Source organism: Ochotona princeps, chromosome 2 (assembly GCF_030435755.1).
Source record: "Ochotona princeps isolate mOchPri1 chromosome 2, mOchPri1.hap1, whole genome shotgun sequence".
NCBI lineage: Eukaryota > Metazoa > Chordata > Mammalia > Lagomorpha > Ochotonidae > Ochotona > Ochotona princeps.
In genome coordinates, this window is record NC_080833.1 from 15,953,743 (window position 1) to 16,240,906 (window position 287,164).

The 287,164-nt window shown below is 47.7% G+C and overlaps 4 protein-coding genes across 6 annotated transcripts; 1 reads left to right on the forward strand and 3 right to left on the reverse strand.

Annotated features, from left to right (window-relative positions):
• Positions 1-15,387: 15,387 nt before the first annotated feature.
• Positions 15,388-19,382, reverse strand: TEX46 (testis expressed 46). The gene is made up of 2 exons (XM_012929030.2): positions 19,138-19,382; positions 15,388-15,719 (listed from the first exon to the last, which is right to left on the reverse strand). Exons 1-2 carry the CDS (start codon positions 19,327-19,329, stop codon positions 15,426-15,428), a joined length of 486 nt encoding a protein of 161 aa, XP_012784484.2. The 5' UTR covers positions 19,330-19,382; the 3' UTR covers positions 15,388-15,425.
• A 1,918-nt stretch (positions 19,383-21,300) lies between these two features.
• Positions 21,301-95,085, forward strand: KDM1A (lysine demethylase 1A). 2 transcript variants are annotated; one of them, XM_058676695.1, is made up of 20 exons: positions 21,301-21,791; positions 36,676-36,841; positions 48,396-48,455; positions 57,273-57,406; positions 60,432-60,510; positions 61,147-61,239; positions 62,824-62,930; positions 65,616-65,697; positions 68,329-68,423; positions 77,590-77,732; positions 78,389-78,479; positions 82,314-82,448; positions 86,269-86,342; positions 87,456-87,567; positions 90,017-90,149; positions 91,926-92,113; positions 92,505-92,619; positions 93,070-93,197; positions 93,660-93,806; positions 94,478-95,085. In XM_058676695.1, exons 1-20 carry the CDS (start codon positions 21,438-21,440, stop codon positions 94,661-94,663), a joined length of 2,622 nt encoding a protein of 873 aa, XP_058532678.1. In that variant the 5' UTR covers positions 21,301-21,437; the 3' UTR covers positions 94,664-95,085. The 2 variants fall into 2 exon arrangements, with proteins under 2 accessions (XP_058532678.1, XP_058532684.1); XM_058676701.1 differs by lacking the exon at positions 48,396-48,455 and having other exon boundaries at positions 21,302-21,791; positions 94,478-95,084.
• Positions 95,086-98,916: 3,831 nt separating this feature from the next.
• On the reverse strand, positions 98,917-196,729 carry LUZP1 (leucine zipper protein 1). Its single transcript, XM_004592381.3, has 4 exons — positions 196,464-196,729; positions 125,501-125,597; positions 102,620-105,717; positions 98,917-99,051 (listed from the first exon to the last, which is right to left on the reverse strand). The coding sequence occupies exons 3-4, from the start codon at positions 105,596-105,598 to the stop codon at positions 98,917-98,919; spliced, it is 3,114 nt and encodes a 1,037-aa protein (XP_004592438.3). The 5' UTR covers positions 105,599-105,717; positions 125,501-125,597; positions 196,464-196,729.
• A 14,640-nt stretch (positions 196,730-211,369) lies between these two features.
• Positions 211,370-231,466, reverse strand: HTR1D (5-hydroxytryptamine receptor 1D). 2 transcript variants are annotated; one of them, XM_058660794.1, is made up of 3 exons: positions 231,270-231,466; positions 225,892-225,954; positions 211,370-213,824 (listed from the first exon to the last, which is right to left on the reverse strand). In XM_058660794.1, the coding sequence occupies exon 3, from the start codon at positions 213,163-213,165 to the stop codon at positions 212,032-212,034; it is 1,134 nt and encodes a 377-aa protein (XP_058516777.1). In that variant the 5' UTR covers positions 213,166-213,824; positions 225,892-225,954; positions 231,270-231,466; the 3' UTR covers positions 211,370-212,031. The 2 variants fall into 2 exon arrangements, with proteins under 2 accessions (XP_058516777.1, XP_004592333.2); XM_004592276.2 differs by lacking the exon at positions 225,892-225,954.
• Positions 231,467-287,164: the final 55,698 nt, after the last annotated feature.

Below are 287,164 nucleotides of genomic sequence, written 5' to 3' on the forward strand. Positions count from 1 at the left end.
TTGGTGCTTCTAATTGATCGAGGTGACGCTCTGCTGGCTCTGCCTACAAACCTGAGAGGGCCTCCCTAAGAGGCGGTTGAACTTGAACTGGACAAGTGGGATGCTGGACTCTGTATGGTGTAAACTTTTAATTAGGGAATCTCAACGGAACTTGAGCTGTGGTTATGCATCAAGGTGAAGGAATTCATGATGGGGGAAGGGTTTGGGGTGAAGGGGGGGGAATCCCAGTACCTATGAAATTGTGTCATGTAATGCAATGTAATTAATGAATAAATGAATATTTTAAAAAAATTAATTAATTAATCATTGGAGAGGCAGATCCACAGAGAGAAGGAAAGACGGAGGAAAAGAGTCTGCACCCACTGCTCCACTCCCCCCATGGCTGCAGCGGCCGGAGCTGAGTCAATTTGAAGCCGGGAGCGTCTCCCACGGGTTGAGGGTCCCAAGACCCTCAGCCATCCTCCACTTCCCTCCCAAGCCACAAGCAGGCAGCTGGATGGGAAGTTAGAGCAGCCAGGACACAAACTGGCGACCATATGAGAGCCCAGCGGATCTCATTTCAGGAGTTAATCATTACACTACCATGCCAGGCCCTGTTAGGACTTTTGTTTGTTTGTTTTAAGATTTTGTTCGTTTTTTTCTCTTGGCTTTAGCACGGTCTTCATGGATACCCCTGCACCATGAGACCCAAGTGGAGAGAGAAGCAGATGCGCAGTCTGAAGCACAAGCGAAGGAAGATGTGACAGAGGTCCAAGTAGATGCTTGGGGCAGGAGGGAGCTGGGACCACACCGCTCCACACTGCTGCCTATTCGCCCCGGAGGGTCTGCTCCGTCACTGCCAGCCAAGGCGCCAGGAGACCACCTCGCCGGCCCCAGAACCACCCCACTGCCCCTACCCCAGGGCTTAACATGCGGACTGGTCCCTGCCATGACCCAGCGTAGCGCAGGTACAATAAAGGTTCTTTCTTGCTGCTATCTCAGCCAGAGAATCAAACTGCAAAATAAATAAATAAATAAATAACATTATTTATTTTTATTGGAAAGAGAGATTTATAGAGAGAAGGAGAGACAAAGATCTTCCACATGCTGATTCACTCCCCAAGTAGCTGTAACAGCTGGAGCTGAGGCAGATAATCTAAAGCCAGGAACCAGGAGCTTCGTCTGGGTCTCCCATGTGGATGCAGGGTCCCAAGGCCTTGGGCCGTCCCAGACTGCTTTCCCAGGCCACAGGGAGCTGGATGGGAAGTGAAGCAACTGGGGCATGAACCAGTGTCCATATGGGATCCTGGTGCTTGGAGGAGGAGGAGGACTAGCCAAATGAGCCAATGCACCAAACCCTAACCTGTCACTTTGGACACCGGCATTCCATTTCAGAGTGCCATTGCTGCTCCTGGCTGTTCTGCCTCCGATCTAGTTCTCTGCTCACGAACCTGGGAAGGCAGCGGAAGACGGCCGGACGACCTGTGTCCCAAGTCCCCATGTGGGAGACCCGGTTGGAGTCTCAGGCTCCTGGCTTCAGCCTGACTAAGTTGTAGCTGTTGCTAGCATTTGGGGAGTGACTCAGCAAATGGCAGATATTCTCTCTCTCTCTCATGTTCTGCTTGCTGCTCTGTCTTTCAGATAAATAAATCTTCCATAAATAGAGGGAGACACTGAGCATTTCCCCCAGCCAGGCTTTGATTCCCTGATGTGTCCACTTGCTTGCTTAGCCATTGAGCCGTTGGACACTGCAACTATCACTCGTCGGGTCTTACACTCGGGGCTGGGGGAGAACACAAGACGCTCCTCATCAACACCTGGAGTTGCAGTGTGTACCTCATCCGTGTTAGGGGTTATTCTAGAAGCTTCCAGGGTAACAGTGAGCAAAGAACACAGATCGTGACCCCCAACCTCAGAGGCGGCATGATATACGTGTTAAATGGCGTGTCAGGAAGTAGAGCAGGTGTTGGGCCTGCTCTGCAAGATGCCCATTAACACGCCTGTGTCCTATAGCATGCTGCTTGGGTTCCAGCCCCACCTCCCCCTCCTGACTCAGCTTCCTGCCAGACCCAATCCTGGGAGGCAGCCGGTTCAGGTAGGCATTGGTGAGAGCGGAGCTGAGTTCCCGCCTTCCAGCTTCGGCCTCAGGCACAGGCAGCTGGGGCATTTGGGAGTGAGTCCACAGATGGGACTTTTCTCTATGTCTTTCTCTGTCTTTGTCTCTCCGCCTCGGGAATAAATGAATAAACAGGTAAGAGGGGTGGATGGCAGTACTATACTGGGTGAAGTGTTTGACGAAGGAAGAGTGTTTCGCTCAGGTGGGGACAGCTGACGGCCAGGCCTGCTGGTGGGTGTGTCTGGTGTTCCAACAGGAGGAGCAAGAAGACCAGGGCCTGAACTCCTGAAGTGAGAAGCACATTAGTGAGCAAAATTGGGAAGTAACATGCTGGGAAGTTCATCAGGAACATCCACATGAAGGACTTGGTTTCCCCCCCAAGGGAGATGGGGGCCTTCTCCAAGTATGACACAGAGATCTGTGTGATCTGATTCATACGTTTCCAGAAACTTTCCTGGCTTCTGGGCCAAGAACTATGAGGGGGCACAGGTGGGGCAAGCAGGTCAGCCAGCAGACTCCTCCCATCGGAGGAGGGGCTTGGGCCAGGTGCACAGGAGTCATATTTCTGGGGACAGTACTTTGAAGGTGCAGCCAGCAGGATTTGCTGATGACTTGGGACTGGATATATGAGAGAGAGATTGTTTGGGAATGGCTCCAACACTCTGCACATGAGCTACAGGAACGGCTCTTGATGTCTCCCGGTGGTTAAAAGACCGTGATTGAGGAAGGAAGGGGTGGGGAAGGCCAAGAGCTCAGGATTGCAAGTGTTGATTCTGAGATATCTGCATGAAGCCGAGGAAGTGGGCAGGTGCCTTTCAGAGGTTGGAGCTGGGAGCTCTCTACAAAGATGGAACTTAGGAAAGCAAAAGCAGGTAGAAGGAGAGGCTATTTAAGGTCATCTTTGAGATGGGAATAAGGTAGCAAAAAAAAAAAAAAAAAAAGGGGGGGGGAGAGTTGAAATCTGAGGACTGAGACTGAGGTCCAGCAGATGGGGTTCCTGGGTGAAGGCAGATATTGCAAAGTCACACAGTGTGGGGGGACACATGGGTCTTCCCTAGGGTGAGTCCCAGGAGAGGGGCCAAGCCGTGGGAAGCTTAGAGTTGTCCAAACTGGCATCACCACATGGTGACAGGTAGCAGGAACCAGAGGGAAATGTCGTAGGGCATGCCCCAGAGTAGGAACCCAACCCTCACTGTCCTCTGTCTCCATAGACAAGTGCAAGGTCAGCCCTGAGAGCCTGGCTAAGGCACCCGGGACACAGCTCACAGTGCTCACCCAGAGCCCCTTGTGGGGAGCACAGCCAGGGGAATACCTCATTTCTGTCTTAAAGGCTGAGGACCTCTGCAGCCCTTGCACCCTCTCCCACCTCCGGCTGCTACTTCAGGTTCTCCCAACATCACGCATGTCACTTTTCCAAGGTCTATCGTTTTCTTCCAAGAGACTCATCATACACAAGCCCACGCAGCAGAAGTAGAAGTCAACTGGGATTTAAGTGGGATTTCCAGTGGTCACTGGCAAAGCTGTTATTGAAGTATAAGGGATCTGTCTGCTTGGAATGTCCCCCAATAATCAGATTCGAGTGGGAGCTGTTTGGATGACATCTTTGTCTCTTTGTGACAAACAAAGGACACAGCAGGAAGGAAGAGTTCCCTACAGAGAAGCAGTCTGCCATGGACATATTGTTTTGTAAGATTTATGGGACCAGTGCCATAGCTCAACAGGCTAATCGTCCACCTGCAGGTACTGACATCCCATGTGTGGGGGCAATTCACGTCCTGGCTGCTCCACTTCTGATCCAGCTCTCTGCGTGTGGCCTGGGAAAGCATCAGAGGACAACCCAGATCCTTGGTTCCCTGAACTCAAACAGGAGATGCAGAAGAAGCTTTTGGCTCCTAGCTCCAGATCGGCTCAGCTCCAGCCATTGAGCCATTTGGGGAGTCAACCAGTGGATGGAAGATCTCTCTCCCTCTTTCTCCTTCTCTCTGTAAATCTTTCCAGTAAAAATAAAGGACTTTTTTTTAAAGATATACTCATTTATTTGGAGAGCAGAATGACACAGAGAGAGAGAATTAGAGAGAGTTCTCCCATATGCTGGCTCACTCTTCAAATGCCCACAACAGCAAGGGCTGGGCCAAGCCGAAGCCAGTAGTCAGGTATTCCATCCAGGGCTCTCACAGGTGTCAGAGGCCCAGATACCTGGGCCATCCTTGGCTACTTTCCCAGGCACTTTGGCAGGGAACTGGATCAGAGAAGCATGACAACTGAGACTGGTGCTCTGAATTGGGATGCTGGCATCACAGGCAATAACTTAACTTGCTCTGCCACAATGCAGCCCCTTCCAGGGATTTTGGAGCAAGAATTAAGGGAGGGCCCAGCGTGATGGCTCAGTGGCTAAATCCTTGCCTTGTACACACCAGGATCCCATATGGACACCAGTTCCTGTCCCGGCTGCTCTGCTTCCCATCCAGCTTCTTGCTTGTAGCCTGGGAAAGCAGTAAAGGACAGTTCAAAGCTTTGGGTTCCTTCACACATGTGGGATACTCCGGGCTGCTGGCTTCAGATTGGTTCAGCTCTGGCATTGTGGCTACTTGGGGAGTGAACCAGCAGAAGGAAGATATTTGTCTCTCCTCTCTGTACATCTGCCTTTCCAATAAAAATAAATAAATCTTTTTACAAAAGTTAGAGGAATGTCCCAGATGTATGAAACAGAAATGGGAGAGGCCTTCCTGCTGGAATAGTCATCTTTACATACTGCATGTTCAAAAACTTGACTCAACTTTAGCTCTTCTTTATGTGGGTCTAGCTCCCTCTGAGTACAATTTTGCAAGAAAAGGCTTCCTTGAACATCCTCTTAAAAAAAAAAAAAAAAACCTTGGGCCCGGCGGCATGGCCTAACAACTAAAGTCCTCGCCTTGAACGCCCCGGGATCCCATATGGGCGCCGGTTCTAATCCCGGCAGCTCCACTTCCCATCCAGCTCCCTGCCTGTGGCCTGGGAAGGCAGTCCAGGACGGCCCAATGCATTGGGACACTGCACCCATGTGGGAGACCTGGAGGCGGTTCCTGGTTCCCGGCATCGGATCGGCGCGCAACCGGCCGTTGCGGCTCACTTGGGGAGTGAAACATCGGATGGAAGATTTTCCTCTCTGTCTCTCCTCCTCTCTGTATATCTGACTTTGTAATAAAATAAATAAATCTTTAAAAAAAAAAACCTTGAGAATTTACAACTATTGAGATTCTCTTCCTGAACTCTAGAGTCCACTACTTTGACCTTAATCTAAACAATTTTGGCCACAGTGGGGACAGCCATTGCAGGTGGCAAGTGGTCTCCAAACAGAGGACAAAGCACCAAGTAGAGGCCTGAGACTTCTGTCTGCAGAGACCAGCCCACGTCTGGAAAAGAGCCACAGAAACTTTGACTTGACCACAACCATCCATCCAGAAACAACCGGGCACTCTGGCCAATGTGACTCCTCTCCTAGCTGTGTGGCTGTCCAGCAAAGCCTGAGATGAGGATTTGTGAGGTCCACGGCTGTCCCCGAGGTGCTGCCCTCCAGGACAGCTGAGTGGCGATATGCTGTGAATTTTACCTATCAGGGCGAAAGCTGCATCGAATAATGAAATCTGTACTGCACACTAAGGAATGGCTGGCCAGTGGCAACAGAGGCTGGGACTGGGAATACTGGTTGTGCCCACAGGTCAGGGGTTATCACGAAAACTCACACGCAGGTGGCATTCTTTCCAAGCATGAAAGGGCTTCCACTCAGGCTGTGAAACAAACCCTGTGGTTACAAAAGGCACCGCTCAATTTCTTCCAGTTGGTGTACTCAATAGTGTAATGAGCTCAAGACAATGGACCTTGGCCAAGGCAGTTGCAGTCACCACCTGTCTGGAAGAAGGGGAGGGATGTTACCTCTTCTTCCACCCTTACCTATGATGCTTATGGCTGCTCTTGCTTGATGAGTTTGTCATGCCCCAGAGAACTGCTGGGTGATGGCCACTCTTCTGTAGGAACTGACCTCCAAATAAGCCCAGGAATCACCAGTGTGCTCATGGAGGCAGTCTCTAGAGACTGTGAAAAGAACTGGCGGCCACGGACCTTTCGGGTGGGGGGAGTGACCACAGCGACATCTGAATTCTGCAGAATAGCAAACGACGGGGACCGTGGGCCCTCAGGGTAAAGGCAGAGTCACAGCAGCCCATTCAGAGTGCATGTCCATCAGGTTGCCCTCCAAAAGAAGCCAACAGGACCTAAAGTCATGGGCACTTAGGTTTCCTTTTCTGCGGGCACTGTGAACTTACTAGCCAATGGTCAGAGTCAATGTGGGCTCAGAAAAGCAGAGGAGGGATTGTGTCCAGAGCCCCTGGGGTCCTGATACATCAGATGGTCTCTTCTGCCTCTTAACGCCCAGGGAGAACCATGAGGGAGTGGTTGACAGTCGTTCCTTGGGGCAGCCATCCTGAGGCTTGATGGTCACTGCCACCTGTACACCTGCTAACAACTGTGGAGGAATCAGCAATTGACAAGGGCTGCAGTGACAAGCAGAGCCCCATTGTCAGATGTCATTTTGGGACATGCTAGCTTGTGACAAAGATGATCATCAGATTGAAAACTTGGGTGCCATCTGCCAGATGGACAGCCAGCCAGATGCCAAAGTCATGTTCATGGTGGTCAGAACTCTCAGTCACCAACTGCTAGCCATGAACCAGTCAGAGCCACAGGCTAATAGGCCTATGCTACCTTGAGCCACAGGTCAATGCTGTTAGCAAGCAGTGCACACTCCATCAGCATGTCTCCTTCAAAGGCCAGGTAAAGCCTCCACGGGTTCTGGAAGCCTCAGGGAGGTTTTGCTGTTGGGATACATCTAGGTATGGATCTAGTGCACCAAAAGAATGTGATGTCCGCGTCATCTTGATGACCTAAGTCCCAGAGGCTCTCAGTAGATGCTCCTCCCTGTTCAAGGTCGTTGTTTGGGTAGTTCTGTTTCTGTGGTTCTCCTAATGGTTCAGTTCTGGGTTGTTTTCCTGGCCCAGCCACACAGCAAGACCATTAGCGCCTCCCCATGAAACTGAGTAAAAGGGGCTATTTACATAGGGAGCCCACAGAACTGGGTGTTAACTGCCTGGCTGATAAATGTAGGGATGATCACGGCACAAGCCTACCTGTGACCCAGCCCACTCACCCACAGCGCTGAGTCAGCCCACAGGAGGGTTCTGGGACCTGACTACTCCATCTTCCACTTTCTGATCCATCCTCTTCCAGAGATCAGCCAAGCCCAGCTAGAAGCAGAAGACAAGAGAACCTGCTGGTGGGCTTTTGGTTTCAAACAGGAAGGCCAAGGGACCTGTCACTCAGGAGTCAGTTGAGTCAATATCTCAGGGGGTACAGTGGTTCAAATTTGTGTCCCCCAAATTCCTGTGTTGGAAACGTAGCTTCCAATGAAACAGTTTTGGAGAGTTTGTGCCCTTTTGGGAGGTGTTTGGGTCAGCAGAGTTCTGCCCTTATGAATGAATTATGCTGTTATAGGGGCCGGCACTATGGCATAGTAGGCTAGTCCTCTACCTGCAGTGCCAGCATCCTATATGGGTGCTCGTTCATGTCCTGGCTGTTTCACTTCTGATCCAGTTCCCTGCTTATGCCCTGGGAAAGCAGGGAAGGATGGCTTAATTCCTTGGGTTCCTGCATCCACATAGAAGATCAGGAGGAAGCTCCTGGCTCCTGACTGAATCAGCCCTGCTCTGGCTGTTGTGGCCATTTGGGGAGCAAATCAGCAGATGGAAGACCTTTCTCTCTGTTTCCCCTTTCTATAATTCCACATTTCAAATTAAAAAACTAAATCTTTTTTTGTAGTTGTGCTGTTATAAAAAGGGAAAACAGAGGAAGTTTGTTGAGATCATTCTCGAGCCTAAAATTGTGTTGTCATTTACTCTCTTGGGTTTGAGATGTACTTGGGTCTGTTACTACCTTGTCCCCCTTTCTGTTTTACCGAATGCGAGTTTTGTCCTTCACTGGTCCCGTCTCTGTAGTTTGGAAGCCCAGAACTCATTTGATTTCTTTTTTTCATTGCTATTATTTTGCTTTAGTTTTGTTTCATTTGATTTCACAAGTTTACAGCTAGAGGGGAATCTGATTTAGGATGGAGCAGGTTTATTTGCCTAAGGGCAAAAGACTAAGAAGTGACTCCTGAGATTCTGGGGTGTAGACTCTGGGCTGATGTTGGAATGAGTCAAGAGTTTGGGAACCATTGGGATGGAATGAGTATATTTTGTACGTGAGAGGGACAGCAGATTTGGGGGCCCAGTATGGACTTATGAGATCTGAAAGTTCATGTGTTGGAATTCACTTTGGGACATGCTGTTCCTGACCTCCAGAGGATCCAGGGTTCAAGGCTCTGCCGTCTTTTTGGTGTATCCCTGGAGTTCAATCTCCAAGCCCCGTGTTAGAGGTATTTGGAGGTGAAGAGCTTGGAAACCCATTAGAATTAGATGTAGTCGTGGGGTTTGGAGCAATGATGGCATGAGTGACTTTAAGGGAGACCCAAGCTGGCAAGCTTGTTGTGCACAGCCTTGGAAACTATGGGGTCCCTACCTGAAGGAAGGCCTGTACCAGATGTAACCTGACCATGAACATGAGCTGAGTAACTTTCATTCTGTATCAGTGAGCTAATGTATAGTAGTTGAGCAAAAGTGGCCAAGACAGATACCACCTTGGAAGCAGACAACAGCCAGACGTCAACACTTTGACCTTGAATTGGCAGGCACTGTTTTTTATAAGGGATGGAATAATTCCCAAATTGCCAAGTCTCAGGAGGTATTTTGTGATTGTGGCACAACAGACCAAGCTAATCTTCACAAGAGGAAACTGAGACATATCAAGGATAAACTCAGATTGTCTACATAGATTTGGGATTGAAACCCAGGCACTTTTCACTCCAAACAACATAGGATACGAGAAAGAAAGCAAAATGTAAGAGGGCTGGGACGGGCCTTGGAACCAGTAGTTAAGCCACTGGTTAGCGTGCTGGTTAGCATGCCTGCATCCTGTATTGTAGCACCAGGTTTGGTGCTCAACTCTGGCTCCCAACTCCTGACTTCCAGCTAGTGCAGACCCTGGGAGCCAGCAGTAATGATTCAAATGAGGAGGTTCCTGCCACCCACATGGGAAACCTGCAGTTCTAAGCTCTTGGATACAGCCCCCCAGGATGTGCCGGTATTTGAGAAGGAAACCAGTTAATCGAACCTGTCTCTTCATGCATGTGTGCCTCTCTCTGTGTATCATTGTCTGTCTCAAATGAACACAAATAAATAAGAGGGGGCCCAGCTCAGTGGCCTAGTGGCTAAAGTCCTCACCTTGAATGTGCCGGGATCCCATATGGCCGCTGGTTCTAATCCTGGTGGCCCTGCTTCCCATCCAGCTCCCTGCTTGTGGCCTGGGAAAGCAGTCGAGGACAGCCCAAAGCTTTGGGACCCTTCACCCGCGTGAGAGACCTGGAGGAAGTTCCTGGCTCTTGGCTTCAGATCGGCGCAGCACCGGCCATTGTGGTCACTTGGAGAGTGACTCATTGGACGGAAGATCTTCCTCTCTGTCTCTCCTCCTCCCTGTATATCTGACTTTGCAATAAAAATGAATGAATCTTTAAAAATAAATAAAGAAAGAAGAGGGCAGAGAAAATGCCAGGACACACAAAACCATGATCAACAATCACAGATGTTATTTACTGACTAGTGTGTGAACTGCAACGGGAAAATACAGATGAACAGATGTTGGGCTTTTGCCTCCAAGTATGTAGTCTCACTGCAGGCTCAGGAGGAACTGTATCAATGAACATGGATCAGACACCAGCAGGGTGTGAAATACCTGTGGAGGAGAGCACTGTGCAAAGAGACTTGTTACTGCAGAGAAAGGGGGAGCTCTCTGAGGTGACAGTAGCTGAGGCGGAAACATGGGATTCCCAGGGGAGAGAGGATGTGAGTAAAGGTGTGAATGCATCCAGGGATGCCCAGTCACGTGCTGTGAGAATGTGCTGAGATGATTGTAAGTGGGAAAGCCACAGAGCTCCAGTTGCACCGTGTCACATGTCAGGCGAGGTGTGCCCATTCCGGTGCTCCTTCGGGAGAAAAATCTCGGCTTGGTGACAGGCTCTCCTTTGTTTTCTCCTGTTTGATAATCTCACTGTTTGAAAAAATGGATGACCCAGCATTGCAGCACAGTCACCTGTGACACTGGATCCCATTCAGAGAGCCTATTCCAGCCTCAGCTGCTCCGCTTCCAATTCAGCTCCTTACTTATATGTCTGGTGAGGCAATGGAAGTTGGCCCAAGTGCTTGGACCCCTGACCCATGTGGGAGCCCCACAACAAGTTCCTTGCTCCTGGCTTCTTCAGCCCGACCCAATCCCAACCATTGCAACCATTAGGGGCAGTGAGACAACAGATAGCAAATCCTTATCTCTCTAACTCCATCTTTCAAATAAATACACAAATCCCTTTTTAAAAGTTTTTTGTTTGAAAGGCAAACACACGCACTCCCCAAAATATTTGCAACAGCTAGGGCAGGCTGAAGCCAGAAGCCAGAAACTCCCAGGGTGCACATTAGCAAAAGGCTAGATCAGAACTGAATTGGAGGGCCCAGTGCAATGGCTCAATAGCTAAATCCTTGCCTTGCAAGCACCAGGATCCCACATGGGTGCTAGTTTGGGTCCCAGCTGCTGTTTCCCGTCTAACTCCCTGCTTGTGGCCTGGGAAAGCAGTGCAAGATGGCACAAAGCCTTGGGACCCTGCACTACCATGAGAGACTTGGGGAACTCCTGGATCCTGGCTTTGGGTCAGCTCAGCCCCGTCATTTTGGCCATTTGGGAAGTAAAGAAGCAGGTGGAGGATCTTTCGTTTATTTTATTTATTTATGTTTTTATCATTGGGATAGAGGATTTTTCTGTCTCTCCTCTCTATATCTGATCTGCCTTTCCAATAAATATACGTCAATCTAAAAAAAGAGAGAGAGAATAATAAGAAGAATGGGTTGGGGCCAACATGGTGGCTTACAGGCTAATCCTCTGCCTGCAGTGCCAGCACCCCATATGGATGCTGGTTTATGTTTTGGTTGCTCTATGCTGACCTAGCATGCTTATGGCCTGGAAGGCAGAGAGGATGTCTCAAGTCTTTGAGATCTTATACCTGTGTGCACCTTTCTCTGTATCTCTCCTTCTCTACCTTTATTTGAAATCTACCTTTCAAGTAAAATATATATATATATATGAAAATGTATAAATGAAAAAATACATAAATAAATCTACCTTTCAAATTATATATATATATATAAATAAATAAAGTGGGAATTGGAACCAGCACTGTGGCATAGTAGGATACACCACCATCGGTAGTGCTGTTGTTGTGCCGGATTTTGAAATCCCCAGAAAATCATCAAGTGTGAAGTCGGTGCTAAGGCATAAAGGTAGTTTATTCAGGTTAGCCTAGGTCTCCCAGCCACCTCCCCCAGCCCAGCCTGGCTGGGGCTGGGGGAGGGGCAGCCGCAGCCAGGCTGCAGCAGAATCAGCAGGGAGGACAAAAAAGAAAGGGAGAGAGCCAGAGCCACCCCCTCCACTGGGTTGAACAGCCCAGCGGTTCTTATACATTTCAGGCTATTAATTATACAGTCATGGTTTAGCAGGCTTCTATTGGTGGGTTTGAAGCAAGCAACTTTCAAAAAGTACAAATTGATGAGCTATAGGGCAGTGGGTCTTATCAAACACCAGGGACCTCCTTCCTGAGGAGTGGTCTGCCTACATGACCTTCCAGGTGTCCTGCCGGGTGTCACGTAGACTATCAGGCCTGGAGTTCACACAGCCCCCAGCCAAGCCATTAAGGCAGAATCACAAAGGGCAGAAAACACTTAGGTTCTTCACTGTTATCCTACATGGGTGGCAGTTCCTGTCCCAATCCGATCCAACTGACTCCTGGGAAAGCAGAGGAGGATGACACAAGTCCTTAGGCCCCTACACCAATGTGGGAAACCCAGAAGAAGCTCCAGGTTCCTGGCTTCGGATCGGCACAGTCCTGGCCATTGCGGCCATTTGGGGGAGTTAATCAGCAGATGGAAGATCTCTCTCTGTCTCTCCTTCTCCCTCTGTAACTGTGTTTTAAATACTTTTTTTTTTAAGAGGTTAGAGACAGGTGCATGGCATAGCAGTTAAGTCACCACTTGGGGCTCCCACATCCCATATCTGTACTTGAACCTGGGTTTGAGTCCCAGTTCCACTTCCACTTCATATATATATATTTTTATGTTGATGATCTTTACATAGTTGATTAGGGCGCAAAGGATCAAGGGCTACAGGAAAGTGGATAATACCATTGTTTCTACATTCTGTTTTTTCCTTCCTGTAACTGGGGGAGGAGGATGATAAAGGGAGAACCCCACCCAGCCTCCCACCCATCCCAGGGTCCCCGATGTGAGGCATGCTCTGAGAACAATGCTCAAGTGGTTTTGATAGTTCAACAGTCATGAATTGCTGCCAATCTCGCCAATTTCAACTCATGCTGGTGGGGGCTATAGCCCAGCCCAACCCAGCTGGCACACAATCCCAGTCCTCACGTGCACTGGTAAGTGTTGCAGCTGAACCTGGCCTGAGATACACTCTATTCTGGTGCTTGGACTCACCAGTGGGTGATGTGAACTGGCCCAGCCACGTCCGCCCCTGACCTGCACCAAATGTATGCCAGTGAGTACCATTCCCTGGCCTGGTCTGGGTTGCTCCCTATTGTGGTTCTTACGCTTCTCTGCTGGGAACTCCTCCATCAGAACCTCTCCCAATGCCAGATCTTGCACACACTGGTGGGTCTGTGGGCTAGCCCTACTCAGTTTACCTCCTGTTCTAGCAGGAACAGTGGCCTTTCATGACCAGCCTTCAACCCATTCCAGTTTTAATTATTGGGTGTTACAGCCCAGCCAAGTCTGGTCCACACGCAGACACAGCTCACACCTGGCTTGAACTAGGCTTCACACCAACATCGGTTGCTGCTGGAGTCTAGCCCAGTTTGGTACACCCAGCCCCAGTTCACACTTGTGCCGAGGGACACTGCAGCCGTATTCATACCAGAAAGCAGCTCCCACTTCAGCCCCCACACTCACCAGTGGGAACCACAACCCAGCCATGGCTTCCCCTTAGCTCCTTAGCCAGGCTATCTTTCCAGCCATAGTTCTTGCTCATGCTAGTGGTTGCTCTGACTCAGCTTGGCATAGTCCCTCACCTGTCATGACCTCTGACCTTTGGATGCTGTAGCCTGGCCTGATCTGGCCTGCACTCAGTCTTGACTCTCACTGGCAGGTGCTAGAACCTGGCCCTGCTCAGTCTGCTCCCATCCCTGGCTCATGCAAACCAGTAGGTGTAACAGCCTAACCCAGCGTGACCTGTGATCCAGCCTGGTTTCTGCTCTTGTTGGTGAGCTAAGGTTTGCTCGGCCCTGCCAGGTCTGCCCCCTTCCAAAACAAACCCACAAATTACTCCACAGTTGGAGCTACTTTGCCCAGCTTGTCTGACCCCCAGGTCTGGACCATGCAATCACCAGCAGGAGTTATGACCCACTTGGGGAGTTTCCTGCATTTCCCACTTGACTCACTCTATGACCCAGATCTCATATGTGCCAGTGGGTGTTAAGCCCTTGCCTGGCATAGCCTGTCCCTCCAACTTAGCCTTGTATGAGCTGGTCAACGTTGCAGCCTGGCATGCCCCACATCCTGTTTTAGAATGCACATGTGGGTGCTGCAGCCTGGATCTGCCCAGACTGTTCTTGGTTCCTGTACCCGAGAGTGATAGCAGGTTCCATGGTCACGCCTAGCTCAGCCCATCCCCCCTCAACTCTTGAGCTAACCAGCAGGACTTGTATTTCCACAAGGTTTGGCCCACACATCCTCCATGGAATCTACCCCCAGACCTGGTTCTTTCACATGCTGGTTAGTGCCATGGCCCTGCCTAATGTGATCCGTCTCCTGTTACGACATTCAGTCGGGTACTAGGATCTACCCCTGCTAGACAGGTCCTCAATCCTAGCTTTCACATGGATTGGTGTGTAGTGGTCAGCTATATTCATGATAAGAAGCCCTACTCAGGACTCACACGTAGGCTGGTGTATCAGTCTGACTCATATAGGTCGTCAGGTCACTCCCCACCAAACCACCAGGTCTCAGTCCCTTCACTTACCTGCAAGTACAGTGACCCTGTTGTTGGGAGTCCCTCAGGATTTATTCCTTATCTACCTTATTCTTGGTTGTCCCTAGGCAGCAATTCCACACCCGACAGACCCTAGAGCTTGCTACTGGGAGGCCAGTAGGTGAAACCGGTGCCACTTGGTGCACTGGCCACCCAAAAGTGCAGGACACACTCACCATGTGGCAGTGGCGGCTGTGGCTAGGGCCCCAGGCATTGAGTCCGACCTGGCTCAGACACCTCCAGCAACCTGTGATGGCTGCTACCCTGTTACACTGCTGTGTACAGATGATCACTCCAGAGACTTGTCAGCCTCTGATTCTCCTAGCTCCTGAATGCTCTGCACAAGGACAACTTAGTAAATAGCCTCCAGCTGTGTTTCACTGAGTTTGCTTAAGACTTGTCTCTCAAGAGTTCAGCATTACGGTACTGGAGAGTGGTGAAACCATTGAAGGCAGAGCCTTGGGACCCAGTACAGCGGCTCAGTGGCTAAATCCTCACTGTGTATTCCTATCTCCCAGCAAGTTCCTGGCTCCTGGTTTTGGATCTGCTCAGCTCCACTTGGATCACTTGGGGAGTGAGCCAGCAAATGGAACATCTTTCCGTCTCTCCTCACAGTAAATCTGCCTTTCCAATAAAAGTAAATAAAGCTTTAATAAAAAAGAGGCCGGGCCTCATGGGAGGTGATTGGGCCATTATGGGCTATACCCTTGCAAGAGACTAACGTGTATTTTTGGGGGACTGGATCTAGGGATTATGGCTTATTGGGCTGGGATGGTGACTGGGAGCGATCGGGTACAGGACCAGATTGGTTGGCACACACTGAGCCAAATTCCTCAGCCCATTCTCCCTTCCTGGCTCTCCAGGTGACTTCAGTCTCATGTTCACCCCAACCCACAGCTCTCTGCCATGAGGCAGTCTCATGTTCACCCCAACCCACAGCTGTCTGCCTTGAGGCCCCGAGCAGAGGCCGATAGCAGCATCATGTTCTCGGACCTCCAGATGACCAGCTAAATACACCTTTTCTCTTTATAAAGCACCCAGCCCCTTGTGTTTTGTTCTAGTAACACAAAACAGACCCGTAGGCAGAGTCAAGGTCCTGGTGGCAGAGGATGGCCCACCAATCTCATTAGGCGAGAGAAATGGAGGTACAATCAGAGATAGTGGAAAGAGTCGAGCCGTGCCTCCTCCTGCGTCGGCTGGAGAACTGCCGGTGCCTGCTCGATCCTCTGCAGGGGTTCATTTTATTCCATATGATGAACATCTGGTTTTCTAAAACCTTCAACTTCATCTCGCTGAAGAGAAGCCGTTCAAGGAGCTTGTCCTGGAGGGCAAAGCAGGCCTGCATTCTCTCAAGTTCTTTGGGGTTTATGGTGGTGTTGGTGCAGTTGGCTTCTGCAGTATTTGTTTTCTCTGCCTCCTCCTAAACTCCCCAACCCCAGAAAAAGGGAAGCATTAGTTAAAACCGGCAATCCAGGTCCTCACTAAACTTCTACTTCATGCCAGGTGGTTTGTAAATGTTATTAGTGTTTACAACACAGCCTTTAATTGCTTATTCGATAGGCTGGCATTGTGCTGTGGCTGGTGAAGCCACTGTCTGCAATGGTGGCATCCCATATGGGCACTAGTCTGTGTCCAACTCCATTTCTGATCCAACTCCCTGATAATAGTCTGAGAAAAACCACAAAAGATGGCCCAAGGGTTAGGGTCCCTGCACTCACATGGGAGATGTGGATGAAGCTCTTGGGTCCTGGCTTTGACCTTGCCCACAGCTGGCTGTTGGCAATTAACTAGGGAGTGAACCAGCAGATGGAAGCTCTCTCTCACCCGTGTGTAACTCTGTCTTGCATAATCAATGAATAATTTTAAAAGTTTTACATCTGCTGGTTCACTCCCCAAATGCTGCAAAGGCCAGAGCTGTACCAGTCTGAAGCCAGGATCATAGAACTTCTGGGTCACCCACATGGGCACAGGGACCTCGGGACTTGAACCGTCTTCTGCTGCCTTCCCAGGCACATCAGCAGGGAATTGAATTAGAAACAGAGTAGCTGGGTCCAGCACAGTGGCCTAGTGGCTAAAGTCCTCACCTTGCATGTGCCAGGATGCCATATGAGTGCACTGCTTCATATCCTGGCTATTCCACTTCCCATCCAGCTCCCTGCTTGTGGCCTGGGAAAGCAAGGGAGGATGCCCAAGGCTTTGGGACCCTGCACCCATGTGGGAGACCTGGAAGAAGCCTCTGGCTCCTGGCTTTGGACAGGCTCAGTTCCAGCCATTGGGGCCATTTGGGGAATTAACCAGCAGATGGAAGAGCTTTTTCTCTGTCTTTCCTTCTCTTTCTCTGTAAAATCTGCCTTTCCAATAATAAGAAATAAATCTAAGAGAGAGAGAGAGAGAGAGAGAGAGAGAGAGAGAGAGAGAGGCCAGAACTCAAACTAGGACCTACATGGGATGCCTGCACCACAGGTAGAGGCCTTACTCACTATGTTTAGCACCAGCCCTATAGATCTTTTTTTAAATTTTTATTTGAAGAGCAGAGAGTTTGAAACAGTCAGGGAGAAAGAGAGAGAGAGAGAGGAGAGAGACAGAGAACCCATTTGCTGGTTCACTCTCCAAATTCCTGCAAAAGTGAGGGGCACTCAGAGGTGGCAGAAATCCAATTGCTTCCCTTAGGGTCTGCATTAGCAGGAAGCTGGAGTCAGGGGTTGGAGCTGGGAACCAAGCTCAGGTATCCCAGTATGGGGTATGGGTGTCTTATCCATTAGCTAAACACTCATCGCCTTAAAACATTTCAGAGATGTGTTTATCAAACAAATTAAATTTTGTCTTAACCTATTCTCACTCTGGCCTGGAAATAGAGCATCTTTATCACATTTTGAGGGTAAGGGACTTGGGGTTTAGCAGAGGGTTATCAGTCCTTTTACTCTTAAAGATTTGATTGTTTGAAAGACAAGAGTTACAGAGAGCGCGAGGAAGAGAGAGAGAGAATCTTTTTCTTCTTCTTCTTCTTTTTTTTTTTTTTTTTTTTTTTGGAAAGGCAGATATACAAAGAGGAGGAGAGACAGAGAGGAAGATATTCTGTCCGATGATTCACTCCCCCAGTGACTGCAACGGCCGGTGCTGCACCGATCCAAAGCCAGGAGCTAGGAACCTCCTCCAGGTCTCTCACGCGGGTGCAGGGTCCCAAGGCTTTGGGCCGTCCTGGACTGCTTTCCCAGGCCACAGGCAGGGAGCTGGATGGGAAGTGGAGCTGCCAGGATTAGAACCGGCGCCCATATGGGATCCCCGTGTATTCAAGGCAAGGACTTTAGCTGCTAGGCCATGCCGCCGGGCCCGAGAGAGATTCTTCTATCTGCTGGCCACTCCCCAAATGACTGCAAGGACTAGGCTGGTCCAAAGCCAGTAGGCAGGAGCTTCTTCTGGGTCTCCCACGTAAGAGTAGGAGCCCAATCACTTGGGCCATCCTCCATCATTTTTTCAGGCCCATTGGAGGAGAGCTGGAATGAAAGTAGAGCAGCTGGGACTTAACCAGAGCCCATACAGGATGCTGGCATTGCAGGCAGTAGCTTTACTCTCTGTGTGCCACAGTGCCAGCCCCTAGCGCACATCCGTTTCTCAGTATCATGCAGCTCCTCTCCCCACCCCCTCTATCACTTTGCCTTTGATCATAGGAATAGCTCAAGTGGCCAGTCACCTGCAAGCCACAGCTGACACAAAGCCTCTTGGTTGATGGTGTGCGAGCTCTTCCCTCCGGCAAGGCCTCGGTTAGGTCAGCTGTACAGCAAACCCCTCTCCAGGCTCTCCTTCACTGTGGCTGTCACCCACATATTTCTGTGTCCTGAGTCTTTGTCTTTCTCCCACGGCTCTCTGAGCATTTTTGTTAAGCTCAGTAAAACCTCACACTGTCAAATACTGCTGGTTCTGACACGCTTCTCTCGGTGTAACCTCGCCTGCCTCCCACTCCAGTTATAATGAACACTTTAGTTCTTTTTTTTTTGTTTTTTTTTGTTTTTTTTTTTTTTGGATTAAGCTATAAACTATTGGTTCTTGAAACATTTAAAATCTAGACATTTCAGACATAAACATAAACACATACATATTACAACAAATGTTTATAAAGGTCATGAATACGAGAGAAGTGCTCCTTCCTCCCAATCTCATCTTTGCAGTGATAATCCTGCACTTGGTATTTATTTTTCCTGTGTATTTCCTTTGCCACTAGTTCTCAATGGGAGGACATTTGGCAAGTTCCGCAGATGCTTGGCAGTCACAGATGGGGCAGAGGGGGTGGCGCTAGCATCCTGTGGGCAAAGGCCAGAGATGCTGCCCGCCCCTGCAGCCAAGGATTATGCCGGCTGGATGGCCAAGAGCACAGAGGTGGAGGCCCAGAATCCTAAGCTACTTTTACTACACATGCGCATCTGTGTGCACTGCAAGGCATTGTTTTGCATTTTTTGAACAAGCGCTAAAAGTTGTTACAAGTACATCTCTGCTGTCTTCATTAGGACATTTCAGAGGCATATCAATGAGCAGGCATCTCTACTTCATTCTTTTTTACTTTTTGCAGTTGAGTCATTACTGCCACCCAGGCAGAGTGACAGCCACGATGAAGGAGGAAAGCCTGGAGAGGGGTTTGCTGTACAGCTCATCTAACTGAGGCCTTGAGGAGGGAAGAGATCGCACACCATCAACCAAGAGGAAGCTGCAAGGCAGGGATGGAGACCCAAGATTTGGATTTCTTATTCTTTCCCTGTTACTCCAGCACCATCCTTGTCTCCCGTTTCTGATTTAGTAGTAAATATCCCCATTTCCCAGCTGAAGCCAAGCCCCTTCTTGCTCACCTTCTGGGGCCCTGAGGGTGTGGACCTGGGTTCATACTTGAGAAGCCAGTTGCTTAGTAACAGCAGCAGGAATAGGAACCCAAACAAGATTGGCTTATAGTTCATGAGCCAAACCACCAGAGCTCCCAGGATGCCGGAGGAGGCCAGGACCCCACGGAGACTCCTAAAGAGAAAGAGCAGCTCCCCCAGCATTATGGCAGGGAGGCCCCTGGGCCCTGGGGCCCTGCCTCTGTGTGCTGCATGGCAGCAAAAAGGCCACCCTCCCCTCTGCGTCATAAGTAGCTCCCTCCCCCACCCAGCTGCCGTGTAACAGTGGGGCTACTTCTTCCCACACGGAGGACAAACATCATGTGCATTACCCTGCAGCACCTTACAACCACGGGTGATGGAGGCCATGGCAACACTTCGTGGCTTCAACAGTACCTCTGGGCCAGGCCCCTGGGAATCAAATGACTGCAGAGAAAAATGACTCAAAATCTGGAAATGCCTCTGTGCCTGTTCAAGTTCATGAATGCCTTCTGATGGAGCCACCTGTCGTCACCCACCATGTTAGGAGAAGGTAACTCGACTGGCAAAATGTTGACTTGGGTCCTTGCTGTAAAGTTGTTACCTTTCAATTTTAATGTCTAAGAGCCAGGGGCCTCTTCTGGCAGCTGAAGGGTCCCAAGGTTTTGGGCCACCCTCCGTTGCTTTCCCAGGCCATAAGCAGGGCGCTAGATGAGAAGTGGTGCAGCCGGGACATGAACTGGCACCCTTATATGATATCCTGGCACTTACAAGGGGGAGGATTAGCCAACTGAGCCATCGCTCTGGGCCCAGCACTGTAGCCTAGTGGCTAAAGTTCTCACCTTGCATGCCCGGGATCCCATATAGGTGCCAGTTCTAATGCTGGCATTCCGCTTCCCTTCCAGCTCCCTGCTTGTGGTTTGGGAAGGCAGTAGAGGACAGCCCAGGGCCTTAGGACCCTGCACCCATGTGGGAGACCTGGAAGAGCTCCTGGCTCCTGATTTCAGCTTGGCTTAGCACCAAACCTTGCCGGTACTTGGGGAGTGAGCCAGAGGATGGAATATGTTTCTCTCTGTCTCTCCTTCACTCTGTAAATCTGACTTTCCAATTTAAAAAATATATACATATAAAAAATAAAGGGGAGCATTGGTCATAGGAACATGGTCATGGGTATTCCAACCCCCATGTTTGTTTGTTTTTTTCGTGTTTAGAATGCTTGTTCATGTATTTTTACTAATTTGATTTTTTATTATGTTTTTGACAATCTTTACCCAACCCCCATGTTAATCGATAGGCAAACACTTGCCCTCCCAAACTTCATTGAAATAGTTTACACAAATTACATGTATTTTATAATGACATCTCTGTAATTACCTCACTGGACATAGAAAACATGTCCGTCACTACCAGGAAGTTTCCTTGCTCTGGCAGCCGGCCCCACCCTCCCTCCAGGAAGCTGGTGCTCAGCACAGACTCGTTTTACCAGTTTTAAAACTTTGTCAACGAGCTAGAAAACAAAAAAAACAAAACCCTATGTTTCGAAGAAACAAAAGGCAACTCTAGGTAAGTGTCATAAATGGAGATAAGATAGAAGAACACAAGATCTGTTACAGTGTTGGGTCCTCACAGGTTTTCTAGAGGGTTTAAAGGAACAAATCACCAGCCCCCATGGCTAGGAAGAATGAACTCGGAGTAGGAAAGGTGTTTTGTGCACAGGGATCAGGGATGTGTGAGTTGGGGGACCTGCGGTGGGGAGGCAGCCCAGACCCAGGCTGAGTGCCTTGGGGCTAGGGCAGTTCCCCTGGGGCACGTCGTTCCATTTCCACAGAAGCGCTCGAGCGCCTCACGGTTTCCCCAGTCCAATCCAACTGCAGAGATAAAAAATGACCTATCGGTTATATTTCTGCCCCTCCCCCTCAGACTGTAAGTTCTTTGAAAGCAAAAGCTTCACTATTACACCCTTGTTACGTAACGGGCAGCCGAACGAATGAACAAACGCACGCGGCCGCCTCGGAGGCGCAGGCTGGCCCAGAATCCTTTCAGGGCCGTTGGTGGACCCCAAAGGCCGAGGAGGCGCTCTAGGATGCCGCCGTGCCGCTCTAGGCCCGAGGACGCTGCTCTATGGCAACGGGGGCGGGGCGGGGCCTTTTTGTCCCGACGCGGCGGGAGCGCGCTGGTGCGCGTGCGTCAGCGGCCGCTGTCTGCGTCGAGCGACCGAGTCGAAGCGAAGCTCCGGACCCACGGATCGACTGACCGAGCGGCCCCTGCGGCCGTCGGCGGCCAGGCGGCCCGAGATGTTGTCGGGGAAGAAGGCGGCAGCCGCAGCGGCAGCCGCGGCCGCGGCGGCAGCAGCCGGCACGGAGGCGGGCCCCGGAGCTGCGGGCGGCGCCGAGAACGGCTCCGAGGTGGCCGCGCCGCCCGCGGGCCTGGCGGGCCCCACCGAAGTCGGGCCGGGGGCGGCCGGGGAGCGCACGCCCCGCAAGAAGGAACCTCCTCGGGCTTCACCCCCCGGCGGCTTGGCCGAGCCGCCGGGCTCCGCCGGTCCTCAGGCCGGGCCTACCGTCGTGCCTGGGTCGGCCACCCCCATGGAAACGGGAATAGCAGAGACTCCGGAGGGACGACGAACCAGCCGGCGCAAGCGGGCGAAGGTGAGACCCGAACCCTTGTCTCCAGCCGTACTTCGGGGTTGGGGTGTGGTGGGCGTTGAGGGGGACTGCCCCAGGGCGTCCCGCTTCCTCTGTCCCCATCTGGGACCTGGAGCCCCGCGACCACCGACCTGAGTTCCACTTGGCTTCTAGAAGGGCGAGAAGGGAAGGTGCTAGTCGGTGCGGAACCGGGCCTTTTGTGCCGGGAGCCGGCCGACCTGAGTGAGGGGCGGGGAGATACTTTACTCGTTGCATCCTGTGCGCCTCCTTTTTTTTCTTTTTTCTTTTTTTTTAATTCTAAGTAGCTGGGGGAAAAAAAATGGCTCCCTGCGGTGGAGCTGTGGCTGGCGTGTCCGTCGGGAGCTGTAGGGCTGCGGGGCCGGGGATGCTTAGGGGAGCGCCTCTCCCTGTGGGCGGAAAGAAAGGAACTGGGGAGGCGGGGGTGGTTTTGGTTTGGTTTGAGTCTAAAGAGTGTTTTGGTCTTTTCTGTTAAAGGCTCGACACTTTTTTTTTTTTTTTGCAAATGAGTTTGGTGGAAAAGTGTAAATGGGGTGCTGATTGTCCATTGGGGTGCAGAATCTATGGGAAAAGGAAGCCCGGCCACAGAACCGGAGCGTGCAGACAATAGGAGCCTCGCCTCTTGGGGTGCAGCTCACACCAGCACTTGATTGTGGCTGAACACCTTGGCACAGGGAGTAGTGCCAGCCCCGTTTTAGGATTGAGTAAACAATGGGAGTGACTTGTCTGAAAGTCACAGAGCCCCGGTGGAGCCGGGCCGTTAGCCCCAGACGGGTCCTGGCAAGGTGCCCTCGGCGGCTCAAACAAAGGAGCACATGGGACCCGAATTGTGCAGGGCTCCGGGGGCTCTGCCCTCGTGGGGTTTTTTTTGTTTTTTGTTTTTTTTTCCTGGAGAGTCCACGGTGTAGTTGAATAGAGTAAAGCTAATAAGCAAGTAGAGCGATGTATATAATGCTTGGGAAAATTGCCAGTTTAGAGTTTCTCGGGGCAGATGCCGAGGGGGCTGTGTGAGGAACCCCCCAGGTGAGTGCTGGCCAGGACGAGAGCCCTCAGACCCAAGTGCCCACTGAGACTCCAGGCTTCTCGTAGGTGTGCCCAGTGCTGCTGAAACGGCTGTTGGGGGTACAAACTTTTGGAGGCTTATACCAAGTTGTAAAAAAGGCTCAGAGTTTGGCAACCCCAGACCACAGAGACTCTGAGGGTTTTATTTGAATTTTTAAAAAATTTTATTGTTTAAGTAGAAAACACGGCTTGAAACCCTGTGACCTTTTTTCTGTAAGTTTTTTTTTTTTTTTTTTAATTGGAAAGGCAGATATACAGAGAGAAGGAGTTGTAGAGAGAAAGATCTTCTGTGCGCTGGCTCAGTCCCCAAGTGGCCGCGATGGTCAGAGCTTTGATACTTGATGGCTGCTACTGGATAAAGCTGTTTGTTTATCCTTTCATTATTTCATGGGCTTGTGGGTTGTTTCCACTTTTTGCTAAGAATATAAACACAAATTCTGTGTTGACATGTTGTCTGTTTTCTTGGTTTTATATAAAACCTGGAAGTGACATTGCCAGTCAAGGGCATTCAGTGTAGCTTTTGGAGAAACTGCCAGTTTTCTGTAGCAGCTGCATTGCCAGCAGTGCCAGTTGTAACTGCTCCCTACCCTGGTCCGCACTGGACACTGCTCACCCTGACAGAGTGTGTCTAGGGGGTGTCTGATGACGAGCTTCTAGCTCTGTGATCCTTTTGGGGGTGGTTTTTGTGTGTGATAGGAGGTAGAGATTCCCCTTAACCCTTTTGCACGTGGATATCCAATTGCCCCAGTGTAGTTTGTTGAATGATTGGCACCCTTGATTGATCATGAAAGGGCTTATTTCTGGGCTCTCAATTTTGTCTCATTGACCTATATTGCCATTCTTAGGCCAGCACCACACTGCTTTTGTTACTCCTTGTTGGCTTCAGAATAGTTTGAAATCAGGTGGTGGGATTTCTTCAGCTTGGCTCTTCTCTTTATTCTTTTCGTTTCTGTGTGAATTTGTGCAGAAAGGATGCTGGGGTTTGTTTGGGGGTTGTATTGGCATAATGTTTTTGTTCTTGTAATTCTGCTGTGCTTTCTTTTTTATCCTGCTAAACTCTTAAACTTTCAGAAGAAAATGTGTGTGTGTATTTATTTGGGGAGAAAACGAAACAAGGAACTGGAGAAACCTGCCTATTTGTTCCCAGTCTTAGGAGCCAGAGTAAACAGACCCCAGGATGTAATACATAAGCTAGGGATGGGGAACCTTCTGTCTGACAAGAGCCGTGTGGACGCTCGTAACAGCATTTGTGTGCTGTACTAAATTACGACCCTAAAAATTAGCCTGTTATATAGAGTTATTGAATTTTGAGTCCTGGCCAAAGTTGCCTTGTCCAGGTCAGACCAGTGGCCAAACCAGGTAATTCCATAGGCTTTACGCAGCCTGTGGGCTGGATGTTGCCAATCCCTAACTTAAGGAGTGTGAAAGAAGCTGAGACCAATGTATGTAGACCTTGCTTCAAGAATTCTGAGGAGTACACAGGAGTTACAGCTGTATTTTATGGCCTAAAAACATGTCAAGACAAAGGGATCCCCTCTCCTCTCTTAAAAAAATCACACAGTTGGGGCTGGCGCAGTAACCTAGTAGCCAAAGTCCTCACCTTGAACGCACCGGGATCCCATGTGTATACCGGTTTGTATCCCAGAGACCCCGCTTCCCATCCAGCTCCCTGCTTATAGGCTAGGAAAGCAGTCAAGAACGGCTCAAAGCCTTTGGACCTTGCACCTGCATGGGAGACCTGGAAGAGGCTCTGGGCTCCTGGCTTCAGATCAGTTCAGCTCTGGCAGTTGTGGCCTCTTGGGAAGTGAATCAGCAGACAGAATATCTTCCTCTCTGTCTCTCCTGTCTTTATATCTGGCTTTGCAGTAAAAATAAATCTTAAAAAAAAAAATAAAGAAAATCACACAGTTAAAATTGTTAGGATGTTGGAAGTGATTCAGAAAATTGATGGTCCCTGGAGCTTAACTTTGACTAGTTTTAGAATGTAAGGCTGGAAATTGGTAAATTTGTAGTTCAGGAACCCTGTGTAGTTTCATGAATGGTGAGCTGAAAAAAGACAGAATTTAGAAAAGTATTCAAGAGGTACCTGTGCCTTAGCCTGACAAGTTAAGCCTCCTGGCCTGCCATACGGATGGCTGTTTGAGTAGCAGCTACTCCACCTCCCACCCAGCTCGCTGCCTACAACCTGGCTAAACAGCCGAGGATGGCTACAAAGCTTGGGCTCCTGTGCCCATGTGGGAGACCTGGAAAAAACCACTGGCTTCTGTCCCAGCTCTGGCCTTTCTGGCCATGAGGGAGTGAACAAGCAGATGGAAGAACTCTGGATCTTTCTTCTCTGTGTTGTAACTCTGCCTTTCAAATAAAAATAATTCTTAAAAGAAAACAAGAAGTGTTGAAGGCAGGTTAACTTTTTGGAGTTGATTCATCTTCCTCTGATTCTTTTTCCTCATGTAAAATAAGTCTGCCATGTAAATTTATTATGTTTAGATGTAAATAAAACACTTATTGCTATTTTTGGTGTGTGTATATATATATATAAATATATATTGGCATATAAAAAATATATATTACCAGTAATTAATGCCATTGGAGAAAATAATCGAAACATGCTTGGAATATGGTACAAAGTGGTTTGAGAAGAGGCAAGGAGTCCAGGGACCGCAAGTGAAGGCTGGAAATAATGGGCAAGTGAATTTAATTGGAGACGGAAATTAATAGGAGCAAGGTAGATAGGCTGAATCAGTAGTGTTTTTGGTGTAGTTACAGCCAAGTACACAGTGCATGAAGTTTGTGCTGGTCCATGTGATAGTCTTTACAACATGTGGTTAAGTTGAAGTTAACATTTGTTTCCTCAGTTGATCGTGTCCAGTAGCTACAATTTGCCGGTGTTGAATGTACAGATAGAAAACATTTTTGTTCTCTGAGAAAGTCCTATCAGCACTGAACTACATGAAGTGCAGACCCAAAATGTTAGGAGAATTCAGAGAAGATTCTTTAAAAAGATTTATTTAGGCCCAGTGCAGTAGCCTAGCAGCTAAAGTCCTTGCCTTGCATGCACCGGGATCCCATATGGGTGCCGGTTCTAATCCCTACCACCCCGCTTTCCATCCAGCTCCCTGCTTGTCAACTGGGAAAGCAGTCAAGGACGGCCCAAAGCCTTGGGACCCTCTATTATCTATCCTCTTCTCTGTATATCCTACTTTCCAGTAAAAAAAAAAAAAAATTTTACAAAAAATTTATTCATTTTGGGCCCGGCGGCGTGGCCTAGCGGCTTAAGTCCTCGTCTTGAAAGCCCCGGGATCCCATATGGGCGCCGGTTCTAATCTCGGCAGCCCTGCTTCCCATCCAGCTCCCTGCCTGTGGCCTGGGAAAGCAGTTGAGGACGGTCCAAAGCTTTGGGACCCTGCATCCGCGTGGGAGACCCGGAAGAGGTTCCTGGTTCCCGGCCTCGGATCGGCGCGCACCGGCCCGTTGCGGCTCACTTGGGGAGTGAAACATCAGACGGAAGATCTTCCTCTCTGTCTCTCCTCCTCTCTGTATATCCGGCTTTCCAATAATAATAAAATCTTAAAAAAAAAATTTATTTATTTTTAATCAGAAAGGCAAATTTACAAAAAGAAGGAGAGACAGAGAAAGATCATCCATCCACTGGGTCATTCCTAAAATGGCAGTAACCGCTGGAGTTGAGCTGATCCTAAGCCAGGAGCCAGGAGCTGCTTCCAGTCTCCCATGTAGGTGCAGCAGGATCCCAAGGCTGCTTTCTAAGGCCACAAGCAGGGAGCTTAATGGGAAGTGGCACAGCTGGCACAGGAATCAGCCTCTGTATGGGATCCCAGCACTTGAAGGTGGAGGATTAGCCAATTGAGCCATTGCACTGAGCCCATGAAAGTTATTTGTAAGTTTAGAATAATCACAAAATAATTTGCAGAGTTAGTGGGCGATGAATTAAGAAAAAGGCAGGAGTAGTTTCTAGGGAGTCGAACAACACTATGGAGTTTCTGACTAGTATATATATATTTTTAAGATTTATTTATTTTATTACAAAGTCTGATATACAGAGAGGAGGAGAGACAGAGAGGAAGATCTTCCGTTTGATGATTCACTCCCCAAGTGAGCCGCAACGGGCTGATGCGTGCCAATCCGATGCCGGGAACCAGGAACCTCTTCCGGGTCTCCCACGTGGGTGCAGGGTCCCAAAGCTTTGGGCCATCCTCGACTGCCTTCCCTGGCCACAAGCAGGGAGCTGGATGGGAAGTGGAGCAGCCGGGATTAGAACCGGCGCCCATATGGGATCCCGGGGCTTTCTTTTGTTTTTTTTTTTTAAAGATTTATTTTATTTTTATTACAAAGTCAGATATACTGAGAGGAGGAGAGAGAGAGAGGAAGTGGAACCGCCGGGATTAGAACCAGCGGCTATATGGGATCAAGGCGAGGACTTTAGCTGCTAGGCCACGCCGCCAGGCCCAACAGACCAGTATTTATTGAGAAGTAGAGCAAAATATTTTCTAATTTTTTCCTTTTTTTTAAAAGATTTGTTTATTTTCATTACAAGGTCAGATATACAGAGAGGAGGAGAGACAGAGAGGAAGACCTTCCGTCCAATGATTCACTCCCCAAGTGACTGCAACGGCCGATGCTGTGCCGATCCGAAGCTGGGAACCAGGAACCTCTTCCAGGTCTCCTACACGGGTGCAGGGTCCCAAGGTATTGGGCCTTCCTGGACTGCTTTCCCAGGCCACAAGCAGGGAGCTGGATGGGAAGTGGAGCTGCCGGGATTAGAACCGGCGCCCATATGGGATCCTGGGGCGTTCAAGGCAAGGACTTTAGCTGCTAGGCCACACCGCTGGGCCCTAAAATATTTTCTATTTTGCCTTTTTTTTTTTTTTCTTTTTTTGGAGTTTGCCTTCCCATCCCAAAACACTTTTAAACAGAGATGGTCAAGGAAACTTTATTCAGTTTCATTCAAAATGTGTCACTCTGTTTGTGCCAGTTAATGTACTGATTGTCTTTAAAGTGTTAGGACTTGTTTAACACATGAGTTCAGATTCGTTTAATATATTCAAAAATTATTAATTCCCAAAGAACTCTATGGTTTTACGTAATAGTTCCTTTTCTCCTTTTTAAAAATTTTCTTATTTGATGTTAATTACAGGGGTGATCAGGGTGGGAAGGATCAAGGATCAAGGATCAGGGAAAAGTGGATGAAATCATTGCCTCCTTTTGTCTCTGAGGCAAGGGGGGAGACAAAGGGAGAAGCCACACCCAACTTTCCAAAAATCCTAGTACCTAGGGATGGGGAACCACCACCCGATACCAACCCAGAATCCTGCTATAGTCCATGTTCCGAGGGTTCTGATCAAGTGGTTTGGATAGTTCTGAAATGCTGTCGATTTCGCCGATCCAAGGGGGAGGCAGTCCTCCCAGTGCCCACCGGTTGTCATAGTCAACATCAAGTCTCCATTCACCCAGATTTTCGCTGTCATCATTTGCTGGGGTAGTCTTCTCGTTTGCTCTGTTCTCCTTCCTCTGCAATGGTGCCAAACGGGCTGCCATATTCTCCATGTGCGTTACGGTCTGTGTCCACTACTACGCCTTTTTTACTTGCAGGCAGGACCAAGGACCAGGGCCAGGCTACCCGAGCCCTGCCAGCCCCCCCACTCCTGGGACTCATGAACCTGGCACCCACTTTGCAGGTGGGCCCTGGTACCCAGCCCAGGTGACCTGAGCCCCGCTGGATTCCCAACCGCTGGTGCTCACAAACCCTGAGGCATCATCTTGCCCCAGGCTGGCATGGCTTGCCTCACCTGAGTAACCACTGTCACATTGCCCTGTTGTAAACTGGCTGGTGTTGGGGCCCTGACTCGGCACCTCCGCTCCCCCTGCACCCTGTACTGGTTCTTGGATCTGCCAGTGGATTTTTTGAATTAGCCCATCCAGGTCTGTCTCCAGACCTGACCCACATGTATGCTGGTGGGCACTGTAACCTGGCATGGTCAGGGCTGCTCCTTGACTTGGTTCTTGTGCTCACCTGCATGGGCTGCATCCCTACAAAGAATTTTCCCAAGCTCCCAGTGGCAGATCTTTTGCACACCAGTGGGTCCTTGGCCCAGGTTGGCTTTAGCCACCTCTTGTCCTGGCAGGGGCAGTGATGTTGCTCGACCAGTGCATACCCATTCTGGTTCTTACGTTGGGTATTGCAGTCCAGTCACACCTAGTCCGTGCCCGGACTTAGCTTTCTCGTGCTTCAGCAGGAATCAAGACCCTAGTCCAGCCCATTCTATGCCCACACTGGTGCTCATGAGTACCAGTGGGTGCTAGAGTGTAGCTGAGTCTGTCGCTGCCCTGTCGCAGTAGACACCCGTGCTGAGAGAGAGACTATAGCCATGTCCAACCCAGCCTAATACCCTCAGTCTGGCTCTTGTGCTCACTGTTGGGAAACCCAGCCCAGCAGTGGCTTTCCCTTAGCTCCCCAGCCAGGCCGGTTCCCATCAAAAGTTTTTTGGTGTGCCAGCAGAGATTGCACTTTCACAGGACCCCACCCCATTCTTAACCTAACCAGCGGGATTTGCTTCTATAGGTTTGGGCCCACAAGTCCCACATGGAATATAGCCCTGGATCTAGTTCTCTTGCATGATGGTTAATGTCATGTACCTGCCTAAAGTGACCTGTCCGCTGTTCCTACATTCAGTCAGATTCTGGGATTAACCCTGCCTCACAGGCCTCCTGTGCCGTTTCACGTGGACCAGTGTGTTGTGGTCAGCAATGTTCCATGCTAGCAAGCCCAACGCAGGACTTCAGTGTGGGCTGGTGGCTCTGTCTGACCCTTACAGGTCTTCAGGTCTCTCCCCTCCACACCACTGGGTCTCAATCGCCTCGCTTACCCGAAAGTACAGTGACCCTGTCGTTCTGAGTCCTTCAGGAATCATTTCTCAGCTACACGTATGGTTGTCTCGTCCTTGGATGTCTCTAGTTAGTGATTCATCACTTCCAAGTCCCCAGAGTGCATTGCCAGGAGGCCAGTGCACTGGCCACCCGGGCCAAGATGGCGCCAGTCACGTGGCCTTAGCTTGTGCTTTAAATTCCTGACTCAGGAGCTAGGCTCTGCCTTTCTTACCTGGTGGGTGTCTGGATCGATTGGGTGCCCAGCCCAGGCCGAGATGGGAACCCCTTTTATTTTTTTAAAGAGTAATCTTTTTCAAAGATTGCTTTATTTTTTTGAAAGGCAGAGTGACAGAGGGGAAGAGAGTTTTCATTTGCCAGTTGACTTCCCAAATGGTTGCAATGGCTGAGGCTGGGTCAGGCCAAAGGCAAGAGGCCAGAACTCCATCCACATCTCCACGTGGGTGTCAGGGGTACAAATAGTTGGACCATCTTCTGCTGCCTACCTAGGCACATTAGCAGGGAGCTAGATTCCCGTGCAGCAGCCTGGACATGAATCAATATTCTGACGTGGATGCTGGCCTTGAAGTCAGCAGCTTAGCCCACTGTGCAACATGGTGGCCCCATGTCTTTTTCATTCTACATTCATAGCAGGTAGTGGCCCAAGTAGTTGGGTGTGTAAAACCCACCGTGGGGATCTGGATTGAGTATCCTGATTCTCAGCTTTGATCTGGCCCAGCCCTGATGGTTGTGGTCATTTGGGGAACAAAACAGCAGATAGAAGTGTGTTCTCTCTGCCTCAGATAAACAGTAAAAAATCTTTGAGGCATTTAGAAGTAGGTAAATTCTTTCTCTAGATGTTCTTTATATATATATATATATATAGTGAAGTCAGATATACAGAGAGGAATAGAGACAGAGGAACACTTTCCATCCGTTGGTTCACTTCCCAAGCAGCCGCAACAGCCAGAGCTAAGCTGATCCAAAGCCAGGGTCCAGGATCTTCTTTGATGTCTCCCACACAGGTGCAGGGTCCCAAGACTTTGGACCGTCCTCGACTGCTTTCCCAGTCCACAAACGGAGCAGGATGGGAAGCGGAGCAGCCAGGACTAGAACTGGCACCCATATGGAATCCTGGTGCGAGGACTTTAGTCACTAGGCTACCTTGCTGGGCCCTCTAGATGTTTTTGATTCTAAGTCTCAATTCTAAGAACTTAATTCTAAGTTCTTAATTCTCTTAAGTCCCATTTCCTACAGTCTTTCCAGGTGGGTTCTTACTGATAATTACTTTTGTCAAAAAACAGGGGTTAAGTAGTGTTAAAGAGATTGTTTATGCTGTAGAGCTTCTCTTTCCTTTTTTTTTTTTTAAAGATTCATTTATTTTCGGTGGGTCTCAGGACGGGGCCTCTCATGCCACCACATGCACGTGGTGAGCTGTCCCTAGGCAGCCAGTGTGCCTTTTGGCGCCAGGCGCCTCCTCCTGGCTGCCCGGCCTGGACCTCTGGGGTTTTGGTTATTTGAATCGCTGCTTAGGTAGCTCCAGGTTGAACCCACAGTGCTTCTAGGACGTGAATCAATGCTAAAGATTCCCAATGACAGTAGCTCTTCCTTTGAAGAACTTGTAATCACTTAACAATGTTGACCACCAAATACCAGTCCATGCAAAAGCTATGGCTCTGGCCTTGTGCAGCACAATCATATCCTGTTACCTGACATGATGATGGATCAGCAGAGGGGTCACATTAAGCAGGGCCATGACATTAACTAGCATTTGAGAACCATATCCGCAGGTAGATTCTGTGGGGGATGTGTGAGCCAAACCCTGTGGAAATTCTAGCCCCACTGGTTAGCTCAGAAGTTGGGGTGGTGATAGACTAAGCTAGATGTGACCAAGGAGCCTGCCATCAATCACAGCTAAAGGAACCCACAATAGTCTGGACTGGTCAAGGCAGCAGCACCCGAAAGTGCATCCTGAATAGGGTGTGGGGTGGGTCGGGCTGCAACGTTCACCAGCTCATACAAGGCCAAATGGAAGGCCAGACTTCGCCGGACACTGGCCTAAAACCCAATGGCATGTATGAGAACTGGGTCTGAGAGTGGATCAAGTGGAGGAACTTGGGAAACTCCCTTGGCAAGTCCTAGCTCCCACTGGTGAACATGTGCTCCAGACCTGGGGGTCGGACAAGCTGGGCAAAGTAGCTCCAACAGCTCTCTAATGTGTCAGTTGGTTATGGAACAGGGTGGACCGGGCAGGACTGAGCAAACCTTAGCCCACAAGTGAAACTAGAGACCAGGATGGAGCACAGGTCATGCCAAGCTAGGCTCTTGAACCTACTGGTCTGCGGGAGCCAGGAACGCTAAACCACAGTGTCTTAAGGCAGAGGTCAGGACAGGTGAGGGGCTGAGCCAAGCTGAGTCAGAGCAACCACTGGTATGTGCGTGATCTATGGCTGGGAACAGACCCGGTTGGGGAGCTAAGGGGACACCCTAACTGGGTTGAGGTTCCCACCAAGGGGCGCATGGGCTGGAATGGGGGCTGCATTCTGATCAGGAAACGGTTGTAGTCTCCCTTGGCACAAGTGTGGACTGGGATTGGATGCACCAGGACGGGCCAGACTCCAACACCGTCTGGTGTTCTGGAGGACCAGGGTAGATGTGGGACGGACTCGGCAAGGTCTCAACCCCTACTGTGCCATGTGTGAGCCATATGTGGGTATGACGAGCCATGGCTGGGCTGAAACATCCAACAGTAAGAACCAGATTGGGTTGAAGGCCAGTCAGGAAAAGTTACTGTTCCTGCTAGGACAGGAGGTGAACTGAGTAGGGCTGGCTCATGGACCCCTTGGTATGCGCAAAATCTGGCATTGGGAGAGGTTCTGATAGAGTAGCGTGGGCAACTCCTTTGGCAGGACACAGACCCTGCAGGTAAGCGCAGGAAACATGATAGGAAACAGCCCAGAACAGGCCATGGAAAGTTTACCCACAGGCATACATTTGGCATGGGTCGGGGGCAGACCAAGCTGATTCAGTTCACGTCATCCACTGGCAAATCCAAGCACCAAAACTGTGGGTCGGGTCGGGTTCGGCCGCAACAAAAACTAGTGCACAATACGGAATGCCAAGGTGAGGTTGCCTGTACCAGATGTGACCACAGCGCCCAACCAGCATGCGTGAGAACCAGGAAGGAAGGGGGCAGAGCCGGCAGGGGGAGTAAGGGATGGTTCCCTTGCCGGACAGCTACTCCCACTCTAGCGTGTGGGCTGGGATGGGGGCAGACCAGACCAGGCAGGGCTACAACACCTGTGTGCCTCATGTGGATTAGATCAGGCAAAAGCCAGGCTGGGCTGATTGTTCCTACTGGTGCAAACAAAATTAGAGTGGGTGAGGGTTGTTTGGGCTTAGCCACAGCATCAGCTGGCAGAAGCTGGCACTGGGGGCTAATTCTGTCAAGTCAAACCACAGAACTACCTGGAGAGTGCATAATCCAGGAGTGGGAGAGGCCTAGGAGGGAAACAGTGGGCTCTTCCCTCTTGGGTTACCACTTCCACGGGAGGGCACAAAAACTAGGACAGGGGCTGGGGTGGCTAGACAGACACCAAACAGCATCTGTGTGGGCTGCATAGTGGAGCTGGTTAAAGGGAATAAAGCTTTAATACCCATTGACATGTACGAGAGCCGAATGGGATGTGGGACAGAGTGGACTACTGCTACACATACTGGCAAACCAGGGTAGGGGGCGGGCCTGGTGGGGGTTATTGTGGGTTGCTCCAACTAGGCTGCAGCTCCCACTGGTTGATGTAAGGGCCAAGTATGTGCTGGGTAGAACCAGGCTGGACTGTAACACCCATTGGTTCCAGTGGAAGTCGGGGCTGAAAACAGAACCAACGCAGCAATTGCAACCACCAGCTGATGGGGCGATGTGCCGGGCCCTGTGTTTATTTGCTAGTACTTACAAGAATCTCGTCTAAGAACGCCTCAGACAAAGTTTCTTTGGAGATCTCCCCAATCGAACTGCCGGACTCAGAACCCTAACCATGAAAAGACAGAGGACAGAACAGGTCAACCAACCACCTCAGCTGTATGTTGGCAGCAAAATACGGGGCAAACGGAGACTCTATGATGGACTATGTCAATCAGTGGATTCTTCAAAGACCTCATAGTGCTTGGAGTGGCAAGATTGGCAGTAATTCATAACTGGTGAACTATCAAAACCACTTGAGCAAGTATCTCGGAGCATGCCCTGTATCTGGGACCTGGGGAGGGTGAGAAATTGGGTGGGCCTTCTCCCTTAATACCCCCCTTTAAACATGAAGGAAACAATATGGGAATAATAGTGTTACCCACTTTCCTATAGCCCTTGAACCTTTTTCCCGTAATTAACTATGTAAAGATTGTCAAAAATATAATAGAAATAAAAAAATAAAGATGTATTTATTTTCATTGGAGAGACAGATTTACAGAGGGAAGGAGAGACAGAGAAAGATCTTCCATCTGTTGGTTCACTCCCCAAGTGGCTGCAACAGCGGGAGCTAAGGCAGTCCGGAGCCAGGAGCTTCTTCTTGGTCTCCCGTGGGTGCACGTTCCCAATGCTTTGGGCCATCCTCTACTGCTTTTCCAGGCCACAGGCAAGGAGCTGGATGGGAAGTGGAGCTACTGGGCTAAGAATCATCGCCATATGGGATCCTGGTGCTTGCAGCTGGAGGATTAGTCAGTTGTGACATCACACTGCCCTGCTTATTGTTAATGGACCTTGTGGCTCTTTTGTAGGGGGCTGATAACGAATGAAGTTTCTCAGACTTGACTGAATCTCTTTTTTCAAAGGACATAGAATCTATCCAATGGGAATATCCTGTGGGACAACTGAAACTACTCCAGGAGGCTGGGTTGTGTCAGTCTTTATGTCTGTCTCAGAACTGGCACATTGGTCAGTGATTATTGAAAGACTAGGGACAGGGCTTTGAGCAGGAAAGGGGTCGAGCGCTGTTGAAGGGTAAGGGAAGAAAACTGCGTACTAGAAACATTCACTGCATCTGGTCCCTCTTCTTCCTTTGGAACTTTTTCTTCTTGATTTTTTTTTTATCTGTTTTCCTGAAATCTATTCCTAAAGTTTGTCCCTATTATAACAAGCTAGGTTTTATCTGCATTTCTGGAGATTTTCTTGTAAAAATCCCTTTATCTGATGGTCACCTAAAACAGGGTCATTTATTTGTAGCTATAATATTAGCATCTTCAGGGTACTGACAAGTCATTCAGAGTTCTTTATTATGTTTATTATGCCATGTCTTCAGTGTTTAGTATTTGAGCAAATCATCACTGTACAATTTTTTCATGTTAGTAATACTTGGTGTGAATCAGAATCCGTAAATTAACCTTTATTTTTCCATTCTCTAATCCAATCCCTACTTTCAGCAAAACCCTTCTGCCACCCAACTCCCAAAACCTGTAGTCCTTTCGTTTAAAATAAAAAGAGGAAAAGACACTATAAAAGCATCTTGCCATCTAGAGCTATTTAAGATGTTTAGAATATTTTTTTTTAAAGATTTATTCATTTTATTACAGCCAGATATACACAGAGGAGGAGAGACAGAGAGGAAGATCTTCTGTCCGATGATTCACTCCCCATGTGAGCCGCAACGGGCTGATGCGTGCCAATCCGATGCCGGGAACCAGGAACCTCTTCCAGGTCTCCCACGTGGGTGCAGTGTCCCAATGCATAGGGCCGTCCTCAACTGCTTTCCCAGGCCACAAGCAGGGAGCTGGATGGGAAGTGGAGCTGCCGGGATTAGAACCGGCGCCCACATGGGATCCTGGGGCGTTCAAGGCGAGGACTTTAGCCACTAGGCCACGCCGCCGGGCCCAGATGTTTAGAATATTACAATGGATTATATTCACTGTAATCTGCAGGTCTGTTCAGTTTGAAAATCTAATATGTTAAGTTTATGTAGAAACCATATTTTTGCTTTTATCTTTAGATTTGATGCATTTTTTTTTTTTTACTGAATCCGTAGGAATTAGAGAGCTATATTCCTGGAATGCCTTCTTAAGATGAAAATCTCAGCTTCACAGTGTCCAGTCATAGTGCTGTGGCCTGTTAGGTGGCACTGCTACCTGCCATGCTGGGGTCCCTTATGGGCACTGTTTCTTGTCCTCACTGCTGCTTTTTCCATCCAGCTCCCTGCTAATGACCTGGGGAAATGCATTGAAATACGCCTAACTACTTGGGCCCCTTGTGCCCACATTGGAGATCTGAAAGAAGCTTTTGGCTCCTGGCTTTGGCCTGGCCTGGCCTAACCATTGCAGCCATCTAGTGAGTGAACCAGTGGATGGAAGATCTTTGCGTCTCCTCCTGGCTGTAAAATCTGCCTTTCCAGTAAAGATAACTGAAGTCTTTTTTTTTTTTTAAGTCCCACTGCTGTGGTAACTATTTGTAATACTGTGTTACACATTCTGGTCAGTAGGCCCATAATGTGGTCTTTGCTGTTGTATTTCTTTATCTTCACTAGGAATGTATCCTCTTTCTCTTGGTGACCTGGTTCCTTTGAGCAGAGCTGAAGTAGTATTAAGACCTTGTATCTTCATTTCCACATTACTTTTCAGTTTGTTGTGTTGAGGATTCATGTCTCATTAAACTCTTTGGTGCATTTTTTTTTAAACAAATGCATCTTTTCATACTTTCAGTTGCACTGTTACTTTCCTCCTGCCTCCCTGTAGTTTTGCGGGAGTTGTAGGGAACACTATAGTCAGTGTCAGTGCTATGAGGAAAAAGTTAGTGGGCAGGCGGCACAAGACTGTTTTGTTTCTAACGTTTGCCTGTTGTAAGTGGCTTGTTCCTTGTGACAGTTCGAAGTTAGAAAGCAGTTTGCGTTGACTGCTGGTTCCTGTTTCAGATATTCACTGTATTTAGTTTTCCCTGATAATCTCCATATAGGTAGAGTACAGAGAGATGGATGAAAGCTTGGCCAACCTCTCAGAAGATGAGTATTACTCAGAAGAAGAGAGAAATGCTAAGGCCGAGAAGGAAAAGAAGCTTCCCCCACCACCGCCACAAGCCCCACCTGAGGAAGAAAACGAGAGTGAACCTGAAGAACCCTCTGGTGAGTTACAGGCAACAACCGCAGTTTTGTTTAATCTCAGGAATACAAATAAGTGGGTTTATTGCTCTTCTACAGTTATCTGTCTTCATATTTGGTTTATATTGTGATAGGCTGTTACTGTAAGTGTACATATATGTTTATCTATAGAAATATATGTACTTACAGAGGTACTGATACTCTTGGAATATATGTCCATGTGTAGGAAGATCATTGGAGGAAATGCTTGTTGAACACTCTAGAGGATTACTCAGTGAGATCCACATGGGGGCTTTTTTGTATTAATGACTTGCTATCAATGAGCTTTCTTATTTTCTATACAAAAACATACTTTGATGGGTTTGCCCCAACCCCATTGCCTTCCAGCAGTTGAAATTTACCAGAACAGTCTTACCTACATTTGCTGGGTTTAAACTGTGTGTTTAGCTAACTGTTTTTCACTAGGGAATGTGGGGGAAGAAGTGTTGTATTTCGATTTTGGGACAGCTGTGTTGTGCATTGCCTCAGGCTTTTATTGGAACTTGCTCTAAAATAAGAGGAAATTAAATGGGGTGTTAGGGTGCTCTTCTTCAGACTTCTCTTGTCAGTGGGCTTCTCAGCAGAGACTTGAGGAGTGTGTGTGTTCATACTGTTTTCCTAGGATCATCAGTGTGCTGATACTTCCAATGAAGCTCAGAGGCTTCCATAAGTCGTTGGTTAGCTCTTCAGATTTATCCTGTTAGATTGGCTTAGCTGAATCTGTTAACTTGAATGATGGTCAGATCATTTTATTTCATTGTTTTTACCAAGGAGATTTTTCTGTTATCAAATTACGTGATCATTTTGTGTGTGTGTGTGTGTGTGTTTAGAAGAGACATGTAACAGTATTGATGTGAGAGACCTGTTTTGGTGAGAATTAGCTCGGAAGTGGGGAGCTGGGCCTCAGCCAGCATTCCAGTGTGGGCTGTTGGTGCCACCCACTCCCCTACAATGTCTGCTCCTATTTTTTGTTCTTAATTGATAAAATTACATATTGTGTTCAGCATGATATTTTGAGATATATATATATATAGTGGAATGACTGAATCCAACAAGTTAACATTGCCTCATTTATTTTTGTGGTGAGAAAACTTGCTCTTTTTGCCACATTTGTCAGTAATATAAACTAGAGTCATCTTGTTATGCAGGGTATCTTTCAAAAATATTTTATTTCATATAAAAGCTTTTTTTTTTTAAGTTGCTTATTTGCCTGCTTGTGAGCAAGAAAGAAAAAAGAGTTCATATCCCTTGAATCCTTCCCCAAGTGTCAACAGCCCCAAGGCTGGGTCAGGGCAAAATCCAGAGCTGGGAACCCAGCACAGGTCTCCTCTGTGGTGGCAGAAGTCCAGCTCCTGGAGTCCTGGCCACTACCCTCCAGGCTGCTCGCTAGCAGGAAGTTGGAATCTAGTCGGTGCTGGGTATCCAACCCCAGATCTCAGTGTGGGATGCAGGCTCTGTAATGAGTGTTGCAACCAGCCAGACACCTTCCCAGAAGTTGTTTTTAAATAATCTCTTTCACCACAATTGGATTTTGGAAATGTTACATTAAATATGAGCGTATGATTTTTTTTTGTTTGTTTCCTGAAGCAGTTTCAGATTCTTCTGTTTACCATTTTTGACCCATTCAGTCAGATATTTGGTCTTTTGAGAGGATTAACTACACAGTGTAGGATTTCATTTCATTGATTCTTGTGTTTTGCCTTTTATTAAGACAAAATAGTAATCTATTTAGCTGAGCAGCTTTATAGTTCCCGTGCATCCTTTGTGCTGGCATCATTGATTTGATCTAACCTGTCATGAGGTGCTGTATCACAGGATACTTGGTGTTGTTTGTCATTTGCAGAGTGACACTTTGGTATGAGGATCAAATGAAAAAGTGGGAAGTCCGTCTTTGTGTAAAGGTCTTGTATTAAACACAGCTGAATTGGGAATTGTGTGAAATGTTTTATTCAGAAACAAGTTAGTTCAGTTTATGGTTTAGGTATATATGAAATACTACTTTCAGACCAACTGCTTATGTATAGTAGCCCATTTATAATAGTGTATTATGAATTAGGTAATTCTTTAAGGATCTGGAACTAATGAAGAGGCATGTCTTTGTAAAACTTTAAATTAAACTGTATTTAATGTTTTATGATAGATCATGAGAAAAATGGTACTTAGACATTCTCTTTTCCTCTAGTGAATAGTAGAACTGAAATGCATGCATCAACCTGATTCGTGCATCAGCTGAGCTATAGCCAGTAAGAACTTTTTTTGCTGTATTAGCCGGTCACAGAGGTGTAAAACATTTGAAGATAGGTTACTTTTTTGCTTGTGTTGGTATTTTTGCATTTTAAGTGAAGAAAGAACACCACCTCTGGCTGATAAATCACAGGATGTTGTATTTTCCCCATAGAAGCATGGGACTAAGCTATCTTGGCAGTGGAGCTAACCTGTTTTGATAAACTTTCAGAAAAAAGGGAATTTGGAAACTCATTCATCTCAATATTGTCAGATCTGAAATATTGTATTTTTTTTAATAAAGGAGTGCCAGAATAAAATTTAATGTTTAAAAAACAGGTACTAATTTAGAATAAAGTGTTTGTTATTAGCCACCCATTTGTGTTGATAGCTGGGGCAAGAAAACATAGCATCTGACACGGAAGCTTGTTGGGGAACGTCTTAACAAATGAACTATATTCCAAGACTTAGCAAGGATCAGGAAGATTCCCATATGGAAGGTAGAAGGAAATGGCATGTTTGAAAAAGTACATTCTTGGGTCCGGCGGCGTGGCCTAGCGGCTAAAGTCCTCGCCTTGAACGCCCCGGGATCCCATATGGGCGCCGGTTCTAATCCCGGCTGCTCCACTTCCCATCCAGCTCCCTGCTTGTGGCCTGGGAAAGCAGTCGAGGATGGCCCAAAGCTTTGGGACCCTGCACCCGTGTGGGAGACCTGGAGGCGGTTCCTGGTTCCCGGCATTGGATTGGCGCGCACCGGCCCGTTGCGGCTCACTTGGGGAGTGAATCATCGGAAGGAAGATCTTCCTCTCTGTCTCTCCTCCTCTCTGTATATCTGACTTTGTAATAAAAATAAATCTTTATTAAAAAAAAAAAAAGAAAAGGTACATTCTTTCCATTGGCTTCTGAAACCTTTGCTTTCCTGCCTAGCTTAGAGTTTTTAATTCTCTTGAAAGGAATCATGTTACTAAGCTTCTCACTTTTTCCTAGTGATGCTATTAAAGGTCCAGGTTGGTACATTCTTCAAGCATAACAGATTTTCTCCCTTCTAGACCTTAAAAGGGTATTTAAGTTTAGCGTTTTGGTGTTTTTTTCAAAAAGGTTTGTTTGTTTGAAAGGCAGAGTGACCAAGGGAAAGAGAAAGACAAGAGACAAAGATTTTCATGTGCTGGTTCACTCCCCAAATGGGCATAATGGCCAGCACTGGGCCAGGTAGAGGTTGGGTCCTGGAACTTCATCTGGGTCTCTCACGTTGGGTGCAGAGGCCCAAGCACTTGGGCCATTTTCAGCTGTTCTCCCAGGCACATTGGCAGGGAGCTAAATTGAAAGTGAAAGCTCTGGGACTTGAATCAGTGCCCATTTGGGATGCTGGTATCACAGTGGGCTGTACTCTCTATACCACAAACCTCATGCTGACCCCTATAATTATGTATTTTAAATATCAATGTAAGCTTGCTATTGCTGTTCCAATTGAAATACTTACATTTTATTTTAGATAATTTCATGGTGTGTACTGAATAGTTTAGTGGTGTTACATTTCTTCTGCTCTGCTTTGAAGGAGGCAGGCTAGTTTAGCTTGTCTCTAGAAGTTCAGTTTACTTTACTTTGAATTTCTTCTAACTGCTATAGTTTATTCTTTTGCCAAGAATTTTAATCAAAGAGTTAGCAGGCAAGCGAGGCATTAAGAATAGCAACCGTAGGGTATTTTTAAAGTCATCTCTCACTACAGAAATGAAGTTATAAGGTGGTGATAGTTACTAATAACCTGTTGCCTTACTCAGGATTTTTTTTTAAAGAATATTTTATTGGAAAGTCAGATTTACAGAAAAAAGGCGAGAGAGAGAGAAAGGGAAAAGATCTTCCATCCGCTGGTTTCCTCCCCAGGCTACCTCAATGATTGAGCTGAGCCAGTCCGGACCCAGGAGTGTCTTCCGGGTCTCCCATGTGGGTGCAGGGTCCCAAGGCTTTGGGTCGTCCTCCACTGCCTTCACAGGCCACAGGCAGGGAGCTGGATGGGAAGCAGAGCACCTGGGACATGAACCGGTGCCCACATGGGGTCCTGGTGCATGCAAGGCGAGGAGGACTTTAGCCACTAGTCTACCACACTGGGCCAGTTTTTTTTTTAAAACTTAAGAAAGGTTAATTTTTTTATTTTGAAAGTCAAAATGAGGGGGAAAAGATGGGGGAAAGAATCTTCTGTCTACTTACTCACACTCCATTGCAGTGGCCAGTGCTGGGCCAGGCTGAAGGTAGAAGCTTCATGTGGATCTCTTGTGGAGGAGGAGGAGGAGGTGGAGGTAGGGATCCTAATTCCCGGGCCATCTTTTGCTTCTTTCTCCAGGCTGCTAGTAGGGAACTGGATTGGGAATAGAGCAGCTGGGGCACAAACCGGCGCCCGTGTGAAGTGCTGGCTGGGGTTGCATGCCGCAGTTTTATGTGTTCCTACAAACATCTGCCCCTCAACTCTTTGGTCATTTGTCCTGTTGACCACTAATTTTTTGAAACCCTGACTACCTCATGGCCATGAGACTAGATATTTGCAACTCTTTTAAATCTCTTATTACTACCAGGCTAGTTTAAAGTCTTTTAACTTAACCTCAGTCTCAGAATTTCTGAGTTTTATTCTGTACTTTCTATCTTTAGAATATTTCTATTTAGCTTTAATATTCTATATTCTCAGATTTCCCATTTTCTTTGTGTTAAGTCTCATTTTGAAGTTCTTTTCTTTCATCAGGTTTGATGTAGAGCTGTACGTCTTCCTTTGCACAGCCTTTTCATGTTTTGCACTTTGTTCATTTCACCTTGTGATTTGTGACCAGCCTTTTTTTTTTAATCTATTTAGATTTCATATCCAGTATTTCAGTAGCCTTTCTCTCTTCCTGTTATTTGATACCAGTGTCCAGATCAGTTGAACTAAAATAGTACCCATTTTTACCTTTTTTCTACAGATCACACAGGCTTTTATCTCCCTGCCCACTTTACTATTAATTTTAAATTTAGAATGGCCAGGGCGGGTGTTTAGTGCAGTGAGACCCTCGTTAGGATGCCCATGTTCTGTGCTGAGTGCCCGGTTCCAGTCCTGGCTCCTCTGCTTCTGATCCAGTTCCTGCTGCAGCAAGCCTGGAGGCGGGAGGTAGTGACTTGGGTGCTGGACCCCTGCATTCTGCCAGCCTCAGCTGGCTCCACCCAAGCTGCTGCAGACACTGGGCTGTGAATCAGTGGACAGAAGAGCTTTCTCAGTTCCCAAGTCTCTGCATCTAAAATAAAAGGAAAATAAATAAATGCAAAATTTAAAAAAGAATTCAGGATGGCTGTTTTTTTCCTGTTGCCTGCTTTCCCACTCTTCTTTCAGACCGTCTCTATTAAATCGGTGCTTAATGTTCTGGACCATAGTGGTGGTTTCACTGGCTCCGAATTTCTTTGGATTTATTAAAATATTCCCTGCTTCTCAAAATCTGTGTTACTTTCTTTGCAATTTTTAAAAATCTTTTTCCCCATTGGATTAGCATTTTGAAAGCAGACTCACCAGCCCCCTGCTGATGTGCTGTCTGCCCATGGGAGACCCCGAGGAGCTCATGGCTCCTGGCATTGGGCTGGCTCAGCTCTGGCCGTTGTGGCCAGGTGGAAAGTGACTTAGTGGATGAAAGATAGCTGTCTCTCCAACTGTCTCTAAACCTGCCTTTCAATAAAGATGAATAAATCTTAAAAAAAAAAAAAAAGAGCATCTACTTCACTACATTTTGTTTTTTATTAGGCGTTGAGTAAACATCAAATTAGTGATACTATTAAATAAACTCAACTAGTCCATGAATACAGTGGATGCTTGTATTTTCAAATATGGTTTTAACTTTTGGAATGTTTTTCCCCTCCTTATTTATCAGGTTACATTGAAATCAGTAGTTTGACAGTCATGTTTATTTGGTAAATTTGGTCATTTTGATAAGTTAGTATTCTCTTTAAAAATTGTTCCTTCCTAGGAGAGTCAAGTTTCTTGGAATATTTATATAAGTTACCAATGTGAATATGATTCCAAGAAAGTAGTCAAAATGAGAATCTATATTCCTGGACACAGTGAAAGAATGGTATTTTCACCTCTGTGTTTGCCAGATAAACGTGTTTGAAAGTCAACATACTTTTGGTGTGTGTGTGAGAAGAAGTTTCTTGCTTATTTGAGCATGAGGGGACACCCAGTCATGTGACTATAACTGAACTACCTCATTGGGACAAGATTTAGAGGACAACTGAAAGACAGTTATGACAGATTAAGTAAAAAATAACTTGTAACTTGGAGAAAATTGTGCAAATAACTGTTTACAGTGTCTACTAAGGGCTTGAGGATTTTTAGCTTTTATTATTTGAAATGACAGCAAAAATTAGTCTGTGGTACCAAAGCCAAGGTGATGTTAAAAAGTTGCTCTTGAATATTTTCATTTTCTGTCTTGAATGTGTGCTGATGACAGGTAGGTGGGTCACCTACTTTTCTTTGTGCCTCTGTCAGAGGCAGGGTCCCAGGCCTGGAAGACCCCAAAAGCAGATGAAGTGGCACTTGATCCATATTCGGATCAGAGACAGTAAGTAGATGGGCAGAAGTTAGTTTCCATGTTTGTGAAGAGTTGTGGAGACGTGTAGGCACTTTTCAGTATTCAAATGTACTAGGGTTAGAGAGAAAATAGTAATTTTATTCCATTTCCCCCCAAACAAGCTAAACCTTCATCAAGCCACAAGATAAATCTTGTTCCCTAACTTAATTTTAAGCATTTTTTAAAAGATTTATTTATTTTTATTACAAAGTCAGATATACAGAGAGGAGGAGAGACAGAGAGGAAGATCTTCCATCCGATGATTCACTCCCCAAGTGAGCCACAACAGGCCGGTGTGTGCCGATCCGATGCCGGGAACCAGGAACCTCTTCCAGGTCTCCCACGCGGGTGCAGGGTCCCAATGCATTGGGCCGTCCTCGACTGCTTTCCCAGGCCACAAGCAGAGAGCTGGATGGGAAGTGGAGCAGCCGGGATTAGAACCGGCGCCCATATGGGATCCCGGGGCGTTCAAAGTGAGGACTTTAGCCGCTAGGCCACGCCGCCGGGCCAATTTTAAGCATTTTGAAGTTTTGTTTTCCACCATATCTTATGTTGCATGTTTATATTATCTTCTGCTTGAGTTCTTACGAGGCTTCAATAATATTTGAAGTTTTCATTTCCTTTTTGATTTATTGCTGTTATAAGGGATTCCTTGTAAAATTGTCATGGTGTTATTGAATATTTTCCATAGATTTGATTGTTGATAGATAACATCTTTGTAGGAGTTTTTGTAATGCCTTTTTTCAAAAGCAGAAGAGAAAGACTCCTTTGCTTTGCTCTGCTTTCTATGCAGGTTAACGTTTTGAGACTGAGTCAGGAGTAAGAATATACATTTCTGTTAGGTACCATTGACTCAGAAAAAACATTCAAAAACTACCTGTGCGTTAAATAAAACAGCTTATTATATGACTTGGATTTGGAGAGGGAAGAAACAGATATAAATAGGCAATTTAATTAATTCAGACTTAATGACTAACTTTATTTTTTTGTGATATCTTATTCAGTTTTTTTTTAAATATATTTTATTGTATTGTTGTTGACAATCTTTACATAATGACTAACTTTAAAGTACCTTCTGGCTGACATTATCCCATTTTTAGTAGTGTTATGGTGCCTTCATGACAAGGTTTGTTACCTAATTTTTGCCAAATCAGGAACATAATTAAAATTGCTATTATTGTTCTGAAATGTTACTATTGAAAATTATATTTGTTTAAGTTGATCTGAGCCCTCCTCTTCTTACCAAATATAATTCAGTTTTCTGGTCTAGCTTGGCTCAATTTATGTATTTATTAAAGATTTATTTATTTATTTTGGAAAGGTAGATTTACAGAGAGAAGGAGAGACAGAGATCTTGCAGTTGCTAGTTCACCCCTCAAGTGGATACAGTGGCCATTGCTGAGCCAATCCAAAGCCAGGAGCATCTTCTGGGTCTCCCACGTGGGTGCAGGGTCTCAAGGCCTTTTGCCGCCCTTGACTGCTTTCCCAGGCCACCAGCAGGGAGCTGGATGGGAAGTGGAGCAGCCGGGATTAGAACCAGCACCCATACGGGATCCCAACATGTGCAAGGCAAGCATTTAGCCACTGAGCCATAACGCCAGGCCTTTAAGTCAGATTTTAAATTGTAGCCTGCCTTTTCAGGATGTTTGCAGATTGGATTTGGTGATTTGAATACATCTTTTCATGATTAATATATTCTTTTTTAAGGTCTATAAGCAACAAATCATATACCTTGTGCTTCTCTGAGAAAGCTGAGCTCTAGAACCTACAGGATTCTTTAAGAAAAGTGCATAATGAAGTAATTGTAGTGTAAGATTCAAGGCCTGACTCGATAGCCTAGTGGCTAAATCCTTGGCTTGCATCTGCCAGGAACCCATATGGGTTCCAGTTCGTATCTGGGCTGCTCCAGTTCCCTACCAGCTCCCTGCTTGTGGCCTAGGAAAGTAGAGGATGACCCAAAGCCTTGGGACCCTGCACCTGCATGGGAGACCTGGAAGAAGCGCCTGGCTCCTGGCTTTGCATCATCTGCTAAGTACCAGCCTTTGCAGCCTCCTCTGGAATGAACAAGCAGATGGAAGATTTTTCTCTCTGTATCTCTTCTCTCTGTATATCTGCCTTTCCAATAAAAATGTTTTTTAAAAAATCAATCCTACATTTAAAAAAAGCCATATACTTTTTTAAGATTTATTTATTTTTATTGGAAGCTCCGATATACAAAGGAGAGGAGAGAGAGAGAGGAAGATCTTCTGTCTGTTAATTTACTCCCTAAGTAGCTGCAGCAGCCGGAGCCGAGCCAGTCTGAAGCCAGGAGCCTGGAGCTTCTTATGGGTCTCCCACATGGGTGCAGGGTCCCAAGTCTTTGGGCCGTCTTCCACTGCCTTTCCAGGCCACCAGCAGGGAGCTGGATGGGAAGTTCAGATGGGACATGAACTGGCACTCGTATGGGATCCTGGTGCATGAAAAGTGAGGACTTTAGACACTAGGCTACCATGCCAGGCCCACTATATACCTTTTAGCAACACATTTTAATGTCATTTTCCATATTTTTTGTATCTAATTATTGTCATATACTTGAGGATGTCATTTTAAATTTCATAGATTTTGGGGCCTGGCGTGATAGCATAGTGGTTAAAGTCCTCACCTTGCATGAGCTGGGATCCCATATGGTTGCCAGTTCTAATCCCAGTGGCCCTGCTTCCCATCCAGCACCCTGCTTGTGACCTGGGACAGCAGTAGAGGTCAGCCCAAAGCCTTGGGACTCAGCACCTGCGTGGGAGACCTGGAAAGAGCTCCTGGCTTTGGATTGGCTCCACTCCAGCCGTTGCGCTCACGTGGGGAGTCAACCATCGGACGGAAGATCTTCCTCCCTGTCTCTCCTCCTCTTTTTATATCTGACTTTGTAATAAAAAATAAATGAATCTTATTTAAAAAGAACTTTAAAAAATAGATTTCATAGATCTTTAGAACTGGACGTTGAGATTTTGAACCATCATCTAGTTCATTCACCAAATGCCTGCAATGGCTGCAGCTGCAATAGGCCAGAACCGAGAGCCAGTAAGTCTGTGTCTCCCATGTTAGTGGCAGAACCAATCGCCTGAGGTGTCTCACTGCTGCCACCTAGTTGTGAATCAGCAAGAAGCGGAAAGGCATATTGATGGAGCGTGTGGGTGTTTCAAGCTTATCTTAACCACTAGACCAAGCATTGCCCTGGGGTGTTCTTACAGTAAGGAGTCCTGTTCCAGCTTGACCTTATTGCTGCCTTTTTTTTTTTTTTAGGGTAAAAAGTTACAAGGACTGAAGGGAATATTGAGGAGAAGCCCCACCCAGTCTCCCACCTACCCCAGGTCCCGGATGTAGGGCACGCTCTGGGAACCTTGCTCAAATGGTCCCGGTAGTCCACCAGTTATGCATTGCTATTGCTGCCTTTTAATTTGAAAGGTAGAATAACAATTTGATTTTTACTTGGGATGTATATTTAAGGAATCCTGTCTAGGTTTGGTTCGTTGAGAGGTGCTGGTTTAGTAGCTTGCAAAAATTGCCCCGTAGTTTCCCCATAGTGTGTTCGTGGCTGGACTCAGCATCGTTGTAGCATCTATCTTGAAAATAGCTTGGATATGTCTATCCTGGTTTTTCAGATTGAATTTTTTAAATTCAAGGTATATTTCTATGTATTAATCAATAAGAGACATTTCTCAGCAAGACTAAGTGTGTAGCTTGACAAAGTAAGCTCCCCCAGGATCTTCCCTGTCTTCCCGCATTCCCTGACAAGTATGTGCCTTTTTATTTTTATTTTTTTGAAAGAATTATATATATCTATATATGTATATATATAGATATATAGATATATATATATAGAGAGAGAGAGACAGACACAGATCTTCTATCTGCTGCTTTGTTCTCCAGATTCCTGCAGTAGCCAGGGCTGAGTCAGTCTGAAGCCAGGAACCAGGAACCTCTGGGTTCTCTGTGTGGGTGTAGGGACACAAATTGGGTAGTCCTCTGGTGCCCTTGTGGGATGCTCATGTTGCAGGTGGTGGCTTTACCCTCTAGGCCATGGTGCCAGCCCTTAAGTGTGTGGTGTGTCTGCAGTACTTGAGACATGACTATAGATCATCTTAGAGTGTGTTTAGTATTGGTTTATTCAGCCCTGGCGGTGTCTGCTATGTAGAGGAATGCAGCCTCTTTTAAAGATGAATCTTTTTGTTATACGTTCTGCCTTGAAAAGAAGGGGAGAGATTTTTTTTTTAATTATCTTTTACTATCTTGCACACAGGAAAATATGACTTATGAAAAAACTTGCACGGGCCTCCAGATTTTTCTGTACCAAAATAAACTTAATTTTCATGAACTTTTTTGAAATACTACTATATATTTTTAGATGGAAGGTTGAGGTAGAAGGCTACTGAGTTGATACTGAACTGTTGTAAGTGTAGGTTCTAGAACCTGATTCTGATTTCCCCCTTTTAAGACTCCAGTCAAGGGTTTAGTGATTAGAGATACTGTGTACTTGTTTCACTACCTTTGAACAAGAATCAGTATGTACAGTTGAAATTTCCTGACCATAGTTTGGAAAATTATGATGTAATTTTTTAGCCTTGAATCCAGAAAAAGGACCACTCTGAATATGGGTTTATTAGTTGGTGGTGAATTCTTGAGTCGCCAACTATGAGGCCTTTATGTCCATATATTATCTTACTTTATGGAGTAAGGTCCCTGAGTTCTCCTCTTTCCTTCCACAGGGCAAGCAGGAGGACTTCAAGACGACAGTTCTGGAGGGTATGGAGACGGCCAAGCATCAGGTGAGGGTGGCGTTAGATGCTTGCCACTTTGCAGCAAGAGCCGCCAAATCAGGGATTGATGCTTGCAAGTTTTTTTTTTTTGGCTGTGGTATCCACATTTTAGCCAGAAGTGCAGGGGAATTTGAACCCTCAGGACAGAGTAGTGTAATAGGAGAGAGTGTAGCCAGAACAGAGGCAAGCAAACCTTTTGAAAGTCTTCAGGCCGATCTCAGCCCTCCAATCTTTCATGTTTTTGAGGAGGCGGCGGGTATAGCAATCATGATATAAAAAACGCTTAGGAATCTTGGGACCTTTACAAAGAAATAGAAGAGTGTAACTGCAGAAGCCGTGAGCTGGAGAAGCTGGAGTCAGAGGAATTATGCAGGCAAGTGACATCTTTGTAGCCATGGTTGTTACAGGGTGTTTGGTACGTTTTTTTAGTTAACATTATGCAGTTAAAGTTTTTGAAATTCAAACATTTTGTTTCTTGTGAAAGTTATTTTAAAAATTACTTGAAATTCTTTCCAGACCAAACAATCTGAGTTTTTTTGCTTCTAGGAAAAGATAAAAATTGTGTAGGGGCCAGCAGGTTGGGATAGTTGGTTATTCCAGGAATCCATAGTAATAGGATGTATTTTGTCTTTTGCCTCTTGAAGTATATTTTTGTGTGTTCAGTGCTCAAAGATAGTTTAATCTGAGTAGGTATATTACTTCACTTTTGCAGATTGTTACTTTTAAACTGTTAAGTCCACTTTTGACTGTTGTAGTTTCATACTGAAGATCCAAGAAGTATATGTGTTTTACTCTTGAATAAAAATTCAGTGCGAATACAGCGGTTCCAGGAGAATGCAGATTCTTAGAAGTTGTTTAAATGCTGTGCCTAGGCTCTGAGGTGGATGATCAGTGCATGCTTGGAAGAGATGAGAATGTCCACTCCAGTCTGTTGGTATGGCAGATACATTTTCAAGAACGCTTTTTATCAAAGAATACACAGATCTTACATAGAACTGTTGAAGATGAGGGGAGACCTATGGAACTTTAATCGTGAAAATACTCTGTTTCCTTGTGGCTTCTTGTGTTTTTAAAATATTTGCTCTTTTGCTTAAGTAAACAACGTGGAATATTGCTGAATGAAATGGACTTTGATGTAGAAATGTGGTACTGAGTTGGTGTTTGCGGGAGGGTGGTGGCTATTCTGAAGTCTTCAAGATCTCTGTTCAGGTTTGTCATATTCAGCAGTGTGTGTTTGGGGAATGGTCCGCCAGGAACCTGCCCTGCAGTGTGACCTGTTTCTTCCCCTCTGAAGCCAGATGACCCTCATGTATATCTTGGGCTGAGGATCATATCTTGACTTACTATCAACTGCCAGATGATAAGTGCATGCGAAATCTTAGGAGGGAACTTGACATCATCTTGTCCAGGTTCCTGCCATCAAACACATGGATATTGAGTCTTCCCTGTTTTATGGGTTAGGACCTGGAAACTAAAGAAATTGACCTTACTTAAATAGCTATTTATCATGAATTGTGGAGGTGTGAGAACCTTGCAATCTTACTTTTTAATGCATGGACTATTCCTTATATTCTTGGAATCAGATTTAAATAGGCATTTACCCTAAAAATAAGAAACCTGGAGTTTGATTCTTTTTTTAAAATTTTTCTCCTTGCTGTTCTAAATTCTGTTTTTGAACTGTTATAGGACTTGTTGTGATACTTCTCTACTTCACTGATTTTAAGTTTTTTTAACTGTAGATAGCAACAGGCTTTTGTTTTCACTTTCCAACTAGAAATCTAGTTACAGTACCTTTCTATTTTTAGAAGTTAAAGGCAACAGTCATGGGGCCTTCTTTTCCTGTTAATATCTCTGTCACTCTAATCTGTAGATATTACCCATATCTTTTAAGACTTGGGGAAGTGATAGCGGGGAACAGAGAGGCTGCAATGTCATGTTTTCCTCTTTATTCTTCTCTTAGTTTGCCTTTCCTAGAAGGACTAAATCATTCCCTTGTATCTGCTTTGAGTGTTTTAACCAAGCTTGGGCCAGTGAGACACCATTGGAAAGGGCAGTTTAGCTTTGGCATCACTACATTCTGAGAAGTGATACTGGGGTTTGCTGTGAGAAGTGGCGAATAGGAAGGAATTGAACAGAAGGCAAGATTGACATATAGACAGCTTTGGAGCTTTTTACAGTTTAAGGTAAAATCTTTGAACCATTCTGTTTGTGCACACAAAAATGTTGAAAGTGCAGAACTTCAGAATTAGAAGTACTGTTAACTTTTTAAAAATAAGGTTATTGGTAAAGCCTACTGTATTCTAAGAGGCTTTTCCTCTAAAGGAGATACTTAGATTACTCAGAGTGGCCTGTTAGTCCATTTTGGAAATATCCTATAGGAATGTTTTGATTCACGTTAAGTTCCAGTTTGTTTCTTTTTATTTTGCAGGCTTTTCACTCTGATTTTGATAATGGTCTTTGTTCCTTGAAATGGCCTATTCCCCAAATGGCAGGAAATGATTATGGACTTTTTAGATGTTGCTTTTTTCTTTAAATATTGATATCGTATCAGAGTTCAGAGTACCTACTTTTTAGATACCACTTTGGAGTGAATTTTTAGCCTAACAAGTAAGACTCCTACGTTGCAGTGCCAGGGTCCTATTCCCAGCTCCGGCTTCTGCTTCCGGCTTCCTGCTGATGGAGCTCCTGATTGCAGCTGTGATGACCGAAGTAGTTGGGTCTCTGCCTACTATGTGACACATGGATTAAGTTCCTGGCTCTTGCTCCTGGCTTCTGCCTGACCCAAGCCATTGCTGGCATTTGCAGAGTGGATAACAGATGGAAGTGTCCTTTCTTGTTCTTCAAACATAAACTTAAACAGCAAAAACCCAGAGACAAAAAAATTCATAACTACTAAAAGAGGTGTGGAGAAGACGGAGATAGAGAATAATATTATTCCAGGCATACATTAATGTCACAACTTTTAGGTTCCTTAACTTTATTTGTTTTGAACTTTAAAAAGGAAAAAAAACCCACCCAAAATAGCAATAATTACAGTTACTTATTTGAGAAGAAGGGCTCCCATCCATTGGTTCAGTCTCCAGGTGCCTGCAGCAGCTGTGGTCAGGCTAGGAACTCAATCCCAGTCAGCCCTGTGGGTAACAGGGACCCAAGTACATGAGCCCACTACTTGCTGGGTGCACATTAGTAGGAACTGGGAACTGAGAGCAGAGCCAGGACTGGGGTCTCGAGACTCCAGCCAGGGTCTGAGGGTCCCAACTCACATCTTCGGTGCTAGGCCAAATACATGTGTAAAACCTGGGGTGCTGACGTGGATAGACTATGAAACTGTAATATACATTACATAAACATTCCTAATTGTTACAGTCTGAAATTTTCTTTTCTTTTTCTTAAAGATTTTATTTATTTTCATTGGAAAGTTAGATACACAGAGAGGAAGAGCCTCTGTCCGCTGATTCACTCCCCAAGTGGCTACAATGGCCGGAGCTGAGCTGATCCAGAGCCAGGAAGCCCCTGCCTCCTTCAGGTCTCCCGCGCAAGTGCAGGGTCAAAAGGATTTGGACCAGGCCACAAGCAGGGAGCTAGATGGGAAGTGGGGCCTCCAGGATTAGAACTGGTGCCCATATATGGGATCCTGGTGTATGCAAGGCAAGGACTGTAGCCGCTAGGCCACCTCACCAGGCCCTGAAAATTTCTAAATACTGGAGTTATAAAATTTATTTTATTATTAAAGATTTATTATTTTTATTGGAAATGATTAATTTACAGAGAGAAGGAGATACAGAAAGATCTTCTGTCTACTGGTTCACTCCACAAGTGGTTGCAATGGCCAGAGGTGATCCGAAGCCAAGAGCTTCTTCTGGCTCTCCCGTGTGGATGCAGGGTGCCAAGGCTTTGGGCAGTCCTCTACTGCTTTCCCAGGCTATAGGCAGGGAGCTGGAAGGGAAGTGGAGTAGCCAGGATACGAATGGGCGCCCGTATAGGATCCTGGCAGAATTAACCACTTAATCTCTTTATCTAGGTTGCAGGAAACCCAGTTCTGTCCCTGCCAGCTCCTGAGATCTCACTTGGCAGGAAGCTAGAATTGGCCACAGCTGGCAGCTGCAACAGGCTTCCTTAGAACCTTCCCTGTGAAGCCAAACATCAGCTCCAGTCAGTGTGTTTTGACAAGAACACTTGCAGTGAGAATCCAAATGTAACAATTTTTTTTCCCTACACAGTTTTTTTCTTTATTTATTTATTTATTATTTTTAAGTCATTAATTACATTGTGTTATGTGACACAGTTTCATAGGTACTTGGATTCTCCCCAAACCTTCCCACCATGGTGGATTCCTCCACCTTGTTGCATAACCACATTTCAAGTTCAGTTGAGATTCCCCCATTGCAAGCATATACCAAACATAGAGTCCAGCATCTTATTGTCCAGTCAAGTTCACAGTTTTTATAGCCTGTAGTTGAAAATGGTTTTTGGGTCTGGTGCGATAGCCCAGTGGCTATATCCTCACCTTGCTAGCATCGGGATCCCATATGGGCAGCAGTGTCCCGGCTGGTCCACTTCCCATCCAGCTCCCTGCTTACAGCCTGGGAAAGCAGTTGAGGATGGCCCAAAGTCTTAGGACCCTGCCACATGCATGGGAGACCTGGAAGAAGCCCCTGCCTCCTGACTTTGGGTCAGTTCAGCAGTGGGGCATTGTGTCCACTGGGGAGTGAACGAGCGGATGAAGATCTTTCTCTGTTTCTCCTCTGTTTACATCTGCCTTTCCAATAAAAATAAAATTTTTTAAAGTTTCTTGTAGCATAGTTAATTCTTAGTGACTGCTTATCATAAACATAGAAGATAGCTTAGTTCAGAAGGAAACCTTTTTGATAAGACATGGAGTTGGAGTTGATTTCTTGTTAATAGTATTATACACTCAGGACACACAGTAAAAAGCAACCTGTTAGGAGATTCATTTTAAATATTCAGAATTAATGTGTAGGTAATGTTCTTGATTTGTGAAATAAGCTTGGTTTCAGTTTTTATTTTTTTGTTTTATTTAATTTGCTTTGAGAGTAGGTAACTGGAGGCAGCATAGATACTTAGTTTTGGAGCATTTTGTGCTGTGGTTCCGCTGAACTCCTGATTGCAACGTTTCTTTTCTCCCCTTAATTTCATGCTCCATTTGCAAAAACATGGTTTTTAGAAATAATGTTTTCCCTAAGAAATAAGGTTGGGATTAGTTAATATAAAGATTTTTCATTTTGTTTGGGGATGTGGAACACAGTATTTATGCCATTATAAATTTACAGTGAAGGGATCATTATTTACAGTGAAGGGATAACCTTTTCAGTTTGTGAGAACAATGTTTCTTAGTTGAGCAATGAAAGAATTTTGCATTTTTGCTTGATCTTTTGTGATTGATTTCCCCCCCCGGGTAGTGTTTGCCATTTAAGTGTCTGTGAAAACAGATTGGGCTAGAACTCAGATAGCATTTTCCAGGTTAAATGTTAGCCTGCTCTGTTCTCATTCTCCTCTTCTTACTAATGACTTCTTGTTAACTTTTACTTCCACATTCAGTGTTTCTAATTCTTGTTTTGTGTGCTTTAAAATGACTAAGTAAATGGGTGTCTGGTACTTTTTAGGAACATGTAATTACTGAATTTTGCAATTTTTAAAATTGTGCCTTCTTGATATTTTTACAAAGTGGTAGTTAAGTAACTCTTTATACAGTGATCTTAGAAATACAAGCACAATATGTACAAATGTATTTCCTTTTCAAATTTTTGTTTATATTTACTTGAAAGGCAGAGAAAGACATCTTTTAATTTCAGCTACTGGAATCCTGGAACAGCTGGGACAGGACCAAGCCAAACTTGGAAGCTCAAAATTCAGACTGGGTCACCAGAGTGGGTTTTAGGGACCCAACCATCAGAGCCATCATGTGCTGTCTTCCAAGAGGTGCATTTAGCAGGAATCTAAAGTCAAGAGGGAGTCTGGCGCCATCACATAGCATGTCAAGTCTCTGCCTGTGGCGCCAACATTACATAGGGGCACACCTGTTTAAGTCCCAGCTGCTCCACTTCTGAGATGGCTCCCTGTTAATGGACTGGGAAAGGCCTATGTTCCTGGGCCTTATACCTACATGAGAGACTCAGAAGAAGGTCCTAGGTTTGGACTGGCCTAACTCTAGCTTTTGCAGCTGTTTGGGAATGGAACCAGTGGATGGCAGCTCGCTCTCTCTCCCTTCTCTCTCTGCCTTTCCAGTAAAAATAAATGTTAAAAAAATAGTTGAGCTGGGGCCTGGCGGTGTGGCCTAATGGCTAAAGTCCTCGCCTTGAATGTGCCGGGATCCCATATGGGCTCCAGTTCTAATCCCAGCAGTTCCACTTCCCATCCAGCTCCCTGCTTGTGGCCTGGGAAAGCAGTCGAGGACGGCCCAGAGCATTGGGACACTGCACCCGCGTGGGAGACCCAGAAGAGGTTCCTGGTTTCTGGCTTCAGATCGGCACAACACTCATTGGCCGTTGCGCTCACTTGGGGAGTGAAACATCAGACGGAAGATCTTCCTCTCTGTCTCTCCTCCTCTCTGTATATCTGACTTTGTAATAAAAAAAGTAAATACATCTTTAAAAAAAAAATAGTTGAGCTGGAACTCAATCCTAGATACTTCACTGTGGGTTATGGTTGTGTCAAGGTGGTGTCTTAACAGCTAGCAAAAACCTGCCCTTGGAAGTGTGTCCTAGAACATCATCTTTAGCTGCCGCTTACCACTTTTATACAAAGAATTTCAGAATAGTATAATTCACTTATGCTGTGTGTATACATATACACTTGTATGTGTTATGCAGTAGGTGTAGTAGCATTTTGCTTGTATTCTGTAAAACTATAAAGCAATTCTGTGTATGTTGGAAAAGACAAATTCCTTGCATTGCTCTGTCTTAGCATTGGTGTCTGCTCATTCCTCTTGCTGCGCACCAGCACCGGTTAGAACTGTTAGCTGCAGTCCTGTTCACAGGGTCACAGACCTCCACTGTTGATTAACTTTAGAGTCATTGTTCTGTTCCTTCTTCTAATCCCAAAGAAGGAGTGGAATTGAGTTTTTCACTCTGGCTGCTTTTGCTGTTTAGTGTTTATCTCTAGTTTCATGTAAGCATACTTTTTTGGTTCTTTAGTTTGATTATTTCTATCTACTGTCATTAATGGTAGTTTTTACTTAAAGAATAACTGGTGAGAAAAACAGCGTGACAAAGAGACAGGCAAGGATGGATCTTCTAGCCATTGGTTCGCTTTTCAAGTGGCCACAGTGGTTGAGTGGGTGACAGGAGTCCCAATCCTTGGTCATATTCTCCTACTTTATCAGGTGCATTGGTGGGAGGCTGGGTCAGAAATGGAACAGCTGGATTTGAACATGTGCTCTGACAAGGGGTGCTCATGTTGCAGGTGGAGGCTTAACTTGCTTTTCTACATCATCAGCTCCAATGATGCTGATTTTAGTTGGAGTGTTAACCACCATTATAAAGTCATTCTATAAGTTAAAATATTCTAAATGCCATGTTACATTTTGTACGAAGCATTATGTTAATATACTGTAACCTTTACAATGTTAAGCTCAAAAGAATAACTGGTTTCTAAGGAATGTTCCCAGGCTAGAACCTTGCACTTCTAATTTCAGGTCCTGGGACAGCTTGCTCCAGAGCCTCTCGCTTTGGTTTTTAGTTTGTTACTTCAAATCAATAATCTACCAGTGGGACCAGCACCATGGCATGTTAAAACTAAATGCTGCCTGCAGTGGCGGCATCCTATTGTGACACTGGCTTGAGTCCCGGCCACTCCACCTCTGATCCAGCTGTCTGCCTATAGTTTGAGAAAGCAGTGGAGGATGGCTCAAGTCCAAGTCCTTGGGCCCCTGTGCCCATGTGGGAGACCTGGAAGTACCTTCTGGCTCTTAGCTTTGGACCAACTCAGCTCTAGCCATTGTGGATGTGTGTGTGTGTGTGTGTGTGTGTGTGTGTGTGTGTGTGTGTGTAAGAGAGAGAGAGAGAGAGAGATTTATTTGAAAAGCAGAGCTACACACACACACACACACACACACACACACACACAGATCTTCGATCCACTGGCTTGCTCCCCAAATGGCCTTATCAGCTGGGGCTGGGCCAGGCTGGAGCCAGGAGCCAGGAGCTTTGTCTGAATGTCCCATATGGAGCCCACACACTTGGGTCATCGTTCATTGCTTTCCCAGGCACGTTAACAGGGAGCTGTTTTGGACGCTGGGCAGTGGGGACTTAAACCAACATGGGTGTTCAATGTTGCAGTCAGTGCTTTAACCCACTATACCACAGCACTGACCCCAGGAATATTTGGCTTTTGAGGCAGATTAAGTTTTGGTTTTTTTGTTTTGTTTTGTTTTTAATAAGATATGAGATAGGGGTTGACAGCATGGCATGGTAGGGTAAGCTTCCACCTTTGGTGCTGGAATCCTATATGGGCACAGTTTGAGTCTTGCTGCTCCATTTCTGATCCAGTTCCCTGCTTATGGTGTGGGAAAGCAGCTGGAGGATGGCTGAAGTCCTCGGGCCCATAGAAGACTTGGAGGTTGCTCTGGCTCCTGGCTCCTGGCTTTGAGTTGACTCAGCTGGAGCTATTGGTGGTTTAGAAGTAGAAGGTCTCTGTCTGTCCTTCTCTCTGTTAACTCTGCCTTTCAAATAAAAACAAAAACAGTGAGATCGATCAGTCTGACCATGGCAAGCTTTTTAAGCAGAAATGGAGTTTGAGGCATCACACTAATCCCTAGCTTTGGGTTCACTTGCTCTTTTCCTAGAAGTCCTTTGTTCTCTTTGCCAGGTGTGGAGGGGGCCGCCTTCCAGAGCAGACTCCCGCATGACCGCATGACTTCTCAAGAAGCAGCCTGCTTCCCAGATGTCATCAGTGGACCACAGCAGACCCAGAAGGTCTTCCTGTTCATCAGAAACCGCACAGTGAGTTTCCAAGTCAGCCTTTACACATTGGAAATTGGACAAAATGTTTTGGAAGGAAAGAATCTTACATTATTTGTACTATAATATTTTTATCAGGGGATAACATTGCTGAAAATCAGTTGTTTTTCCTTCAGGTGTTAAAAAAAAAACTTATGTGTTTGTTTTTACAAAATTGAAAGCTTGCTTTATTCGTTTGGATTCTTTTCATACTTGATAACTTCTTAAGTACACACTAGGAATATTATAAATGTTTACTTTTGACATCATTTTGTCTTTCCCTCCTGATGTCTTACTGTTTTCTTCACTTGGTTCTGCCTCTTTCCCAGGCTGAATGGTAGTTTGAAAGTGTGTGTGTATTGTTTTTTCTCATAGTTGTGTCTTAATAATTTAACTATTGGACATTTAAGTGTCCGTTTCTACCTTACCATAATTAAACTAAACAGCCTGATGCATCCTTGACTGCATTTCTGTTGTCTATTTTCTGTTTATTATTGTTATTGATGATTTGTTTGTTTATTGGAAGGACAGAGTTAGAGAGACACAGAAAGATCTGTTCTTTGGTTCACACCCTAACAACTACACAAACCAGGTCTGGGCCAGCCGGATCAGGACCAGGGTCTGAATCCTCATCTCCAGTGTGAGTGGCAGGGACCCAATCCCCTAGGCCATCTCCTGCTGCTTTCCTGGTACCATAAGTAGAAAAGCTGGTTGAAGCAACCAGGACACACGGATGCTTATATGGGATACTGGCATCGTAGGTGGCAGCTTAACATGCTGCACCACAATCACTTGTTGATTATTGTCTTAGATGGAGTTTATTTTTATTTATTTATTTATTTTTTAAGATTTATTCATTTTATTACAGCCAGATATACAGAGGAGGAGAGACAGAGAGGAAGATCCTCCATCCAATGATTCACTCCCCAAGTGAGCCGCAACGGCCAGTGCGCGCCAATCCGATGCCGGGAACCAGGAACCTCCCCCAGGTCTCCCACGCGGGTGCAGGGTCCCAAAGCATTGGGCCGTCCTCAACTGCCCTCCCAGGCCACAAGCAGGGAGCTGGATGGGAAGTGGAGCTGCCGGGATCAGAACCAGCGCCCATATGGGATCCTGGGGCGTTCAAGGCGAGGACTTTAGCTGCTAGGCCACGCTGCCGGGCCCTTAGATGGAGTTTAAAAAGGACTGGTGTGATAGCATGGTGGCTCTGATGGGGGGCAGAGGTGACCTGACAGGTGAGCTGACACTGGTCTGGTAGAGGATGTTTCTACTCATCCAGATCCCAGTGGGATTTTCTTTTCTTGTTAAGTGAAAAAGTTGGTTTTGTTTTTTGTTTTGCACGAATAGGCAAATTGAGAGATTTTCTAACTGCTGAATTAACTCTCCAAATGCCAGAGATAGGAGCTAGAATTGAAATCCAGGTCCCTCAAGTGGATGAGTTAATTGGGGTGACCCCTTACTTGAGTCATCCTGGCTGCCTCCTAGGAGCTGCTTTGGTTGGAAGGCAGAGTCAGGAGCTGCCGTTGGAAATGCAAGGCTTTGATGTGGGTTGCTGGCATCTTAAATATTGAGTTAAGAAATCCGTTCTGTAAAAAGTAAATGGAAAAATCTAAGTATTTCTGAGACTGAGCTGTCTTATAATTAGCTTTTTCTCCTTGTGGCAGGTTGGTTTATTTGGGTGGGTTGTTTTTTTTTTTTTTTAAGACAAAAATCCCACTTGGAGAGTGAATCAGCAGACAAAATATCTTTTCTGTCTCTTTGTAAAACTCTGCCTTTCTAATACAAATAAATGTTTTGGTTTTACCTGAAGTCAGTTTTCACTTTTTTACTTAGATTTGGATGATGGATTTACAGTAATTGCTGTTTTTTCTTACTTGTCTAACCAGAAGTGTGGATTTGTCGAATTGGTGACCAAGATTAAACTTGCAGTCTTTGGCTGTTAAACACAATAAAAGTCATTTTCTTCTGCAGAACTGTTCTAATTCTCTAATCTTAAACTATATTTTTCTTTTCTGTAGATTTTAAAACTATTACTGAGTTTGTGACTTCATATGATAAAAGGAATAAGAGGACTATGGAAGGTTGAGCAGTTTGGGCCTAGGTGTACATGAGAAATTACATTTTTCCCTTCACAGTGGCCACAGAGAAACATGGGGAATCCCTATGGATCAGATCATTTCGTTGTAGCGGTTTGACAGGTTTACATGCAGCCACGTTAACTCTTGATGAGAAGTTTTTCATGGAATGAACAGGCTTTATTCACTTGTAGCTAAGAACTACATATGGGTGGCATTTAGTTTATTTTGTATTTTGTAAATATATTTTCACTTTGAAGAGAATTCATGCTAGAACCATTGATTGCACCATAGTTGTTTTTTTTTTCCCCTTATTTTATTATTGGAAATAATTGACAACTTCAGCAGCCTGGTGTTCTGATTTTTCTCCTGTCTTCTGTTATCTTCTGATTGCTTTGTAGGTTTATTAACTCCTGGCCGTTGTATAAACTGTTGGGACCACCTTCAGTCTTCCGCTCTGTTGCATGTCCCCTCAGGGACTTTCTTATCGCTTCAAAGCAGAAGACTTTAGCCCTTACCTCTCCTTTGCATTTCAGAACATCTGTCTAGCTGCCTGTTAGATCTCCTTTTGTTGTCTGGGTTCTACCTGCATTATTTAATTTCTTCATTCAGTGAGTGGCACATCAGTTCGTTTACTTGTACAAGACAAAACCTGAGAAATTGTCCTTAAAATCTTTGACATATACCTCTGCTTATCTAATTGATCATTATTAGATTTTGTGGATTTCGCCACATGTAATCCAGCTTTAAATTCTAGCTCTTTCGTGGGAGATGTGCGATGTTGGAAAGTTAGTAGATTTTTAAAAACTATATACATGAGATTGTCAGCAATGTCTTCATTGTTTCAGTGAAAGAAAAGCCAATATTAGAGATCTTTAAGTTATAACAAATTTAAAGATAGTCAAATGACATATCTATTTGTATGTAATGCAATTTATGTCATTTAAATATAGCTGCAGTTATGGTTGGATAATCCAAAGATCCAGCTGACATTTGAGGCTACTCTCCAGCAGTTGGAAGCGCCTTATAACAGTAAGTAGTGTGCTCATGAGGACTGATTTTGTCTGGGCTGTGAAAATTGATGTTTTCTTCCAAGATCCTAATGGTTTTTTAGTAGTTAAATTTTTAAAATTTAGTTTTCCCTTTTATTTTGTTTTGCTGTGCAAAAAGGAGCCTTGCAAAAAATCTGTGTGTGTGTGTGTGTGTAGTTTAGTTTCGTTTCTCTGGTCTTTCTAAGTTGTGTTGACAAATGAGTTTAAGAGAGCACTCAGTTTTTCTAGTACAGTTGTCTGACTTTGATCCATGGCACTTTGTTGGCATTTGATTGACACTTGATTGGCTGGTTGTCTGGCTTTTTCTGATTTACTACTTGCCACTTAGAAAGCTTTTGAAAGTTTTGCCAAACTGAATGTGCATTATCTTTATACAGATTTGATTTTGCCCTCCATTTATCCTTAGTGAATGTCATTCTTAAAATTCTAAATTATCTCTGATGTGAATTTTTGGACTCCTTTCCAGTTCTGGAAGTCACTGTTCTAAAGGAATTATGAAACCTGAAGCTAACTTCTGGGGAAAATGTGTAGAAGAAATGTGATGAAGAAATAGAAAGAATTTGCTCTGTAAATTGCTGAGAATATAAATATATTTTCAAATTCACTTATTTCATAGGCGATACTGTGCTTGTCCATCGAGTTCACAGTTACTTAGAGCGTCATGGCCTTATCAACTTTGGCATCTATAAGAGGATAAAACCCTTACCAAGTAAGTACCTTTGTCAGTGCATTCCATGGTTTTAGGTTAAGATTCTAGTACTGTATTTAATTTCATTTTTATTTTTAAACTTGTAGTTATTGAAAATATATTCAGGTTTTTTTCTGTTAAAGTCAGATGGGAATGACTGGCCTGAGTTCAAGTCCTTTGGTCTGAATCTGAAAGGCAGCTGCAGACGGGACTTGTGATTCAGTAATTGTGTACAGGCTAATTAAAAGATTAATGTGTTTATTGGAAAAAGTTACAAAGAGGTAAAACAAAAATCTTCCATTTGCTGGTTCACTGTCTAGAAGATCTTGGTGTCAGAGCTAGCCAGGTGGAAGCCAGGAGCTTCTTCCAAGTGGACAGCAAGAGGCCGCTGGATGAAAAGTGAGGCTGCCGGGACATGAACTGGCACCCATATGGGATCCCAGCTTGTGCAAGGCGAGGACTTTAGCTGCTAGGCTACCACACCAGGCCCAGAAAGACAGATTTTTACAGAGAGACAAAGATATTTTGTCTGCTGGCTCACTCTCCCAGTGGCTGCAACGGCCAGGTCAAGTTAATCAGGAGCCAGGACTTCTTTAGAGCCTCTCATGCGGGTGCAGGGTCTCAAGGCATCCTCTACTGCTTTCCCAGGCCACAAGCAGGGGGCTGGATGGGAAGTGGAGCAGCTGGGACACAAAACAATGCCCTTATAGGATCCTGGCAGATGCAAGGCAAGGATTTAGCACTAGGCTGTTGTGCTCCGTTAATTTTTGATTTGATAGATCGTTAATGTGATACTAGACTTTCAGTTTTTTAAGAGCAGAATTTAAAAGCATAAATTTGTTAAAAAAAAAAAATCTGTTACATAAGCAGGAGGTTTGAGGTTTTCTCCCATTCAGCGGTTCCTTATGCTGCTAATGGTTCAATAAAGGAATCCAGGAGATGGGGATATTTTGGAAGTTAATATATTTGTTTTTAATACTTTAATACGTTTTGTTTTTTTTGTTTGTTTTTAATACTTTTTCAAAAAAAGGGAAACTTACTTAAGACTATAGAAATAAAGTTTAAAGGAAATAATAGTTTTCACGCAGGAGGTGTCGTAGAGCCATTGTAAGGTAAATGAAGCAAGTCCTTCGTAACAGATTAACTGGATCACAGATCCTGACACACAAGGCTGAATTAACAAAATACTAAATGGTCAGATAATGGGTTTTAATGAAGTATTTATTGCATTAAAGTGTGTAAGTTTCACATATTTTTCCATTTGTTTTCACACAGTTTCATGTTTTGAAAATAACTGTTAATTATTGGCTTCATAACACACCATGGCTTATTAAGAACATGTAGATTTTATTCTGCCTTTGTCTCCCTCCTTTCCCAGATACAGGAAGAAACAAAAGAGAATGTGGAGATAGCGGTCGCACCCCATTCCTGTAACCCGTGACCCCTTATCATCCTAATCAACCTTGTTAAAATCACCAAAAATAGAAATGATTATCGGGAAAAAGGATCTAGAGATTTTCCTAAAGGGAATCATGAAAAATATATAAGCACTTAAAATCCTCAGTACAAAAGAAGTTATGGTTTTTGTTTGTTTTTTGCTTTTAGCTAAAAAGACAGGAAAGGTCATTATTATAGGCTCTGGAGTCTCCGGCTTGGCAGCAGCTCGACAATTGCAAAGTTTTGGAATGGATGTTACGCTTCTGGAAGCCAGGGTAAGAATTGTATGTTGAGTTTACTAAGATTGCTCCAATTAGAAACATGGTAAGGGAATTATGTGTTTCCAGTTGAGGGACTGTTCACCTTGAGTTTAGCCAAGTTTGTTGATGTTTTGACAGTTTTGTAAAGGATTTAGTGGTTAGAGTCCATAACTAATCCATATAGTCTTTGAAAAATCCTGCATTCCTTTGACAGGCACAGTGACAGAATGGGAAGTTGGGAGGGGAGAGAGAATAAATTCTCAGGCATTAATGACTTTCCTGGTGGCCACAGCTATTGGGGCTGGGCCAGGTTAAGACCCAGAGCCAGAATCTCAACTCAGGTCTCCAAGTGTGAGAAAAAAGAAAACGACATTATTGGTGCTGCTATTAAAATTACCTCATGTGTAATTTTTGAAACTTAATGATCATCTAATGGCTTAAAGGCTTCTTTATACACCCACCATTTCAAAACAACAAAGTATTTCACAAGTAACCTGAACATCTAGTTTTACAAGCTTTTTCTTTTTCTTCTTTTCTTTTTGAAAGATTAATTTTATTTTTATTTGAAAGGCAGAGATAGGGAGAGAGGAATCTTCCATCCTCTGGTTCGCTCCACAGGTGGCTCCAGTAGCTGGAGTTGAGCTCATCTGAAGCCAGGAGCCAGGAGCTTCCTCCAGGTCTTCCACATGGTTGCCAGGGGTCCATGGACTTGGGCCTTCCGCTGCTGCTTTCTTAGTCCATAAGCTTGGAGCTGGTTTGGAAGTGAAGCAACTGGGACAAAAACCAGTGTTAATATGGGATGCTGATGCCATAGGCAGGAGTCAGCTTAGTATGCCATGGCACCGGCTCGAACAAATGTTTTTAAAATGCAGTATGCAGTACAATCCAAATTACTTTCAGTAAAAGTTTAAAATATATTATTGGTGTATAATCTTAGTAAAGAAATATTGCAGGGGTTAAGCTAGTAGCTGGGGTCCCCGCATCCTGTATCCTGGCTCTGATTCAGGCCCACCTACTTTCTTTTTATCCTGCCGATGTCCCTGGGAGGCAGCAGGTGATGGCTGAAGTGCTTTGGCTGCTGTCTGTCACAGACCCAGCTCGAGACCCTAGCTGTCGGCTTCAGCCTCGCCCGCCCTGCGGTTGGCGGCATTTGGAGATTGGCCTGTCTCCGCCCGTCCCTTTTGCTGTGCTTTTCAAGTAGATGAAAATAAACTTTTTTTTAAGATGGAAGTAACATTTTTTCATTAATTTAGAAAATGTTTGTGTGTTCTCTGTGTACTGAGAATAACAGTAAGGAATAATGGGATTGTTGTGATTCCTACACAGAATCAGTAAATTTGTGTAGGGATACTTGTTTTGCTTTTTTTGTTGCTTGTTTAGAATTTTCAGAGTATTCTCCTTTTTTACTGTAATTATTAAATTATCACTATAGTGTGGTAATATTTCCCCATACTTAAATATTTAGTCAGTACAGGTGACCTGGGCTGCTTTACGCATGAAGGACTTATAGAAGTAGATGCCACTGGCTGCACTGGAGAACCGTGTTTCTGTGGGAATGGGGTTAAGAGCTAGAACATGGTTACAGAAAAGTGATTTTTTTTTTTAAAGATTTATTTATTTTATTATAAAGTCAGATATACAGAGAGGAGGAGAGACAGAGAGGAAGATCTTCCGTCCGATGATTCACTCCCCAAGTGAGCCGCAACGGCCGGTGCGCGCCGATCCGAAGCTGGTTACCAGGAGCCTCTTCCGGGTCTCCCACGCGGGTGCAGGTCCTGATGCATTGGGCCGTCCTTGACTGGTTTCTCAGGCCACAAGGAGAGAGCTGGATGGGAAGTGGAGCTGCCGGGATTAGAACCAGCGCCCATATGGGATCCCGGGGGGCGTTCAAGGCGAGGACTTTCGCCAATGGCCACACTGCCAGGCCCGAAAATTGATATTTTTATATTGGAATTTATGAACAGATTTTCTATGTGGGTGACACATAGCTCATCATAGACAATAAGAGATACTACAGCTAGGTGGAGAGGTAATGTCTGTGCCTGCGAAGCCTTCTGGTTGTCTGTTTGGTTCCTGTCCCATCACTTCATTGTGTACCTCTTGTGGTTGCTCCGTAACTGTCTCTCCCTCATGGTCTTCAAGTTATGCTTCATGTGTTCTTTGGGTTGATTATACTCCATGTGAACTCCAAACAAAACCCGTATCTTAATATATTTTTTCATTTATATTTCCTTCTGCCTTCCCTGCCCTGTGCTCCCCTGCTTTCATTCTGTCTCTTCTCCTTCCCTCCCTCTGTTTCTTTGTCATTGTTATGGAGAGAAGGAGAGACACAGTTAGATATTCTGGCTACTCTTTTCACTTCCCTAGATGGCCCAACAGCCAGGGATGGACCAGGCCAAAGGCAGGAGCCTGGAGTCACTTCCAGGGTTCCCACGTGGGTAGCAAGAGTCTGCACATATGAGCCATCCTCTGGTGCTTTCCCAGGCCGTTAGCAGGTAGCTGGATCAGAAGTAGAGCAAGTGGGACTGAAGTGATACCCATATGGGATGCCGGCATCACGATGACGTCTTCACTAGCTATGCCACAGTGCTGGCTCCCAAATTAAAATAGAAGAGCCCTAGTATGGTACTATGCTAGGATATTGAGATTAAGATAGTCTTGATTGAAATGATTTTGGCCATTTTTTTTCTGAGAAAACAGGATCGTGTGGGCGGCCGAGTTGCTACTTTTCGCAAAGGAAACTATGTAGCTGACCTAGGAGCCATGGTAGTGACAGGTCTTGGTAAGTAGTTGTTAATTATATGCTCATACATGGTCTGAGACTCCGAAAATTATTTAACTTACATGCTTTTTTTTTTTATAAAGATTTATTTTTATTACAAAGTCAGATATACAGAGAGGAGAAGAGACAGAGAGGAAGATCTTCCTTCCGATGATTCACTCCCCAAGTGAGCCGCAACAGGTCGGTGCGCGCTGATCTGAAGCCGGGAACCAGGAACCTCTTCCAGGTCTCCCACGCGGGTGCAGGGTCCCAAAGCTTTTGGGCTGTCCTGGACTGCTTTCCCAGGCCACAAGCAGGGAGCTGGATGGGACGTGGAGCTGCCGGGATTAGAACCGGCGCCCATATGGGATCCCGGGGCGTTCAAGGCAAGGACTTTAGCCGCTAGGCCACGCCGCTGGGCCCAACTTACATGCTTTTTAAAGATTTTTTTTTTATTTGAAAGGCAGAATATACAGAGAAAGGGGGACATCTTCCGTTTGTTGGTTTGCTCTCCAATGGCCACAACAACCAGGGCTGGGCTAGACGAAAGCCAGGGACCAAAAACTCCTTCTGGGTCTGTCCGTGAGTGTTAGGGCCCGGAGTATTCGGACTGTTTCCCGGGTGCATTAGTAAGGAGCTGGATCACAGTATAACGGTTGGGACACAAAGTAGCACTGATGTGGGATGCAGATGTCATGGTGGAGAAATAACCCACTGCACTACAATGTTGTTCCCTGAATTTATACTTTAAAGCCAAAAATACTTTTTTTTTTAGTTTTATCTTATTTTATTATTAGAAAATCAGATATACAGAGAGAAGGAGAGACAGAGAGATCTTCCGTCCAATGATTCACTCCCCAAGTGAGCGCAGTGGCTGGTGCTGTGCCAGTCTGAAGCCAGGAGTCAGGAACTCCCTCCAGGTCTCCCACGCGGGTGCAGGGTTCCAATGCTTTGGGCCGTCCTCGACTGCTTTCCCAGGCCACAAGCAGGGAGCTGGATGGGAAGCAGGGCCACCAGGATTAGAAACAGCACCCATATGGGAACCTGGTGCTTGGAAGGCAAGGACTTTAGCTGCTAGGCTACCACACCGGGCCCTGTTAGTGTATTTTCTATAGCTAGTAACACAAAATCACAGGTTGGTTAATTTACAAAGAAAAAAGGTTAGTATTTTGCTCACAGTTGAGATCCAAGGTTGAAGGCCTACATCTGGTAGCCTTCCTGTCTGTGCTTATGAAGCAGTGCAGGCCATTCTTTGGCAAGAGGTAAGGAGTTGCATCGCCCCTGCTAGAGCCATGCTGATTTAATCACAGCCAGCTCCTGCCTGGTAGCCTGCCAGCCTCAAAGGCCCTACCTGTAACACCACAATGGGGTTAAGTCTCCACCCTTTGAATACCTCACATGGGGCTGCGTTAAGAGGACAAACTCTACTCAAACCATAGCAAGTGCTGCTGTTAGTGAGAAAGTGCCCAATAGTCTTCCCAAAGATTGGATAGCAGCATGAGCAAAATTTAACTGGTACACATCTTTTACTTAGCTTTTTCTAGTACTAGGGAAATTATTCTTACAAGACAAATAAGTGTAAATGTAAGCGAGGTCTTTTTTTTTTTTTTTTTAAGATTTAAGAGTTACGCAGAAGGAGAGAGTCAGAGAGATCTTCCATCCACTAGTTCACCCCCAGATGGCTGCAATGGCTGCTTGTTTGGGTTAATCTGAGGCTGGGGCCAGGAGCTTCTTCTGGGTCTTCCATATGGGTACAGGGACCCCAAGGCCTTGGGTCATCTTCCACTGGTTTCCCAGGCCATTAATAGAGAGCTGGATTGGAACCCGAGTGATTGGAACTCAAATCAATGCCCATTGGCTTGCTGCCCCACTCTGGCCACGGAGGTTTTTAGTGTGGCATTATTTATAATAGGATGTTAGAAACAGCATATCAAAAGATTAAATTACGCAATGAGAAGCATACATCCATAAAAACTATGCTGTTCCTTGTTAATATAAAGTGATGCCTATGATATATCACTAAGTTTGAAAATGACAGTGCTATATGTACTATAATCCTTTGGTGTATGTATATCTGATACGATATATCTAAAGTTTAGGAAGAACTATAATGAAATGTTAATGCATAGGACAAGCTCTTTTTGTTTATCTGTTTAGTGTTTTTTAAGCTCTTTTTGGGGAGGGTTATTTTTTGAGGCATGATTCACATCCTTTAAATTTTGATTCTTTTATTTTTCCAATTAAAAATTTTCAAAGTATTTTTTTAATTTGGTTGAAAGAAACAATGGGACAGAGATCTTTCCCCTACTGGGTCACTACTGAAATATCTGTAAAATCCAAGACTAGGCAAGGCCAAAGTTAGAATCCAAAACTCCAAGCAAGTCTGTTGTATGGGTGGCAGGGACCCAAATCTTTGAACCATCATTTGCTGGCTCCCAGGATGCACACAGGCAGGAACTGATTCAAAAGTGTGGGATAACCAGAACTGGAACCCTGCACTTCAGTACAGGATGTGGGCATCCAGGGCAGTGGGCTTACCTTGCAACCTCAACATGCACCCTTCGTATTTTTTTATTTTGAGTACAACAGTCTTTGAGGTTTTCATACTCTATTTGTATATACATTGAATTTAATTGTCTGGGTTTTTTCCAGGTGGGAATCCCATGGCTGTGGTCAGCAAACAAGTAAACATGGAATTGGCCAAGATCAAGCAGAAATGCCCACTGTATGAAGCTAACGGACAGGCTGTAAGTGGAGGACAGATACAACTTCTCCAGATTTCTGTGGTTTAGTTGAAAAAAAAAAAAAAAGAATTCAGATGTCAAGGGATGTGTGTATAGATATACACTTGTAAATGCAGACAGAAATGATGTGACGTGATGCTGATTGTTTCTTCATTCTGAGCCGATCCAGAAGGGATTATTGTTATTTATACGTATAATTGTGTGTGTGTGTGTGTGTGTGTGTGTGTGTGTGTGTGTGCATGCACGCCTGTGCTTTTTATTTGGCTGTGGCCACCTACTCCAAGAAACTTGGAATTGAAGCTTGAGTCTTCATTTCTTTGTATTATGCCTCCCATCATGTGTTCTTTACAGCTTTGGTTTTGTGTTTATAGACTCAAGCTTTTCATGGGCTAGCAGCCAAATGTGGTAGGACTTACCCACATGTATAAGTAGGCTCAAGTATTTGCAACTGAACAAAAAGCATAGGATCCAGAGTAGTTTACTATAAAACAGAAGCTACACAAGTCTCCCCCCACCCTTTTTTTTTCCTTGCAGGGGTTGGGGAGTTACTCTCAAATTCACTCCCTAAGTGCCTATAGTGGGCTAAGCTGGGCAGGAGCCAGGAACCAGTCCTCGTCTGTTATCTAGCTACTAGAGCCACTGTATGCTGTCTGTCAGGAAGTACATTAGTGGGAAATGAATTGGTCATGGCGCCAGCGCTGGAATCCAGTTACTCCTGTAAATGATGTGGGTCCTAAATGGCATCTTCACTTCCACATCAAGTACCTGACAGCTGCCACACCCAACACCCTACCTCCTATGCTGTTGTTTTCATAGGTGAACAGGATTCAGAAGTTTGTATTATACCAGCTATTCTTTCATGATGAGAGTCTACACCTTTCAGAATATGCTGTTACTCATATTTTGAGGGAAAGGAAATATGGCATAATATCACTGCTAAAAGAGTTAAGATCCCAGTTTTTTGGGTTTATGCGAGGGTCTCCAGGGACCTCCTCATTTAGTTCTATCTGCCCTTAGGCTTTATGGGCATCTTGAGAGAGAAAAAGCACTGGGTTCCCATCCCTGCCGTCCTAGCCCAGGTTTCCTGCTAGGGCTTCAAGGCTGCTCACAGAATAAAGAGTACAGTGAGAGAAAGGATGGAATTTGGATTAATTCTATTCAACTATTTCAGTTATTCTTAAAAGATCTATAAAGGATGTAGAGATGAATAAAATAGGCCCTGCAACAGTCTAGAGTACTACTAATACACAAATATTTTTTCCTAGCTCTTTATTATGTAAACTTAAAATGTATGCAGAAGTAGGAAGAATCTGTGCTGAACTCCCATGTTCCCAAACCTGTTATATTTATCCCATTCCCTTTGTTATAAATGCAGGATACTTTAAAGCAAATCACAAATACATTATGCATAGATTGGCCAGCAGCACATGTAGATTTGCTGATAGTTTGATTTAGGTACTGCTGGGAGGGGAACCAGTGGACAGGAGAATGTGTGGAGGTGAGGGACCAGGGGCAGGAGTGATGGTGAAGGGCAGTAGCTGTGTGAGGGCTGGGCCTGCTGGCAGAGAATGCGTCATTCTGAGCTGAAAGCTTGCTAAAGGAGGCTGGACTGCTACCAGGAAGGGCAGGAGAAATGAAGGCTGAAGTTTAGGATAAACAGAGCTGTGCTAGGGAGATGTTGCAGTGCCATGATTAGATTGGTTTTTGGGGTAGATAGGCAGCAAAGGGCTGAGCTGTGGAGAAAGTGGAGTAGCAGTAATCCACACTGAAGAATTTTCTGGTCATGGAGGCATCATCTTTTCTCTCTAGGCTTTGCTGTTCATGCTTTTTTATTAGCCTTTTTTGTTGTTTGTTTCAATTAGTATGCCAGTATTACATGCAGCATTTTAATCTGTTAGAACACAACAGATAGCTGATTGTATGTGCGCATGTTTATGTAAGATTTATTTACTATCAAAAATTTAGAGTTAGGGAGAGGCATGTATGTTCCTCTCTGCTGGTTCACTCCCTAGATAGCTGTGACAGCCAGTAATGTCCCAGGCCACGGCCGGGAGCCAGGAGGTTTACCCAGGTCTCCCATGTGAGGGCCAGGGTCCACACGCTTGGGTCATCTTCTATTGCTTTTCCTAGGCCATTAGCAGGGAGCTGGATTGCAAGTGAAGCATACCAGGACCCTAAGTGGTACCCATATATTGGTATGTCAGGCAGTAGCCATATCCACTGGCCACACTTCCAACTCCCTATTTAGTCTAACAGTGAAGAGAAACTTTGTAGTAGAAATATACAGAGAAATGGGTTGCTTTCCTTGGATTAGACTATTTTAAAGCATTTGTTGCTGAATAGTATGCCAGCACTGCTGAAAGTGTGGCCTGCTGCTGCTATCCTAGTTAACTGTTGGCTGATGATGCAGAAAGAGAGAAAACAGCTTTTGGCAGAATGTAAATAACTACACTGTGAGCTCAGGTGATGACCTTTGGGAGGAGGACTTCGTCAGTGATTTCTGTTCTGGTTTATAAATCCACACATCTCCCCAGGACTGACCCTTTTGAGTAACATTAGGCAGCAAGTGTTAACCTGGTGATATGATTTTCAGCATTGTGTAATCAGTAATACTTTTCCAGGTGAAATGGATAGTTGTCATTCAACTTTGATTTGTATAGCATTTTTCTACATTCTACTTGCATTTTGTACAGTTGCCAAATGGTGAGGAAGATTCTTGAAGCATTTCATATTTGGAAGGGAATTCTTTGAAGCTGAGAATTCCTCCTACCTGCAGTTAATCAGTCACGAGGCACCTGAATGTTTTTGTGTTTTTCTTCCTTGGCAGCTTAGCAGTGTAGCTCAGTGTAAGAATGGGTAACTGTTGACTAGCAGATTCTCTGTAGTACAAGTACTACAAAGATTCTTCTTTGTACAAGTACAAAGAGTACCATTGTTAATGCTTTTATAACTACAAATGTGTCTCCTAGCTTTAGGTCAGTCAGTAATTTTACTTCTCTGCTTTGCAGAAAGCTCACACAAGTGTTAACCTAAGGTCATTGCAGTCAGTAAGTTGGAAAGCAAAACCCAGTGCCTGGTATTCTGGCTCAGATTCCCATATTTGGTCTGCTGCTTATGGCTGGAAGCTCAGGGAATTGGCATGAGTGAGCATGTGCAAGTCTTAAGACCCTGTGTGTTTCCTTCAACTGGGTCTTCCTCTTTGAGAACTTCTGCCGGTAGGAAATAGGGTTCACATAGAGTAGAAATTCACTTAGCCATTGACTTCTTTGGATAAAGTAGGCCATGCTTCTGTTTTGTTTTTGTGGCTAGCTTCAGTTGAAGAGAGAATAATTTTAGTGTGTAGCAGTGAACTCATTCTGTACAAGGCCAGTAGTTAGAACAGTTGTGGAAATAACTTGTCATGGGGTCTACCTGGCCATTTTGCTACCATAAGAAAAAAAATCACATAGCAGGTGGTTTTTGATGTTTTTATATTGTTTTGGTTACAATTGCATGGGTCCCTAAAATATATGTATATGTATTTTTTTAAGATTTACTTATCTTTTTTTTTTTTTAAAGATTTATTTATTTTATTACAAAGTCAGATACACAGAGAGGAGGAGAGACAGAGAGGAAGACCCTCCGCCCGACGATCCACTCCCCAAGTGAGCCGCAACGGGCCGGCGCTGCGCCGATCTGAAGCTGGGAACCTGGAGCCTCCCACAGTTCTCCCACGCGGGTGCAGTGTCCCAATGCATTGGGCCATCCCTGACCGCTTTCCCAGGCCACAAGCAGAGAGCTGGATGGGAAGTGGAGCTGCCGGGATTAGAACCAGCTCCCACATGGGATCCCGGGGCCCTCAAGGCAAGGACTTTAGCCGCCAGGCCACGCCGCCGGGCCCAAGATTTACTTATCTTTATTGGAAAGCTGGATATACAGAGAGGAGGAGAGACAGAAAGATCTTCTGTCTGATGTTTCACTCCCCAAGTGACTGTAATGGCCAGAGCTGCGCCAATCTGAAGCCAGGAGCCTTTTACGGCTCTCCCACATGGGTGCAGGGTCCCAAGACTTTGGGCTGTCCTTGCCTGCTGTCCCAGGCCATAAGCAGGGAGCTGGATGGGAAATGGGGCCTCCAGAATACAAACTGGCATCCATATAGGATCCCAGCTTGTGCAAGGCAGGGACTTCAGCTGCTAGGCTACTGTACCAGGCCCTGCTCTACCCTTTTTATTTGTTTGTTTGAAGGAGCTACAGAGTGCTCTTCCGTCTTGTTCACGCCCCAGATGCTACAACAGCCAGAGTTGGGCCAGGCTGAAGCCAGAAACTTCATCCATGTCTCTGGCATGGGTGGCAGGAGTTCTAACACTTGGACCATTTGCTGCTTTTCCCAGGATATTAGAGGTGGATCGCAAGTGGAACAGCCAGAACTCAAATTGTCATCCCCGATAGGGATAGCTGGTGTTGTGGAACAGGTGGCTTTATCCTCTGTGCTACAATGCCAGCCCAAACTCTGCCTTACAAGAAGTTAAAAGATGAAGTAAAATATAATTCCTTCCTTTATGCTCTTGAAGTTCCCAAATAGTTTTTCCCTTTGTAATAATACTTTTTAGGGCCATTGTGATATGGTGGGTTAACGTACAAGTGCTGATGCTGTCCCCGCTGCTCTGCTGCTCATCCAGCCTCCTGCAGATGCAGGCGAGGAAGCAGTGCACGATGGCCCAAATGCTGAGGCTCCCGTTAGCCCCTGGGCATCAGATGAGAGCTAGGCTCCTGGCTTTGGCCTGTCCTGGTCCCTGCCCTTGCAGCCCTTTGGGGAATGAATCAGCTGATAGAAGATTGCTTTCTGCCTCTCTAACTCTGCCTTTCCAAGAAATAAATCTTATAAAATAAAAATCGTTTTAATAGTGATTTGCTTTGATGGGTTGCATTACTGAATAGCTCTACTGTGTGCTGGAGACTACTTAGGCACGTTGTGTGTGGGTGCGTATGCTCTCTCCACTCATTCCTTCATTGCTTTTAGAAACTGAACAGTCCCTTACAATTTAGAGGAGGAAACAACAGTTGCCACATATAAAAGCACACTGAGTTCAGTTTGTGGTTAAGGATATACCTGGTGTCCTGGTATAATGGCTTTGTCTCCTCTGCCTTGGTTGGGAGAATCTAGATTAGAAACTTCTCAGTTGTAAATTTCTTCCAGATTTACCAGAGAAGCTTACCTTAGTCTTCTGTCTTTATTCTAAAAATGCTTAATGTGTGAGCACTGGAGAGGTAGAAGTTGACTGTGGCCTTGTTGGCCTGGTTTGATCATTAGAGTTTTCTTTCAAAGTTATCAGGCTGAATCTCAGAGTTTTGTGTGCCTGGAACATTGCTGCACTTACATATTCCGCTGTGCTGCTGGAGAACTTAAGACTGGAAGTGCAGTAGATGTCCCTTTTTGAAGACCTAAATGTTAGATTGCATCCAGCGTGGAACCAAGGAGAGCTGTCATTTCCTTTGGGACTGTTTCTTGTAGGGACCAGGACCTGTCCAGAAAATTGTTTGTCGCTCCTAGATTTGTTTCTATACAGCTGTACCCTTTTCCATGCTCAGGAATGCTTCATGTGAGTATCAGGGACGCTGTAGGGCCAGAACAGTGAGAATGGAATCCACGGGAAGCAGTGAGACTCGGCCACTGTTTAGTATTGAGGGAATTGTTAACCTGAGATTTTCATAGGGAAGAAAATGGCTTTGAAAAGACATAATCAAAATCTGCTTAAGATAGTAGCGTTTTGTTTGCTTCCTTCTGAGTTACTCTTACCAGTTCTTACCTGCCTCCCATTGTGCTGCCGCATCCTTTGTAATCATTTGTTGAGCTCCTTTTTCAAGATGTGATACGAGGGTATTTCAGAAGTGTGTAGAAAATGAAATGAAATGATGGGCTGTTTTGACAGTTTTTAAAATCCATACATACAAGGAGTTTTCAAAAAGTTCTTTTCTGAAAAAATTATTTTTGAATTTTAAAAACTTGCCTTTTGATTTTATTTTTCCACACACTTATTGAAGTGTACCTTCTGTGGGCATGCAGTGGAATAGACACATAAAATTACAGTTACTGTTGTATTTAGAGATAACAAATATTTCAGTTTCTTACTTGTGAAATTATTAGCATCTGAGGGAAAGAAATAGTGTTGAAGGCAGTCACTTGCTAGAGTTCTTTTCACCAGTTGGCTGTGTTAACATGTTTTATTTTTGGAGGTGGATTCAAGATGTAAATATATTAAAAACACAGTTTGGTTTTTCTCCCAATCAGTATTGATTTTTCTGATGGGTAAATGTTTTATTTACTGAATGTGCCTTTAATTTCAAAGTAATAATTTTAAGGTTAACAGAAGCATTATTAGGTTTCAGGGTGATCCCTCATGCACTTGGAACATTCCTGCAATTGCTTCATGGGGCAGAAAGCGGAGAGGGCCTCAGGTGCTGAGTCTGGTGCCTAAGTTCCTAAAACTGAGCCTCCAGTTAGAGCTGTGTATCACACCAGCGGTTCTGCCCTCTGGTGGCAGCTTGGTGGTAAACTTTTAGTTTTTTGATTTTGTTACTGTTCTGTGTTTTCTTTTTTTCCTTTTCTATTGAGTTTTTGCTTTATTTCTCATTGCTTTTGGCCACCTTTCCCTCCCTGCCTTTTTATGGTTGCTTTTCTTTTGGTCATTTCTCTGCTTTAGCCTTTCCCATTTTGGTCTCTATACAGTCTGTTCCTTGTTTATATTCGAATGGTTGCAGCTTCTTGCAAAACAGAATGCTTCTGTCATGCTATGTTTAAAGCCTGATTTTACTGCTGTCATTCAAAACTAAAGGACGTGGCTGTGGGCTGTTATTTACAGTTTATTTCTCTCTCTGCTGCACTGGTTAAAAGGACACTGTCAAGGTATTTTTTCACAATTTTTCCAATCATTTTCCTCACTGTTTACAATATCCCATTAAAAGCTTGACACTGAAATCCTTTCCTTTCAAGGTCCTCTCCATCCTGCATCACACTGGTCTGTTGGTGTAGTCACGCCTGTGTGTTGGGCTGGTGCCATCGAGTTTTTGTCATTGAAAACGCATGTAAAAACAGTTTTTTTTTAGGGGAGGGAGTGTATGGGTGGACTAAAGGAGGAAGTGTAAGAACCAAGTGGGCTGCTGAGCAGAGGGAAGAAACAAAAGGTCAAATTTGGTCCCTCTAACCTTGACAGTGTCCCTTTAAATATCCTTCCACCACACACCCTGGACCCCAGTTCCTGAGCCTGTCACCCGACCTGCAGAGATTAAAGCTTGTCTGAGCAAGCATCCAGTTGAACTGGAAGAGCTTTAATCGGCCCCATTTGCACACTCCTAGCCAGCCTTCTCCAGGTGGGTGCCTGGGGTCTGGGCCCTCCTGCTGTGCCGTCCTCTTGCCAGGAGTGTTAGAAGCCACCCGTTGGAATATCCCTTTTTTGTTTTCCAGGACATGCAGTTGAGTGCATTGCATCTGTGATTAATTACGATTTCATAACTACAGCTGTCTTTTTAATATCTTTTGAAAAGAGAACCAGATTCATACGTCAAGAACTGTTTTGTAGTATCGAAGGGGTCAAATTAGATATAGCCAGTTTATGAGCAAAATCGCATTGTTTTGAGTTGCTCTGTAGAGATACCCTTTCTCATACCAGGATGAAAAGTAACTGGTCAGAAAGTAAATGAAATTCTTGAGAAGAGAATCTCTTTATCAACTTCTAAAACTGTGCATTCCAAATCAATAGGACTTGTCACTAAGAGCTGGTTTTCCAGCTGTTTTCTGGAGTTGAAGGGATATTTTTGATTCACCACATGAGATACCTCCCTGGTACGTCCTCACCATCCAAAGGCCGATGCTGACCCCGTTTCTCAGCATGAAGCCGAAGCTTTAGGAGGTGTGGGTGAGCGTCTGATGCGTAAGGCTCCTGAGCTGTCTCCCACATGTGGTGGTTATTAGAGCAGTTCTGTCTGTCACATTTACAGTTTCCAAGAAGAATCGCAGTCCTCTTTCCTTTTGTAGCTAAGGTTGCACTTCTTGTCGGCTGCTTTTTGCCCCGTGCTGGCTCTTCTGTGGAGTTGGTTGTGTGATCAATGCGGGACTGAGACCAAGGCTCAACACTGTGTAGTTGAGATGAATGGAAACACAGTGTTTTGAGAGGTAGAATCTCACTGTGTTGGTCTTGTCAGCAGTTATCTGTGATTATTTAAAAAAAAAACAAAAGCCAAAAAACAAACCTTCCCCCAGTCTCGAGTTAACTAGCACGCACTTTAGTGTTTTGTTTCTTGTTACTGATTTTGAGTTGACTGTAAAACTGGATTCCACAAGGTCGGAATCCCATTCCCTATTTAATGCACGACCTCTGCCAAGGATGCTCTCCTTGGACCTTCTGGGACCTCTCCAGCTGCCTTCACTTCAGCAGTGGAATTGCACATGCAGTTTGCTTGGTTTCCATCACTCAGTAGCAGAGGGATGTGTGTCAGCTGGCTGATGGGTCAGTGGCAGGTGCCCAGTGTCACCTCAAGGCATGAACTGTGATCTCTTCACTTCACCTGCAGCACTGAGTAGCCCAAGCATCTGGTACTTCAGTTACTCACAGTTTCTCTAAGAGCCTGGGACAATCAGCTGTGAACTCCCCAGTGCCATTGAACGTCTTCACTCTGCAGAGGAGTAAGGGTGCTAGTGCATTGTTTAGTAGCCATGCATTTCACTTCTTACCTGAAATTCTGTCATCTCTGAGGGGAAGCAGATGCTTTGAGCTTCTTAATTTTCCCATTCTACACTTACCCTGGAACATCCTCAGATATGATGGCATGGTGTTGGTTCCCTGGGCCTTTACCAGTGTGTTGTCTGCATGTCAGTGCAGCTCAGTGCCGTGCATGTCAGCTCAGTGCACCTGTGCTCCATGTGATTGCAGTTAGAGCAGTGTGACCTTGTGGCAGAGACCCAGCTGTCGGGGCAGAAGTGGGAGGAGAGGGCAGGAACCAGGCTCAAAACATCTCATATCTCATTTAAGTAGAATTGATCACTTCATAGAAAAGAAAATTCAAAATCACTTTCCTCAAAGGTTTCACCTTTGAGATACATATTTTGACATTTTTGAACTGTAGGATATTTGTGTTTTTACTAATGATTATTTAATCTTGTAAGGACCAACTCTGCTATACTTCGAATTTTTAGGTTCCAAAAGAGAAAGATGAAATGGTAGAACAAGAGTTCAACCGGCTTCTAGAAGCAACGTCTTACCTTAGTCATCAGCTAGACTTCAATGTCCTCAATAATAAGCCTGTGTCCCTGGGTCAGGCGTTGGAAGTTGTCATTCAGTAAGTACTTCAATACTGGAACTCCATTAGTGATTTGCCACTTATGTTTTAAGCTTTTATAAAATCTTATTTAAGTGAGCTAAGGTGTTAAATCCCAAAGTAAAATTATTAAAAAAAAAAGAAGAAGAAGAAATGATTGTAACCCTTAAGACTCCGTCAGTTATAAAAGTCACTTTTTGGCTACAGTACCATGTCAACTTATCTATTTTTAGATTTATTTTTATTTGAAAGGCAGAGTTAGAAACCAGGAGCTTCTTCCGGTTCCCCCACATGGGTGCAGGGGCCCCAAGACTTGGGCCTTCTGCTGCTGCTTTCACAAACCGTAACAGGGAGCTGGATCCGAAGTGGAGCAGCTGCAGCACAGTCAGGCGCACTCAGGGACGCCCCCGCCACAGGCAGAGGCCTGACTTACTGTGTCACAATGCTGACTGCTTTTGTGTGAACAGAGAGGGAACTAGACCATGTGCACAGCTGTGCCATCTTGCAGCTCGGTCTCCACGGCCAGGACCAGAACCAAGAGCCAGCTGTGCAATCCAGGGCCCTCCTGCAGGTGGCAGGACATCAGTTAGTTACCCCTGGGGACAGTACAAAGGCCAGCTCCTGGATGTTGTAGTGGACACCTGCCTGTACTACAAAGGCTCTGTGTTGTCTTTCAGGTTGCAAGAGAAGCATGTCAAAGACGAGCAGATTGAACACTGGAAGAAGATAGTGAAGACCCAGGAAGAACTGAAAGAACTTCTCAATAAGGTAAAACTGCTCAATAGCTGAAGAAGTGTCAATAAGGGGGAAGCCTTTAATTAAGACATTTTAAAAGGCATTCTGGTTTTTGCTTTTTTTTTTTTTAATTTATTTATTATTATTTTTTCAAGATTTATTTTTGTTACAAAGATATACAGAGAGGAAGAGAGAGGAAGATCTTCCATCTGATGATTCACTCCCCAAGTGAGCACAACGGCCAGTGCTGCGCCAATCTGAAGCCAGGAGCCAGGAACTTCTCTCTGGGTCTCCCATGTGGGTGCAGGGTCCCAAGGCTTTGGGCCGTCCTCGACTGCTTTCCCAGGCCACAAGGAGGGAATAGGATGGGAAGTGGAGCTGCCGGGATTAGAACCGGCGCCCATATGGGATCCCGGGGCGTTCAAAGCAAGGACTTTAGGCGCTAGGCCATGGCGCTGGGCTCTTTTTACTTATTTTAAAAGATTTATTTATTTTGGGCCGGGCACCATGGCCTAGCAGCTAAAGTGAGATACACAGCTAAAAGTGAGATACACAGAGGAAGAGACGAGAGGAAGATCTTCTGTCTACTGAATTACTCCCTAAGTGACAGCAACAGCCAGTATTGAGCCAATCTGAAGCCAGGAGCTTCCTCTGGGTTTCCCACATGGTTGCAGGGTCCCAAGGTTTCAAACCATCCTCTGCTGCTTTCACAGGCCACAGACATGGAGCTGGATGCCGTGGGGACGTGGACCAGGGGGGCTTCTGGTCTTTGTGTGTATTTTGTTTTGTTTAAAATTTGCTTTTACTTGAGAATTCAGATTTTGAGACAATCCCAGGCTGGGAGCCAGGAGCTTCCTCTGCTGCTTTCCCAGGACATTTGTAGGGAGCTGTATTGGAAGTGGAGCAAACAGGACTTCAGTCAGCACCCATATGGAGTGCTGGTGCCGCAGGTCAAGGGTTAGCATGCTAAGCCACCATGCCATCACCCCAACCCTGTGTTTTTTTTTCCCCCCCTTCGTGGGAGAAAACTCTGCCTAACTGGGACTCCATTCTTCGTGACAAATTGTTGATAGAGAAATAGGTTTTCCTTCTACACTGTCTGGCTCTCTGTGACTTTTCCAAGCTGGCTCAGCTAAATTCTAGGACTGGAGACTCATCAGCTCTGCCAGGACCTGTCACTGATGAGGCTCACAGAGCAGCAGCCAGTTGCTTGCCACGATTCCTGCTCTTGAGGCATCACCACCCCCACTTCATTCTCCAGCTGAGGGCTCTTCGCGGCGGGCGCCCTGCACGCTGGGACCAAATGGCTGAAGGCCAGCGCTTGGTTTCTCCTCATCTTGCCAGCTGCTGGCACCACGTTGCTCAGAGAGAGGGAGCCCGTTGTGCTGGAGACGGGGTTTCTGGAGCACACTGTGGTGCACCTTGCAGCTGGACTCTGATTTCATCTTTGCCGTGTTTCCGTGTTCTGCCAAATGAAGAGCTTGCCTTCGTAGCCACGGCAAGGGTAAAAAGCAGCAAGAAGGGCTTCAAAGCTGCTGAGCAGCAGCATGTCTGTGGGCCCCAGGCTCAGAGTGTTATGTTTTGGTTTTGTTTTAAAGGCATATTTACGAAGAAGAGAGAGGGAGAGAAAGTCTTTTATCTGCTGGTACAGTCCCCAGCTGGCTGCAGTGGTCAAAGCTGAGCTAATCTGAAGCCAAGAAGCCAGGAACCCCTTCCATGTCTCCCGCATGGGTGCAGGATCCCAAGAACTTGGATCATCCTCTGCTCCTTTCCCAGGCCATAAACAGATAGCTGGATCAGAAGTGAAGGATCTGGGACATTGAACTGGCATCCACATGCGATGCCAGTGCCTCAGGGTGGAGGACTAGCCTGTTTAGCTACAGCACCAGCCCTCGAAGGTGTTTTTTAAAGAGTTGTTATTTGAAAGGCAGAGTGATGTTGCAGGTGGGGGGTGGGAGAAACAGATCTAGCTGCTACTTCACCTCCCAAGAACCAGTAACAGCTGGAACTTGGTCAGGTCAATGCAGGAGCTTGGAAATCCACCTGGGTCTCTCACACGGATGACAGGGGCCCAGAAACTTGGGCAATCTTCTGCTCTCCCAAGCAAATTAATAAGGGACTGGATGGAAAACAAAAGCCAGGACTTGAAGTGGTGCTATGATACGGAATCAGTGTTGCAGGTAGAGGTTTAATGTGCTGTGACACAAAGCTGGCTTTTTGCCTCAGGCATTAACTACCACCCACCCAGTTGCTATGAAGTTCTGTCAGAAATCTGAAAACATTGGTATTAAAAATGGTTCCTTGGGATCAGTGTTATAGCATAGCACACTAATCCTTTACCTGTAGGCCTGGCATTCCATGTGGGTGTCAGTTTGAGTCCCAGCTGCTCCACTTCTGATCCAACTCCCTGCTCATGGCCTGGGAAAACAGCAGGAAAATGGCCCAAAGCCTTGGGCCCCTGCACCTATGTAGGACATCTGGAAGAAACTTCTGGCTCCCAGCTTTGGACTGACTCATTTCTGGTCATTGTGCCGTTTGGGGAGTGGACCCAATTGAATGGAAGTTCTCTCGTGTCTCTAACTCTGACTTTCAAGCAAAAATCAATTAACTTTTTTTTTTTAAAAGATTTATTTATTTTATTACAAAGCCAGATATACAGAGAGGAGGAGAGACAGAGAGGAAGATCTTCCGTCCGATGATTCACTCCCCAAGTGAGCCGCAACGGGCCGGTTTGCGCCAATTTGAAGCTGGGAACCTGGAACCTGGAACCTCTAGGCCACGCTGCCGGGCCCAATCAATTAACTTTTTTTTTTTTTTTTTTAAAGATTTATTCATTTTATTACAAAGTCAGATATACAGAGAGGAAGATCTTCCGTCCGATGATTCACTCCCCAAGTGAGCCGCAACGGGCCGGTGCACGCCAATCCGATGCCGGGAACCTGGAACCTCCTCCGGGTCTCTCATGCGGGTGCAGTGTCCCAAGGCATTGGGCTGTCCTGGACTGCTTTCCCAGGCCACAAGCAGGGAGCTGGATGGGAAGTGGAGCTGCTGGGATTAGAACCAGCGCCCATATGGGATCCCGGTGCTTTCAAGGCAAGGACTTTAGCCACTAGGCCACGCCGCCGGGCCCATAATCAATTAACCTTTTTTTTTTTTAAAGATTTTATTATTATTGGAAAGCGGGATATACAGAGAGGAGGAGAGACAGAGAGGAAGATCTTCCATCCAATGATTCACTCCCCAAGTGACCGCAACAGGCCAGTATGCGCCGATCCGATGCCGGGACCAGGAACCTCTTCCGGGTCTCCCACGCAGGTGCAGTGTCCCAAAGCTTTGGGCCGTCCTGGACTGCTTTCCCAGGCCACAAGCAGGGAGCTGGATGGGAAGTGGAGCTGCCGGGATTAGAACCGGCGCCCATATGGGATCCCGGGGCGTTCAAGGCGAGGACTTTAGCCGCTAGGCCACGCCGCCGGGCCCAATCAATTAACTTTTAAACAAACAGATTATGACAGCTTATTTCCCAAAGTAATTTTAAGTTAATTTGGTGGAATTTTTTTTTCCAAGAAATTATATTTATTTCAGTCTGTTTTAGATTAATGAAACTATGTGCTTTCATTTGCTTTGGAAGGCCAAAGTGGTCCTGTTTATGTGATGGCGTTTTATACTTCGTGGGCACTCCCTGTCGGGTGTTTCCCGATTCCTGCCTGGCTTGCAATAGGGCAAGTACTGAAGGCCTCCACCCGAGGACTGCACCGTCGCCTCTTTCGGTGTGCAGGCCGTTTAGAAAGGAGGAGCCAGCATCAAGGGGACATTTGGTGATTAATTACTTAGGTATCCAGAATGGTGAATTTTACTTCTCTGTTTCAGATGGTAAATTTGAAAGAGAAGATTAAGGAACTCCATCAGCAGTACAAAGAAGCAGCTGAAGTGAAGCCTCCGAGGGACATCACTGCGGAGTTCTTGGTGAAAAGCAAGCACAGGGACCTGACTGCACTTTGCAAGGTGAGGCGATACATGTGCACCGTGAGTCCTGAGCAGCAGACCAGCCCCGGAGGCCGGGGGGCAGAACCAACCCTGGCCCGTCCCCACACCTGGAACCTGAGGAAGATGGGTTATCGCCCAAGCAGCCCAGGGACTCGGGGTGGCTTCGGTTTGAAACCTGCTTTCCTGTAGAACTCTTACCTTTCCTAACAACCTCCATCATTTTGGATGATTTAATCTCAGTTTGGCTTGTGATTTTTTGTTGTTGTTGTTGTTGGAAATGTCTCTCTCCGGCCTCTCTCGAGGCCTGCTTTTATTGCCTCCACTCTTTTTTTATATACATTTTATTATTATTGTTATTATTTTATAATAGTTTCATATTCACTTATCCCCTACCCAGTTCCCTCCTCCCCCCAGTTCCTCTATATCATTACTAACATATAGTTCTTCATACTCAGTCACATGTCCATCATTGCGGGCCTAAACAATGGCAGAGAGTCCAGAATCCTATTGTCAAGATATAGTAAACAGTTTCATTGTAAGTCCATCTTTGTCTGAAAGCAGAAATGCATACAACACTACATCCTCACATCTGATTGTTAGTCTCTATTTCACAGCTACTGTATGTACATCTCCTTAAATGAAAAGTCATGATTCAAAATCAACAATAGAAAAGTAGAAGTTTACAATGCCATGAAGTTAAATGACATGTTACTAGATGTGACAGTCTCCATTACACAACTACTGTACATCCCCTTAAATGAAAAGTCGTAATACAAAATCAACAATGAAAAGAAAAATAGGAATTTACAATGCCTGAAGTTAAATGACATGTTACTAGATATGACAGTCTCCATTACACAGCTACTATACATCCCCTTAAATGAAAAGCCACAAAACATAATCAACATCCGGGAGCAAAAAGAAATTAACAACACCAAGAAGTTAAATAACACGCTATTAAATGACTAATGTGTAGCTGAAGAAATGAAAATCAAGAACCTTCTTGAAGAAAATGATGCCACTGCATGATCTATGAGTCATTGAATGATTTAATCAGAAGGAAGTGTTTTGAAGAGATGAAACCAACAGAAAACAACAAAACCCAGATGATATAGTTTCTGCTGATCTTTGTTGAAGTGTGTCTCCTCCAGACAATAAACAGATGGGTTTTGTTTTTTAAACCAGTCTACTAATCTATGACATTTGATTGAGCTTAAGCCATTTATATTCAGAGTCTAATATACATGGGTGTTACTTTGGTCCTGTCATTTTAGAAATGGGTTGTTCATTGGTTTAGTCTTCTGTTGTCATTTTACTGGGATGTTCTTCCTGTTTGCCTTTGTTTTTGGTAGGTGCTATTCCTCTTTTCTGTCAAGAGAACATCTTGAAGTATCATTTGTAGGGCAGGTTTGGAAGAGGCAAATTCCTTTAGCTTTTCTTTACTGTGGAAGAATTTTATTTCATTTTCAAAGACGAAAGAAAGCTTTGCTGGATATGTTATCCTGGGCCGACAATTTTTTTCTTTTAGAATCTGGAATATATCACTCCATTCTCTTCTGGCCTGTAGAGTTTCCTGTGAGAGATCTCCTGTGAGCTTAATTGGCTTTCCTTTATATGTCAATTGATTTTTTTCACGTGCACATTTAAGGATCTTTTCCTTATGTTCGATTGAAGAGAGCTTGATGATCATATGTCGTGGTGAAGATCGCTTTTGGTCAAGCCTATTGGGAGTTCTGTGCCCGTACTGGAACTTGTTTCCCAATTCTTCCTCTAGATTAGGGAAATTTTCCTTTATTATTTCATTAAATACATTTGCAAACTCAGCTTCTCTTTCTGCACCTTCTGGGGCTCCCATAACTCTTATATTTGGCCTCTTTATAGTGTCTTTCAATTCTTGAATACTTTTTTTGGCCTGATCCAGCTCTGCTTCCAGCTTTTTGTTTGCTTCCCCCTGATGACAGGAAATACCTTCCAATTCTGAGATTGTTTCTTCTGCTTGTTTCATTCTATTTTGGAGACTCTCCACTGTACTCTTAATTTGCTCCACTGTGTTCTTGATTTCTGATATACCAGCCTTGATTTGCTTTATTGCTTCCTTAAATTCTTTGAACTCTTGCATGAGCGTCTCATTGTTGATCAGAATCTTTAAAATGAGTCTTATGGATTCTGTGTGCCCCATTTTCTCGATGTCTTCCTCAGTTAACTCTGAGGTTGGCAATGGGTTTTGCTCCCTTGCAGGGGAGTTTTCGGCAATATTCATTGTGCCTTTGTCTCTTCTTTTGTTCTTGATCATTGTATTTCTGGTTAGTAGAGTCTTCTCCTTCGCTCAGGTTTCTAAGCTTTGTCACCCACAGGTCTACAATGCGATTTTACTTATTGCGGTTGGTACACACCTTTTTCCTTGCAGCCACTTGTGCCACAACCTCCAGCAAGTTCCAGGTCTGGGTTCTTATGTCAGGTTTCCACCGTGGTCTCCACCGCCCCAGCTCTTGTCTCACCACTCTCCTCCTCCTGTGATACCGTGCTGAGGCTGCACCGTTGTCTCTGCAACCTTTCTCCCACTTCCTGTTGGAGCAGGTCCCAGGATTAGAGAGACGCCAGGTGTCCTATATAATTAGGTTGTTGGTGGTGCTGATCTTTTTGGAACCTGTTGGATGTTAGGTCTTTGTGCCACACGGACCTATTTTGGCTGGTACGATGCTACAGTCGGTATAATTTTCCTGCGGGACCAGTGCAATCATGGACCTCAGCAAGTTATCGCGAGATCAGCACTTGCGCAGTTCACTATTGTCCCCTGCATTCCCAAAGCTTTTGCCACAGTGCCCAAAATGGCGCCTGATGTACAACCACTAAGGTTCTTGATTTGCTGGCTGTCAAATCCGAGGGCTATCCCAGATCTGCCCCGGGTGGAACCCGTAGAATGCCACGTCCTTGCGGTTTACTGGGACAGAAATGAGCTCCCAGCTCAGCGCATGCTCAGTCCCTTCCCTTGACCTTTTCTCTTTATGCAAAATGGCGCCCAGTTCAGCTCTAGGGGGCTGACTGGGCTGTGAAATCCACTCCATTCTCGTACTGCCCGTCTGAGATCTGCTGATCTGTCTCTGCTCCTGGTCAAATCAAACGGTCCAGCAGAACGGACAGTTCTTTGTCTGGGTTCACCACCCAATCTCCCAGTGAAAGTCCCTTCCCACCTGGTTGCTGGTGGAGTTCAGATCACCGTGCTGGAGTATCAGTCACTGCAACACCACATCATTGTTGTGTCCGCTGCTTTCCTGTGCCTGTCAGTCTCCAGGTACCCCTCTGCTGTTGTTCTGTCCTTTCCTACAACCTGAAATAAGTCCTCTCTGCTTCATTTTTCTGTCTGTATAAACGTGTTCTTACCCTATTCCGCCATCTTGATTTCTCTTGGCTTGTGATTTGAATCCTTGTCCTGCTGTCACTTGGCCACGCGATTCACCATCTTGTTGGCTGTGGAGCAGCAATAAGAGCATCACCTTGGGAGTCCCCGGGGAGCTTGAGGTGCTCAGGCTACTGCTGGGCACATGTCATCACGGAGGAGGCAGGAGCTGCTGGGAGTTTTCTTCCTTCCTTTGTAGCATGTTAGTATCCATCTTCTTGATGTTTCCATATTTTCCCTCTCCTCCAATCTTATCTCAGGCTCACAGTGGTAACTTGTTTCTAAAAACAAAATCCTGTGTCCTGACCCCATCTTTAAATTGAGTCATACTTGCTGTACGTTGGCTGAACTATAAGGAAATATGGTCCAGATCTAGATTGGTATAGTAGCCATAATGGACATCTGACCACCACGACAACCTGATTTACTTAATTTTGTCAGGAATATGACGAATTAGCTGAAACTCAAGGAAAGCTAGAAGAGAAGCTTCAAGAATTAGAAGCCAATCCTCCAAGGTAAGGAAAACCTGGGAACATTCAGAGGGGCCGTGTTCGCTGTCGTTGCTGTGTTGGGTTTAGAATGAGAATGATGGAGCACAGTGAAGTTTTATATTCAGTGATTGAATTTAAATTGTTTAGTAAATGAAAAATATGTCACTACCTGCCAGGTTCCTAAATCCCCTGGCCTGTTCCCGTGGGTGTGAGAACGTTGGGGTCTGTGTGCAGATGTCTGCAAGGGATCGCCCTTGTTGCTAAGGTCCCTGTCGGGGTGCTGATGCACTGGATGAAGATGTGTTCAGGAGGAGGTGCTGTGGTTGGACACATCCGTGCTTCTGGGGCCGAGGAGGCCTCGTGCTTTGTTTCCGGTGGAGTTTGAAAATGACGGCGTGCATGCCCTGCGGCCTCGCAGACAGCAGCTGTTCTGTGTTGTCACAGGCATTAAGTCCTTGCTTGGTCTTAGTGAAAACAGAAGACCACAGATTGTATTATAAGCTTTTGTAATGCCAGGGAACTTTACATGAAGATGAGGGTTTTTTTTTTCCCCAGACTGATGTGGTCCCATTGTAATTTGATTTTCACAGTGAGTTTGACATTATTCTAGGCACCAAAATGAAGCACTTAATGAGAGAATAAGTTCCTACTTATTATGTTTTGTTTTTCAATTTATCAAATTATTTGTGGGTCAGAATTAGAGATGGAGAAGGGACGAGAAAAAAAGAATGGAGAGATCTTCCATCTTCTGGTTGCCTCTCCAGGTGGCTGCAGTGGCGGGGCTTTGTCCAGGAGCCAGAAGCTTTTTCTGGGTCTCCCGTGTGGGTGGCAGGGGCCCAATACTTAGGCTGGCCTCTACTGCTTTTCCCAGGCCTATCAGGAGGGAACAGAATCAAAACGGGGGTAGTTTCGACACAAACCTGTGACCATACTGGATGCTGGCATCGCAGGCAGTAGGTTTATCCATGATGTCACAGTGCCTGTGCCAGGCCCTACTTTTTGACTTAGAGTTTCTGCCCGCAAGGTGCCATCCCTGCTAGATGACAGCACAGGCAGCTGGCATCACCCATGCCCGTTCCTTGGAAAGAGTAGGAATGTCTTCTAACGACCCTGTGCTTCTCTGTCCTTGTTTTGCAGTGACGTGTATCTTTCATCAAGAGACAGACAGATACTTGATTGGCATTTTGCAAACCTTGAATTTGCTAATGCCACACCCCTGTCTACCCTTTCCCTCAAACACTGGGATCAGGTAAGTTCCCGCGTCCCTCTCTCGGGACGTGTGTCTGTAAGAAGGCTGTGAAGAGCAGCTTGGATTTGTGAGTTTGTGTTTTCAAGCAGCTTTTAGAGGAGATACTTCATCATGATCCACCAGCGCAATGAAGGCAAACATTCGTCAGCAGCTTCATGGGAAGTGTGTGTTATGAAAAACTGCTTGAATTTGCAAGACTGTTTTTGTGCCAAAATGAACTTTTAATCTTGTTTTTCCACAAACTTTCTGAAGCACCTTCTTAGAACATTTCCATCGCCCTAGAATTTCTCTGCTGTCTCCTGGGAGACTGGCATCTGCTCTGGTCTGACAGCTCTGATTGGCTTGCTCTCATTAGCATTTTAGCATTTTTCTTAGTGCACCACTTCTTCTGGACTGAGTCAGAGTACAGCTCTTTATGTATTATTATGTATTTATTTTAAGATTTTATTTATTTATTTATTTGAAGGCAGAGTGACAGAATCTTTCCATCCACTGGGTACATAAGCAGGGACAAGAGTAAGTGGGTGCAGGCCAATGCTCCAGTGGGGATGTGGGCGTCCCAAGGAGGGGTTCAGCCTGCTGTACGCACTGTATACCCCGATCCTTAACTGAGGTCATAGAGATTTCTTCCAGGCATTGCGGGCTCCTGTGTTTAGGTCTGTAATCCATCTTGAGTTAATTTTGGAGTGCAGAGAATGTGGAGAGCAAGGTGCCTGGTTTTCTGTAGTTACTGCATTATTCCAGCACCATCTTTTCTTTGCTTGTCTTGGTCCAGGAGTGTGAGCCTGTGGCCGGCTGGGCTCCACGTGTGGGTCTGTCTCCACCTGCCAGCACCACAGGCCCAAAGGCTTTGGATTCCCATTGCTTCACCCATTGTCTTTTTTTATTTTCTTTTTTTTTTTTTTTAAATATTAATAGTTAAAAGGGGTGATACATGACAGGTGGGATTAGGCCACCCTAAGTCTCATAAGCAATGTTAGGAATTCTCCAACTCTGTTCTTTCAAATTGTCTTGACTATTTTAGGTGTTTGTGTTTTCATAAAAATTTTAGAATCAGCTTGTTAATTCTTCCAAAACATAATCTTGAGATCTTTGTGAGGAACACATCAAATTTCTAGAGTCATTTGAGGTGTATTTTCATCTTAATAATAGCTGGTCTTCTAATCCATCGATCTGGTTGGTCCCTCAGTTTATTTCTATCAGCAAGCAATGCTTACCCTCTTAATGATTTCTTTGAAGTATGATTGACTCTTGAACTGGTGGCTTGTTATTTTTTTACCTGCATATTTTTTACAAATAATTATTTTAATTGCAAAGTCAGATACACAGAGAGGAAGAGAGACAGGAAGAGATTCTATCCAATGATTCACTCCCCAAGCGGCTACAATGGCTGGAGCTGAGCCGATCTGAAGCCAGGAACCCAGAGCCTCTTCTGGGTCTCCCACACGGGTGCAGGGTCCCAAAGCTTTGGGCCATCCTCTGCTCATTTCCTAGGCTGCAAGCAGGGATCCAGATGGGAAGTGGGGCTGCCGGGATTAGAACCAGCGCCCATACGGGATCCTGGTGCATTCAAGGCAAGGACTTTAGTCACTAGGCCACCGCGCCAGGCTTTTACTTGCATATTTTATATTAATCTTTTGATTGTATGCCTTGTTATTAAACATTTGAATTATAGTGAGGGCTGGACTTGTTAGTGTTAAAAATCTTGTAGAATTCCCAGTTCCCCTGTGGCTTTTATGAGGACACTGTTGTTGGACCTCTAGCCATCATTTCGCCATTCTCAGTGTCAGTTGGTGTCTGGCCCTGCGTGGAGGCGTAGGACTGCATGTCAGCCCAGCAGGAGCAGGAGAGTCGTTGTTGAGGATGTCTTCTGCACACATTCATGAAATTGGAAGCAGTGACTAACTTTCATAAGAGAAATGCTTGATGTAGAAAGTTTTCCAGTAAATTAAGGAAATAGGTCAGTTGGGGAGATTGTCCATTGCAAAGCCAAACGTGCTGCTTTGTACTATTTGGAATATCTTGTTAGTGTCCTGGCTTGCCTGTATCTGATTTGAGAACTTTTGCTTTGCAAGTCTTCCTGGACTGTACAACCTGTAGGCTAAAGGAACAAAGTTACTCTTCAGTAAAATATATTCAGGATGCTGAATCTGAAATGCTTTTAAAAGCCAAAGAAATAAACTGTGTCCTATCTGACTGTCCTGGTTCTCGGGCTCCCTCCCTTTCCACTTGCCCACCAAGGACTGTTGTAATAAAGCTTAGCAGGGGGCCCACCTGAATCTCGGTGCTCGCAGATTGAGGATATTCAGGTGTGTTTGCTTGTTACTTTTTTATTTTGCTTTCCTGGTACCATCAAAGCTGAGTTGTGATGATTTAGTTTCTGCCTTAAACCACTGACTTGCACAAGCCTGGATTTTTTTGAGACTGGGCTGTGTCCTCTCTCCTTCAGGATGATGACTTTGAGTTTACCGGAAGCCACCTGACAGTGAGGAATGGCTACTCATGTGTGCCTGTGGCTTTAGCAGAAGGCCTGGACATCAAGCTGAATACAGCCGTGCGCCAGGTTCGCTACACGGCTTCAGGTATGTTCTGCTTATGTGCAAATTGGTGCCTCCCTGAGGCAGGCAAGGACAGTGTCTCCTCGTGGCTGCTGGTGCCCTGGGATGCACAGTTGCCAGTTTGGCAGTTCCAGGTGAGAGACTGTTGAGACAAGCTGTGACAGCTTTCAGCCTATATGCAGATGATTTTGGTGTTAAGGCGGTCAGTGTCAATCTGATGGTACTGAGTTTATCGATGGATACGAGGACTGTGGCCCATGGGCTCCAGGGGCCCGCTGTTGGTGTTTCATACTCTGGCTCCCCTCCTCAGGAGGGTTCCTTTGTGCTGACGGCTGCGGAGTTGTGCTGCTGGCAAGCTGCCCAAGTGCTTGCTGAGCAGTGGGCTCAGCACTGCTTGCAGAGACCCCCATTGCCCACCTGCCATGGAATTGGTGGTCTTACTGGAATCGTGCCTCTGTAAGGGCCCTCGTGCCTGAGCCGAGGGGCCGCGGCATCAGCCGTTCCTTCCCTGGGCCTTGCCCAGAGTTACTCAGGTGCTGTTTGGTTTTTTGTTGTTCTGTTTCGCTTTTATAACCATTTAAACAATTTTCTATTAAAGGTATGTGAAAGATGGAAAACAACGGGGATAGTATAGTTTGTCCTATTTTATAGCCATAGAAAATGGGCATGTTCTGAGCTTATGCATTTATTTTGAGCTGTTTATATATATTTTTTAAATAGGCCTTCTTTCACTTTAAAAATACAAATGAGGAAGAATCATATTGGCATAATCCAGTAATCTTTCTGAGGTCAGCTTTGAGCACATTTCTGTTGTGACCAGCTGGCATCAGTATGTGCCTAGGAGTCACCTGGCAGGGTGCCAGCATTGTGGCACAGCATGTTAGCAGCTGCTGCTGCCTGTGAAACCAGAATCCGTGTGAGTGCAGTTCATGATTCCTGGCTGCTCTCCTGACTTTAGCCTGGCAGCAACAACGTGCTGACACTTCCTCTGATCCAGTTGTGAAGGTGCCTTTTGAAGAGCCATGTTGGTCACTTGGCTCCAGCTTCTAGTTCTCAAGCCTTCCACTGGTACAGCAGTGATGGCTGTTCCGGGGCTGATGTCATAGCACAGCAGGCTAATCTCACACCCTGTGGTACCAGCAGCCCATATGAATGCCATTGTGTCCGACTGTTCTGCTCCCTGCTTATGGCCTGGGAAAGCAGCAGAGGGTAGCCCAAGGCACCAATGTGGGAGACTCAGAGGCCGTTGGTCCCCTAGCTTCAGACCAGCTCAGATTTGGCTGTTAGAGCCCTGTGGGGAGTGCACCAGTGGACGGAAGATGTCTCTGTCTCTGTAAAATCTACCTTGAAAATAAAGTAACTTCGGGCTCTTGCCATCCACGTAGGAGACTTACCTTGCACTCCTGGCCCAGGTCCCCCTTCATATGCTGAGGGCACTTGGGGTGTGGGCCCGACACTGGGGGCCTGGCCTGCCGAGACAGTCGGAGGATCTGCTCTTGATCCCAATGGGCAGCTACCATGGGGAAGGCCCTGGTCAGCTGGGACAGACACTTTGCTCTTATTTTTGATGTAAGTTTATTTAACTTGAGCAGTGTCAGGGTGAAATGAGCAAGGACTCTGAGGTTGCCTGCACGTGGGCCTGTGTGGCCTTGGACACATCTATCTACCTGCCTTCTGAGGAAAGTGGAGCTAGCCTGTGGTTAGAGTGAAATGCAGCGTGTAGATACAGTGTACTCGACTGTTCGGTGCTCTTTCCGGTGCCCTCCTCATCCCCAATAACATCTTTTCTCCTCCCTCTAGGATGTGAAGTGATAGCTGTGAACACCCGCTCCACAAGCCAGACTTTTATTTATAAGTGTGATGCTGTTCTCTGCACCCTGCCTCTGGGGGTGCTGAAGCAGCAGCCACCAGCTGTTCAGTTTGTGCCGCCACTTCCCGAGTGGAAGACGTCTGCTGTGCAGAGGATGGGATTTGGCAACCTGAACAAGGTAGTGGGCTCTGGGCCCCGAGGGAGGCTCGCTGCATGCCACTCTGCGCCAAGAGCGGGCTGCATCCTTACACATCTGGTTCTGCTCTCAGCTGTGTGTGGCATCAAGGCCGAGGCTGTCTGCTTATTCCCTTCAGGGCCTGGGCATGCCACGGACTCATAGTGCCATCCCATAGCACACTTCAGTCCACTGGGTCATCGTGCAGAGTTGAGCCTCAAACAAGAGGTCTGTGAGCATTGGCCTGGGTGACACGGTTCTTAGAGCCGTCTTGCCTTAAGCTGAGAGTGGAAGGGACTTTGTCCTAACAGTCCCGAAGGGAAGTACTTCTGTTGGGGGCATGGTCGTGCTTCTCGGAGCCTGTTCCCACTCTGGTACTCCTTTCTCACGGCAGGTGGTGTTGTGCTTCGACCGGGTATTCTGGGATCCGAGTGTCAACCTGTTTGGCCATGTTGGCAGTACAACTGCCAGCAGGGGTGAGCTCTTTCTCTTCTGGAACCTCTACAAAGGTAACTGCTTTCTGCTTTTCACCTTGGCCCTATTAGAGGATTGCAGAATTAGTAATAGTCTGTGGTTTCCTCAAATACATATGCTGTAGTTTTTTTCATTAACCCAACAAATAGTTCCTGAAGTCCTTCTAGAAGCTGGGGGTTGGAAGAAAGTAGCATCTTTGGGAAGCTCACACCCCAGGGAGGGGTTGTACTACAGAGGCAGGCTGTTTCAACCAGAGTGAGGTAGAAAAAGACGGCCTTGGGGGCCAGTCACCTGGGGCCGGAGCGGAGGTGGGAATGGTTTATTCTGCAGTTGACAGTGCAGACTTGGGAGTCACGCTGTACTCCCTGTGGTCTGCCAGCTCCCAGCTGCCTCATTTCTGAAAGATTTGCATTTGCCCCAACATTTTAAGAGTGCTGTACCAAGGATGAGGTAGAAAACCTTGGAATTTTCCCTTGTTTCTTTAGCTCCGATACTTCTGGCACTGGTGGCCGGAGAAGCTGCTGGTATCATGGAAAATATAAGTGATGACGTGATTGTTGGCCGGTGCCTGGCTATACTTAAAGGGATCTTTGGTAGCAGTGCAGTGCCCCAGGTAAGGCGGCTCATGGGCAAGCAGGGATCCAGGGCTCAGACTAAACCGGGGTCTAAGCTGCTTGCAGAATAGGTTCTGGGTCAGCATTGCTTTCGTCTGCTGTGGTTTACGTGAATATTACTACTTAAACTTTGGCCCTAGTGTGAGGCTCAGAAGTCCTCAGGATGAGCGCTGTGGCTCTCTGCCTTGTAACATGAAGCAACACAACTCCAGCGAATAGCCTGGGGTCTTACAGAATCTGTTGGTGTCTCCTTCCTCAGAAGGCTGTTAATGTGTCACGTGAATGGATACACAGAGCTGCAGGTCTGGTCCTGCGTGGACCTCTGGATTTAGACACGACAGCACAAGGCCTCCTTGCAGCTTGGTCTGAGCCTCGGGCAGCAGAGCAAGTGTTCTCCTCCCATCTGCTATGCCCCTTTGCGAAATGACTAGTTGGTTTGTTCGTGGATTTTTTTCCTTTAGCCCAAGGAAACAGTGGTGTCCCGCTGGCGTGCTGACCCATGGGCCCGGGGCTCTTATTCCTACGTCGCCGCAGGATCGTCAGGCAATGACTATGACTTAATGGCTCAGCCCATCACTCCTGGTCCCTCAATTCCAGGAGCCCCACAGGTGAGAAACTGGTGGAAACCACACCAGGGCTTTTTTTGGGAATAGGCCAAGATCCCAGAATCTTGGTTAAATTGTTGGTTACTGGTTTTATTGTTTTCTTACTTCTAGTAATTCTATCCATGGATGATCTCCAGGAGCAGAGGGAGGAAAAAAATGTTGTATCCAGGCTGTCCAAACTTAAACTTCAAGTGTCCAGAGCAGATTTAAGTAATTTTTTTTTCCTACCCAGTTTCCATAACTAAAACTTTAATCGTCATGATGGGTAGGGACTCAGGACTGCTGTGGCCCTCAGCTTCCAGAAGTTCCTGGGATATGCTGGTCAGGGAGCACTGAATTTCTTTGTATCAGCCCAGGACTCCGGCCTACTGAGTTGAGGGGCAAAAATTTATGAATAAGAATAAGTTATCTGTCCTGGGCATTCAGCAGGTACCACATGAGAGAACAGTGCTCTTGGACTGGGTAGCAGGAAACCAGCAAGAACAGATGCCGTTGATAGCATGGAACAGCAGCGGTTCAGTTGTCCCGTTTCTCCTGTCAGTTGTAGGAAAATCAGTGTTAAGGGAGTACCGGGGTGGTGGGTCAGCCTTCAAGGGTCAACAAGTGTTTGGCAGCTCAAATGCAGGAAGAGTGAAGGTATATTTGCAAACTGTTGTTTTTTTTATCTCAAACAGCCCATCCCACGACTTTTCTTCGCGGGAGAACACACAATCCGGAACTACCCAGCCACAGTGCACGGTGCTCTGCTGAGTGGGCTGCGAGAAGCAGGAAGGATTGCAGACCAGTTCTTAGGGGCCATGTACACCTTGCCTCGCCAGGCCACACCAGGTGTCCCTGCACAGCAGTCCCCAAGCATGTGACAGATGTGCTCTGAGGGTGGAGCCCCTGTGCCTATCATTTTGTTGTGGAAGCAAAGCTCTTCTAGCAATACTAGATGCCACCAAGAACTGCCCCCTGGCATCTGGGCTTGTGCTCAGCCACTGGTGTGGGCTCCTGGTCACAGGGGGACACTGCCACCTGCGTGGGATGTGGAGAGTGAGGAACTGGCCCATTAGCGTGGAGTGGACCCTTCACAGACTGAAGCAAGCAAGCATTATGAAAGTTGGTGTGTGTGGTGAATGTTCTGGTTTTTTATATATATATATATATATATATATAGAATAAATCTTCATATAAAATTAGTCCTATTATTTCCCCTTTGGGTTGAAGACAGGCCATCATTCCTTTGAATCGCTTACCCTGCATTTTAAATAATGAGGTTGACATAGAGGAAGGGGCCTCGTCAGGTTAAAAGCGAAGGTTCCAGGACGGCAGGCAAGTCAGTGGTGTGTGATTAGAAGGCCACATCAAAGCTCACACCGTGGTAGTGTTTTGACTGTTCCAGATTCCCGCCAAGGGCTTGTGGATCCTGGGACCGGGAAGTGTTACATAGGGAGATTGAGGGGTTAGGTGATCTACTTGGTGAAAACAGATCACAAAATAAGTGGCTTAAGACAGAAGCTTACTTCTTAGAAGTCTGGATGTAAACCTACCTGTCTGGGTGTGTTCACGTGAAGCTCTGAGCAGAGCACACCTGTGCCCTGTCTGCATGCAGTAGCTGTGTCCCTCCAGCCTCGGCTGCCTTCCTGGCAGTCCGATGTCCTGTCTCCTGAGACAGCACTGAAGGGTCACCTGGTCGTTGGGACTGTTCTCCACCCCTGCCATGCAGAGTCCATGTGGACAGGACAAAAACAACAGCAACCTCCACAAAGGCCGCGGCAGATGAGCCAAGTGTCCCACGAGCACGCGAGCGATCTGCTCCTGGAAACCGTAATGTATTGGCATCGGTCACTTCTTAGAATTGCTCTAAGTAAAGCTTTCTTAGGATTTAAGGGGCATGCTGGTGGTACCGGGGGTGGGGGGGCGGCATGAAAGAATTGAAAGGGTTACTGTGACTGGTGGGAAAGGCCAGAACACTGTGCAGAAGTGCCTGGGCTTGCACCCCAGTCCCAGCATCCATACCATCACACTGGGGACAGTCAGGGCATCCATGACCTCAGTGGGATTTTTTTTTTTTTTAAAGTAAATGGTAGCTTGAGACAGATAGGTTTTTGTAACAGCAGGCCCAAAAATAAAACGTCTAGCAGACGGCTCTTGCTGCAGATTCCTGTTGAGTTACGTCGGTCCTTGATCTGTCCCTTCCTCAGCCCTTGTTTCCAGTGCCTGGGACTTTTAAGTCAACTACAGTAAACTGCATCACCTGCAACACCACATTTAACAGACTCACACGTGGACCACATGGAAATGAGGGAGCTTTATTGGTTACACACAGTGCTGCGGGGCCAGCGTACATGCAAGCAGACAGCTGCAGGCGCTGTGGTCCCACGCCTGGAGCAGGAATGTGGGAGCTGCTATACCTGCCTCCCAGAGCAGGAGACCAAAATGCCTGCCTGAGCAGGGAGGCTGCAGGCCCAGCAAAGAAGCCGGTAATGCACTGACAAGTTGGAGGGCTCTCTCCTAGCCCCCTTCCCCCATCTTTAAAATACAAAAAAATAGACTTTATTCTCTTAAAAATACATTCCATCCAGTACATGTTCTGAGCTGTGAAGCAGCAGAGAGATCGGGCCCCTTTCCTATGCTGTTCCTTGTGAGGCTCTGCGGAGAATCCTGCTCCCCATGGCGGGTTTTCAGATTACCCCTAAAAGCAGCTCCCCACCCCACCTGCACCAGCAGAGGCCCAATACCTTTCCTGGGGAAGTGGTGACCCTGGCACTGACTCACTAAACTAAACTGCTCTGGGACAAGTCCAAGAACACTGTAGATGGCCACCCCCTCCCAGCACCGTGTAAGGGGGACGATTCCCGTGCAAGCTCGCCTGTAGCTGAGGTTAGAGGCCTTGGCCCACCACAGACCCCTTCAGTCCTGATTTACTGCAACTCAAAGCCAGCCCCAGCCCCCTTGCCCACCACCCTGCTGCTTTACTATCGGAAAAGACAGGCAGCAGCAGGTGGAAAAGCGAGACTCCAGGCACTTCGCAGCCCTAGCCCTCACCAGAAGCCCTCCCACACTGCACAGCTGCTGGGAGCAAGAACCAGGCCACATGAGGCTCGTCGTAGGAGTGCAGCTGTTGGTAAGGGTGGTGGGTTATTTGGCTTCATCAGCTTCCCTTCTAGTCAGGAGTTTCCTCCAAGGACCCCCGATTATGAGGCCTGGGTCCAAGTGGTCACACCGTTTCTAGAAACGGGCCTTCCAGCTTTGGGGTCTGATAGCTAGCCTTTACCTGTTGGAGATCTAAAAATAAAACCTATTTTACAGCGGTTCTAGAAAGTGTGCAGATTAAGGAAACAAAATATCCTGAACCATTACAATCAAATCCTATTGCACTCAAGATTCAAGATGGCGGCCCTGGCAAAAGGACCATCACTCTCCCACAGAGCATTCGGAGTTAGCCGGCAAATGCTGGTGCTGCTGCAGTGTAGAAAGGTCCAGACTTTGGCACCAGGAGCTGCAGCACCAGAACCCAGGGCTCCGACATACAAAGATGAGAATCCCTGGTGAGGCACGGCTTGGGCCCCTTCTGTTTGTTGGTAGAATGCACAGGTCAGCGTCCCTTGAACTCCAGGCTGCCAGCCAGAGAAGGGAGGCAGGGAGCTGCAGGTGAGGGGCTGGGTGGACCAGGGGAAGCAGCAGGAAGAAGTCTTTTGTTGAGCATCTGAGGCGGGGACATGGAGAGCCATGGCCAGCCGCAGGACCGTGTCCTCGTGACAGAACTCCAGGAAACAGGACAAGCAGTCCTTCCTGTCCCTGAGGGTCCCCAGCTACCTCAGCGCTGCCACTTGGGAGTCCTCATCAGGGATTTCCTAGGACAGACCTGTGTGTTGGGGAGAGCACCTGGCTGAAAGGTGCTCAGAGTGTGTGGCACTGGGCAAAGTCGCTGCCACCAAGAGCCTCGGTGGCCATGAAGTCTCATCCCTCAGGAAAGGGAGCCCGTGGAGCTCTGAGCTCATCCCTGTGACAGGACAGCCCAGAAAACCCACCAAGGGCAGGAGGCGCGGGCACCTCCACACCCACACTGTGTCTCCTAACCAGGAGTCGGGCCACCATCACAGACCACCAGGCTGAGGCCCTTCGAGACCTTCCGCCCCACACAACTCTTGTCACAGGCAGGGCAGCTGAGTGATGTGCCCGAAGCCACCCAGCAGAGGAGTGACAGCCATGAGGGGTGGGAATCTGGTTACCCGGTTGTTGTGAAGGCAACAGTGCTAACTTGATAAAGGGGGCTTTTGAAAGGGGTTCCCTTTGAACTGAAAGCTACGTGATTAGAAGGAAACAAACCCATCTTTGTGCATGGCTTCCTGAGAGCTCTATAGCCTGAGGCCCTCTGCAGGGAGCGCCTGTCCTCTTACCATCCGCTTGGTAAAGTGCAATGCGTCCCCCGCGGGGCTGGCCGAGGGGCGGGGTGGGGGGGTCAGCTCTGCTGCTTCACGGCTGGCTGGGCTGTCCCAGGTCAGACCCGGCTCGGTCAGCCTGCAGGAGCGCTAGCAGGCAGTGCCAGCGTCACTCTGCCCAGGGAAAGCTGCACCGGGTTCGGGAGCCTCTGGAAGGTGAGCTGGGAACACAGGAGGGTGAGGCCATTCCAGGGGTCAGCTGGCCCAGCTCAAGAAGCTATCCTCAGGGGCGACACAGCCGCCTTCTACACACCAAGGGAAGTGCAGGCCCTGGAGGAAGCCAATTCCTAGCAGGTGCGTGGATGCTTTGGGAAAGGAGCATGTGGCCAGCAGCCGGTGACGACCACGTTAAGCGCATAGCTGGGGCTGCTCCGTGACCGAGGAGCAGGGAAGGGGAGCTTCAGCTGCTGTTGCGTCCTGGGAGGTTTCTGTGGTCCCTGTGTGGGGGTCAGACTGGTCCATGCTACCTGGGGGATAGGGATAGAGGGGGCGCGTGCATCAGGAAGGCTGGGCCTGGGTGGGTGACTGGCTTGTAGTCTCTGGTCCCCTCTGGCCAACTAGCAAAGCCACCTGAGCCACAGTGTAGCTCTCTGCCAGTCTTCCACCAAGGGCTCGTGCCCAGTCTGGACAACCAGCCTTGGGTCCTCCACGGGGTTGGAAGGTGAGCGCTGCTGGGACCCGCTGGCTCAGTTTTCCTCAGCAGTGGGCCTGCTTGGCCATACTCGCCCGAGCTCTGGCTTCACGGGCAGGTCCGACCGTTCCAGGGCGTTGGGTGGCCGTCTGTAGACACCGAGCGTGCTGTCTTCACCTTCCTCCTGGGCCTGCCAACAAATGACAGGCGTGAGCTATGGCAGGTGCTGAGGTGACGAGCAAGACATGCGCGCTTCCCCACAGCAGAACCCTCCAACCTAACTGCAAAGATGTGCTTTAGGCCGGCAAAAAAGCTTCTTGCACTTCCCATCCAGCTCCCTGCTTGTGGCCTGGGAAAGCAGTGGAGGACGGCCCAAAGCCTTGGGACCCTGCACCCGCATGGGAGACTTGGAAGAGGTTCCTGGCTCCTGGTTCTGGATTGGTGCAGCACCAGCCGTTGCGGCTCACTTGGGGAGTGAATCATCAGACAGAAGATCTTCCTCTCTGTCTCTCCTCCTCTCTGTATATCTGACTTTGTAATAAAAATAAATCTTTAAAAACAAAAGCTTTAAAAGTCCCATGGGCCCAGCGCAGTAGCCTAGTTGCTAAAGTCCTCGCCTTGCATGCACAGGGATCCTATATGGGTGCCAGTTTGTGACCTGACTACCCCATTTCTCATCCAACTTACTGCCTGTAGCCTGGGAAGGCAGTCAAGGACGGCCCAAAGCCTTGAGACCCTGCACCTGGATGGGCTCAGCTTCGGCAGTTGCAGCCAGTGGGGTGTGAACCAGCAGATGGAAGATCTTTCTCTGTCTCCTTATCTCTGTAAATCTGACTTTTCAATATAAATAAAGAAGTAAGTTTCTTGGAAATCAATGGACTGCCTAGGTGCCCCACGCTGCTGGGAACAGCCAGGATAACCTGGGACGGTCACTGGCAAGAAGAACCTGTAGTGAGGTGAGCCGTACCAAATGTGGTTGCAGCGCCCAAACAGTACATGTGATAATCAGGGGGAGGAGGCAAAGCTGACAGGGGAATGTGGGCTCCCCTGCTGGACAACTACTTCCATTGGAAAGCGTGAGTCGGGATGGGGGCAGATCAGACTAGGCAGGGCTGTTACACCTGTGGGCCTCATGTGGGCTAGATAAGGGAAGGGCCACAGTGGGCTGACTGTTCCGACTGGTGCAAGCAAAACCAGAGTGGGTGAGGGTTGGTTGGGCTAGCCACAGTACTAGCTGGCAGAGGCTGGCACTTGTAGCTAATTCTGTCAAGTCAAATGCCAAAACTACCTGGAGAGTGCATAATCTGGGAGTGAGTGTGGCCTAGAAGGGAAATAGTGGGCACCTCTCTTGGGGCTACCACTCTCATTGGACAGCACAAACACCAGGACAAGGGCAGGGGTGGCTGGACAGAAGGGCACCTGCCAGTAGGTGTGTGGGCTGGATAGTAGGTTGGTTGGGTTGAGCTGGGCTTCAATGCCCACCGACACGTGCGAGAGCTAAACGGGATGTGGGACAGACTTGACAAGCCTGCAGTGCGTACTGGCAAGCATGGGAACCAGGGTAGGGGGCAGAACTGGTGGGGGTTATGGGGAGTCGCCCCAACCAGGCTGCAGCTCCAACTGGTTTGCGTGAGGACTGAGTATGAAGTGGGCAGGATCGAACTGGACTACAAAACCCGTTGGTTCATGAGGAAGACAGGGCTGGAAACAGAACGAACCCAGCAATCCCAACGACCAGCATGAGCATAAGTTGATTGGTGTGACGGACGGTGTCGGACTCTGTACTAGCAAACTCGCACAAGAACCAGGCCTGGGATCATCTCAGATGAAGTTTCTTTGGAGATCCCTCCAAATGAACTGCTGATCTTAGAACCCCAACCATGAAGAGACTGTCAGCCAGTGGATTCTGAATAGGATTCATTGCGATTGGAACTGAGAGATTGGCAGCAATCCAGAACTGTGAACTGTCAAAACTGTATGAGCAGGACCCTCAGAGCATGCCTCCCGTTGGGGATCTGGGATGGGTGGGAGGTTGGGTGGGGCTTTTCCCTTTGTTTTTTTTTCCTGACACCAGATACAGGGTAAAATGATATTGATGTGGAAACAATGGTATTATATTACCCATTTTCACCCTGTAACCCTTGACACTTTGTTCCCTAATCAACTAAGTAAGATTATTAAAAAATAATTAAAAAAAAAAAAAAAAAGAAGAAGAACCTGTAGCAGACAGTGCTGGCAAAACCGCGAGCGGCAGCGCTGGAGTCCCATGCGGTCCTCGGCAGAGGGCGGGGAGTGGGCCACAGGGCTTCCCCGTAGCTCCCACCTCTGCCCCTCATCCTGCGTTCTCCAGTTTAGGGAACTAAATGCCCATTTTTTTCTCCCTGCTACACTAGAATTCCGACTTAATTGTTCTGGGTCTTCAGATGCAAATATAGATCAAAGAATAAGAAAGAAAAGTTAGGGCAAAAAGCACCAGATGTAGCAGTAGGACTCTAGGTTCACATCCGGGTGACAGGGTGACATCGCCTTCGGCTTCTGTGAACAGTGAGGATAATATCTGCTTTCAGGGCTGCTCTGAGGACTGGGCAGACTAGTGGGAAGGATGTTATGCTCCAAGTGCCCTGTTTAGTAGCATGGTCACCTGGCTGCTCCTGACAGAAGCCATGTATCTGTCTCCCAGCACCACAAGTGGCCCATCCAAGATCCACTGCTCTGACACCCTGGCGCTCGAAGCGCTTCACACGCCACGAGGGCCAGCCTGCAATCAGCCAAGCATACAGCGGTCACACAACTGCCCCAGCTAGCATGTCACAGCCAAACTAAGTAACACCTGAGGACAAAACTCAGGCAGCGGGCCCAGAACTAAACTGTAGCTCACCACATTCCTATGGAGGGGTACTTTAAAACACGTATGGAAAGTGGCATTAAAAAGTCCAGGCACAAAATATTTGAAATCACATATTTTCTTTTCATAATTCACACTTTCCATTGACTTTGGGAAGGAAACCCTCTCTGTGAGCAGGCTGCTGGGATGTGCTCCCAGGGCAGCCCCAAACCTCATTTCGCTGCCCTTGTCCCTGCTGGACCTGCTGCCTGGGCTTGGGGCGGCGGCAGTGGCATCAGGGCTTGCCAGGAACTGCGTAGGGAGGCCACAGGGCAGCTCTAGTTCCACTCTGACACACCAGGAGAACAAAGGGCCATGTCTCCTGGTGTGGCCTTTCCAGATCCAACTAAATGGACAAGACATTTTAGAACCCAAGAAAGGCCCGGGCACAATGGCTGAATTAGCCAATCCTCTCCCTTCAAGTACCAGGGTCCCATATGGGCGCTGGTTCATGTCCTGGCTGCTCCACTTCTCATCCAGCTCCCTGTTTATGGCCTGGAAAGGCAAGATGGCCCAAGGTATTGGAACTCCGCAACCACATGAGACCCGGAAGAAGCTCCTGGCTCTAGATTGCCTGGCTCAATGCTGGCTGTTGTGGCCACTTGAGGAGTAAACCAGCAGAGGGAAGATCTCTCCTTCTCTGTAAATCTGCTTTTCCCATAAAAACAAATCTTAAACAACTGAGCAAGTCAGATTTGGAAAGTCCTGCTTTCTGCTGAATTCCTTCCTGAGAGCTGGGCCCATCTCCCCCAGTTTGCTGTAGCTCTCAGCTACCCAGTTCAGACCAGTGCCTGCCAGGCCCTGAACCCCTGGGGCTCACACAGCAGGGCAGCGGGGGAGAAAGAAAGGGTGGCGGAGGAAGAAAAGGACTCACGGTGCCCGAGGAGTGGTTCCAGGCCGCCTCTGCTGCCCGGGTCTGCCGTGAGAGCACCTCGGCCGCCGTCAGGCTGCTCTGGGTCCTTCTGGAGGCGAGCTCCGCGGAGTCCCGGGCGCGCTCCGACAGGCCGGCCCTGGGCGGCTGCAGTTCCGAGAAGTCGGTGGACGACCTCTGGCTGTAGGCGTTGGCGGCTTCCGTGGCTTTGCCTATTCGGGCCAGCGGCTCGTCCAGGCACTGCAAGTCCCGCCTGCTCTTCCAGGCGTTGCGCACCGTGACATGCCTGGCGTCCGAGGCGCCGTCCTCGCCGGGGCCACTCTGGCCTTTCCACCTGAGCACCTCTGTCCCCGCGGCGTGGCTGTTCCTGTCCACTGACTCCGAGGTCTTGATGAGGATGCGGGAGACCACGGTTTCCGGCCGCTGCTTCGGGGGCCCCTCTCCAGTCCCCTCGGCCTCCGTGAACTGCAGTGTGATGTCGTGTTTGTTAATGGAGAGCTCGAAGGGCGAGCCGCCGTCGGGAGGCCCAACCTGGATGTTGCTGCTGGCGGTGTGCCGCTCGCCCGGGGACGCCCTGGGGCTGCCGCTGTCGGAGGGGTAGATGGTGATGCTGCTTGTCACTTTGGTGGACGCGGGCTTGGAGGCAGACCTCGGCTTCTCCCCGGGGGCCTCGGCGCCCGCTCCGCCCATGACCTTCTTCACGTCCTTGTCGATGATGACGGGCTTGATGACGGCTCGGGAGCGCAGGGCCTCCCGGGGGCTGCAGGGCCGCTGGCTCCTGACCTCCGCCCCGTTGGCGCTGGGGGGCTCCATGGCGTGGGCGGACGCTCGCACGGTTTTGCCCGATTCACTTTCTGTCCCGGCCTCTTTCTCATTCTCAAACAGGGCCGTCCGAGGTGCCCCTCGGTGCCTGGCCTTTTCTCGAACGTTCGCGTGCGCCCTGGGCTCCAACTCTGGGGTGACGGTGGTGGTCACCAACTTGGCAGTCACCAGAGAGGCCGTGTCCAAGTCCTCATCTGAGTCGGCCTTCTCTCGGCCGCCAGGCTTGATGACACGACACCTGAGCGCCTCGTGCTGCGTGCTGTCCTCCAGAACGACCGCTATGGGCTCCTCCTGGAGCGCTTCCTTGGGTGTGGAAAAGCCCTGGCCCACCTTCTCCTGGCTCCGGGAGCTGTAGGGATACTTGGATAAAACAGGAGCCTTGGGATTGGGCGCAGCAGCCTCAGCCTCCAGGCCATTGGCAGCTTTCCTGCCCTTGGCGAGCCCTTCGGAGGAGGGCCTCCGAGATGAGGCCAGGCCTCCTGGGGCCTTGGATGAGGCCGAGTCTGCAGCCAGGGCTGGCTGGCCTCCGCTGCCGGACCCCTTTCCCCTCTTGAGGACAACCTCGGAGGGCAGATCCACCGCCCTGTCAGCTCTCCCCACTGCATCGCTGGCACCGGGCGCGTGGGTGGTGTCGCTGAACGTGCGGGTGGTCTTCTCGACCTTGCCCTTGAGCCCACTCTCAGGGCCCGGCCTGGGAGGCCCCTTCCACGCCTTACTGTGCTCCTGAGCAGCCGGCGGGTAGCGGCTCAGCACGGACGGCTGCTCCCTGGCCTTCCTACCTTCCTGGTGAGAGGGTGCCGGCCCGGCTCGGTCCTCGGTCCTCTTGGCCTCCTGAGCGCCTCCGTCTGCCCCTGCCCCGACGCCGGACGCCTTGGCTACCCTCCTGTGGGTGAAGCTGGGAGAGGAGACCTGCCTGTTGGTCAGCGGGGAGTTGTCACTGTGGACTGCCAGGTCCTTGTTGCGGAGCCTTTCTCGCTTGTGCTGAGGTGACAGTTCCCGGGCCGGGTGCCTGGCACCAGGCGCTTCGCCCCCGGGGCCCCGAAACTTAGTCCTCTCGTGCCTGCCCTTGCCGGCCAGGAAAGAGTCCTCACCTTCCAGCTCCCCGTTCTCCAACTCCTTCTGCCTCTTGATCTGCACGCGGATCTCCTCCAGCTGGCTGGCTAGCAGCTTGTTTTTCTTCTGCTCACTCAGGTAGCTGTCCTGCAGGTCGCTGTTCTTGGCCCGCATCTTCTTCAGCTCTTCTTCCAGAGCCTCGAAGTGTCTGATCTGCGTCTTCAGCCGCTCGATCTCTTGGTTGAGGTCCTGCACCTTGTTGTCCTCCTGGTTGCGGTTCTGTTCGTTCCTCGCGTCGTCCTCCACCTGCTTCAGGTAGTCCAGCGCGCCCTTCCTCCTCGACTCCTTGGTGGGCAGCGTGCAGGGCATCCCGTCCTCAATGCGCAGGTCGTTCCGTTCCAGGAGGTTGGAAGCGTTCCTTGCATACTCTCGGTTCACCTTCTTGTTCTGCTCCAGTTTCTGAGTGAGCTCTTTGATAAGTTTCTCGTTTTCTTTCTCCTTTTCACTAAGGTATTTCCTCTCACTTACAAAGTTCAGAGTCAAGGACTTCAGCTTTTCCAACTCGGACGCTAAATTCTGCTCGGTTTTATCCAGGCGATCCTCGGAAGATTCCAGTTCCTTCACTCTGACCCTGAGCAGCTCCAGCTCGGAGGAGATCTTCTTGGTGAGGTTCCTCTCCTCGTTGAGGCTCAGACAGAGCTGGGTGCAGTCGCTCTTGCTCCTGCCGAAGGCCTCCTCCAGCTTCTCCAGTTCCGCCATTCGCTTCTGCAGCCGTTCAATCTCGGATTTTAGCTCCCGCGTCAGGTTCTCCTCCTCGGCAAGCTTCTCCTTCATCAGCTGGCACAGGTCCTCGGCCTTCTTGATCTCCTCATCTTTGCCTTCGATCTTGAGCACGCGCCGCCTCAGCACCTCGATCTCAGCCAGCATGCTCGAGTTGCTGCCCTCGGCCTGGATCACCTTGTCCTGCAGGTCCAGGAGCTCATCCTCCGCCTTCTGCAGGTTTTTGGTGGCTTCCTCCAACTCGTCGAGACGGCGGCTCAGACTCTGCAGCTTAAACCGCAGGTGGCGGCTCGAAGCAGTGTCCTTGGAGCTCCCGAGTTCGGCCATGTCTATTGCCAGCCAATGCGGGCTGCCAGAGGCGTCCTGTCCCCCTCAGAGGGATGAAAAACAGTTACCTTTCTCGTGGCAGCCACAACTTCCGGGCGCAGCCGGAGAGCATTGTCAGTCTACAAAAGAAAGCAGAAAGCACACTCAATGACCAACCCTGAAAGCTGCATTTTAGTTCCCACCCTACAACACAGCAGGTGCTCAAACTTCTCGAGCCAATAAACGTGAATAAATTTGATCAGAAAACACGAGAGCCTCATGGTGGATACTGAGCAGACTCCCGGTTCCAGCCTAATGAAGAATGCTCTGGCAGCGGGGCGGCAAGCCCGGGGGCAGGCCTCAACCCATGGGGCCGACTGGCCAGTCTTCACCACCTGCCAGCTGCATGGCTCACGTGTCATCAGCCTTTCTACATTCACCCATGGAGGACGCTCAGCCCATTTCACCTAGCTGTAAGATGGAGACGCTTAAAAAAAATGGGACTCTTACCATGTCTCTTTCTCACTGCTATGCGGAGACAATACGTGCTGAGTGCTTGATAACGCAGAAATAATCCTGATTATTTTAACCAAGGGGGTACTTGTCATGAACTACTATGACATAAGAGGCATCTATCCGTGCTGCTCCATGATGGGTAAATAACGCAGTCTCGCTGTACTTGTTCTCAACACTTCTGCTCCCCCAGCAGTAAACCCTCCTGTGACTGCAATTTGAAAGTTGGCCCTCACCAGCCAACAGGCAGCTGCGCCACACGCCACCGTCCCCGTCAGGACAGAAATGCCCTGCCTAGCCTGTACCTCCGTGTTCCTCAAGTGGATGCTTAGATTATTGATTGTTTTTTTTTTTAATTCACTGCAAAACATTTTAAGTTTTTTTTTTTTACTCCTTTTTTGACCACTATGTTATTTAGAAGTATGTTGTTTAATTTCCCCAAAACAAAAGGACAAAGGATTCAGTGCATTTACTGCCATAACAGAACCTGAAACGGAGTTCTAGAGCCCGGAAGTTCAGGTTACAGGCACTGCAGTTTCTGCGTCCAGCGAGGGCCTAACGGCTTCGCAGGCCCAGCTCTGAATGCCTTTCCCTCCGTGGCCAAAAGGACGCAGGACAACAAGGTTCAAACCCACTCCCTGCAGATCGCTTGTGAGCGCACGAACCCCATCCGTGAGGGTCCCACCTGCAAATGCTCACATCTCAGGGGTCTCATGTCTTAAAACTGCTATGACAGGAATTAAATTTTAGTGCGAGCTGTGGAGGGGACATATACACTGGAGCCTCAGCAACAGCAAGAAACAACGGAGCCTGTCCTTGGCAGAAATGGAAGCAGATAGCAAGGAGATGACGGAAGACAAGGTAGTATCTTGGAAGTTTTAAGGCAGGCAAAGGACTAAAAAATGGTAAGCAAACAAACTAACCCACACATGTGTTGGTTCAATTAAGTGATAAGAAGTTAACAGCATGGGAGACAAAATAATAATCAAATGGGGGCCCAGCACGATAGTGTAGTGGTTAAAAGTCCTCGCCTTGCACGCGCCAGGATCCCATATGGGCGCTGGTTCTAATCCCAGCAGCCCTACTTCCCATCCAGCTCCCTGCCTGTGGCCTGGGAAAGCAGTTGAGCACAGCCCAAGGCCTTGGGACCCTGTACCTGCGTGGGAGACCTGGAAAGAGCTCCTGGCTCCTGGCTTCGGATTGGCTCAGCTCCAGCCATTGCGGTCACTTGGGAAGTGAACCATCAGACAGAAGATCTTCCTCTCTGTCTCTCCTCCTCTCTGTATATCCGTCTTTCCAATAAAAATAAAATAAATCTTTAAAAAATAATAATAATCAAATGGAACTAAAACACTCAACAAAGGTAACACGTTAAGCCACTCCTTGCGACACCATCCTCCCACACTGGAGCGCCAGTTCAAGTCCCGACTGTTCTGCTTCTGATCCAGCTCCTGCTAATGTGCCTGAGGAAGCAAAGATGGCCCAAGGACTTCAGCCCTGCCATCCACGTGGGAGACCTGGATGGAGGTCCCGGCCCCTTGATTCAGCCTGGCCCAAACTTGTCTATTGTGGCCAGCTGAGGAATAAAGCTGGTGGATGGAAGAGCTCTCTCTTTCCCACTATGTTGTCCTGCCTTTCAAATAAATAAAAGAATACATTAGGGCCCGGTGCAGTAGCCTAGTGACTCAAGTCCTCACCTTGCAAGTGCCGGGATCCCATATGGGTGCCAGTTCATATCCTGGCTGATCCACTTACCATCCAGCTCCCTGCTTGTGGCCTGGGAAAGCAGTCGAGGACAACCCACTGTCCGCACATGGGAGACCCAGAAAAATCTCCTGGTTCCTGGCTTTGGATTGGCTCAGCTCCAGCTGTTGTGGTCACTTGGGGAATGAATCAGCGGATGGAAGATCTAGCTCTCTGTCTCTTCTACTCTCTGTATATCTGACTTTGCAATAAAAATAAATCTTAAAAAAAAAAAAAGAGGAGATATTACGAACAATCCCACAACCATAAATCGGATATCCTAGATGAAATGCACTGGTTTTGCAAAGTCAAAACCTGCCAACATTCATCCATAAGCAATCTGAACAGGCTTCTACCTCATTAAAAACTGAATCTATGACTGTTAAGCTTCCAAAACAAGATGTACCATACCCAGTCAGGGTCACTGATAAATTCCACCAAACATTTAAGGAGAAAATTATACCAAATTTTCTACAGTTTCTTCCAGAAAAATAGAAACAGAATAATTCCTAATTTATTTTTAAGCTACTCTAACAACAAAACCAAAGACATTAGAAGAGAGTCAGAGATCAGCATCTCATAAACAGAGGTGCAAGTCTTTAAATTTTTTAAAAAATATATTTCCTTTATTCATTGAAAGGCAGAATTACAGAAAAAGGGAGAGAAATAAGACAGAAAGAAATCTTGCATCCACTGGCTCACTCCCCACACGGCTGTAAAGGCTGGTGCTGGGCCAGCCCAGGTCCCCACCCAGGTCTCCCACGGGGGTGGCAGGGGCCCACGTCCTTGGATCATCTTCCATTGTCTTCCCCCATACATCAGAGAGGAGCAGACGGGAAGGAAAAATAGCAGCCGGGAAACAGAGATTCCAATACAGGATGTGGGGTTACGGAGGACAGCTGAGCCCAACACTGTCCCAGATACACAAACCCTTCAAACAATAAAAACAGTATATCAAATCTAACAATATATAGTTATAAAACCAAACCAATTGAGATTTAGCCCAGACAGGCATTCAAACATCAAATGATATAATGATAGCATCAGTAGGTTAAACAAGAAAAGTAACTGCTCACACAAGGGAACAGATAATGCATTTGACAAAATCCATCACTTGCATATAAACTCTTCCAGTAAACTGAGGACAGAAGCTCCCTCATCTTGACTTAAAGGAAAAAATCTACCAAAAAATCTCAGCTAACATCCTATTTCATAGTGACAAATTCAGTGTCTAGCTATTTCCCAACACTGTAGCAGACATGCTAGCAGATGCGCCAAGACTACACATAAACATACAGGAAGATCGAGCATCTCCTGTTTACAGGTGATGTAACTGCCTGTGCAGAAATCCCAAAGAAAAGGCAAGGTTGAAATTGCTAAGTGATTACAGCGAAGTTGCAGACTATAAGGTCAGTCACTTTCCTGAAATTTCAGACACACACCAAGAATACAGCGTATCACCCTATAAATTACTTAGGTATGAATTCAAAAATATTCAAGATCTCCATCTATACAAACCTGAGTGTTGTGCAAACTGCAAAACTCTGAGGGGCCATCTAAGCAGAACTAAAGGAACAGCCGCTGCACCTGCAGGGGAAGGCTCCGCACTGCTGAGCTGTCAGTACCTCACAGCCTGACTGACAGATTCAACACGATCCCAGCAAGTTACCAACAACTGATTGCAAAGTTTGTATGGAGAGGCAAAAGACCCAAAATAACAAACACGGCAATGAAGAACAAAGCTGAAGGACTGACAAAAACATCCAGTTCAACACAATGTATACTACAGAACGCACAGACACACCCAACAGACCCCAGGTCAGAGCAGAGGGCCAGAAATGGACAGTCAGCTGCCCTCTGACGCACGAGCCAAAGCAATACAACAGATAGCCTTTTCCACAAATTACATTGGAAGTGAATTTCCAACTACCAAACATGAGTCTCGGGACAGGGGTTTGCAGCAGGTGGTTTAAGGGGCCTCATCCCACGCCAGGGTACCCGGGTCAGGCCTGCTGGCTGCAGAGCCCAAGCCCAGCATCCTGCCACTCACACCCTGGGAGGCAGCAGGTGCTGGCTGCAGTAGCTGGGTCCTTCCCACCCACATGGAGACCCAGACTTAGTCCTTGGTTACTCCCTCTGACCTTGACCCAGCCACTGGAATCATCTAGGGAATAAATCAGTAGTTGGGAAGGTGTCCCCTCCCCCTCTCTACCTCTCAGATAAATGAATGCGTTAAGTCAGGACTGATGTCCGGCCCTCCCAGGGCAAGCACAGGCAGGACTGTAAATTCAGCAATAACAAGCTAATTTTAAGTTGATGATATTGTATGGTCCACAAATGACATAAATATCCAAACGGGCCATGACAGAAAAAAGGTTCAAAGGTTCACCACCGCTGCTTTAAAGGAGGAGGAAAAAAGTCTGGACACAGCGCTTCCATCCTTGTAAGCATTAACTCAACACAGATCCCAGGCCTCAGTGTTACAGGAGAAAAAACCCAGACGACCTCGGGGTTGGTGGCAACTTGTTAGATATTAAACCCAAGGTACAATCTGCAACTGATAAGGCTGGACTCATTAAAGTGAAAGGTTTCCCTGCAAAATTCAGAGACAGGGAGAAAATACCTGCAAATGACATCTGCTAAGAGTCACCCAAGATATACAAAGAGCTCTGAAAACGCAACAAGAAAACAAAACACAATTTTAAAATGGGCGAAGACCTAAATAAGCACCTTACCACAGAAGATACACAGATGGCAAATGAGCATAGAAAAAGGTGCTGAGCATCATCACATGTCATTCTGGACCTGCAAATCAAAACAACGACACATCACCATACACCTACTGAAATGAAATCCCAAACGCGGGCAACACCAAATGCCGCTGAGGATGCAAAGTAGCAGGACCCACGGAGGACTGCCTGGCAGTTCCCTGGAAAACTAAACATACTCTCATCACGTGGCCCGGCGGTCATACTGCTGCGTGTTTACCTAAATGAAATAAACCTTCACACAGAAGCCTGCGTGTGATACAGTAGCTTCATTAGTTACACCTGCCAAAGTTGGAAACAATCAAGAGTCTTTCAATGGATAAACGAATAAACTAGTATGTCCAAGAGTTAGAATATTATTCAGTGCTAAAAAATAAGCATCGGGAAGGAAAAGAAGAACATAGAGTATTTAGTGAAAAGGAGTCAATCTGGAAATGACACATACTGTATAGTTCCAGCTACATGACATTCTGGAAAAGGCAAAACTATGGAGATGTTAAAAGGATGAGTAGCCATGAGAAAGGGGAAAGGGAAGGTTGAGGAGAGAGAACACAGGGGGCTTCTAAGGCAGGAGAGCATGCTGTGTGCTGCGAACTACAGGCACATGTCATTAAACATTTGTCCCAACCCACAGAATTCACACCACCAAGAGCAATATAAACCATGTATCTGGGTGACAATGATATATGACGCCTAAAAACAACCAGATAAGGATCAACATGACTGCTGCGGCTAAAAACAGACCTCATGAGACAAGAGGAGAAGCCAAAGACCACACAGGAGCCCCACGCCATGACGCAGGCAGTGTTCGCGCTAACCACAGGAGGTGAAACCCCAGGTCCTGCTTAGACCGCACGTGAGGTGTAGCCCGAGATAGGAAGGGAACGGAGACTCCAGCGGGCTCAGTGTGTGGGTGTAGGACTGTGTCTACTGGAGACGGCCGACGGGAATGAGCAGAGACGGAGCAGCAAGGAAAGGGTTTGGGGGGCTGTGCAGGGTTGTATCAGTGAGCTGTGTCTAAGTCATCCAGAGACTGCGGGATACGCGGGGTGGGAAGGAGCCAGGATAGGCAGCAAAGAGCCCAGGTGGGCAGGATGCTTTACGGAGAGATGCAGACTGGGAAAGGGGCAAAGAAGATAGCAAAGCAGGAGAATACATGGTTATTACTGAAGCGTCCCTGTCCCCCCACACCCGAAAAAAGGAAAACAAGTGACCCGTTGTGTCACGTGAACTTGAGGGGGTCTGAGCTCAGCCCACTGAATTATCATGAGTCACCCTGACAGGAGCAGCTGCGGCGCAGCGAGGAATGTGAAGGCGTTGTTTGAATTAAAGATTCGAAAGTAAGGGTTACAAACAGATGCAGCAAGATCTTCCGACTGCTGGTTCATCCCCTCACCTCCTCCAAGATGGGCCCTACAACCATGGCCAGGACAGGCCAAAACCAGGAGCCAGGAACTTCATCCAGGTCCCCACACAGCCATCTTCCAACACTTTTCCCAGGTTATTAGAAGGGGCCTGAATCAAAGATGGAGCAGAAGGGACGCCAACCAGGGTCCATACCGGATGCTGGTGTTGCAGCCAGTGGCTCTACCCACTATGTACAATACCAGCCCTTAGAGGATTTTTTAATTCTGCTAAAAAGCAGAGCAGACGGGTTAGGCCATCAGTTGACAGACTTGCACCGCACGTTACAGTGCCTAGGATGCAGTCCATCCACCCCTGCCTTCTGCTCCAGCTTCCTGTTCGCGCACCTGAGCGGCAACCGACAACGCCCCAGCACTGTGGCTCCTGCCCTCTGATGGGAACCTTTGGCCTGACCCAGCCCTGGCTATTAAAGACCATCAGATGGAAGGTTTGCTCCTATAGCTCTCAATCTCTCTCTCTCATTCTGTCTGTCAGGTAGATGAAAAAATAAATAAGCATTTAAAAATGGCTGACTTAAAATAAGAGTGCTGAGTGATACAGTCTGACTAAGGTTAGATTCAAAGCTAGGGGGCAGGTGGGAAGGAATAGCCTTTAAGAAATAAAGAAGAGACGCCTGAGAAGGGAAAATCAACTCCAACATCTTCCGATGAAAAAACTTACAGCAAGAGCCCGGCACAATGGATCAGTGGCTAAATCCTCACCTTGCAAGCCCCAGGATCCCATATGGGTGTCAGTTTGTGTCCCAGTTGCTCCACTTCCCGTCCAGCTCCCTGCCTGTGACCTGGGAAAGCAGTCAAGGACAGTGCAAGGCCTTGGGACTTTGCACTTGTGTTGCAAACCCAGAGGAACGACTCCTAACTTTGGACAGGCTCAACTCCAGCTGTTGGCAACCACTTGGGAGGTGAACTAGTGGATGAAAGATCTTTCTGTATCTCCTTTTCTGTGTAAATCTGACCTTATAATAAAAATAAATCTTAAACAAACAAACCAAAAAAAAAACCACAAAGAAAGAAAGAAAAACCTAGGGCCCAGCACAGTAGCCTAGTGGCTAAAGTCCTTGCCTTGCACACAACACCATATCCTATAAGGGCACTGGTTCTAATCCCAGCAGCCCCACTTTCCATCCAGCTCCCTGCTTATGGCTTAGGAAAGCAGTTGAGGACAGCCTAAAGCATTGGGACCCTGCACCCGCATGGGAGACCTGGAAGAGGCTCCTGGCTCCTGCTTCAGATTGGTGTGGCTCCAGCTGTTGCAGCCGCTTGGGGAGTGAACCCATTGGACGGAAGATCTTCCCCTCTTTCTCTCTCTCCTCCTCTCTGTATATCTTTCAAATAAAAACAAACAAAAAAAATTCACATATATCCCCATACCCTGCGCACCTTAAAAAAAAAAAAAGAAGAAAAACAGCAAAAGAAAATCATTTTTCTTAACTGTCAAATGCCAATTTTCAAAGCAAGTTGTTCCACTGGCTGCCTTGTGCACCTGCAGCCACCAGATGGCGCACGTGCTCTTTGAAACGCGGACTGGCGGATACTGGGAATGTACCAAGTCTGCAGGACTCCCTCTCCACTCTCCCCTCCTGCCCTCCTGCCCTCTGCTTCTCTGGGTCCATCTTCTGTCCTACTTTCTCTTCTTCTGGTCTTCTTCCCCAATCTACACGTGTCCTTAGTCTCAAAATAGGAAAGGAAAAAAAATCCTTGATGCATATTTTTACAAAGAAATCCTCCCTACTTTTCCTTCCACGCCTTCTTGTGGCACATTCAAGAACCCTTGCCTAAGGCGTCCCACCTGGCAGGCCAGAAACCATCTCCTACCTGACAAGGGGGCAGGAAGAAAGGCACTGAACTATGTGTAGGCCACAAACCAATTTAATTTACTTACACACACAAAAAAACATAAAACTTTGTCTTCTCTTATTTGAGAATGAGACACACGCAGGAGGCACTCCGCATCCACTGGGGTTCAGACACCAAATGCCCACAACACTGGGCCTGTCCCTACAAACCGATTTTAAAATATCATGCATCTACTGGGTGACTTAGGTGTTGCCTCATAAATATGCTTAAAAGCAGTAAGTTACACAGTAAAAAGATTAATTTTATAATAAAATAAATTCTGTTCCCAAAAAGCTGCTTTTGGAACACAGCCTATACTTAATCCCTTCAACACATTTGATTTATACTAGTTTTTACACTATTTTCAAAAACAAATTGCTTTCAATGGCAAATGTTAAACCTTACTTAGTGCAGCAGCATCTATAAATTACCGTCATTTTGAATTAGAAGAGGCCAGAAACTGAACCACTAACTTTAAAAAGGCAGATTTACAGAGAAAGCAAGGGAGAGACCGAGAGAGGCCTCCTTGGCTGGTTCACTCCCCAGATGGCAGCGATGGAAGGGGCTGAGCCACACAGCAGCAGCTTCTTCTGGATCTCCTAGGTGGGCGCAGGAGCCCCAACACTTGAGCCCTGCTCTGCTGCTTCCTCAGGCACATCAGCAGACAGCTGGATGGATGGGAGTCCATTAGGAATGCTGGTGCTTAACCTGATATGCCACAATGCTGGACCCAACACATCGCTATTAAAAATAAATAAATAAATAAATAAATAAATAAATAAATAAAAACCATTTAATTACAATCTGTTTGAAAGTTAGAGAGCTTCCATGCACTGGTTTGCTTTCCAAATGTCCACAGTTGTTGAAACTGGGCCAGCTGTCAGGAGCTTCTTCCGGGTCTCCCAGGAGTAGCAGGGGTTCAAGCACTTGAGCCATCAAGCCTGCGTGCCCAGGCCATGAACGAGCAGCTGGATCAGGAGTGAAGCAACCAGCAGCCTTGCCAGCTACGTCACAGTGTGGGCTCCCACAGGACTGCCCCCCTGAAGGGCCACGTCGGGCCACGTCGGGCCACGTTGGGCCACGCCAGCTGTGCCGCTCCTGGCTCAGCACTAGGCACACGGCACTGACATCTGATTCGATTATTTCTGTCTCTCCAACTCTTTTACCTAGTCACCACTGAATTCTCACTTCCCAGCAGGAAGCCCAGCATGTAACACTGCTTCTAATGTGATGAATGGCCAGCCAACCCTGTGGCACTGATCGTTAACAGAGCATATTAAAAAATAATGTAAATGACCTACTCACGGGTTACAAAGGAGAAAACAACTAACAAGAGGGGCCACAGAGAACAGGCCCTGCAGGAATGCCCTGCACAGCTCACTCAGGGTCTCAGACAAAACTGCTGCCCCCAGCCTGCTGGACAGTGCGCTGGAACTCACCCATGGACGCCACAGGCTGTGAGGCTCTGGTTACCCCAAGTGGAGAAGACAGCAGAAACTTCTCTGGATCTTTCTCCATTCCTTAGAATGGGGTTTCAAGCAAAAGGGTAAGGTCACCTTCAGGTTACCAGCTTTCAAACTGGACACGGAGTCTTTTAGGGGAAAGAAAGGAGGGTAGTTTGAGCAGACAGGGATGCAGCCTCCTCCCACCTGCTCTACCAAAGCAAGAGGTCTCAGCTTCTTATTCTGCCGGGCTTCTTCCTCTACATGACTATAAATATTATAAAGAAAAAGTTCTATATCCTTTAATTAAAATAAAATCACTGGATCTGGCACAGAAGCCTAGTGGTTAAAGTCCTCACGTTGCATGCGCCGGGATCCCATATGGGCACTGGTTCGTATCCTGGTGTCCCTGCTTCCCATCCAGCTCCCTGCTTGTGGCCTGGGAAAGCAGTCGAGGACGGTCCAAAGCCTTGGGACCCTGCACCCATGTGGGAGACTCAGAAAAGACTCCCAGCTCCTTGCTTTGGATCGGCTCAGCTTTGCCTGTTGCAGCCGTTTGAAGAGTGAGTCACGGATAGAATATCTTCCTCTCTGTCTTTCCTCCCCTCTGTATATCTGACTTGCAAATAAATATAAATAGAAGTAAAATAAAATAAAATCACCTGTTTGGTCCACTTCCTTTGTTCTAAAAATGAGGAAACGGCAACCCAGGTAAGCCCTGTTTTCCCCAGTCGAGAAAGTTGAAGACTTCTGTCTCCTGGTTGCTCGCATCTTATAAAATCACATGCTGCACACGCTTCAGCACCGCTACAAAGTAAGGGCTCCGAGCACTGTGACACAGACCAGTAACGAAGGAGTATAAGGGAGCTGCGCTGGCTTGAAGCCAGGAGCCACGAACTTCCTCCAGTTCTCCCACATGCGTGCAGGGGCCCAAGGCCTTGGGCCACCCTCCACTGCTTTCCCAGGCGCACACGCAGGGAGCTGGATCAGAATGGGAGTATCCAGGCCTGATGCGGCGCCCACATGGGACTCGTGCTGCAGCAGCAGCTTCACCTGCCACACCACAGTACCGGCTCTGCTTTTCCAGGAATCCAGATTCACCCAGGTGTCTGAAATGACTTCTGTGGCCTTTCCTCAGCTACACAAAGGTGACATGGTCACCCTCTGGAGTGCTTAGCAGGATGCACTGTACATTAAGTCACAACAAACAGTAGCTATTGCCAGGATTCTATTCCAGCCTGCACTATATTCCTCACAAGGAAAGGGCACCGATCTTACCTGAGACCACACAAACACAGTCAGATGCATCCAGGCCTGATTCCCAAGTCCACATTCTTTCAAGAGCAGTGTACCTTTGGGGGCGGAGTTGTGGTACACAGCCACTGCCTGTGACGCCAGCACCCCAGCAGTGCCAGTTCAAGTCCTGGCTGCTCGGCTTCCAACCTAGCTCCCTGGGGTTGTACCTGGTGTTTGGACCCATCACCCACCACCCACATGGAAGACTGGCACAGAGGTCTAGACTCCTGGCTTCAGCCTGGCCCAGCCCAGCTCTGGCAGCCATTTGAGGAGCGAGTCAACAGACTCAAGGTCTCTATTCAAATCTCTCCCCATCTCTATGTAACTGCCTTCCAAATAAATAAGTAAATCCTTAAAAAAGAGGACCGCACCACTTTGCTGTCATTGTTCTCATTATACCTCAGTTCCTTCCCTTGAAAAAAAAGGAAGAATGTCCTCCTGATCCACCCCCTGCAACACTAGACAATAAAGTCAGCAAAGGCACTTTAAAAAGCCCTATGCACACCCAAGGTAAGTTGTCACCAGGCTAAATTCTAAAATAAGCAACTCATTCAGATCATCCCTTCTACCCAAGGCAAACAAGGAAATGGACTGAAAATATTGTTAGGGTGACCGCTGTCCCTGACCTCCGGCCCTCGGTACAGCCACATGAAGAAATGCTTTGCTGCCTTCCAGGGGAAGAGGCTCCCGGGCTCTCCCTAGCTCCCTGTTGAGTCCTAGTCATCCAGCAAAATTCATTTACTATGAAACACACATGATTCACCTAGCACTCTATCAAGCACTGGGGAGATAACTAAGACCTGCCCCTGGCAGGAATTAAATATAACCAATTATAAAAGCAATGATAAAGAAGCCATCTGGGCCCAGTGCAGTAGCCTAGTGGCTAAAGTCCTCACCTTGCACATTCCAGGATCCCAGATGGGCACCAGTTAATGTCCCAGCAGCCCCACTTCCCATCCAGCTCCCTGCCAGTGGCCTGGGAAAGCAGTCAAGGACGGCCCAAAGCTTTGGGACTCTGAACCCACATGAGAGACCCAGAAGAAGCTCCTGGCTTCAGATCGACTCAGCCTCAAGCCGTTGCAGACACTTGGGGAGTGAATCAGTGGACGGAAAATCTTCCTTTCTGTGTACCTGACTTTCCAAGAAAAAATAAAGAAATCTAAAAAAAAGAAGAAGAAGAAGATGCCTTCCGGACCATATTCCATAATCTTCCTCCTGCTCTCCGTCTTCTGTCCCGCCTTCCCCGCAGCCTGTTCTGCCACCATTCTGTCCTCAGGAGCGATCCTCTGCTCCCGAGGGGGCTTCTGGGAAGGAAAACCACACCAAAGCAAGGGCAGGCCCATCTTTTTTTTTTTAAGGTTTATTTATTTTTTTTATTGGAAAGTCAGATTTACAGAGTGAAGGAGAGACACAGAGAAAGATCCTCCATCCGCTGGCTCACTCCCCAATTAGCCGCAACAGCTGGAGCTGAGCCGATCCGAAGCCAGGAGCCAGGAACTTCCTCCAGGTCTCCCACACAGGTGCAGGGTCCCAAGGCTTTGGGCTGTCCTCGACTGCTTTCTCAGGCCACAGGCAGGGAGCTGGATGGGAAGTGGAGCAGCCGGGATACAAACTGGCGCTCACATGGGATCCTGGCACAGGTAAGGTGAGGATTTCAGCCATTTGGCTACCACACTGGACCCAGTCCCACCTTTTAATGTCAACTCTATCTCCATCAACATCTAGCTCAGTTCCAACCAGAAAACTACATCACCAACAGTTTCTAATCCCAAGCTCTTCGGTCAACACTCTTGAACCCGATTTCCAGGGGGTTTCAGCATTTTGGAAACTGGCTCTTCTTCCTGTCCTGGCAGATCAGGAAAGTCTAAAATAGAACATTAATCAAACCGTCCTGCCCCTTCTCCCAACACAGCTGCCATGATTCACTTCCTGTCCCTAACAGTCATTTAAAGCAAGGTCAGCAAGCTTTTTCTTTAAAGTTTGACAGTAGATACAAGCTCAGACACTTTAGAATAACAGTAAATGTTTAGACCTTGTAAGAACTGTGGCCTATGTCCTAACAACCCAACTGTCACCCAGCTGTTGTGTGAGGCAGCCACCTAATACCCTTCTAAGCAAATGAACAAAACTACACTTTAGCTTCCTGAGGGTTTGTATTTAATTACTAGACTTCCGTGATTTTTCCCAGAATCACAAACCTGAATTTGAACCTGCAAAACTCCAGATTAGAAGTTTCCGGAGATTCTTCAGGTCGGAGAGGATCTGCAGATTTTCTGATCGCACTTGCCACTCCTTGGAGAGGTCAGCTAGCAAGCCAGCGTTGCTCAGCTCGCATTCAAACTCTTCCAACCTGCCCCTGAGGGCATGCTGGGGACCACCCTAAGGTAAGGTGCTCTTACTTTTCCTTTCAATGCATTTAATCACCTGGTCAGCTGTGAGTTTTCTTTTTCTCAGAAGGTAAGGTCCATGTGTTCAGGAATGTGTGTGTGTGTGCGCGTGTGTTTATTGCTGTATCCCAGGCACCTTGAACAACGTCCAGCACACAGATATAGAAAACTGTTTACTGGGAAGAGACAGGGGCACAGAACAATGCTGGCCCTGGGGACTTCGGGACAGTTCAGCATGCTGACTGAGGCACCTGCTGGGGTAGAGAAACTGACAAGACGGCAGCGCGTCCCAATCAAGTGGCGAGGCTGAGGTCGCAACGTCAGACAAACACCCTTCACGATGGCCCACCCCCCCTTCCTTTCAGGCCTGCTCTGTGCCACTCTAAGGGAACATCTTTCGAAGTGTCCTCTGTTCCCCAAAGCCCTTTCAGACTGACCCTCACACTAAGAGAAACGCACCATCCTAAACTCTGCAGACCCTTCTAGCTCCCCCAGACACTCGCCTGTGCATTTGTCATCTTCCGCGGGCTCTGAGCACCGACAGCAGGGGATGTGTCATTTCTTTGTGTCCTGAGCACTGAAAACAGGGTCAAGGCAAGACAGAAACCTTACAGGTATTTGGTAAATGCAGGTCATAGTTTTATTGTACTCTGTTCTGGAGTACACCACACTCTAGGAAAGATTTTTAGCCCAAACGCAAAGGCTGCCAAAGCAAGCGTCGCAGAGGGTCAGGCCAATGAGTGACCCAGGTGCCAGGGGCTTGGGAGGACTGCGGCCTACTTTTTATATGAACTCTCTTCAATGCAGAGAAGCATAAAGAACACCAGTACACAAACTCTACTGAGTCCCATGTGGGGAAGTTCATTTACAAGCCGTTTTGGACCAGGCTCCTGCCAGACCACTCTGACAGGACAAGTTAGAATATTTCTGTGGTGTCAAGGCAAGCAGCAGAGTAAGCTCCTGAACCAGGACGGCAGCATGGGAGACAGCGCTGCGGGCTGATATGAAAGACAACCTGGTCTATCGAGTCCTAAGACTAAAACACAAGATCACACGAGCTCTTGTGGCAGCCATGTTATCAACTGGCAGGTCCCTGTGACTTCATTTTTTTTTTTTACATTTTTGATTAGTACACACAATGGGTACATTTTGTGCGCACCATATGTGATTTCGACACATGTATACAGCCTCAGCCAAGCACGCCAGGCATCACCATGTCCATTCCTCTTTCTTTTCTGTAGCTCTGGAGTCTACCAGATCCTCCCAAGTTGGTGAGTTCACGCTGTGACCTATGGTCGCCTGGGTGTGAAATAGTGGAACATGACTTCTGCGTCCGTACCTGTGACTGAGCCTTCCTCCAGCCCCGCCCCTGGCTGCCCAGACCCACCCCAGCCTCTGCTGACCACCATCCTCTGAGCAGACTGACTGTCACTTAACTTGTACAGATGAAAGAGAACATGCAGTGCTTGTGTGTCTGTGTCTGCTCTGCTTCATGACCTCCAGCCAACCATCTCACAGTGGACTGATGTTTTTCCCCAAATGAACTGTTAAATCCAATTAATTCTAATAGCATAAATAGAGGGTATATTGCAATGATTAAAGATGATTACACAGGGCTGGCTCCATGGTATAGTAGGAGAAGCTTCTACTTATGGTGCCGGCATTCCCTATGGATGCCAGTTCACGCCTTGCCTGTTTCACTTCCGATCCAGCTCCCTGCTTATGGCCCGAGAAAGCAACAGAGAATGGCCCAAGTCCTTAGGCCCCTGTACCCATGGGGAAGACCTACATGAAGCTCCTGGCTCCTGGCTTCAGATCAGCTCAGCTCTGGCTGCTGCAGCTGCTTGAGGAATACGCCAGCAGATGGAAGATCTTTCTGCCTTTCCTCTCTGTAAATCTGATTTTCCAATAAAAGTTAATTAAATCTAAAAAATATATTTTTGACTTTTTAAGATTTATTTATTCATTGATTGATTGATTTACAGAGAGAAGGTGAGAGAGAAAAATCTTCCATCCACCGGTTTACTCCCCAAGTGGTTGCAACAGCCGAAGCTGAGCCAATCTGAAGCCAGGAGCCTGGAGCTTCTTCTAAATCTCCCACGCAGATACAGGGTCCCAAGGCCTGAGTCATCCTCCACTGCTTTCCCAGGCCACAAACAGGGACCTGGAAAGGAAGCAGAGCGGCTGGGATATGAACTGGTGCCCACACGGGACCCTGGCATGTGCAAGGAGAGGATTTTAGCCACTAGTCTATCATGCCGGACCCTAAAAATAATCTTTCAAAAAAATTATTACATACTCTAGAGCCAGACAACCCAAGTTCAAAACTTGACTTTACTACTTCCTAGCTGAGTGACACTGAGTAAGTCAGCTGACTTCTCTGCACTTAAGTACTTACCTAAGGTAGGGTTAGGGTAGGTGTAAACAAGTAAACAATGACTGCTTACATAGTTCCTGGTCCATACTAAGTGTTGTGTAAGAGGCCAGCACTGTGGTGTAGCAGGTTGACCACTACTTGACACCAGCATTCCATCCGGCCACCAGCTAAGTTCCGACTGCCTTTCCTCAATGAGTTCCCTGCTGAAGCACCTGGGCCCCTAACACATGCACGGGAGGCATGAAAGAAGCTCCTGGCTCTTGGCTTCAGCTCTGCCCAACCCAGCTGAGGCAGTCATCTGGGGAATAAACCAATGGATGGAAGATATTCTTTCTCTCTCCCTCCCTCCCTCCCCACGCCCCTGCAAATCTACCTTTCAAATAAAATTATGGCTTAAAACAAAGTGTCGGGGGCCAATGCTCCCTCCAGCCATGTGGGAAACCTGGAAGAGGCTCCTGGCTTCTGCTGGTCCAGCCCCAGTGGCTACAGCCATTTGAGACAGGAACCAGCAGATAGAAGCTCTCTCTCTCTCTCTCTCCTTCCCTCTCTAACTCTGCCTTTCAAAATAAATAAATCTTGGGGGGTTGGCAGTTGCAAAGTTTTAGTTTAAATTATTAATTATTTTTATTCAACTTTTTAATTTCACTGTCTATAAGTTCTTTACGGTGCATTGTGCAAACACTGCGAATGACAGGCGTGTGTTTTCTATATGGTACAAACTAATTTTAGCACACTGCCTTTGTAGCATATTTCTGATTTTCTAGCTCAGAAAATTTTCTAGAAAGAAAATGCCCCGGGTGGGTGTTCAGCCGTAGGACACGTGGGAGCACCACTGCTCGGCTCAGGCTCCCAGCTCCAGCTTCCTGCTGATGCAGATCTCGGGAGGCAGTGTGACAGCTCAATAACTGGGTTCTTGCCAGCCACCTGGTAGAGACCAGGACCGAGTTCCTGGCTCCTGGTCTTGGCTCTAGCCCGGTCCTGGCCATTTAGCAGGTGAACCAGCAGACGGGAGCTTACTTACTCTGTCTCTAATTCATGAATACACATATGACAGTGCTACATGGCAATTATCTCTGGATGTTTTTGTTTTGCTTATCTCTACTTCTTGTTGATATCTAGTTATTCATTTATTTTTATGTTTCTAACCACTACTTCTTAGTATTTCCATGATGAACTTCTACTGATTTTATAATTTAAATAAAATCATGGGGCGGTGCAATCAGCAGGACTCTGAACATAGCTGGTGTTTGCCAGGGTGGGGGTGTACCACTGTATTTTTTTTTTACCCCTTTTCTCAATTTTAGAATTTCATCATGGATCACTGTCAAGTTTCCAATGATACCCTCAACCCCATGTGATCCAGAAAGCAACCTTAGATAAATCAGACACCTCCACAAGGAGAAGTAGGTATGAAGTTGACTCAATCTTCAAAATGTGTCTAGAACCCATTACTTCCTATTCACCACCACCACCCAAGGCACGTCATGCCTCCCCTCAAGTGCTACCTACCGCGAAGCCTCCTCAGGCCCCCCATCCTGACACTGTCCTCTCTTCCCACACCGTGTAGCCTAGTCTCCCACCGCAATCTGAACAAGCCTTTAAAGACGAGTCAGGAGGCAGGTATGTGATGTGACCGTGAAGATGCTACTTGGGACAACTATATCCCATACTGGAGTGCCTGCATTCAAGTCCTATCTTCATGATCAAGTCCAGCTTCTTGGCCGTGGGAGGCAGCAGGTGAGGGCTCAAGGAGCTGGGTCCCCAGCATTCCTGTGGGAGCCCTGGACTAGATTCTCGATTCCCAGCTCTGACCACAACCTTGGGCTGTTGCAAGCCTCTGAGGAATAAATAAGCCAGCAGAACAGAATAGCCCTGTGTGTCTGCTTTTCAAGTTCATAAAAATATGCTTTTCAAAAATTTAAAGGCACACACAGAATGCGTAAATCCAATCATGTTCCTCCTTGGCGCAGAGTACAATCAACTCCAAAGACGGCATCTTGGCTGTGAGAGCCTGTATCACCTGGATCCCCTGTTCTTCCCGACTCCACGGCAGCCTCCCTGTACATCCTCAGTCAGCGACAAGTCCTATTCATACCTTACGGGTGCTTTGCACCTGGAGAGCCCTGACTGAGTCGCAAGTTTTCCGGATCTAACTTGAAAATATCACTTCATCGGAGGACTAATCTGATCACCTTATATAAAATGACAATCTCTCAGCTCTCCAGTACATTGGGGCCTCCTCTTATTTTTTGAGAGCTAGCCAAACAGAGCATCCATATACTGGGTCACTTCCTCCCACCCCAACACTTGCAGTGGCCAGGACTGGGCCCGCCTGAAGTCAGGAACCCAATTCAGCCTTTTCACAGCCTCTCATTGTCTATACTGCCAGGGAGACAGAGTCAGGAGCCAGAATTTCTGGTTGGTATCTAGTTATTCATTTATTTTTATGTTTCTAACCACTAAGTTATGACTTTCTATTTTGCTGATGTTATATACTGAGCTTCAACAACTGTGTGAACCCAGCAGTCTCAAGTGCATGTGGCCAATGTTTGGTTGGTTTCGTTTGTTTATTTGTTTTTTAATGTGGTCAATGTTACCACCAGGACATCAGTACCATCATATGGCTAAAATATTCTCTATATAATAGGTACACAGAAGTTTTTCTTGATGAAAATTTCTATTTTCTCCCAAATTTCACCAGTATTTTAAAAATTAAGGGCAGGCATTTGGCCTAAAAGTTAAGACACCTACATCCCACTTGGGAAAGCTTGTACTCAATTCCCATTCCAGCTTTCTTCTAATGCAGATCCTAGGAGGCAGCTGTGGCGGTTCAAATATCTGGGTTCCTTCTACTCACATGGGAGACCTCGTCTGAGGTCCTAGCTCCCAGATTCGCCTTCCCCTAGCCTCAGCCACTGCAGGCATTTGGGGAGTCAATACACACTCTTTCAAACAAAACACAACACACTGATCCGCAAATAAAAAGACCAAATACCGGCTGTCCCTCACTCAGCCACAAGTTGATGTCATAACCCAATTCCATGAGGTGCTCTACTTTCCCAGAGATGCTTTCTCTATTATCCAGCATTCATGAATAACGACCCAATTAGGTCCCCTGGCACCCATTGCTCAGGTCCTCCTTTCCCTTCTGTTTCGGCAGTGCTCTCCACCGGCCTCCCCAACACCAAGCAATGAAATACTAGCACACAAAACCCAGAAAAGGCTAAGGAAAAAGGTCTAGTTGCTGGACATAACATTCTAAAAATTTATCTTGCTTTGCTTTTTACTTGAAAGGCAGAGTAATGGAGAGGGAGAAAGAGATCTTGCATTAGACGATTCAATGTCCAAACGGCCATGATAGTCTGAGCTGGGCTACACCACAGCCAGGAGCCAGAATTCCATGAGGATCTTGCACGTGGATGGCAGGGGCTCAAGGACCTAGGCCACTTTCCACTGCTCTCTCAGGCACATTAGCAGGGAGCTGGATCAGAAGCAGAACGGCCAGCAATTGAACTAGAGCTCCAATATGGGAGCTGGCATCACAGGCTTAATCCCTGAGCCAAAAATTCAGCACTCTGGGTTTGCTTTTTTTTTTTTTTTTTAAGTTACTAATTTTTTATTAGAAAGTCAGATTTTCTGAGAGAAAGAAACAGAAAGATCCTCCATTGCTTGTTCACTCCCCCAAATGGCCACAGCAGCCAGCTCTGAGCCGATTCAAAGCCTGGAGCCAGGAGATTCTTTGTGGTCTCCCACATGGGTGCAGGGTCCCAAGGCTTTGGGCTATCTGCTACTGCTTTCCCAGGCCACAAGCAGGGAGCTGGGTGGGAAGTGGAGTGGCCATACATATATGGGATCCCCATGCTTGGGGAGGATTAGCCAGTTGAACCATCATGATGCCTCCCTCCATCCCCCCCTCCGCTCAGGTCTACTTCTTAAGGTTGAATTCATGTAACAATTTTTACCCTTATACGGTTGGGTGGGTGCCTAGAAGAGAATATAGGGGAGTATATAGTAAGCATAGTATTTGGTTCATAAAAGGTCATCAGCTAATAGTGACTTTCTTCTCTCCCTTGCGGTAGCAAAAAAACCCTACCCAATTCTATGGAATGCCCAAGTTTCCTTATACAACATACTTACCATTTAAGGTAATTTCAGTTTTCTGTCACTACTTCTCTGATGCTTGCAGTCTTGGAAATAATCACTTACTATCTTTGAATGGCAGTTGCCTCTTGACCTGGACAGAATACAAACAGAAGAGACAGGTAACCATGAGTCACACCAAGACAGGGCTGGCTCAAGAGCCCACCCCAAGTATCTTCACCTACAAGGAGAGTCCAAAGCAGGACAAGGTAAAGCCATGGTCCAGATTCAGACCTCAGGGAAGCTGGCTATGGTTATGCTGGGAAAGGAGGAGGAGTTTGGTTCCAGGAAACTTCCCCTTTCCTATCAGATGATATACAATACACTGTTTTTCCTGCAATTAACAGATTGATACATTCTCCCGCAGTCTAAAAATTTGGAAAGGACATCTTACAACTGGGAAGCATTCCAGAAATCAACCAGTTAAATACTTTTAAGGAAGGAAACGAAAGCTTGGGATGGGTGAGTCACACGATTACTTATGGGTAAAACTGAGAGTCTACTAAAAATAAAATGTCTGGAAGATGGGTATGGAAAAAAAAATCTGTGGAGTATCTACCACACCCAGGGCACTAAGTTTTATGTTGTACTGAAGACAGTGGCACCATGGTATTACCCCCACCTTAAAGAATCCAAATTTTAAGAAGTCAAATGACCTGACAAAGAGCACATGGCTAGTAAACTGTAGTCAGGATTTAAACTCAAGACTATCTGACCACAAAAAGTTTCTCTACGCTTACTCTCATTCTGTTGCCACACAGGCTTGACCACTCAATGTCAATGAGAAAAAGCAAGCTGCTCTGTCTGAAAACTCACTCTAGCTGTACCACAAGCAGCCTTCTGGAAGGCTGAAAAGCTTACCAACTCAATGAAACCTCATCTCTAACGTGAGTGCTTTGACAGGCCAGGCGTTTGGCCTCGTGCCCTAGACTCTCATGCCCCATGTCAGAGTCCCTGGGTCCAGTCCCTGGCGCTGCCCCTGACTCCAGCTTCCTGCCAGTGCAGACCTTCGGGTGGCAGCAGTGATGGCTCAAATCACTGGTTCCTGCCACCCACACAGGAGACCGAGGCTGAATTCCCAGCTCCTGGCTTCAGCTGGCTCAGTCCCAAATGTTGCAGCCATTTGCAGGGTGAACCAGTAGATGGAACTTTTTATTTTCTCTTTCTTTCTTCCACCCAAATAAGTAAAAACAGTTACTAGAGGTGGAAAATTCTGAGTCCAACCTTCTGTCTACTCCGATCTTAATGGAAGAACGGAAAGGTCTAAGCTAAGTTCTTCAGTGGTAAATCTAAAGCTCTTATGCACAGTCCTTTTTTTAAGATTTATTTATTTTTATTGGAAAGTCATATTTACAGACAGGAAACACAGTAAGATCTTCCATCTGCTGGTTTACTCCTCAAATGGTCACAATAGCCAGCTCTGAGCCGATCCGAACCCAGGAGCCAGGAATCTCTTCTGGATCTTCCACATGGGTGCAGGGTCCCAAGGCTTTGGGCAGTCCGCTACTGCCTTCCCAGGCCATAAGCAGGGAGCTGGATGGAAGTGGAGCAGCAGATACACAAACTGGAGCCCCATATGGGATTCTGGTGCTTATAAGGTAAGGATTTAGCCACTAGGCTATCGTGCCGGGCCCCAAGCACAGTCTTACATTCAAACTATTCACCTCATTTCATCACCGCAACTTATCCCTCTCTTACACATCCTTGAAGATCATGTATCAACTCCAGATGCACACAGGCACATCATAGACTCCCCATCCCTGCCTCTATCTTCCAGGAGAACTAAAACGGCACTAAAAGGAAAAAATTAATAGAACAGTTTTTAAAAAAATATTTGAAAGGCAGAGTGCAAAAGAGTGACAGAGAAAGGAAAGTATGAAGGGAAAGAAGAAGGATAACAAGAAGAAAAAAAGGAAAAGCAAAGTCCCTGTGAGTGTGCTCTACCCCCGGGGCTCTCGGCCCTGACTGTGACAGTGGCTCCTGCTGAAAGCTATTGCCCCAGCACCTACCACCTACTGCCAAACTTGCTGACCTGTCACTAAGGCCTAGGGGGCTTTTCTCTTCAAAACAGGATGGAATGCACTGCCAAAAGTCAAACAAACAGGAACTCCAGATGAATCGGATTTGTTTTCTGTCTACATTCTCTCCTTATTTCTAAAGGGTAGAAGCAAACAGCAAGAGATTTCTTTCCTTTGTTTCCATTTACGTCTGGCATCCTCAGCTTACTGGCCCTTGGTCCTTAGAAACAACAGGATGAGTGTAAACATCCTCCAGCCTGGAGCACTGTCCTTTTCACTGACACATCCTCCCCAAGCATCTCTCCCGTGCCTCCTCGAGCTTCTGGGTGTTGGTGTGGGGAGGGTCCTGGGGGTCATGGCGGTGGTGTTGGTGTGGGGAGTGGTCCTGGGGGTCATGGCGGTGGTGTTGGTGTGGGGAGTGGTCCTGGGGGTCATGGCGGTGGTGTTGGTGTGGGGAGTGGTCCTGGGGGTCATGGCGGTGGTGTTGGTGTGGGGAGGGTCCTGGGGGTCATGGCGGTGGTGTTGGTGTGGGGAGGGTCCTAGGGGTCATGGCGGTGGTGTTGGTGTGGGGAGGGTCCTGGGGGTCATGGCGGTGGTGTTGGTGTGGGGAGTGGTCCTGGGGGTCATGGTGGTGGTGTTGGTGTGTGTGGCTGTCCGGAAGAAGACATGGAAGGAGCCTTCACAGCCCCCAGGCCTAGACAAGTGCATGAGTCCCAGAGAGAAGATACTTCTCCTAAGGAGACACATTATGTTAAGTGAACATGACTGAGTCCTTTAGTTTCAAAACATACGGGTAACTGATAAAAATGTTCTTGGGAATTCTGCTTCTAAATCTCTCCAATTAACAAACAAACTCTAGATAAAAATACAAAAAAAAAAAAAAAATCTGAAGTGAACAAAGGATGCCGATTTTGGAGAACAGTGGGAAATGGGAAGAAGGGACTGAAATGGGACAACTGCCCTTTTTTGAACATACAGCCTGATGGATGCCCCTCTGAAATACCAATTTAAAAACCTACAAGAGGGCCCAGCAGCGTGGCCTAGCGGCTAAAGTCCTAGACTTGAAAGCACCGGGATCCCATATGGGCGCCGGTTCTAGTCCCGGCAGCTCCACTTCCCATCCAGCTCCCTGCTTGTGGCCTGGGAAAGCAGTTGAGGACAGCCCAATGCATTGGGACCCTGCACCCGCGTGGGAGACCCGGAAGAGGTTCCAGGTTCCCGGCTTCGGATCGGCGCGCACTGGCCCATTGCGGCTCACTTGGGGAGTGAATCATCGGACAGAAGATCTTCCTCTCTGTCTCTCCTCCTCCTCTGTGTATATCTGGCTGTAATAAAAATGAATAAATCTTTAAAAAAAAAAACCTACAAGAGTTGATAAGCTTCAAACATGAAAAGATTAGGAAAATGAAAATGCAATCAATAAAATGTGCAAGAATTACATAATGATAAAAAATTTAGTAATCACTTCACAACCACCTCCCAGGATCATAATGGTGAGTAAAAACATTCATTGATACAATCATGAACATTTGTTAACATTGAAGAACTCAATCACTACTGTACATATGAGCTGAAGAGCATGGTGTCCATTTCTAGAAACATAGTGTTACAGAACGCACACCCTACTCAACAGACAGAAAGTGGATTTTGTTTCTGTGTGTGCATTAAATCTATATTTTGAGTTTATCTGGCAAGTGAAGCAGTTAATCTTAAAGAACACCCCATGAAACAGGAATTAGAAAGAATCAAAGTATACAATAAGCAGAGCCAAGGAAATCGCAGACAAAAAAAAGTGAGCACACACACACACACACACACACACACCCTCTGAGAACAGAAACCTAAGAATGCATCAAAAGCTGCCAGTAAAGGAAAAATAAATTAACTTTTTGGCTTTGCTGAATACATATTCAAAAAGAACACCATTTTTATTGTCATCACAAAACATCTACGTGACAGTGCAGGGTTTCACTATACTTCTTGTTGAACTTAAATGTAAATGTGTAATACAAAAATAGTTTCTCCCCTCAAAGATCATTAATGTTCCTACACAACACTCTGAAGTTTTAATGTTGTCATCTATTTTTTATTTATAATTTACCATCTCTTTTGATGGGCACTTATTTTCTTCTATTGGTCAGTCTTAAAGTACGTTTTTTTCTTAAAGGCTAATTTTTATTTGAAATGCAGAGTTATAATAAAGAAAAAAGACAAATATCTTCCATCTGCTGGTTCACTCCCCAAATGGTCACAATGGCCAGAACTAGGCTAGTCTGAAGCCAAGGACCAAGAGACTCCTCGAGTCTCCCACATGGGTGCAGAGCCCAAGCACTTGGCCCATCCCCAGTGCTTTTGTAGGCCATTAGCAGGCCACCGGATAGGAAGTACAGCACCTGGAATTCAAGCTGGTGCCCGTACAGGATGCAGTGCCAGCCCCTACAAGTATCACTTTATAAACAATTTATTTGAAAGGCAGAGATAAAGAGAGGGAGAAATAGAGACTTTCCATATGTTGATTCACTCCTCAAATGACCACAGTGACTAGAGCAGGGCCAGCCTGAACACAGGAACTAGGAGCTACTTCCATGTTTCCCATGTGGGGCCTGAAGTCATCCTCCATTGCTTTCATAGGCACATCAGCAGGAGCTGGATTAAAAGTGGAGCAGCCAGGACTCGAACCAGCACCCATATAGGATTCCAGTGCTATATGTGGGGCTTTATCTACTATGCTGTAGTGCCAACCCCTAGTGTTGAACTTTTAGAAACCAGTCATTGGGCTAATAATTTTCTGTAACTATCTGGCATATTTCATTTAACTTTTTTCTCTACGAAATTAAAAAATTCACAAAAATTAAACTTACAAGTTTTTTTAAAAATTTATTTTTATCGCAAAGTTGGATTTACAGAAAGAAGGAGAGACAAACATCTTCCATCCACTGGTTCACTCCTCAAATGGTCACAATAGCCAGAGCTAAGCTGATCTGACACTAGGACCCTGGAGCTTCTTCCAGGTCTCCCACACAGGTGCAGGGTCCCAAGGCTTTGGGCCATCCGCTACTACTTTCCCAGGCATAAGCAGGCAGCTGGATGGGAAGTAGAGCAGCTGGGGCATAAACCAGTGCCCATATGGAATCCCGGTGTATGTAAAGTGAGGATTTAGCCACTAGGCTACTGCGCTGGTCCCAAAACTTAACATGTTTCTGAGATCCAAGGAGAAGACTTTCTGCAGCTATCAATACCTTCGTTTTTGTGTGTCACAGAAAGAGTTCACCATGCTTTACAAAATCCATTACCTTTTTTTGAATATTTATGTATTTTTATTGGAAAGGCAAATATACAGAGAAAAGGAGAGACAGAAAGATCTTCCATCTGCTAGTTCACTCCCCAGATGGCTGCAACGGCCAGAGTGGAGCTGATCAGAAGCCAAGAGCCAGGAGTTTCTCCCAGGTCTCCGGTGTGGGTGCAGGGTGTCAAGGCATTAGGTCGTCCTCTGCTGCTTTCTCAGGCCATCAACAGGGTGCTGGATGCAGAGCAGCTGGGACACAGACTGGTGCCCATATGGGAGCCTGGCACTTGCAAGGCGAGAATTTAGCCAAGGAAGCATCATGCTGGGCCCAAAGGAGAACTAATCACAGAAAATCTTTAAAAATTCATTTTTCAAAAATTACTTTACTTGGCATTTCTACACATAATGATGTAAATTCAAAGACTGAAAGTATGTAAGGGCATACAATTAAAATTTAGACTTAGATATAGAAAAATTTAACATGTGAAATTGTGACAAATATTTCAGAAAATTGTATTAGCCAGTGTGGCTTTTGGGGGATGGCATAGTGGGTGCCAGTTCATGTCCCGGCTGTTCTGATCCAGCTCCCTGTTAACTTGGGAAAGCAATGGAGGTGCTGGATCCCTGCAAACATGCAGGAGACCAGGACAACGCTCTTGGCTCGCTTCCTCAGACCCTGGTGGCCGCTGTGGCCATGTGTGAGAAGAACCAGCAGATGGGAGGACTCCTCTCCCTCTGTAAGACTTACCTTTCCAATCAAAACCTAAATCTTTTTTCTTAAGTACTTAATTTGATTGTAAAGTCAGATTTCCTGAGAGAAGGAAAGACAGAAAGATCATCTACCCATTGGTTCACTCCCCAAATGACTGCAATGGCCAGAGCTGAGCTGAGCTGAAGCCAGAAGCAGGGTCCCAAGGCTTTGGGCCATTCTCAACTGCTTTCCCAGGCCACAGGCAGGCAGCTGGATGGCCAGCGTGGCAGCCAGAACACAAACTAGGGTCCATACAGGATGCTAACACTGCAAGACTGAAGATTAGCCAGTTGGGCCATCATGCTGGCCCTGAAAAAATCTAAATCTTTTTTTTTTTTTTAAATAATTAGTAAGTTCTCTTTTATACCTGCTGGGTCACACTTTCACAAGTGGAATGAAAGGCCAGACTAAATGATATATAACAATGGCACGTTATTATCCTTTCAAACAATAACACAAATGACACCATTATTTGTGCTATCTCCACTTATGATCAACTATGAAACTCTGGTCTCAGAAGCCAGATGTGGAAATACGTCAACTCACTTGATTTAGCAGAGCACTTCAGTGTTCTAAGATTATTCACATTTTTAAAAGAATAAATTGGGGCTAGCATTGTGATAGAGTGGGTTAAGCTGCTGTGACACCAGCACCCCACTTGGGCCCTGGTTCACACGTCCAAGCTGCTCCATTTCCTGAGCCAGGTCCTATGTAAAAGCAGCGGAAAATGACCCAAGTGTTTGAGCCCCTGCCACCCACACCAGAGCCCCTGGCGCTTGGCTTTGACCTGGCTCTTCCCTGGCTGTGCAGCAATCCGGGGAATAAACCAGTGCATAGTCTCCTCGTTCTCTCTCTCTCTCAAAGAATAAATTAAGGTTTAAAGTCTTATCACTAATTCCGAAATTACATAAATAATAAAAATTTCAATATCTACATATAATAGCTAGCTGCTAAAACAGTGTCTTTCAATTGAAAGTATTTTTAAGTATCCCAGGATAAACTGGTTTTTAATCTATGTAACTCTCAGGATAAGAAGGCAAATATTCTTATCCCACATATGGCAGTTGATTAAATAAAGAGACATACACCAGAACTAGACAGAATCCAGCAATCGTTACCAAAAAAAGAACCAAGGTATAAATATGACTGAAGTTACACAACTTTGGGCCAACATCCCGCCACAGTGGGTTTTGCCCCTGTGTGCAAGGCTGGCATCCTGTATCACGGTGCCAGCTCAAGTCCCAGCTATTCTTCCAGTCCAGCTAACATGTCTGGAAAGGGAGAAGGTGGCCTAAGGACCCGGGCCCCTGCCACCCACTGGAGACACGGAGATGGAGCTCTCAGCTGTGGCCTGGACTAGCTCTGGCTGCGGTGGCCACCTGGAAAATAAACCGGCAGATAAAAGCTCTCTCTGTCTCTTCCTCTGTCACTCTGCCTTTCAGAATGATATTTTTAAAAACTAAGAGTTAGACAGAGAAAAGAAGGAGTTAACTTTGGGAATACTTACTAATAGACAATCGACAAGACAAGCTTGGGATGAGTGCATCTGTTTAAAAGCTGGCCCTCCAAGCACTGGCTCTGCCGTTTCTTTTTCTAACAAGTCGTCTACAGTGGAGATTAGGCTTTCTTGCAATTAGCTTTGTTTGTGAGGCTTAGCAATAGAACCACATGTCTGAAATTGTCAGTTATTCGCTTGCCTTAAGAAAGCTGGCTGAATCAAAAGAACATGCTGTGTCTCTAACCTCTGGGAGTCTGTTATTAAGATGTCATGGGGCCACAAGGATTACAGCAAGTATGGCCAAGGTAGTTTAACTGCAAGTCACCACAATTATCCTATGGAGGAAGGAACCAAGCGTTTTCATTACCTAATCAGACAAATATTGCCGTGTTTATTTTACAAATGATGAAGAAAGGCACAGGCCACGAAGCTGCTAAGTCCTGTAGCGGATTCTCACTCAGGTATTTCTCTTCCAAATTTATTTTCTTCTCTCCGTTTTGTCAATTCTTTGGAGAAATCTCTTTCACATCTTGCCCTTGGAAAAAACTAACAATCCCTGATCTACAGACCAAGCATTACATATTTACATAAGTTGATGTATAGTTAGTTCCTTCTTTCTTCAGTTGATGCATACATTCAAATAATGACTGCCTATTCTGCATCAAGCTCGACCTGTTTTCATCACATTTATAATATAACAAAAAACAATGATCGGGCCCGGCACGATAGCGTAGTGGCTAAAGTCCTCACCTTGCACGCGCCGGGATCCCATATAGGTGCCGGTTCTAATCCCAGCGGCCCCACTTCCCATCCAGCTCCCTGCTTGTGGCCTGGGAAAGCAGTGGAGGACAGCCCAAAGCCTTGGGACCCTGCACCCACATGAGAGACCTGGAGGAGCTCCTGGCTCCTGGCTTCGGACTGACTCAGCTCCAGCCGCTGCAGTCACTTGGGGAGTGAACCATCGGACAGAAGATCTTTCTCTCTGTATATCCGCCTTTCCAATAAAAATAGATAAACCTTTAAAAAACAATGATCATTCAATCATACCATTGGGGCAGACATGCAGCACAGCAGCTAAGATGCCATTTGGGATTCCTCACATGCCATACTGCAACACCCGCACTCGAGTCCTTGCGCTGGTCCCAGCTTCAGCTCCCCACTAGTGTACATCCTGAGTGGCAGCAAATGATGGACCAAACACTTGGGTCCCACACACCCAAAAGGAAGACCCGGATGGAGTCCCAGTCTCCAGGTTTTGGGGGTTATGGGCATTTAGGGAGCAAAGCAGCAGATGGCAGATCCTCTCTTTAGACTGGCCTTCTCTCTCAAATATGAATGGAATGCTTACATTCTTAAAGGAATGTTATTAAATATAAGTTATATGAAAGAAACAGACATTGTTACACTGCTGCTTGAGCTATATCCCATGTCACAGTGCCAGCTCAAATCCCAGCTACTCTGTTTCTGATCCAGCTTCCTCCTAACTCATCCTGCGAGACAGACAATGATGCTTCAAGCGCTGGGGTCTCTGTCACTCACATGGGAGATGTTTCTCACTGCTGGATTCCAGCCTGGACCAGCCCTGGCTATTGAAAGGCATTTAAGGAGTGAAACAAAAATTATCTCAATCTCGCACCTATCTTACTCTTCGTTGTTCTGCCCTTCAAGTAGATGAAACTAAACATCTTTCAAAAATGTATATAACTGGGGCTCGGCGTGGTGGCCTAGTGGCTAAAGTCCTCGCCTTGAATGCGCTGGGATCCCATATGGGTGTCGGTTCTAATCCCAGTAGCCCCGCTTCCCTGCTTCCCATCTGTGGCCTGGAAAAGCAGTCAAGGATGACCCAAAGCCTTGGGACCCTGCACTCGGATGGGAGACCTGGAGCAGGTTCCAGGTTCCTGGCTACAGATCAGCACAGTACAGGCCGTTGCGCTCACTTGGGGAGTGAATCATTGGATGAAAGATCTTCCTCTCTGTCTCTCCTCATCTCTGTACATCTGACTTTGCAACAAAAATTAGAAAAATACATAAATATATAAATAATAAAAATGTACATAACTGAACAGAAATTTGTTTACTGGGGCCAGCACCATAGTGTAGCAGGCTAATACTCCACCTGCAGCACCAGCATCCCATATGAGTACCGGTTCATGACCCAGCTGCTCCACTGATGACCCAATTCCCTGCTTATGGCCTAGGAAAGCAGCAGAAGATGGCCACGTGCTTGGCGGCTGCCTCCCATCTTCAGACAAGCCCACATCTGGACATCATGGTTGGGCAGTGAACCAGCTGATGGAAGGTGTATATCTGTCTCTTCTCTCTCTGTAACTCTGCCCTTTCAAATAAAAATAAATGTTTGTTTTTTTAAAGACTTAGGGAGGTCTGAGAAGGCTCCCCTTCATGAAAATGTATCAAGTAAAAGAGAGAGCCTGGAAAGAATCCAGAATAGATTCTGTAGCAACAAATCTGAGGAAAAGGAGAAGCCTGAGGCAAAACAAGACTGCAGAGGTACATAGAGTCACACTGTGCAGGCTTCCGGATCTCAAATTATGGTTTGGGATCTTTTTTTAAGATTTATTTGTTTTTATTGCAAAATCAGATATACACAGAAGAGGAGAGACAGAGAGGAAGATCCTCCGTCCATGCTAAAAGCTGCACAGATCCAAAGCCAGGAGCCAGGAGCTCTTCCAGCTGTCTCCCACACAGGTGCAGAGTCCCAAGGCTTTGAGTCATCCTTGACAGCTTTCCCAGGCCACCAACAGGGAAATGGAAGCGGGGCCGCCAGGATTAGGACCCATATCAGATCCCAGCGCCCATATCGGAAACCCCGGCGGAAGCTCCTGGCTCCTGGTTCCAGATCAGATCAGCTCTGGCCATTGTGGCCAGAGTGAATCAGCGGATGGAAGCTCTTCCTCTCTGTCTCTTCTTCTTCTCTGTATATCTGACTTTCCAATACAATTTTTAAAATAAATAACCTAAGTGCCATTCTTCATGTCTAGGAGCGAGCAAAATCCCTCTCATCTTCACATGCATTACTCCGTTGGCTCTCACATCATCACTCACACATCCATTAGCACACAAAGCTGTCCTCTGAGAATGCTATTCAAACTGTCATCTGCAACCTGCACTGGCTCATAAAATGTTACCACTGTAACGTAAGATGTTAAGGGTGATGATCATTTAGACATTTGTGAGGCAAGCTGACATTGTAACATCCAAGCATGTGACCAGCAGCCCCTTCTCAAACAGTCTATACCCGTGAACACACTGATAAATACTCAGTCACAAGTGGAGTGTGCTATGTAGAAACACCAGTACCTGATAAAGGTTTCAGACTTCTAGGGACAAGAAAGATCGGTTCATCCTGAATCAAAGCTGGGGAAACCCTCCTCCAGCACACAACTCTAGCACACTCAGCCAGGGAGCTTAGGAAAACAAAGCCTCTGATTCAGCAGCTGTCAGGGGAAGTCTGAGATTCTGTACTTCTGATGGGTTCCCAGGGGGATTCAGAGATCACATTTGAGAAGCAAGACTCCAGAATTTTCCAACTTACAAAATAAACAAGTGGAAAAAGGGCAACTCCCTCCTTGATCTCACACCTGCTTCCAGCTCCTCCAGCCCCACCTCTGCTCCTCTCCACAGCAGCACCACCTTCCTCTCCTTGCCTTTAATTCTCTCAGCGTCCAGCTGTCTTCCACTCACCTGACACTGCTGAGGCTGTTCAAGGGCTCAGTTCTGCCAAACTCTATGGTCACTTCCTTGTCTCTTATTTGACCTCTAAACAGCAGTGAAGAAAAACGACCGCCCCTGCTCCAACACAGGGCATTCCTCCTTAGCGCCGCTGCACTTTGCTCATCTTCCTATTGTACCAGCTGACCCCCCACCCCTTCCCAGCTCCTCCTCCTCTGCTCCATCAGGGTGGGTCCTAGGCCCCTTCCTCTTCTTTGAGTAATCTCTCTTTAGTCCCAGTGATTTCCAAACTTTTATCTCCACCACCAACCTCTCTGAACTCTGAAGCATATTCAACTGACATCTTCACCTACACATTTAACTGACATCACAACCTTCATATTTTCATAAACAAAATCATTTTTTTAAAAGATTAGCCACTAGGTTACCACTCCGGGCCTAAAGTCCTCACCTTGCACGCGCCGGGATCCCATATGGGTGCCAGTTCTAATCCCGGCAGCCCTAGGGGCTTCCCATCCAGCTCCCTGTTTGTGGCCTGGGAAAGCAGTCAAGGACAGCCCAGAGCCTTGGGACCCTGCACCCACATGGGAGACCTGGAGGAGCTCCTGGCTCCTGGCTTCGGATTGGCTCAGCTCCAGCCATTGCGATCACTTGGGGAGTGAACCATCGGAAGGAAGATCTTCCTCTCTGTCTCCTTTCCCCCTCTCTGTATATCTGACTTTCCAAAAATAAAGGAAAATAAATCTTCAAAAAAAATTATTTTCATTGAAAAGGCAGATTTACAGAGAGAAGCCAGGAGACAAGCCAGTACCCACCAGGATCCTGGCGCTTGTAAGGGAAGGATTAGCCAACTGAGCCACAGCACCAGGCCCATCATTCTGGATTTTTCTTTCCTTCCTACCCCACACACAGATCTATTAGCAAGTCCTCCACTCTACTTTCCACTTTTCTTGAGTCTGTCTTTCTTGATCTCTAAATCAACATTAGCACCACAGTCCAAGCTGTTAGACTTAATTAATCGTAACAGCCTCTTTAAGCCTTACTGCCACTAGTCGTCCTCATAAAGACTTCTCCAAAAGCATATTAAATGTCTGTTAATCAGACTGAGATTATACCATGTAAGAATAATTAACTGCTTCCCATTTCACTTAAAATAATAAAAGGCATCATCACAGACTACAAGGTCTACAAGATCTGGCCACCATCATCTTTGTGACCTCATATGCCCCAGCTCCTTTCGTCACCTCCTACAAGCACTAAGTGTTTCCTTCTCCCCTTTGTATACCAGTTCCTTTCCGTCATTTAAGCATCAGCATAAATTTAACCACCGTGGGGAAGGCACTCTGGTTCAGTGGCTAAATCCTCGCCTTTTAGGCACCAGGCTCCCATGTGGGTGCCAGTTCATGTCCTGGTAGCCCGCTTCCCATCCAGCTTCCTGCTTGTGGCCTGGGAAAGCAGTTGAGGACAGCCCAAAGCCTTTGTACCCTGCACCCACGTGGGAGACCTGGAGGAAGAATCTCCTGGCTCCTGGTTTCAGATCATATTGGCTCTGGCCATTGTGGCCAGAGTGAATCAGCAGATGGAAGATCTTTCACTCTGTGTCTCTCCTTCTCTCTGTGAATCTAATGAAAATGATTACAATCTTTTTAAAAAAGATTAATCACCCCAATAAAGTTCTGACCAGTCAACCTAAAGGGGCTCCCAGTCTGTTAACATAACTGCCTTTGTGTATGCTCTTACCTTGTAGTACTTAACCCTAAATGATATTTTGCTTACTTATTGCCTGTCTCTTAGTCCCTACTCATTTCACCACCTTCATCTAACTCATCACTATATGTCCCGAGTACCTGGAAGAATGCCCCGTTGAGAATAAATAGATGAGTCCATAGCCTGGAGAACTACTCTAGGGTAGACACACACTTTTTCAAATTATTTATTTGAAAGGTAGAGTTACAGAGAGAGGGAAAAAAAGGATTTTCCATCTGCTGCTTCACTTTCCAAATGGCCAGAATTGGACTGTTTCAAAGCCAAGAGACAAGAGCCTCTTCTGGCCCCATGTGAGTGCAACGGCCCAAGCACTTGAGTCATCCTCCACTGCCTTCCCAGGCACAGTAGCAGGGAGCTGGATTGGAAGTGGAGCAGCCAGGAATTGAACCAGCACCCACACGGCATGCTTCACCTGTCATGTCATAGTGCTGGCCCATAAAGGTGTGGTTATTAAAGCCAATGGACAGGACTGTGACTGCCCAAGGGAAGTATCTACCGTGAGAGGAGGGCTTGGGAGGGAACAGCAAGCAGCCACAGGATGGAAGATGACCCACTCTCACACTCAACTAAAAATGACTTCCCTTGGACTGATTCCTAAGAAATCAAAGTGTCACTCTAAAAGGTTTTTTGTTCATGCATGTATCTCTTCTCCCTTATTACAGTAAAAGATTTTTTTTTAACTGCTCTTCTAGGGGAGGGCACTGTGATAGAGCAGTTAAGTAGCTGCTTGAAACACCAATACCTCTAACAGTGTGCCTAGGATCAAGGTTTGCCTCCACTTCTGATCCAGCTTCCTGTTAATGTGCACCCTGGGAGGCAGCCGATGACGCTCACGTACTTATGCCCTGCCTCCACACTGGCACGTTCTAAAGGCGTTCCAGGCTCCTGACTTCAGCCTGGCCAACCTTAGATGTCGTAGGTATTTGGAGAATAACCCAGCAGAAGGAAGATCTCTTATTTCTCATTGTCTTTCTGCCTTTCAAAAAATGAAGCCTTTCTACGTACTGTCCTTGGTGCTGTCAGGAATAGAACAGCCAATGACACATACCACAGGGACTGGCTACAAAAAGGTTGTCATATTTACAGGCTTCAGTGTATCTCAATATTTCCAGAGTATTCCACACACACACTCCACTCTTCCTACTGCCCAGGCAATACACGACAATGCAAAGAGCATCAATGTATTCAAAGTCAGCAGATTGGGATTCCAGCTCTAACTCGGTCACATCAACACTTATAGGAGATTAAACTTCACAACCTCAGTTTCTTCAACTGTATTTCAAAATGTAGATAAACAGAATTTAAAAGTTGAATTTTCTTCTCTACCCATTCTGAATAAGCCTCACATATTTTTAGTTTCTCTTTTTGTATAGGTATGCCAGGAAGCCCATGGGAAAAAGAACCCTGAGAAACTAATTTGTCCTGTTTCAGCAGGAATAAAGAAGCACTAAAAGGGGGGTGGGTGTGACAAAGAGTAAGCATGTGGAAGATCAGACAGGACACAGTCAAAGACACAGGCTCCCTGCCTGCTCTCCCTAGGACTGTGTTTCTTAGAGTTAAGTCATACTTGCCAACAAGTTCCAAAACAGTATTTTCAGAATTAAAAACAAAGCAAAACTAGTCCTTAAGCTCACACCCATACTTAGCACAACGGGTAATGGAATCCTGAGTTCTAGTCTTGTGTCTCAAATTTGCTAGTTTTGTAACTCCTGTAAAATTATTATAAATCTGAGTTAAAGATTCCTCATTTATAAAACAAATGACAACGTGTCCCACCTACAAGATTGTATAGGATCAAACGAGACACTGTATGTCGAAGTACTTTGTACACTATAAAGTCAGTTATTGTTATATTATAGGCATACAAAGCAGTTAGAGTGTACCTTTGGCCAGTTGAGGTGTAAAGTTTTACTTAGAAAGTCCTCAGTTCTAGAATACTCTGTGATCCAGGCTACCTGTCTATCTCAAGTCCTTCTCTCTCTAGATGCTGAAAGTTTTATATTCCCTTCCTAATTTCCCTGGTTATCTTATCTCAGCAAGACTCTCTGAACTTCTCTGACCAAATGACTCCAGGTATGTAAAGACAAGCAGACCTGATAACACCCAACAGCCATTTTGGTTTAACATTCTACGTTTCCTGTCCTATGCTTCCAAAGCACTGTGTTCATAGCTGTGCGTAAGTAAATTCTACTCTCTCCCTTGCCATTATAGTTTTATTTTACACTATCCACTAAGAGGAGGGGTTGTCCTATGAAATTTTATATTCCTCTACGACACCCAACACAAAGCTTTACAGACAGAAAACGGCATTAAAAAAAAAAGTATTGGTCAAATCGCCCTGGCCTAGTTTCTCTTTTTTTATAATTATCCATACCATGCAATAACTACAGAATTTCTATTCTTTATACTCCTTTTGTACGTCCACAGACCTGACACAGTATGAAATACATAGGTCAATATTTTTTAAGGGTCTGGTACCTAGTTCATTTCTTGATCAAAGCAAAAAGAGCTCAGATCTATCTGTAGAGAGAACTAAATCTACTACTGACATATATAAACACATCACTTATCAGAGTATCACAGAAGGAAATCCCTTATTATACAAAATAGAAACGTCTCCAAGGCCATCAGAGTGGTAGAAAATCAACAGATTTGGACTCTATAACTCATGGTTTGGTGTACGGTCTTCTAAAATGGAGCCAGAGATCTCCACCTCCTAGTGTCTGTGTTCTTACGTGGGCCCTTCCCCCGAGTGTGTGTGGGGGTGGGCTGGATCTAGTTCTAACAAAGAGAATATGGCAAGAGTTATAGATGTCACTTCCAAGATTAGGCTATAAACAAATGCCTGCCTTCACGCGAGTTTTGCACAAATCTCCTGGTTGTTTTGATGAAGTGGCTGTTATGCCAGAGACCGATGGCACAGGAACTGAAAGGTGATTTCATTCGCCAACCAGCAAGGAACTCGGTCCAACTGCCCAGGAAGAAATGAATCCTGCCAGCCACTACTAAGTGAACTTGGAAGAGGTTCTTCCACAGTCAACCCTGAGATGACCGCGGCCCTGGTTAGCTGTGACTACACCCTTAGACTCAATCCTACAGCAAGGATACCTTCAAGCAACGCTCAGTTTCCTCGCCTCCAGAAATAAATAGCTACAGTGCCCTGTGTACATTCTCTTAATTTTTAAAACAGACTATTTTTTAACGGTTTATTTTATTTTTATTGGAAAGGCAAATATACAGAGAGGAGGAGAGAGAGAAAGGAATATCTACTATCTGATGATTCACTTCCCCAAGTGGCCGCAATGGTTGGTGCTGAGCCAATGCGAAGCCAGGAGCCTCTTCCAGGTCTCCCATGTGAGTACAGGTCCCAAGGCTTTGGGCCATCCTCGACTGCTTTCCCAGACCACAAGCAGGGAGCTGGATGGGAAGTGGGGCCACCTGGATCAGAACTGGAGCCCATACAGAATCCCAGTACGTGCAAGGCAAGGACTTTAGCTGCTAGGCTACCACATCGGGCCCTAAAATAGACTATTTCTTTAGTAGCTGGGACTGGACCAGGTCAAAGCCAAGAGCCTGGAACTCCAGGTCTCCATGATGGGGAGGGACCAAGGATTTTCCACCTCTTGCTGCCTTCCCAGACACATTAGTAGGGAAGCTGGATGAGAAGCAGAGCAGCAGGGACCCAAATTGGCACTCTAATATGGGATGGCAGTGTTGCAGTAAGCAGCTTAACTTGAATCACAACACTGGGCCCTGTGCACATGCCCACTACATGCATGTTTTTTAATGCAGGAGTGGGGAAGATGGAGGAAGAACCTAGAATTAAAAGCTTTTCAAAGCACTGGGGCAGGGGATGAGGGCAATGGTTGGCACAGCAGTTAAGTTGACACTTGGGATGCGCACATCCCAATCCAGAGTGCCTAGTTCAAGGCCTACCTTCACTCTGATTGAGTTTTCTACTAAAGACATACTGTGGGAAACAGCAGATGAAGGTTCAAGCACTTAGGTCCCTGCCAGGCATGTGGGAGGCTCAATTCTCAGGACCTGACTCCTTCCTGGTCCAGCCTAACCCTGGCCTCAGCAGGCACTTGGGAAATGAACTAGTGACTAAAAGATCTCTGTCCCTTCTTTCCAATAAGATGAAATCTGGACAGAGGATCTTCCTGTCTCTCTTCCTCTCTGTATATTTGACTTTCCAGTAAAGAAATAATAATAAATCTTTTTTAAAAAGTTTTCTTTCATGAAGTCTCAAATATCTGGATTACTATATGATCTATTTTCCAATGTCTGATTTTGTTCAACTTATTTTTTTTTTAAGATTTATTCATTTTATTACAGCCAGATATACACAGAGGAGGAGAGACAGAGAGGAAGATCCTCTGTCCGACGATTCACTCCCCAAGTGAGCCGCAACGGGCCGATGTGCGCCGATCCGAAGCCGGGAACCAGGAACCTCCTCCAGGTCTCCCACGCGGGTGCAGTGTCCCAGTGCATTGGGCCGTCCTCAACTGCTTTCCCAGGCCACAAGCAGGGAGCTAGATGGGAAGTGGAGCTGCTGGGATTAGAACCGGTGCCCACATGGGATCCCAGGGCCTTCAAGGCGAGGACTTTAGCCACTAGGCCACGCTGCCGGGCCCTCAACTTGTTTTTTTTAAGACTTAATTTTTATTGCAAAGTCAGGCATACAGAGAAGAGGAGAGACAGAGATTCACTCCCCAGGAGGCCACAATGGCCAGAGCTGCACCGATCTGAAACCAGGAGCCCAGAGCCTCTTCTGGTTCTCCCAGACGGGTACAGGGTCCCAAGGCCTTGGGCCGTCCTCAACTGCCTTCCCAGGCCACAAGCAGGGAGCTGGATGGGAAGTAGAGCTGCAGGGAATAGAGCCAGTGCCCATATGGGATCACGGGGTGTGTGTAATGCAAGGACTTTAGTCATTAGGCTATCGTGAAAGGTTAACAACTAATTTTTTCAATATCAAAGTCTTAAGTACCATAAGAAAAGAACTTCAACACCAAAGAAATCATATCTCCTTTTTCTTTTTCAGTCATTAATTCTTAGGTTAAAGAATCAACCTTTGAAACGTCTACTAAATGAGTCATGCAATAAGTGAAACTGGAAAGGCAAATGAGAACTTAGTCATTAGCTCCCACTTCTCCTTGGAGTATAATACCCTACTCTCTCTACCCCGTCATCCTACTTCTGCTGTATATAATAGCTATGCTTTAATGTGTCATGATACTTCCTAGCTCCACTCACATGCACAATATGTATACCATACTCTTCACACTTTCTCTAAGAATGATCCTGAGAGCCCGGCGCAATAGCGCAGTGGTTAAGGTCCTCGCCTTGAAAGCACCGGGATCCCATATGGGCGCCGGTTCTTATCCCGGCAGCTCCACTTCCCATCCAGCCCCCTGCTTGTGGCCTGTGAGAGCAGTCAAGGACGGCCCAGAGCATTGGAACCTGCCCCCACGTGGGAGACCTAGAAAGAAGTTCCTGGTTCCTGGCTTCGGATCGGCACAGCATCGGCCATTGTGGTCACTTGGGGAGTGAATCATCAGATGGTAGATATTCCTTTCTCTCTCTCCTCCTCTCTGTACATCTGCCCTTCCAATCAAAATAAATCTTTTTTGTTAAAAAAAAAAATGATCCTAAGAATCAGTGAAATCGACAGCATTTCAGAACCATCCAAACCACTTGAGCAGAATCCTCAGCACAGGTACACACCAGGACCCTGGGTTGATATTGGGTGACAGTTCCTTATTCCTGGGTACTAGGACATTTGGGAAGCCAGGTGTGGCTTAACCACTGCCCACCTTCTTCCCTTCCACCAGAAAAAAGAAGAAGAAATAGCAAATTCAGAAGTAATGATTTTACCCACTTATCCTTAACCCTCGATCCTTCTGACTCTGATCAACCATGTAATTATGGAAAATAAAAAATAAATAAAATAAAGAATGATCCTGATACTCCTATCTCAGAGATTATTTCAAGCCCAGTTAAAAACCTGAGGAGCTTTCAAACATTACTACCTTCAATGGCAATGAGAAGGGGGAGAGCAGCAGGAACAGGAGCTGCTCTATCTGGATGAAAAGCGTAAGAAAATATGAGGCAGGTACTGGGGCACAGTGGGTCAAGCTATCGCTTATGACCCTGGCATCTGACACAAGAACGCTGGTTCGAACACGTGCCTCCTTCCAATCCAGCTTCTTGCTGATGCACCTGGAAGGCAGCGGAAGACTGGGCCTCTGCTACCCACATGGGAAACCAGGATGGAGTTCCTGGCTGCTAGTAACACTCGCCCCTACTCATGACAACAACCGCAGACATAAACCTATCCAGAGTCTTTTTATTCCATTCTGACAGTGAGACAAGGTAACAAGAACACAACCCGAACAGATCATGTGGTTGGACTCTACCCAAGGGTAGAGTCCAGGCTTAGACGTCAGTTGAGAGCACCTAAAGCCACAGTGAGTACAGTTCAGACCCCAGTTCGAGCTGTACGAGTAGGATCTTACCAAAGTGCTTCATTTCTCCAGGCATCAGTAAAATCTAGAGAAGAAGCTAAGGAAATCAAGTAAGAACAAGCCCTTCTCACAGACCCTAGGGTGACTTCCAGCCCAAAACTGAGCACTCTGGAACACAACTGTCTGCTTGTTTTTCCCCCCACATCAAACCTGAACCTCTGGGAAGAACAGGATTAAGTGTTTCATCTCTACATTCAAACAGATCCATACAACTTGGCATAGCAGTAAATGTTCAATGACTAAACTGCTGAACACTGTAAGTATCTATACTTATGCAGACTTGTAACAGAATTACTCATCTGCCGCACACAGATCGCTTTCATAACATTAAATAATGTCTTCCTTATTAACGCCAACTACAGGAAGTACACTCTCTGGAATACTCAGTCACCCAGGATCCCTACAAGCTGTTCTGACAGCGCTTCGAAAATCCAGGCCTCCTACTCCCCCAAATCATACGTGTAATAATATCTAATGCTTCCATAAAAGTGCTTTCTGAAGTTCATAGAAAGTAGACTTAAAGAGCCTATTTGTAACAAGAATATTTTAAAACCCATATAATTTTTTCATTATATACATCTGCCATGAAACTTTCAAGACATTTCTTATGCATGAACTTCATATTTTCCCCCAAACACATATATTTTAACTATTTCAATTCCTCAAAAACAGTTATAGGTAACTGCCACTGGCTGACTTACTCCTGCAATAGTCAAGGCTGGAGCAAGCCAGGGTAGAAGCCTGAAACACTATCCAGGTCCCCACTGTGGCTGGGTGGCAGGGACCCAAGCACTTAAGCCATTACCCACTGACTGCCAGGTTGCTGTTTTTTTAAGATTTATTTTTTATTGAAAAGGCAGATATACAAAGAGAAGAAGAGACAGAGAAAAAGATCTTCTGTCCACTGGTTTAATCCACCAAGTGGCCACCACAGTAGGAGCTGAGATAATCCAAAGCCAGGAGTTTCTTCCATGAGTGCAGGGTCCCAAGGCTTTGGGCCATCCTCCACTGCTTTCCCAGGCCACAAGCAAGGAACACTGTATGGAAGTGGAACAGCCGGGACCTGAACCAGCATCAATATGGGATCCCAGTGCTTACAAGGCAAGGGTTTAGCCACTGAACCATTGTACCAAGCCCTGCCAAGATGCATTTTAAAAAAAAAATTTTTAATAAACGGTGGGGTGACAAAAAAGGAGGGAGAGACAAGACAAGGAGATCTTCTATCTCCTGACTCACTCCCCAAATGGGAAAAGCCAGAAAGGCCATTTGTGTCTCACATAGATGACAGAAGCCCAGGGTCTTGGGTCATCTTCCAAAGCTTTCCCAGGATCATCAGTAGGTACCTGAATCACAGCAGCCACGACACAACTGGTACTTAGACATAAGAAGAACACATCGCTGGTGGTGGCTTCACCCCCAGCGCTGGCGGTGGCTTCACCCCCAGCGCTGGCGGTGGCTTCACCCCCAGCGCTGGCGGCGTCCAGGGTACATGAGCAGGAATGCTGGATTGGAAGTGGCATAATCAAGACTCAACCCAGATACTGTGACATGGAGGAGAGAGACAGAGAGGAAGACCTTCCTCCTCAAGCAGCCAGAGCTGAGCTGATTCGAAGCCGGGAGCCAGGAGCTCGTCCAGGTCTCCTACGCAGGTGCAGGGTCCCAAGGCCAAGGCTTTGGGTCATCCTCGACTGCATTCCCAGGTCACAAGCAGGGAGCTAAAGGGGAAGCGGGGCTGCCGGGATTAGAACTGGCGACCATATGGGATCCCAGCGCATTCAAGGCAAGGACTTTAACCACTACGCTATTGCGCCGGGCCCTATCTCTCTTCCTCTGTTTTCAGTAATCTGTATTGTCAACCGATTTCTCCACACCATCCTAAATGCTCCAAATACAAAAGTCATCATATTCCTGTTTATTTATAACCTCTCCCGCACAATGACCATGTAATATCCAAACCAAAACTGTACTACAGACCATGTGTTTCTGACCCAGTAATTACGATCAGTCTTAACCAAACCTAAATATGAAGATACATTAAGTAACAAAGAAGTAGATACTCTTTAACAGAATCACACGTATAAAATCTAGAGTCTCTAAGAAACAAACATCTGTCGTGGTGCCAAATGCACATCTGTGTAGAGACTCAAAGTATGTTATTGTATAAATGAAAACCCATGGGCCAGCATTGTGGCATAGCTGCTTCAGCAGCCACCTGTATAACACAGGCTTCCCGTTTGGGCAACTGTTTGAATCCTAGCTGTTTCATATCCTATCCAGTTCCCTGCTAATTCACCTGGGAAAGCAGTAGATGAGCCAAGTACTCAGGGCTCAGCACCCATACAGGAGACTCAGACGGGGCTCTTGGCTCCTGGTTTTGGCTTGGCCCAGCCCTGACCACTGTGAGCTATTTGCAGAATGAACCAGTGGATGGAAGCTATCTCTTTCAAATAAATTAAAAAACAAAAAAACAGCAGAGTAAATTTTCCAGCACAAGAACCAAAAGAGATACACAGAGAATGCTGAAATAAGTTTAAAATATTGCCAATCAGATTCCAGGGCAGTTCTACCCAGTCACATGTGGAGTCCCACAAGCAACCACAGTGCACGTGAGCACCACCTCACAGCTGTAACAGAAATCTTCGACACACGACTTCTAATTAAGCCAAGATTTAACAGGCCAGTTCTCCCTCTTCAGTGCAGCATTTCGATGGGCAACAGTTGGTTCTCTGCCCCATCCTCCCTGTATCCCCGCACCAACATTGCCCTGAAGCCCAGCCACAGAAACGCAGGAGTTAAGTCGCACAATACTAAAAGTTAGGAGGAAATGAACATGCCACCTGACACTTTTCTGGCACAATCTAAGCCGATTAGTTTAAGTTGCAAACACGACTGAGAGATTTCAGTGCGCTGAAACTATTCTTTCTCTACAAACTAAAAATAACCTATTTATCAAAATGGGAGCATTCCATAAGTATTTGTGTCCTGTCAGTAGCCCAAAGGTCCATTTCCTCAAATACTTCATCTAGCCTAGAGTCTTGCTGGATCCAAGAATCTATACCTCTCCACTCCCCAACCTAAACCTGTGAACACAGCAAGAATCCTAAATGTTTTTCCTCATACTTTTATTAAAGTTTCTCTTCCAATAAACAAATATGTACAGAGTCTCATAGCTCGTGCCTTGTGCAAAGCCATAACTGGAAGAAGGGCTGAGCTATAGCAAAGAACAACAACAATAAAAAAAAAAAATGAAGGACAAGATAGAACATGATCAGGGAGCCAGCTAACTGCTTTTCACTCAGGCAGGAAAGGAAGGAGCCTCACCCACACAGCACAAGGCCAAAGGGTGTCCAGTAGAGTCAGCCAGTGCTTTGCACCTGGGAATACATACCTGGCTCTGGAGACAGACTTATGTCCAAACAGCTGCAAGAACCCTCTGAGAACCCAGGTGGGCTGTCGCGACACTTTGATCGTCTCAGGCAAACAAGCCAAGCTAGCATTGTGGATTGTTCAGTCCTACAGAGCTGAGACAGGAGCTCAAATCCTACCAACAGGAAATGAGAATAAAAAGGAACTCCAAACCCTGTCCCCAGAAGTGCTCTCTCTCTCTCCTCAGGCCCTGGAGTAAACCAGCACTTCTCCCAAGGTAAAAAATAACCATGGGCTTCAACCTTCCTTGTTTCTGGCAATGACACGAGGAAGCTTCTAAATGCCACTGCCACCCTGCAGTCACCTGGGACACACATTAACATAAACTTCTACAAATCCAAGCTTCAGGTAGTCTTCCCTTGCTCTTCTTTTTAAGTGTTTCTCTTTCTTTAAAAAAAAAAAATGGCTTATCTATAAAATCTACCCCCACAGAAACACTGCTCATGGGGAAAACACCTTCACTTGAAATCACCCAATAAAGTTCCAATGTAACAGAGAGAACCACAAACAGCATCACAACCTCAGGATTCAGGAATCAAAGACTATCAGAGCTGGAAAGATCCTTGTGGAAGAATCATCCAGTCCAACATCGACGGCAGGAAGCTGGGCTCCAGCAGCTGGCAGTCCTGGGCAGGGAACCCAGACACTCTGACACGGGCAGTAAGTGCCTCGACTGCTGTCCTAACACGAACTGCTGCCCCCTACTAGATCTTTTCTTGACCCTTTCCATATTAGGGATGCGCATTTAAGGAGTCAATGGTAATTTGTATTTTGCTTCTTAGAAAATTTAGGAAACATGTAAGAGAAAAACTTTGGGAATCAAGGCATGTGGGAAAGCAGTAACTGGTGGGATCGCTCCACAGAGTCGCAGACCAGGAGAATCCAGAGTTGGTTCCTGTTTCATTTCTTTTGTCTTCTGATTCTTGGGCCACTGCCTCTCAGAAGTTCTGCTCTGTTCAGCGGTATGATGTGGCATAGGGTGCATGAGCTAGCTGGGAGTCCAAACACTTAGGTCCTACATCCAAATTTGCTCCAAACCTCCTTTTCCTCTTAAAATTTTAAAACAAAAGCCTGGGGCAAGCATTTGCCCCAGAGGTTTAAGAGGTCAGCTAAGACTTCCACATCCCATAGCCCGATTCCTGAGTTTGACTTTCAGCTCCAGCTCCTTATTCCCACCTCCCACCACAGCAGACAAAATCACTAGTAGGCAGCAGGTGACGGTACAAGCGCTTGGATTTCTGCCACCTGACTCCTGACTGACCCAGCCCCGGCTGTTACAGGCAATTACAGGCATTTGATGAGTGAACCCGATGAGAGCTCTTTCTCTGTTTCTGCTCTGTTACCAAATGGAGAAAAAGCGGGGGGGGGGGGGGGGGTGCGGGAGGAAGTGCTGTGCTGTGGCCCAGTGAATCATCCTATGTGGGCACTGTTGGAGATCCCACTGTTCTGCTTTCAATCCAGCTCCCTTCAGGTGTGCTGGGAAAGGAACAGATCATGGCCCCAGTGCTTGTGACCCGAAAACCCCCATGGAAGACTCACACAGAGCTCTGGAATCATGCCTTCAGATCAGCACGATCTAGGGCTGCCACAGCCATTTGGGTAGTGAACAAGCAGATGAAAAATCTCTCTCCTCTCTGCCCTTCAAATAAATTACCTTTTTAAAAAATGAAATAAATTGGGCCCGGTGCAGTAGCCCGGGAGCTCCTGGCTCCCGGCTTCGGATCAGCCCAGCTCTGGCCATTGCAGCCGTTTGGCGAGTGATCCAGTAGATGGAAAAACTGTCTCTCCTTCTCTCTATAAATCTGGCTTTTCAATAAAAATCAATCTTTTTTAAAAAAAAATGAATAAAACTAGTTTACAAAACAAGTTCTCAGCCTTTCAATCTGCTTCGTTTGCCAGTCACACCCACTGTTGACCAAGCTTTTCGCCCAGGTGGTCACCCTGGTGGCCACTCTTCCTGCTTCAGATAATCATACCATTCTGGAAAATGAATACAGATAACAGCCCAGGGAAGCCACCTGATTTTCGCTACTCTACAGGAACGTGCAATCTACCCCACATGCTTGCCCCATGACCTGCAACAGAGGTTTCAAGGTCTAGCCTGTACACAAGGGCCAGTGCTGTGACACAGCAGGTTTAAGCAAGCCCCTACCTACAGTGTCAGGATCCCACGTGCGCTCGGACCGAGTCCCAGGTAGTGCACTTCCGGTCCAGCTCCTCTCTCTCACCTGTATCTGTGTCTTCCCCCGAAACAACAACAACAAAAGCCTACAGATGATTCCAAATGACTTGCGCTCCACAGAAATGACGTGGCCCCTACTATGTGACAAGCCAAGTGCAGCACCGGGAAACACCAGTGGGAGCTACAAGTTCCAACAAAAGCAGAACAGAGTACATTGGCAGACAACACCTTCCTTTTATTCTGCTTTAGGTCAGCCAAATATTTCCTGTCAAGACTCAGCTAACTCACCACACACTGGTCTACTCATTCGTATAGGGGCAGAAATGTCCTCTACGGCACAGATTGTACTAAAGTTCTTAGAGATGGGGTGCTTCAAAAAGTTCACAGAAAGCAGAATTAAAGATATCTATTTTGGATGGAACTTTTGTGATTATTGTAGCGGGGGGAAACAATGGGAGAGAAGGGAATAGGAAAGACAGGAGGGAAAATTCCTGAGTCTATGGAATTCTATCATGAAAAAATAAAAAGATAAACAGGAAATTCATGTATGTATGTGGGTTATTCACACAGCTTGTGGAAATGCAAATCATGGAAAATCTATGTAGGGATTTTAACAAAAAAAATCTTTACACCAAAATAATCTTACCATTAACACCCTCTCCTCACAAACTTTTTTTTCCAAGATTTATTTGTTTATTTGAAAGGAAGACAAGGAGGGAGAGAGAAAAAAGATCTTCCATCCACCGGGTTCACCGCCCAAATGACGACAACAGCCAGGACAAAGCCAGGAGCCAGTAACTCAACAAGGCCTCCTATTCTTTATCTGACAGAAACCCAAATGCAGGGCCATTACCCACTGCACCTCAAGGCCACCAGCTGGAAGCTGGATTGGAAGTCCAGAATAGCCAAGACCCCAACCACACGTGGACACAGCAATGAGAGCATCCCAAGGAGCAGCTCCTCCACACCTTTTGAAAGTTCCCTCGAATGTCACCCTATTTATCAAAACAATTTACAGGGGCTGGTGCCATGGCATAGCAGGTCTTAACCTCTATCTGCCAGTGTCAGCATCCCAAATGGGCACTGGTTCAAGTCCCAGCTGCTCCACTTTGGATCCAGCTACCTGCTAATAGCCTGGAAAAGCAATGGGAGATGGTCCAAACCTGGAGCCCCTGCACCCACATGCAGACCCAGAAGTTGGTCCTGGATCTGGCGTGGCCTGGATCAGCTCCAGCCACTGCAGCTATGTGGGAAGTGACCCAGTGGACGAAAGATCTGTCTTCCCTTCCCGCGCTAACTCTGCCTTTTCAATAAGAATAAATGAATCTTTTAAAAAAAATTCTATAAAATGAATACCATTAGTCTCATTTCAGAGGTTAGGACACTGAAGCTCAAGCTATTTATCTGAACTTGTTAAATAAGTATCTGGGCTGTGATTTTAATTCAGGTTTGACAACAAATTCTTGATTTTTTTTCACTGTAACATTTTAAATTTTTTTTTCATTTATTTTTATTGGAAAGGGAGATTTACAGAATTGAGACAGAAAGATCTCTATCCACTGATTCAATCCCCAAATGGTTACAACAGAACACACACTCCAAAGCCAGAAGCTCCTTCCAGGTCTCCCACACAAGTGCAGTGTTCCAAGGCTTCGGAACATCCTCCACTGTTTTCCCAGGCTAGACACAAGGAGCTGGAGGAGTAGTGAAGCAAACGGAAACATGAACTGGCACCCATATTGGATGCTGGTGCTTAGAGGTGGAAGATTAGCCAGTTGAGCCTACCTGCCAGTCCCATGAACATTTTACATTTTAAGCTTCCCTATCTCAAATCACATACACTAAATGTGGCACATTGAAAAACCATGTAGGGTCCAGCGCAGTGGCCTAGCGACTAAAGTCCTTGCCTTGAACGTGCCGGGATCCCAGTGGGCACTGGTTCTAATCCTGGCGGTCCCACTTCCCATCCAGGTCTCCCTTCTTCCTCGGCTGGGAAACCAGTCAAGGACAGCCCAAAGCCTTGGGCCCCTGTACCCACATGGGAGACCCAGAAGAGGCTCTGGGCTCCTGGCTTCAGATCGGCACAGCACTGGCCATTGCAGTCACTTGGGGAGTGAATCATTGGATGGAAGATCTTCCTTTCTGTCTCTCCTCCTCTCTGTATATCTGACTTGGCAATAAAAACAAATAAATCTTCTTTTAAAAAAAAACATTAATAAATGTTCACTGAATCATTGCTAAATGGAGTTCCTGTTTTGTGGTTTCAGCCAGGCCAGTCTCAGCTGCTGTAAACACATGGGAAGTAAACCAGAAGATGTAAAATTCATTCATTCTCTCTCTCTCACCCTCTCTCCCCTTGTATGTGTGTATTACACACACATATACCCCTCCCTGCCACTCTGCCTTTCAAATAAAAAAATTTTTAAAAGCTAATAATGAATTTCAGAATCCTGCAACATACTTTAACATCAGTATAGCCTTCTTACAATTCAACATTTTCCAATACATCTCTCAACAATGAAACTCTTCAACTCTTACTAGTAATAAAAATTCCATCCCATCAAACTTCCCTACAGAAGTAAAATCACTTAAATGATTTCCCTGCCCCATTCATTCATCTTCTCCATGTTTCTGTGTTTATATATATAAACCATGTGCCACAATCACAATTCAGTTTTACATCTGCAAATAATCAAGACTATAATACAAGTATGCACAGTAGGCAATAATACCCGCTGAATAAACACATTTAGAATAAAAGTGACTAATGTGAGTTAAATTTCTAAGGAGTGCCAGTAACTGCAGATTAAAGTCTAAATTCCTCGTTTTGTCACTCAAGGTCCAGACATGTTGACTACTATCTTTTTCCATCCTTGGACAGGCTACCTGAGGACATGTTTCTTTGTTATACCTTTGTCCAGACATTGCCTCTGCCAGAATCCTTCTGTGTCATCAAATCTATTCAAGAAAGAACTCAGAGGTGGGCAGTGTGGCACAGCCTGCTCTGTTGCTTGCTGGGATGCCTGCATCTCATGTTGGAGTGTGCCAGTCTGAGTACAGGCTCCTTTCCTTCCAGATAGTTTTTGCTCATGGATCTGGGAAGCCAGCAAATGATGGCTCAAATGCTTGGGTTCCCACCACTCTCCCAGGAGACAGAGTTCCAGGCTTCCGGCTTTGGCCTCGTCCAGCCCTGGCAGTCACAGGCATGTGGGGAGAGACTCGGCAATGGAGAGCCTCCATCTCTATCATTCTCCTCACTCCTTCAAATACACACACACACACACACACACACACACACACACACACACACGGGTTTAGAAAAGAAAGCCCCTCCCCAACCTGGCAACACCTCTGTGATGAATGCACTATTCTCTCATACAGCGTACTCAGAAACATCTGTATGCATATTTATGCCATATTGTTCCAATTAACAAGATGAAACTTTTTGTAGGTGTAGAACAATTTTTTTGGTACTCTCGCCAATACAGTGTTATGAACAGAATGACTATTCAATAAAGATCTGTTTAGGTAAAAAATAAAACAGGGAAGAAAAAGGAGTAGCCTCAGGATCCACCAAATCAATAGTTTCATAAAATCAATCCTGAATTTCTCGTTCACTTAAAAATTCACAGAATCTGGTTATTGTCTTTCTTTTGCGTATCACACACATATTTTTCCATCACTATCTGATCCGTCAGCTTCATACACACTGGCCTCACCCCTCACAAATGCCAATTCATTCTCACCTTAGATCTCACCACTTGTTCTGCCTTCCCTCAGCTGCTATCTCCATGGAATTCAAGTCCCACTCAAATGTCACTTTCTCAGAAAATATTTTAGCAAATGATCTTCTCTAAAGTTGCAGTTTTCCATTAGTTCTTAATGTATTAAATTATTTTTCTCTATCTCTATCCAAAACTATTCTGTTAATCTACCTAATACTTATCTCTCCCAACTAATACACAGAATCCTGAAAGAGGGATTTTGTCAGTCTCCACACGGCAGCCCGGTGCCTACATGGCAACCTTACATGCAGAAGGCAGTCGATAAATACCAACCCTTTAGCTAATCCTGTAGTTCTCCTCAAGAGCACGAGCAATGTTTCTACTCTTTAATCTCACATAGCCTCTAACAGGCTGAATGCATCATTATAGATCAATGCTTAGCTAATGAGAACAGAAACACAGTCTTTCCTGGCACAACCCTCCAGCTGTATCTTTAAGTCAATAAATATTTGTTAAGTACCTACTATATAAACTAAGTACCGGGTTAGAAGTCATTCTAATTTCTGCTTCTATTTATCATGTTCATCATGGATATTCTAAAAATTCCAACACTTGATCATAAACTAAAGACACTCTGAGGCGTCCCTTCCCAGCTGTCAGGTGACATCACTTTGTGAGTAATGAAAGGCAGCTAATGACAATCACCTGCAGGCCACCATATAAATACAGCGGGTACTTTTTATGTCAGTATACCACACAGAGAACGCAGGTATCCAAGTCAGTCCATCTCTTATCGAATACTCTTAGGAGAGTATTTCTCAAAAAGTACAAATCGTAAAATAAACCTAGGGCAAGAATCCAGTCTAACAGTTAAGAGCCTTTTTAATACAACCAAATTATAAATCGGAATGCTCTGCTCTCAACTCCAGCTTCTTACGAATGCACATCCACAGGCAGGTAGTAGGTGATGGCTCCAACAGTTGGGTCTCTGACACGCACAAGAAAGCCCTGGATTGAGTTCCCAGCTTCCAGCTTCGGCCTGGCCCACCAGGACCACCGTGAACAGTTTGTGAGTGGCCTTAGAAGAGCTGTGTGTGTGCATGTGTTTGTCCCTCTCAAATCAACCAATAATAAATAAATAATAAAATATGTCTACCGCACATCAACTTGGGTTTGATCCCTGGTCCTGGCTTCTAACTCCAGCTTCCTGATGATACAAACCTGAGGAGGCTACCCTGGTGGCTCAGCTAAGTCCCTGCCACCTATGCAGGAGGCCTGGCATTGAGTTCCTTCTCCCCAGCTTCAGCCCGTTACCAGGCTATTTCAAGCACTAAAAAGTCTGTATTGAAAGTGAGCTTGTTTTTTGTTTGTTCTCTCTCTCTCCTGGAAATACCTAAATACTGACTGATAACTTTCACTGCAGTGGTTTGGTGGTAAAGTAGTAGCATGTTGCCTTGCCCTTATTCTTACACAGGGGCAGGCATTGAGTCTGGAATAAGGAAGCCACTTGGTCACCTACTCCCTATTCTGCCATCAAAATCCCTGGGCTCCCAGGCCCACTCCACTTCCAATTCCAGCTGCTGCTTTGGTAACTCCCCAGAGGCAACTCGAACACCTGGCTCCCTGTCACTCCTTTGACAGACTCACACTATGTTCCAGACTCCGGGCTTTGGCCTGGCTCAACAGTGGATGTTGCAGGGACTTCTGGAAGGAACCAGAAAATAGGAAGATATCTATCTCTGCTTTTCCAAATAAAATTAAAATAAATAAAAGAGCTATACATCTGTAGCATATCAAATAATTTGGGGGAACAAAGTCTGAGACATAGATATAGATATTAGCACCCGTATAAGCTTAATAAAGTTAACAGATAATAATGACAAAAATAAGGTAAAAGATATGAGTATTAAACTAACTTATCAACTTTTCTGTATATCTGAAAAGTTTTCCTAAGACGTTAGTGGGGGTTGGGGCGGTGTGGTAACCTAGCAGCTAAAGTCCTCACTTTGAACGCCCCGTGATCCCACATGGGAACCGGTTCTAATTCTGGCAGCCCCACTTCCCATTCAGCTCCCTGTTTGTGGCCTGGAAAAGCAGTTGAGGACAACCTAAAGCCTTGGGACCCTGCACCCACACGGGTGACCAGAAAGAAGCTCTGGGCTCCTGGCTTCGGATCGATGCTGCTCCAGCCATTGCGGCTGCTTGGGGAGTGATTCAACTGACAGAAGATCTTCCTCTCTGCATATCTGACTCCCCAATTAAAAAAAAAAAAAGTTGGCGGGGGGGGGGGGAATGCTTCTCTTAAGAGGATTTATTGTATGTACTTTTCCAGCTGTAACTATTTGGTTGATTTTCAAAACAAACTTTAACATATAATTAGACAAAAATTGAGAACACTACAGGATCCAGAAAATGAACACTAAGGTACAAAAAATAGTGACTAAAGAAGTTAGAAACAGAAAAACCTACCCACAGCAAATACAACTTCCAGTCCAACATAGGGTAGGTTCCTTTCTTAAAAAAGCGGGGGCAGGGAATAGTAGACTAAGCCTCAACCTGTGATGTCAGCATCCCATATGGGCTCCAGTTCATGCACTGGTTGCAAAACCTCCAATCCAACTCCCTGCGTATGGCCTGGGGAAGCAGCAGAGGATGGCCCAAAGCCTTGGGACTCTGCACCCACATGAGAGACCCAGAGGAAGTTCCTGGCTCCCTGTTTCAGGTCTGCTCAGATCTGGCCATTTTAGCATTTGGCGAGTGAACAAAAGTATATGTCTATATTTTTGAGTTAGAAAGAGCAGATCTTCCAACTGCTGGTTCATTCCCCAAACAGTCCTAATGGCTGGGGCCAAGCCAGGCCTAATCCAGAAGCCAGGTAGCTCATCCAGGTCTCCCATATGGGTAACAGGGGCCCAAGCACTCAGCTATAGCCGCCACGACTTCAACTGGCAGCCCAACATGGAATGCTGGCGTCGTAGCCAGCAGCTTAACCCGTAGCACCACAATGCCGGTCCCTGTTGAACAAGTGCTGAATGCTAAAAAATTTAGGATTTACAGGTCATGACTTATGAAACTTGCTTTAAAATATTGCAGGAAAAAAGAGAGAAATAAAGCAATGTAACAAGACAGTAACTAACTATGCATGTGGATGAGTGATTGCCAACATTTTTGCTTTTTAACTACATATTTCCAGGGCCAGCACCACAGTTCAACAAGCTAATCCTCCAGCTTCAAGTGCCAGCGTTCCACATGGGTGCCGGTTCTAGTCCTGACTGCTTTACTTCCTACTTGCTATGATGTGGCAAATTCCTGACTATTGCAGCAATTTCGAAAATAAACTACTGGGTGGGAGATTTCTCTCTCTGCCTTTCAAAGAAATAGATTTTATTGAGAAAACTTTAAAGTGTGTATTGATTGTAAACTCACAATGAAAGGTTAGTATGCAAGTCAAGTCACCGCCTGGGACAGCCGCATCCGATAACAAAGTGCTGGTTCTGTCCTGGCCACTACACTTCTGATCCGACCTCCTGCTGTTGTGTGCACTGGGAGGAAGTACAGATGGCTGAAATACTTGAATCCCTGCCACCAGCAAGAAAGATCCAGATGGAGTTCCCAGATCTTGGCTCAGCCTGGCCCAGCTCCAGCTGTTCCTGGCATTTGGGGAGCAAATCAGCAGATGGAACATAGATCTCTCTGTCTCTTCCTGTCTCTGTGCCTTTCAAACAAACAAATATTTTCTTTTTTTTTTAAAGATTTATTTTTATTACAAAGTCAGATATACAGAGAGGAGGAGAGACAGAGAGGAAGATCTTCCGTCCGATGACTCACTCCCCAAGTGAGCCGCAACGGGCCGGTGCGCGCCAATCCAAAGCCAGGAACCAGGAACCTCTTCCAGGTCTCCCACGCTGGTGCAGGGTCCCAATGCATCGGGCCGTCCTTGACTGCTTTCCCAGGCCACAAGCAGGGAGCTGGATGGGAAGTGGAGCCGCCGGGACCAGAACCGGCGCCCACATGAGATCCCGGTGCGTCCAAGGCGAGGACTTTAGCCACTAGGCCACGCCGCCAGGCCCCAAATATTTTCTTAAAAATAAAATCACAATGAACTCATTTTATACTAACAGAAATAACACTTTATGAAAAACAACTACATTTTCCATAAACAAAAGACTGACAATTTGTCTTATGCTTCTGCAAATCTCTTTAAGATTTCTGCAAATTTCCTTAATATCTGTTACTACATTCTCAAGTCTGCCTCTATGTTCAACTGTAATACGGCATTTTAAGCATAGCAAAAATCCAACTTTACAAAATGTTTTTGGAAAGGGAGTATTTTAATAATCTAAGATGACACATACTTTGATTTTTTTGATATTATATCATAACTTATTAGGTGGCAGTTTCCTTCCCCGCCCCACTTTTACTTAATTTTATTTTGCAGGCATTCAAAGTAGCAACTTAAGGTCAGGCACGGTAGCTTAGTGGCTAAAATCCCTACCTTGCATGTGCCAGGATCCCATATGGGCACCAGTTGGTTGTGTCTCAGCAGCTCCACTTCCCCTCCAGCTTCCCTGCCTGTGGCCTGGGAAAGCAGTTGAGGCCGACCCAAATTCTTGGGATCCTGCACCCACGTGGGAGACCTGGAAGAAGCTCCAGGCACTTGGCCTTGGATCAGCTCAGCTCTGGCCCTTGCATCCACTTGGGGAGTGAACCAGTAGAGGGAAGATATTTCTCTGTATCTCTCCTTCTCTCTGAAAATCTGACTTAACAATTAAAATTTTAAAATCTTAAAAAAAAAAAAAGAAGCAACTTAACCACCCTACCACATTTCTACCCCAAGTGGTATGTGGTAATTCTTTAAAAGTTGGCTGCAATGTGGACTCTGGAACCATTTAAATGAACTTTTCATAATGCTGTATAGTACCTGTTGACCTTACTGCAGGTTTTTATTAACATTTATCTATGCAGCATCCTTATGTAGCAGGTAAACAATTACCTTCAGGGACAGCATCCCATCTGGGAGAAGAAACTACTGGATAGAAAATCTCTGTTTTATCATCTTTCTGTAACTGCCTTTCAATTAAATAAGCCTTGCATAAATTTACTTCTTACATATATAAATTTATATATTTCTATACAAATTTTTTTAAAAATATGCTTTAACATTTCCCTTTTTTAGGTGTATTTATGCTTTTGAAAGGCAGAGTTACAGAGAGAGATCTTGCATCCACTGGTTCATGCTCCAAATGGCCACAATGACCAGGCCTGGGCCAGGCTGAAGCCCAGAGCCAGGAGCCTCATCTGAATCTCCCATGAGAGTGCAGGGGCCCAAGCACTGGAGGTTAGATGGGAGGCTGAGCAGCTAGGACTCAAAGCAGCACGCATCTGGAACGTGACAGCATAGGCAGCAGCTTAGGTACTGGGCCACAAGCACAGCCCCAATATCAAATATTATTTACAACAGCCTGGAAGTAGAAGACAACCCAATGTTCACCAACTAACAAAAAGATTTTAAAAAATGGAAAATACCAACACAAGTTGAAAGCACCAAATTCTCAACTCATGATATACTAAGTAAGGTATGTGGTATAATGAAGTAATACTGATAAACACCCATAAATGCACAGTCTCTTACAAAGAGACAAAAGTAGACAAATAATTACATCACTATACATTACATGTAAAAACAAGCATACAAAAATGCAGAAGTTAACTTATGAGTCTGCAAGATTTCATAGTTGAGAAGATATCTAAATCAGCTGGGTCCTTTTTTTTTTAAGGATTTTTTTTTATTAGAAAGATTTACAGAGAGGAGAGACAGACAGATCTTCCATCCCCTGGTTCACTCCCCAAGCGGCCAGGACAGCCTGAGATGAGTTGAGCCGAGCCAAAGCAAGGAACCAGGAGCCAGGAACTTCTTCCTGGTCTCCCAAGTGGGTGCAGGGTCCCAAGAATTTGGGTCATTCTCTATTGCTTTCCCAGATAAATTAGACATTAAAGAAGGGATAGAAGTCTCTCTACACAGACAAGGGAGCAAAGATGCTTTCAGTCCATGGACTGGTCTATATCATAACATTACAAAACTAAACAAATCATTTTTCCAGGTTGAATTGAGAAAGCTTCCTGGTAAAAATTAAGCTCATTGTTTGGAGTAAATAGAATCTAATCATATATAAAAAACCAAAAGACTGGGCTCTAAGGAAATAGCAAACAATACCGAATCACCCCTGGAAAGGCACATAATTAGTTGACATGACTGTAGTTACCCAGATTTCTGAGATAGCCCTGACTAGTTGCTGATGGATAAAGACTCAGGGAGCACTTTAGTACAAAGACCACCACGACTTGTATGTGAGATAAAGGTTACATGCCAGATAACCTGATTTAATCTACCTGCAGCTACCTATCCTTCAGCTTTCACAACAAACCAGAGATAAACACTAATATCAGAATTTTAACAAGAAACTCAACTTCAGAAAGGTTATTCACAGCTCAGAGTACTGCATCCAAGCATTCTATTAGGCATTATAAACTCATACTTCATTTGATCCTTGAAACAAACCCAAGAACTAGATAGTATTAGTACTTCTACCTTTCAGATGAGGTTCAGGGAGGTTAGCAATTTATTCAGGGTTACACTGCTATTAATATGCAGAACTGGGAATGAAACCCAAGTTTGCCTAAGCCTCAAGCTCTCTTCCAACAGGATATGCTAGTCCATCTTACCTTCAAGCACTACTGATTGACGAGCTTTGGTCCTTCCATCCTCTGTTTCCTTGATTACCTTGCATGAACAGGTACAATCTACACTTGCTGAAAACAGCCTCTCTGCCAATCCTAAGGGACAGCACTAGCAATGCTAGCCAAGAAAAATCCTAACACATGTGGTTTTTCAAAAACTCTTTTCAAAGATTTTTCCAAAAGACAGGGAAGAGCTTCTAAAGCAATAGACAACTAGCCTGAAAGACAGATGCAAAGGACTCTTGTATCAAAAACAGGGAGAGGGTAAGTTTAACCAAGATCTGATCACAGCCATGTGGAGACCATGCAGTACACAAGGTAGAAAAATCAGGTGTTACAGCCGGGAGGGGAGAGGCATCAAGCAGCAGAAGGAGGTAGGTAGGTAAGTAGGAAGAGAGGGAAGGCGGGGCGGGGCGGGGCTGTGAGGGAAGGGAAGGAAAAGAGGGAGGGGAGGAGAAAGAAGAGGCAAGGAGAGAGAGGGGAGAAATGGAGAAGGGGGAGGGGAGAAAGAAAAATCTAAAAGCACATATATCTTAAAAACACCTCTGAAGACTGGCAGGAAGGACACAGTACAAGCCAGGAGGACTCAGACAAAACAGTGCAAGAGTTAAATCTATGAAACAACTCAGGGCAGCCTCAAACCCACAGACAGCTCGGGTCTTCCCCTTCTTTCACCTTTTTCTTTCCCACATAAAAAAAAAAAAAAAGCAAGGTGTTTCCTCAGTACCCAGAAAATCTGATATCCCTCAAATGCCGTTTCTCAGCCTGCTCGATGGCGAGCCAGGATATGAGAACGACAATGCACCAAGCTCCCCACCCTACAGCAGGAAGCAAACCAAAGCCCCAGACAGCGGGAACAGCAGGAGGATCTTCCCTCTCACTCCAAACAGGACAGGCCATCCTGCTTGTACAAGCAAGGATGTTACTACAACACTCATCCCAAACCACTTCTCTTCTTCTTTCAGACCAAAATGAAACAGTCTTTCAAACTGTATTTATTTTCATTGTGTTCTGGTGTCCTTAGAGAAATGCCCTCATGAATTTCTCATTTGTAGCCCAGACCTCTCTTATAGGAACACTGTACGCAGGTACTTGAAAAACTGAAAACTACAACAACTAATATTCAACTGTATTCATTTTGTTTTCTAAGCCTGTTGCATGAATTAACTTCTTTACTCCTCACAATAACCTTTTTTTTTAAAGATTTATTTATTTTTATTGGAAAGGCAGATATACATAGAGGAGGAGGGACAGAGAGGAAGATCTTCCATCCGATGATTCACTCCCCAAGTGACCGCAACGACCCGTGCTGCACTGATCCGGAGCCAGGAACCAGGAACCTCCTCCAGGTCTCCCACGCAGGTGCAGGGTCCCAAGGCTTTGGGCCATCCTCGACTGCTTTCCCAGGCTGCAAACAAGAAGCTGGATGGGAATCGGGGCCACTGGGATTAGAACCAGTGCCCATATGTGATCCCGGCGCGAGCAAGGCGAGGTGCCTTCAGTGCCTTGCCTATCATAAGGTTATTGTGAGGAGGGCCTGGCGGCATGGCCTAGCAGCTGAAGTCCTCGCCTTGAATGCGCCGGGATCCCATATGGGCACCAATTCTAATCCCAGTGGCCCCGATTCCCATCCAGCTTCTTGTTTGCAGCCTGGGAAAGCAGCAGAGGATGGTCTAAAAAGCCTTGTGACCCTGCACCCATGTGGGAGACTTGGAAGAGGCTCCTGGCTGCTGGCTTAAGATCGGTGCACCTCCAACCGTTGCAGTCACTTGGGGAGTGAATCATCAGATGGAAGATCCTCTCTCTGTCTCTCCTCCTTCTTTGTATATCTGATTTTACAATGAAATTAAATAAATCTTAAAAAAATAAATGAACAACCTTATGAAGCAGGTACCACTAACCCGTTTTTTGATGGTTCTAATCTCAGCAGCCCAGCTTGTCATCCAGCTCCCTGCTTATGGCCTGGGAAAGCGGTGAGGACGGCCTAAAGCCTTGGGACCCTGCACCCGCGTAGGAGACCTGGAGGAAGTTCCTGGCTCCTGGCTTCAGCTCGGCTCAGCTCTGGCCATTGCAGTCACTTGGGGAGTGAATTATCAGATGAAAGATCTTCTTCTCTGTATATCTGATTTTGCAATAAAAATAAATAGATGTTAAAAAAATAAATAAATCTCTCTTCCTCTCTGTATATCTGACTTTCTAATAAAAATAAATCTTTTTTTAAAAAAAAAGATTTTTTAAAAAAGATTTTAAATGATTTTTTTAAAAAAGATTTGTTTATTTTTATTTCAAAGTGAGATATACGATATACAGAGAACAGCAGAGAAAGAGGAAGATCTTCCATCGTTGGTTTATTCCTCAAGCAGCCACAATGGCTAGAGCTACACCAATTCGAAGCCAGAAGCCAGGGGCCTCTTCCGGGTCTCTCATGTGGGTGCAGGGTCCCAAGGCTTTGGGCTGTCCTTGACTGCTTTCCCAGGCCACAAGCAGGGAGCTGGATGGGAAGTGGAGTGGCCAGGATTAGAACCAGCGCCCATATGGAATCCTGGCATGTGCAAGGCGAAGACTTTAGCCACTAGGCTACCACACCCAGCCAAATCCTTTTTTTGAAACAATGAAAATAAGGGCTAGAGAAACATAGCTCTTTTCCTACCTTCATACAAACGCTGTAAAGCTAGAATTCAAATCCAGGTCATCCAGGTCAATAAATTTCATGTTACTGAATTAACAAACTTGTAATGTATAATGAAAATTATATTAAGAGTATTTCAGGGGCCAGCACCATGACATAGAAAGTTAATCCTCTGCCTGTGGCACCAGCATCCCACTTGGGCATAGGTTCAAGTTCCAACTGTTCTACTTTCAAATGAAGCTAAAGATTTTTTTAAGAGTATCAGAGCATATTACTTAAGAGGGCAAACACAGGGCCTGGCACAGTAGCCTAGTGGCTAAAGCCCTTGCCTTACATGCACCAGGATTCCATGTAAGTGCAGGTCTGTATCCTGGCTGCTCTACTTCCCATCCAGCTCTCTGCTGGTGGCCTGGGAAAGCATTTGAGAATGGCCCAACTTGGGACCCTGCTCCTGCATGGAAGACCCAAAAGAAGCTCCTGGCTCCTGGCTTTGCCTTGCCTCAGCTCCAACCATTGCAGATACTTGGAGAGTAACCAGCAGATGGAAGAACTGTCTGTCTCTCCCTCTCTCTGAAAATCTGACTTTCCAATAAAAATAAATAAAGCTTTTGAAAAGAAGAAGAAAAGCAGACACAATAACCTCATCAAACATTTGACAAATATTTGAACCTTATTTTGTTCCTGCTACTATATACATCATCTTATTCATTCTGCAATTAGCACATAACAGAAACAAATGCTGAACAAAGACTCTGCAGTAACACAGACCTAGTCACACAACATGCACTGGACAAGAAGTATGGGCAAATTATTTGCGTCTCCACATCTTCGTGCATAAAACAAGATAATATCTCACTTAAGAAACAATTGCATTATAAACTGATTTCCACACTGGCAAGCACACAGTATGGCTAAGCCAACACCCTGAACTACCTCTGTTATTATGTAACTCTTCTTTACCATTTTCCATGGAATGAAACATATAAAATTTTTTGTCTCAAAGGTATCCTGTAACCTGGAAATGGGCATGTTGTTGACTTTCATGTGTCAGCATCTTTGCACTCTGGCTGAACAGTATTTCCCAGTAAATCTATAATCTATGTAATATTTCTGCTGCTGTGAGCATCTAAACTACCATGGTAAACTTAGAGCTACAATGTATTTCTTGCATATAATGATAATATCACACACTCCTACCTCCCAATCCAAAACTGCCACATTACTGATTGGTAAATTAAAAGTCACTATTTATGCTTTTTTAAACCAAAACATCATAAATTAAAGTAGCAGAATCTTCTTAGAAATTATTTTTGGGCCTGGCAGTGTGGCCTAGCGGCTAAAGTCCTCACCTTGAACGCACCGGGGAACCATATGGGTACCAGTTCTAATCCAGGCAGCCCCACTTCCCATCCAGCTCCCTGCTTGTGGCCTGGGGAAGCATCAAGGATGACCCAAAGCTTTGGGACCCTGCACCTGTGTGGGAGACCTGGAAGACATTCCTGGCTCCTGGCTCCGGATCGGCACAACACTGGCTGTTGCAGTCACTTGGGGAGTGAATCATTGCACGGAAGATTTTCCTTTCTGTCTTTCCTCCTCTCTGTATATCTGACTTTGCAATTAAAAAAATAAATAAAATCTTAAAAAAAATTACTTCCTGAGGCCAGCGGGCTAAGCCAACTCCTGCAACGACACATTTCATAGAGTACAGGTTCAAATCTTGGCTATTCCACTCCTATCTACCTCCCTGAAAAACAAAAAGGTAGACAGTCCAAGTTCTGGGTACATAGCATCCACGTAGGAGACCCAGATGGAATAGCAGGTTTCCTGTTTCGCCATGCCCTGCCCTGCCCTGCCCTGGCCATTACGACCATTTGGGGAGTGAACCAGCAGATGGAAGATCAATCGACAGGCAGACAGACAGACATCACTCTGCTTATTAATTAGACAATTTTTTACATTATCTACTTTCTCACTAGACAAATCTCAAAAGATAGAATGACTTAAGTTCATAAGAATAAACATTGACAAAGCCTCCGGTCTGAATAATTTCATTTCTTCTCAGCAAAGCTATGAAACATCAGAGGACAGAAAATGACTCAAATCTATAAGGATTTAAGATTTTCCAGGGCCCGGCGGCGTGGCCTAGCGGCTAAAGTCCTCACCTTGAACGCCCCGGGATCCCATATGGGAACCGGTTCTAATTCTGGCAGCCCCACTTCCCATTCAGCTCCCTGTTTGTGGCCTGGAAAAGCAGTTGAGGACCACCTAAAGCCTTGGGACCCTGCACCCATACGGGTGACCAGAAAGAAGCTCTGGGCTCCTGGCTTCAGATCGATGCTGCTCCAGCCATTGCGGCCACTTGGGGAGTGATTCAACTCACAGAAGATCTTCCTCTCTGCGTATCTGACTCTCCAATTAAAAAAAAAAGTTATGGGCGCCGGTTCTAATCCCGGCAGCTCCACTTCCCATCCAGCTCCCTGCTTGTGGCCTGGGAAAGCAGTTGAAGACGGCCCAATGCATTGGGACCCTGCACCCGCGTGGGAGACCCGGAGGAGGTTCCAGGTTCCAGGTTCCCGGCTTTGGATTGGCGTGCATCGGCCATTGCGGCTCACTTGGGGAGTGAATCATCAGACAGAAGATCTTCCTCTCTGTCTCTCCTCCTCTGTGTATATCTGGCTATAATAAAATGAATAAATCTTTAAAAAAAAAAAAAAAGATTTTCCAGGAAGTGAGTTTTCAAAGATGATTTAGTGTAATGTAACAAAAAGTAGCATTACTCTTTACTGCTGCTGCTTTAAAAAATTAATTTCAAAAACGTGTTCTGCTGGGATGGGTGCAGGGGTGAAGACAGCACTTGGGATGTTCACACATCATAGCCAAGTGTGGGTTCGAATCCCAGGTCCACACCTGATTCCAGTTTCTTACCAATGCGCACCCCAGAAGGCCACAGTACGTCAAGTCCTTAGGTCCCTGTCATCCACACGAGAGACATGAACCACATTTCCAGCTCCTAGCTTTGGTCTGAGTTTACTTGTTGTGGGCAGCTGAGGAGTAAACCAGTGGATGGAAGAAAATTTGCTGTACTAGATTTGTATCAACCTAACCCTTATTTTCTCATGTTACTCCTTCCCAGCTATCTCTGCAACTTTGTGGAACTGCCTTAGCAAATTCAAACCCATAGTAACAAACTCCAAGAAGCTGCCACAGTGCAACATTTTAGCAAACGCTCCTAAAACTTCCCGGTAAGCCCACTAACTGATAGTCATTAAGCTTAACCAAATTTTGTGGAACATTTCAAACATAACAAGTCTGTCAAAGGATTTGATTATATCAACCACTCAGTCTGCTCTGAAGAAAACATGGTGTGTGTTTAAACAGTCAAGACCAGAAGTGGGCAATCATTTTCCACACAAGCCACAACTGAACTGAGGAAAAACGAAGGGGCAAAAAAAGGAAAAACAATCAACTCACATCAATTATTTACTTAGGAGTACAGAAGGTCCAGAGTGCTATAGATGCACAGTGCCAACCTGCTCCACCCTCCTCTGCTAGCGCAAATCACAAGATGAACACCGGGTCCAACAAATAGCCAAGATGCCCGACCAAATGGCCCTACTAGCTAGATGGGGCCAAACATGTACCTTTTTAACTCTTGCCACCACCACCCCCACCCCCCCAAAAAAAGTGTGGAAAATGCCTGAATTCGTACAAGGACTTTGGGCTTCCTTGTAATGCATTTACAGAGTAGTGTTAGCCAACAGGAAAGATGTTTAAAAATGGGTACATGATAGAATTTAAAAAAAAAAAAAGAAGGCTACATACTGAATACCCTTTTTTAAATACTTGGGACCCTGCACCTGCATGGGAGACCCAGAAGAAGCTCCTGGCTCCTGGCTTCAGATCAGCTCAGCTCTGGTCATTGTGGTCACTTGGGGAGTGAACCAGCAGATGGAAGATTTTTCTCTCTGTGTCTCCTCTCTGTAAACCTGACTTTCTAATAGAAAAAAAGATCTTTTTTTAAACACACACACTTGGGATTAAGCAAGTGGGGGAGATTAGATGGCAGTAACAAGGAGACTGCAGGGCAGAGCCTTTGTTACAGAAGGCAAGAGACTTCGGTGCCTTTGTAGGCTGTAAGAAAGCACCGGAAAGATTGAAGCTGAAGAGACAAGAGAGGAAAGATGCGAACCAGTAAGCGAACTAGACTCGGTGAGTGACAAATGGGGACCTGATCTCCTGCATCCTCTGTCGCCTGAAAAAGCAATGCAATCGGACGGCAGATGTAAAGACTGAAAATTTGGAAGGTACACAAATATAGCAAAGTGGTGGTCTAGAGAGACACGGATGGAAATATGCTAACTGCTCCCCTTCTTGAGCAAGGAACTGCAGAATATTCCACTATGTAAAAATAATCTAATAGTATTCATTACAAAGTCTTGCATTCAGTTATGGGCTAGAAGATGGAGGAAACAGAAGAAAAGATTAAGAACTTTAGGACTTTGTTCACATTGGTACACAGGATCTATCAGACTTGGAAGAAACAGCTGGTAAAGGGACATCTAGAAGGAGGCGGTAAAGGGTGGGGCTGAGTTTATAATACTGAAGTGAGAGCAAGACACAAGTCTGAAGCAGTTATTAATGGCAATGAAGAAGGGTTAGCTACAGAATTTCACAGCTGCAAAGGATGGAAGGAATGCAGAGAGGCACACACACGGAGGTGCTGGGTACGAAGTCTTCAGAACACTCCAAACCAGCCCTACATTTTCAGTGGCATGATCTTCAAACCCACTTTCCCAGAAGTTGGACCCTAAAATGTCCTTTAGATTCATCTGCCTAGGGTAGCAATTTGTTAAACTGCATCAACAGTTTGTTTTTTGAATTGCACATTTGCTATTAATAAGGATTTGGTGAGAGTTTTACAAAAGGACAGAAGGGACATTATCCAAAAGATAAATGAATGCCATATGCCTAAAACTAGGGCGGCAGAGCCTACTCGGTCTTCTAAGTCTCCCTTGCACACAAAAACAGAATGGAAAAATAGAATACCAGCTAATACTTGGGGAGCACTTCCTTGATGTGAAGCACTGTCTAAACCTGACTGCCTCTTTATTTCTACTCCTGTGACAGTTAATCAAGGATAGAGTAGTAGAAAGAACACGGGCTTTGTGGTCAGTATCTAGAACCCTAATTCTACCAGTCTCTCCACTTTCATAAACCTCCACAAACTTCACCTTCCTCATTCGTGAAGCAGAAATAGTTAAAAAAAAAAAAAAATCTGCTAAAAAGCTAATGGTAGCACATATTTCATAGGACAGCTGTAAAGATTCAAGTATTAACACGTGTCAGGTAGCTATTAAACAGCAGATGCTAAATAACAGATATGCTGTAATAACAGAAATCACCACGCTGAGTCACAATTTATTACTATATTGCTGCTGAAATACATGGGACAAATAAAAAGAACTTAAAAATAACAAATGCAATCCAACAATTCCTGTCCACCTGACAGTTGCCCTAAGAATGAGGTATCTATCAGGGTATAATTCTGTAACGAGGAACTTACAGCAATGTCTCAGTGGCTTGAAATGCCCTGTTTTCATTTTGTTGTTTTTCAAAATGAATACTTCTAAAACAAATCAAGCCTTTTAATTTGCAGCTCAATCTCAGGACAGTTTTAGAGAATATTAACATCTCTGAAATAAACAGAACTGTAAAAGCCCACAGATGCAACATAGTTAACCAAAAATTTGAGGGCAAAAAACGGGTATGTCGCGTCCCCTCCCCTGACTTCAGTTAACACAACATAAATATCAATTTTGCCAATCTCATGGATTGACCTTTACTTTTTCCTTCTTTCTCTCTCTCTCCCTTTCTCAAGTCTTTTCTAATAGGTACCTTCCTTTCCCCATATGGCCCAACTTCAATGTCCCCAAAGAAAAATTCCTTAAGTGGCCTCCTTTTGAAGAGTTCATATAACACCCCCTGATTCATCAGTCTATAAAAGTCACTGCCCAACTTGCAAATCTTCAGTGGTTCTAAACGTATGAAAGAGCAAATGCAAATTTCTTGATATGGCTACTCACACCCTGACTAAACATCCTCGGATTAATTTTATCTCCTAATCTAAATTGTATTATCAGATCAAGTATCGTCAGGTCCAATAAGCAATAATAGTTTATTCCAATTTCAGTATCTTGGCTCTTGCTTTGACCTGAGCTGGAAAGTCATTCTGCTTGTATCCAATTCTATCCACCCATTATTGTGAAACTCCAGACTGCGACAGGGGGAGGGGGGCATGCACCACACATTGGCTGCACCAGCTAATCCTCCACCTCCAAACATCACATATGGGCACCAGTTCCTGTCCAGGATACTCCACTTCCCATCCACCTCCCTGCTTGAGGCCTGTTTGGAAAGCAGAGACAGCCCAAAGGCTTGGGACTCTGTATCCACGGGGAAGACCAAGTAGAAGCTTCTGGCTCAGTTCTGGCCATTGCGGCCATTTGGGGAGTGAACCAGTGGATGGAAGATTTATCTCCTTGTCTCTGTAAATCTGCCTCTCCAACGAAAATAAGCAAGAAAGCAAGACAGACAGGCGGACAGAAGGAAGGAAGGAAGGAGAGAAGGGGGAGGGAGGAAGGGAAGGAGGGAGGAATGAATGGAAGGAGGGGTGGAGGAAGGGAGAGAGTGTGAGTGAGTTAGGGAGGGAGGGAAGGAGGGAGGAACAACACAAACTGTCTCCAGGAAGCTGACACACCCATCTCAGTACACCACAATCTGTCACTCTGCTGAAAATCAGTACCACAAGAGACCTCTGCAAGCAGTCCCTCTTGTCATTGGCATTTTTACCAAAAAAAGGCAAGGGGAGGGCCCAGCACAATAGCATAGCAGCTGAAGTCCTCGCCTTGCACACGCCAGCAGATCCCAGTGGGCTCCAGTTCTAATTCCAGCAGCCCCACTTCCCATCCAGCTCCCTTCTTGTGGCCTGGGAAAGCAGTGGAGGACGGCCCAAAGCCTTGGGACCCCGCACCAGCGTAGGAGACCTGGAGGAGGTTCCTGGTTCCTGGCTTCAGATTGGCACAGCACCGGCCACTGTGGCCACTTGGGGAGTGACTCAACAGACAGATCTTCTTCTGTCTTTCCTCTGTATATCTGACTTTCCAACAAAAGTAAACTAAATCTTAAAAAAAAAATGTCTGGGGCAGATGTTACAGTACAGAGGGGTAGAGAGCCACTTGGGACAGCCACATCTCATATTGAAGAACCAGTTTCAGCTCCCAACTCCACACTTTCCAATCAAACCTCCTGCAAAGGCTTTAATCTTGTTATGCACCTAGAAGATCCGGATACAGTTCTGGGCTGCTGGCCCTGGCTTCTGACCGGCACAGCCTCAGCTATCATGGGCATCTGGAAAGAGAATCAGTAGACTTCTCTCTGTCACTCCATCCTGCAAATAAATGTGTTTTTTTTAAGTTTTATTTATTTTCTTATTGCAAAGTTAGATATACAAGGAGGAGGAGAGACAGAGAGGAAGATCCTCCATCCGATGATTCACTCCACAAATGACTGCAATGGCCGGTGCTGCACCGATCCGAAGCCAGGAGCCAGGAGCTCCTCCAGGTCTCCCACACGAGTGCAGAGTCCCAAGGCTTTGAGCCGTCCTCGACTGCTTTCCCAGGCCACAAGCAGGGAGCTGGATGGAAAGTGGGACCACCGGGATTAGAACCGGTACCCATATGCGTTCCCCGGCGAGTTCAGGGTGAGGACTTTCGCCACTAGGCCACATCGTGCCCTAAAATAAGTAAGTTAAAAGTAAGTTAAAAAGCAAATCTTACTTAAAAAAAAAAAAAAAAAAAAAACCCTGAGTTACCAGAATCCCAAATGGGCTCTACTACCAGTCCATCTCCTGCTCATGACCTAGGAAAAGCAGCAGCAGATGATGGTCCATGTTCTTGCCCCCTGCCACCCCATGTGGGAGACCAGAAAGAGAAACAAGCTTCTAGTTTGGGACTAGCCCAGCCCTGGCCACTGGGGTCAACTGGAGAATGAAGCAAAAGATGGAAGAGCTTGCTCTTTATCTCCCACCCCAACTCTTTCAAATAGATAAATAAATCTTTTTTTTTAAAAGCCCTCTAATCTATTGGGACGAAATCCCTGCAGGTGAGCACAAGAAGCAAGGCAAGGAGCAGCCCAGACAATGCCAAGTTACAGTACCCACTGGCATACATGTGGGTCAGGTCTGGGGACAGACCAGTCTGGGTCAGCACATAACACCCACTAGCAGATTTGAGAACCAAGGCAGGGGGCAGAAGGAGACAGATAAGGTCACAATACCAGTCAGCTCACATTAGGACTGGGACAGCAATCAAGCTGGGCTAGGATAGGCTGCACCACCAGCAGGAGCTCGAGCAGGAGACAGACTAGACTAGGCCAGGCTGCGCAATAAGACTGGGCCAGCATGGTCCCAGTGGGAGTCGGGTTTGTAAGTCCCAGGGATGGGGGATCTGACAGGGGTCAGGTAGCTTGGCTCAGGTCCTGGGGTCCATCTGTGTGGTGGAGGCCAAGTTCCTGAGCCCCAGGGATGGGGAAACCAGTGGGGCTTGGGTCTCCTGGCCCAGATCCTGGGGCCTGCCTTTTAGGTGGGTATCAGGTTCGTGAGCCCCAGGGGTGGGGGATATGGCAGGACGTGGGTCGCCTAGCCCGAGTCCTGGGGCCTGCATGTGAGGTGGGTGCTGGGTTTATCAGCCACAAGGGTAGAGGATACAGCAGAGCTTGGGTTGCCTGATCCAGGTTCCAGCACCCACCTACTAGGTGGTTCATAAGCCCCAGGGGTAGGGGATCTGGCCTGGCTTGGGTCGCCTGGCCCGGGTCCCGGGGCCTGGCTACTAGGTGGGTGTTGAGTTCGTGAGCCCCAGGGGTGGAGGATCCAGCAATGCTTGGGAAGCCTGGCCTGGATCCTTGGACTCACGTGCAAAAACACGTCCCACTTAATGAAAAAAGGTAGAGCTGTGAACACAGGCCCTGTTGTAAAAGGAGAATATGGCAGCTCATTTGGTGCTGTAGCAGAACAGAACTAACTGGACAACTACCCCAAACAAACGATAACAGCAAAAAAATCTCGGTGAATGGAGCCAATGGACATTGGGAGGGAGACATTGTCCTTGGATGGGTGAAATGGGCAGCATTTCAGAACTATCCAGGCCACTCAGACAGAACCCTTGGAATAGGTACACACTGGGACTCTGGCTTGATATGAGGTGGTGGTTCCTCATCCCTGGGTACTGAGTACTGGGATGTGTAGAAAGTCATGAGTGGTGTTCCCCTTTGTTCCTCCCCTTCTCCCAGAAACAAGAAAAGGCCCAGTGTGGTAGCCTAGTGGCTAAAGTCCTCACCTTGCACGCACTAGGATCAAATATGGGCTCCGGATCTAATCCCAGCGGCCCCACTTTCCATCCAGCTCCCTGCTTGTGGCCTTTGAAAGTAGTCGAAGAAGAGGCTCCGTTGAGGCAGCTTGAGGAGTGAATCAACACATGGAAGATCCTCCTCTCTCTCCTCTCCTCTATATATCTGACTTTCCAATAAAAATTTTAAAATAAATCTTTAAAAAATAAGAAAAAACCATAGCTTTCTTATCCAATCCTCTGCTTATGGGCATTTTGGCTGCTTCCATGTTTTTGCAATTACTGATTGTGCTGCTATGAACATAGGACTGCATGTTGGTTTCTCATAAAACAAGTGTTCTGGATATATTCCTAGGAGTGCTATTGCTGGATCATACGGTATGTTGATTTTGAGTTGTTTGAATGTTCTCCATACTGATTTCCATAGAGGCTGTACCAGCCTGCAGCCCCACCAGCAGTGGAGTAGGGTTCCCTTTTCCCCAAAACCTCGCCAACAAGTGTTGTTGGTGCTTTTATTCATGTGGGCCAGTCTTACTGGCGTTAGGTGGCACCTCATTGATGTTTTAATTTGGATTTCCCTTATTGCCAGGGAACTTGAGCATTTTTTCATATGTTTATTTGCCATTTGGGTTTGTTCCTTTGTGAAGTGTCTGCCCTTTTCCCGTGCCCATTTCTTGAGTGGCTTGTTTGTTTTGACATTTTGGTTGTTTTGTAGCTCTTTGTATATTCTGGAGATTAGCCCTCTATCACCTACGTAGTGCGCGAAGATCTCCCATTCTGTGGGTTGCTTTTTTACTTTGTTGATTATGTCCTTTGCTGTACAGAAGCTTCTTAGTTTGATGAGGTCCCATTTGTTTATTCTGGTCTTGATTTCTATTGCTTTTGGTGTCCTTCTTAGGAAGTAGGGACCTAGCCCTAGATCTTGCAGAGTATTTCCAACATTTTCTTCCAAAAGTTCAATCCTCATCAGCAGACGATTGGATAAGAAAGCTATGGTTCATTTACTCCATGGAATACTACTCAGCTATTAAAAAAAAACAAAATGCAGTTCTTTGTGGCCAAATGGGCCAAACTTGAAACCACAATGCTAAGGGAAATGAGCCAATCCCAAAAGGTTAAATACCACATGTTTGCCTTAATTTAAGATGATATGATGTTATGTATAACACGTTATGTTATGTATGTTATATGTTGTGTATAAACTAAAATTGAAGTGTAGGTGAGGTGGTCACAGAAGGTGGCTGGGAACTCGCATTTACTTTTAACATATTGGTTACTCATTACTATGTCAATTAATTCCATAATGATGTAAATTTTTGCTGATGGTATGTTGGAGCTTTTAATTGATCGGGATGATACTCTGCTGGCTCTGTCTTCAGACCAGAGAGGGTATACCTAAGAAGCCGTTGAACTTGACTGGACAATAAGATGCTGGACTCTATGTTTGGTATATGCTTGCAATGGGGGAATCTCAACTGAACTTGAACTGTGGTTATGCAACAAGGTGGAGGAATCCACCATGGTGGGAGGGTTTGGGGAGGGGTGGGGAGAACCCAAGTACCTATGAAACTGTGTCACATAATACAATGTAATTAATGAATTAAAAATAATAAAAAAATAAGAAAAAACAAGAAATAGCAAAATTGAAAGTAATGAGTCCACCCAATTTTCCCTAAACCTCAATCTTTCCCACCCTGATCCACCATGTAATCATTACAAAAAATAAAATTTATTTTAAAAAGTAGAAAAAAAGTCCTCTGATCTTGTATCACCATTTTATAAAAGATGGACTATTTATAAACAAACAGTATCATATTAAAGGAGTTTGTATACTGAATAATTTCAATACCCCCTCTCACATCCCAAAGATTTGGTTGGTTAGTTTGTCTGTCTGGAGAATCAGCCAAATCAGAGCCAGAGCAAGCAGGGAATGACAGGGACAGAATTCCTCCACGCTCTGGATCTCTCCCCAAATGCCCAGAACATACAGGACAGCGCTAAGTCAAAGCCAGAGCGTGAACCCCATCCATCTCCCTCATAGGCAGCAGGAACCCAAGCACTTGGCTAATTACCTGCTGCCTCCAAGGCCCATTGCAGGAAGCAGAATTAGAAGCAGAGGAGCTGAGACTTGAACCAGGCACTCTGATATGGGATGTAGGAATTACAAGTTACAGCTTAAACCTGCTGCTTGGTTAGCCAACGTGGCACGCGCAATAAGCCACTGTCTGCAACAAAGGAATTCCACATGTGGTTGGTTCAAGTCTTAGCTGATCCTTTGTTTTAATTTTTTAAATCAGAAATGAAGATATACAGAGAGGAGGAGAGACAGAGAGTAAGATCCTCAGTCCACTGATTCACTTCCCAAGTGACCACAACGGCGAAGCTGATCTGAGCTGAAGCCAGGAGCCTCTTCCAGGTCTCCCTTGCAAGTACAGGGTCCCAAAGCATTGAGCTGTCCTCGACTGCTTTCCCAGGCCACAAGCAGGGAGCTGGATGAGAAGTGGAGCTGCCGGGATTAGAAGTGGTGCCCAGATGGGATCCCGCCATGTATGAGGTGAGGACTTTAGCCACTAGGCTACCACATTGGGCGCCTGCTCTATGTTTGATTCACCTTCTTGCTAATGCTTTTTGGAAAGCAGCAGACGATGGCTCCAGTGCTTGGGCTGCTGCCACCCACATGGAGACCTGGATGGAGTTCAAGGCTCTTGGTTTCAGCCCTGCACAGCCCCAGCCATTGCACCATATGGGGATGAACCAGCAACGGAAGATCTCTCTTTCTCTCCCTCTCTGTAACTCTTTCAAATAATAAAATCTTTATAAAATAAATATAAATAAACCTGCTGTGCTACAACACCCATCCTGAAGAAAACTGGCTTTCTTTTCCAAGCCCTTATTTGGTAAATAAAAAGTTCCTAACATGTGACTTGGATAATGAAACCCATGCCCAGGAACCACTAGCTTTCCTCCCTCATTCTGGCATTCACATATGGTCAAATACTGTCATGTAACTGCTTCAAAAACTAAGTACTCTCTTTTCAATTAAAATTTTAGATTTCTTAGGAACAAAAACCATATACAGTTATTGCTTTATCTGCTTGTTCACAAAATCTTATGTTCTGGTTTGAACAATCTAACAATATTCCCAAGGAAACTCGTAGGTCAAATCCTTGCTTAGCATTAACCCTGGGCAAACTATTTCACGTTGTTTTTTGTTTGTGTGTTTTAAGATTTAGTTATTTGAAAGATGACAACAGAGACAAAAACCTTCCATCTACTGGTTCACTCCTCAAATGGCAGCAATAGCCAGGCTGAGCCAGGTCAAAACCAAGAACCAAGAGCCGCGTCTGGTCTCCCATAAAGGTGACAGGGTCCAGGCATGTTGGGCCATCATCCGCTGCGTCCCAGGACAAGAAGCAAAGCAGCTGGAATTCGAACTAGCACTTCAATATGAGATGCCAGTGTCGCAAGCCACAGCTTTACCTGCTGCTCTAAAACACTGGCCTCTGATTTCACATCTTAAGGACTCAGCTTTCATTAATCTTACAAAATGAGGAAAATCATAACGTCTACCCTAAAAGGCTGTACAAAAAGTAGTGAAGCTCCTCAGAGCATGCCCCATAGCAGGGACCTGGGGTGGGTGGGAGTCTGGGCGGGGCTTCTCCCTTAAAATGTCCCTTTACCTCAGATACATTAAGGAAACAATGTGGAAATAATAGTCTTACCCACTTTCCTGTAGCCCTTGAACCTTTTTACCCTAATTAACTATGTAAAGATTGTCAAAAATATAAAAATCATGGGGAAAAAAAAGTAGTGAAGCAGGCCAGGCGCAGTAGCCGAGTGGCTAGAAGTCCTCACCCTGCAAGTGCCAGGATCCCATATGGGCACCAGTTCGTGTCCCAGCTCTCCACTTCCTATCCAGCTCCCTGCTTGTGGCCTGAGAAAGCAGTCAAGGACAACCCAAATTCTTGGGATGCTGCACCCACATGGGAGACCCAAAAGAAGCTTCTGGATCCTGGTTTCAGATCAGCTGAGCTCCAGCCATGATGGCCATGTGGGGAGTGAACCAGTGGACAGAGGATCTTTCTGTCTCTCCTGCTCTCTGTAAATCTGATATGCCATTCCAATAAAAATATTTTTTTAAAATAAAACCACATTGATACTAAGACAAGTGTTATGTTTTTACTTCAATCATACTATAATATTCAAGCAAATGACTTTTATTAATGCAGGGCCAAATTGAGTGCTATTATTCAAATGGAGTCACCCCCTACCAACCATAATACCAAAGCTCAAAAATCTTTTTGCAACTCCATCTGTGGAATTTTTAAAAAGATATACGCCTGGGTCCAGCACCAAGATCCCATATGGGCACAGGTTCTAATCCCAGCAACCCTGCTTCCCATCCAGCTCCTGGCTTCAGACTGACTCAGCTTCAGCCGTTGTGGCCACTGGGAAGTGAATCAGTGAACGGAAAATCTTTTTGTCTCTCCTCTCTCTATATCTGCCTTTCCAATAAAAATTAATCTTTTAAAAAAACAATGTGCGTATGTGTGTTTATTTTTATTGGAAAGGCAGATATACAGAGAAAGAAGAGGTGGCAAAGAGATCTTCCATTCACTGGATAACTTCCCAAAGGGTTGCAACAGCTGGAGCTGGGCCACTACAAAGCCAGGAGCTTCTTCCAGGGTCTCGAACACAGATGCAGGGTCCTCAGACTTCAGGCCATCTTCCACTGCCTTCCAGGTACATCACTGAGGAACTGGATCGTAAGTGGAGCAGCCAGGACTCGAACTGATGATCGTATGGGATCCAGCATCACGGGTAGAGGCCTAACCTATGCCAGCCCCTTGTGGAATTCTTAAAGACAAGCCTCAAACGCATACACACACACACACACACACACACACACACGAATCGTTCATAATTATAACCCGTTGGTGACCAAAAACAACACTAATCACTTCATTCACCAGATTTGCCTATCTCCAAGAATTAAGCATTGGGGAAGGTTCTGGCACAGTTAACCCATCACTTGGGGTGCTAACATCCCACACTGAAGTGCTGGTTCAAGCCCTGATCATTCTGCTTATGCTCCAGCTTCGTGCTGAGGTGCCTGGGAAAGCAGCGAACACGCCTCAAGTGTCTCAGTGCCTGCCTTGCTCCCTCCTCCTCCCCAGGCAAACCAAGATGAGTGTTCCAGGCTTCCCGCTTAGGCCTGGCCCAGCCTGGGTTGTTGCAGACACTGGGAGAGAGAACCAGCAGATTGGAATCTCCTCCTTTCTCTGTCACCCTGCCTTTCAAATAAATAGTTTCTTAAAAACATAGCTAATAATCCCATAAAATGAAGTTTAGATTAAAAATGAACAAAATGCTCTGAAGACAAATTCAAAAGCAGAGGCCAGTCTTACAGCTTAGTAGGTAAAGCCTCTGCGTTCGACGACAACAATATCCCGGAAGGATGCCAGTTTCAGATCATGCTGCTCCACATCTGATCCAGCTCCCTGGTAATGTGTGTGGGAAAGCAACAGAAGATGGCCCAGTGCTTGGCCCCTGAATCCACCAGGGAGATCTGGAAGAAGCGCCAGGTAGGAACCTGTGGCCCTGAGGCGCAGCCCTGGCCATAGAAGCCATTCGGAGAGTGAACCAGTGGATAGAAGATCTGTCTCTCGCTCTCCATTAGCCAAAGGGTGTATGTTCCAAGCCCTTGGTAATGCCTGAAATTTAAAGCAGTACTGAGCCCTGGAAACATCAAACAATCATGGAAAACTAAATTAAAACATAAATCTATTTTGTGCGAAGATTTTCTGAAGATTCACCTATGTGAAAGAGTTACAGAGAAAAGGCAAAGGCAGAGATAAACATCTTTCATCCCCGGGGTTACTCCCTTCATGGCTGAAATGGCTGGGGGCCAGGTCAAAACCAGGAGCTTCATTCCTGGGCATCAGGAACTCAAGCACTTTGATATCTTCACTCTTCTCCTAAGTATATTAACAGAAAGCTGGGTAATGGAATAGTCGGGGCCCAGCATGGTAGCCTAGCAGCTAAAATCCTCGCCTTGCATGGGACCAATTCCATATGGGTGCCAGTTCTAATCCCAGCCACCCTGCTTCCCATCCAGCTCCCTGCTTGTGGCCTGGGAAAGCAGTGAAGGACAGCCCAAAGCCTTGGGACCCTGCACCCGCGTGGGAGACCTGGAAGAAGCTCCTGAATCCTGGCTTCGGATTAGCTCAGCTCTGGCTGTTGCAGCTACTCAGGGAGTAAGTCAACAGACAGAAGATCTTCCTGTCTCTCCTCTCTGTATATCTAACTTTCCAATAAAAATAAATAAATCTTGGGCCAGGCAGCGTGGCCTAGCGGCTAAAGTCCTCACCTTGAACGCCCCGGGATCCCATATGGGCGCCGGTTCTAACCCCGGCAGCTCCACTTCCCATCCAGCTCCCTGCTTGTGCCCTGGGAAAGCAGCAGAGGATGGTCCAAAGCCTTGGGACCCACATGGGAGACCCAGAAGAGGCTCCGGGCTCCTGGCTCTGGATCGGCTCAGCTTCAGCCATTGTGGCCGCTTAGGGGGTGAACCAACAGATAGAGGATCTTCCTCTCTGTCTCTCCTCCTCTCTGTATAGCTAGATGCCTTTTCAATTAAAAAAAAAAAGTAAATAAATCTAATAATAATAGCCAGGATTTTTTCCTGTATTCTTTAGACAAAAATGCAGGAGTTAAACTGAAATGGCTAACTAACTTACATATAGCATATGTTCTAAGTTCATTATGTTATTTAGTTAGCCCTCACAACCATTCTCACCATCTTATTTTTTAAAGTTTAACTATTCAATCAATTTAAAGGTGTAGTAACAGAAAGATAAAGATAGATAGATAGATAGAAATTTACGTCCTCTGATTCACTCCTCAAAGCCAGGCTCCTGGAACTCAGGCCATACTCCCATATGGGTAGCAGGGCCCTTACCTGTTCTCACAAGGCTCATCAGAAGAACTGGTTCTGAGAGCAGAGATGGGACTCAATCCCAGGCACTCTAACACGGCATACACATATCCAAAGCTCAATCCCAGGCACTCTAACACGGCATACACATATTCCAAACTCCATCCCAGGCACTCTAACACGGCATACACATATTCAAAGCTCAATCCCAGGCACTCTAACATGGCATACACATATCCCAAACTCAATCCCAGGCACTCTAACACGGCATACACATATCCCAAACTCAATCCCAGGCACTCTAACATGGCATACATATATCCCAAACTCAATCCCAGGCACTCTAACACGGCACACATATATCCCAAGCAGCAGGCTCACCTGCTGCATCACAAGTGCCACCCCAGTCTATTTTAAAGATGGGGGAATTGGGGTTTTCTGAGCTATAGAAGCCAAACTTTGTAGTTTTAACAGCTTAACATTAAAGGTAAAGTGCTATTTGACAAAAATAGTCAAAAAGTGAGAATAAGCCACAAACAGCCAACTGTGAAAGTATCAGAACAAAGAAAGTTGTATTTAAAACAAGCTCCATGGTGCAAGCACAATTACACACAGCAAGCTAAGCTTCCCACATGGATACTGGTTCCTGCCCCAGCAGCTCCACTTCCAATGCAGTGGAGGATGGCCCAAAGCCTTGGGCCCCTGTATCTACGTGGGAGACCTGGAAGAAGCTCCTGCCTCCTAGCTCCAGGTCAGCCAAGGTCTAGCCATTCTGGAGAGTGAACAAGTGGAGTTGCCAATTCAAGTATCAGTTGCCTACTTCCAAACCAGCTCCCTATTAGCACACATGAGAAGGCAGCCCCAAGCAGCTGTGCCCCTTCCACCCACATGGGAGTCAAACACGAGGTACCTGGCTCCTGGCTTTGTCCTGACCCAGCCCCAACCATTCCAGCCATTTGAGGAGTGAATGAGCAGATGGAGGATCTCTTTCAGTCTCTCTTTGTCACTATGCCTTTCAAACAAATAAATTCTTAAATAATAAAAAGATAGCAATAAGATTATAAAAGCTAACAAAATTATTCTATTGTCTCTCAGAAACTTCAAGTGCCTCTGCCTTAATGTTTTCATGAAGACAATTACTGAACTTGCCTGAAATAGGTATTTGGCCGTTAAAATGCCTGCACCCCATATCATGGTGCCTGGATTCTATTTCTGGTAATTCCAGTTTCCTGCCAGTGTAGACCCCGAGACACAGCAAGTGACAGCTCAAGTAGTTGGTCCCTGACATCCGCATGGAAGATCTGGATTAAGCTTCCAGCTCCTGGCTCCAGCCTCATCCAGCCATATGGGCATATGAGGTGTAAATCAGTGAGAATTCAGTAGGAAGGCAGGTAGTAGGGTGGGTGGGTGCATGCGTGTGCGTGTGCGTGTGTGTGTGTGTGTATGCTCATTTGAAAGGCAGATCAGAGAAAGAAGCGTGATCTGCCATCTACTGGTTCATTCCCTAAGACTGACAGGCTGGCTCAGACTACAGTCAGGAAACTCCATCCTAATCTCCTACTGGGTGGTAGAGGCCCAGGTATCTGAGCCACCTTCCACTATCTTTCCAGGCACATCCACAGGAAGATGGGTACTGAACCAGCACTTGGATATGTAGCCCTAGCAACACAAGCCATGGTCCAATTCACAACACCTTAGTGCCAGGCCCTATCTTTGCTTCTTGAATTTAAAAAAAAAGTCAAAATAAGCACAAATTTAAAATACATAATAGGCACTTCCTGAAAAAATATTTAATACTCAGTTATGAAATGTGTACTAAATCATCCCAATTACTAATTGGCTTAAAGAATATACATTTTTTTTTCTGGCTTCATCACAAGAGGACAAATAACTACTGAGGGAGCTTACTGACAAGTCAAAGAGATTCCAGATCTAACTGGCTCAAGTTTTTCATTACTGACATCCAAATAAAATATCAGAAAGTAGTTCAAATGAGGGCATATCTACTGTATCATTCAGTTCATAAATCCAATCAGATGCTTTAACCAGCAGAAGCCACACAGTACTTTGCTGGTAACATGTTCCAAAGGAGTCTCCATTGTACAGCTGCAGTCCTGGAGTCCTGCAGTCCTGTATGTACTCTGGTACCCTAACCTGAGTCTCTATAGTCACTGACTCAGGGTGCATACTCCTGCCCTTTGGAGTACAGAAACACTAAGCAGAATTTCAGTTTAAAAAATCAACACTGGGCACAGCATCATGGCTAACCAGGCTGATCCTCCACCTTCAAGCGCCAGTATCCCACATGGAGACCCAGAGAAAGCTCCTAGCTACTGGCTTTTGATCTGCAGCTCTGCCCATTGCAGCCTTTTGGGAAGTGAACCAGCGGATGGAAGACCTTTGTCTCTGTAAATTTCTTTCCAATAAAAATAAATCTTAGGGGAAAAAAATCCACATTAATGAGCCTAAGAACTGGTGTTGCAGCTCAATAAATTAAACTGCCGCCAGTTACACCAGCATCCCATTATAGTAATGCTATTTGGAGTCCCAGCTGGAGTCCAATCCAGCACTGCTAATGCACCGGGGGAAGCAGCAGAAGATGGTCCAAGTACTTGGGCCTCTGTCACCTACATGGAATATCCAGACAGAGCTTCAAGCTCCTGGCTTCAGCCTGGCCCTGTGGCCCTACCCTGGCTGTTAAAGTCATTTGGGTATTTAATCAGCAGATGGAAGATATTTCTTTTTCTCTTTCTTTGAGACTCTGCATTCAAGTAAACAAATAAATCTTTATTTACTCGAAAGATAAGAGTTAGAGGGAAAGGGAGAGAAAGGGAAATCATCCATCCACTGGTACACTCCCCCAGAGAGCTGCAACAGTGAGCCAGGAGCCAGGCCAAAGCCAATATCCAGACATTTCATCTGGACCTCCCATGTGGGTGGCAAGTGCCCAAACACTTGAGCCATCTCCCACTGCTTTCTCAAACCATTAGCAGGGAGATGAATTGCAGCCAGGAGACAAACACCAGCACCCATATGGGAGACTGTAGTGTTATCTGCTAGCTCACAATGCTGGCCCAAGAAAAAAAATTCTGAAGTTTCTAATCAATTTAGCCATTAGGATACAAACTAGTGCAAGCGGGCATTTAGTCTCAAGGTTAAGACACCAATGTAGGGTCGGTGCATTGCCTCAACTGGCTAATCCTCCACCTCCAAGCGCAGGCATCCCATATGGGCACCAGTTTGTATCCCAGCTGCTCCACCTGTTCCCTGCTTGTGGCCTGGGAAAGCAGTGGAGGATGACCCAAAGTCTTCAGACCCTGCATCCACGTGGCAGTCCTAAAAGAAGCACCTAGATTCAAATCAGCGTAGCTCCAGCTGTTGCAGCCATTTGGGGAGTGAACCAGCAGATGAAAGACCTTACTCTCCGTCTTTCCTCTGCAAATCTGCCTGTCCAATAAAAGTCAATAAATCTTTAAAAAAAAAAGAAAAAAAGACACAACATCCCTTAGCAGAGTGCTTGGGTTTGAGCTTGCCTCTGGCTCCTGGCTCCAGCTTCCTGCCAACACATACACTGAGAGGCAGTGGTTGATGGCTCAAGTGAGACATGGATTGAGTTCCAGGCCTCCGTAAAAAACGTAAAGAAGAAAAAAAATGCCAGCCAGTCAATAACCAAAAGTATGAGAAATAACAGCATTATAAACTACAACAAAAAATTTTTAAAAGTATTTTAGGGCCCAGCGAAGTGGGCTGAATGCACCTTGATCCCATATGGGCACCGGTTCATATCCCAGGAGCTCCACTTCCCATCCAGCTCCCTGCTTGTGGCCTGGGAAAGCAGTCGAGAACGGCCCAAAGCCTTGGGACCCTGTACCCATGTGGGAGACCTGGAGGAAGCTCCTGACTCCTGGCTTCAGATCAGCGCAGCTCTGGCCATTGCGGTCACTTGGGGAGTGAATCATCGGATGGAAGATCTTCCCCTGTCTCTCTTCCTCTTTATATATCTGACTTTGCAATAAAAATAAATACATCTTTTTTTAAAAAGAAGTATTTTATAATATTTGGGGTTTTTTGTAACTACTTTTTGAATAAAAATGAATTAACCTTCTCAAAAAATTTGTTTTAATAAGTGAGCATAATTGGAGTAATGCGGCAATAAGATTAGCATTATAGATACAGCAGTAGATTAGAGGCCAGGCAATACAATGAATGCATTATTGTCAGGATAAAAAGGTTGAATTCTGATTTCATCCAAAGGCTAAAGAAAAAAAGTTTTGCACATGCACATGGCCACTGAATTAAATTAGCCAAACACAAGAGCCAGAGTTATGGAGTAGCAGATAAAACCAGCACCTGTAATACCAGCAGCCATAGGGGAGACAAATCATGTTCCAACAGCTCCACTTCTGATCTAGCTCCTTCATGGCCTGTGAAGAACAAGACTGTCCCTTGTATCTAGGCTTCTGCCACCCAGGTGAGAAAGCCAGAAGCAGCTCCTGGCTCCCAGCTTTGCATCAGCTCAGCTCTGAACACTGCAGTCATCTAGGGAGTGAACCAGCAGATAATTTTATCTCTCTTTCTGTAACACTTTGAAATATACTTTTTCAAAGACTTTTCAAAATAATGATTTATTTTTATTGGAAAGCCAGATTTACAGAATGAAGGAAAGACAGAAAGATAGAGACCCTCCATCTGTTGATTCAGCCTCCCAAACGGTCGCAACAGCCAGAGCTGAGCCGATCCAAAGCCAGGAGCTTCCTCTGGAACTCCCACACAGGTGCAGGGTCCCCAGGCCATCCTCCACCGCTTTTCCAGGTCATAAGCTGAGAGCCAGAAGGGAAGTGGGGAAGTGTAGCAACCAGGATACAAACCCGCATCCATATGGGATGTCAGTGCCGGCAGGCAGGTAAGTAGCCAATTCAGCCATCATATAGGAGCTCCAATTTCTTTCTTTCTTTCTTTCTTTCTTTCTTTCTTTCTTTCTTTCTCTCTCTCTCTCTCTCTCTCTCTCTCTCTCTCTCTCTCTCTCTCTCTCTCTCTCTCTCTCTCTCTCTCTCTCTCTCTCTCTCTCTCTCTCTCTCTCTTTCTTTCTTTCTTTCTTTCTTTCTTTCTTTCATAAAGTAGCCTCCAGAGAGTACAACCATCTGAGGAGTATAACCAGTGGTTGGAAGACTTCTGTCTCTCTGTGAAAAACCTACCTTTCAAATAAAAACATAAATCTTTTAAAAAATAAAGTAGCTAAACCCCAAATAATTCACATTTCACTTGATGTTTACAAAGTATAAAAGAAGGAATAATTGAGACACGCTGTTAAAGGTTAGAACGGTGATTTTCCCAGGTGATAGAGGGGAGGCAGGAACTAACAAGACACTGGGCAGCGGCTCTGAGGTGGCAACCCAGTTTTCTCAATCTGGGTAGTCAGTCTGAGGTGAAAAAAACCAGCAAATTTCACTCTAATATGTGCATTTTTCTGTGTAAACATCAAACCAGTAAAAAAAAAAAAAAAAGCTGTAGTAACATTAAACGTTTTTAATAACAAAATACCATTTCAAAACATTGTTCTGTCCAAACCCAACAGGAATAGCGGGACACTGAGTAACACATTAACCTGACACAAATTACCAGGTATGTATGAAATAGAGAGGGAGGGAGAGTAATTCACACAACCAACGAACACAAGGCACCATGGCTGTACAGAACAAATGCTGGATCTAGGAGAGAGTTGTGCAACAGGATGAGCATTAATCCCTTAGAATATTAAGAGGGCATCTCTGGAAATTAAGAAACAGATTAAGTCAGTGATACCTAAAACGTTTACCAATACCTGTTATGTTGTGCCCTTATTTTAACACAGTATTTTGTTTTGTTTTTAAAGATTTCTTTCTGGGTTTTTTGTTTTGTTTTGTTTTGTTTTGTTTTTTGTTTTTTTACTAGAAAGGCAGATATACAGAGAGAAAGAGATACAGAAAAAAAGATCTTCCATCCACTGGAAGATCTCCCCAGGTGGCCACAACAACCACAGCCAGTAAATTCTTCCAGGGCTCCCGCTGCGTGCAGGGTCCCAAGGCTTTGTGTCGTCCTCATGCAGGGTCCCAAGGCTTTGGGCAGTCCTCCACTGCTTTCCCAGGCTACAAGCAGGGAGCTGGATGAGAAGCAGAGCAGACGGGACAAGAACTGGCATCCATATGGGATCCTGGCACATGCAAGGTGAAGATTTAGCCACTAAGCTAATCACACTGGGCCCTTAACTGTATTTTCAAGCTGTTTCCTTAACACCCCCACTTCTAAATATCAAAGGATAATAAAACAGAAAGGCCTCAAACCTCAGCAGAAACAACCCTAAGCTCTAGGCAACAGCCTGCCCCTCGCCGGCTCCAGCAATAACCACAGTGAACTTGGCTCCCCCACAGGTATATGAGGAAAACTCCCTCATGGAGTCACTATCTCCCTACAGCCACCAAAATGCTGAGCAGTTAGTCTTGAGGACATTTTAATTTAATTATTATTTGCTAATGGGCCCTGGGGGCCCAAGAGCTGATATAACCAAGAGTTTCCACTCTCAGATGAATTAACCGCCAGGTAAGGTAGACTGCAAAACAGTCAACATACAGAAAAAAAAGTAATAATAATAATGAGAAAGTCGAAGAGGCAGAATTGGGGCTGCTTCTAGAAGCTCAGCAGCACATTCTCAGAGAGACTTAAGCAAATAAAGCAGACTGGTAAAATGTGTCAGTGACTTAAGCAATTATAAGGAAAAAAATCTATAAAGATTTATTTCTGGGTCTAGCGCAGTGGCATAGTGGCTAAAGTCCTTGCCTTGAACGCACCAGGATCCCATATGGGTGCCAGTTCTAATCCTGGCAGCCCCACTTCCCATCCAGCTCCCTGCCAGTGGCCTGGGAAAACAGTCAAGAACAGCCTAAAGCCTTGGGACCCTGCACTCTCATGGCTCAATTCCGGTCATTGCAGTCACTTAGGGAATGAACCAGCAGACAGAAGATCTTTCTCTCTGTCTCTCCTCCTCTTTGTATATCTGACTTTCTAATAGAAATAGATAAATCTTATAAAAAAATATTTCTTCTTTGAAAGGCAGATTTTTTACAGAGAAAGACAGCTCAGACAGCTCTTCCATCTGCTGGTTTATGCCCCAAACAGCAACAATATCCAAAGCTGAACTGATGTGAAGCTAGGACCCAGGAGCTTCTTACCAGTCCCCTATGTGAGTGCAGTGGCCCAAGAACCTGAGACATCCTCTGCTGCTCTCCCAGGCCATAACCAGAGAGTTGGATGGGAAGTGCAACTGCTGGGATATGAACCAGCACCCCTATGGGATGCCGATGCTTGCAGGTGGAGGATTAGCCTGTACACCACTGTGCTGGCTCCAGGAAAAAATAACCTTAGCCCTTCCTGGCAGATCACACTTTCTATGTACCGTGTGCTTTCCTTTGTCAAATATTAGCTTTAAAAATGTTAAGAGATCGGGCCCGGCGCTGCGGCCTAACAGCTGAAGTCCTCGCCTTGAATGCCCCGGAATCCCATGTGGGCGCCGGTTCTAATCCCAGCAGCTCCACTTCCCTTCCAGCTCCCTGCTTGTGGCCTGGGAAAGTAGTCGAAGACAGCCCCTGCACGCTGTGGGAGCCCCGGAAGAGGTTCCAGGTTCCCGGCTTCGGATCGGCACAGCACTGGCCGTTGCAGTCACTTGGGGAGTGAATCATTGGACGGAAGATCTTCCTCTCTGTCTCTCCTCTCTGTATATCTGACTTTGTAATAAAAATAAATAAATCTTTTTTAAAAAATGTTAAGAGATAAATAACGGGGCTGGCACAATGGCTCAATATTCATTTACCTTGCAAGAGCCAGGATCCTACATGGGCAATACTGATTCCTGTCCCAGCTGCTCCACTTCCCATCCAGCTCCCTGCTTGTGGCCTGGGAAAGCAGTCGAGGACGGCCCAAAGCCTCAGGACCCTGCACTGGTGTGCGAGACCTGGAAGCAGTTCCATGCTCCTGGCCTCACATTGGCTCAGCTCTGGCCGCTGCGGCCGCTTAGGGAATGAGGGAAGATCTTCCTCTGTCTCTCCTCCTCTATATATCTAACTTTGCAATAAAAATAAATAAAATCTTAAAAAAAAAAATGGGGTGTTGGGATGATACTCTGCTGGCTCTGCCCTCAGACCAGAGAGGGTCTCCCCTATAAGTAGTTGAATTTGACTGGACTATAAGATGCTGGACTCTATGCTTGGCATATGCTTGCTGAGAGGGAATCTCAACTGAACTTGAACTGTGGTTATGCAACAGGGTGGTGGGACCCACCATGGGGGGAGGGTGTGTGGAAGTGGGGGGAGAATCCCAGTTCCTATGAAATTACAACACAATGTAATTAACGAATAAATTTAAATAAAAAAATGGGGTGTTTACCCACTTGCACTTCATCTGGGTCTCTCCTGTGACTGACAGGGCACCGAACACTTGGGCTCCTCCCCTGCTTCCCAAGACACTGGCAGGGAGCTGGATTGGAAGCAGAGCAGCCAGGACTCAAACCAACAGAAGTGTCACAGGAGCAGCTTCTCCCACTATGCCACAGTGCTGGCCCCAATAAAAAAAATTTTTAAAGAAGCATCAAGTAATTATGGCTAATTAACAATCCACACTATTATTCACTGGTCAACAAGAAACTTGTATTTGTTGTGTTTTACTGCACATATTCTCTCTCATCCCATTATTTCCAATTTTTCAAACTTTATTACTATGTTTAGAAAAGTGACTTAAGTTCAGAATCTTGGAAAATTCTTCCGAGTAAATTGAGCAAAACCTTCATCTGCCCCAAGGGGAATTCTGAGCAAAACAATTATTTCTGTGAAGAATTTCCTATTGAGCTTATTCAATTAAGCCACATACAGGCCACCAAAGCTGCACACGAGGTGACAGAAAGCCATCTGGAACGCACTGTCCGGATTCTCTGAAAGCAAATATCCAGCTCAACTCCCGAACCCTCCCTCCCTAACCTGGAGAAGTGAGATCTGACTAGACGATCTGCATTCTTCAGGCTTCGCCACTAGCCCAGCTCCTGAGGCCAGAACTGCAGCAGTCTGAGGACAAAATGCCCCCGAACAATCCCACCACCATCACCCCAAGATAGTTCCCAAAGGCAAGGGAGTCCCCGGAGTATCTCTTTTCCAAACCGACGGATAAGCCACCAGGAGCTTAAATCACCAGTCTTTCTTCCCCCAAGGTCATTCAAGTCCGTGAAGGAAGGTGCACGCAGCCTCGAGCCTTCTGGAAACCACATCGCGAGGGGTTCGGGGGTGGGGGTGCCTGCACTCGCCCCTCTCCCACCCCTCCAGCTTGAGCACTGGCCGCGGCATTTCCCAAACAAGCCACGACAAGCTCCGCGGGGTTGGGAAAGGGGCTGACGCGATGAAGAAACAGATGCTCGCGAGCAAAATGGTCTTTCTCGCAGAGCCTCCTGCAAGGTAATTAGCAGAAACCGCAGGCACCTCCGAGAGCGCGCGGCGTGGCTCTGCAAGTCCCCGGCGGGGCCGCCCCGGGACGCCGGCTTCCCCTGCAAGGCAGCCCAGGCAGCCAGAGGCCACCGGCCCCAGAAACCGCACTTCATTCCTGCGCCTCGGGAAGCCATGGCCGCCTCCCCGCCCGCCCGGCCAGCGGGGCGGAAAAGTTCACCGCGGCGGCAGGCGGCGGCGGGCGGCCCGGCTCGCCGCGTCCCCCTGCAGATTCCACCATTAATTAGTCCTAAGGACTGTCTACTGGCAACTTAAACAAAGCGAATGCCTCGAATTCCTTCCCGGCCCAGCGGTCTGGCCGCGAGGCCAGCAGCAGCAGCAGCAGCAGCAGCGCCAGGGACGCGCGCGGGACGGGCGCAACCGGCGGCGGCGGGACCCCTCCCCGGACGGCCCGCGCCCACGCGCCCGCACCGGGTCCCGCAAGCCGGCCGCCGCGCTCCCCGGCCGCCACCGCCGCCTTCCCTGCCGCCTCCCGCTCCGAGCTCCCGGGCTCTTCCTGTATGATCACTTCCTTCCTCCCCGGTGCCCGCCGGGCCCCGCGCAGCCCCCTCGCCGCGCCGCCGGCTCCCCGACCCGCGCGCCGCGCCCCGCCCCCACCAGGCCCGCGCACCCCACTCCCGTGCCGGTCAACCCCAAACTCGACCCCAAAAACTCTTCCCCGCTTCCCGAAAAAGGTGCCCTCGCCGTCTCTGTCCTTCCCCCACACTCCCCCCACGAACACTTCTTCTCTCAGAAATCTCCCGCTCCCACCACCCACAAGTCTCTCCTCAGGACCGATCTCCTCCGTTTCCACAAGAAAAATTCTCCTCAGAACCTCTTCTTCCAACTCCCGAAACTCTCTCAAGGTCTCGCCACCGAAGAGCTCTCCTCTCGAGCTCGTCCTGCAACATCCACTCAAACTCCCCTGCAACTCTACACCCCCGTCCCTCTCCCGGGGCGCCCGCCGGCTCTGCCCCGACCCCTCTGGGGTCCCGGCCGCCCTCTGCTTCCCGCGCTCGCCCGCGGACCCCTCACCTCGTCCGCTCCGGCCCGCGCTCCCCGGCCGCCCAGGGCTGCGGCGCTCGGCTCCCAGCCGCCGGCTCCTCCTCCGGCTCCCGGGGACTGACAATGAGGGGCGGGGCCAGGCTGTGGCGTCAGCGTTCGGAGGGCGGGGCGGTCGCACGGGGGCGGGGCTGCCTCCGGGCCCCGCCCCCTCCGTCCTTCCCTTCCCTTCCCAAGCTTTGCCTTGGACTCTGCCAAGTTTTTATTGCCTCCCTAGCCAGGTGCCCAGGGCCTGTACTAGGCGCCATGGGACGTGGAAATGGAAGACAAGACTCCCTACACTCAGGAGAGTTGTGAGGATTAAAAGAGATAATCCAGGGAAAGGTGCTTAGCCTAGTGCCTAGTATGCAGTAATCACTGAACAAATACAACTTTTATTGCTCATCAAATACAGAAAAGAAACTCTGCTTGGACCCCGGAGGCATGCGTCCCGATTCCCCAGATCTGCTATTAACTTATTGTGTGATCCGAGACGAGTCATTCCGCATCTATGTTCCTCACTTTCACTTCTTTCAAAATGAAGGTGTCAGTGCCAAGAGGACCAGAAGTCTAACAATTCTGATGTAGTTCCTACAGGCACACTGCTACGTGCAGAGGGCCAGAGAAGGGTGGAGAAAGGCTTGGAAGGAGGCCCAAGACCCTCACCCAGCACAGTCCAGCCAGAGCCACTGCCTCCTGCCAGGGGGACCCTCCCACACACTAACACACTGGTACACTAATGGGCCAGACGTGCTGAGAGCTGCTCCCTCCCTGGCTGCAGTGGTCTGATTGCTCTCTTGAGAGATGCTTTGTGGAAGCTCTTTATTGTCTGTGAAATAAAGGCCGAAGCCGTGGCCTGGCATGATTGCATGCTACCTTACACACACACACACACAAACACACACACACGCGCTGTAGTTTATCCAAACTTCCCCTAGTACACCCACTGCTTTCCCACATCTGCGCCTTTGCTCATGCTCTTGCCTTGCCTCGCCTCTCATCTCAACCAACAGGCCCTCCTGGTTTCCTGCCTGCCCCCCTTCCACCAGCCAAAAGCCAACTTGCCCCACGCCAACTGTGCACTGCAGCATTGTGTGGGACTCTTGTGAGCATGCGAATATTACAATGCATATAAAACTGACCTGCTGTTTGTATATTAGCACTTTCTTTGAGTCAGAAGCCATACATGTTTATGGAGGGCAAACACATCCTAGGATCAGATACCCAAGTTCTGGCTCATTCTAGCCCTCCCTCAGCTTCAGTCACCTCATCCGTAAAATGGGGACGGTTTTATACGGGCTCTTAAAGATCACATGAGATGCTGTAGGGGAAGCATCGGGCACACCGTTCTTCAGTGTGACTGCCATTCTCCGTTTCAACACCATGATCATCATCAGTATTATTTCCAGCTCCCAACCCCACCCAGCACCTCTATAATAACACACCCACCCCATGGATTTGTAGCTAAACACTCTAACGCCCTGAGAAAGGAAAAGGTTTGCTGAAAGTGGCCCTGCCAAGCCCTGCCGTGGGAATAGCAGCCAGCCCTGCAGTGTCTAGACCCCAGGGGAATTCTGCAGGTTGACATTCGAGGCACCAGGATACCCTGTCACGCTGTACGCCTCCCAAAACAGGGAAAGCTGCTAGTCCTCCTTGCGCATTCTTTGCCGCAGAGCTGACCCACTTCTGCCTAGTGCCTTTTCCCTCTCCCGTTCCTCACGGAGATGCTGATCTGTGTTAAACTGTCCTTGGCGTCTCCGCAGTCCTCCAGCAGAGCCGAAGCAAGGCCCTAGCCTGTGGGGAGAGGGGCAGGGTTTCCGGGTTCTCATCCATTTCCTACGCTGCTGCTGCTGCTGCTGCTCCAGACAGGCAAGGGGCTGTCCTGGGATGTCTGGGCCGGTTCTCAAGGGCCCCGGTAACACACCGTGGCTTCTTTTTAGAATAGAGGCTCCAAGAGGCTAATCCTTGTGAAAAGCAAGCATCGTCACAGGGTGTCTGGGGTCCAGGGAAGGAAGTTTGCTGGGGGCCTCCTGCATGTTGAGGCTGATCTCAGGAGTTGAGAGCCTTGGAAGGGAGAACCACAGAGGGAAGAAGGGATACAGGGATGTGAATGCGGGGACTTAGGATCCCATTCATTCACAGCAAAAGCTTTGGCACAGGACAGATCAGGATTCAAATCGCAGCCCCACCACTCACTAACTGTACAACCTTGAGCTTCAAGTCTGCATTAACGAGAATCCTGATTCCCTTAACTTGGGAAGAATATTAGTACCTGTCTCACACAGTGACTATTAGGATGAAGTAAGTTCACATGTGGAAGAGCTTTGCACAGGGCCTGGCACCTAGCTCATGCCAGGATGTGGTGGTTGCAGTTACTACCTCGACACGTCCTCCCACTAAAGCCTTCCACCTGCTGGCCTCTGAGCTGAGAGTGATGTAAATGACAGCCTAGCCCCCTCTCCCCCCCGAAGCTCCATCAGCGACAGAAATGAGGTGGACGTGCCTGGAGAGGCAAGAAACACATCTACTGGTTGGTGTTAAGCAAACAGGGTAAGAGGAAGTCGCAGAATTGCAGAGGAAGTAGAATCCCAAAGTTATAATTTATAAAATATGCTTGGGTTATACACAGGAAAAAAATTTGAAGAATATAAAGAACTAGAAGACTTTTACTTTTTCATTATTATATTCTGAGTGTGTCAGCCAAAAGAAAGACTCCCAACAGAACAACCAGGAAGCCTGGCAAAACCCATTGAAGATTTCCAAGCAGAAGGATTTTTTTTCTCTGTGTCCATGTTGTTCAGGGTCCTGCAGAGTTCAAACCAATAAGCTATGTAGCAGTGTATATGTGGAAGGACATCATGGGAATTGGCTAGCAGAATTATGGAAACTGAAAGTCCAATCATCTGCCAGCTGTAAACTGGAGAACCAGGAAAAGTGTTGTTATAATTCATCCCTGGGAATTGGGAGGCCAGAGATAAGGGCACTGCTGTGAAGTCAGGAGTCCAGGGGTTGACCCACAGCAGCATTCAAGCTCAGAAGAACATGGATGCCCCAGTTCAACAAGAGCAAAGACATTTGCCCTTCTTCTCTTTCCTTGGGTTAGTTTATGTTTTATTTTATTTGACGGCAGAGAAAGAAGAGAGGAAAGAAGGAAGGAAAGGAGAAGAAAGAATCCTTCATCTGCTGTTTCACTCTACAAATGCCTGCAATGGCTGGGGCTGGGCCAGGCAAGAACCAGGAATCAGAAACTCAATCTGGGGCTACACATGGATGGCACAGACCCAAGTACTGGAGCTATTGCCTGTGCCACCCAGGGTGCACCTCAGCAGGTGGCTGGAATTGGGAGCAAATCCAGGACCCAGATGAACAGAGGCACTCAGCTATGGGATGCAGTGTCCCAAAAGGGTGCCTACTTGCCATATCAAAGGCCCAACACACTCCTCAGTGGATTGTGTGGTACCCACCCACATTCCTCACTGAGGGTGATCATCTTCACTCAATCCACCAGTTCAACTACTCATCTCCTCTGAAATAAATTCACGGAGATCACCCGGCACGGTGGCCTAGCGGCTAAAATCCTCACTTTGAATGCCCCGGGATCCCATACAGGCGCCAGTTCTAATCCTGGCAGCTCTACTTCCCATCCAGCTCCCTGCTTGTGGCCTGGGAAAGCAATCAAGGACGGCCCAAAGCCTTGGGACCCTGCACCCATATGGGAGACTGGGAAGAAGCTCCTGACTCCTGGTTCCGGATCAGCACAGCACCAGCCATTGCATTCACTTGGGGAGTGAATCACCGGACGAAGATTTTCCTCTCTGTCTCTCCTCTCTATATACCTGACTTTGCAATAAAAAAATAAATAAAATATTTTTAAAAAAATAAATTCACAGAGATGCACAGCAATTCTTTATTAGCCATATGAGCATCCCCTCACCCAGTGCCCCTGTCGTGTAAGAGGAGGTCATCATGCTCTGTGAACTGTGCCCAAACTTGCAGTTTTACTTTCCCTCTTTATACCTGTCTGAAATTTAATTTTTTTACAAGAAGCATGTGTAACTTTGTCATAAAACAAAGCCATGAAAGCACAGATTTTAAAAAGCTAACAATCCAGGGTTGGTTCCGGCACGTTGGTTTGTAAACAACACATTCTAACACAAGAGGGGGCTGGCCCAGTAGCAATGCCTCCTGGGAATCTTTGGAAAGTAAGAGTGGGAAGGGGTAACACTGCAGTCCATGCTCCCACAATCTCCCCAACATGGCATGATTTTAAGCCCAATGTCAAGGTAATCACCACTGCATGCATTTCATTCATATATTCATTCATTATTTCATTCATTCCACAAACAGTTATGAACCCTGAACCACACTGCATACTTTATACAATCTTCTAGAGCTTACAGGGCTCCGTGAGGTCAGAGAACTTGCCCACAGTCCCTCATTGCGGGAGACAATCACAACCTGCCCAACGTGGAAGCCCAAGCCCAGGAGGAAGTGGGCTGCACTTCGCAGCCCCAGAGCTGTGCCCTCACCTCCTATTGGTTGGGTGGCCTTGGGCAGGTTGCTGAGCTCTTCCCAGCAGCAGCTTCCCAGGCCCCACCAGGTAAGTATCCGCCCAGATGGTTCATGCAAGGGAGGCATACAACACAAAGAGAAGCTGTGGTAGCAGCTCTTCTGGCAGCAGTCCCACTGTGGATCTTCTGCTGCTGTCCCCCCCAATCTGTGTAGATTCCACTTCAGCACACTTAGCTCGGGCTTCCTTTTTTGAACCCAGCCCATTGCCCCAGGAGCCTGGCACCTTTTCACGGACGAGAATAATGCCCGCTTTGCCTCTGATCTCTTTCTTTCCCTCACACAGCAATCTGGCACACCTGCCTCCATTCCCCCAATCTTTCTACTGACTTCATAAAAAAATGCCTGAGTATCCAATATGTGTGGGGCACTACACCCCGGGTAATACTGCCGGACATCACTGCCGCCTTGGACCCAGGAATGACAGGATGGAGAGTCAAGAGAAGGTGGCACAGCATCACTTGATAAGAATTGTACAAAGTGGGCCCGGCACAGTGGCCTAGCAGCTAAAGCCCTCGCCTTGAATGCGCCAGGACCCCACGTGGGCGCAGGTTCTAGTCCCAGCTGCTCCACCTCCCATCCAGCTCCTCCCTTGTGGCCTGGGAGAGCAGTCCAGGACGGCCCAAAGTCTTGAGACCCCGCACCCGCGTGTGGGAGACCTGGAGGAAGTTCCTGGCTCCTGGTTCCGGATCAGCAAAGCACCAGCCATTGCGCTCACTTGGGCAGTGAATCACCGGACGGAAGGTCTTACTCTGTCTCTCCTCCTCTCTCTGTATGTCTGACTTTGCAATAAAAATAAATAAATCTTTAAAAAGAATTGTACAAAGTGCATCAGGCCAGGTGCTCTGGGGCTCGAAGTGTGGGGATCTAACTGAATCCAGGGCACAGAGGCTCCGCAGAGGAGGTGATGGGAAGCTCAGAAAGGTTCAGGAACCTGCTCAAGGTCAGTCAGCTGGGAGTTTAACCCAGAAATGTCAGGCTCCAAAGCCCCACACGGTATTCCTCCGACTTGCCCCTTTTCTCCTCCATCTTTTTCTTTCTTGGTTCTTACTGGGGAGGAGGGAGCGAGTTTTGCCCGACACAGTAGCTCCAGGATACAGAAGTGATTTTGAATCCTCGTACCCCCCCTCCACCTCAAACCCCTTGACGAACCTGTGTAGACCCGAGCCACACAGATGCCAGGCACAAACTTCAGAGTCCCCCCATCCCCGCCAACCGCGAGTGCGCTTTCGATTCCCGACCCCCGCAATTCTTTGGCTATGACCTTGGACCACTCACCTACAAACCCTCAGGCCTCTGCGTCTCACCTCCCCCAAAGAGGGCTGCCTGTTATCCCCTCTCCCCAGCGCAGCTCCAGCCACGGGGCTGCCGGGTGGGGCGCGGGACGCCTGCGGAACTCCCGCCTCTCTCCTGCAGCCGGCCCGGTTCGTGCTGCGGCGCTCGGTGCAAGCTCGGTGCGCGGACTGCAGCAGGCGCGCGGGCGCGGGCAGGGGCGCGCGTTTGCCGCAGTGACGGCTCCGCTGCGCCTGGGAAGCAGTCGTGCCGGGCGCGCTCGCGGTCTTTCCCACCCACCCGGCAGGGCGTTCCCGCCAGCCGGCTTCCTGCAGGCGAGGGCCGGGGAGGAGGGAAGACGCGGAGGGGCCGCTGGGCCTGGCAAGCTTGGTTCCTGGCTTTCTCTCCGCGTTTCCTGAGCAGGACCGGCCGGGGGATGGGACCCGGCGCTCCGCTCCTTCCCCGGGAGCGCAGCCAGGAAATCGCGTCCTTGGGAAGTCAGGTTCCTCCTCCGGCCCGGAATGCGCTGATGACCCACCCTCTTTTCTCAGTCCTTCTCAGCGACTGCGGTAGGATCCGGTGAAGAAGCTGAGAGATGAAGCGTGCCGGTTCCAGGTCCCACAGCCCAAGCGGATTCCAATCCCGTGATGAGAGTTGTGCAGCCCCATCCTCCGGATGAAAAAACTGAGGCTTTAAACAATGAGGTGGCTGCCCAAAGATCACCATAATAAATGTTACTGCTAATCAGATCGCGTGCCTATCACATACCAGGCACTGTGCTATAGGTGCTGGAAGTGTGTTTTGTTATTGTTTACAGGAAGGTAAGCCCTGCCCCTATTCTGCAGAGCTGAGGAGGCGGTGCCTCCAATGTCACACCGCTACAAGGCCAGCTGCAGAGTTGCGTGGATGGCCACACTTGGGACTGGTCCTGGCAGATTCTGACTCCTGCTAGGATCCACTTAAAGCCCCCCTTGGCTTGAGTACTTCCTACCACAATGAACTTTCTCGCTTCCCTAACGTGGCATCCTCCAGTTGGACAAATGTGTTTGGTATAAAATGTAAGCGCTCCATGTGCCAGTGTTTCTTGTCAAAAAAAGTCAGGAGCATTTCCTTCCTGGTGGCCCCAGGAGGCAGGGCCTGGTATTCTTGGCCGTTTCCTGAGGGTGCATGGTTCAGTGGTTTTAAACCCTGTCTGCCAGGAAGAATGTCAGCTGTTCACCAAAGCGCTTCCCTAGGGAGGGTTGCTCAGGAAGATAGTAGCCTGGGCCACTTGTTGCGAACATCCCTTGTAGGACTGGCTTGTGCCAGTGACGTAGGGGCAGAAGCCATGCATGCCACAGCCAGGCCCAAGTGCACATGGGCATCCACATGCCAACCAGAGGGTGACACCGGACCTTCTGTCCAGGTCTCACTGAGCCACTTGACTGGGGGCACCTGTTAAACTGTTACTGTACTTAGGCATCGGAGTCTCAGCATTTCTCTCTTTTTATTTAATTTTTAAAGACTTATTTTTTTTTATTGGGAAGTCAGACCTACAGAGTGAAAGAGAGACAGAGAGAAAGATCTTCCATTGACTGGTTAGCTTTCCAAGTAACCGCAATAGCCAGAGCTGAGCTGATCTGAACCCAGGAGCCAGGAGCTTCTTTTGGGTCTCTCATGTGGATGCAGGGTCCCAAGGCTTTGGGCCGTCCTCGACTGCCCTCTCAGGCCACAAGCAGGGAGTCAGAAGGGAAGTGGATCAGCCGGGACACAAACCAGCACCCACATGGGATTCTGGGTGTGCAAGGAGAGGACTTCAGCCTCTAGAGCACCACGCTGGGCCCATTCTCTCTCTCTCTCTCTCTCTCTCTCTCTCTCTCTCTCTCTCTCTCTCTCTCTTTAAAGAATTGTTTTATATTGTTTATTGGAAAGGTAAACATACAGAGAGAAGGATCTTCCATCCACTGGTTCACTCCCCACATGGCGCAACAGCCAGAGTTGAGCTAATCAGGAGCCAGGAGGCTTCTTCCAGGTCTCCCATGCAGGTGCAGGTCCCAAGTCTTTAGGCCATCCTCTACTGCTTTCCCGGGCCACAAGCATGGAGCTGGATGGGAAGTGGAGCAGCCAGAATACAAACCAGTGCCCATATGGGATCCTGGCAGAAGCAAAGTGAGAATGTAGCCACTAGGCTATCGTGTCAGGCCCTGAGGATTTATCTCTTTAGGTGAATGGCTTAACTGATCCAGGCCTAACTAGGGTCGCTTGGCATATACCAAACACAATGGCACACAGTGTTGATCACACGGAAGAAGCCCAAAAGGCATCCATTTAGCACCAACTGTTCCAGCTGGCCCAGCTAGTCAGAAAATAGTTTCTGTTCATCTCATTATGTTGAGGCTGCAAAATAAATAAATAAATAATTGTCCTGCCTACTCCTGCAAGGGTTTTGATATGCTTCCCACTACGGCCTCAAGAGCGTATAATCAATAATTAAAGAGCAAGAATCAAGGAAGGATGAAAGCCTGGGCTAAAGGCCAGTGCAGAATGAGGGAAGACAGAGGAAAAACCAGAAATGGCAGGCTAAGTTGGACAGCCATTGTGATAGCTCTGAGCTTCCTGGTAGTCAAAGGAAAGAGGGAAGCAGAATGAGCTACAGAGTGGATGTGCATAGACCCTGGAGCCAAGCTAGGTTGTTTGGAAACCCAACTCTACCACTGGCTACTCACATGACCCTAAGCAGTTATTCAACTCCTCCCTGTTTGTGTCCTCACCTGAAAAGGAGACAGATGTAACAATCAAACTTCTCTCGTGGGGCCATGGCAAGCATGCAATGAGTCAAGGCATGTTATGCGGACAATTAGAGTTAACTATTGTTAGTACATGATTGGAAGAACATGCAATTCAGGAAACACACACTTTTTCTACATTCAACTCTTAGAGGAATGTGTTCCACAAAGTTCAGTTGCTGGGACCAGCATCAAGCTTTATCAGGTTAAGACTCTGCCTGTAGCACTGGCATCCCATATGGGCGCTGGTTCAAGTCTCAGCTGCTCCACTTCTGATCCAGCTGCCTGCTAATGGCCTGAAAAAGCAGCAGAGAGAGGATGGCCTAAGTCCCTGTCCCCCTGCACTCATGTGGGAGACCCCAAAGAAGCGTCAGGCTCCTAGCTTCAGATTGGCCCACTTCTGGACATTGGAGCCATTTGGAGAATGAATCAGAGGATGGAAGATAGCACTCTATCTGACTCTGTTTCTTCCTTCCTCTCTGTAACCCTGCTTTCCAAATAAAAGTAAATACAATCTTTAAATAAGAACACTAACTAAGCAATGCATGGTCCCTGGATCAGAGTCTTTTATGACAGATCTGAGCGCCTACACACAGGTGCTTCTCCTCTTGGCTGCTGGCCCACACTGAGTGACTCTGGGGCAGAGTGCTGGGCTGAGCATGGTCCTGGGTGCTTTCAGCTGTCCACAGGCCAGGGAATCACAGTGGTGAGGGGGCACAGCCAGACCTGAGTGCATTTGGTAACTTGTTCGTGAGTCAGTTTATTCATCCACACAAAGGGGATAATAAAAAAAAAAATAGCATTGCCTATAGATTACATGCCAGAATATACACAAAGCATTTACCACGATGTTGAATTTAACAGGAGTACTTTACTGCCCAAACACCCACGAAATAAAGATGAAACCAGTAAGATAAAGGCTCATTTAGAAGCCCCAAGTGAAGGAGAATAATTTCTAATGTTTCAGATAGAGGAACAGAGGGGCAGGTGCTTGGGGCATTGGTCAAAGATGTTGCTTGGGATGCCTGCATCCAGTGTTGGAGGGCCTGGGTTCAGGTCCAAGCTCTGCTTCCTGTCGATGTGCACCCTGGGAAGCAACAAATGATGAGGGCACAAGGGTCCCTGCCACCCATGGAAGAGACCCAGATGAGCTGCAGACTCCTGGCTTCAGCCCAGGTAAGTCCCAGATATTGGAGGCATTTGGGGAGTGTACCAGTAGACGAAAGTTTCTCTCTCTCTCTCTCTCTCTCTCTCTCTCTCTCTCTCTCTCTCTCTCTCATTCTCCCCATCTTGAAAACAATGCAGCCTCAGCCTTACCTGCCCTCCAGAAAGTGCCTCTGAGCAGATCCAGGTCTGGTGTCTTTGCTCATGGCTGGCATTCCCTTGGCCTGGACCAGGACAGTCCTCTCCCTGGCTGGCCTGCCACGGGTCTGCTGAGCCAGAGGACAACCCCACCACAGCCGCAGTCGAGGGAAACTAAGAAGCTGAGAGCCCTGTTCATCAGGTGCTTCTGGTGCTCCCCACACCATGCAGAGCATCCCGTAGATTCGTTTGCCACCCACCTGCAGCTCTCTCAAGGCCTGCACCCTATTCCTAATCACATTTTACAGAGAAAGAAATAGAAGCTCAAGGAGGCCGAACCCCCTGGCCATGGTCACACAGTCAGGAAGAGGCAGAGCTGGGACCTGCAAGAAATGTCTCTGGGGCCATCATGTGTTCACAACCACCAGGCTACCTTGCCGCTGAGCTCCAACCTGATCCAGGATTCTCTCATTAGGTAACCTCAGCATCTGCCTACCTTAAAGATGTTCTCAAACATATTAGCTGCTCGGATCACCCACTTCTCTTGACCCCTGGCAATCTCTTATGCTGGGCAGGACAGCATGACAGACACGTTTCACTGGCATGCCCTGGGCTGACAGAAAACCCTGGGCGGTTAGAACATGAACCTCTGTCGCCATCAGCCTGGTCCAGCCTGCAGCTCTCCTCTGCTCAGCCTCCAGGCCCTGCCATGTCCGTTGCTCCTTTCACACACAGCCTGGATGGTAACACGACGCTCATCCAGCCGCATCAGTTCCCTGCTGCACCCCATTCAGGAGATCCCTTTGGATCTCAGGATCAAGTTCAAAATAGGTAGCTTGCTTCGTTCTCTGAGGCTCAGGCTACTTCTCCAGCCCTCTCTTCCATCCCGGACATTCTTGGCTCCCACTGCCCCACAGCATTCACAGTGTCCAGTCTCAGAGACTTTGTACCTGCAGTGCTCTGTGTGAATGAGCTGCCAGGTCTCTCCTGGGCTGGGAAACTGTCAGATCCCATCAGCCTCACCGGTTCCTGGTAGCAGGCAACACTTCCTGCCATCTGGTGGAAACTTCTCTGCCCAGCTGGGTTTTCCCACCGTCCATATAGAAGAAGGAGCAGCCAGGAAGAGAGCACCAGCGGCCTGCCTGTGTCCGTGGTTGATTTATGAGTGTGATGTCAGTGTGGTGTCCTCAGCAGGAAGCGGGTGGGCAGGCTGCATTTCTTGCCAGGTCTGGGTGATGTCGGTAGCCAAGCTTTCAACCACCACCCCACCCTGCTCCCTTGGTGGAGACACGTCCCCTGAGTATGTGTATATAATGTGCACAGCCGTCAGCATGCTATCTCAGGGCAGCCCTCCCACCTCCCAGCTCACCCTCTGCACTTGCTGCAGCCAATGTTCTTGAAAGAGGAAGGTGCCCACCCACCTTTGAAGTCTGCGCCCTTTCCCGATGCTCTTCGCCACCTAGTGGAAATACATGGAATAATCCAGGGAAGAAGAGGGTTGGTCTGCCCAGCAAAGTTCTCAAATCCTCAATGGCAAGATTTTCATACCAGTCTACATTTCTCTATAAATCCCCAAGGTCTTCATTGTGCTCGTGTACTGAGAAAGGCAGAAGTTGGTTCTGCCCTTCTGTGGAATCTTGGACTGGATCAGGCCCCCCATCCGCTGAAAAGAGCAGGAGTTTGTCCTTGCCAGACATGACAGTGTAGGACCGACAGTGATGCCTTCTCCTGTTATTGGGGGAACTGAATCTAAGCTCTGGAGGGTGGAGAAACTGCTGGCTGTTCACTCTGCCCCACTGACATTGGGCAGCATTGTACGGAGTGTGGGACCGTATACTTGGAAAAATGTATCGTTTAATTCCTTTCTCTATGAGATTTAGATTTCATCAAGATTCATTTTCATTCATTAAAAAAAAAAAGATAGAGAGATATCGTCCAGTCACTGGTTCACTCCCCAGATGTCCACAAGCCAAACCAGGAACCGTAGAATTCAACCTGGGTCTCCTACAATGGATGGCAGAGACCCCAGTACTTGAACCTCCACATGCAGTCTCCTGGGGTACACATTAGCAGGAAACTGGACCTGAAGTGGAGCAGCAGAGACTGCAAATGGTATTGTGTTGTGGGACATGGGTGTCTCAAACAGTGACTGAATTAAGCCAAGCAATCAACCCACCAGCACTGCGGCTGGCCTGGTGGCCCAGCATGCTACTCCTTTGCCTCCAGCACTGGCATCCCATATGGACACCAGTTCAAGTCCCAGTGGGTCTGCTTCTGATCCAGCTCTCCATGAATGGCCTGAGAAAACAGTGGACCATGGCCCTCGTCCTTGGATTCCTGAACCCACATAGGAGAGCCAGAAGAAGTTCCTGACGCCCAGCTTTGGATTGGCTCAGCTCTGGCTGTTGAGGCCATTTGGGAGATGAACTAGTAGACAAAAGACCTCTCTGTAAAATCTGCCTTTTAAATAAAAAATAAAAATAAATCTTTTAGAAAGCTAGCAGTGGGCCCAGCACAGTGGCCTAGCAGCTAAAGTCCTCGTCTTGAACACTCTGGCATCCCATTTGGGCGCCGGTTCTAATTCCGGTGGCACTGCTTCCCATCCAGCTCCCTGCTTGTGGCCTGGGAAAGCAGTCAAGGATGGTCCAAAGCCTTGGGTTCCTGCATCCACATGGGAGAGCCAGAAGAGCTCCTGGCTTCTGGCTTTGGATCAGCGCAGCTCTGGCTGTTGTGGTCACTTGGGGAGTGAATCATCGGATGGAGGATCTTCCTCTCTGTTTCTCCTCCTCTCTGTATATCTGACTTTCCAATAAAAATAAATCTTTTTTTTTTTTGTTAAAAAGGAAAGAAACCTAGCAGCAGTGATGTGCAGTGAAGAGAGTGGGGGTGACAGTCCTGCCTCTGTCTGAAGATCTGTGTCTCAATTCAGTACCAGGATGTTGAGTGCGACAGAAAGTGCATTTTGCCTCCAGACAATGGATGTGGCTGTGGCAAAGCCAGCACTCAAAGCCACGTCTGCAGAGAAGCGGCTGGAAGAATCAGAACACTGGCTCTGTGATGATAAAGACCCAAGGGGCACAAAGGTGAAGGGTCATTGTGGGAAGAGGGTTGGGAGGAGGAGGAAGAGCCAAGAGCTGCCACTCGAGGGACATGGATTCTTCTTCCCTGAAAGCAAAGTGAAAGGCCTGGTGCAGTAGCCTGGTGGCTAAAGTTGGGATTCCAGCTGCTCCACTTCTCTTCCAGGTTGGTGAGCAGAGCCTCTGGGAGTCAAGCAGCCAGTACTGGTGGGACTAAGGGAGGTAGTATAACCTGGACCATAAGCCACCAGTGCTTGGCTCATGGGCCACATTGTCTAGACAGGAATTCTACTTTGCTCCTTAGTTCCAATGGTATTTTGGACAAATCACATAACCATTCCATGCCTCAGTCTACCTACCTTCAGAATGAGGTCAAGCGTAGTTTTCACTTCATCAAGTTGTCAAGAGAACAGGGTGGTAAAGCATGGGAAATGTGTGAGCTGGCGCTCTGGTGCTCATGAGTCTGTGGGGTGAGGGTGGGCCATGTGGTACAGTCACCACTTGGGGTGCTTGCATCCCCTATCCAAGGCTCTGGTTTGAATCCTGCCTACTCCACTTGGGTCCAACTTCCTACTGATGTGCACTCTGGGAAGCAACAGATAATGATCCAAGCACCTAGGTCTTTGCCACCAATGTGAGCTTCAGGGTCCCGGCTTTGGCCTGGCCCAGCCCCAATGTTTGTGGATATTTGGGGGAGTGAACCAGAGCACAGAGAAGCTCTCTCTCTCTTGCTCTCGCTCTGCCTTCCAAATAAATTGCACAAATATTTTTAAGGCTCTAACTGAGGTTTTCATGGATGACCTTGAGGGTCTTCTCCCATCTATTGCCCTCCAGGTCTGGAATCCCTGCTCCTGCCCTCGGGAGCCACAAGCAGAGGGCCCTGGGGAAGTAGGCCAATGCTGAGGACAGCATGCCTAAGGTCCTCGCCAGGGACAGGTCACACTGGACGTTGTCATGAGCCAGGTTGTCCAGCTTTCTAATATGTTCCATGCACTTTGATCCCCAGATGACTCGTGAGCTCTGTGAAGGAGCTGGTTCCAGAGGACAGCAGTCTGCCAACAGTGCGAGGAGGGTCAGAGGTGACCAGTCAGTAGCTCAGGGCCAAGCCCTGGCTCACGGCTGGTTTTGTGGTCTGCATAGTTGCACAGTGTTTCTTTGTTTGCTTTTATTTAATTATTTCCTCACAAGTAAACTGTGGTTTTGCCTCATTCAGTAACTGCCCCCAGCTTTGTGTCATCTACTATCATCCTGGCTGCTCCACTTCTGATCCAGCTTCCTGCTAATGTGCCTGTGAAGACAGCAGAAGATGGCTCACGTGCTGGGCCCCTGCTGTCCACGTGGCAGACCCAGAAGGAATTCCTGGCTCCTGACTTTGGTTTGGTCCAGTTCCAACTATTGTGGCTATCTGGGGAGTGAAGCAAAGGATGGAACATCTTCCTCTCTCTCATTCTGCCTTTCCAAAACATAAAATAAATATTTGAAAGTAATAATAATTTCAGCCCTGCATGGTAGCCTAGTGGCTAAAGTCCTCATCTTGCATGAACCCAGATCGCATAGGGGCGCTGGTTTGTGTCCTGGCTGTTCCACTTCCCTTGCAGCTCCCTGCTTGTGGCCTGGGAAAGCAGTGGAGGACAGCCCAAAGCTTTGGGACCCTGCACCTGTGTGAAAGACCCAGAAGAAACTCCTGGCTCCTGGCTTCAGATTGGCTCAGATCCAGCTCTTGTGGCCACTTGGGGAGTAGACCAGCCTTTCTCTCTCTCTCTCCTTCTCTCTGTAAATTCTAGCTTTCCAATAAAAATAAATAAATCTTAATGATATTAATAATTTCCCCCAGTATTGGGTACAGTATCCTACCCCATGAGGTTGGCATTATTGTTAGCCATGTTGTCCAGCAGAACAAAATGGGGCCCAGAGAGATGTTAAACAAGTGAATGAGCAATCTGGGGCAAGGCTACCAGTCTGAACAGTTTCTAAGCCTCTGCTCTTTCCTCTGCCAGCCACACCTTGGGCCTGGCCAATCCACTGGAAGTTATGGGCACAGATCCTAGGGTACAAATGTCTGCCTGAATTCTGGATCCCACACTTCCTAACAGAATACTGAGTTAAGTAATTAGTTTCTTGGGGTTTCTAGTTCCTCCCCCAAAGGAGAAGAATAGGACCCATCGGGGTTAAGTGAGTCAAAGGCCATAAAATACTTAGGGCAGCACCTGAGTATACAGTAAGAACTCCATAAATGCTAACTATTCTCCTTCCTTGAGCTCTGGCTATGTGTCAGGTACAAAGTGCAGAAATAGAGTCTCGTCAGGTCATTGTCCGATGGTAATCACAGGACAGAATGACAGGTGCCGGGCAGGGGCCTGGCTGTGAACCCGAGGGATCAAGGCCACCTGTCTACGCTTACCTGTGCTTGGTCAGACTTCAGGACACACTTCCTGGAGACCTAGCCACTGAACCTGAGCTGAGGTCCTTGTGAGCCAGAGGCAAGGCTGTGGGTGGGCACATTTGCATATACTGGAAATCAGCTGCAACCTCCTGCTGAATAGACTGCGTCCTTCCCTAGCTTTGTCACCGTCATGCTCTGTGTGTGTGTGTGTGTGTGTGTGTATGTGTGTTTGTGACTAAGTGTGAAAGAATTAGAGGCATGACAAGCATGAGTTGGCGGAGGGGAGAAAGCCCCAAAGTTCAGCTTCCAATGTGGTTGAGGTAAACAAGGATGTTTTATGTTGTTCATAATTTTTTTTGAGGAGGGGGGAAGGAATTTACGCCTAACAAATTACTGTTTTTAAACATTACTTGTTTATTTGAGGGCAGCATTGTGTCCAGTAAGTTTAGCCGCTCCTGCTCCTGAGATGCTTGCTTCCCGTCTCAGTGCATGGGTTCAAACTACTCCACTTCTCATCCCGCTCCCCGCCAACATGTCTATGACAATAGCTGATGCCGGCCCAACTGCTTGCTCCATGGGAGCCCATGTGGGACACTCAGACGGCATTCGGGCTCCTAGACAAGCCCTGGCTGTTGCAGCCATTTGGGAGGGAGGGAACTAGTGGATGAAAGATCCTATGCATTGATTTACTCCCTTAAACGCCCAACAACAGTCCAGACACTGGGGCCATCCTGGGCTGCCTCCCAGGCGCACGAGCAGGGAGCTGGACAAGAAGCTTGAAGTAGCCAGGACTTGAATCAGGCATTCTGATAGGAGATGAGGGAATTCCCAGGCAGGGGCCACACCTGCTGTGCCTCAATGCCCACTTGGAGTATACCAGTTTTCCATCTGACCTTCAGGTGGCTGAAGTGCAGTTCTCTAGATGTGACAGCCAAGGGGGCAGCTTGCAGATGATAATGCTAAGCAGGCGCAGCCTCCTCCTAAGCTGGCCTGTTCTTTGACCCTCAGGGTTCAATGATTGCTAGAAGAGGAAAACATCTGGAGGCCAAGGAGTGGGCTGAGGACAGGCTGAGGGGCCGGCCCAAGCCTGCTTCCCTAGGGATACTGGCTGCACAGCCTCCTGTCTCAGCTACACTCACCTGCCTGACCCGGTTCCACCTGACAGCACATCTTATGACTTGGGAGGTTCCAGCCTCAGAGTCAGGTGCCTGCCCTTCCCATTTTAGAGACAGGGGCAGTTGTGATGCAGTGGGTTAAGCCACGGTCTGGGTTTCCCATACTCCATACTGAAGTACCTGGGATCAAATCACACCTCCGCTGCCTCTGATCATCACCATCCTGGGAGGTGGCACGTGATGGCTCAAGCACTTGTATGGCTGCCATCCACACAGGAGATCCTGATGAAGTTCTAAGTTCCTGGCTTCAGTCTAGCCCAGCCCTAGCTCTTGCAGTTATTTGGACAATGAATTAGAGGATGGAAGATTCTCTCTCTGTCTGTCTTCAAATAAATAACAAATAAAATTTTAAAAGGAAGATATTACATGTGGATCATCCCTAATGCAGAACTCCAAAATGCTTCCCAAATCCAAACAACTTCAAAGAATTTTTTGAAGACGAAGACATTGAGCACAAGTCATCTATAACCTGGAAATGAGATTCCATTCATTCAATCAGTCACACATTCATTCAAACATTTGTTGAGCACTTGCTGTATGCCAGGCATTGTGGTATGCTGGGGCCCAAACAGTGAGCCACTAGGAGCCCCGCCTTCAAGAAACTGATGTTCTAGGTAAGGAACAGGCAGCAAGCTGGAGCAACACACGAACACTTAGGCACTGGCAGGCACATGACATAAAGCAGCACAGAGGAGAAAGGAAGCCTGGCTAGGTCGGGGGTGGCTGCTCTTCGAGGAGAGGGTCTCTGAATGAGTGTCATTGTAGGCCCAGAGCTGCTGCTTATTTTAGTAAATAAAACTGTCCTGGGGACAGCCAGGCTCATGGATCTGCACTCTGTCCATGGCAACTTTCAAGTTCAGATGGCTGAGCCAAGCCAACAGACCCAGAACGACCCCCAAAGCTGAACACACCGACTCTGCTGCTTTGCAAAATACCACAAGGCACCTTGCTAGCCTGGCTCCTCAGCTAGAAAGGACAGATGACCCAAGTGCTGGAAAGGATGTGGACCAAGTGGGGTCCTTTCAGGCTGCCAGTGGACTGTAAGCGGGTGCAGCCACTTCGAAAAACATCTGACAGTTTCTCAAAAAGTCCAAAATCACCCTCCAATCCAACCATTCTATTCCTGGGTACATTCGTGAGAGAGAGGAAAATTTCTGTCTACACAAAAACCTGTACGGTCCATGGTATAACTGAAATAGCCCCAAAGAGAAGACAATCTGCGCTGGTGTGCTGGCTCAACTGGATCATCCTCCACCTCCAAGCACCGCATCTCATACAGATGCCAGATCATACCCCAGCTGTTTCATTTGTGATCCAGCCCCCTGTTTTTGGCCTGGGAAAGCAGTGGAGGAGAGCCCAATGCCTTGGGACCCTGCACCCGTATGGGAGGCCCAGAGGAAGCTCCTGGCTCCTGATCAACTCAGTGCCAGTTGTTGTGCCCATCTGAGGAGTGAACCAATGAATAGAACATCTTTCTCTCTGTAAATCTGCCTTTCCAACAAAAATAAACAAAACAATTCAAAAGTGCATTAGTTGGTAAGTACATTAATAAGGAGTGATACGGTCACACAGTGGAATATTACATGGCCAGGAAAGGAAATGCAGGGAGACATTTAGCCTAGCAGCTAAGACACTCCTGTCCCACAGCAGAGTACCCGGGTTCAGTGCCTGCCACTTGGCCTTGACTCCAGCTTCCTGCTAATGGAGCTCCTGGGAGATGGTGGCAGTGATGGCTGGAGTTAACTGGGTTCCTGACACTTGTCACGGGAGACTTGGATTGTATTTCTGGCTTCCAACTTGGGTAGGGCCTAGTCCCAGAAGTTGTGGGCATTTGGGAGAGTGAGCCAGCTACAATATGGAGGAACCATGAAAAGCTGCCAAACGAAAGAAACCAGCCACCAGGGACTGGAGTCCATTCATAGACGTCCAGGATAGGTGGCACTGTCCAGACCAAAACCAGATTTGAGATTGTCGGGAGGGGAGGGGATGGTTCTGAAGGGCTGCAGGGTGAGGGGGACAAGGTTTCATTACAGGGTCGTGCAAATGTTGCCCTATTGATTGGGCTGGTGGTTGCACAACCCTGTGACTCTGCTCAGAGCCACCCAGCCTCCCACTTCAAATGAATGAGTCATACGGTATGTCAATTCCACCTCAATAAAGCTGTTTAAAATGTGTCCACCTTTGTTCAAGAAAGGCCTCCAAGGAGGTGACAGTTGAGCCATTGCCTTTATCATTGGCTCAGAGCTCTCAAACCAGAACCGATGCTATTCTACTGTGCAAATCACTTTCCAGGGGTGGGCCCCTAGTGCAGGGAAGACAGTGTTTGGGATGCCTGTATCTATGCTAGAGGGCCAGGGTTCACGTCCCACCTCTGCCACCAATTGCAGCTTCCTGCTAATGTGCACTCCGCAAAGTAGCAGGTGATGGTTAAACTGGTCGGGTTCCTATCACCCATGTGAGAGACATGGAATGGGTCCCCAGTTCCTGGTCCAGTTGCAGTCATTGTAGGGGTGTTTGGAGAGAGAACCAGCTAATGTGAGATCTCTGTCGAGTGATTTCAACAAATAAAAAATTTTTTAAAAAGGAAAACACTTTGCAATCAATATCCCATTTAATCCTTACAAAATGAATAGATGAAGAAACTTAAGCACAGAGAGGTTAGGTGGTTTCCCCCAGGTCACACAGCTGATAAACGGCAGAAGTGGGTTTCAGTTCCAGGCATCTTAGGACATCAAAGCCCATGTCCATTAACCACTCAGCCGTGCTGCACATTGCAGTCTCTGGATTCCTGACCTCTCCCGGAATGAAATTAGATGGAGAGGCCTGGGTCAAGCACAGCCTGAGGGGAAGTTAGGGGAGTTGTGCCAGGTGTGAGTGTGCTACGAAGGGTCCCTGGGAAGGCTCAGGGAGAGACCCCAGTGTGGAAGCGAGTCTTCTTTGATGCCTGGGCTGCTCAGTGGGTCTCTGGACCCTGGGCAGGGGGTGGGACAGGAAGGTGGGATGTCAGGAAGGGAGGGGGAGTGTGGGTCCCAGACCACCTGGCTTCCTGAAGAACAGAGCTCAACAGTCACTCAAGGCAGGCAGTGGAGAAAAGTTGATTCCATGAGCGTGGGTGGGAGCAGGTGTCCAAGTGCCATGCCCGTGGCCCAGGAACTGTATTTGCGATGGCCAACACAGACCTCCAGATCAGCAGCGCCTGCCCGGGGGAACTCCCCTCCATCTCGGCCACCCTCCTCTCTCCTGTCATCCCACCCTCCTGTCCCACCCCCTGCCCAGGGTCCAGAGACCCACTGAGCAGTCCAGGCATTGATTAAGACTCGCTTCCTGCTCTTTTCTCATCTCTTGGGACCATCTTGACCTTTGCTCGGCCCCACTTCCCCAGGAGGCCTCGTCACCCCTCCCTGCCCTTAGCCTCTCACCCACACAGGCTCATCGTTTGGGTCTGCCCGAGGACTCCTCACCTCTTATTGCAGCAGTCCCCAATCCCAGGCAGGTTTCTGTACTGCATCTCCAACAGGAACACCAAGGCTGAATAACATGCATACCAGGTACCCAATAAATAGCACCTATTGTTTTGTTATTGCTCGCTGACCTGGGTAGGACAATTCCTGTACCTCTCAAATGGTACGTCTAGGTGGGCACTGTGGAACAGTAGGTTAAACCACAGCTTGGGTTGCCAACACTCTGTATCAGAGAGCCTAGTCCACATTTCGGCTTCTCTACTTGCACCCCAGCTTCCTGCTGTTGTTCCTGGAGCACAGCAGAGGATGGCTGGAAAATGTGAAGACCTAACCAGAGGTCCTGGATCTTGGCTTCAGCCTGGCCAAGCCCTGACTGTTGTAGGCACATGGGGAGTGAACCAATTGATGGAACTTTGTGTGTGTGTGCGCACACGCACGTGCCTTCCTCTTTCTCTCTCTCTTACAATTCAAATAAATAAACAAATAAATGTTTTTAAAGTGCTCCTGTGCCAAGCACTGCATCAATTCATACGTGCACATGCATGTGTGTATGTAAAAAACATACAGAGACAATGAGGAATCAAGACATGGACCCAAGCCAGGAGTTGGTGGCACCCGGATCCTGACCGAGGCATGAGGTCGTTTGGTGCTCTATTCTGACTGTTACTGCTCTAACAAACACCAAGACGAGCTCTGGCATCCCTGCCATCTCTGATGAGAACAGGGGGCAAAAAATACTCCAGCACGGTGTCCCATGGTTTGGCAGGTCTAAAGCCTGTCATTTCTTTTTCAATGAGGGTGGACGTGGGATTTAACCGCAGAACATGAAGTCAGCGCAAAGCTGCTGGGAGGAAGGCAGCATGCAGGATAGTGGAGCGGCCCCCAGTGCCAGCTGCCTGCTGCTGGACTCTGAACCTTTCCAGGTCACTCGGAGTCACCGTCACCTGAAACATTGTCTGTCTCCTCACGAACACCTGTTCAAGGTTAGCAGCATTCCATGGGAAATATCCCTGGGTATTAGTTTCCAAAGATGTTATGAGAAACAGAGGTACCTGCATCTAGGCTCCAAATTCTGTTTCAATTCAGGTCATTCCCCACCCTCCTGGGACTAGAAACCCTTCCTTTGGAGCCTTGGTCTGTTCCACAGGGCCTCTCACCTGTATGGCATCAACAAGGATCCCACAGGTCACTCAGTTGAGGAATCATTAACATATAACACTTTGTAAAATCCTCAACCAGCCACTGGCTTGGAGGCACCCAGAAGTCAGGAGGACACATCGAAAACCAGCGGACCACCTTTAGCTCACGCCAAGAACCCAAGAGGTCAAGAGTAGACCCAAGGCTTGGAGGGAAACATAAAGCAGCAACCCAGTGAAGGACAGGACAGGCAAGGCAACCCCAATGAGGGCGACTAGAAGGCTTTCCGGAAGTGGACCACTTTCTGAAATGCTTGTCGAAAATCCTCGTTAAATATGGTGTAGATGACAGGGTTGATGAGGGAGTTTAAGTAGCCCAGCCAGGTGAAGAAGTCAAAGAGGGCCTGCGGCATCCAGCAAGAGTCCCTGCAGATGGGGAGAACCAGGGAAGCCACGAAGAAGGGCAGCCAGCAGATGATAAAGGCCCCCAGAATGATGCCCAGGGTCTTGGTGGCTCTCCTCTCGCGAGCCGCTGAAATCCGCTTGCGTTCCAGGACGCTGTCCGCAAGCCTGATCCTCACCTGGTTGAAAAAGAGCGGGGAGCCAGCTGTGTGCGAGTGTCCCTCGTGGAGGCTGGGACCGAGGGAGCAGAGTGAGGAGCTGGCTGAGCCCGTGATGAGGTGGGCCGTGGTGAAGCGCTTCCCGTGCAGGGAGGGTGGATTGAGGATGCGGCTGCGCGCTGCCACATAGATGCGGCCGTAGAGGATGATGAGCAGCAGGGAGGGGATGTAGAAGGCCCCACAGGTGGAGTAGATGGTGTAGGAGATCTGGGAGGTATTCACCAGGCAGTTGGACACCTCCCCGTGGGCGCTGGCCTGCCGCCAGAAGAGCGGTGGCACAGAGATGCAGATGGAGATGACCCAGACCACGGCGATCATGACGGCTGCGTGGCTTGCCGTCCGGCGCTTGCTGTACTCCAGGGCATCCGTGATGGCCCAGTATCTGTCCAGGGCGATGACACAGAGATGCAGGATGGAGGCTGTGCAGCACGTGATGTCTGAAGACACCCAGATGTCACACAGGACTTGGCCAAAGTTCCAGGTGCGGGTGACAGTATAGGCAATGCTGATGGGCATGACCAAAATGGAAACCAGGAGGTCGGTGGTGGCCAAGGAGCCAATGAGATAGTTGGCAGGTGTGTGGAGCTTCCTGGTGAGTAGGATGGTGGTGAGCACAAAGGCATTGGAGAGGACCGTGGCCACCGTGATGATGGACAGGATCACAGCCAGGGAGATCTTCAGTGCCAGGAGGATCCCTGGGTCCCAGGCCTCTAGGGTTCCAGTGGTGTTCAAGGATCTGTTGCCAGCCTCCTGGGATAGGCTTTGTGCTGACTGGTTTGGTGGGGACATGCTAAGTGGCTCTGCCTTCCTGCACACCTGCACACCTGTGGCTCCTTCTCTCACAGCTGTCCTGCCTGCACAGCCACGTCATGCTCCTGGAATGCTCTCCTGTGAGCCATCCAGTCCCAGGAGAGAGACCTCAGGGCTTAACTAGCAGAGGAAGACAGGCAACAAGCGGTGGGCAGCTGGAGGTCTTTCCCGAGCCTGATGGATCCCAGGTCATCTGTCTCACTGATCCGGAACTTGACCTAGTGGATATGAAGTCCAGTGGCCTCATGCTAAGTGGCTTAGACTGGCCAGAGCACCCCACCCATGTGGGCGATGCTCTGGGATCATGGTCTTTGGTGTCTGATCTCCTTTCGAAGTTTGGGATCTTAATATGTCTAATGAAAGCTTTGCAATCCTCAGTGATGGATTTCAGGTTCCTCGTGGTAACCGCTAACTCAGAACAGCAACACAGTCAAGAGCTCACTGCCTTCCCAGGTTCACCTTGACACATCACGAGGTCCATAACTCTGCTTCCTGCCCCACTGCTGATGGTTTTGAGCCTTGAACAGACAAAACATTAAGCATTCCAGTTACCAAGACTGGAGGAATGCATGAGCTGGGAGCAGACAGTACACGTGGCTCACCGTGGGCTTCCTGAGAGGGGCACGTGTTCTGAAGTTCTGAGGTTTGAAAAAGGAAAATAAAAGTCAAGAGTTAGATGCTAGAAGAACAATTCAGAGAACACGTAATAAACTCTCAAAATGAGAGCAACACCATTTCATCTGGGCAGTGGTGCTGGGAAGCCAGCAGTCTCAACAGGGCTGGGGCAAGATGGGTGAGTGATGAGCCCCAGCTCCACAATTCCCAAAGGGCACAAAGTCCCTTAACTGCAGAAAGCATCATAGGCTTGCTCTAAGGACAAGAAACAGGCTCTGTAACCAGGAATCAACAAGCATCCTACCTGTATTCAACAACAAAGCAAACTGTGCCCTGGCAGAAAGAAAACAAAAGGACACCAAGAAAAACATGACATTGCTACAATGTATTTCTCTAGGAAGTCTGGGGGAAGATACTTTTTGACTGGCTGGAATTTTCCAAATTTCCTAGGGTGAGCACAAATAACTCTCAAAACCGAAAACCAAAAACATTAAATACCACACAAGCGAAAACAAAAGCATCGTTTTGCTAAGCAAAGAAGTCCACCACCAGAAGCAAAACTCTGAGCCCTTTCCAAGGCGATTCTTCAGATCCAGAAAGTAACATCCCACATACTAAAGGGCAGCTGGAAATGCGGCCACTTTCCACACTTGAAAGACTTATTGATACTAATGATCAGAGCGAGGGCAGCAGAGGGCAGTCCCTGAAGGCCCATCTCTGGCAGGAATCCAGCTCAGCAGGCAACACGCCCCCTCCCTCCAGGTACCATGGGACTGGCAAGAAGATGGCTAAACTCCTGAACCCACCCCTCTCCCCTGCCTTGCAGGCAATGTTCAGCTCCACCAGCAATCTCTTTTCTTCATCCCCCCCCCCAGATCAACTCAACAAATAGATCTGTTTATTGCACCAATCACAGCTGGGCACAGGAGGCACATGTGCAGCTCCAGGGACCCTCGGATGGAGCTGTCAAGGCAGAATTCGTAGCTACCCACTTTTAAAAAAAGATTTATTTATTTTTATTGAAAAATCAGATATACAGAGAGGAGGAGAGACATAGAAGATCTTCCAGCTGCTGGTTCACTCCCCAAGTGGCCGCAACAGCCAGAGCTGAGCCTATCCAAAGCCAGGAGCCAGGAGCTTCTTCCAGGTCTCCTATGGGGTGCAGGATCCCAAGGCTTTGGGCCGTCCTTTACTGCTTTCCCAGGCCACAAGCAGGGAGCTGGATGGGAAGTGGAGCTGCTGGGACACAAACCGGTGTTCCTATGGGATTCCTACGTGTGCAAGGTGAGGACTGTAGCTACTAGGCTACCATGCTGGGCCCAGCTACCCATTTTTTTTTTTTAAAAAAATGGTTATCATGCATGTTTGAATTTGTTTTGCAGTTTGTATATTTTCAGTGTCCTGTATTTTGCATAACATTGCATTAGGTACTCTCACATCACTTCTTTTTCTTAAGTGCTAGTCCTGTCAACACTTTTAACTTATTATTTATTTTCATTTTTATTTAAAAGGCAGAAAGAAAGAGAGATATTCCATTGGCTGGTTCACACTCCAAATGCCTGCAATAGCCAGAACTGGACTGGGTCTAAAACAGCAGCTGAAACTCAATCCAGGTCACCCACATAGGGGGCAGGGACCTTGATATTACGGGCATCATCTGCTGCCTCCCAGCGTATGTGTTAGCAGGGAGCTACAGTCGGAAGCAGGGGAGCTGTTACTAGAATCACTCAGAGACAGGAGGCAGGCATCGCAAGCGTGTCTTAGTGCCGAACACCTGCTGCACTTCCCTCCCTCGTCTTCCTTGAGGGCTGCAGCTTGCTCCACTCAGCAGCTACCTGAAGGGGAAGTGTTTCATAATGTTTCTTGGTGAGGATGGAGACAAAGCACTGAAGACCCAGAGGTGCAAGGCTGGATCGGAGGAGGGCAAGGTCAGCTGGGTGGAGCCCAGAGGGTAGGCGGGGTGAGGAGCTCAGGGGCAAGATGAGCCTGTGGCTAGGAGTGGGAGGCAGCAGGGCAAAAGGGAGAGTTGGGCTTTGGGCAATCTGTTCTCTACTCTCTATGAAACCCCAGTCCACCTGTACGACCCTGGGCAGCTTCTTCTTTTCCAGCTCCTGGATTTCTCCCTCAAAGCATGGCCTCAAGGCTACCAGTGTGTCCAACCAGGCCAATCCTTGGAGTCCAACAAAGATCTGAGAAGCAGTTAGGATCATCTCACTCCCCTTTCTCACAGCTCAGCTTTCTCAGGTAGGGTCATTCTGTGTCTGCTGGTTAACTGGAACGGACACACAGATTGACACTCACAGACACACACACACACACACACACACACAAACATGTTTATTTCAAAGGCAAATGAGAGAGAGAATTGAGAGAGAATTTTGCTGTTTCACTCCTCAAGTACTCGCAACAGCCTGAGCTGAGCCAGACCACAGCCAGGAGCTGGAACTGACTCCAGCTGTCCCACCTGGGTGGCAGGGATCCAAGTGTTTGAGCCATCTCCTGCTACCTCTCAGAGTGGACATCAGCAGAAGCAGGAGTCAAACCCAGGAACTCTGATTCAGGCTTATCTCATGCCACAACTCTCCTCCCCCAATTAATGGATTTGTAAAACATTAAGAAGTTAAACAGTAACAGGGGAGCTTCCCCACCACAGAGCCACCACTGAAGGAGGTCAAGCCTGTGTCATCAACTGTGTCATCAACTCCAATTCGTACCCCGGAGTTGGAAGGATGCTGTCAATGCATCTTGCTCTTGTTATGTTCCAGGCACCGAGCCAATCCCGGAGACTAAGAGTCCCCCCAGCTGTGAGGTGGGCAGCAAGCTTTTCAACTTAGGACAGCCGAGGCACAGCGATGGGATGGCATCTGCCCAAGGTCACCGGTTGGAAGCAGAAGAACCGGGTCCCAAGCTGTTGAAATTTCTGACCTTCTCACTGCTTCAATTCAGGACAAAAAGCCTCAAGGCACAGGTGCTTCCAGGAAGGAAGCCAGTTTGGGACCCCTCCTGCCCCTACCTGCTTCAGGCTGCATATCCCTAGAGCCCCAGCTGAAAGAGGTTCCCACGATGGGTTCCCACGGAAAACGTGACTGCCTCGCGGTTGGGCATGTTCTGCCCTGCAGACAGGCGTCATTCCCATGGCAGGCTGCTCCCACAGCCCCATGCATGCGGTCATGGGTTCCAGGCATTCCAGCGACCTCATTCCAGTGGAAGGCGTGGGCTCACAGTTGGTGGATGAAGAAGCCTTCCCAAGCCCTCAGCGACATCTGGGAAGGACTGGGATAGGGTACATGGCCTTCGTTAGGAAGGCTGGCATGGAGCTTTTATTTCTATTTTGCCTTTTAAAGTTTGTTTTCTTTTTATTGCAAAGGCAGTTACACAGAAAGGAGAGGCAGATATTCCGTCCACTTGTTCATTCCCCAAATGGCTGCAATGGCTGAAGCTGGGTTGGTTCAAAGCCAGAAGCCTGGAGCTTCTTTCAGGTTTCTCAAGGATCTGATGCATTCTCTGCTGCTTTCCCAGGCCATAAACAGGGAATTGTATTGGTCTTGGAGCAGCTGGGACTCGAACCAGTGCCCACAGGGGATGTTGGCACCACAGGCAGAAGGTTAACATAGTATGCTGCAATGCTGGCCCTCTTTTTATTTTTAATTTGAAAAATTGTTATTTTATCTAAAAGGCAGAGAGATAGAATGATCTTCCATCCCCTGCTTCATTTCCCGAATGCCCACCAACAGACAGGGATGGGCCAGACTGAAGCCAGGAACCTAGGACTTGGTCTGGGTCTCAGACACAGGTAGCAGGAACCCAAGTACTCGAGCTACCCCCTGCTGCCTAGAGTGTGTATCAGCGGGGAACCTAATTGGCGGCACAGAGGAACCAGGATCAGAATCAGGCATTCCAATATGGGATGCAGGTACCCCAAGAGGGGGCTTAACAAGCAACAGTCTACAAATAGACAATCATATATACATAGTCACATTCTCTTCTGTAGAGGATGATATACTTGTATTTTTCTTCAAACAGAACCATGCTAAGAAACAAACTGGCACCCATATGGGATCTTGGTGCATGCAAGGCAAGGATTTAGCCTCTAGACTATCGCGCCAGGCCCGTCCAGCTCCCTGCTTGTGGCTTGCGAAAGCAGGAGAGGATGTCCTAAAACCTTGCGACCCTGCACCCACGTGGGAGACCCAGAAGAAGCTCATGGCTTCAGGTTTCAGATTGGCTCAGCTTTGACCATTGTGGCCACTTAGGGAATGAACCAGCGGATGGAAGATCTTTTTCTCTGTCTCCTTCTCTCTGTAAATATGACTTTTTTTTTTTAAAGATTTATTTATTTTATTACAAAGTCAGATATACAGAGAGGAGGAGAGATAGAGAGGAAGATCTTCCATCTGATGATTCACTCCCCAAGTGAGCCGCAACGGCCGGTGCTGTGCCAATCCGAAGCCGGGAACCTGGAACCTCTTCCAGGTCTCCCACGCAGGTGCAGGGTCCCAAGGCTTTGGGCCGTCCTCAACTGCTTTCCCAGGCCACAAGCAGGGAGCTGGATGGGAAGTGGAGCTGCTGGGATTAGAACCGGAGCCCATATGGGATCCCGGGGCGTTCAAGGCGAGGATTTTAGCCGCTAGGCCACCGCGCCGGGCCCAAATATGACTTTCTAATAAAAATAAATAAATCTGAAAAAAAAAAAAAGAACCATGCTGTAAGCAACAGCATACTACTACATTCACACCTATTGATACAAGTTAGACCAGAAGGTGTGGATTCTGGTCCCAGCTCTGCCCTTGATCAACTAACTGGGTATTCTGCAGTATGATTTGTTTTAGAACCCCAGTTTCTTCCTTGACAAATGAAAGCAAAAGCTTGCCCATGCTGTCCCCACCGCCTGGGGTCTTGAGTAGCTCCCAGAAGATCATGTGGGGCTGGCATTTCATTTAGGGACTAAGATGCCAGTATCCCACACTGAAGAGCCTGGGTTTGATGCCTGGCTGTGCTTCCTGCTAGTGCAGATCCTGGGAGGCAGTGCTGATGGCTTGTTCCCCTAAGTGGTTTCCTGCCTCTCACTTGGGAGGCCTGGCTTTAGAGTTCCCAGTTTCCAGCCCCAGCCATTGCGGCAGCATTTGGGGGCTGATCAGCAGCAGCAGGTGGATGCTCTCCCTCTCTTTCTCTGCCTCCCAAATATTTTTTTTAAAGATTTATTTATTTTATTACAGTCACATATACACAGAGGAGGAGAGACAGAGAGGAAGATCTTCCATCCGATGATTCACTCCCCAAGTGAGACACAACGAGCTAGTGTGCGCCGATCCGAAGCTGGGAACCTGGAACCTCTTCCGGGTCTCCCACGCGGGTGCAGGGTCCCAAAGCATTGGGCCGTCCTCAACTGCTTTCCCAGGTCACAAGCAGGGAGCTGGATGGAAAGTGGAGCTGCCGGGATTAGAACCGGCGCCCATATGGGATCCCGGGGCATTCAAGGCGAGGACTTTAGCCACTAGGCCATACTGCCGGGCCTGCCTCCCAAATATTTTTAAAAGACATGGGATGTCCTATAGAGTCCTGAACAAATACAGTAATGCATCAAAGCTGGCAGGCACTCTAAGGCCCAGCGCACCATGGGTTCACCTTCTCCACGTGGCCACTTGGCAAGTCTGATGGGTGTGACAGTTCCCATTTCAGAGAGGACTACGAGGAAAACAGGTAAGGTTCCACATACCAAGAACTCCGCATAGTCGATGGTAACAACAAGGGAGACCTCTCTGTTTTCTAGGATCCGACCATCCAAATTCAGGTTCTCCAGATAACAAGTCATTTCTCTTTCTAGAAACCAGCCTTCCCTGCGCGTTTCAGGAAGTGATCTTGGCCACACAATTCCCAGCCATGTCTGAGAGCTTCCTTCCTTCCTGCCCACCTCCAGTCCTGGGAGCTGGGAGCACAGCAACAAATCCTTCCCTCAACCTTTCCCCAGCTCAGCAGTGTCCCCTGGAGCCCAGGTCATAGAGTCCCCAGCCACCCCATGCATCCCCATGCCCTCTCAGCAGCAGAATGGGAAGGGAAGAGCAGACAGACAGGCCTACAGCCCAGTCACAGCCTGCTCAGAAATAGCTGACCTCAGCTGGTTGGAGCAGGGTGATCATGTGACCCCAAATGAGCCAATCAGAGTCTCTCGGGAATATAGGATGAGGGGTGGGCATGGGGGTCAAAAAAAAAGATGAAAGGAAAGTACCGCTGGGGTCAGCCTGCTGTCAAGACCAAAGCCAGGGCAAGATGTAGCGAGCAGAAAAACCACGAGGGAACAAAGGAAAGACAGCCACAGAGACTTGCAGGAGAGTGGAACAGGAGAGAGGGGAGCCGAGACAGAGGACCCCCACGCCCAAGTCCTGGGGGGAAGGAAGGAGCCTCCCCTGCCCATCCCTGCATGTTCTAGAGTGACAGGCTACCCAGGAAACCGCCTCTGTTCCCCACTCAGCCAGTGCAACAGACAGACCCTGAAACAGAAGACAGAGGAAATTCCTGCGTTAGAGAATCCCTACTGTGGGATGGAGGCAGGTCCTGTCACCTCGGAGGCCTCCTTCTGCATCTGTCATCCGGCAACAGCACATTCAATTTAATCCTGCTTAGCCTCTGTTTCCTCCCCAGAGCTCCTTCAACTTGCAGGAAGCTCATGGCCTCTCCCCTCTCTGAAGGGTCTAACTGCATCCTAAAGCCTCACCAGAAACAAAGAGGAGGCTTGGGCTTCATGTAGGCCCCGAAGCTGGTCTTCTCCTGTAGAGGAAAAACCCAAGACCGTGTGTGAGCCAGGATTTTGTCACAGCAGATGGAATCCCCACCCCAGAGGAACGTATGCCTCTCGTTTCTCTGGAAGCTGGGTGGCATGGATGAGTGAGCCTGAACGAGTGAGTGCGTGGACGAGCGAGCTGGAGGCTGCCCTGCATTTGCTAAAAGGCCTCCATTGCCATTCTTTCATCTCGCTGCACCTCCTCTCGGCCTCAGCTTTCCCTTCTGCACAACCTAAGGGAGCAAGGACACTCTCCAGGTATGTCACAAGGGTTAATTATCCCATAAAAGGAATGTTGAAAAATGTCTTCAGAGGAGTAGAGGAGTGTATACCCAGACGTGCGTGTGCGCACACACACACACACACACACACGCACTCCTCTCAACGGAAGCTTTCAAATCCAATCAGCACCTTCAAATGCGAGCGAATTAGTTTTGCACCTTGTATATTCTTCAACTATAAAATCTGGAAAATGTAGAAAATAAAAAAGAAGCTATAGAGTGGGCACTGTGGTGTGCTGGGTTAAGCTACCACCTGGGATGCCGGCATTCTTTATCAGAATGCCAACTGGCGGGCCTGGAGTGATAGCCTACTGGCTAAATCCTCGCCTTGCATGCGCCGGGATCCCATAGGGGCACGGGTTCATGCCCTGGCGGCTCCACTTCCCATCCAGCTCCCTGCTTGTGGCCTGGGAAAGCAGTTAAAGACAGCCCAAAGCCTTGGGACCCTGCACCCATGTGGGAGACCTGGAAAGAGGCTCCGGGCTCCTGATTGGCTCAGCTCTGGTCATTGCAACCATCTGAGGAGTGAACCAGCAGATGGAAGATCTTCCTCTCTGTATCTCCTCCTCTCTGTAAGTCTCCCTTTCCAATAAAAATAAATAAGTCTTACAAAAAAAAAAAAAAGCCAGCTGGCTGCTTTGTTTCCAATCCTGCTTCTGCTAATGCATTCTGGGCGGTAACAGATGACATGGACCGTGGCCACCTACATGGGAGGTTCTAGTGGGGCTTCTCCTGGCTCCTGGCTTCAACCTAGCCATGGCGGGGGAGTTAGCCAGTGAATGGAAGATCTCTGTGTCTGTTGCTCTTACTTTCAAATAGATGAACATTATTACTATCATTTTAAAACTCTCCAGTAAAACCAGGACCTTTTTTTTAATATTTTTTTAAAGATTTATTCATTTTTATTACAGCCAGATATACACAGAGGAGGAGAGACAGAGAGGAAGATCTTCCGTCCGATGATTCACTCCCCAAGTGAGCCGCAACGGGCCAGTGCGCGCCAATCCGAAGCCGGGAACCTGGAACCTCTTCCGGGTCTCCCACGCGGGTGCAGGGTCCCAATGCATTGGGCCGTCCTCAACTGCTTTCCCAGGCCACAAGCAGGGAGCTGGATGGGAAGTGGAGCTGCCGGGATTAGAACCGGTGCCCATATGGGATCCTGGGGCTTTCAAGGCGAGGACTTTAGCCACTAGGCCACGCCGCCGGGCCCAAAACCAGGACCTTTTAAAAGACTTATTTATTTGTGAGAGAGGAAAGAGAGCTTCTACCCATTGGTTCACCCCAGCTGGGGCTGAGTCAGGTGTAAGCCAGGAGCCAGGAGCTTCTTCAGGGTCTCCCACATGAGTGGCAGGGGCCCAAGCACCTGGGCCATCTTTCCCTGCTTTCCTCAGGCCATTAGCAGGGAGCTGGGTTGGAAGTGAAGCAACCAAGGACTGAAACTGGCACTGTCAAGGGGCGCCAGTGTCACAGTGGCGGTTTTACCCACTCCCCTAGAGTGCTGGCCCCAAACCGAAATTTGAAAAGAAATGTTAAAAAAAATAATAAAGTAGTCCAACGTATGATGCAGCTCTTCCACTGGTCCTCCCAACAAAGATGGGCACGTGGGGTATCCACACACAAGAGTGGCTCATGGCAGTACCATTCACAACAGCCGCAAGCTGGAGGCCTCGCAGACCCCAGCAGCGAAGGCGCTGGCCGCTGAGGGCATGTGAGCTGCAGTCAGCGGAGCTCTGCGTCAGCCAGCAGGAGCTCCCGCCACATGCAACCACACGGCTGACTCACATAACACGAAACAGACGCCAGACACCACGTGTCATTCAAACTTCCAAAAGTGCCAGGACAGGCAAACCTCACCCATACTGCTGGAGTCGGGCTAGGGTGTTGGCCTGGAAGGAGGAGAAGCCGTGAGGACCAGGAGCGTGAGGGGCCCTGAGGGGATAGGGCGTGTTCTGTCCTCCAGCTGGGGTTTTCCCTCTGTGAAAGTATGTCAGGCTCTAGACCTGAGTTTGGGCCCTAGTGCCCAGAACCCACATGCCCAGGAGCCTTAGGCACCAGTCCCACCGGTCCCAGGGAGTCCTCAGGCTTGTCATTTACCCTGAGTCTAGCTCATGTGGGAACAGCCTGACACCAGCTATTGCATCTAAATGAGCTGGTGGGACGTGTATCCAGTAAACACTCCATAAGTAATAGCCCCTTATTGGGTGGTTCGCTCCCCATGTTTTCAAACTTCTGTTTGAAAACATGACATAGAGGGGCTTGTGCTGTGGTTCAATAGCACCTTCAACATCCTTCACCTACAGGCACTGGCATCCCCTATGGGTGCCGGTTCGTGTCCTGGCTGCTCCACTTCCCATTTAGCTCTCTGTGACCTGGGAAAGCCCAAAACCTTGGGACCCTACAGAGCAGACTGAGATGCAGTTTCTGGCTCCTGGCTTCAGATTAGCTCAGCTCGTCTTTGCAGTCATTTGGGAAGTGAATTAGCAGATAGAAGTTCTCTCTGTCTCTCCTCTCTGTAAATCTGCCTTTCAAGTAAAAATAAATTTAAAAAGTTACGACATAGAAAATTCCAGAAATAAGCAATTCAGGAGTTTTAAATTGCCATGCTATTCTAAGTAGCGTGATAAAGCCTTACACTCTGCTGCTGTGTCTTTCCAGCATACAAAGCCTCCCTTTTCCCAGCGTCTCCATGCTGTATATGCTGTCCACCCGTTAGTCAGCAATTGGCCATCTTTGTTATTAGGTCATCTAAGATGTTGCAGAACTTGTGGTCAAGTAACCCCTCTGTGGTAACCCAGCACCGGCCATCGGACCTATTCCATAACACATCACTACCAGAGCAAATATGCTATAAAAGATATGAGAGATGGGGCTGCTATGGTGGCTCAACAGGCTAATCCACAGCCTACAAGCACCGACATCCCACGTAGGTGCCAGTTCTAGTCCTGGCTGCTCCACTTCCAATCCAGCTTCCTGCTGATGGCCTGGGAAAGCAGTGGAGGATGACCCAATGCCTTGGACCCCCTGATCCCTCACAGGAGACCCGGAAGAGGTTCCTGGCTCCTGGTTTCAAATTCTGGCCATTGCAGCCATCTGGAAAGTGAACCAGAAGATGGAAGATCTCTCTGTGTGTCTCTCCTTCTGTCTGTAAATCTGCCTTTCAAATGAAAATAAATATTAAAAGAGAGAATCTGAGAGGCACAGATTCTGTTGTAATTGTTCGACTTTGTCATCATTGTTACACTGAAGCTGCAAATCAAGCTTTATCATAGGTGTGTGTGGACATACATGTACACACATAAATGAAAAAACAGCACATATGGGCTTTAGCAGGTTTGCTCCCACCCACGGCTCAATCCTCCTCTGAGTGGTCTTGGTACATACTGCCCAGAGATGGTAGGAACTACCACAGTTACAATGGTCTTCTCTGGAAAACAGCATTTAGAAGTAGCTTTTAAAATGATCTACTTCTGGGTTCAGCACAGTGGTCTAGCGGCTAAAATCCTTGCCTTGCATGTGCCAGGATCCCATATGGGTGCTAGTTTTCATCCCAGTGGCCCCATTTCTCACCCAGCTTCCTCCTTGTGGCCTGGGAAAGCAGTAGAGGACAGCCCAAAGCCTTGGGACCCTGCACCCATGTGGGAGATCCAGAAGAAGCTCCTGGCACCTGGGTTCAGATCAGCCCAGCTCCGGTTGTTGTGGCCACTCGGGGAGTGAGCCAGCAAACAGAAGATCTTCCTCTCTGTCTCTCCTCCTCTCTGTATATCTAACTTTCAAACAAACAAATAAATAAATAAATCTTTTTAAAAAGTGATCTAATTCTAGTCCATCTGCCAAAACTGCTGCTGTCAAATTAGGACAGTGACCCGTCCAGGTTCACACCATCAGGGTTGCCCCCAACCCTGCCTACCGTCTTGTGCTGACAAGAGCAGGACATTTCCTTGCCCCTCAGTTCAGCTGCATCATGACCAACAGAATGAGGCAGGAGTGACAGTGAACCCTTCCCGGCTCGGCAGGCTTCCGTTAGCACGCAGCCGCTCCCGTGCCTGGGCCAGCCCACCAGTCCCTGCAGCAGCAGATGGAAGATTTCTCTCTAATTTTGCCTTTCAAATAAATAAATAAATAAATACATCTTAACAAAATAATGAATACTGTTGCCCAGGGGGCAGAGTGGAGACCATGAAATTTTAAGGAACTCGAGTGTTTGTCTCACGTAGCTGGGGCAGAACACCTCTCGCCCCTATGATCTCTGGTTATCTTCATCGTGGACCCTCTGGTTATCACTTAAAAAATTCAATGGCAGGTGAAACCTATTTCCAAGGCCTTTGCAACAGTTAGGGAGGAATGAGGATCCACCCACCGCTTTCAGCCTTCCTGTGGCCTCCGGCAGGCCAGGAATCATCACCAACAAGCATGTTATTTCAAGGTATCAGCCCTGGGTCTGCCAGCGGTTAAAATGCCATTTGGGGTCCTGGCGTGATGGCTCAATAGTTAAATCCTCACCTTGCAAGCACCATATGGGCGCCGGTTCATGTCCTAGCTCCTTCACTTCCCATTTAACTCCCTGCCTTTGGCCTGGGAAAGCAGTAGAGGATGGCCTAAAACCTTGGATTCCTGCACCCACATGGGAGACACGGAAAATGCTCTTGGCTTCAGATCGGCTCGGCTTCAGCCATCAGGCCATCTGGGGAGTAAACCAGTCGATGATAGATCTTTCTATCTCCCCTTCTCTCTGGATATCTGATCTGCCTTTCCAATACAAATAAATAAATCTTTAAGTGCCACTTGGGACCACTGTACCCCACATGGGAGCACCTGCTTTGGCATTCCAGCTTCCTGCTAATGCACACCCTGGGGTGTAGGTGACGGCACAAGAATCTGTGTCTCTTCCTGGTCCACCTGTTAAGACACTGGTTTCAATGCTGAAGTCCCACACCAGAAAGTGGTTTCAGTCCCTGGCACTGGCTCCTGACTCCAGCTTTCCTACAAAGTAATAGTCCCAGTAACTGGGTTCCCGCCACTCCCATGGGATACCTGAAGTGAGTTCCAAGCTCCTGGCTTCTGCTCAGCCTGGTCTCAGCCACTGGAGGCATCTGTCTTTAAAAAAAATAAACAAAAAAATTGTTAAAAATCAAGAGCTTTGTATTTGACAACTCATTGGGATCTTCTTTGCTTGCAGGAAAGCACGCAAAGAGGTTGGAAGCTCTCGCCTTCTGTCCCCAATACCCTGAGGGAATTCATATACCCATTTTACAGATGAAGAAACTGACACCCAGAAAGGCCACACCGTTAAGACACTGCACAGCTGGTAAAAACAAAGTTGAGAAGCTCCAAAATAGCCACTCCACGTGGCCCATGAGCACCACTTACATTGTCATGTAACGTCAATATACAATTCATACACTAGACGTAAAAGCAAAAGAAAGTAAAATATCTTCAGGTTTTCTATCCGTTACACATAGAAACAAACTTTTGGAGGTATAGGTTAAAGTACACAATTAAAATTAATTTCACCTTTTTAAAAATGTCATCTTTTTAAAACTTGGCTGTTTCTAAATTTGCTAAATCCAAAATCACATCCCATTTCGAGCGGCACTTACTGCCTTAGAACCCATGGTTTTCAGCAGGGGTAATATCGCCCCCTAGGGGTGAATGTGGGACCCAGTCCCTAGGGATCTCGGTGCTTTACCAGGTCAGGTAGAGGCAGTCAGGTATCTGGCAACCACGAGGACAGGGAGGTTGGCAAGGACAGCAAAGAAGCAGCGGAAAGGCAGTGACCCACACCAACTGAGAGCTTACCGTGTGCCATGCACTGCTGCCAGCTTCTCCTGCACCAACTCACTCAAGTCTGCCCACAATCCTCTGAAGTCAGTCCTGCTACCACTGTTCCCATTTCCTAGGGGAGGAAACTGAGACTCAGGGAAAAAGGCTCCACTGCAGAGGATGGCTCAAGACCTTGGGTTCCCGCATCTGTACGGGAGACCTGCAAGAAGCTGCTGATTGTTCAGCTCTGGTCTTTGTGGCCATTTGCGGTGCGGGCAGGGTAAATCAAAAGATGGAAGATCTCTCTCTATATCTCTCTATTTCTCTCTGACTCTGTAACCCCAGCTTTCAAGTAAAATAAACAAACCTTTAACAAAGATGCTCACATCCCAATCCCACATCTGGCTCCTGACTCCAGCTTCCTGCTAATGCAGACCCTGGCAGGCAGTGGTGATGGCTCCAGTGGTCAGGATTTCACAAAGCCACCCTTGTGGGAAGCTTGGATTGAGTTCTAGACTGCTGACCTTGGCCTTGGCCAACTAAGGCATGAAGGGAAGGAATCAGCAGCAGGAGTGCATGGTCTCTCTGCCTCTCAGATAACTAAACATTGGGTTTTTGTTTTGTTTTAATGGACACTCTGATGCTGTGAGTCTGCATTCCGACCCTGCTGCAGGTGCAAGAGGTGAGAGCAACCTCAGCCCTGGGGCTCTCCAGGGAGCCGAGGGCGGGGCTGGGGAGGACTCCTGGGAGTCATTTCGTCTGATTCCCTCTGGTGCTCCCAGGGAGATGGGCACAGGGAGGGGAACACACTGGCCCAGCATCACGAGCGAGAAGCAGGCAGAGACCGCTTGTCCAGACCTCCCGCAGCGCTCTTTCACAGCCTCCTCCTGGCAGTGGGAATCTCAGAAAACGGCCAGACAAGCACTCTCTGGGCCGCCGCAAGACAAGCACTTTGGGCATCTTCAAATCTCCCCTAATCACCTGAGAAGTACTTCTGGGAGTAGATCGGCAGGACTGACCATGCTCTGCACAAAGCCGGGAACTTTGCTCACTCTCCCCCCCCCCCCCCCGGCCCCAGCACCCCAGGTGCCCCCTCCCCACCCTCTGTGCCCCAGGGTCTGCACCTGAGCTAATGGCAGGAAATCATGTAGCACAGACCGCCTAGTCACATCCTGTCACTACCTAGAAATCAGGGGCTGACTTTGTTAGTGTTTACAGGATCCACACCTGCTATTTGCCATCTGCTTTCCCTGCTGGGAGCCACCCCTTGGTGGCTGGCCATGATTAAGAGTACAAGCTTTGGAGTCAGGCAGGTGGGACTTGCTCCCTGGTTCTGCCAAGGACTAGCTCTGTTACCTGGGGCAAGTCACTCAACCTCTCTGTTTCTTCCCGCACTCACTGTTTCCTTAAAGCCTGGAGTCGCACAGTGTGGACTTTGCAATTAGGGAAACTTCAGAGACCCTGGACACGTGTGTCATGAAGCTCCCCACCAATTCCAACTTTCAAGTTCAACAGTCTTCTCTCTACAGAAACCTGTGCTACTCTCTCCACCCAAGCAGGAGGGCCAGCCTCCCTCTTTCTGCACATGTCATGTGACCCTTCTACACAGGGCCCCATTTCCTGGAGCAGGGGTCCAGGTTGGCTGGCAGCTGTTTATCTGGAGTTAATATCTGCAGATGCGCGAGAAAGATGTACCCAGAGAGGGAGGGAAAGAAGAATGGGGTAGTTGTACTCTTCTTTGACCATCTTCTTGGTATCTCTGGTCCCAATGTCCTTGGGTCCTCCTTCCTGCACAGCCTCACAGGGCTCCACGCCCGAGTGCCCTGTGTTTCTCCTTCCCCCACACCAGCCCTCCTGCCAGCCCCTTCCTGCTTTTCCTCACCAGGAATTCTGCCTCACGCACTCCTCCCCAGCACTCCCCTAGTAATTTCACAAGAATGAGGAAGCTGAGATCACACCAAGTCAGTGGCCAAGTTGGGATCTTGGTGCTCTCCGCCCAGACCTGCACAGATCTGGGGGGCGTCTGGGCTGTTCCCTCCAGTGGGAGAGCACTCTTTCCCGATCCCATGTGAACCTATCCAGGGCAATCCTCTCTCTGTTTCCTGGGGTCTTATCAAGGGCACTTTCTCCAGGCAGTCTTCCCTGGTCAACTAGACAGAAATGCTCTCTCTTCAAAGCCCTCTCTGATGCTATACTTGCCTGTGCCTCCTAGTGTCTGCGGCCAGAGGCTCCTGGAAGTATCACCATTTCTTCTACACTCAAGTGCCCTAGCAGTTACAATGCAGCAAGAATCATTCCTCTTGGGCCTCGCGCTGTAGCCTAGCAGCTTAAGTCCTCGCCTTGAACGCACTGGGATCCCATATGGGCACCGGTTCTAATCCCAGCAGCTCCACTTCCCATCCAGCTCCCTGCTTGTGGCCTGGGAAAGCAGTCGAGGGGCCCTGCACCCATGTGGGAGACCCAGAAGAACTCCTGGGACCAGCACAGCAGCACTGGCCGAATCATTGGGTGGAAGAGCTTCCTCTCTGTCTCTCCTCCTCTCTGTATATCTGACTTTGCAACAAAAATAAGATAAATCTTCAAAAAAAAAATTGTTCCTCTTACTAAGGACCCCAGTGAGAGAACTGCCTACCCTCACCTCTTTACAACTTTCCAGTGGCTTCCATCCCACTCAGGGGAAAATCCACAAAGCTCTCCAGGATCTGTCCTCACCCCTCATCTCCTACCAGCTGCTCCCCACCCTTCAGTAGGGATCAGCTCTATGGCAAAGCATTAAGCAGCCAACACCAGCGAGCTCTCAACCCAGCATGGGCAACCTGCTTCATGCTCGTTCTGGCATGATCTTTTTGGATCTTATTTGGATCTTGTCTCTCCACTCCCCACATCTCCTGTCTTGAGCTTGCCACTGCACCTGCAGGGCCTGCATAGAGCCAGGCTGGCAATCAGGAGGTGGGCGAGTGGTCCAAGGAGTGATTGGAGCTGGAGACATGCACACACAGGTAGCAACTCAAAGTAGTGGGGTGGCCGAGCCCAGTCCAGCAGAGTGGGGACCATGAGAAGAGAAGAGGGCCTGGGTGGTGCAGACCCCAATGGCTGCAGGAAGGAGGACCAGCTTGCAAAGCCAACGGAGGCAGAGAGGCACTCTCACGGCCCAAAGTCGCAGGAGCCAACGGCAGGCAGCGTTTCCGGAAGCCATGAGTGCTCAGTGGTGTCCACTGTGGCTTAAGAGACCATTAAGAACCGCGGTGCCTGCTGAGGTCAGTTTCCTGGAAGATGCTGCCTGCCCTGGGATCCGTGGGCCTCAGGTGGTAGCCGTCTGGGCAGCAAGGGGGACTTCTCAGGTGAGGGGACACCAAGCTTGCAGAATCTGATTTTCTGCTCCCCCTCACAGTTGTCTTGGCTCAAATAGCCCGGGCACCCATTGGAGATCATGGAGACAGGCGGTGGTCCGGTGGTGCCTCATTCACATTTATCCCTCTGTGCCCCTGGTGCTGCGAGGAGGAGGCACCTCCAGCCCCTGCCAGCCATGCCCCGGCAGCCTGGTCCACTCCCTTCCTTGCCACCCTGGAGGTCCTGGCTGCCTCCATGACCAAGCCTATCTGCTTCTCCCTTCCAGCTGGCAGGACCCAAGGATGAAGGCAGTCCTACCTGCCCAAGGAGACTGGCTTGGTGCTGTCATCCAGGGTAGGGATCCCTGGTGATGGGGAGGACTGGGGGGGGGGGGTGGCTGGGGGTGCTGACATGCCAGTAACAATTATAGGTGGAGAGAAGCAGAGGAACTCCCCACCCGTGCTGGCCTGGGGAAGACAGCAGAAGCTGCTGCCCAGGAAGAGGTGGAGAGGCCCCTACTGCAAATCAGAGCAAAGGGGCCCCTCCCAGGGGGCTGCCCTCCCACGCAGGGCTCACACAGCAGTAAACAGCCAAGCCCATCAGCGCTCTAGTGCAGCCAGCCTGACCTCCAGCGCCGCACTTCCCCAAAGCTGCCCAGAGCAAGTTGGGTCTTACATTCCACAAGTAATGTGACCTTGGGCTAGATGTAGTCCCTCTTCCGCCCTGTCTGCCCTAAAGCCCTCCAATACTGACACTGCGTGATGAGCTAGGACTGGTACCAGAAGTCCACAGGACAGAAAAAAAAAAAAAAAAGACACCGACCACACATCTCATTGATTTCCACGGGCCCCGCGGGACGGCAGAAGGATTCCCTGTACTTGACAGATGTGCAAACAGAGAGATGTAGTGCCCTGCCCAAGGTCACAAAGCAAGCAAGCAAGAGCCAGAGCCGCCAGGGCTTCGCACTGTGCGCTTCTATACCTCTGCTCCAGGGAAGGGTCCCGAGGCGCCCCAATCGACCTGGCGGGCAGAGGGCAGCGCGCGGCTTCCCTGGGCCACTTGGGGGCGTCGCAGCCCCCAACCTCCGGGGGCACCGAAGACCGACACTAAGATCCAGACGCTGGTCCGAAGGTTGCCTCGCCCACCCCTCGGTCCAGGTTCTCCTTGGGTCGGGCTGGTCCTCCCGGGACCCTCTTCCCAGCGCGCGCCCCACTCGTCGGAAGGCGCCAAAAGGCGGGCGCCCGAGTCTCCGGGGCCAAGGGGCCAGCTCCCTCCAGCCGCGCCCCTCCCCGGGGTTGCACTGGGTGCCGAGCGCTTACCCGCTCCCGGGCCACGCAGGTGCACACACCCGGGCTCCCCCTTCTCGGATCCGGTTTCCGCGCGCCACGTCTGCCTGCCGGCGGCCACTTCACCTCCACCGTCACGCAGGCCGCCCTGGAGCTTTGCCCCGGAGCTCTCCCCAGCCCGCGCCTTCGTGAACGCCACCTCTCAGTGCCCTCCCAGCGCCCTGCGGCTCCTGCTCTGCGCTTCCCTTCCCTTCCCGCCGCTCCACCCCGCTCCCCTCCCCCAACTCCTCCCCCGCCAGGCTCCCTCCCTGCTCGGCCCCCCGCCCGCCAGGAGGGAGGCTCGGTCCCCTCCACCCCGGCCGGGCTGGCCCAGGAGCCCCGGCCTCCGTCGCCTCGAGGCCACCCCTGCCCACCCCCAAGGGCTGGTGGACGCCGAAGAAGCGAGATGGAGCGGAGCTCAAGCCGGCGCTCCCCGGTCCCCACCTGTAGGAGAGCAGGTGGGGTGGGCTGGGCTGGGGCGCGCGGCACAGACTGGAGGGGCGGGGCCCAGAGACCCTCCGTGACGGCCCCACAACCGTCCTACCTTGTGCCCTGCGTTCACCCCCTAGGGTTTTTTCCTGCATCTAACACGTATCGATTGACCCACTCATTGCCAGGCGGGTTTGGGCTCCGGGGAGGTAGCGGTGAACGAGGCGTCTGTGGGGAGGAGACGCGATCAACTTGGTAAATAAAACGCAGGCAATATTTACCGTGGTCCGCAATGGGGAAGGGTGAAGGGAGTGGAGGAGGGGACTCTCCCAAGGTGGCCCCTCTGGGAGAGCAGCCCTGGGGCCTAGTCAAGACGAGGGAGTGGTTGGCACAGATCCTGAGATGGGCAGTGCCCAGCCAGTGTCCCACTGAGTGAATAGCAGCGGTGGAGGCTGGGCGGGAGGGGGAGGGGAGCTCCCCCTCTAGGTTAAAGGCAGGTACTGAGTGCTGGTCCTTCTGGGGCAGTGTCCAGCAGGTGTTTGGCTGTGCTGAGACGACCATGCCTTGCTGGAGAGCCAGAGAATGGAGACAACTAGAATTGCAGAAAAGGGCCAGACACAGCCCCGCACCTCGCGCATGGTGCAGCTCTTGGAGGGGCTGGCCTGCCTTGGCGCCTCCCCAGGATTTGGTCTGCCTGAAGTGGGATCCTGGGACTGCTACATCTCCTTGCTGCTCAGGGACCCACCAACTCTGCTGACGTCCCAGCCTGAAGCCTCCCGCCGTGGGTGTGAGGAGGAGCCAGCAGCACCCACTCCCCAGCACCACACAGCACTGCAGTTCTTGCGGACTTTATGTCCTTCTGTGTCCTTCTGTGGCCACAAAGCTCTCAGCCCACCTGGTCCTCCCCTCTTCTCTCTGTCCCTGACCCTGCTGGTTTACCAGCCGATGATCAGCCTGAAACCTCCGTCTCTCAATCTCCTTTTTGGAAGGCTAGGATCAATGCTCATCAATAATGCAGAAGTTCTTTTTGTCTCAGTGCAAGTCCCAGGCAGATAAATCACTGACCAATAGACAGGAGTTATCAGCAACCACAACTCGGCTTTCCACTCTAAGGCCCTGGGCTCTTCCTCCCCTCCCCCAAATAGGAAACAGGAAGATGGAGCAAGGTCCAGTGTAGGCATATCCCCAAATAAGCGCTGTTGCTGGTGGACACATCCTGAGGGTGTGTCCTGCATGTGACAAGAGCCCCAGAAGTTCTGTGGGTGACAGGGAGGGGCCACCTTACCTTCTGAGAAAATGTCTGCTTGCAACATTTTGGAGGTGGTGAGTGATGCTGAACAGCTGGGTGAAGGGCTTGGACCCTGGACCGGCAGGTGTGTGGCTTCTGCCCTCTTGGAGCTCCCAGAGCTCAAGAGTAATCCCACACAGAGACACAGCCCAACCTGGGGGAGACCAGGAGAGAGGTGGCAGGGGGAGGAAGGGGCCCAGAGGCAAGACCATGCCACCTGGGAGGCGGGCAGTCATATGGGAAGGTATTGTGGAGGACCGGAATCGCCTGGTTTCTGGAATCTGCCACATCTCTTTGGCTTGCCAGAAGTCATCCCTGAGGCTGTACTCCAGGAAGCTAAACTAGGGAGCGGACACGGGACTTGAACCCAGGCACTCTGATATGAGATGCAGGTGTCACAAGCAGTGTTTTAACCCCTGCACCAAATGCACCTTACTACAAGGCTTTGGGTCTTGCTAGAGTAATGGTGGGGAGGTGGGCAGAGAGGAGACTGGAGGGCCAGGAAGGGACCAGCTCAGGGAGAGACTTAGAACACTAGCCTGGGCTTTGCCCTCAGAGCCACGAGAGCCAGGGAAGGGCTTCAGCAAAGGGGTGACACGACTGGACATGCAACGTGGCCATCGCTAGGGTCCAGAGCTTTGGTGCCCATGTCAGTACCATCAGTAAGCCCATCGCAGTCCCCAGAATATAAGTATCGAGGGACAATTTTCTGATCAGCGACCTGCCCCCTCCAAACTTGACTAAAGCAGCTGTGCTGAAAGCACTCCGCTCTGATGCCCTGACCAAAATCCCAGACACAGCCATTCCTGAAGAGGTCCCAGCACCTCCCCCTGCTGGCATTCCAGGCTTCACTCAGTGCGTTCCGGCCTGTGTCTCCTGACTTCCTCACAATCACATTTTTCATCTCCATCAACTAGAATCTCCTCATTTCCAGAATCCCTCCCATCTCCTTGCCTGCCTCCCTGCCCCGCGGACTCATCCCTTGGGGCCCCACTCCGAACTTGCCTTCTCTGCAGGATTCCTTCCTCGGAGTCCCAAAGGCAGGGTAGAGGTTAGAAGTGGACTCTACCACTAGGCAAGGGTTCCTTCTGCAGCTCCTTGCTCGGAAGCTGTGTAACCCTGGACAGGTCATTTGCAATGTGTGAAACTTCCTTTCACCCTCAGTTTACTTCTCTGTAAAATGACCCTGCTGAACAGTAGAAACCTCACGGGGTTACGAGGAAGGCCACATTGAAAGCATACCCTGAAGTGCAGAGCACAGCATTGGGCTAACTGTGAGCTCATCAGGAGTGTTTCCTACCACTGTAATTGTGGTAGGAAGCCACAGATTTTCAAAATTATGTTATGTCCCTTAGCTCCACCACCTAAGAGCTTTTAGAAGTTAGGGGCTGTGTGTTATTCACCTAGGTATGCCCCAGGCCTAGCACTGATCTGGCACACTGTTAACATTCCACCAAAGCCGGATAGACGTATGCAAGGATGGAAGCGTGATGGATATTTTGTTCAAAAAGATTAATTTACTTATTTAAAAGGCATAGTTACAGAGAAAGGAGGAAAGGTAGAAAGAAAGAGAGAATTTTGCTTCTGCTGGTTCACTCCCCAAATGGCCACATCTGAAGAGCGGAGCCAATCTGAAACCAGGAACAGGAGCTTCCAGCAGGTCTTCCACGTCAATGCAGGGGCCCAAACACTTGGGCCATCTTCCAATGCTTTCCCAGGTGCAGGAAGCTAGATCAGAAGTGGAGCAGCCAGGACTCTAATTTGTATCCATTGCAGGCAGCATTCTTACTTGATATGTTACAGTGCTGGCCCCATGGATAGATTGATAAATGGACAGGTGGGTACATGGATGGATGGATGGATGGGGCTGGATGGGTGCATGGATGAGTGGATGGATAGGGCTGAGTGGATGGATGGATGGATGAGGGAAGATGGTTGGATAGGGCTGGGTGGATGCTTGGTTGGATAGATGGGTGGGCACATGAGCGGTTGGATAAATTCATGCATAAAGCAGCCACGCAGCCATTCTTATCCCCATGGAGTCCCCTCTGCTTCAAGGAAGGGAGTGGCCTTGACCTTTTCTGACCAGGGGCTGCATGAAGCCTGGGCTGGGGACCAGTGTTTGGGGGAACCCTGTCCTCACACAGGTTGTATTCTGCAGTTCCTTCAGAGGAGAGCTGTGTCTAGACAGAGGGCACATCTACTTCAGGGAGGAGCAGAGCTGCATGGACTCCGATTCCCAAGGAACCTGCCAGCCTGCTCACTACCCGACTTAGCCAGCCTGCTCCCTACCCGACTTAGCCAGCTTGCTTGCTGTCGTCAGAGAGGGAAGTTCATAGTTTCAACCTGGGGACACCAAAGGAGGGGGGTGGTGCAGCACAGCGTGTCCCCAGTGATGATGGGGTAAAGTGAAGAAGCCATTACAGAAAGGAGCCCAACTGCACAGTGCAGTGTCTTCTGGCCAGTTTCTTCCTGTCACAGATGTTTAGCATGTGCAGGCTTCTCCATAACCCCTGGGGAAGGCACTGCTATGTATTTCCACTCTACAGAGGAGGACATAGTTGCAGAAAACAAGCGATTTTCTCCTACAAGAGCAGTGGCAAGAGCTCAGTTTGATCAGAATCTGAATGAATCAGGTGCCCTGTCAACAAACCTTTCCAGAACCTTCTCTTTACACATGATTGTGGCGAGTGGTGCAGGTCCAGCCAGGATGATTAAGATGGGATTTCTTCTCCCCAGGACTTCATGAGCTGAGGACAGAGGGGAAGCCCAGTTCACCTTTGAATTCCCAGTCTAGTGTCTGGTAGTGCAGCGAGGGGCAAATAAGGCACAGCTTGTCAGAGCTGGAACATTCTGTTCTTTAAAGGGTGAGCAGACCGAGCCTGTTATAATTCAAAGACTGGGAAGCAGAGACGTGGAAGAAGGAAGGCCCTGGAAGGGACGGTCTGGGGCTTGGGCTCTGCAGCCAGACGACTTGGCTTGAGTCTCAGCTTCATTACTTACTGGTGTTGTGACTTGGGGTTGATGGCTTAACCTCTCTGAAACTTGATTTCCATGTCAGAAGAAAAGGGGGGAGGGGCTCAGTTGTGAGCATTATTGAGATGCCTGTGTGGGTTTTGGCTGTGCACATAGATTACGGTCCTACACCCTCTCACCCCTGAGTGCCGGGAGCAGCCACACAGTGAGTCAGCGTGGCATCCCACCCCTGACTCCCAGTGCAGGGTTCCTCCCAGGTAGGGAGAGTGATCAACCCCGATGGACCCTGAGCCTCCTGCCATTCTCCCCCCCCCCGCCCCCCGTAGTCCCCACACCTGACTCAAGTCCAGGGACTTTCTCCATGCTGGAACACTGCCGAGCCTCCTGATAACATCCTGCACCTCCCTGCATAATTTCCTCTGGGCTAGACAGGGTGGAGCAGAGCCGGGAAGGAGCCAACAGGAAATTCCTGGGGAGCCACGAGGCAGTCAGTGACACCAGATAGCATCGCCAGGCTGGCCAGGCTGGAGGAGACGGACCTGCAGGACAAGGTTCTCTGCTTGTTTTCCTTAGTCCTGACTAAATGGAGAAGTTCATTCAGGGCTGCACCGCCTCCCCTGTGTTCTTGGGAGCCCAGCCCGGGGCCAGCAGGGTCCAAGCGGGGGTGATGCTTCTTCAGGCTTGGACGGAAGGGTGAAGGTTCAAGCTGCTGCCCAGAAGGCCAGCTCACGGGGACTTTCACTCTAACTCCTAAAAAGTCTTTCCCTTCAGAAATTTGAAAATTTTTAGCTTCTGCAGAGAACATGAGAAGAAGTGTAAACCAGCCTAGAAACAGGGCGAATTTGCTATTATTCCTAGTTGTTGCCATTCACACCATTAAAGAAAAAAAAAGTTATCTGCGGTATGGCAAGTGAAGTCACCCTCTGTGAATGCTGGCATCCCATATGAGCACCAGCCCGAGTTCTAGCTGCTCCACTTCCAATCCAGCTGCTGCTGATGTTCCTGGGAAAGCACTGGAAGATGACTCAGGCGCCTGGGAGACCTGGAAGGAGTTCCTGGCTCTTGGCTTCAGTTTAGAAGTTTTTGTCTTTAACAGCTCTTTGGGGACTGAGCTAGCCCACAGATCTCTCCCTCTCCCTGTCACACAGGCTTTCAAAGAAATAAGAAAATCTTTTTTTTCTTTAAAACAACATTTTTTTTAAAAGATTTATTTATTTTATTGGAAAGGCAGATTTACAGAGAGAAGGAGAAACAAAGAGAAAGATCTTCCATCCACTGGCTCACTCCCCAAGTGGCTGCAATGGCTGAAGCTGAGCCAAAGAGTCAGAAGCTTCTTCCTGTTTGCAGGGTCCCAAGGCTTTAGGCCACAAGCAGGGAGCTGGATGGGAAGTGGAGCAGCTGGGACACGAACTGGCACCCATGTGGGATCCTGGTGCATGCTGGGGGAAGGTTAGCTGTTGCACAAGGCCCCAAATAACTCAATCTGAAACAAATAACACCATTCCTCAGGACTGCTGGGTTGAAGGAAAGTTGGTGAGCCTGAGTTCAAATTTTAATTCTAGTAGTTTCTTCCCCAAACCGATTCATCTGTAAACTGGGGTCAACTCTTAATCTCATGTATAAGATTGATCTATAAAATGGGGTTGTCAAGGCCTTTCTCACAGATCTGGGGTAGGAATAATAAAGGTAGAACTTAGCAAGGTCATTAGTAAATCCATAGACAATGAGTACTATGAAAAACTATGCCAGGACTCCAAAACCTATGCAGCAAGATAGATTTATCCCTTATTTATTTATTTATTAAGACTAATCTATTTAAAAGGTAAAGTTTCAGAGAGAAAGAGATCTTCCATCTTCTGGTTTACTCCATAATCAGAATGCCAGGGCTGGGCCAGGCTGAAGCCAAGGAGCCAAGAGCTTCATCCGGGTCTCTCACATGGGTGCAGGGCCGAAGGGGCACCACTTGGGCCAGGCTCTGCTGTTTTTCCCAGACTGCCAGCAGAGAGCTGGATCTGAGGTAGAGCAGCTGGGACATGAAGCAGTGCCCACATGGGGTAATGGGGTTCTCTGGGTGCTCACTAAAAGCTAACCCCACTCCTATCCCCTTCTCCATCGTTGTCATGGTCCCAGAATTGCTCTCCAGGGGAAGTGGGGGTTGTCCGGGCTTGGTGTCTCCTCTTACCCCTCAACTGTCCCTCTGAGAGTTTCTGGGCGGGGCAGTAAAAATGGAGGATGCCGCGTTTTCCTTGACTTCTCACATGGCTGGTGCAGACAGAGCCTGCAGCTGGATTAGTCATTTGAACAAAATCCACTAATCAATTCTATTAAAAAAAAAAAAGTTGAACTTGATCTAAGGCGTCTTCTCTACCAAGGAGTGATTTCTGAATAGAGACTCATCGCTAGAGGTGCTGATTTCCTGCCGAGTTAATCCCAAACAAAGCCACCAAGAAGGACATTGATGGTAGGAAGAGGACCCAGGTTAACCAGCCACTGCCATACCCCATGCAGGGCCCAGGCAGATAGTTGGAGTGACTCTGCCTCCCAGGATATGACGCTGGCAGTGGAGGCCCAACCTTTCATGTGGCCTGAGGTGGGGTATCAGGGCAAGCGTTCCTATCCGGGGGCTCCCCTGCACCCCTGCCCCACCCTGAAAGACTGTGATGTGTAGCGGTAGCCAGCAGAGGTCACCCACAGTGGTTCATGGTGCTGCCCCCACCCCTGCAACTGTCAGGAGTCCTCTTAGGAAGAAGTGAGGTGGTGAGGGCCTAAGAGCCACATGGGCCTGCTGGAGTGCTCCCTCACCTGGCCAGAGCCTGCTGGAGTGCTCCCTCACCTGGCCAGAGCCTGCTGGAGTGCTCCCTCACCTGGTCAGGGGTTCTGGCCAGGTGAGCTGCGTTGGGACTTCTCCATTTCTTGTCTCTTCTTTCTATCTATCTTTCTTTTTTCAATATTTATTTATTTTTATTGGAAAGGCAGATTTACAGAGGGGGGGAGACATGAACCTGCACCCATACGGGATCCCAGAGCATCCAAGGCGAGTATTTAGCCACTAGGCTATTGTGCCGAGCCTTTCTTCTTCCTCCTCTTCCTCTTCTTTTTTAAGATTTAATTATTTATTTTGATTGGAAAGACTGATTTACAGAGAGAAGGAAAGGCATAGAGAAAGATCTTCTATCTGCTGGTTTATTCCCCAAGTGGCTGCCACAGCTGGAGTTGAGCCCATCAGATGCCAGGAACCAGGAGCTTCCTCCGGGACTCCTGTATTGACACAGGTTCACAAGGCTTTGGGCCATTCTCTACTGCCCTCCCAGGCCACAAGCAGGGAGCTGGGAGGATAGTGGAGCAGCCAGGATACAAACCAACACCCACATGGGACTCTGGTGGATGCAAGATAAGGATTTAGCTACAAGGCTATTGTCTTCCTTTTCTCCACTCAGTTGTCTACCTGGGGGCCTTTCCTAGCACCTCATTCCACACACTCTCACTCCCTGCTTCCGATGTCTTTCTCAGCACCTGCTTGATGCCACACACATACATTTTCACCATCCATCTCCTCCACTATTGTTGATTTTGCTATTCTAGGACCTGGAGGGACGCATGCACACACCACAGCAGGAAGGCTTTTCCAGTGGATAGAATAGTGTCAAAAGGGCTCTCACTTCCCTTGCTGGACCCTCTGAGGATGCCCTCCACTTCTCTACTCCATGACCTTGGGCAGGCAATGTGCTTGCTCACCTGTCAGATAAGCTCACTGAAGTGCGTGCCTGTGTGGCTAGGGGTACAGGAAATGATGCTGGAAAGTGTTTGGAATCATGACAGGGGCTAGCAAGTGCTCAGGGAGAACCAGCCATTGGCTAAATGGAGAGGTCTACTCAACCCTGACCTGTGATGCAGAGAAGACTCTGGGGCCGGGGTGGCTGATGGGTGCTGACGGGGATCTGAGCAGGAGGCTATTGCCAGAGCTTGGGGAGCCGCTCCAGGCCGTGCTGTGGGGAGAAAACTCAGGGGATGATGGTGAGGACTGTTCCTGAGAGGCACCCCCCACCCTTAGTCATCCCAGATTGGAGCCTGGACTTAGGGAGAGATACAGCGCATCCTCGGTGCTACCTGGAGTCACTTCCTTTTATTGGGCTTCCAGAATGTTCCAGCCCTACCTCGTCCTAAACGTCCCAATAAGAGAAAAAGAAGCTGGCAAAGTGCAAAGTGCACCATTCCCTTGGGCACTTGCGTAGGCACCAGGCAGAGCGCCTTTAGGGGGCATTCACCCCCATTTTGTGGGTGAATCATAATGTTATCACCGATAAGCTGCAGGAGAGCTGTCCGCTACCAAGGGTGATTGGATACCAGGCACTGATTTACACAGGCACTTTGCATCCCCTGGGAGGTATCTTCAAAAAAGTTCATGGGAAACATGTGCTTATGAAAAAAATGTACATAAATTCCAGTTTTTAAAGTATATTTATATGTTGGAAAGATAGAGTGACACTGAGAGAGTGAGTGAGCAAGAGAGAGCTTTCTTCTAATCTGCTGGTTCATTCCCCAAACGTGCACAACAGTCAGGGCTTGGACCGGCCAACGCCAGGAGCCTGGGACTCCGCCTTGGTCTTCCACATGGGTGGCAGGGAGCCAAGTACATGAGCCATTGTCTGTCACCTCCCAGGCTGTAATTAGCAGGAAACTGGATTTAGAAGCCAAACAATGGCTTGAGTGCAGGGACTCTGATCTGGGTTGCAGGTGTCCCGAATGGTGACCTAACTGCTGGGTCAAACCTCACCCCTTTAAAAAAATTGTCACAGTGCTCTCCCATCTCCCAGACAATCCATGAGGCCCATGTTAAATACAAGGAAACAACATTGAAAGGGTAGGACCTTGTCAGAGGGCACAGTGAAGAAATGATATGGCTGGGGTTCCAAGGTAAGCACCAGGTGCAGGACTCATGGCCCTGAGTTGGCATCCCCAACTGCAACATATAGGGAGCAGTACCACCACCCTTGCAGGAACAAGGGAGACAAGTGGAAGGGTCATTTACAGCGAGGTGTCAAGAGAGCAAGGGAAACAGGGCCACTTGCCAGAACCAGGGTTCAGAGGAATTCAGGGGGAAGGACCTGCAAGATGTCTGGCCCCTGTGGATGGGGATGGCTTCAAGAAGTCACTGCCCTACCTTTCAGGCACCAGCCTCTGGTTTCAGAGGAACTGTTTTGCTGCTGTGTGCCTGTGTGTGTTCTACCAGATTACAGAGAGGAATCCGGCAAGGAAAAGGTGCTTTCCCTGCTGCTCAAGGGAGCAGAGAGAAATCGGGCTGGTGCTGTAAACCCACACACATACCAGTCTTGTTCCTTTATCGTGCCATCATCCTGCTCCCACGGGGGCTCAACAAGGCTGAAAGGAGGAGCTAATTCTTAAAAAGGGCTTGGGGAAAAAAAAACATAAGTTTTGCTTCCAAATTTAACCTTCAGAGATTATGGGATGAACAACTTTCATCTCACCAAAGGCAAGGCAGTTTGACAGTCTCTGAAATTCAAGAGAACTTTCTGGAGCAGATAATTGACAAGTGTGCTTGAAATACTTAAACATTTTTTTTTAAATATTAGGTGTTCCCTTTAAAACCTACAGAACCTCTGAGTTTCATGTGCTACCAACACTCGCAGGAAAGGCAATTCTGAAATATTCTTCTTGAGGTCCATTCATCAGAACGCAGAGACTTATTTAAAGATTGCCAGGGGTGTGTGTTTGGCATAGTGGTTCAGACAATGCTTGGGATACCCCAATCCCACACTGGAGTGTCTGGGTTCAGCTCAGCTTCCAATTCCACTTGCTGCTAATGCGCATGTACACGTTGGGAGGCAGTAGGTGATGGCTCAGGTCCTTTGGTCTCTGCCACCCAAGTGTGAGAACTGGATGGAGTCTGGGCTCCTGCCTTTGGGCAGGCTGACCCCAGTTCTTGCAGGGTTTTGGGGGAGTGAAGCAGATGAAAAATCCCTGTGTTTGTCTGTCTCTGCCTCTCTGGTTCTAAAATAAAATGAAAGAAGTTACTAGATGTAACAATCGGCAGAGTGGTCATAGTTAGCATTGGCTGGAGTGCGGGGAAGTGCCCCAGCAGGCACTGGAGGAAGAGCACGTGGGAGAAGCCTTTTTGGGAGAACAAGTTTGCAGTGTCTATCAACATTTTAAGTAAGCATGTTTTTTTGTCAGTTCTGTTGCTAAATATCTCCTTACAAAAATACTCTGACACATGCACAGAGATTGTAAAAAAGAACGAAGCTGACCTCAATGTTTTCGAGTTTCTTTTGGTTAAATACGTGTCATACCTACATTGTGAACTATCACAGGACAGTTTCAAACCCCTCAGATGAAGGGTGTGTGTTTAGTCCAGCAGTTAAGATGTGTCTCATATTCAACAGCAAGGAGCCTCGGTTCCACTCCTAGCCCTGATTCTTATTCCAGCTTCCTGCTAAAGTGCACCCTGGAAGGCAGCAGGAGACAGCTCAAATACTTAGAGACCCACCATCCACGTGGTGGATGGAGTTCAGGCTCCTGGCTTCAGCCTGACCCAGTTCTGGCTGTTGCAAGTGTCTGGGGAATAAATTAGTGGATGGAAGAGTCTCTCCCTCAGGCGTGGCTAAATCCTTGCCTTGCATATACCAGGATCCTTTGTGGACACTGATTTATGTCCCAGTTCCTCTACTTCCCATCCGGCTTCCTGCTTGTGGTCTGGGAAGGCAGGGTCCAAAGTATTAGGACCCTGTACCCATGTTGGAGACCCAGAAGAAGCTCCTGACTCCTGGCTTTCAATCAGCTCAGCTCTGGCTGGTTCACTCCCCAAATGGCTGCAGTGGCTGGAGCTGAGTTGATCTGAAGCCAGGAGCCAGGAGCCAGGAGCTTCTTCCAGGTCTTCCATGCAGGTGCAAGGTCTCAAGGCTTTGGGCCATCCTCAACTGCCTTCCCAGGCCACAACCGGGAGCTGGATGGGAAGTGGAGCAGCCAGGACACGAACCAACTCCCATATGGGATCCTGGTTCATGCAAGGCAAGGACTTTCATCACCAGGCTACCACACTGGGCCCAATAAATAAATCTTAAAAGAAAAAATTGCCTGCCCCCCGCCTTCTCCCTCCTCCACTTCCCCAGATTGGACCAGCTGTGAGGACCACAGAATCAGCTCCCCAAACATTTTCTCCATGTGCAGGAAGAGCATCCTTGGAGGAAGATGCTAAATTGCCTTAATTATATTTCTTTCAAAGGCTCAGCGTGCCCATCTGCTTTCCTGGTAGGGGGTGCGCATGCATCCTGAGTACAAATCAGCCCCATATAAACACAATTAGCAGGCCCATGTCCCTCCTTGGATCTTGAAAAAGAGCTAGTGATGCTTTGGGGTGGTGGGGACAGGGGTCAGTTCCTCCTGGGCCTCCTTATGGGCCTGGGATCCATTTGGTGCACACTGGGGCCACTGCTGGCACCAACATTTAATAAGCAGGGAGTGAACAGCCTGCCAATGCATGGTGAGCAGGCACTGCATGGGGCACTGCTGGGGCTGTGCTGGCCCCAGTAGGAAGACTGTGAAGTTACTGTGTCAGGGAACCCAGTGAGGAAGAGAAGCAGGGAAACCTTGGGATGTTACCATGGAAACAGCACACCGCCTGGGTCCCACGGCTCCAGGTTCAAGGCCCAGCCCTGTCCCTTACAAGCTGTGGGATCTTGAGCAAAATGCATAACCCTCTCTAGACCCCCCAGAGAGGGTTGAAGTGACAGCAAAGAAGGGTTGTACAACAGACCTCCGAGCAACTCCCGTGTCTACCTCCAGTTCTTATTTGCCATTCCTGAGGAGCCCAGGGCTGCCCCCTCCCTGGCCGGCTGGCTCTCTCTCTCCTAGCTGGCTTTCTACACAGCTGGAAGGACACAGGGAAGAATGGCCCCATCCGAGTCCCTCCTCAAAGGATGTCTGCACAGCCTCAAGCAAGTCCCTTTGCCCCCTCGGGACTCACTTTCCCCATTCACAACACAAGCCGCAGCTCTCACCTCCAATGGTGGACCAGGTTTTGTCCTACTAAACTGCCAGCAGGATGCATGCTGAAGGTGAGTTCGCACTCAGAAGAGGTGACAGGCAATTGACGGCTGAACCCGGAGATGGTTATCTGGCAGAGCAGTGAATAGCAGTGGGGTGGTGCCCAGGAACGGGCAAGAGCTGCTGCTGTGGTTCGAGTGCCCGGGGGGACTGTTTTACCTGTACAAAGCAGTCTCCAAGAAGACATGGACAAACCAGGCAAACGCTGTGGGTGAATTTCCAGGATTTTGTTTTGTTTCGTTGTTTTGCACTCAAATTAGCTTATGTTTTCATTCTGACTCTCCACAGCCTCTGTGAAATCCCCTCAGAGAACATCTTTCATCCTTCTAACACAGGAAAGGGACATGACCTCATTTCCAAGATGAGGAGACACGTTCAGAGGTGTTCCCTCCCCTGGCTGATACCACACAGCTAATGAAATGGGAGAAATAGGGTTTTGAGCCCGGACAGTCTGGCACCTATCCCCATGCTGCATGCAGCCCTACCAGTCAGCACCTGCTGGAAATGAAGGAAGAGAGACAAACATACACAGGTTTCTTCCTGTGTCCTAAGCTGCAAGCTGGACGCTGCGTTCATTCAATTTCTTCTTTTATTGGAACTACACATTTATTTATGTTCATTTTATTTGACAGTCAGAGAGACAGATAGAGATCTCCTTTCCACTGGGTCACTCCCCAAATCCCCACAAAGGCCAGTGCAGACTCAATAGGAGCCAACGGTTCCATCCGGGTCTCCCATGCAGGTGGCAGGGACCCAAGCACTTAAGCCATCCTCTTCTGCCTCACAGAGTGTGCGTGAGCAGGAGTCTGGATCTAACCAGAGTAGCTGGTACTTGAATCAGGCACTCTAGCCACGGGAGGCCAGCATTCCAAGGGGCAACTTAACTGCTGAGTCCACCGCCTGCTTGTGCTGACCTCATTCCAACATTCTGAGCTCCCTGTGCACCTGAGCCGTGGACGCCCAGACTGAAGTTCACGGAGGCCAAGCTTTAGATATAGTGCAACACAGCACAAGAGGGCCACGTTAAGGACTCCTGTGCATGTGCTGGCGACCCCTTTGGCAACCTGCTAAAACCTATGGGTTCCTCAGAACATTTTTTTTTTTAAAGATTTATTCATTTTATTACAGCCAGATATACACAGAGGAGGAGAGACAGAGAGGAAGATCTTCCGTCCGATGATTCACTCCCCAAGTGAGCCGATCCGATGCCGGGAACCTGGAACCTCTTCCAGGTCTCCCACGCGGGTGCAGGGTCCCAATGCATAGGGTGCAGGGTCCCAATGCATTGGGCCGTCCTTGACTGCTTTCCCAGGCCACAAGCAGGGAGCTGGATGGGAAGTGAAGCTGCCAGGATTAGAACCGGCGCCCATATGGGATCCTGGGGCTTCAAGGCGAGGACTTTAGCCGCTAGGCCACGCCGCCGGGCCCCAGAACATTTTTTTAAAAACAGGTTTATTTATCAGAGTAGTTGAAACTCAAACCAGGCACTCTGATGTGGGATCTGGCAGGCCCAAGCAACTGCTTCACCGTTGCACCAAAACGCCCTCCCCTCAGAACAAATCTCAAATGCATGAGGACATACACACAGAATTGCTGAGAGAAAAATGAATGATAAAATACAGTGATCCTTGGGCCAGCGTTGTGGCACAGTAAGTTAACCCACTGCAACTGTAGCATCCCATATGGATGCCAGGTAGTGTCTCGGCTTCTCTGCTTGTGATCTAGCTGCCTGCTGGGAAAGCAGTGGGAGATGACCCAGTTCCTTAGGGCCTCCACACCCATGTGGGAGACCTAATTGGCGTACTAAGCCCTGGCTTCTACCTGTGCCACCCCAAGCTATTGTGACTGGAGAGTTAGCCAGCTAATGGAAGATCTCTCTCTCTCTCTCTCTCTTTCCTTCCCTTTGTATCTCTGCCTTTCAAACAATAAATAAATCTTAAAAATTATGATGGTCAGAATATTTTTTTACAGACCCTATTGGGTCTGTAAAAATAAAAGTCCATGCTATAAAAATAAAAGTGCCTTGAGCCCGGCTGTGTGGCCTAGCGGCTAAAAGTCCTCGCCTTGAACACCCCGGGATCCCATATGGGCGCCGGTTCTAATCCTGGCAGCTCCTCTTCCCATCCAGTTCCCTGTTTGTGGCCTGAGAAAGCAGTCAAGGACGGCCCAAAGCCTTGGGATCCTGCACCCGCGTGGGAGACCCGGAAGAGGTTCCTGGTTCCTGGCTTCGGATCGGCACGCACCGGCCGTTGCGCTCACTTGGGGAGTGAATCATCGGACGGAAGATCTTCCTCTCTGTCTTTCCTCCTCTCTGTATATCTGACTTTGTAATAAAAATAAATAAATCTAAAAAAAAAAAATAAAAGTGCCTCTTTATTAATTCATTAAATAACAAGCTCTGGCAGCTGGTCTAATAATCACTCTAATTCCAAAGTGATTATAAACATAAAAATATTTCAAGCTATCTGCAATAACTATAATGTAGCGCAAAAATAGCTGACTTTCATGGATACTAAAGCCACAGGAATTGCTAATCATATGTGGGGTATGTTTGCCATTCGTAAGTGAAGTGATAATAAGTTTCAGGTAGACAGCAATGGAAACTTAGCTCTAGGGAGGGCTCAGGACTTGGTTAATCCCTGCCTGGGACTTCCGCCTGCCGCATGCAGTGCCAGGTACATATCCCGCGTACTCTGCCCTTGATCCAGGCCCTATGGATGTGCACCCCGTGGAGGCAGCAAGTGATGAGTAAGCACTCGGATTTCTGCCACCCACGCGGGAGACTCAGCTGAAACTCCTGGCTCCTGGCTTTGGTCCAGTGTAGCCTCAACTGTTGAGGATGTTTGGGAACTGGATGGTAAGCCAATCTCTCTCTCCCCTCAAAAATGAAAAAAAAAATAATAATCTTTTAAAAAGATTTATTTATTTTTATTGGAAAGTCAGATATACAGAGAAAAGAAGAAACAGAGAAGATCTTCCATCTGCTGATTCACTTTCCAAAATGGCCACAACAGCCAGTGCTGAATCAATCTGAAGCCAGGAGCCAGGCACTTCTTCTGGGTCTCCCATGTGGGTACAAGGTCCCAAGACTTTGGGCCTTCTTCAACTGCTTTCCCAGGCCACAAGCAGGGAGCTGGATGGGAAGCGTGGCTGCTGGGATTAGAACCGGCGCCCATATGGGATCTTAGCGTGTGCAAGGCAAAGACTTTAGTCACTAGGCTACCACGCCGGGCCCACTTTTAAAAATTTACAACACAGGTGTAACGATTCCCTAGCGCCGTCAATGCCCCACCTACCTTCTGCCATGGAGCTCCTGCAGAAGCATGAGCTAAGGCTAACATCCCGGCCTAGACTGCAGCAGTAGACACTAGAGTGAACAGTATTAAAAATCAGGAATTGGAGGCAGGTGTTTGGCCTGGCAATTTAGACACCAGTTGGGATGCCAGTATCACAAGTCATAGCACCTGGCACTGTGAGCAAATCAGCTCCTCCCCCAAGGCCAGCGTCCTGCTGGTGTGTCCCTTGGGGAGTAGCACATGGGGATTAACTGGGTTGAGCTCCTGGCTCCAAGCTTGCAAACATTTGGATGAGAGAACCAAAGTAAAGAAAGGAATTATAAATTCTAATAATTAAGTTTTCAAAGCCCCACCCCTGGTCTACTCAAAATTTGAAAATAATCAGAAGTGACTGTGCCTTGCTGACCTCCCAACCACTTGTTCCATTAAAAAAAAAAAGACCCTATGTTTGTCCCAGCATGGGATGCCCTGCACTTCCCGAGGAAGGGGGTTTTTCGTGCAGATGTCCTATCCAGGCAAGCAGGACCACCAACAGCCACATGACACTGAGCCAGGGAGGGGCCTCCTGGACAGGGCTGTTCCTTCTGGTGCTTGGTGGCATCAATCCATGGCTGGCACACCAGGGAATGCACAGCTCCAACTTTTTGCACCACCTTAGACTTCTTACTTCAGCCCTGGCTCTGTTTGCAACAGATAAGGTTTTTTTCTGTCTTGAATCTAGGGCTTCATTCAATAAAGACCTACCATGTGCAAGCTCTGGAAATGAGTGTGTTCAGTCAATATGTGTTAACTGAGTGAGCTGATGGTCAAGATTCTTCTGAGCTAAGCAAAGAGAAAAAGGAATGGTAGGAGGACACGGGTCCGCCTCGCCCCAAAGCGCTGGGAATAGCACTGCTCCACCAGTAGCTGGATACAGACTCCTCTTTTTACCTGCCTGAACCACAGCTTAAGTGAAAGAGGGGAAGGTGGCGGGGAGTTCCCTAGGGAAAAAGGCAGGCTGCCAACAGGAGAAAAACGGAGTTTGAGCACTTCCTATTTACCGGTTGGTAGAGGAGGAAGAGACCCCAGCTGAAACAGCACAGAAGCTGGAGCCCGTGACACCCACCAACAGAGAGCTGAACTCAAACAGAAATTCAGTCATCAGAACCCCAGAGAACACAGCCCATTTCCCAGAGGTGCGCAGGGCTGACTCCGAGACACAGAAGAGGCAGGGCCACTGAAGGCTGTGTTGCTGCACAGCTGGTTGTCCCGGGACCTTGTGATTGGCCGGTTTGGATACGTTCACAGCCAGCAGGAAAGCCAAAGCTCTTAGGTGAAGGACCATGTGAGTGCAGATGACAGAGGAACAGGAGGGTCAGGGAGCCTTTGTTGCCAGATATGGACACATCTGGGAGAGGGGATTGGATCTCTGGGCCCCTGTGAAGCTCCAAGATGCCAAGGCAGCTCATGAAAGTTTAAACCATACAACGTACTCCCTAAAGCTCCCCTCCCCGCCCCCCTTTGTGCCAGGTGCAGGCGTAGACACAGGAATTGCTGAGACGGGTGTGCTTCTCTTGTCTGTTGCTCCTGACACTAAACTGGAGCCTCTGGCAGCAGCAGATTTCCCCTGGGTCCAGCCCTCTGAGATGACCTCCGCTTGCGTCGTGTCCTCTGCCTGATCATCCACCATGGAATCCCAACCCACTCTTGCATATTTAAAATGTCTAGAACTATTTCCTCCTATGGACTTGTCTTTGTAGCACCCTGAACTCAACGTTGAGATTTATTTATTTGTTATTGGAAATTCATATATAGAGATAGAAGGAGAGACAGAAAGAAAGATCTTCCATTCACTGGTTCACTCCCCAAGTGGTTGCAACAGCCAGAGCTGAGGCAATTCAAGGCAAGGAATCAGGAGCTTCCTCCATGTCTCCCAAGTGGCTGCAGGGTCTCAAGGCCTTGAGCCATCCTTTACTGCTTTCCCAGGCCATAAGCAGGAATCTGGATGGGAAGTGGAGCAACCAGATACAAACTGGTGCCCATGTTGGATGCTGGCGCGTGCAGGTGGAAGATTAGCCAGTTGAGCCATTGCACTAGTCCTAAATTCAATTTTAAAAACCACCTGTCTGGGCCCAGCATGGTAGCCTAGTGGCTGGAGTCCTCACCTTGCACATGCTGGGGTCCAATATGGGGACTCATGTGAGAGACCCAGAAGAAGCTCCTGGCTCCTAGCTTTGGATCAGCTTAGCTGGAGCCAGAAACTTCTTCTGGTTCTCCCACACGGGTGCAGGGTCCACCTTGGGCCGTCCTCCACTGCTTTTCCAGGCCACAAGCAGGTAGCTGAATGGGAAGTGGAGCAGCTGGGACAGAAACCGACACCCATATAGGATCCCCGGCATGTAAGGTCAGGATTTAGCTGCTAGGCTATAGCACAAGAACCAGTGCAAGCCCTCTTATGCTTCTCTCTCTGTCTCTCTCTGTCTCTCAGTCTCTCTGCCTTCTAAACGAACAAATATTTTCAAAAATAAAGCTGATGCATCCATTGACCTGCTTCTATTTTTCCCCTTCCCTAGAATAGAAAAGCATATGGCAAACAAGAAAAATCAACTTTCACATTGAAAGCACACTCTCTAAACTAAAAATGGGTCTCTTTTAAGATAAAAATAAGCCTGTTTTGTTTAAAATCTTATCATGCTTGACAGACATGACTACACAGAAAAATAAACCTTTCTCTGTGACATTGTAAACAAAGTCAAAATCACAGATTAGGAAGGAGTATATCCACAGAGAGCAAAGAGTTAACAGTAAAAAGCTGTCCTAAAAATTCATCCTGAGAAAAAAAGGCAAGAATCTACCAGCAAAAATAAGCCAGGGCCACAGACAGTACATCTAAGCTGACCACAAAGAGCCAGACCTTTAGGGGGGAGTTACCCCTCTTATTTATCCAAATTGCTGTTCAGTGGGTCAAGCTGCCACCTGTGGGGCCAGCATCCCGTGACTGTTGGTTCAAATCCTGGCCACTCCACTTCAAATCCAGTTCCTGAATAATTCACCTGGGAAGGCAGTGAATAATAAGCTGAATGCTTGGGCCCCTGCTACTCGTGTGGGGCGTTCAGATGGCATTCTAGGCTCTGGTTTCGGCCTGGCTCAGCCCTGGTCATTGAGGCTGTTTGGGGAGTGAACCACTAGATGGAAGATCTCCCTCTCTCTCTCTCTTTCTCTCCCATCTCCTTCTCTCTGTAACTCTGCCTTTTAAATAAGTACATAAATAAATCAACAAATAAATAAATCTCTAAAAAGTGTAAGACATACTACTTCTTACCCAAAAGATGGAGACTGAGAGAGATCTTCCGTTTGTTGGCTCACTTCTCAAAAGCTCCTATAATAGCAGGGACTGACCCAGGCCAAACCCAGGAGTTCAGAACTTCATCGGGGTCTCCCACAAAGTGGCAGGGACCCTGGGCTCAGCAGCGTGGCCTAGTGGCTAAGGTCCTTTCCTTGATCCCATGTGGCTGCTGGTTCTAATCCCGGCAGCTCCACTTCCTCTCTATCTCTCCTCCTCTCAGTATATCTGACTTTGTAATAAAAAATAAAATAAATCTTAAAAAAAAAAAAAGTGGCAGGGACCCTATCACTTAAGTCTCCCCTGCCGCCTCTCAGGGTTTGCATTGGCAGGAAGCTGGAGTCCACAGCAGGGTTGGGACCCCACAGTAGGCATTCCCATGTGCAATGTGGGCAGACTGAGTGGAGTCTTAGTACTATGCCAAATGCCCAGCCCCAAATCATGCTCAGTTCCATTTGAGGAAATCCAAGCATGAGCAGAGAAGGGTTCATGGACAAGGACTCTCACTGGAGTACTCCTCACGACAGTGAACAGCTGAGACACGTGGAGCAACTCCGGGGCCATCAGTGACAAGACGACAAGTCAACGAGTCTACATTCCACACCAGCAACAAAAAAGAATGGAGCACTGCGTGTGGGTGCGGATGCCTCTGAAGCCAGGCAGGACGAGGAGACGGGCAGGTGCAGAGCACAGGGGTGTAGCCTGGGAGGGGCCACGCATCTGCACCTCTCCTTGCCTGCCCTTCACTCGGCCCTGGCAGGCTCAGGTGTGGGGCCCCTCTCCACTCCTTCCCGTCTGAACTAATCAGCTCTCATCGCCTTCCACTTGGCTTCCTCCAACCAGCCTTCCATGCGTCACTTTGGAAGTTGCCTGTCCCGGGAAGCCTCTCCTGGTTGAGATGTCAGTCTGACACAACTGACTCCACCGCGGGTGAGCTGTGGGATTTGTTGTAGATTCCTTTGTCTCTCTGAGCCTCTGTTTACTCATCTGTAAAGTGAGGCCTCTCCTGAACTTTCAAGGTGATAGATAACATGTACTCAGGCACTTAGCAGAGCCCCAGGCTGTAGAACAGGCTCCTGCTATTGGCCTCCTGTGGCATGTTGTTCTCAGTTCTGTTACTGTATCTCATGTGGAATGTACACATCTTCCCAAGAGTGGAACCTAGAGGGCATGATTTCCTTTTCTGCAGCCCCAGACCAAGCATCAGTAAATATCCATTGATTGAATATATGAAAGGCTGGGATTGGCACAGTGAGCTAAGCTGCCTACTGCCTGCAGTGCAGAGCTCGGATGCCTATAACTCAGCCCGTGCTGCCCTACTTCTCTCACCCCGCCTAACCCTGGCTCAGATCTGGAAAAGTGAAAAACACCCGGAAGTCATCCAGTGCCAATCACCATTTCCTCAAGCGCCGAGTGAGAGCTGGACCCTGATACACAAATCCCGGGCTTCATGGTAAGAATTGGTATCAAAGGTGTGCTGGCCCTGGGTCGGGTTCTTCCTTAAGCATGTGACAGCTAAGAGTTCATTTCTTCATTTCGCAGATGTTACATCTTGTTACTTATCTACTTGAAAGGCTTCCATCTGTTGGTTCACTCCCCAAAATGTCCATAACAGCCATGGCCAGGCCACGTGAAAGCCGGCAGCTGAGAACTCACTGCAGGGACCCAAAGATGTGAGCCATCACCTGCGGCCTCCCAGGGTGTGCATTAGCAGGAAGCTAGAAGCCGGAGCAGAGTCAGGACTTGAACTCGGGTATTTTGAGATGGGACGTGGGTGTCAAGAGTGGCGTTTTAACTGTTGCATCAAATGGCACCCGGGATAAAGGTTTATTTGATTGTGACACTAACGCTTGATGTTATTATTATCCCCATCTTATGGATGAGGAAACTGAACAGGGAAAGGGTAAGTAATTTGTCTAAGACCACACAGAGACTAAGTGACAGAGGCTGGATTTGAACCCAGAAGTCAGGCTTCAGGGGCTCAGCCGCTTGAGGGCCGAAGGCCTGGTGAGTAATGCAGCTGATAGACTGGGAAGCTGGCCCCTTGGGCTGTTACAGACCCAGTTCCTCCAATCCTCCCAGCATGCACATGCCACTTTTCTGGGTGTTGGCTACCAGCCCTGCCTGAGGCTTTTTGGAAGGAATACCAAGACAGGGTGGAGAAGCGGTGAAGGGGTGGGAGCAGTGGGCCAGGGGCACACAGGGCAGGTGTGGACCTCAGGCAAGAGCAGGAGCCGAGGGCCACAGGCACCTCTCAGCACACCTTGGCTGTTGGGATTCGCTGCCACAGTGGCAAGTATAAAGAAACTGCAGCTGAGTCCCACATGGTCTAGAAGTGAAATGGCATGACTAGGAGGCCTGCACAGACTTCCAGAAGAGCAGAACATGGTAGGAGAGGGCAGTGACCAGCCATTAACACACACACACACACACACACACACACACACACACACACACTCCAAAGACTGTATCTATTTGAAAGGCAGAGTTACAGAAAAAGAGGGACAGACTGAGAGAGACCTTTCATCTGCTGGTTCCCTCCCCAATGGTCATAAGGGCCAGGGCTGAACCAGGCCAAAGCCAGGAGCTTGGAACTCCATCCAGGTCTCCCACATGAATGCAAGAGCCCAAGCATTTGGGGCCAGGCGCGATAGCATAGTGGTTGGGGTTCTCACCTTGTACGTGCCGGGATCCCATAAGGTCACCGGTTCTAATCCCAGCGGCCACGCTTCCCATCCAGCTCCCTGCTTGTGGCCTGGGAAGGTGGTTGAGGATGATCCAGAGCCTGGGGGCCCTGCACCCACATGGGAGACCCGGAAGAGCTCCTGGCTCCTGGCTTCAGATTGGCTCGACTCCGGCCATTGTGATCACTTGGGGAGTAAACCATTGGACAGAGGATCTTCCTCTCTGTCTCTCCTCCTATCTGTATATCGTCCTTTCCAATAAAAATAAACAAATCTTAAAAAAAAAAGTCCAAGCCATTTGCATCTTCTGCCGTTTTTTTGGGTGCGTTAGCAGGGAGCTGTGTCAGAAGCAGAGCAGCAGGGATTCAAACCAATGCTTATATGGGATGCTGGCATTATAGGTAGCAGCTTAACTTGCTGGTCACAATGCCAGCCCCAGTTACTAGGCATTTGGGCACAGATACTGGATCCTGAAACCCACAGTGTCATATCCCATCTCCCATTTCCTTTTGTTTCTCTTTGTCTTTGTGGCAGGCTTAAAAACTATCCCCCCCCAAACATGTTGTTACCCTAACTTCTTTTTTTTTTTAAAGATTTATTTATTTTTATTACAAAGTCAGATATACAGAGAGGAGGAGAGACAGAGAGGAAGATCTTCCGTCCGATGATTCACTCCCCAAGTGAACCGCCATGGCCGGTGCTGCGCCGATCCGAAGCCGGGAACCTGGAACCTCTTCCAGGTCTCCCACGCGGGTGCAGGGTCCCAAAGCTTTGGGCCGTCCTCCACTGCTTTCCCAGGCCACAAGCAGGGAGCTGGATGGGAAGTGGAGCTGCCGGGATTAGAACCGGCACCCATATGGGATCCCGGTGCGTTCAAGGCGAGGACTTTAGCCACTAGGCCACGCCGGCGGGCCCTACCCTAACTTCTAGGCCCTGTGAACATGACCTTATTTTGTAAGAGTCTACAGGTTTGGTTAGGGATAGGATTTTGTGATTGGGAAGATATTGTCTGGATTACATGCAGTCACAAGTGACCTTACAGGACAAAAGGACCTTTATTTAAAAAAAAAAAAAGTTAGTGGGGAAAGTTTATCCTGCCAAGAGCCATCTGGTTATTTATAACAACATCATTTATAGGTCATGCAAACTTATCAATTTAAAAATGAGCCTACTATCGAGTTATTGAATTTTCAAGTGATCTGGCCAGCCTTAAACAGCCCTTGGTCAGATGTTCGCCACCTCGGTTAGAGAAAGCAGAGAGACATCAGACAGGCAGTCGAAAGAGAAGGTACCATGCAGGTGGAGCAGAGAAGCAAGGAGCTGTCCGCCAGGGCTGCCAACAGCGTCTCCTGTCCGAGTGGCCAGGGGACAGGTTTGCCTCAGTAGCCTCCAGAAGGTGTCCAGAGGTCTGCTCCAACCTTGGCCAAGGACCACTGACCTCTGGAACTGTGAGAAGCCTCCATGCTGGCGGCAGACAGAACCACAGGAGTAGGATGGGTCCCACCCTTTCCTGCTCCAGGAGGAAGTAGGCAGCCAGTGAGAAGGGGTCTTCTGCCCTAAGCTCTGGGCAGCCCCGGCCCGTGGAGCCTCCATCCCTCCTTGGGAGCTGGACGGCGTGGCTCCTGGACAGCTCCTGCTTCTGCCTGCCCCCAAGCCAAGCTCACACTCTTATTTCAGTTCCTGGATACTTCTCACCCACTGCCTAAGAGTTTACTCCACCTCTTACAAACGGGACTCAGGGGCCCAGAGAGGGACCATGACTTGTCTCAGGTCACACAGTGAACTAGAGCACATCCAGGGCACAGTCAGGGCCTGCCTGCCAACATATCTCCTGCTGCTCCCCCTCCTGGGAGATCTGGACAATGACATTTAGGTCATTCATTGTCACTCGCTTTGGGATTGAATCCCAGCTTAGTCACTTACATGTGCAGAGCCCTGGAGAAGCCACTTCACAGCTACATGAGCCTCAGTCTCATTGGCCACCTACTCCAGAATGATCCTGAAACATGGGAGCATATCCATAAGTCAAGAACACAGCCCCAGTGCCAGATGGCTTGGCTCAGTTCCCAGCTCCACCATACTTGAACTGTTCCACTTGGGGAGCTGTGCCTCTGTTTCTCCATTTGTTACTTGGGGATCATGATAGAACCAACCTTAGAGATGTGCGAAGACCCAGTGAGACATTTGACATCCCAAAGCTGAGCATAGAGGCTGGAATGCAGTAAGCTCTGCATAAACACTATTCATCACTGGGTATCATCGCAGGGCTGTTGGAGCACCACGGGGCCAGAAAAACCATCAGCCTCTGGGGACTGTGAGAGGCACCTGCTCCTCCCACACGCACCCCCTCCATGCGTGTTCTAGTTGTCAGCCACTCAGCGGCAATGAAGCTTCCGTTTCCCATGCTGGGACAGAAATGCATTTTGCTGCTGAGCCAGGAGTCATTTATATGGCTGTCAGACCCAAGTGCTTCATGTTCTTTCCGGTGGGCAAAGAGGTCCTACAGATGTAGCTGCCCTTCCGGCCAGGAGGGACCTTCTGGAGGTTCATGAGGTTGCAAACTGAGGCCTGAAAGACTTCCCTGAATGGGGACAAGGAAGACTCATTCTGCTGACATTTGCTTTTTAGGCTTAAAGACATCCCAAAATATGCTATGCACACATAGAAAGCATGTAGAGCATTCCTTGCAGTTTAACAAATAACACAACCTGTCACCTAATGTGAGAAGCAGAATAATGGGCTGTGATGTGAAGTAGCAATTTAAGTTGATGCCTGCAACACCAGCATCTCCTCTGAGCACTGGCTGCTCCCTGTCTGATCCAGCTCCCTACTGATGCACCAGGGAAAGCAGCAAATGATGGCCAAGGCCTTGGGCTCCTCACCCACATGGGAGACCCGGAGGACATTCCTGCCTCCTGCCTGGCCCCAAGGCTGCAGCTGCTTAAGCAGGGGAGATCTGCAGAGAAGCCGGTGGGCCAGCAGAGGCTCTGATGCAAGAGGGCCCCCTAGTGGGAAGTGGAAATCAAGCCCCTCACAGGGCCTTCCATGCAGATGGTACATGCCGTCCAATCCTGGTGTCCTTCCATCCCTCAATCTTTCTCCTTTAGCTCAAAGTTTCTTTGCTTCTCCTAAAATTACTGAGCAAGAAGTTAACTCCCCCCCATTGACAAGAGCCCCCTTGACCAACCGTCATTGACAAACTCCAAAGCAACACAGTGACACAGCCCAACCACGGGCAAGCTAAAGGCAGTGCTGTGGATCAACCAGGAAGCCACACCGGAGTGAACACCCCCCCACTCCATCCCAGCTTCCACATCTGAACCTTCACCCTGAAATCCTCGAGGAACCCAGGGCTCCCCTCTTGCTCTGCTTCTTGCAATCTATTCCTCGCTTTCCCCCTGCAGCGAGTCCAGCGTCTGTGGTGTTCGCTCGTTCTGCGTCAGGCAAGCCGACTCAGCTCTGGGGGATTCTACAATGAAACTGTGAAGCTAATTCTAGGTTCTCCTTTCCTGTAGTGGAACTTAACAGTAGATGCTGGAAGAGTTTACCATCATTGCTAATGCTGGACGTTTTCCATGGTGATGGGACCAGCCCAATGCTTTGCCCTCTCGACCTCACCAAGGTCTCCCCATCTCTGCAAACTCTGCCCACGCAGGAGGGCACCACATTTGATCTCCACTGATTGGAAGAGAAAATGTCACCATTCTCACCATCATTATTGCTGAGTGAGTGTTCAGGTGTCCTGCGCAGGCAGCTGAGCGACTCATGCACCCCTAGGAACCCCAGGAGTCACCATGATTGACAAGCTACTTTGTCAGAGAGGAAGCCGAGGCCTAAAGAGGTCAAACGATCCCCAGGGACTTAGGATGGGGTAGGGCAGAGATTTGAAACCAGGTTTACCTTGTACCAGGCTCAGGATCCAGGACAGATGGGGCCAGGTGAAAACCGGCTACTTGGAAAAATGATGAAAAATTTAAAATACTAAGTTTTGTAAGGATCACTGATCGATTTAACCAACCGCAGGTTAAGTATCTCCTTTTTGCAAAACTTACAGAAGAGTTGAGCCTGGTATCCCTTCAGGGAGCTCCCCCAGGGTCCCTGGGAGGAGCTGTTCTGCAGGAGGGACCCTGAGGCCACAGGTCCAGTTGCATCTCAGGAAGTCTACCTGTGCCTCTTCTGGAGCTGGCCTTTTCCAACAGTAACTCATTCCACCCCCGAAGGTCAACAGCGCTGAGGTTAGAGCATTGAAACTGGAAGAAAGAGGTGGGCAAACTCACCGTGGGTGGTCATGGAGGTTCACGGCCACTCTTCCGCGGGATGCCTTGGGTGACAACAAGAGGGGGTCCTGCAGATGCTCCCTGAATTGTTGCTTCTTCCCACCCATCACAAAGAGTGGACCCTGGTCTCAGGGTGAGGGAGGCAGTTTCCAGGTCAGCAGAGGCAAGGCCCTCTGCAACTGAACCACTTGCTGCTAACCACGCCTTCTAAGTCAGGAGCCCGTTCTCGTTTGGTGGTTCTCATTCTTTTTGCTGGGAAATAACAAGTAGGCCACAGGGACCTTTTCCTCTCCTTGCCCAGTCTGTCTTATAAAGCGTCTTCCAACAAGAATGCAGTCAAAGGTGTCGGCACCAAGCTTCTCCCACCAGCTGGGAGTGGGAGAGGAGCAGGTTCACCTGGCCGCAGTGGAGGGTTGCTGTTTAGGCGGTCCTCGGCCTCCCAAGCATCACTGGTTTCATCTCAGCTGCTTGTTTCATCTTAGCCACAAGCAGGATTGATGACGGTAAGAACTTCCAAAGACTGGTACAGGAAGAAATCTACTCTGGACCAGCCTTCAGGAATGTTCCCTGCCCCTAACAGATGTCACTCTCTGGAAGTGGCTGAGGAATGTTGGGAAAAAAAAAAAAGCCCCACCTTCCTCTCCCTGGAGGGGAGTATTTACAGGAAATCAGGAAAGCAGAATGTGTGGGACATCTGTCACACCTGGAAAATTTCTACCAACAGGTGCAAATTAACTCAATTCCCAAGCCACTATTGAGGTAGAAACGCCGAATGCTTGCTCCCATAGGAAAAGACTCCTACTGGAAAAGAGGAAAAGCTATTAGACAGAAAGAACTGTGTGTGCCAATGCTGTGTACACAGTGGGCACAGGCCTGTGAGACTGATGAGAAAGCGAGATTATGCAGCGAGGGGGAAGGCGGGAAGCAGGGTCGCAAGAGGCCAGGCTAGGATTGGCATCATCACATCTTCCAAGAGAGCAGGAATACTCCTGGTTTTCCTGGGAAGTGTGTGGAGATTTCCCTGGCATCTACTTCTTATGGGTTCCTGTGGTCATTTCTGGTGCCCGTATATTCTAGTGAGCACACAAAGAATTATTGGCCAATCCAGGGCAGCCTTGGCCCCTAAAGCCAGCACCTGCAAACCTGCATCCTACAGGCCTTGCGGTTATGGGCATCCCCCCACCTGGCTCTTCCATCACCATCTCCAGGGGACACTCCAGATTGGACACAGTGGCAGAGAGGCTGGGATGGTGACACCCAGAAGGGATCGTCAAGAATGTCTAAAACCATCCCTTCCTTCCCCATCTTTGGAAACAAAGGCCCGAAGCAGGGCCACTTGGACTGGGCCAGGTGAGTCTCAGGGTATATACACATCTAGTGCAGAAAACAAATGCCAATAGAGAATTCAGCTCAGGTGCTGGCACAGCTTGTGCGGATGGGGGCCTGGAAACTGAAGCTGCCGGGTCTTTGAGACCTCTGGAAGGGGCTGTAGCTTCCTTCCAATGTTTCAGACTGCGTTGATTCTGGCACAGAGGCAGGTAGCATGAGGATGGATGCAGCCATTGCCCTGAGTCTCTAACTTCTCAGGGCAAGCAGATAAGACTAGAGTGAGGCTGTGGAGGAGGACTGAATGCAAGGATAATTGTGATGTCAATTAGACCACAGCTATGCTAATGCATGTCTCACCAACAGGTAAGGCTGCTGCAGAAACCAGAAACCGGGAGCTTACTAAAACAAAGCAAAACAAATCCACAACAACAACAACCAACAGAGTTGTTGGCAGACCCTTTTCCCAGCATGGATGCATCAGGGGTAGGTGCACTGGCCTCAGACACTTCAGCACCATTATTTCTGTCTTTATTTTGCTTAGCATTTTTGTCTCATTCTAGCCATCTACCTTTCTCTACATGTTGCTCAACAGAATGACATGCAACATTTACTCTATCCTTTTACTCTATCTTATTAGTATTTTTTTATTTATTCTTATTCATTTTTTGAGATGTATTATTTATTTGAAAGGCAGAGTTACACAGAGAGAGGGAGAGACAGAGAGGTTTTCCATTTGCTGTCTCTCCCCAAATGGTTGCAATCAGAGCTGAGCCAGTCTGCAGCCAGAGCCAGGAGTTATTTCCAGGTCTCCCATGTGAATTCTGGGGCCCAAGGACCTGAGCCATTCTCTGCCACTTTCCCAGGTGCATTAGCAGAGAAATGGACCAAAAGCGGAGCAGCCAGGACTGAAACTGGTACCAATATGGGACACCAACACTGCAGGCAATGATGTAACTTGCTACACTCCAGTACCAGCCTCTCTCTCTCTCTCTCTCTCTCTCTCTCTCTCTTTTCTTACTTTTTATTTATTTGTGAGGCAGAGTGACAGGCAAAGGGTAAAAGACAGATAAGGTAGACATAGACAGAGAGGTCCCATCTGCTGGTTACATCTCCAAATGTCTGCAGTGGTGTGGCTGGGCTGTGGCTGAAGTTTGGAGCTGAGAGCTAAATCCGGATCTCCTGCATGGTGGTATCCAACCACTTCAGCTGCCACCACTGCCTCCCATGGTCTGCGTCAGCAGAAAATGGGCATCAGGAGTTGGAGCCAGGGCTGGGATGTGGGGCACTCTGATGGGGGCCACAGGCATCTCAATCGAAGCCTGCACTGCCAGGACAAATGCCTGCCCTGCCCTTCTATGTTAGTTCAAAAGAAGAAAGAAAACTCCTACTCCAATTTCAGCTTCAAAGTCTTGGGGAGCAATGGAGCTGGTTGCTGTCCTACAGACAAGGGCAGAATAACAAGTAGCATTACTTGGGTTACACACTCCCGCTCAGGATGAAGAAAGGGCTGAGCGTGACGGGCATGTGCCCAGGAAACCCCGTCTCTCACTTGTACCCACCGTAAAGGAGGATAGGATATGTTTTCAGGGATCACATAGATTTGATCGCTTTCGAGGGGCAGAGAAAGAACCCGATTGTCAGTCAGGAGGAATAGGCATTGGGTCTGACACTTCAGATGGTTGCCTCCCACATCCGGGTACCTACCTTTGTTCCTGGCTCCAGTTCCCTCCTACTGTATGTCTGGAAGGTGGCAGTGATGGCTGAGTCATCACTACATGGGAGACCTACATGGGGCTCCTGGTACCTGGGCTTTCATCCGTCCCAACCTTTTAGCTATTGCCAATGAAGGGTAGTTTCTCTCTCCCTCCCTACCTCCTGTCCAAAAAATAAAGAATTTTTTGTGCCCAGTATGATGGCTCAATTAACTAATCTTCCACCTCCAAGTGCTAGCATCCCATATGGGCACTGGTTTGTGTCCTGGTTGCTCCACTTGCCTTCCAGCTCCTTGCTGTGGCCTGGGAAAGCAGCAGAGGATGGTCCAAAGCCTTGGGACCCTGCACCCACGTGGAAAACCTAGAAGACACTCCTGTCTCCTGGCTTCAGATTGGCTCATCTTTGGCCCTTGCGGCTATTTTGGGAGTGAACCAGGATCTTTCTGTCTCTCCTTCATTGCAAATCTGCCTTTCCAATAAAAAAAATTAAATAAATCTTTATTAATAATTTCTTTAAAAGATAGTGAGGCAGGATCAGTGAGTCTGAATGGAAAGGAAGCCAGATGTCATCAAGGCCAAATTCCTACCCCCCATCCACAAGTCACATGTCTAAGGCATCTAGACCTCGCACAGGGTCCACTGGATAATCCGTCCTCTCCACTGCGCACCAGCTTCAGATGTTAAAGAGATCTGTTTCCTGAACCAAACCCTGTGGCCTGCAGCTGACTCCAGCGGGGATCTGCCTGGATTTGATGGGCGCCGAGAGTCATCCAAGCAAGCCAGACCCACTCTCCATGGCACTGCTTCATCAGTGCAACTCTCACCTGGGGTCGTTAGCTCTGCTCCCAGGGGGCCCAGAGTGCCCATTGAGCAGCTGCCCCGTAGTGAAGATTCAAAAATGTTCACCTTGGTGACTGTCATCTCCAGCTGTAACCATGTACGCCCCCCCACTCCTGCACTGGTAACAACAGCTGTGGCTTGCTGAAGGCTCCCCACGTGAGTCGCCTTGGTCCCGGGGCTGGATCCTTCCTGCTGTCCTCCTGGCACCCCTACCGCTTGTACTGAGAAGATCCAGCCAGCCATGATTTCTAGCTACAATGACCCTGTCGCAAAGAGGTCTGTCTTACTTTAGAGCCCATTAGCTTTGTCTTGTCTCTTTGCATTTGGGACCCAGGCTGCTGCTGTTCGGCCAGTGCTCCTCTGTGGGCTCCTCAGTGCAGGCCGTGGGGTGTTGGTAGTGGCTGCCGCTTCACCGAGGAGGCCCAGAGCAGAGCGAGCGCTGCAGTGTCTGCAGGTAGCGCTTGGCTCTGAAGGGGCAGAGCCTGGTTCTGCAGGGGTGGAGCCTTGTCTGCAGGGGCGGAGCCTACATCTGCAGGGGTGGAGCCTGCTCTGCAGGGGCGAGACCAGGGACTCATACAACTCGACATTCTCCATACAACATATAGGAAGGGATTGCTTTCAAAAGGAGAGTAAAAGCAGGATTCTCATTCAGGTATAAAACAGGCATTAAAGGCTGAAGTTAACTCATTCGTATTTTAATTATTTATATTTGAAAGGCAGAAAGAGATCTTTTTTTAAAAAATATTATTTATGTATTTATTGGAAAGGCAGATTTACAGAGAGTAGGTGAGACAGAGAGAACATCTTCCAGTGGCTGCAACAGCTGGAGCTGAGCCAATCCGAAACCAGGAGCCAGGAGCCTCTTCCAGATCTCCCACGCAGGTGCAGGGTTCCAAGGCTTTCGGCCATCCTTGACTTCTTTCCCAGGCCACAAGCAGGAAGCTGGGTGGGAAGTGAAGCATCTGGGACATGATTCAGTACCCATATGGGAGCCTGGCACACTTGGAGGCAGAGGATTAGCCAACTGAGCCAATCATCCCCAGGCCCAAGAGAGAGATCTTGAAATTTCTGGTTTGCTCACCAAATGCCCACAAAAACTAGAGTTAGGTTAGGCCCAATCCTGGAGCCTGGAACTTCATTCTGGTCTCCCACATGAGTGACAGAGGCCCACAGGGCCTGTCAGCAGGAAGCTGGAATTGGCCAGGAGTTAGGACTCTCAACCAGGCTCTCCTCTATGAGGTAAGGCACCCCCAGAGGCACCTTAACCACAGTGCCAAATGCCTGCTCCTGAATTCGTTATCAAGTTATTATCAAGATGCTCCAGCCACTTCCAAGGAGATGTCCAGGAGCAGAGAGGCTTGTAGGTCAGGAATATTGACATGCACATGCAAATGAAACCCACATTGGCTTCTTCTGCGGTCAGGGAGCAAAGCTGATGGAACCTTGGCCAGACAGAGAATTTGTTGTCTGTGAACTAGCTCAGAGCAGTGAGGCGGGTGTCCGACACGCTGGGAGGACACCAGGAGTCAGCACATTTGAAACTTTGTGGGCCGTGCGTGTAGTCTGTGCTTCAACTCTTCACTTTTGTGCATGTATCAAACACAGTCTCAGATAACATAAATAAACACAGCAGCTGTGTTCCAATGAAACTGTTCGTGGACACTGGGATTGGAATTGTATATAATTTCTATATATCCCAAAATATTTCTTCTGCTTTTAATTTTTCTCAACCCTTTAAAAATGTAAAATTTTGAGCCAGCGTGCAGTGGGTTAAGCTTCTACCAGCAATGCTGGCTCAAGTCCTGACTGTTCCACTTCTGGTCCAGTTCCCTGCTGAGATATCTGGGAAAACATTGAAAGGTGGCTTAAGTGTGTAGACCCATGCACCCACATGGGAGATCTGGAAGAGGCTCCTGACTCCTGGCTTTGAATCAGCCCAGCTCTGGTCATTGTAGCCATTTGGGGGAATGAAACAGCAAATGAAAGATCTTTCTTCCTCTGGCTCTCCCTGGATCGCTCTCTCTCTTTATAACGCTGCATTTCAATTGAACAAATGAACCTTTAAAAAGGAAGGAGGAGGAGGTCCCCTAAATACCTATGTTCTTTTTTTATTTTTATAATCTTCACATAGTTGATTAGGGCACAAGGATCAAGGGTACAGGAAAGTGGGTAAGACCATTGTTTCCACATTCTCTTTTAGCTGGGGAAAGAGGGGAGGTAAAGGGAGAAGCCCCACCCAGCCTCACACCCATCCCAGGGTTCCAACGTGGGGCATGCTCCTAGGGCACTGCTCAAGTGGATTTTGATAGTTCAACACTTTTGAATTGCTGCCACTTTCATGATTCCAAGCATGATGGAATCCAGAATCCACTGACTGACATAGTCCACCTTAGGGTCTCTATTTGCCCAGATTTGCACTGCCAACACATAGCTGGGATGGTCGATCGATTTGTTCTGTCCTCTATCCTCTGCTGTGGTACCAGGTGTCCTCTGCAGGTTCCAATGGACTGCCATATCCTCCATGTACACCTGGATATGCTGTCCACTGCTCCATCTGAGCCTCTGAGGAGGCTCAGCTTTGACATATGCACTACACATATGGAGTGGAGTTCTGAGATCCACTCCATGGTTGGGGTTCTTTTTTTTTTTTTTAAAGATTTTATTATTATTATTGGAAAGCCGGATATACAGAGAGGAGGAGAGACAGAGAGGAAGATCGTCCATCCGATGTTTCACTCCCCAAGTGAGCCGCAACGGGCCGGTACGCGCCAATCCGATGCTGGGAACCAGGAATCAGGAAACTCTGCCGGGTCTCCCACACGGGTGCAGGGTCCCAAAGCTTTGGGCCGTCCTCGACTGTTTTCCCAGGCCACAAGCAGGGAGCTGGATGGGAAGTGGAGCTGCCGGGATTAGAACCGGAGCCCATATGGGATCCCAGGGCTTTCAAGGCGAGGACTTTAGCCGCTAGGCCATGCCGCCGGGCCCCGTGGTTGGGGTTCTGAGATCAGCAGTTTAGTTGGAGATATTCCCAAAGAAACTTCATCTGAGGTAATCCCAGACCTGATTCTTATGTTCTTGCCAGTACAGGGTCAGGCATAGTCCATTGCTCCAATCAGCTTATGCATATGTCGGTGGTTACAATTGCTGAGTCAATTCTGTTTCCAGCCCTGTCTTCCACAAGAACCCATGAGTATTGCAGTCCAGTCCAATCCTGCCTACCACACACTCGGCCCTCACGCAAACCAGTGGGAGCTGCAGCCAATGCCTATGTCTCATCCCTGGAATCAGTAAAGATTTCATATTACATGGCGGGGGAAACAAATGTTGCCCATCCAATGGCTGGGACAAGAAGAGCCCTGGATGGTATGGGGGAGGCCACTGTAGCTTCAAAGGTGAGATTGGAGAGAGCCATGCCAGTGTCCACACAGCAAGATGACTTCATGAAAAGGACATGAGTATCCATGGCAGGCTCTGAAGACGAAAGGGTCCCCAAGCCCAGGAACACACACAGCCCCTTCGAGTGGGAAAGCAAACAGCTTTTCCCTGGGAGCTTCAGGACTCTTCCAACCCTGCCTACCTCCCATGTCAGTGAGACCCATTTGGGATTTCTGACTTCCAGAACCCGATCATTAAGTTTGTGAGAATTCCTGACAATAGCTAAAGGGAACTAACACACCCTGGTTGGTAAAACAACCTCAGGGGTGGCATTGTGACACTGTGGGCTAAGCCACTACCTGCCATGCTGACATCCCGTATGGAGGACCAGCTTGAGTCCCAGATGCTCCCCTTCCAGTCCAGCTCCCTGCTAATGCAGGGATGATGGCCCAAGTGTTTGAATCCCTGCCACCCACAGGAGAGACCCAGATGCAATTCCTGCCTCCTGAGTTTGGCCTGACCAGCCTCGGCCCAGGCAAATGTTGGGGCGAGCCAATCAGTGGGTGAAGGATCTCTCTGTCTCTATAAGAGATCAGGAAATGAAACTCCAGATGAATAATTCTTTGGAAAAAAGTTTATAACCTTTTAAAGTTATTTATTGGTTTATTTTATTTATTTGAAAAGTAGAGAGAGACAGATGCTCAGCTCTCCCATCCACTGGTTCACTTGCCAGATAGATGCTGGAAAAGCAGACCCAAGCTGGAAATTGGTCCCAAGCACTCCAACATGGGACACAAGTGTCTTAACCAGCGCCTGAACTTCTAGGCCAAATGCCTGCCCCAGAAATAATATTTTTGATAATAAAATAAGGCTGTTCTCATTAGGTTTGGCCTCATTACACAGACAGGTGTAGCAAGCATGTTAATTTATCATATAGAGCTTATGTATTTACTAGAAAATTTCATAAAGAATCTCAGAATGGACCTTACATTTGGGTGAGTTTCTTTTTTATTTAAAATGAAATAATTGCTTAATTATAAGTATATAAAAGAGAGTGAGAAAGATCTGCCCTCTACTGGTTCACTCCCCAGATGCCTGCACTAGCCGGCTGATCCAAGTCGAAATTTGATGGTGGGGACCCCAGCTAGATTTGCCCCAAGGATGGCAGGAACTCATCTGCTGGCTCCATTGCCACTGCTTCCCTGGGGGTGGTAGCAGGCAACTGAAGCCAGCTGCAGAGTTGGCCCTCCAATGTGGGCTGCAGGTGTACCAAGCAGTAAGTTGATCACTGTACCTTATGGCCACCCCACATTTCTCTCCTCTTGAATAACCGGAATGTCCAAGACTCTTGGGTCTGCCAGGAGGTGACTCACCGGTAAGGCTGGGAACTGTATAAGCCGCTGACCGAGACAGAGTTCCTGGGAGAGGTTTTTAAAACAACCAGGATCCACAGAGGTATTTCCTTACAAGGGCCGATCCCGCACATATGGCAAAGCCAGGCTTAGGTTGCAAAATGGATGTTTCCAACTGTAGATTGACAAGGGGGAGCGTTTCCTTATGCAAATAACTCTTCTGCTATGAAAAGTATGTGACTCATGGCAGATACTTGGCCTAGCGTTAGTTGCTGCTCGGGACACCCACGGCCTGGACTGGTCTGAGTTTGAACCCTGGCTCTGCTCCTGAGTCATTTCCTGTCATGCAGATGCTGGGAAGCCACAGAGATGGCTGAAAAGAACAGGCACCTGCTACCCATTTAACAAACTGGATTGTGGTCCTGGCTCCTGCTTCAGCCTTGTCCAGCTGGGGCCATTGGGTGGGATGAACCAGCAGCTGAGAGAGTTCTGTCTCTATGCTTCTCAGATATATACACAGTTCATACATACACATGTACATACATGGATACTCACATATACACACGATCATACTATATACAAATATCTGTGTGCACATACACAAATGCACATGTAAATACACCACACACATACATAGAGCATACATACCACATGCACATATGCATGTACACATATAACCACTGTACATACACAGCACACACATGCATGCAAACATACATGCATATTACACAGATACATGCATAATTCTTTATAAGATTCGTTTATTTTTATTTGAAGGGCAGAGTTACAACAGAGAAAGAAGGAAAAAGACAAAGATCTTCCATCTGCTGGCTCACTCCCCAATTAGACATGACAGCCTGAACTAGGCTGGTCCAAAGTCAGGAAGGAGCCAGGAGCTGCTTCTGCATCCTCCCATGTGGATGCAGGGGCCCAAGCACTTGAGTCATCCTCTGCTGTTTTCCCAGGTGCGTTAGCAGGGAGCTGGATCAGAAGTGAAGTAGCTGGGACACAAACCAGCATCCATATAGAGTGCTGATGTTGCAGGTGGTGGTTTAATATGCTATGCCACAGCACCGGCCCTACATACATATTTTTTTAACAGGTAGAGGGACTCAATAAAAATATCTAGGGGAGAGGGGAAAAGAGAAAAAGAGGTGGTCATTAAACATTTCCTTTCAGCTGGCAGAATCCGTCTACTAAATTGTTGTGGATTACACACAGCTTTTGAAGAAGGAGAAAAGATTTCCCTTGTGTATCCAGAAAGCAGAAGATTGAAAAGCCCACAAAATTTCAAGCTATCATCATGAATTTCCATGGAATGAATCTCTCTGAGAACAAGGTTTGTCACCCCATAAAGCTATCTCATTTTTGCCCAAAGAGTTCTGGAGGAGTCAGCATTGTCTGAGCTGCCACCCGTGACACCAGCATCCAGCAAAGCACCGAGTCCAGCCCCGGCTGTTCCACTCCTGAATCAATGCTGGATGGTCTCGCTCTGCACCTCAGACTTTCAAATAAATAAGTAAACCTTCAAAAGAAGGAAAGAGAGTTCTGGAAACCCTAACTCTTACCCTCTGGTTCAGATAAAAAGTTGCTAAAGGGAAGGCACTGGAAACCTGTCCATCTAGTGTTGACAGTCACAGCAGATGTTGTGGGTGACAGCTCCGGCACCCGCATTCTACCTTAGTGTGTCTGGGTCCTGCCTCTGCCGCTGATTCCAGCTTCCTGCCCATTGCACCTTGCGCAGGAGCAGGTGACGGCTCCAGGATGTGAGTCTGTGTCATCCACGTGGCCTGTGGTGTCACAGAGTGGAGGATTAGTGTGCTGTACCACCATACTGACCCTTGTATTAAAAAAAAAAAAAAGAAGAAGACCTAAGGGGCTAAGGATGATTTTAGATTAAAAGACTCTAACTGGGCTCGGTAGCGTGGCCTAGTGGCTAAGGTCCTTGCCTTGATCCCATATGGCTGCTGGTTCTAATCCCGGCAGCTCCACTTCCTCTCTATCTCTCCTCCTCTCGGTATATCTGACTTTGTAATAAAAATAAAATAAATCTAGAAAAAAAAAAAAAGACTCTAACTACTAAATGCACTGTGTGATCCTAGCTTATACCCAAGATTGGGGAAAAAAACAGCTGTAAATGACATTTTTGGGGCAGTAGATGAATTTGAAAACAGGCTGCGGATTCATTCTTTGCATTATTGTAATAATCAATGTTCCATTTCCTGATTTCCATAACAGTGCTGTGGCTGTGCAAGAGGATGCACTTGCTTTTAAAAGATGGAGCTGAAATATTTATGGGTATGGGGACACAATGTGAAAACTTTCGGAAGTGCGCTCCGAGGGAATGACACAGTATTCGCGGTGACCCCACAGAGCATGCCCGCAGCTCCAAGGCACAGGCAGGTCTTTGCCGCATTCCTGCAGCCTCTGTAAGCGTGGGATTATGCGACAACGAGAGATGGCAAAAGCAGTTGACTCAGATACCTTTGGCTTCACCCCACGGTGCTAGAAGTATTCCTAAACTGGGAGCCCACTGTCTCAGCTTGGTTAAACGGACTCTGAGGGACAGAATTGAACCTCTCTGACAGAATTCAAGTGTTCCCACTTCCTGAATCTGCAGCAGCCTTTATGCACTCAGAACAAACTACAAAGAATTTCAGTAATTTTCCACAGAGGTAACACTTCAGCCTTTAAAAAAAAAACAGATTTACGTATTTTTATTGGAAAGTCAGATATACAGAGAGGAGGAGAGACAGAAAGATCCTCTATCCACTTGCCCACATCCCAAGTGACCGCGACAGCCAGACCTGCGCCAATCCGAAGCCAAGAGCCAAGAGCTTCTTTCTGGTCTCCCACGCGGGTGCAGGGTCCCAAGGCTTTGGGCTACCCTCCACTGCTTTCTCAGGCCACAAGCAGGGAGCTGGAAGGGAAATGGAGCAGCCAGGACATGAACCGGTGCCCACATGGGATCCCATTGCGTGTAAGGCGAGGACCTCAGCCACTAGGCCATCACGTCAGGCCCAACACTTCATCCTTTAAGTCTTTATTTCAGCAAATGCATGGAAACCTTCCGTGCAGACACCTTCCAGGCAGGTGGAAGGAGACAGGTGCCCTTCACTGTAGGCCAGCTGGGAGGAAGTGCTCGGAGAGCAGAGTAGGGCTAGGCAGGGCATCCAAGCCAGGCTGCAGGCAGGACAGGCCTTGATGAACACAGAGCTACAGAGGGAGGCAGTGGGCTCTGTAGATGTCCACAATGTCAGCCAGGGGGCCGGCATTGAGGTGCATCGGGTTAAGCTGCAGCTGGTCACACCAGCATCCACTGCCGCTCCAGCTCTGAAGACGGCCCAAAGGCCTGACCCCTGGCCCCCACGAGAGACTCTGGATGGAGTTCCAGACTCCTGACTTCAGACCGGCTCAATCCCAGCTGTTATGGACATTTGGGAAGTGAGCTAGGATATGAAAGATTTCTCTCACTCTGATAACTTTGCCTTTCAAATAAACAAATAAACAAATAAACCGCAAAGGTGGGGGGGCGGAGGAGAGCTAGCCAGTCAAGGAGAGAAGCCAGTGGAATGGCCCAGATATGAACTCCAATTTCAATAAGAAATTGAAAAACGACGGTGGTGGCAGTGAAGTGGAAAGGAAGAAACATATTTGCTCAAAACCTTCCATTAGCTTCCTCGCTCTCAAGCATCCTGCAGCAGTTCTCGGGACCCCAGAGAGTGGATCCTTAGGAGGCCTCTGACTGCATCTGCTCCATGTCCTTGAAGTCCACGAACATTTTTGTTTTAACTACATTGGAGCAAACATAACTTTTTTTTTAAAGATTTATTTAATTTTTTATTGGAAAGTCAGATTTACAAAGAGAAAGATCTTCCATCTGCTGGTTCCTCTAGACCCAAGTGGCTGCCACGGATAGAGCTGAGCTCACCTGAAGCCAGGAACAAGGAGCTTCTTCCTGGTCTCCCACATGGGTGCAGGGTCCCAAGGCTTTGGGCACTGCTTGACTGCTTTCCCAGGTCACAAGCAGGGAGCAGCAAGGGACACGAACTGGTGCCCATATGGGATACTGCTACCCAGGCAGAGGCTTAGCTACATGACATCAACTCCCAGAGATATAGTTTTGTTATTTGTTTATTTCATAACAAAATCATTATTTGTTTAATGTTCATTACCAAGGTGAGGGTGTGGGGATTGCAGAACCATGTGGGTCTCTGGTAGGGAGGGAAGGCTCATGGAGGGGAGGGGGTGAGAGGGATGTGGGGGAGGGGAAGACAAAGGGTATGCAGTTCTTTAGTGGCAGGAGCTGCCCTGTTTCCTGACTGCATATACACCCACCCTGTGAGATCTTCCGAGCACTCCCAGCTGGCTTACACCCATAGCAGCCCAGCCCAGGGAGACCCTCAGCCCCCCAATCCTCATCCGCTATACCACATGTCCCCACTCTCAGACAGACATGCACGTGCAGTGGCCTGTTCTGAGGAAGCCCCCAGCAGCCATTTTTTACACCTCAATAGCTCTCAGTAGCTTCACTTTGGCCTGTCCCTAGTTTGGTATTCAGCCATGATAGGTCTTGGGGCTCGCCCCCTCATATTTCTCTTACAGATTTAACATTAAAGAATAGGCCACTATGTATGCTGGCATACTGGTATCATTAACATAGGGGTGACATGAACCAGGTCCAAAATGCCAGCCAGTTATTGACTGATTTTCTCCTCCACAGTGTAACAATTTCCTAGGTACAAGACAACCTGGGCAAGGGCCCGGCGCGGTGGCCTAGCGTTTAAAATCCTCACCTTGAAAGCCCCGGGATCCCATATGGGCTCCGGTTCTGATTCCCAGCAGCTCCACTTCCCATCCAGCTCCCTGCTTGTGGCCTGGGAAAGCAGTAGAGGATGGGTCAGGGCCTTGGGACTCTGCACCCATGTGGAAGAGCTGGAAGAAGCTCTTGGCTCCTGGCTTTGGATTGGCTCAGCTCCAGCTGTTGTGGCCACTTGGGGAGTGAACCAGGAGATGGAAGATCTTTCTTTTTGTCTCTCCTCCTCTCTATAAATTTGACTTCCCAATTAAAAAAGAAAAAAACTATGGAAAAAAAAAAAAAGAAGAAGCAACATTTCTCTCCCCACCTCCCAGGAGGGTGGGGTCTTTTTCCTCACCCGTTTTGCTCCCCAGCCCTTCCCATCCCACTCAGAGACCTACATGGGTCTGCACTCCCCTCACCTATTAACAAACTTTTAAAAATAACTAACTTTTTTTTTTAAGGCACAAAAATGGGAGAAACTCAAGCCTGGTGCTAAGCTACACCTTCATTTGAATATTCAAATTATTCAGACACCACCAACCTCCTGGGTGCGTTCTTTCTGGTTCTTGCCTCTTATCTTACCTGCACCATCAGTCCAGGCCAAAAAACAAAAAACAAAACAAAACAAAAAAAACACCAAAAACCAGACATATCTTCCTATGCTATCCTCAGTCTGGGATGGATCACAGGGACACGATGAAGTGGCTAACACGTCCTAGAGCCAGTGTAGTAAAATGCTCAGGGTATGATCCAAGCAGCTGGTATAGGGGAATCACTGAGCACTTTTTTCCCCTAAGTTTGAAAATATTTTTTCTTTTCTTTTTTTAAAGATTTATTTACTTTTTTCATTGCAAAGTTAGGTATACAGAAGGAGGAGAGACAGAGAGGGAGATCTTCCGTCCGATGATTCACTCCCCAAGTGAGCTGGTGCTGCGCTGATCCGATGCCGGGAACCAGGAAGCTCGGTCAGGGTCTCCCACGCGGGTACAGGGTCCCAAATCCTTGGGCCGTCCTTGACTGCTTTCCCAGGCCACAAGCAGGGAGCTGGATGGGAAGTGGAGCTGCCGGGATTAGAACCGGTGCCCACATGGGATCCCGGTGAGTTCAAGGTGAGGACTTCAGCCACTAGGCCACCGCGACAGGCCTGAAAATTTTCTAATAAAACATGGCAATACACTTAAAACACAGCACACTGTTACAAGGAAGAGGAGAAAAAAAATGTGAATAAAAAGAGGGGAAGGAGGAAGAGAGAGAACCAGAAAGGGAGGGAAGGGGAAGTTGAAGTCTTCCTGTCTTCCCTGAGCTGTTCCCATCCTTCCTTACACCTGTCCTTGGGACCTCCAAGCAAGTCTTGACTGAATTACGCTGAAATTCTGGAAATGCACCTTGGTGTCTGAAGAAACCCAAAGAGAGGGAGCAGGTAAGAGGCCAGCCTCCCATACTGAGATGTTGCGTGGGCTCCTGGCCCTGCAGCAGTGAGGGCCCCAATAGCCAGATTTCCGCCTCCCCCCTGCGAGACCTGAATCACGGGTTGGGTCTCGCCGTCCCGCCAGCCCTAGCCTGGCAGGCATTTGGAGTTGATAATTGTGTCTCTTTCTCAAAGAACTATTAAGGGAACCCAAAAGGAAAAAAAAAATTACAAATGTCACCTGATGTTTAGAATTGGTTGTTATGGCACAACATTTTGCAAGAAATGATCATCTCCCGAAAAACGGAAGGTAAAGCTGGCAGCTTCCTTATGCTAGGAACCATCATCTCAAGCTCTCCGGGTGGGAGCGCTCGTCGTCGGGAGATGTCAAGTTCAGTGCTTCATTCCTTTACATACAGTGTTCGAGGTGCAAACGGACTTCTAATCTTCAAAATCTGAAGATAAAACTTTGTACGGGCCATTGAATCTGGCAAGTACACCCTGTGCGCCATCAGTGGTTTTCCACTCTAGAACTATCACCTGTGAGGACAGGGCCACCTGGTGGCCAGGCTAGGTACTGATCTAATTTAGCCTCTTGACTTTATTTTTGTACCTTCTCCTTTAAGGAACATCTGTATTTTTCCCACTGTTAACAAATACTGAGGCTGCGCAATAGCTCAACTGGCTAATCCTCCACCTCCAAGCAGGACATCTCATATGGAGGTTGGTTCATGTCCCAGCCGCTCCACTTCCCATCCAGCTCCCTGTTTGTGGCCTGGGAAAGCAGTCGAGGACGGTCCAGTGCATTGGGACCCTGCACCCGCGTGGGAGACCCTGACGAAGACCCTGGCTCCTGGCTTCAGACCAACTGAGCCCCAGCCATTGTGGCCAACTAGAGTGAACCAGTGAATGGAAGATCTTTCTGTCTCTTCTGTGGGTCTGCCTTTCAGTGAAAATAAAAAAATCTTTTTAAAAAAAGTGAATAAAAAAAATACGTACATGGAATGTCTAAAATGCTGAAAAAAATAAAGGCAGGCATTTGAATCCTTGCTACCAATGAGGGAGACCAGAATTGAGGAGGTCCTGACTCCTGGTTTTGGCATGACCCAGCCATAGACATGGGAATTTGGAGAGCGAACCAGAAGATAGAAGTTACTGTTCAAACAAACAAAATTTAAATGTAATGTTTTTTTTAGTCACAAAGTTAATAATTTTGACATAAACTTCACTCCAAAGCTCTGTATGTTAAAAAAATTTTTTTTGTGTGTGAAGCAATGCCTGAATAGAAAAGTATATGAAATACACAGGTTAACAAACACCTGTAGTACCCGCTGGTGAGAACTGAAATGGGTGTGTGCTGGTCTAGCAAGGCCGCGGTGTTACCTCGGGACTGGAGGTGGGCCAAGTCAAGGCTAAGTTAAACACCCACTGGTATGCACAAGATCCACTTCTAAGAGCTGATCTAATGGGGAGCTTAGGGAACATCCCTGTTAAGATGTAGCCCTGGTTGGTGAGTGCAAAAACCAAGGCTGGGGGAAATCCAGGCCAGGTTACATACCCATTGGCATACATGTGGGTCAGGTCTGGGGGTAGGCTGGCCTGGGCCACTCTGCAATACCCATTGGCAGGTGTGAGTCAGGCCTGGCTGAAATGCAACACCTGCCAGTTCACATTAGGGATGGGACTGGGGGCTGGCTGGACTAGGCTACAACACCCCCCAGCAGGAGCTGGGACTGGTGGCAGGCCAGGCAGAGCCAGCCACAGCACCTGCTGGTCAATGCCAAGGCGAGATAGGCCATGCCAAGTTGGGCCACAGCACCCATTGGCACATACAAGAACCCAGGCTGGGAGTGAACTTGGTTGGGGGATGTGAGTGCTCCCCTTCTGGGCGCTGCTCCCACTGCTGAGCAGGAGAGCTGGGATTTGGGGTTGACCAGGCTGGGCAGGGCTTCAACAACTGTTGGCCTGCATGACAGCTGGGTTTGGGGGGAGGGCTGGGTTAGGCAGGCTACTGCATCCATTGGCACATGCAAGGGCCAGGATAAGTGCTGATTGCCCAGGCTTTGCCGCAGCCTCTGCTAGCAAGTGCTGAGACAGGGTCAAGCAGTGTCAGATTGACTGCAGTACTCCATAGGAAATGCAAGATCTGGGACAAGGACTGGGCCTGGTGGGGAAACTATGGGCACTCCTCTGCTGGGCTACAGCTCCCACTGGCCAGGCTGGATCACGCGGCAGTACCTGTCAGAATGTGTGTGGACTGGTTAGTGGGATTGGGTGGGATGAGCTAAGTTGCAACACCCATAAGTGTATATGAGAGTCCAATTGGGACGCGGCACAGACTGGGCTAGTCTGCTGTACATACTGACATGTGCAGAAACCGGAGATGGAGGAGGACCTTGTGTGGGTTATTGGGGGTTGCCCCAACCAGGCTGCAGCTTCCACTGGTGTGTGCACAGCCAGGTTTTGGGACACTGGTCTGGGCTGGGATGTAACACTTGTTGGTTTGCATAGGATGCAGGGTTAGGGACGGAACTGACTAGGAAATTACACTCACCAGTGTGTGCATAGACTGAGATGGGTGACAGACTAAACTGGACACTGTACTGGTTGGCAAATATGAGAGTCAGGTCTGGGGTCATGCCAGGTGATGTTCCTTGGGGGAATCCCCAACCAGACCACTGGATTCAAAACTCTGGCAACAGCGAGAATCATAGAATTTGCAGTCCCATCTTGGAGTGCATGTGTCAGGACTGGGACTCCTTGATTGTCTATGCAGTGACGGCATGCCCAGGTGCGTAAGGGGGACATGACAGCCAGCTCATTTGGACCTGCAGAGGACGTTGAGTGCCATGTCAGAAGAGGGAGAGCAAAAAGGGTTGGACAACTCTCCTGGCTGAGCTTTGGCAACAAGTCTGGGTGAGCAGATGCACTAGGGTGGACTCTGCTAGCCAACGGACCTTGGAGAGATTTCCTCAACCTTGGAGCATCATAACCAACACAGCAGAACTATCAAAACCACTCAAGCAATACTCTCGGAACATTCTCCACATTGGGGTTTCTAAGATGACACCAGGTGGACATCCCCATCCCGGGATACTGATGTGACTTGGTGGCTCCATGTAGGAGAAAAGGGAAAAAAAGGGAAAATTGGGGTATTTGTCTCACCCACTTTCTCCCATACCTCAACCCTCCCCACCCTGTTCAGTAGTCCTCATGGGCCTCCATTCTTGACATCAAAAATAAAATAGATTTAAAAACCCACTGGATTATTACCTCCGATCATGTGCCAAATTCACATCTTCTCCGAGTGGCCTGCTGAGTCAGCCATGCTTTCTTCCAATCTGTGCCTCATGAGCACTCCTTTTGTAATTCTTATTTTTGATTTATTTATTTGAAAGGCAGAGTTAAAGACAGAGAGTGCAGGAGGAATTTTCCTACTAGTTTCCTACTTGTTTACTCCCTAAATAGGGCCCAAAGGCTGGGAATGAGCCAGGCCAAAGCCGGGAGCCAGGGACTCTAGCCAGGTCTCATGAGGTTTTTTTTTTATTGGAAAGGCAGATATACAGAGAGGAGATACAGGAAAATCTTTCATCTGCTGGTTCACTACCACTATACAATGGCTGGAGCCGAGCCTATCTGAACCCAGGAGCCAGGGGCCAGGAGCTTCGTCCAGATCTCCCACACGCGGGTGCAGGGTTCTAAGGCTTTGGGCCATCCTCGACTGCCTTTCCAGGCCACAAACAGGGAGCTGCATGGAACGTGGAGCAAGGGAAGTGGAGCAGCCAGGACATGAACCAGCACCCATATGGGATCCTGGCAGATGCAAGGCAACAATTTAGCCACTGGGCCATTGCACCAGGCCCATGAGTTGTTTTTAATGAATGGCCCAGGCAAAACAGAGTAAAACAGGAGGGCAGATGGCAAGTCCATTAGTTGTCATAACCCAAGGACAAAACAGAGCTGCCCACACCAGGAGCAGCTGACTGATGGGTGCAGGCCCATAGCATCATCTCTGATTCCCAAACCACAAAGCTCCTGAAAACCAAGATAGTGTTTCACATGTTTCATCTGAACCGCCACCTGTGGCTTTGTGTAGGAACTCTGACGTGTCTCACTGTGGGTGAATATTGCATGTGGAAGTCCCTCTGCCCCAGGTGACTTTATAGAATCTGACAACTTCTGAATTCCCAGCCACAGGTGGCCACAATGATAACAACCATAGGACTCTAGATGTCCCATCCATTAGGTTTTGTGGTGTTTCTTTTTTTTTTTTTTAAAGGTTTATTTTTATTGCAAAGTCAGATATACAGAGAGAAGGAGAGACAGAGAGGAATATCTTCCGTTCGATGTTTCACTCCCCAAGTGAGCCGCAATGGGCCGGTGCGTGCCAATCCAATACCGGGAACCAGGAACCTCCTCCAGGTCTCCCACGCGGGTGCAGGGTCCCAATGCATTGGGCCGTCCTCGACTGCTTTCCCAGGCCACAAGCAGGGAGCTGGTTGGGAAGTGGAGCTGCCGGGATTAGAACCGGAGCCCATATGGGATCCCGGCGCGTTCAAGGCGAGGACTTTAGCCGCTAGGCCATGCCGGCGGGCCCTTTGTGGTGTTTCTAACACCCTAAGTTTTGCTGGGAAGGTTCTATGATTATCAGTCCCTTGACATTCTGGTGACAGAGAGCAGAGGCTCAGCCAGGCTGGGAGATCCGCAGTCCTGCCGTACAGCTGAGGTTCACGTTCAGCTAAACCTACACACAGCAGTGGCACACCCTTACACAAAAGTGTAACTCGAAGGTGTCTCACCAACAGACTTGAATATCAAAGATCACCGAGCCAAACTGCACACTTGGCAGAACACATTGATACGTGGTCAGGTTAGTCGCCATAACATGGGGGTGGGAGGAAGCTCCAACTGAGATCCAGAAAGATGAAGGGTATGCCCAGGGCCTCAAGGCAGTCTGACGGGCATGGTAGCAGTCCTTTTTTCTGTTCAGCTGCTGACACCAGGGATCTCAGGAATCCATGGTGCGGCACCTAGTGAGGGTGCTAAGCGGGTACTTAAGATGCCCGCGCTGACACTGCAGGATCTGGGTTTGAGACCCACCTCCGGCTCCCTGCTCCAGGTTCCTGTCCTCCTCTGCTGGGGGAGACACGGACTATGTTCCTGGCTCCCAGCTTTGGCCCAGGCTGTTCTGGATAATTGAGAGATTGAACTATTCGTAGGGAAGTTTCTCTGTCTCTTAAATATGGAAAACCAATTTTGAAAAATTGTTGTTCCTATTTGCAGACCTCTTGAATAATGCAGCATTTAGAGCACACAACTTTCAAGAACTTTCAGACAGCCCTTCCTCACCCTGCAAACTTACCTCCAAGCTCACACAGGGTTTTGTTCGCCAACCACTTCATCAGAGCCTCGGTCCTATCTTCCCCGTCTTCTCTGAAGTCTTAGGTCAGGGTTCATGTCCCATTATTATTATTTTTGTAAATATTTATTTGTTGAAAGGTAGAGTGGCAGAGAGAGGGAGAGACACAAAGATCTTCCATCTGCTGCTTTTGCCAAGGCCAAGCCAGGCCAAGCTGAAGCCAGAAGCCTCAAACTCTTCCTGGGTCCCCCAACATAAGTGGTAGGGGCCAAGAACTAGCAAGCACATGGCACACTTGCAGCAAGGTGGATCAGAAGCAGAGCAGCCAGACTCGAACCTGTGATCCTATGGGATTCTGATGTCTCAGGCATCGGCTTAACCCACTGTGCCACAGCACAGGTGCCATCATTTCTCTCTGTATATTTCCCATTTCCTGTTGGCCTGTGCAAAGTTAAACAAAGGCCAGCTTACTGATGTTCAGTTCCTGTCTTGGCAAGCTTCTGAGTGGTGCTCACCACTCTACTTGTCTCCCACTCATTCCTCAAGGCACTAGCAGGTTGTTTTTCTTCCCACTGGGCCTCTCAAGCAGCTGGACAGAGTCCATCGCATTACCAGTGAGGCCACAGCGCCACCACCGTTCTCGTATTCTCAGCCATATTTGGTAGTCAGCCATCCACCTCCTTTATATTCCTCTCCCACGGGTTCGGTGCTGCTCCTGTTTCCCTGCAGTTCTACCAACAGATCTGCACTCTGATTTGAGACTATGCATGCCTGGACCCATCTGCAAGCCCGTTTCTGATGGCTCCCAGACAGAGTGTCAAACTGTATTCAAATTCCTCCCTCACTGCTCTGGAACCCAGACATTCCTCAACTTCCAAGATGGATACTACGTCTCCAGTACTCTACCTACAAACCTGGGGGAGGTGGGGCATGGGCTCCCTTCCCTGCTCTCCAACAGTCTCAATCCCTGCCTCTAGCTTAGTAAATTAGCCCCCAAGAGGAGCACACCTTGTCAACACTTGAAACATACCAGAATTCATCTTAGTGGTAACACTCATCTAAGGACGTCTGTTCCTAAGGGTGGGCACAGGCACAGCGGGTTAAGGCACCACTTGGGACATCCACAACCCATATCAGAGTGCCAGTTTGAGTCCTGGCTTTTCTGCTTCCAATGAATCTTCCTACTTATGTGCCTAGGAGGCGGCTGATGATTGTTTAAGTATGTGGGTTCCTGCCAACTACCTGGGAGACCCGGATGATTTCCGGCTCTTGGTTTTGGCCCAGCTGAACCCAGGCTACTGTGAGAATTCTGAGCTCCAGAATCAGTGGATAGAACACACCTGCTGGGGGCAGTGCTGTGGAGTCAGTGGATAAAACCACTAGAGCAGTGCTGGCATCCCATAGGGGTGCATTTTAGTCCCAGCTCCTCCATTCCTGATAGCGCTCCCTTCTAGTGTGCCTGAGAAAGCAGCGAAAGATGGCTGATGACTTGGGCCCCTGGCACTTATGTGGGAGGCTTGAAAGAAATTCCTGGCTCTGGGCTTTGGACAAGTGCAATTCCAGCATTTGGGGAGTGAACCAGCAGGTAGAAACAAGATCTGTCTCCCTCCTAATTCTTAAAAAAAAAAACCATGATATATAAAAATACCTATATATATATATATATATATATGTATATACACACACACACATTTCATGTTTGTTACACATAATAAACATATATGGAACTATAAACACTACTGAGCATCAAGGGTGTTTTTCTTTCTTTTTTATTTGGAAAGCAGAGTTAGAGAGATTTTCCATCCATTGGTTCACTCCCAAACGACCACCAATGCCTAGGGCTGAGCCAAATTGAAGCCAGGGGCTTCTTTCAGGTCCCCCCATGGATGCAGAGATCTCAAGGACATGAGACATTTTCTGTTGCTTTGCTGGGAATATTAGCAGGGAGTTAAGTGGGAAATCGAACAGCCAGGAATTAACCAGTGCCCATACAGAACACCAGTGCTGCAGCCAGCAGCTTAAAGTCTTGTGCCACAGCACTGACCGTGTGAGGTCAAGCTCATAGACCCATATTTGATAGTGTCAACTTCATTCCAAGTTTGTGCAGTCAACCTCCAAGTGGCTCTAGTAATTCAGAACTCTTGATAGCCCAGCACTGTGTAGTCCCCTACAACACGGAATATGGCTGACCCGTGCAATCTAGGATATTGTAGAAACAATGGGGGCCTGCTAGATGCACCTTGCTGGAAGTAGCTGGCTGCATGTCACAAGAACATCAAGTCTGTGAAGAAGTCCCTTTGGTTAGGAACTCAGGTTTTGTGCCAAGAGCATTAATTGCCAGGCAAGTGACTAAGCCACCTGCAAACAAATCCTCCGACCTCACTCAAGCTTTCAGATGACTGCAGGCTCCTAAGGAAATGGGCCAGAATTCTCTCCTGGGTTCTTGATCTGGATTATCTATACATGATGTCTGTTTTAGTAACTAACATATTATGCAGCAAGATAGTAGTCCCTAAAACACATAAAAACCTGTTCAATGGGGCTGGTGCTGTGGCATGGCACGTTAAGCAGTAGGCATTCCAGTTGGATGCCAGCTGCTCCATTTCAGATCCTGCTCCCTGCTAACGTGCCTTGAAAACCAGTGGAGGATGGCTCAAGTGCTTGGACCCCCCGACTCACATGGGAGATCAGGAAGAAGCTCCTGAATCCAGAATGGCCCAGTTCTGGCTGTTGCAGACAATTTGGGGAGCGAAGCAACAGATGGAAGTCCTCTGTTTCTCTGTGTAATTCTGCCTTTCAAAAAAATGTTTAAGCCTGTTCAATGTAACTCATAAAAATTTTGTCCTGTAATCACATCTATCGGGATGGAGAAAACAATTGCGTTTGTGGTAGGGTGAGCACTTAGTCTGCTCACACCCTCTGGGCCACGTGTTTTCCATACAGGAATGCCTGGCTCCAAGCACAGCTCTGCTCCTGATCCCAGCTTCCTATAACATGCATTCCAGAAGGCAGCAGGTGATGGCTCAACTGAGTGACTCCTGCCATGCATGCAGAGAAAACTGGATTGGGTTCCTGGTGCCCAGCTTCAGCCTGGCCCAGCCCAGCCACTGCAAGCATTTGGGGAGTGAATTAGCCTATGGTGGTTTTTTTGTCTTCTCCTCAAATTGAAAAAAAAAAAAAATCTGAATAATTTCGAAAAGTTCATTGTTGTGAATAACCATGAATTATCAATCACTGTAGGAGAGTTGACAATTTCCTACTACAGGTTAAGGAAGCTGGGCCCTGAGAGTACAGGAGGCAATTTATTTTATGCAAACTGAGGACCCTGTACCTCCACTGAAGACTTGAACTTGTGACATGTTAGTGACATGCAGGCACTAACTTGTGCACTTAAAACCCAGACTCTTGCTATCCTCCTTGCATTACTAACCACACACTGTGGGTTTCAGGCCATCTCTGCCTCAAAGTTCCCCTTATTCTCATGTTTCCTATTCCTTTCATTTCAGGCAACACTGAGTCAAGCCAAACAGAAAGAGTGGCCAGTTGGGAAAATCTTTTTTTTTTTTTTAAGATTTTTTTTTATTGAAAAGTAAGATTTACAGAGAGATGAGAAATGATCTTCCATCTACTGGTTCATTCCCCAAATAGCCACAGCAGCCAGAGCTGAGCCTATCCAAAGCCAGGAGCCAGGAGCTTCTTCTGGGTCTCCCATTCAAGTGTAGGTTTCCAAGGGCTTGGACCATTTCCACTGCTTTCCCAGGCCATAAACAGGGAGTTGGATGGGAAGTGGAGCAGCTAGGGCACAAACTGGTGCCGATACAGATGCCAGCACTTGAAGGTGGAGGATTAGGCTGTTGAGTCACCACACCAGCTCCAAATCAATACCATTTTAGACAGACCAGATTGTGGCATTCCTAAAATATTCTGAGTGCCGATCAGGAAGGCCAGGGTCTCATTGAAGTCCTCGCACAGCCTCTGGGTGGCAGAAGTAGTCCGATGAGCGACAGCTGACTCATGCCCCACTCTATCAGGGCCTCAGGATTAGAACTTGTTTGTCCCACTGTCTTGGCATATGTCTTTTCCACACTTCTAAAATTCTGGTTTATTTCAGCTATTTTCAAGAAATGCTGGGGTTGGTGTAGTGCGTAAAGCTGTGACACTGGTATCCTACTGGGTGTTGGTCAAGCTCCTGCTAATGTGCCTGGTGCAAGTGCTTGGGCCTCTGCACCCACTTGGGAAATCTGGGAGAAGCTCCTGGCTTCGGACTCACTCAGGTTCAACCACTGCAGCCATTTGAGGGAATGAACCAGCAATTCTCTGTAACTCTGACTTTCAAATACACAAATGTTTTACGAAAATTAAGAAATCCTAATTTTTGCCTTTCTCTACCTGCCCCCCTCCGCCCGCCAAAATAAAATGCGAGGGATCTCTACATTTGACCCCCCACGATCCTTCACGTCTTTTTCTGGAATTACACTCGCTGTTGCCCATCTAGTCTTCCTTACCCAACTGTGACTGGGGCTCTCCAGGTCCAATCTTAGCTGAATAGAGACGGAGTTCAGGAGTCCCGGCCTTGTTGACTCTTTCCATCTGCCTGCCGTGTCCCCACAGTCACTGCACCTGTGGGGATGCTTCTCCTAGGACACCCTTCATTTCCTGAAGGCACCTGTTGCTGAACATTATCAAAGACCTTTACTCATTGTGCTGATATGGGGATTTTCAATGTAGAGCTGACTGATTTGAACATGAATACTCTCTTTAGATCTCTGATGTATAAATTTACACAAAGAATTTAAAGGCTAGAATAAGCCACTGGAGGCACCAAGGCCCTGTGAAAGCCCCCTACCCCCCCACCACAAGGCCACTTTCTGCACTGGCCAGAGCTTGGGTGCAATCACCTGGGTGCCTGCTGGAAGCGCAGTCATCAACAGGACAGCCACTGCTGAAAAGGGTCAGGGCTGTTCCAGGGCGTATTCCCAACAGAGACGAAAACAAGTTCACACAGAACTGTGAATGTGAATGTTCGTGACTGCATTATTTCTAATACAAAAGCAGGGGGACCCAATGTTCATCCACTGATGGAGGGATGAACTGGTATAGCCCTACAATGCAAAATTACTGTCATAAAAAGGAATGAAACGATGCATGCTGTGTGAACCCTAAAAAACACTAAACGAAGAAGGCAGTAATACAAGCTTCATAATGCATATTGACATGAAATGTCCAAAACAGGTAAATGGAAGAGATGCTAGTGGGGAGGGGCAGACAGGGGAAGATGAAGTAGTTTCATTTTTGGCCTAATGAAAATGTCCCAAATACAGACATTGGTAACAGGTGTACAACTCTATCTGCTTAAAAAAGATGCACTTTCCCATGCACTTATTTTTAAAGAGTTTCCTAGCATTGGGAGTACATTTCAATAAAACTTAGTTTTTAAAACAAGAAATTAAAATTTTTAGGCCGACTCCATTTTACCAAGGTCTCCAGGCGATTCTCTCACAAACGCACACGCGTGCACACACACACACACAGTGAAGTTGGACAAGCAGCAATCCAAAACAAATATGGTCAAGATGACCCCTCCGGTAAATTTTATTCTTCACAGAATGGCTAACCTAATTTTCACCATTTCCTGTCACAGCTGCTTGAGATACACAATCAAATGACATTCATGTTGACATTGATTTTTCCCTCAAAAACCTGCAATGTGGCAGTGTTGTGGGGACCTGCACTGTGCTGAGGGTAAAGTCCTGGCGTAGGTATTTTTCTTAAATCTTCAATAGTACCAAGTCTACAGCAGGGGCTTCCACTCTTAACTAAGCCACCAAATCTAAAGCAGTGGTGACAACATATGTAAGATGAACAAAGGTATTCTACTGCAAATGAGACAAAAAATACCCTCTCACTTCAGGAAACAATTTATTAAGAGCAAAGTCAGACTTACAAAAGTATAAAACGCAGGACATAGAGGCGCAGTGGTTTCAAACAAACTATGAATACAACAGGGAGTAAATTACCTACCTGGGGTTCTCAGAGCAATTTTTCTTTCTACACAAATCTTAAAATATCTATAGAGAATCTTAGTAAGTCACAGCAGTCATATTATCTCATAGCATATAAAAGGAAATATTCACATTCCAAACAGAGGTGTACCTGAGAGAAAGTACTATAACACAGCACAGTGCGAGCTTTGGCTCCTGAGTCCCAGATCTGTGGAGGGCAGGAGTGTCAAGAGGTACAGCAAGACTCGGGGCCACAAGATGAAGACGTTTCTACAAGACCTGACTCCTGAATTTACACATTTAAAAAATGTGAGGGAGGCACTTTCCCTCCTTAATTACAAGTATGAATTTAGTGTACTTTCTGGGGAACTCATACATCTGATACCTCAATTAACAGCACAAGCTCTGCAATTAGCTAGGTTTCAAGTACTGGTTTCAGATCACAGTTTTGCAAATTTAGGCCAAGTTAGTGAACTTCTTTGCCTTTAGTAACAGAGTTTAATAACAGCACATACCTCTTAAGAAAGACATGAAGACTACAGATATGTAACACAAACTATGCTCAAAGAATTTCATGGATTTATAAGATTGTCTATACAGTGCCAAAAATCTTGAAGTCCATGCATCCAAGGAATTTCCAAAAAGTTCACGAGAATTGTGTATCATGAAAAAACTCTTTGCGGTTTTCAAAAATTCCTTGCACCAACAAGCTTTTAATTTCATCTTCTCATGAACTGCTTTATCTGTCAACAGCATAGAACCATACCCAGCACATATAAACTACTTAGTGAATGTTACAAGCACACCCACACAGGCACACAATCTTTCATGTAGAGTTTCTCATATTCAGATTAGTATAGGGGTTACTGTAATGGGTTGTTGATGAAGAAATGGAATTAGTCTCATTTCCTATAAGGTGTTGGATTTCTGTCTTCATTGTGTTAATAATCACTAACTCCTGTGTCCATGCTGTTATCCCAGGGCCTGGCATAATTCCCATTACACAGGTGTGCAATAAATGTGGAATGCTTTACTCCAGCAATTTGTTAGCCATCTACAAAATCAGTACAGGAGTATGCTAACAGCATTGAAAGCCACAATTTACTTAAAATATTCTATCTGATGCAGACATGCTGTTGGCAGGACCTCAGCAGCACTTTGTCTACCAAGGGAAGGCCAGAATGCAAACTGCCCTGAGAGTGTCAGGGGTCTGAGCACAGCACCGCAGGCCCCGGCACCCTGGTCTCGCTGCTGACAGCAGGGGACGAGCCCCGCCTTCTCTGTAACACTGAGCACACACCATGTACGGGCAAGAGGTTTGGGAGTCCAGAATAAAAAAGCTGCCCTTCTAACTGCAAGGGAGTAACTGGCTCTAAAATACTCATGAGTCCTTTTTAAAAACATACAACTCACTTACCTTTTCAGTCTATTTTTTAAAAACATTAGAGACAGATGTTGGGCTTAGCTGGCAATTTCCACGCCCTCAGTGCTGGTCCTCTGTCTGCAGGTTTGGGAATGCTAGAAAGGAATTCCTACTTTGTTTTCTTCAGACGGCACTTTCCCTCAGATTTCTGCATTGGCTGGCTTCCATTTCCGCGTCAGTCACGACATCTTGAAGGTCAGATACAGTAAACAGGGAAGTACATAAAACTCAGTGATCTGGGCTTTGTTTTGCGCCTCACAATGCTTAATAAGACTGAGTCGTATCTCCAGGTATGCGGGAATGAACTCAAGGTCTTTCCTTCACGAAATCAGCTCTTCCTCAAGCTAAAGGCACTAGTTTGCTACGGTTCGGAATTCTCTGGTTCTCTAACAAAGGTTAAGTGGAAAAAGATGTCATTCTCACTAAGACAAAACACAAGCCCAAGAGGAGATGGAACCAAAGATACTAGGAGACTCTTCCAAGTGCTTTTTTTAATTTGACAACTTCCAAGTGGGAATTTAACCTACACCATGAAGATCAGGAAAATAGTAAGCTTTATGCGATTAACAGTGTAAGTCTGAAATGGAAAAGTTATAAAGCTTAGTTCATTCAAGAACTTACTTCCGCTGACAGTTGATAAAGTGACAAAACTAGGTCATTACTTTGGGGATGGAAATCAAGTGTAGTTAGACAATGGGAATTTGAAGGCTAACAAAAGCAAAGTCATGGCCACATTCTAACCATAAAACCAGGCAGTTATCCTTGCCAGAGAGGTTCCGGGTTCCAAACGACACATTCCTTCTCAAAGACTCATCCCATCGTCAGAGGCAATCCACACTGGAGATCATCTAAAAACATGTGCATTGCAACAACTGTTCTCTACCTTAGTAACTAGAAAGGCAAAACAAAAGTTAGTACATAAAACTACATTCAGGGACAAGGGCAGAACACTAATGACAAATGAAACAAAAGCAGTGAAAAAATCATGAACATGTCTGATCCCGAGTTTGCTTCTTTCTTAATTTTCATTTTATTTGTAAGGCAGAGTCAGGCAAAGATCTTCCGTCTGCTGGTTCACCTCCCAAACTCCTCTAACAGACAGAGCTGGGACAGGACAGAGCCAGGGCCTAGAACTCCCTCATGGCATCCCACATGGTTGGCAGCAATTCATCTTCTGATGCATCCCAGGACGTGTATCGACAGGAAACTGCATCAGTGAGCAGCTGGCACCTCCAACAGGCACTCAGGTATGGGATGTGGCTATCCCAAACAGGAACTTAGGCAGCTGCCAAACACCTGCCCCAAATTTACCACAGAACCACCCTCAAAATGTTTTTGAAATTCAAAGCATGACTGAAGTACACAATGTTTTCAGTTGGTCATTCATGGATGTAAGAAACACCATTGTATATTTAGGTATCCATTGTGCAGGAAGGAGCCAGTAGGCTTGTGTATACTCTCCAAGCAGTGGGGGGAGGCCAGAGGCTTGGTCTGAAGGTGAGTAGGATGGTTAGAATGCCTATGTGCCCCATCTGAGTGCCTTGCTTAGACTCTAGGCTCCAGCTACCGATTCCAGCTTCCTGCTGAAGTGGACTCTAGGAGGCAGTAATGATGGGCTGCTGCCATTCCAGCTAGAGTCCTAGACTGAGCGCCCCACCCCCAACCTAATGAAGGCATTTGGCAAAGTGAACCAGGAATAAAAATTAAAAAAAAAAAAAAAAAAAAAAGTATTGGATTTAGGGTAATCTGAGGCGGAAAAATCCCTAAGAAATTGAGCAAAATAGAATTGGAGAAAAGCTGTGGGCTTCACATTTTAGTTTGCAATTAAAATTAAAGATACATGATAATTCCCTTTAAGCAAAAAGGTACTGCTTAAAGCTGGTAAGTGGGACACAGCAATGTTAAACCAGGCAGCCATTCTGCTTTTGGATATCCCAGTTTGTGTCGCTCTGCTG

Excerpts from the sequence above, each read along its gene's own strand:
- TEX46 (XM_012929030.2), bottom strand. The coding sequence starts at position 19,329 with ATGCTGGGGGAGCTGCTCTTTCTCTTTAGGAGTCTCCGTGGGGTCCTG. Across the intron at positions 15,720-19,137 it reads CACCCTCAGGGCCCCAGAAG|GAGGAGGCAGAGAAAACAAA; the intron begins GTGAGCAAGAAG and ends TGGGGAGTTTAG.
- KDM1A (XM_058676695.1), top strand. The coding sequence starts at position 21,438 with ATGTTGTCGGGGAAGAAGGCGGCAGCCGCAGCGGCAGCCGCGGCCGCG. Across the intron at positions 57,407-60,431 it reads TGTTCATCAGAAACCGCACA|CTGCAGTTATGGTTGGATAA; the intron begins GTGAGTTTCCAA and ends ATTTAAATATAG. Across the intron at positions 92,620-93,069 it reads CTTCTGGAACCTCTACAAAG|CTCCGATACTTCTGGCACTG; the intron begins GTAACTGCTTTC and ends TTGTTTCTTTAG.
- LUZP1 (XM_004592381.3), bottom strand. The coding sequence starts at position 105,598 with ATGGCCGAACTCGGGAGCTCCAAGGACACTGCTTCGAGCCGCCACCTG. Across the intron at positions 99,052-102,619 it reads GGAACCACTCCTCGGGCACC|GCCCAGGAGGAAGGTGAAGA; the intron begins GTGAGTCCTTTT and ends ATTTGTTGGCAG.
- HTR1D (XM_004592276.2), bottom strand. The coding sequence starts at position 213,165 with ATGTCCCCACCAAACCAGTCAGCACAAAGCCTATCCCAGGAGGCTGGC.